Raw genomic sequence first — 288,358 nt, 5'->3', positions numbered from 1 at the left:
GTTTTACGAGTCTTCATGTTTGACCAAAAATAGCTTTAAAAAGTAAAAGAGAAATTATGCCAGTTATTTGGTACTTTAACAAACAAATGTCAAACATTTTTAAAAAACCAAAAATGCTATTCATTCATCTATGTGTGAACAAATAATGCTGAAAAAAAAATCTGGTTTGTCTAAATTTTTCAATATGGTAACCAGAATCTCATTTTCCTGAATTTATTGGCTAAATTTTTTGGAATTGGATTTTTTTTTTTTTACATTGCAAAAATGTAATTCAGAAAATAAGGGCATCCTTATAGTTTGTCATACGTTCTGGCTTTAAATGCATACCCTACTTTACTGGATACCTTCCACTGCATGACTCTTCATAATTCAAATATGATACATTTATATGGTATAAGACTTTAACTACAGAAGTGAATTAGCCCCCTCCCCTCAGCCAATAATAGTTATGATGGGGGGGGAACAGTTTTGCTAAATCAAAAGGGAAGTTCAATAAAGAATGAAGCTGAAGGAGGAGGAACCAGCTATTCTGAGGCTAGAAAGAAATGCTATGTTAACATAGATCAGGTGCTTCCCAAGGCCATCAGAATAGCCACATATCCATTGATTGAGAAAAAAAACATGGAAAAAGCCTAGAATTTAAACCCTATAGCAGACATATATTAAGGCTTTGACTTCTGTGTACTGCAGTGTATGGCTTCAATCTGTCCTGCAGTAACAAGACTATTATCTTGCCAAATTGTACCTCTGAGCCTTCTTGGAATAAGCCAAATCCTGAATAAGGGGTTAAGTGTCTGAAGAACCAACATTAACAGCTGTGACAAATTCTAGCTAAAGACAACAACAAATCAAGTGCTACTGATACCTGCTAATATTTGTGAAGGTGAAAGAAAATGAGCAATTTTGGTATTTTGCTATCCTCCGTGTGTTTTACACTGTATCAGCCAAGCCAGTATAAACGGTGTCAAGAATTGAGAAACTGGTACAGTATAAGCACCAGATTGCTTTACATTTTATAAAAAACGAACAGAGCAGTTTCTGGTAAAACATCTATAGATATGAATTACTTTATCATTACTGATAACAGATGCAAGATTTCTGAGGTGTCCTACTTACTCCAATAGAGACAATATTCCCAAACTTTAAGAATGAAAACAAGAGCTATTCTATGCAAACCCAAAACCTAGAATAGATTCAGGGAATTTCAATTTGCAGCAGGATGGATTGTTGTAATTAACTTGGCCTCAGTTCACAATTCTTTATTAAGCTCCGCCTCTAATACAGACCTTGAAAGCGGCATTATATGCTCAAAAGTGATTTTGGATGCTTGTTGTTGTAAAACTCATTGGAACTAACTACTGACGGTTCTGCCTTCAAATTAGAGTAATCCTTGCAACTAGATTACTGTTGCTTGTCCAATCCATTTTGAGAGAGAATCATTAATCATTGGCTTAAGAACTACAGTTGCTTTTAAAGAAAAGATCAGTGCATTAATATCTTATACATCCCAACAGCCAGCTTCACCAAATTCAGGAAAGGGCCTCATTATTTCTTGCCCCCAACTTCTCCCTCTCTATATGAAGCCTTCAACCTATCTGCTTGTAACATCATCACAATATCCATACTTTTTAAACACATTTTAAAGAATAATTTAAAAGAATACTTGCACCAATATGTATGAATATTGACATTCATATGCTTCATTACTTAACATCAACATAGCTTTCAAATTTAATTCCGGGGAGAATGGGGAGGGAGAGAAAAAAGAAAAGGTTACAATGAACTGTATACATCGCTCAAAGGCCCACGCACTAATGTCAAGCAAATTTTACTTCCTTCATCCCCTAATAATGTTCTTTTTTGCAGATTTCATCCCATTCTGATTTTAAAAGCAATTATAACTATTTATCCATGTTTCCCCATTAATAAAGTGTTAAAATAGATCTCTATTTTTATGATACATATTCAAGTTGGGAAGGACTAACCCTTACACAGAAAGAAAACAGTATTATTGTTGGGGTTGAAGATCTGACATGGTAAGTAGTTATTGCACTGTCCTAATTTTAAGAAAAGGTTATTCATGAAATCAAGGGGTAGATCCTTGCAATGTCACTTGACCTGGCACATTACTAGAGTATGTTTTGATTTTGGAACTGCAGATGACTGAGGCCATAGACATCCAGCAATACTAAATGGAAAGCTCATTTAGTCTCTTCTTTTCCCAGCATGTCTTTCAGAAATGATGCAGATAATGTGGGGCACCTTTTACTTGAGTTCCTAGAGGATGAATTCCAGTTCCCATCATAGTAATAAAATCAATGAGGTTCAAATTAAGACCCTTTGACTTACCTACTATACACATGATGTATCTTCCATTATTACCAGGGAGCAATGTGGCATCACTTATTCAGTCATGCAGCTTCTCCTATCATCGATATCCATGGCTGAGATGTGGCCCATATCTCTGCTGCAGAAACTTAGGCAAGTATGTTACCTGACCTGCCCCCACCCCCATGAGCTGGAATCCTAATTACACAAGGTTCCAACTTCCAGGGCAGGTTATATAAACAGATCAGCTTTTAACAGGTATTTGTACCCAGCAATAAGGATATCAGGGTAAAGGACAAGAGAAGCCATCAGAACCTGAGCTCCCCAGTAAGTTTATAATTACACTTTCTATGTAACAATTACACTTTCATGTGTATAATGGGTAAAAAGAAGTTAAGACTGCAGACTATGCTTCAGATGGAAAGCAAAGACAAACCTTATGACTTACGTTCTACGAAAGATCTAATGGATCTCTCTTTGAAAATTACAGTTCCAGAGATGCCTTCCAGGAACAGGTACAAACCTGATACATCCTTGTCTTCAAATATCTTACTATGCACTAAGCTGAGAATTTCATTACTGACTCTAAAATATCACGTAAGATTGCCTTCCATGTTTGTTTAACTTACTGACTAAACATGGAACTTGTTATTATTGATGCTTGCGAGAATCCTCCTTTCTGAAAATAGCTTTACAATGGCTGGCTGGGAACACTTGACTGTAATGGGACTGTGAGATGAATAGGTAAAAGACTGTTTATTTCAGTCGCTTTCCACAGAAAATAGCTTTGAAGACAGGATGTAATAGCCACTCTCTTCCTGGCAGGGTATTTATGGGGATGCTTGGAGCAACTTGAAAAAGATCCTGACACATACACGTGCTTTCACGGAGGGGAAGGAGGCATAAAGCGTCATATCATGAGAAAGCGAAGTGTGATCATCAGCTCCAGCAAACACACCCTCTGCTGGGATTTACCAGGCCCGGAAGAAGTGAAGGATGCTTACTGAATGGGTACTTCCTGATACCCTCTCGCTGAATCATCACAGAGCTCAGGTGTACGGAAGCCCTTCTGCTGTGTAATAACAAAGGCCAATGATTCACACATGCACAGGCTGTCTTGGCTATCAAAACTGACAGCAGAGACTGTGCATGGACAAAATGGATTATTTTTAAAACTTGTACTGTTATCTTATCCAGGTTCACCCTGAAAACACTTTAAAGTATATCAATGCCTGTTGGTTTGTTGCTTTCCAAAGACCTTTCATGCTATATGTTATGACAATGTTTTTGTAGGATTTAATATCTTTATGTTTATAGAATTGATGTGTTTATTTATTGAACTATGATTAACAAACGTTATCAAGTAACTAAATTAACATAAATCCAAGATACATAGAGGAAAAAAATACAGAAAATACAAAAAAAAAATTGTACTAAAAAGTAAATAAAGAGACAAGTGCTGTATGCATATAAATTTACCATATATATAAAGTATTACCATATTATGATCTATTGCCATTGAGGTAAATCATAAAATCCTTTCAAATTTAATAGAATTGTGGTTGCTGCCTCTGATGTCTCATTATTTTAACTTTCTGTGATTTTTTTTTTTAGTGTAGCATTTGAAGATACCTTGTTAATCCACATCTCAATTGTTACATTATCTACAGTTTTCCAATTTGGGCAATTATTATTTTAGCTGCTAAAATTAAATAGATAATAAGTTCCTTAATTTTAAGCTTGAGATTTGGACCTGTAAATAAATATAGTAAGCTTAACTTGAGGAGCATTCAATTATTTGTTTAGTAATGGTACTCATGTCCCAAAAAAATTTATACCAAAAGGGTATAGCTCTACTGCATGACCACCACAAATGAAAGAATGACCCCTTTTTTTGACAACCTTTCCAAGATTTGGAAGGATAATTTTGATATCTTTGTGGCAATCTGACTGGAGTCAAGTGCCAGCGATGTATAATCTTCCACTGCAATTCTTGCATTGAAGCTGAGGTGAATCCACCCAGTTTCCATAATTCCTCCCAATTTGTCTTCTCTACATTAGATCCATGTTTACGAATTGTTTATAGAAAATTTTGCACACAGAGTTTGTAGGAGAAGAGAAGTGGCAATCAAGAGGCAAGAGGAAATGTAGAAGCCCACTAACAATGCAGGCAATCTGGGGAATATATAATGTATGTGGGCAAAAAATTACTTTATTTCACTTATTTAAAAGATGTACATCGTCACCTATCTTACATAAAATAACCTTGAGTGGCTCACAGCAACAATAAAACTCTAAAAGAAAATAAGAATACTAATATGAAAACTATATCCCATGGCACCCCAAAGACAACACTCCCCCATACATTTGCTGGGGTCCAGTCTCACCCTAGCCCAGTGCTTGGGGGGAAAGCCAGCTCTTCACTGCTTTATGGAAGGCTAAAGGAATGGCAGTCTGCCAGATCTCAGAGGGGCGGGTGTCCAACAGGGCAGGGGCAGTTATGGAGAAGGTGTGCCTCCTAGGTCCCTCCAGATGACAAGAAGGGACCTGCCTAATGAATGTTAAATAGAATGGAGGTTTCACAAATGCCCTGTACTGTTGACTTTCAATAATAGTGGCAACATCTCCTCTTTAACAAGGATTTAGCTTCAAATTTCTATGCTTTAGTTCTTTTTCTACTCAGATTACAGAACCAAATTCAAGAGGGGAAGAATCAGAAATGGATTTGCACAATGCACAATGTTCACCTCTTCCTCCTGGTGATGGTGAAGTTGAAGAAACTGTGTATCATGCCTAAACTATGCAAGCTGCTGTTGCATACAAGTCTGATTCAAAGTGAATTTTAAAACCTTCAGGAGAATTCTTTCTATTGGCACCTCACTATCTTCAATCACCATTTCCCAATCTGAACCCCTCAGATATTTTGTCCTAAAACTCATATCAGTTTCCACAAGCATAGCCAATAATCAGGGATGATGGGAGGGATAATATAGAGGAAGTCCGCTGGACACAAAGGCTTATGGAAATGATTCTTGTCTTACTTTTGCTCTTACTTTTACATCATTTACTCAATAAGCTTTTCTTGGTAAATCTCCCTATATCAGATGTTGAAGAACATATAAATAACTAGGCAACAGTACTTGCCTTTTTAATTGTACTGCTAATTACCACAAAGTATTGTTCCAATGGCTCCTGTAACCTATTACTGTCAAACGTGCCAAGATTCAACCTGGCTTTCATCCTTATGTGCCACCAGACCCTTTGGAAGGGGAGAGAAAATTGGATCTTTCTCCTGTTATCAAACCATGGCTGATGCTGCCCCAACCTCATTCAGTGTTTGGCACTGGATAATACAAACATTATTGATTTTAATCTCTTTTTAGGAACCCTAACCTTAACCCTAATCCCAACACTCATTCTAGTTCAAGCCAGATGAGCTTTGCTGGTATCTTTATTTGAGAAGTTATTTAGGGTAGAAAAAGGGCTGAATATACCTAAATCAGTTATCTATAACCTGGCACCTTTCAGATATATCGGGACTCCAACTCTCAGAATTCCCAGCTACTGTGCTGGATGGGAATTTTGGGAGTTACAGGTTTAAAACATTTGGAGAGTGCTAGGTCGGAGAAGGTGAACTTAATAAATGGACCCCAATCCTTCTTTTTAATCTGCACTGCTACAGCATCACAGAGAGCTTTGTAAGACCACAAGATAAGCCAGTGGTTGGCAACACATTGTTAGTGGGCTTCAGGGGAAATGCCACCTCCCTGATAGCGTCTGTGGGAGCCTTTTTTATTATTAAAAGGCTGTAATTTTGTAATCTCACAAGACTTTGATGTTCCTGTCTCAAATCTCATGAGATTTCAAATGATAACGGCAACATTTTGTGAGATCTAGTGATCTCCCTAGATGTTTTATCTTGGTGCTCATACCACAGTTCTGCAGCAATCTCACAGACTTTCAATAGGCCCCAGAATACAGGCTGGAAACAACTGGTCTAAACAAAGATAAACAAAGAAAAAAGAAATACAGCAAAACGAAGTTGGATACATTATTGCTTTTCATAGTGGGAGACAGAAATTTGGGCAACCACCATCCATATTACTAACTACTTTGAACTGACTTGAGATATATTATAAAAAAACTACCCATCAAGCTTTTATTTTTCCATTCTCAGGGAGAGAGCAGCACTGCAGTTCCAGATGAGTGCTCCCAAATAGATACAAATGCCTCCAAAGCAACACTAGGAATATTGCCAAGTACTGTTTGACAAAAGAAAAAAGCATAATTCCATTTAATGTCACTCTTCTGGGCAAACTTCAGAAATGAAAGAACTACACTGCTTTCTCCACAATGATTTTGAATTCCTTGGTCCCATCTCCCACCACAATTATATCTCCAAAGGTATCTTGCCCACCCAAAAAATGGCTTAGAATTCTGACAGACCATCTTAGTTCCTCCATAATCTTCTGGGAGGTCAATGTCACATTTCCTGAAAGCCACTGTAAACAGTCCTTTAGGAAAAGTTCACTGAGACACACATGTTTTAGCTCAGGAAGAAGGCAGTGTAACTACAGCCAGTTTGCGTAAAGGACAATCTTACATACGTATCTTGCCCATTTCCTTTGAGGGCTTCTGCCTGTTTTCAAAACAATGGGATTACTTGTATAGAAAGCTTCAGGGTAATTCTTTAATAGCCATGGATGAATGTCCACTAAAAAAACCCACTTCCAAAAAACAGAAAAAACAAAAAACACCCAGACTGGAATAATTTTCTTCCTTACCTTTCTTTTTTTAGAATTATTTGTATTTATTTACACACAAATTCCTTAAGCAACCAGAACTCACCGAATCTTGCAAAGACTGGGTACAATATGTAATCTGATTTGTAAGCAAAGCATTTTTATCTATCACCTTCCAAGATCAATAGGATAACATCATTAAGACCCACCATCATTCCAATCTTATTGTGGCCACCTCATTATTTAGAGATTTCACCAAGTACTGTCATTCTAGGCACAGCACATTGTCCAGGCTCAGAGGACATATATTTAAAAAATACAAAAGAGTTTTATGAGAATAAAAGTCTCTGCAGAAAAAAATTACAACAAATCCAACAGCTCTACACAGAAAATAAGCACAGACATAACAGTATTAACAAATCGGTATAAAACTCTAGGGAGGAATGTGTTAATCAGAGATTAATTTCAGAAGAAGCCCAAGTTAGATAGGCCAGCTCATCATTTTACCACAACAGATTTGATCTTACTTTCTCTTTTGCCAATGCTTTGCCCTCTCAATGGGAAATTAGAAAATGTAACTAGTTTTGGCATAAGAAACCAACTTCTATTTCCTTCTATCCATCTGTGTCTTCTACTTCCCTTTGCTGTTCTTTTTCCTGTTGTTTTAACCTCGCCATCACTCCATCTTAACTTTTGTAGACCGTTCTCTGTTTTTTGTGTTCCTCACCTCCAACTATCTCCAATTAAGTTGGTTTCTTGCCTTGTAGTATTTCCTTTTTCCTAAATTCTGGTCCATTGAGCTTAAAACTCAGCAGTCACTAGGTATAAGCACTGAACATGGGTCACAGAGATTGGCATTAATGTGTTTCGCCTAGTTACATCTTTCCCTTTAATTCCAGGCTGATCCACCCTGAACTCTCTCTTAACTACTGATTCTTGCTGGGGACAACTTTATCCTTGGCAAACAAGGTAATTAATAGAAGATTTTGTATGATACTCAAGCTTAAGGATACTGGAACCTGCTATGCTAAAAACAGTTTTGAAACACTGAGAAGTTTGAGATTTTACATCCCACAGCATTTATGTTTTTTCCTTTGCTTATTTTCTTTGGCAATGTTTATTACAGGATTAGAAGTAATTCAGAACGAACACTCAGTATTCAATACTTTAATATTTTTTTATGAAATATGAATTTCTGCCCCATGCAAGCTTTGTTTTATAGACTGTGGTTTCCAGTTTTAAAAATTATATCAGAGCAAGTGTCAACATAGCAAATGATAAGCTCATTAGAAGTACCTGCTAGGTATACTTCAGATGAACATATAGTTTAATAAAAATAGTAAGGGAAGGAGAGATGGAGAGCATGGAACTCTTTCCAACATCTTTACTAACAGCAGCCATGGGAGGTGTCTGTATTTTCTTCAGTGTAATGAAGTAATTTGCTGTTTCTTTGTATGTGTCTTTGAGGGCAGGTGTATATGTGTTGTTCCTGAGTTTTTGCTCTTTCCTTGGATTGGGTCTGAGCAAAGGACAGGCTGCAAATACTATACTGTGTCACCTTGAAAGCAGGGATAGAAATAAGGAGTCAGCAGGATTCCAAAATGCTGCACAACTGTATTGAGATTTTTTTCTTCACAGCCCCCTGGCAAGTCCAGCCATTTTCAAATAAAATCTTTCTTTTGTTGGCTTCCCCTTGCAATTTGGGTCGCACTCTGTTCTGTTTTCAGAGAGTTATCCTGCTGATGGACAGAGAGAGCCCTTAGCATAATTGATTTCCAACCCTGGGTTGGAAAGAATAAAAAGAGTAAGACATGTTTGTGGAAAGAGCTGCTATAAGGTATAACAAGGATTCTATGATGATACAGCTGCCGCTGGGCATCTGGAAGAAAGCAAAGCCCTTCCCTTCTCCTTCATAGCCCTGGTCCTGGGAGAAATTCAGCCTAGTGGGATGGCCAGGTGTGCAGTATTGTGAGTTAGACTCCGGTACTTCTGGAGATCTGAGCAGAACTGCAAAAACTATTAGCCCACCCACCTTTCTGCTTTGTTTTTAAAAGAGAAAAGCATGAGGACCCGAGACAGATATGTGGGTGCCTAATTGTTCTTATTCAAAAATAATGTTCAACCCATCACATAATGTAAAGCCAGTGCTTTACAAAAAACATGTTAAGAAATCTGATCCCAGCCCTAAGAACATTATAATTTACAACTCAAGACATGGTAAAGGACAGAGAAAAAGGAAGGGGACCCAAAAGAAACTTCAGCTTGGTTATTAGGACTAGTTATATTCAATAAATGTTAGTTTCAGAAGCAGAGACCATTACTGTTATGCCTGGAAACATTTTAATTCACACTTCATTTTTTAAAAGATAAGCGTTGCAGGACTGAAAAACAAGAATGCATGTAGCTGAGATTCAAATTATGCATTTACTACCCTCCTGAACAGCTATTGGAGCCCTATTCCAATATTTGTATTGAGAAGCTGACCGGGTAGTAGGTAGAGAGCAATTCATAAGCAACTGGGTGTTTTTTCCTTGCCAATTTCCCTTTCATGAGGAATAACTCATTTTAGATACAGCCTAGGCATCTTTCCACTTGGGATTCCAGTGCATTTTGGAAGCGACTGCCTGATTTTAAACTGCACTTGTCTCTGGTCTGTAATATGGGAGCAAATTCAAAGGTTAATGCAGCAATAGCTGACTTCTCCACAATTCAAGGAGAATGTTCTTACCACTGTGAGGTAAAATCAACAAATTCAGCTGAGAACTTGTCTGCAGGGAGCTGTGGTGACGGTTCTTCCACTACCTGTTTGAGCTGCTGGAACGGCGTCCCCCAGGAGTCATATGGAAACCGCAGGATTGCTAATTCAATCTAGGTACAAAAGGAAGACAGACAGACAGACATCAAGACAACTTCCGGTGATTCTTCCCTCCCCCCCTCTGATTGCTACCCCAAAGAAAAATACCGAAAATGCTACCAGAAAAACTCAGAAACTCAATCCAATGTTGTTGTATGCTGCCACCTGCAGGCCAGTAACCAAAAGTACAACCGATTTCATTTTTATGATCCTCTTCTGCAGGAGGCTGTGCTTCTCCCCCTCCCTCTTCCATTTTTCCTTGGAAACACTGGGCCGATTTGGTGCCTCTGAGGCACAGCCTGTGCAAGTCTCTGGAGACAGCATGTCTCTGGGAATATTTCAAAGCTGCAGCTTTGAAACATGTGAGGCTAGTTCTTCTGGTTTGTGCCACGTACCCACAGCTTCTCAGGAAGACGCAGGGTGCCAGGGGAGAGCGTACTTTTCTCCCCTTGCCTGGCCTACAAGGGCTGTTGCATCAAAAGGGGACTAATAATTCCCAAGAGAATTATTCTGACTTGCCAGCAGAAACCTTAACATTCATCCTGAATGCATATTTCCCTCCTGCAGGCATGATGCCAGCGGAACAAGCTTTGTGACAGATGGTTGCTATAGGGGATTTCTTTCTGTTTGCAGACACACAACACACGTACGTTGCTACCTAGTTTTTCAACGTTCGTCACAACCAGTGCAGGGCTATGGCTGAGGACAACAGCTGGACCTGCTGAGGTTTTTCCATTTCTGAAGAAGGTATAAAAAGCCTACTCCAAATTTAAATTGATAAACCCTTTGCCAACCAAATGAACCAACTTGTGACTAGTTTATAAATTAGGCTGCCACTGTTATGGCTAAAGTAGTCCTCTGTAAATTCTGACTCTGAAAGGGTTTGCTTTTTCCTGACTAGGCTTCACTGAAAATTATGCCACTGCTTACTCCTTCACCCCTATTTCATGACTGTGATGCAAAAGAAAACCTGACTTTTGCAGAGAAAATCAAATCCTTTTGCAAAAAGAGAGCAGGAGAGAGAAAGAGGAAAGACCTCTTGAAATCAATTAAAATGCACAAATCAGGCAGCAGTGTTTTAGGGTTCAACCTGCCCAAGACTTAAAAAAAAAAAAAAAACCCAAAGCAAAGCAAAATAAAAACAAGCCAAGCATCGCCTTTATATAGGCAGTTGAATTCAAACTGTTCTGGGAAGAAGGGAAATCTCAGAAGCTAACCAGGCACTCTTTAATCAGCAGATTAATAAAGCCAGCCAAATCTTCCTAAAAGGCTGCTTGCTTACCTCCACTGACCTTCTTTGGAAGTGTGTTAAAAACTGGGGATTGACGTGTGACCATAAAGGAATTTAGAGCTGACCTTGGGGAAAGCACGTTAAAGGAGAAATGAAGGAGTGAGCCATTAGGAAGGAGCTTGGACAAGAGATTATTCAGTCCAGGAATAGAAGGAAGTATGAGAAGGAAACTCAAAATAACCCCACCTTGATTTTGTTTGGTATAAAACGGGACCGAAAGAAACAGGTTTTCAAGAATCTATAGTACCATACAACAATAAAGTAGCATCCCCTATTGTGTCTGTTTCTTCTCAAAGAGCTGACATCAGTCTTGAAAACTTCGTCACGTTTCTCTCTGTCCCATCTTATTCTCAAAAAAAAAAATCAAGGCAGGGTTATTTTGAGTTTCTCACTCACCCTTTCCTCTTTCCCAGGACTGTGTAATCTCTTAAAAGCTCACTGTCCTTCCCCCCTTAAAGGCTCTCTGGTACCTTTCTCAAGGTCAGCTCTAAATTCCTTTACAGTGACTTGCCAGCAGAACACAACCAATTCACTCAAGAATCTTCAATGCAACTTCCCTCTTTGTGAACCCACACATTTTAAACTAGAAAGGCTATAGGCTTCATTATTTTAAATACAGTTAAACCCATTCCAGATTACCAAAAATTTTGAGTTGCAAAAGTCAGGTGGAACAGAATTAATAAATAGTAAAACTAATACCTGTATCATTCCTCAGTAACATATTCTTACCATTGTAATCCCCAGACTCCAAATATCAGATTTTACGCTGTATCCCTTTTGATTTAGTTCTGGGTTGATCCTTTCAGGCTTGAATGGGGAGTAGAAAAAAAGAGAAAAAATCAAATTGACATATAGTCAGCTTTAGGTTTTCACTTGGGGGATGGAAGAATGCTCTACCTCAGGTATGCATATGAGAAAACTAATATACACACGGCCCAAACTGTTATTAGATCAAGTTAAACTAGGCCTGGGTCTATACAATATGCTTAGAGTCAAAGGCAAGGTAACCAAGTTGTACTATAATCTAGTCAGCAACAGGACCGGGGAAGGTTAGTTTTACAACAGTCAGGTTAGTTATAAACAGCAGTTTGTATCCCTTTCTAATCAACAGAGTTGTAGCAATACCATAATCCAGTCAAAAATAGGGCACTTCTAAAGCCCTGCCTAATCAGTTTTCAAAAGGAAGTTGAAGATAAAGTGCAATTTTGCACTGCAGCCTAAGCTGCTTCTCTCCCATATTGTTCTGTCTGTTTCTTAAACCAACTACAGAAATTCCAGTCTGGACTGCAGTGAGTTGACATCATGGATGGGCTGGTGCTCAGCCTGGGCTGTGGCCACTACCAGAACTGATTGGTCATTCTTTGTTTCTTGCCCATCTCATCAATGCAAGAAAGGCATACCTGGCTGGCATCAGTGCCTGTCTTTTCCTTTTCGAGGCTGTTCCCTCCTCACTGGTCCCTGGGCCTTGCCTTTGCTCCCCCAGATGTCTGCACACATGGACACCTTCACCTCTTCCGTATTATCTTTGACATTAGCAAAGACATAATTTTTTTCTTTTTTCCCCTTATGGTACCATCATAGCTCTCATGCTACAATAATCAAAGCAATAGGGAGAAGGCTGTTCCTTCATTCCTATGTTCCTCTGGAGATCCACAGAAACCTTGCAGCAAGGAAGAATAGTTCAGCTTCACAGAAACAAAATAACAATGTACCTATGCAACTTAGAGCTGTTTTAAAAAATAAAGTGAAGGGAAGCTCTGCAGTGCTGTGAGCTGGGGTTGGGAAAGCAAGGGGAGCATGCTTCACCCAGCCTAGGCAGAAACTGAAAGGTTGCCCACTGGGAGATGTAAGGTTGAATGGAGCATGAGCTTCTGGGGTTCAGGATAACTCATTGAGTTACAGGCCACTGTTGAGTCAACTGCAAAATGGCTAAAGAAAAAACAAACCACCAGCACCTGCCAACCAACAAAGAAGACAGCAGTTCAGCAGCCCAGAACACAATGGCTGCCTAAGGCAACGATCAGATGCTAGAAGGTAGTGGGCATGCCAGCCACTGTAGCCATGGGGCTGCTTCTGAAATGGAACAAAGCATGGAGACCATCTTCTCTGTATGGCCTAAGTTAGCTGAAGTTAAAAAAAAAGAAAAGCCAGCAGTTTTGTATTGCAGTTGGAAGGTGCATTTGTAATTGGCTGGGAGTGGGAGGAAGGTGTCATCTGTTCCTGTACTTGGGAAGTGGTGATTGGCCCATGTTGGCAATGGGCCAATGAGAAAGTGCAGTCCAAAGAGTGGCAGAATAAGGTTCCCATGATAGAACTCATTGATGGAGTCCTGGCAACCACAGAACATGCCTCCTTAGCACTGATTGGTCTAAAGGACTCAAGCCGTGCCCACTGATGTCTGACTGGCCAATGTAATAAAGCCTTATCAGATAGTTCTTGATGGAAGGGCACATTAGATACCAGGCATTTCCTGGAAGAAGTGGGTAAGATTCTGCATTCCCTCAACTCATGGTTTTTGGCCAGTTAATGTGACAATGTGCTGCCAGAACGACTGGTACAAAACAATGGCTGGTGTAGTGGTTGGCTGGGTAAAGTGTTATGTAAAGGTCTATTCACAGGCCGATAAAGATTCAGGAGACTGTTTGGTAAAGACAAATAGAAGGTCTTCTGTCACCTGCAAAGATATCTGCCTCTTCAGCACTTTATGGGAAGGTCATTAACAAAAAGTGAAGTAAGTCTCCACTCTAAGAAAGTTCAGGAGATAAAGAAATTCTGTATGAGTAATCAGTTCTTGAAATTCTTGTACCCCAATTAGTTTCAGTTCAATAAATCTCATTAATCAGGCTCTGTGAGAACCTTGCTTTTGGTTTGAGGATAGTGCCAACCTTGACAAAACATGTAGCACAACTCCCATCATATATGTTCTCCAGTTTGAGAGTATTCCAAGAAAAGGCAACCAAAAATGCTGTTTCCTTCCTCAATGGAATAGCATGCAGGCCTTTCAAAGCCAATATTCACATCTTGCTGGTATGAAGAAGCAGCAGCTTGCAAAGACTCTTCAAAAGGGAAGAAATCACAGATGGCAGCCAAAACACCAGCCTTAATATTCCAAAGCCCTGGAGGCCTGGTAAATTTCTCAGCAGAGCATCCTCCCTGACAGGTTTATGCATTTTGCTCAATTGTTATGGAGAAGATCCTTGTAGATTTGCATGTAATTTTGGTATGTTTATTATAGTATTAAGATGGCATGACCATCCATGCATGACCTATAGAAGGAAGCTGAGACAGTAACAGACAAATTCATGTCTGCTCAGTTCACAATTGACTCAGTGTATGCAAGCTGAAAGAGTTCCATCAAAGGCACAGGAATCTATAGGCAAATGTAAGGTAGTACAGTACTGTGCAAAAGTTTTAGGCAGGTGTGAAAAAATGCTGTAAAGTAAGAATGCTTTCAAAAATATATATTGTAATTGTTTATGTTTATCAATTTACAAAATGCAAAGTGAACAAACAGAAGAAAAGTGAGCAAACAGAAGAAAAACCCAAATCAAAATTTGATGTGACTACCCTTTGCCTTCAAAACAGCACCAATTCTTCTAGGGACACTTGCACACAGTTTTTGAAGGAACTCAGCAGGTAGGTTGTTCCAAACCTCTTGGAGAACTAACCACAGATCTCCTGTGGATGCAGGCTGCCTCAAATCCTTCTGTCTCTTCATGTAATCCCAGACAGACTCGATGATGTTGAGATCAGGGCTCTGTGGGGGCCAAACCATCACTTCCAGGACTCCTTGTTCTTCTTTATGCTGAAGATAGTTCTTAATGACATTGGCTGTACGTTTGGGGTCATTGTCCTGCTGAAGAATAAACTTGGGGCCAATCACACGCCTCCCTGATGATATGGCATGAAGGATAAGTATCTGCCTGCATTTCTCAGCACTGAGGACACCACTGATCCTGACCAAATCTCCAACTCCATTTGCAGAAATGCAGCCCCAAACTTGCAAGGAACCTCCACCATGCTTCACTGCTGCCTGCAGACACTCATTATTGTACCGGTCTCCAGCCCTTTGGCAAACAAACTGCCTCCTGCTACAGCCAAAGATTTCAAATTTTGACTCATCAGTCCAGAGCACCTGCTGCAATTTTTCTGCACCCCAGTTCCTATGTTTTCATGCATAGTTGAGTCTCTTAGCCTTGTTTCCACATCGGAGGTATGGCTTTTTGGCCACAATTCTTCCATGAAGACCACTTCTGGCCAGACTTCTCCAGTAGATGGGTGTACCTAGGTCCCACTGCTTTTCGCCAGCACTGTGCTGATGGCACTGTTGGACATCTTCCGATGTTGAAGTAAGCATGATGTGTCTTCCATCTGCTACATTAAGTTTCCTTGGCTGACCACTGCATCTACAGTCCTCAACGTTGCCCATTTCTTTGTGCTTCTTCAAAAGAGCTTGAACAGCACATCTTGAAACCCGAGTCTGCTTTGAAATGTTTGCCTGAGAGAGACCTTGCTGATGCAGTAGAACTACCTTGTGTCTTGTTGCTGTGCTCAGTCTTGCCATGGTGTACAACCTGTGACATGAAACTGTCTTCCATAAACTCACCTTAGTAGCAGAGTTTGGCTATTCCTCACCCAGTTTTAAGCCTCCTACACAGCTGTTTCTGTTTCAGTGAATGACTGTGTTTCAACCTACATATGAAATTGATGATCATTAGCACGTGCTTGGTATAACTGGTTAATCATACACCTGACTCTAATCCTACAAGATCCCTGACTTTGTGCAAGCGTACAAAGTGTGCGAGTGTAAGAATTGATGCTGGTTTGAAGCCAAAGGGTAGTCACACCAAATATTGATTTGATTTAGATTTCTCTTCTGTTCACTCACTTTGCATTTTGTAAATTGATAAACATAACAATTGCAATATATATTTTTGAAAGCATTCTTACTTTACAGCATTTTTTCACACCTGCCTAAAACTTTTGTACAGTACTGTATATATATTTCAACAAGAAATGAACTAGATGCTTATACAGTACTATAATTCTAGTAGTAAAAGTATCAGCATATGCATTTAATATTAAGATAATGGGAGGGAATTTAAGAACATAGAAGAAAATCAAGAAAATAAAAACTAGAAGAAGGCTTACAAAACAGTACTGAATTACTTTCATCTAAGCTCCAGCTTACTCAGATCAGATTGCTTCCCTATTTCCTCAGACAAGCTAATAGATTGTACAACTTCCTTGTTCCCAAGGAATATGAGATTCTCCAAGTTTGCTCTTAGGTCTCTAAAGTCTTCAAAAAATCAACATCCTTCGGACATATTTGTTCAACTTTGTCTGAAATATGTTTACTAAGAAGTTCAAGTGCGTTTATTTCCAATTAAATATGCTGTATCTCATTTTCATTTCAGAGTATCAGGTTTCAACAATTTTTGACTGACCTTAATTGCCATGGTAGAGGCTGTAATTACCAGTCCCCATGTGAACAGTTAATGCACAGGCCTAGCCACAAATATTCCCCCTTCAGGAAGGTTGAGAAAGTGCCACACCACTGCTCAAAGGCACCTATTGCACTGTAGTGCAACACAGTCCAACACTCCTCATCTGAGCAGTCTAACCTGATGACAAGGTTGGGCTGGGGGAATAAATGTTAAATGAACGTGCTCTTTGGGGTTGTAAAGGCACAAAGAACACGATGACATGATAGAACATAGTACTCGCTCTCCCTGTGTTCAGGTTTCTCCAAAGGGAAGGCCAACCCAGCTGCTTTACTGACTCTGAAAAGGAAAGGCCGGGGAATGTGTCAGCTTGTCTGTGCATAGTCAAAACTGTGATTCTGGTTTGAATAATACATTAAATTACTCTGCTTGCTTAAAGTGAATGTGCGTGCTGCCTCCTTGTTCTTACTGCAGCAGCGTTTGTAAGGTCAAGTGTACCATCTAAACCTAGAGTGATCACCATCTGCAGTTAGCACTTACTTGAATCGGAAACCAACAAAGAATCATATGGCTGGGTGTATGGCAGGAAAGCAGCACATCAGCCAGCCAGAATGGTTTAACATGTTTTGCAAACTCTGCGCCTATAATAATAATCCCCAGTCTTCTTCCTATTTTGGAGAGTGGGGAATAAACAGTTCCAAGTAATCCTTTCCCATGTCTCAATTTCAGTGCAGGTATGAAAACTGGTTAGATGGCATGGGACCCAAGGTGGTTGTTGGTGTCATGTTTGTCAAAGTATACACTTAAAGTTTGTTGTAAAAGAACTTGAGGTAATGATTGTTACATGTCTTAACATTACAAGCTGAGGAAAGTTGTATTCTGAACCAGGTAATTATGAACTTGGTCAACATCACTGGCTAGAAATGGGTGTTAGGAGGCAAGATTCTCTAAAATCATCTTGTGAGACTCTATTTCAGATCCTTCTGTTGACAGAATATGGTAGGTTCTGATCTGAGACACAATCATTTCAATCATGGCACTCTAGAGCAGAACAGCTACTTCACTGTTACTTCATTTCACAAGATGAGTACAATGGCATTCGAACAAGTTTTCACCAACTCGAATCTTTACACCTTTATTCTTCTACTGCTTTCTAATTTTTCTGATAGTTCTGCTGTTACTATGGTGTTTTCTTGCTATTCAGATGGAAGACAACCTTGACTATGTTAGAAAGGAAGAACATACATCTTTCAAAATTTAATAAAACAAAGCAAAGACCTGTCACTGTGTGCATAAAAAGTGAAGTGACAGTTTGCCCTGAAGGTTTCACAATTCAATGCACTTACTGCCATATAAGGTTTGCAGCCAGCATCCATTGTTTTAGCCACAGAATCAACGAGGTACCCACTAATTCCAAAGTCACACATTTTCACTTGTCCCTGTGTATTAATCAGTACATTGGAGGGCTTGACATCTGCAAAATAAATTACAGCGGAATGTCATTTCTTGTAAATACTTTTCTTTTTTCTTTTTTGTAGATTATGGTAAAAAGACAAGCAGGCAAACATTGGTTGTTACCAGCAGAGGGCACCCAAAGCAACATACCATTTATTTGCGGGCTCAAAATAAGAGGATCCAGAAAACACAAAAAAACCATATTTTTCCTTAGGCTATAGTCTAAGTGGCGTTTATTCCAACCAATAATTCTGCTATTAATTTATGTTGAGGAAAAACTAATGGAGGTCAAACAGAAAGGGAAATACTTCTAGCTATGTATTAACCATGATGAAAAGCCTAGAAATTAGCACTGAGAAGACATAATTTCTTTCCAAGTTCCTTCCCTCCATGGAGCAAAACTGAATAATGGTTAAACACTGACATTTAATTAATTAATTAATTAGATTGATATCTTGCCCTTCATTCAGGAGCTCAAGGTGTCATACATAACACTCACTTATACTTTTTCCCACAACAACCCTGTTAAGTAGGTTAGGCTGAGAGACTAGCCAAATTCAGCCAGGGAGTTTCAATGGCTGAGGATGGACTAGAACCTGGGTCTCCTCACTCATAATCCAACTTCTTAAACACTATAGTACAGTGGCCCTCTAATATGCACTAACAAATGGCACATGTCATGCTAAGCTACAGTACATGGTAATACAGGTAGTCCTCGCTTAGCAACCACAATTGGGACCGGCAACTCGGTCACTAAGTGCTGTGGTCGCTAAGTGGAAAATCACGTGAGTGCAACAGGCTTACGACCTCACTTCCCCTTTGGTCATTAAGGAAAGTGCCAGTCACTAAGCGAAACATCATGTGACTGCAATGTATGATTTTACTTCTGCCTTCTCTATTAACTCTGCTTGTCACAAGCCAGTTGTGAATGGCAATCACATGACCATGGGACACTGCGACGGTTGTAAATGTGAGGATTGGTCACAACGCTGGTTTTTACACCATCATAACTTTGAGCTAAACAAGGCAGTCGGTAAGTGAGGGCTACCTGTATGAACATCATGAACATGCTTGCAGCCTCCTCCCTCTATGTAGTAAATCTACAATACTGGTTTGCTTAACATTGTATATAACCACTGGTTCGAGATCATGACAATCATAAAGCTTAATCTACCCATTTTGGATTCACCATCTAGTACAGCATTCAGAAGGAGAAGATGGCAGGTGCCAGTTAAGCGTATTTCCTATAGTTTAGCACAATATAGGCAAAAAGTCCACCACATTATTGTGAAGCCTAGCCAGAGATTCACAGACAAACAGAACCCTTGATTAGCACTAAGGCAAGGGAGCATTTCACAGAGCTTTGAAACCAAATCTGGCTCTTGATTTGGTACCTATGCATTCATTAAGCTATGGCAATGAAATTATCTCCAGCTTGGATAGCGAGAGATAGACTTCATACTTGTCTATGAAATGCAGTGAGGCACGATTCCCAGTTACAATCTAGAGGACAACATGTAGCATTTTAATTGTATTACTGATTGCTCAAGGCACACGGACCAGTTTGTCCCCTAAGTCAGAAGAAACTTGGCCTGATTTTAGTTGCTCTCCTAGAGCCCAACCCCTGCTGCTCAGGAAGGTGCCCCTGAACCTCTGGTGAGTCCTTCTGGGATAAAGCACTGCAGACAAGCAAGGTAAAGAACCTTTATTCCAAATGATAAATACAAACCATTCACCTTAAAATAACAGTATGGCATTACACTGTCTGCCCAAAGGCTTTAGGTTAAAAAAAAATCTGGGAAAACAGGAAGCTACTATTATGCAAAAGCACTGCTGCCCAGTGCCGGAGGGCCGCAATGACATTCCCATAGGGAAGGGGGCTGGGTCAAAATGTTTGGCTAGGGCTTTTCTTTATTGTTCGCTTTGAACTCCAGGCAGCTAAATGAAAGATTTTGCTTCTTTAAAACAAACAAAAACCATGGCATTTCAGAGCTGAATGTTGATGGCATTGGAAAGCAAAGGAAAAAAAGGGGGGAGATGCAAATGGCTGTGTGTCCTGGGTTGCCCAGCTGTGTTTTAAAGTCACCTTAACGCAGATCTCTGAACGCAGTGCCCTGTCCCCTCTTTCAGAGCTGAGACTTTATGTGAGAGAATTCCACATAGCTCATACTTACCTCGGTGAATTACAGAGAGTTTACTATGTAGGTGTTCTAATGCTTTTACAATCTGAAACACACAACCAAGACACACAAGAATGAGCTGTAGCTGCTGAAGCAGAAATATTTATTATTGCACTCCTTTCTCCAGAGTCCAGGCCACAAGTTCACCCTCCTTTCAACACTTAACCTCAGGTAGAGACAGTCTAGGGTTGGGCATCTTGGTAATTAACAGGCAGGAGAATGCTGAGCCTGCAATATAATGGAGCCAGATGCAGCCAAGGTAATAAAACATGATTCATGATACTCATTGTTCTTCCAAACAGCCTTAGCAGCATGGTCAAACTAAAGGCTGATATAATCAGCCCTTTTTCCAAGGGCCAGAATCTACCCAACCTTTCTGCATCTTTATGGAGAAACATTTCTGACTGAATTCCAAGCCTCTTCCAATGGATCAAATATTTTTACTGTAAGGATCCGTGTGTTTATTTTTCACCTGCAGAAGAGAAAGAGCTGGGGAATGAGGGGAGTGTTGGTTACAAAGCATGGCTGATAGGTGAAAAGTTAAATTCCCCTCTCTCATGAGCAAGGTTGCAATAAAATATGCAGCCCCTATTGTCAGCTACCATTCAGTATAAACACAAAAAAATGTCAAAAGGTTAAACAGATTTTTGTTGTATCTAATTTGGTCCTGAGCTCACTCTTTCCTTTCATGAGAACAGTATCTTCCCTACCACCATTATCACAAATACTGCCACTACTTCCATTAACGTATTTCAGGAAATGTTTAAGGAATACAGCTGTATAATAATTCTGTGTATCTGCTTTTGATGCAGACCATTCTCAAGTGATTTTTTTTTTTTTTAATGAGGCAGATTGTGAACTGACTCAAAGCAGATCAGGCTGCACCCAAAACCTTTCTCCTGCCTCAAGGGTTTAAGAGGCTGCAGACTGCAGACAGACAGACTAGTAAAACCAAATAATTACATTTCCCTCCAAGCTGCTTAGAGATATGAGGAAAGGAGAGGAGGAAGTATAGCTCTGTGACTGACAGCTCTAGCCTCCAACCTAGAGTTTTCTTTTTCACTTTTGGCCATGGTGCTTTTGGAAAAGGTATAATAAGAACGTCAACTGGAGACAACTAAACAAAACATAAACACAATCCCTTTTTTTTTTTTGGCGGGGGTAGTTTTTTTAGGTTTGGGGTTTATTTTTTACTTTTACAAAACAAATAGGGATGCCTTCAAATTTCATGAAACTCTGCCCCAAAGTAAACAAATTATAGACAATCTTTTAAAAAATTCTCAGAGCGTCGAGGTATTTAATGCAGAAAACCCTGCACAGCTTATCTAACACCTGGCAGACAATTTTCTGTCTTGGATTTGAACTAAAGTGGGTCATGCTTGAAGCAGGCAGGCTAAGGCCTGAGCCAAATTTTATCTTCAATATCTAGCTTACTAATTAACAGAAGCAATCCCTTAAAAAGCAACATACTGGTGGTCCTCATTTAATGACCACTTGTTCAGTGACCGTTCAAACTTACGATGGCACTGAATGAGTGGTATTATGACTGGACCTCATACTTACAGCCAGTGCAGCATCCCCATGGTCATGTGATCACGGTTTGCTACCTTCCCTACCAGCTTCCCACAAGCAAAGTCAGTGGGGACGTCGGCAGGAAATCAGAAGTTGCAGTTATGTGAGAACCTTGCTTAATGACAGCAACCAGGACTACTGTTGCTAAGCAACATGGTTATCTGGTTTTTCAGCTTACAACCATGTCACTTAACGAAGGAATTTCCAGTCCCAATTACTGTTGGTAAGTGAGGACTACTTGCATTTTCTTTCTCTAGCTCCTTCTAAGATTCCGTTCCTTAACAAAAATGATCTGCAAAGCTGGGAAAGATGTTAAATCCCTTTTGGAAGAGGATTACAATTTTTTAAAAGCACAGCACTTACTGAGACAGCTATTTTTCCTAGGATATCCTCAGGAATCGTCAAGCCTCTGTCAATGACCTGCTTGTAGAATTTGTCCAGTGATGTGTCCATCAATTCCATACAAATCCAGACATCTCCCTACAGAAATGGGAGTGGGTGAAGGGGGAACACATAAGTGACTATGAGCTTTGACCAGTATCTGCCACCAAAACATAGATTCACCAAAGCATATATGCACTGCCTTCCAGAGTTTTCTTATTAATTTGCATTAGATTCATAATAAGGCCTCCTATGACACACTGAAGCCTTTAGGGTGACCTGCGGGTGCTGCAATTTCAGGACAAGACAGGATTTGGAGAAATACAGCTTGAATCTCTGCAACTTTAAACTTCCCATCTAAGTGGCAAGTTATGTCTGCCACTTTCTGAACAATTTATTTTAAGAAGCAACTTCAACACTGACCCTTTCTGGAACTCAGAAAACACCAAAAATGAAACTTCCTTAAGGAAGAGAACATGTTTGCTAAGCAAACCACCACAGCTCTCTGAAGGATTATTCTGGCCCATGTTAATTCCATCATGATTATGTAAAGATATTCCAATCTATACTGTATAAGAAAAGAGAAGCAAGAAATCAGTTTTTACAGTTATCCTTTCCTGCCAAAATAAACCCAAATCTAGAATACTGGTGTTAAAGGTTCCTTTCCTGTTGTGTAGAATATGAATTTTTTTGATGGACTGACTGATTGATTGAAGCAATGGGCAACAGAGGTGTGGAGAAGAGGCACCAGAAATTAGACACCAGTACAAAGAGAAAATAAATCATTTACAAGCTGCTTGTCAGATAGAAACTCTGTTTGATCAATGAAGTTAAACTAGAGGGAGGTCTACCTTTTAAACCACTGTTTAATTGATTGTTTCTAAAAAGGATGTAAGATACAGTACACTTCTGCCATTTTCAAGTACCGGCAGCCAAGCTTTTTTGTTAACATTTTGTAAGTAACCCCTCACCCTGCTATTTTAAAAGTCTAGCGTCAAAGTCTGGTAAACTAAGATGACCACATTTAATGGTGCCCAACTAATGTCTTGCAGAGATGCCAATAGCATAACTCTTCTTTAGTGCAATGATTCCCACACTGATAGTGCATAAAAAGGGACTACACATCCTTCTAATACCTCCTTTGCTGTTTTTCATTGTTTGATGAAAACACATACTATTCCAGCAACTTTTCATCTTCTAGGTCAAATGAATTTTTTGCTGTGATTGGGCTTACTATAGTAAACCCTCCTGTTCAGAACTTTCTGTCTGTGCCTGTTTTTGTATATACTGAAGATATTTTGTATCCACTGATTTGTCTACTGGAGTCTCACTTCAACAACTGATTGTGCACAATTTGCAAATGATTTAAATAAGTGCTTTGGACCTTATGTGAGCACAGCAGCTCTCTGCTAGTTCTTAAAGCAGCCCATCTTTTTTCACAAGAAGGTTCAAACCTCCTCTGAATAATCTTGAGTAATTACACACTGCAATATTTTAGTTGCTGTAAGACATACTAAATAGTAGGATGGGACACAATTTATTTGAGTAACTAAAATTCATGAATTATTTGATCCAATCAATTGTCGAATGAAGGGCAAAACTAGGAACCACTGTCAGTCACAACAAAAAATACTAGGCTACATCAGAAGAGATAATCTTTTTTTTTTTCCTCCATGAAGGACTATAGTTCTTCAAGAGTAATCTGTGGGAACCACACACTGGACAAGGCTGATACAAGAAGTAGGTGAGTGAAAAGCCAAAAATGAGTGAGACACTCATTGTTTGTCTGGACTCCTTTCTTTTCCTTTTGGATGTGACTCTTCTCTTTCTCAAGCAGCAATTATTGAGAAGGGATGGGAAGCCTGAACTGATCTCTTGCAGAAGTCTTTTGAAATTACCTGGAAACCTGCATATTACCCTAGGACTGTAGGTTGCCCACTCCCAGGCTAAATAAGCATGCAGCTAATCTAACATAGTTTTCTATATCCTAGATAAGGGGTGAGAAGGTCATAAGGCATACCTCTCGAAATAGTGCACCATAGAACGTGACAGTGAAGTGACAGTCTACTGTTCTCATAGAAATGTCCAAGTCCATCAATAACCTCTTCTGTTCCTGGCTATTCACTGTTGCTCGGATTCGCTGGAAAACAGAGCCGGTTTAAATGTTCACTCTTCTTATTCTCAATCATGGATGATTTATTAGCCAAGAACCTGGCAGTCACAAAAGCTAGAAAAACCAAGATGATGACATTCCCTCAAGAGAGGGACCCTTCTCTTACCAGACGCAAACCTTCTCTTCCTGATCTTACTGGATGGGCAGAATCAACCGAAGAGGTAGTTTCAGACATATCCAGGCCATCAGCCATATAGGTGCTTAAAGACGATAACTAATCTTTGAACTGCACCCCAAAACTAACTGGCAGCCAGTGCTGTTTTTATAGCAGTAGTGTTACATTGGGAAACCTAGGAATTTGGCTCATTTTACCAAGCATGTTTAACCAATTCTTTTTCTAAGGTGGTTCATCTCAGTTACTGCTGGACAAGGAGAAACAAATACCTGCTGGCCCACCCATCAGAAGTAGGAAGCCTCCAAATTAGGTTAGTTCAAATATGGCAACCACAAAAGTTCAAGCCAGCCAGCACAGTGACTTGGGAGTCTTTAATCCCCGTGTCCTAGCACCTTTTGACAAAACTCAGTGCTTTTATGGCCTTGAACAAGGAGGCTGCAGTCCTCGGCACACTTAAACAGGGGCAACTTCTTTGAAATCCAGTATAACTTACTACTGAGTGGATAGACATAAGCTTAGGCTGCAAGTGTCCCATAACAGGCACTCAAATCAGAGGTCATATATGAAGCTTTTTTTAAAGCCTCTTGTGCCTTTGTGAAATGGGGATAATAACGCTTACCTACCTCACAGGCGTAATTTATGTCTGGGGAGCACTGTGAGATCCTCGGATGTGAGGTGCTATAGAAGGGTAAAGGATTATTGTTATTACAGAAGTGCTTTCTGTCTTTCTCCCTATTTTTTTTCTTTCTTGGATCTTCCATCATTAACAAGGCTACAGTGGCAGAAGGTGAAGAGTGACCACACAAAGAGGACCAGGTTTAGTACTGCATTCTTCACCAGCCCCAATCCACAGAGCTTTTTGCATGCACAGCATTTCTGATGCACTCTGCCAAGATTCTGCCATTCCTTTTCATGGCAGGAACAGAGGCATGCACGCACATTTGTATCTACGGCTAGCTACTGAATCTTTGCTATGCATACCTTGGTTGAGTGGCCTTTTATACTTCTCCAGCCTCTCTGCTCACGGGGGACAAGCAGGTCTTGTTGACATCTCTCTAGGTCTTCCATAGGCACAGAGATTATCTCAACAAGCTAAACCACGATTTTACTGTATAGTTGGGTATTACCAAAATATTAAGGGATCAAACCATGGTTTAGCAGTAACTTGGATTAAGTAATGTATCTGTATTAGACTAGTTGCCAAAGTAACTGGAATCTGTACCTAACGCAACTGATACACAGTTTGGCACTTTGAAACAGAGAATAAGATAATAATTGCTCCATGGAATTAAACCATGGAACATGTATGCTTAATACTCTTGTAATTGCCTTAAAAACAAGTTCTAGTCTGTTTCCTGAAACCTTACCATTCTCACAGCTTTTAGAAAGGAAGTGAACAAGTCATAATCAATTATATTTTGTATGCTAATCAGTTTCAGTAGAATCTACCATCAATATATGCAGGAAACTCTTTTTCAAGTGTTTTAATTCAGTAGAAAGGTGAGAGAATTTTTTTTTCTTTCTGTTTTAAAATTTCACATTTAAAATATTGCTTATCTTTATTGAGATGACAATCAATCCCAAAATGTTAATTTGGATCATCCATTGACAGATTTTTTTTTTAAAAAAAGAAAACATAGTTCTACAAACTCATATATTTTACGAGACTTTATGAAATATAGTTTGCTACTACATGACATAAACATAATCATCATCACAGTATGGAATGAAATAGTCTAATTATATGATCTGTATGAGCGATTACCTAACAAGAACATTAGTTATTTAACATATTTGTATTGAAATTGTACTAGTTCACATTTTTTATTATCTCTGTCACTTTTCATATTAAAGCAAAAATATGTTGATGTTCGAAAGCTATAATGATATTCAAGGTTCATAATATCCATAGTAAAACCTGAGTATTATTGAATGTGAGTATATAAATAAACTGATTTTAAAGGCATATTACAAATATCTGGTACACTAAGTAGAAGATCTAGGCCAGTTGGATGATGATGATGATGATGATGATGATGATGATGATGATGATTTTTTGCAAATGACATCCTTTCACCCCTCCACACAATCCATCCTCTCTCTCTCTCTCTCTTTGTATGTCTGAACATTAAACCAAGGTCTGAAGTTAGTTTAGGATCTTGGCATGTTCCAACTGTGGTTAATCTGAGGCTTTCATAATGAAACCAGATATGACAAGGAAAGACCAAAACCCACATAAAAAACTTACAGTTAGTCCTTGCTTAATGACCCTACTTGGGACTGGAATTTCCATCGCTAAGTGGTTATTAGGTGCAACATCACATGACCACACTGTTTAGTGAAGGCAGTTCCAGTAGTCCTGGTTGTGGTTGTTAGGCGAGGACAGCGCCACTGTTAGGCAAGGACCTCACACTTCTCTTGCCCTGCTGCACTCGCCTCTGCTTCAACTCCCTCCACCTGCCTATCAGACTCCATCTCTGCTCTTTCGGGTGCCCTGCACTCCACCGCCACCTACTCCTTCTGCCCCCAGCTGACCTTCGCCATCTTCTTCCTCTCACTGCTGACGAGATGCACCCAGCTGAGGCAGCTGCTGGCTCTTTGCAACACCTCACATGGCCTTTGCGCCTCATCAGCAGCGAGAGGAAGAAGATGGCGAAGGTCAGCTGGGGACAGTAGGGGGCGGCAGGGGTAGGCAGTAGCAGTGGAGTGCAGGGCAGGCAAAAGGGCAGAAATGGGGGAGAGATAAGCAGGTGGGGGGAGTTGAAGAGCACGCTGCGGTCATAAATGAGGCCAGGCTGCCAAGCACCTGAATTCTGAATATGTGACTCCAGGGGTGCTGCAGCAGCCGTAACGTGGGGGACCAGTCGTAAGTACCATTCATTCAGCGTTGACATAACTTTGAAAAGTCACTGGACAAATGGTTGTTAAGCAAGGACTACCTGTATTTCTTCAATTATCAGAGTACAACTAAAAATGTATACAAACAAGATCTATTCCTATTTCCATATTCCACCTCATATATTTCTGATTCTGCTGGTACAACCCAAGTTGAAAGGAGATGCAAATACAGTATTCTCATGTGCTTGTGTGTATACATACAGGTAGTCCTTGAGTTACGACCCCTTGTTCAGCGACTGTTCAAAGTTACGATGGCACTGAATGAGGGGTCTTATGACCAGTCCACAAAGTTGCAGCCATCGCAACATCCATCCGCAGGGAGGACCTCATATGACCGTGACTTGAGACTTCCTGTTTCTCCCTTCACAACCTGTGCTCCTTGCTTAACGATGGCAACAGGGACTGCTGTCACTAAGTGATGCAGTCATGTGACATCACACTTTATGACTGCATCGCTTAGCAATGGAAATTCCAATCCCAATTACCCTCCTTATGCAAGGACTACCTCTACATATACACACATATGCTTCCCTCACATTTTGAAAGAATCAACATGAAGAGATTCAACTCATTCTAGATAAAAATTAAGAGTTATTCCAGAACTCAAGTCAGACTAAGAAGCATCTACACCAGCATACTATTTCCGACAGAAGCAGCCAAATGCTTAGAAAAAACATTAACTAACATTAACATTAGAAAAGACAATAATAGTTACATGTTAATTGGTGAGGGAAAAAACCACAAATCACTTCTAAAGCCCATTCCTGTGTGACAATCGATCACAAAAGAGAGAAAGAGTGTAAAGGAACACCTGATTTTTAAATATGGAAACAGGATGTATGGAACATAATGCAGATACTGGATCCAATTTTATGAATGACTGCATGTGTGTGGATCTAGATAACTTATGATTCACCACTGTACAAATGACCTAGACTCTACTTACTTGGGGCTTTCAAAACTGAATGAAACTTGACCTTTACACTTGTTCCTTGCAGTTCACAATTTGACCTGATCTCATCCCCCTTGGCTAGCATCATACAGTGTTTTGTTGTTTTAAAATCCTGAAGAACAGCTGGGGTGAATTTGGGTGGTTACTGCATACCAGGAGAGAATCTTACTCTACCTTCACTGCCATTATTTGCCCACTGGGCATATGTCGCATCATCTCTACCACCCCATATGCACCACGTCCTAATTCTGATATTGGCTCCAGGTCATCAGCTTTAACTTCAAAGTTCTGTGAAGAAATAAAGTCAAGAAAACAAAATCAGGAGTTAAAAGGTAGCTCTCCTTTCCAATTCAGCCAAAGCAAGTAGGTTGCTTAACTCTCCATTTTCTTGGACAGTTTCCCTAAAGGGAAAGAATTAAACAATTTTCACACATTAAATCAGTTTGGTTCTGTCTGCCTAATCTTGCCCATGGGTTTTATTTCTTGTGCTGGATTAGAGAAGTGGTTGGCACAGGAGACATCATCTCTTTGGGACCCAAAAGGATACTGGCCCATCCTCATCCCTCTTCCACTCCTCAGCTCAGTTCAGACATTTGTCCTCTCAATCTTTCCCAGGCACCTGATTTCCTTCCTCATCTTTTGCTTTGATATAATTATTGTTCCCATTATGGCTTTTCATTCAGAAGAGAAAAAACCCTTTTCTTCTACAGCTTTTATGACCACTAGGCCAATGGATTAAATTCAGTTTTGCAGAAACTGCTATCTACAAATAGACAAGGCATTAAAGTAACTAGTAACTGTAAGCATGGGTATTAAAAAAAAAAAATGGATGGCATGTTCCTGTCAAAGAAATGCTGGATACCCTGCAATTCTCCCTGGTAAAAAAAAGTAAAAACTGAATAATTTCTTCAGACAGCAAGTAAAAGGGAAGAAAACACATCATATAGTAGTCCTCGAGTTACAACAGCAATTGGGACCAGAATTTCCATTGCTAAGCGATGCAGTCGTAAAGCACAATGTCCCATGACTACACTGCTTAACAATGGCAATCCCACAGTCCCAGTTGCCACCATAACCCCAGGACCGTGAAGATCATTAAGCAGGAAGAGGCGGGAGTTCCAGGCAAGCAGGCCAGAGGGTGGGATCTACAGGTAAGAGGTGCAGGTGCCAGGGGGGAACACCTTGGGCAAGCACTCTAGAGTGTGGGTGGGTGTGTGGGTGCCACGGGTAGGCGCTACAGAAGGCAGGTGGGCGAAAAAGCAGCAAGAGCAGGAGTGACTTCTGACTTCCCGATGGCTTCCCTGTTGACTTTGCTTGTGGGAAGCTGGCAAGGAATGTTGGAAATCACGATCATGTGACCGTGGCTTGCTGCAACGTAATCGCAAACTAGGCACTGAACACGTTGATCATGATCATGTGACCGCAATGACATTGCAGCAGCCAGAACTCCAAGGACTGGTCTTAAGTCCCCCTTGTTCAGCGCCATCGTAACTTTGAATGGTTGCTGAATGAGTGGTTGTAACCTGAGGACCACCTATACTGATGCTCTTAGAGGAAAGTTAATTCAGTGCCTGTAAGAGTGCCCCACATCATTTTAAAACGTTAAAACTTTTTGAATGTTGGCTTAAGCAGATGAAGGATATAATAGATAAAAATGTAAATAACAAGACTCAGAAATTACATACATACATACACAGAGAGAGAGACACATATAGGACTGCCTCGTTCACTTCTATTCACTTTTTCATTAATTTCCTTCTTAGTCCCCTCAACAGGTACACAAGCAGACATACCCACTGTATTTTATTTTCCCCATACCTTGTCTCCAATATTAATGCAAGCTTTAGAATCCAAATCTCTAGGTGGCCTGTGAAATTAAAAAAAAAAATCAGAGCAAGAAAATTATCTGATTTGCACTTAAATTCATTGATATAGAAATCACCGCAAATACACCTTTTCCCTGCTATGAATACCTGCATAGGAAAAATGCATTAATTCACTCAGAAAAAAAAAGCCTGCACTGGACTTTTTTTTTTTTTTTAATGTATTATGGGAGTTTGGGAATTAATATATTTATTTCATTGTATACTTGGAAAATACAGCTCTTCTAAGAAACCATTACTTATACATGTGAGTTTCCTGTCAAGAAATTTTCAAAATGTGGATGTAAGACTTAGAGGTTGCCAAGAATCAGCAAGCACAAGGGGTTGTATAACTGTCCCAAGTTTTAAAAAATATTTTTAATTAACATATAATGATCAATAAAACACTGTACATTTTTTTAAAATGTAAGAACTTTAAAAAACAGTAGCAGCAACAACTATACAAAGGCAGCAACCAAACTATTCAAAGACCCTCAAAAGTATAGTTTGGTGTCAGGCATAAATATATTTTTAAACTTAAGAAAATATCTTAAATGTTAAACACTTATTTAATCCATCTCTCCAATTTCTTTTAATAAAAGTAAATTACTTTGTTGATACATTTAAAAAATGGAGACCAGAACAGTATTTAAATAAAGGATTCTTCATAATTCTGCTGCTGTGTAATTTCTAGCCAATGCCCATCATAAATAACTCTGACCAAAAGAAAGATGTACTACAGTTTTCTAGTGGTTTCCTCTAAATAAGAGTGCCTGCCTTGTAAATTGAAACAACAGTTTATGTAACACTGAAGATCTTCCGAACTCGCTGTTAAGAAATATGGCCCAATTTCATAGGCCATCTTTTGAATGTTATTGGAATTCCCCATTCCTGTGAACATTTCAAAAGCTTTCAAGAGAGAAATTTAGATCTGTTTGCCTCAAGACCACATTCAGCAAATGACTCAAGGGCCAAATTAATTAAAGAAGCAAAAGTGGGGGAGGGGGCATCCTTCCCCTCTTTTTTCTCTTCTGCAGGTCTACATGTTTATGCCTATCTATTAGTTACAAGGCTGCAATGTTCTCTGATGCTCTCCTTATCATCCCCTTCTTTGGATAAAGTCCTCAAAATGGAGACAGCTCTAAGGAACATCTGGGCTGGGAGGATGGTAAAAAACCTGAAGACCTATTCCTAGAGGGAAGCTTGCAACCTAGAGGACCTGTTTCCTCTCACTTCTTTACAATGCGAACAAAAATCTACGGCGTGCCTCTCTTCTGTATGGATGGCGTGTACACAGCAGCCAGCTGTTGGGAGAAGTTTACTGATTCACTTCTGGCACTTTCAAAATGGAACCCTCAAAAGCCATACAATCCTATATTAGGAAAGGAAAGAGCCATTAAGGCTTTCAAAGAAACAAAAATGTAAAGTTGATACAAATAGGAGAAAGAGAGGGGGAGGAGGGAACTGGGAAAGAAATAACAACAAAATCTAATTGAGATTTCATGTGTTTCAGAGACAGCTGCCTCATCATGTTATTATCATAGCATTAAAACAGGCACTTTGGGGAAATAGTGTGCACCGTGAGTAGTGTGCTGTAATGGTCTGTGAGAATGTCCTTGAGAGACAGGAATAGGAGCAGCAGGAGCAGGAGCAGCAGCAGCAGCAGCAGACAACAGTCAGATAAGAGGCAGCTTAGCTTGCAGAAGCAATGGGGGAGTGGCAAACATTTCAGAAGGGACCCTCCCAGGTTTCTTGGACTGTACAGGCAAGGGAGGAGAGAGATACTTTCAGACTTGCAAGACTGATGTCAGCCCTTAAAGGTAGCCCAGACAAGAAGCACCAACCATAAGTACTACTACTACCTTTACTGTAAGATTACAGTAACAGGATCTTGCAAGTCTGAAAGTACATCTCTCCCTTCGGAAAGACAGCACAGGTTTCTGAGGACAGTGCAGAGCCTACGGAAAACAGGGCAGGTTTCCAAGACAGCGCAAAACCTGCTCTGTCTTTCTGAAGGCTCTGCGAACACAGTGCAGGTTTCCGAAGACAGCCTTCTGAAGGTTCGGGGAGCCATGTGGAGGATATGTTCGCCAGAGGAGCTGGGTCCGAAAAGGAGACAGCACAGGCAGCAAGGCGCTTCTGCTTTGGCCGCGGCAGCTAGGCATAAAAGGCAAAAGGTTGGTGTGAGGAACTGGGAGAGAAGGCATCTGGGCGAATGAATGCTTCCTGGGGCAGCTGGGCTGGGGCGTCTGCAGCTTTGTGCTGAGCTGCACAAGAGACTTGCGGTTCTGCTTGCCGCCCTGCAAGGCAGGATGCAGGGTAGCCAAAAGGGCAGAGATTGGGGGGCAGAGATAGGCGGGGGGGGGAGTTGAAGCACCCTTGCAGTCATAAGTGCAGGCAGGCTGCTAATCACCCAAATTTTGATCACGTGACCACAGGGGTGCTGCAACGGTCATAACTTCAGGCATGAGTCGTAAGTTCCTTCATTCAGTGCTGTCGTAATTTCAAACAGTTGCTGAATGAATGGTCATAAGTCAAGGACTACCTGTATATATCTTGTATCTTCCATGACAGAAATAGCTCTAAGTAAACTGAGCAATGCTGAGTTTTGCCATAAATCCCTCCTTTTGCAAAGGGTCAGTCATGTTTCTTTTTAAAAGGACTCCTACTTAAGTCACACTACAACTTAACACAGAAAAACCAGGAGATGTTAAGTTGAATTCCTCAAGTAATCCAAACTCCACATGCCCAAGTTTTCAACTTCTGATATCAATATAAACTTGCTTTTGGTATTTCATTTCAATTAGGTATTCCCTCTTCTTAAATATTCCTTTTTTAAAAAGAAGAAAGATTGCTTAAGTAACTCAGAGCTGCAAACAGCAATACTGAAGATGTATTCATTGCCTGTTTTAAACTACTTGCATGATATAAGATTATAATAGTTTAACTTCCATGGATATCTCAGAGCTAAATTTTGATATTGGGGTGAATATGAAGCAGCTACTGAAGATCATTACTTTGCATCCACTTCCCGATCAGCAGCAGCTAATGATGTGGAGTTGGAGTCGGAAAATACTGTGACATCACAATGTGCAGTGAATTCTAGCAGATATTTCACAGAACCGGAGTGGACCAGTTTTTAGGCATCACTGGCCACATTACATGATGGAGTGATAAGTGACAGCCTGCACACACATGCACACATTCATACATATATGCAGACACAGCTTGTGCCAATAGTCTTTATGTGGCTAGGATTACTAAGCAGGGAAGGCTGAAGACCTCTCCCACTTTCCTGACCCTTCCTGATTTATTAATGCTGCAGCCACTTGCTGATTTTATTCAGTGCCCTATATCTGCAAGACGTAATGATTATAGTGCAGAAGCTAGGGCAATAGGTGTTCATTTCTGCTCAGAGAGGATGCAGTTTCTCACTGAACCTTGAAGAAACAGAACCTTTTAAGAAAAATGGTAGTGGCTATCACAATGCTAAGGCAGACTTACAGTAAGGAGGCAACAGGCAAGAGGGCAGAAATGGTGGTAGACTCTTGTGATGGGCCACATCAAATAACCAGAAAGGTCACATGTGGATACTAGAACAGTGCAACTATACATGTGATAGTCTCTTTACGGTGGCAGCTCCTGTAAATCTGTATCTTTATCAAAGAGTTATTTTTATACTGACTTTCATAAATCATCTTGTTTACTATAAGACATTTATCTGTTGATCATTCTACAGTAGCTTTAAACCTTCCCCATTCCCAGAACTCCTAACTTTTCCCCACCATTGGCATATTTAATGTCTACTGGTGAGGTAGCCAGACCTGGGTTGCCATAATTTCCAGGCAGAAGCATCTGTTGATGATATAGGCATGGCCAACTGAAAACTAAAGAAAGGAGAAGAGAAATAGTTCTGCTCTAGGAAACTGGTCCTAGAGCATTCAAGAGAATGTTCAGTCTGAAGAAGTCCTTCTATTGATTGCCAGAGCAGCATCAGGTTCTTGGTGAAGACTGTACTTCAGTTGGCTGTTTTAGGTGCCCTGTTATCATTTGCAAAAAGAGGGGGAGGGGGGAAACACATACTGTATCAGGTTTTCCAAAGGACACCAGAAGCTAAAACAGATCTCCTTTTTGAAAGGACATATGGCAGACACAGTACAAGAGCAGGGGGGGAAAGGTTGTTATGCTAGCTAATTGCCAAATTAGAAAGAAAGGCCAGCTTGACACATCTTGGTAAAGTAGTCTCTGTGTTATCTAACAAATTTGTCAAGGTACCCTCAAGTAATCATTAATCCAGCAAACGTCAAGGCTCTAAGTCACTCTCTATGACCCTGCACGCTAGGCAAACATTATCTTTTTACTGGAAGCAGTGGAAGTGACTTTAAGAATTTCCCAGGCCAGAGCAGACTAAGAAGCAATCTAACTGAAGACATAACACAACCACAGAAAACAAGAGACAAGGCAGCAAACAGAAACTTGGTTTTCCTCCTGCTGATTGTTGCAGCTAAGGCAAGAAGATTTTACCTGCCATTATCATCTATTTCACAGCCTTGAAATGAATGAAAACTCCCACAACTGAAGAGTCAAAAAGTTCAAGTACAGAGCTTGTCAGAATACAATGTAAAAACAATCCAAGAACTGCTACTCCAGTATGACAGTTTATGGTCCCAGTATCCTAAAATCAATGCAAGAACTAGCACACACCAACCGCACTATGACTTCCCCTCCATTAAAGGATAAGTCCCTGTGCATTATCTTGCACTGCTTTTTAATCTAGTTTGCAATTAGGAAAAAATTATTCAATAGCCTGAAGCAAGCACATATTCTATTATCTTGATAAACCGTTACAGATTTGTGCTACCACATAATGCACTAATCTGAACTCTTAACTCTCTTTAAATACATTTTTAAGAAGTAAAGAAGGAGCAAAGGTCTTTCCAGGAAGATCTATCCCTTACAGCTCCTTACTTTCTCTATTATAATAGGTGACCTTGCTGCTTTGTACAGATGCCTAAATCAGTTAATTTCCAGTTCTCTGAGTACCATGTGGAATGCCTTGCAGCAGTCCAACTAGGAAGTGACTAAGGGTCAGTAACCATGAGCAAGACCTCCCAATCCAGGAATGGGCATAAATGGTGAGTCCAAGAAGACCCTCAAAGTGTGTACCAACTCTGTCTGCAGAAGTGCTATCTCATTCAGAGAGAAAGATCATTTCTAACACTTCACCCCCACAGTGAGTCAGGGCCTCGGTAATCTAGTCCACGGTTGCCATGAATCCCCAAGGTACCTCTGAACTTGCACCTAGAGAGGGGCAAATGGAAGTCCCCAATGCCCTAAGTTTGGGAAACTCTACTGCCAAACTGGCCATAGCATCAAGCAGCTCAAGTAGGGCAGCCCCTTTGCAACAGGAAGGTTGGTACACTAGCAGCAGTCCCCATCTGATCCTGCGAGCCCAACTTCATGAACAGGATCTCACATCCAGTTTCTGCAGAACAGTACCCCCAGAAGCCAGTGAAGTCCCTCAAATGACAATCACCACACCATTGCCTCTACCCCAGAGCTGCACACCAAACAAAACATTGGTGGGCACATTTCCAAGAGGGGCACCCCCCCCTCAATGCCCAGCCAAGTTTCAGTAATACGTGCAGTGCTGGCCCTCTCATCAACAATTAAACAGTTGTTGTTTAGTCGTTAAGTCGTGTCCGACTCTTCGTGACCCCATGAACCATATTGCGCCAGGCCTTCCTGTCCTTCACTGCCTCCCTGAGTTTGCTCAGTTTCATGCTCATTGCTTCAGTGATGCTATCTAACCATCTCATCCTCTGCTGTCCTCTTCTCCTTTTGCCTTCCATCTTTCCCAGCATCAGGGTCTTCTCCAAAGAGATCTCTCTTCGCATTAGGTGACCAAAGTATCTGAGCTTGAGCTTCATTATTGATCCTTCCAATGAGCAATCAGGGTTGATTTCCTTTAAGATTGACTGGTTTGACCTCCTAGCAGTCCAGGGGACTCTCAAGAGTCTTCTCCAGCACCACAGTTCAAAGGCATCAATTCTTCGGCGCTCAGCCTTTTTTATGGTCCAGCTCTCACAGCCATACATTACTACTGGAAAAACCATAGCTTTGACTATGCGGATCTTTGTCGGCAAGGTGACGTCTCTGCTTTTTAATATGCTATCTAGGCTTGCCATAGCTTTCCTCCCAAGGAGCAAGCGTCTTTTAATTTCATGGCTGCAGTCTCCGTCTGCAGTGATCTTGGAGCCCAAATAAATGAAGTCTGTTACTGCTTCCATTTCTACCCCTTCTATTTGCCAGGAATTGATGGGTCCAGATGCCATGATCTTAGTTTTTTTAATGTTGAGTTTCAAGCCAGCTTTTGCACTCTCCTCTTTCACCCTCATCAAGAGGCTCTTTAGTTCTTCTTCACTTTCTGCCATTAGGGTGGTATCGTCCGCATATCTGAGGTTGTTGATGATTCTCCCTGCAATCTTAGTTCCGGCTTGTGATTCTTCCAGCCTGGCATTTCTCATGATGTACTCTGCATATAGGTTAAATAAGCAGGGTGACAGTATACAGCCTTGTCGTACACCTTTCCCTATTTTGAACCAATTGGTTGTTCCATGACCGGTTCTAACTGTTGCTTCTTGGCCTGCATACAGATTTCCCAGGAGACAGGTAAGGTGGTCTGGTACTCCTATCTCTTTAAGAATTTGCCACAGTTTGTTGTGATCCACACAATCAAAGGCTTTTGCATAGTCAATGAAGCAGAAGTAGATATTTTTCTGGAACTCTCGTGCTTTCTCCATGATCCAGCGAATGTTGGCGATTTGATCTCTAGTTCCTCTGCCTCTTCGAAACCCAGCTTGTACATCCGGTAGTTCTCGGTTCATGTATTGCTGAAGCCTAGCTTGTAGGATTTTGAGCATAACCTTGCTAGCATGTGAAATGAGTGCAACTGTGCGATAGTTTGAGCATTCTTTGGCATTGCCCTTCTTTGGAATTGGAACATAAACTGACCTTTTCCAATCCCGTGGCCACTGTTGCGTTTTCCAGACTTGCTGGCATATTGAGTGCAGCACTTTAACACCATCATCTTTTAGTATTTTAAATAACTCAGCTGGAATACTGTCATCTCCACTAGCTTTGTTGTTAGCAATGCTTCCTAAGGCCCACTTGACTTCACTCTCTAGGATGTCTGGCTCAAGGTCAGTGATCACACCAGCGTGGACATCAGGGACATTAAGATCTTTCTTGTATAGTTCTTCTGTGTATTCTTGCCACCTCTTCTTAATCTCTTCTGCTTCTGTTAGGTCCCTGCCTTTTTTGTCCTTTATCATGCCCATCTTTGCACTAAACGTTCCTTTGATATCTCCAATTTTCTTGAAGAGATCTCTAGTCTTCCCCATTCTATTGTTTTCCTCGATTTCTTTGCATTGTTCATTTAAGAAGGCCTTCTTATCTCTCCTTGCTATTCTCTGGAAATCTGCATTCGGTTGCTTATATCTTTCCCTTTCACCCTTGCTTTTCGCATTCCTTCTTTCCACAGCTATTTGTAAAGCCTCATCAGACAGCCATTTTGCTTTCTTGCATTTCTTTTTCTTTGGGATGGTTTTAGTTGCTGCCTCCTGTACAACGTTACGGACCTCCGTCCATAGTTCTTCAGGCACTCTGTCTACCAAATCTAATCCTCTAAATCTATTCATCACCTTCACTGTGTACTCACAAGGAATATGATCTAAGTCATACCTGAATGATCTAGTGGTTTTCGCTATATTCTTCAATTTAAGCCTAAATTTTGCAGTAAGAAGCTCATGATCTGAGCCACAGTCAGCTCCTGGTCTTGTTTTTGCTGTCTTTATAGAGCTTCTCCATCTTTGGCTGCAAAGTATATAATCAATCTGGTTTCGGTATTGACCATCTGGTGACGTCCATGTGTAGAGTCGTCTCTTGTGTTGTTGGAAAAGAGTGTTTGCTATGACTAGCTTGTTCTCTTGACAGAACTCTATTAGCCTTTGCCCTGCTTCATTTTGTACTCCAAGGCCCAACTTGCCTGTTATTCCGATTACTCCTTGACTTCCTACTTTAGCATTCCAATCCCCTATGATGAAAAGGACATCTTTTTTTGGTGCTAGTTCTAGGTGGTGTTGTAGGTCTTCATAGAAGCGGTCAACTTCAGCTTCTTCAGCATCAGTGGTTGGGGCATAGACTTGGATGACTGTGATATTGAATGGTTTGCCTTGGATACGCACTGAGATCATTCTGTCATTTTTGAGGTGTACCCCATTACTGCCTTTCCCACTCTCTTATTGACTATGAGTGCAACTCCATTTCTTCTAAGGGTTTCTTGCCCACAGTAGTAGATATAATGGTCACCCGAATTAAATTCACCCATTCCCGTCCATTTCAGTTCGCTGATTCCCAAGATGTCGATGTTCAATCTTGTCATCTCATGTTTGACCACATCCAGCTTGCCTTGGTTCATAGATCTTACATTCCAGGTACCTATACAATATTGTTCTTTACAGCATCGGACCTTCTTTTAGCTTCCAGATACATCCGCAGCTGAACGTCCTTTCGGCTTTGGCCCAGCCGCTTCACTCTTTCTGGAGCTATTTGGAATTGCCCTCCGCTCTTCCCCAGTAGCATATTGGACACCTTCCGACCTGAGGGGCTCATCTTCCGGCGTCATATCTTTTAGCCTTTTAACATTGTCCATGGGGTTTTCTTGGCAAGGATACTGGAGTGGGTTGCCATTTCCTTCTCCAGTGGACCACATTTTGTCAGAACTCTCTGTCATGACCTGTCCGTCTTGGGTGGCCCTGCACGGTATAGCTCATGGCTTCACTGAGTTACGCAAGCCCCTTCGCCACGTTATCTCAAGCCAACTGTGCATTCAGCAGCAACAGCCAGAAGCTAGGGCAACTGGGGCTCTGGTGGCCAGGCACTAGGGCAGAGCATAGGGGCTGGAAGATGGCAACACTTGACTATACAGCCCCAACTGGCCCTTGACCAAGCACAGGAGACAAGCAACTTCACCTACTGGATCATCCACATGGCCGCTCCAGACAATTCTTAATCCACTGACTTCTGAAACTCTGAACAAACCTGAAAAACTTCCAGCCAGTCATGACACCTCCACCACCTCCACAAACCTCCAGCAACCTATAATAAGCCGTTAACTCTTATGAGCCTGTCCTAACAAATATTTGCAACATCTCAATGCGACCATCCTGCTTCTGCAGGGAGCACTACCTGGCTGATTACTAATACTGTGCAAAAAAAAAGCCCACTGAATTAGCACATACCCCCTTAGTTGCTCTCTTACCCCCTTTTTGCTCTCACTTTTAATCAAACACAGTACTTGTATCAAAGGAGAGCTGATAAGCCACCCTAGCGGTCTTCCTTCGGGTCTGTTAAGATCAGCTGAAACTCATGGAGTTAAGAGGGGGCTGGTGTTAAAGAAAGAAAAAGGTATATATAACTGTTTGAACTACTCCAGCCCTCCCCCAGTGCCCCACCCCATCAAAACAAGATTAAGACATACATACGTTGAGCTTGTCTGTGGTTGTTCAAATGCTTCTTTAGGAATTTTCAACCCTGGGTTTTTCTTCTTGCCTGAGAAATTTAAAAAATGGATTAATTAAGTTTAAGGGCTTAGCCTCCTCTTATAATGTCTGCCACAGACATCAATCTAAGTATTTCTTGAGGAATAGCTGGTGTGGGTCTTCCGGGCTGTGTGGCCGTGTTCTGGAGGTTTCGTTTCCTAACGTTTCGCCAGCATCTGTGACCGGCATCTTCAGAGGGCAGGAGCACAGACAGGAGGAAACAAAACCTCCAGAACATGGCCACACAGCCCAGAAGACCCACACCAGCCATCGTATTCCGGCCGTGAAAGCCTTCGACAATACAGTGGTACCTCGGGATACGAACTTAATCCATTCCGTGACTCTGGGCATATCCCGAGTTGGTCGTAACCCGACGCAAATTTCCCCATAGGGTTCAATGTAAATCCGGTTAATCCGTTCCGCCCTCTGAATTTGGTTGCACCCCGAAGCAAATTTTCCCATAAGGTTCAATGTAATTACCGTTAATCCGTTCTGGCGTCCGCGGATGACATGGCAGGGGCGGGAAAACAGCCGGGCGCGGCGCGGCGGGAGAACGGCCGGGCGCGGCGGGAGAACGGCCAGGCACGGCGCGGCGGGAGAACGGCCAGGTGCCACGCCACGCAGCGGGAGAACGGCCGGGCGCTGCACGGCGGGAAAATGGCCGCGGACGACGTGTCAGGGGCGGAAAAATGGCCGCGGACCACGTGTCAGGGCGGAAAAATGGCCGTACCCTGAGGCGGAGTTCGCACATTGAGGTAAATTTTTGCGGCCGGGGCTGGTCGCAACCCGAAAAGTTCGTAAGTAGAGGTGTTCATATCCCGAGGTACCACTGTACATATCTTGAGGAATACTTAGAGTACAAGGTTCAGCCTATAAAGTTCCTTTACTGAAACTTACTTTCCACCTCAATAAGTCCTAATGTATTTAGAAATATATCTGCATATTCTCAATACTGCGCTCAGGATGGCAGAATGAACTGGCTTCCTGAAATAACCCACCTTTCCTTAAAAAGACTTAATAGAAATCCAAGCCTTAAAATGATATGGAGAAAATGAAACCCTGGCAGTGTGCATGTGGAAAACCTGAAAACCAAAACGGATGCTTAAGCAGGTCTTCGAAGAAAAGAGCTTTTGTGGAGAGCCTTTTAATAGCTTGGAATCCCTCATCCTGGCTCTTCTTGACCCTAATGTATTTCAACATATATGATGTCACAACAGAACCAAATTATGCATTTTATTTAAAAATTGTATAAAGGACTTATTCCAAGCAGAAAAAAATATGAACGTTTTATTAGACAAGATTGGTTGGTCTGCACAGAAGGTGTGCGCAGTAGCCATGCTTAACTCTTCCATGAATCCATTTTACCTAAAAAGTATAAAAAGAAGCTACTAAGTGAGTTCCGATTATTTTAAATTTGAACACAGCACAGAAGCCAAAAAGGTAAAAAGGCAAGTTCAGCAAGCAAAGTACAAAAATCTCTTTTGGCATCCTGGTGTGATTCTGGAGGTAGGCGGAAGGACAATTTATTTGGGTTAACACTGGAAAACTTGCAGTCACCGTCTGGATACCTGTGCCTTCATCATTTTTTATATATATATATATATATATATATATATATATATATATATATGTATGTATGTATGTGTGTGTATGTATGTATGTATGTATGTATATATATATATATATATATATATATATATATATATGGCAACAAGGTTCCTTCTGTGCTAGTAAGAATAATATTAAAGACAGAGCACCCAACAGGCAGTGGCAGGACCAAGAGGGATTCTTCACAGTTTTTTTCTTAAGCCTTCCCCTTCCCCAGGACAGAGTTATCTTTTACTTTTCCCTTAATAGCTCCTGTATACCTTTGTCAAGGATATCTCCATATTATTCTGTAGCAGCTTACATTCCTTCCCACAGTAAAAGGGTTAAAATGCAAAAATGGTATAATACAACAATGGACTACAGTACAAATAATAACAAAAGTCACTAAGGAAAGAAAAAGACTAAGAACACCAAGAACAAAACATCCAAGCACAGCCAAGGGTGGGGGTTCTAACTTATACCACATCCTCTCCTAGGACTCCAAGTTTTAACCGCCCTCCTGAAAAGAACAAAACGGGGGCTAGTCTGATCTTTGGTAGCAAGCGTCTCCAAAGTAGCGGGACTGCAACAGAGAAGACTCAGCTCCTTGGGTCCTATAGATGATAGTCCCTTAGAGAAGGTCCTTGGAATAAGTCTACTCAGCTCAATCTTATTAGAACGGTAGAAGCCATTAGGAGTAGATGCTCCCATAGATATCTAGGACCTGAGACATACAGGGCATAAAAGTGGCGAATCCCTTGAATTGTGTCTGGAATCAGCAGGGCAGTTTTGTGTGTCTGACTTGTGATATACAGTGTAAGGCACCAGTGTACATTATATCACATTTCTACTATTTAGAACACAAGTGTTCAACTGGAAGGACACCACCCACTTCACCCATGTGCATGCCTACCAAATGCGCACAAACTTTTTGTGTGATTGTGTACATACATATGTGCCAGACAATGTATGCAAAGGGACTCAGTTGCTAAGAGGAAAGAGTAGCAGGGTGGCCTCGTCCTACAAGAGTTGGTAAAAGATTCTGTCGTATCTGGGTACCCCACACACTCATATTCTAGACACAGAACTGCAGATTAAATAGCTTGCCCAGCTTAGTCCTGTCAGATATTCATGGAGAGAGATTTAGTATCTTCAAGTGCAAATAGTAATAATTCTGATAAGCCCTTTCAAAGTTGATTCCCAATATTTTGTTTTAGGGTAATTGATTCTCTTCTGGATCAGAGATTGCCCCCTCTTTTTCTGGAAGGCTGATGAAAGAGCCAAATAAATGTCATTCTCTTGAAAAAGAAATGCAAAAATAGAAACATTTTGATTTTGTATGAATGACATGTTGCAAGAGAATAGAACAGCCCAATCTACATGAAATGGAAAATTAGAACTATTATAGCCTCTAATGCATAACATTTCAGGCCGCTGCAATGCCCAACTTAACAGAGACACTGGAAGAACGGTTGAGATCATGTATATAGAGTGCTTCAGAAACACTTTCCATTTGCTTCCAAAACTGGCAATATTCTCATCCTCTACACACTCCATCTATGCCACAGAAAATAAAGAAAAACTATATTGATATTTTCATTTTCCCCCCCAGTCCTTGATCAGATATAAAAATGTGCAGTAAAATGAAAATAGATTAGGGCGACCAGAGCTGATCTGCCAAAATCTGGAAGACACTCGGATGGCAGCAGAGATAGAAAAAACTCTTAATGCTTTAGTACCATCTAGTGATCATCCAGATTTATGCAGTCCAGCTTTGGTAGCCCTAGAGGAGGTTACACGTATGATCCTATCATGTGTATTCTTGGACCATGTGCAAATTATTTCCTTTTGAACAACTGGGAAAATGTTAACCTTTTTTCCCCCTAAGCCATCTTACAGTATAATTTTCAAGACTTTTTTTCCTCCCAATGGGTACAAAATGGATTGTACCTCCCTAAGCCTCTATTGCAACATTAACTAATTAATTCTCCTTATTTAAAATGCCTCTCTCAGATTTAGTCTGTAGCTACCAACATTACAATATGTCTGGATTAGGAAAAAATGAAGATGCGCCACTCTATTAACATATACCTTACTTTGCCCAAGTAGCTGAGAATTATAAGTTGCCAGGGACCATTAACTCCAACCAATGAAGAGAACAGGCAAAAGAGGGGGAAGGAGAGGCAGAGGGAAAGGGCGAGAAACCAGCTACCCAACCAGGTAACAATGGAAACCTGTGCCTGACAATGAAGTGAGGTTAAGGAGGATGGCAGGTAGAATGAAGCCTCTGATCAACTTTTGTTAAGTATTAATTTTTCAAGTTTTAGACAACCAGTAAGTCTCAGAACATGATGGCTAAATATAATGAAAGATGATAAACTTTGAAGAGAAAAAATATACATACGTAGTGATCACTAGAATCAATCTGTGATGGTGCAATGCCTGAAGCAAACCATAAATTATGCCCTATTCTGGATTGGGGCCAACACCTCAAAAAAATGCTACTGTGCATCTCTTGTCACTAAAGTATCAGTATCTTTCACTATTCAGTTTTTAAGGGCTTCCTGTATTAATCTTGGGCAGTAAAACAGCACAGAATCTTGCGGTATCACCAAGACTAATGAATGTGTAAATTGCACAAAGCTTTCTCCAGCACAATCCATTAAATGCATGGAGTATAATCCAGACTAAGGAGCATGAAATTAGCTATCAGGTCATTTCCAGGTCCAATTCAATATTTTGGTCCTGAGTTTGAAGCTCTAAATGGCTTAGCTCAAATGCTGTCTGTTATGTACCTGTCTATAAGGTTGCTAGATTTGAACTGCAAAAATCCAGACGTCCACTAAATGTCAGAAAAGAGTTACAGAAAATGAAACAATTAAAATAAAAAATAAAATTGCATGTTGTTGTTATTGTTTCACCAATTTTTCTTTTTTTTTTTTGGAAATTTTAAAAATGTTTCAACTAGCATTATAATATGTCCAGACAACTACTCCTATTAAAGGAATTAGAAGTATATTAATTAATTAGTGTATCCATAAAAGTGTTGTTGGGGACAGGGATGAGGGAATGCTAAATGGAGAGGAACGACTAGATTGTAACTTCTAGAGAGAAGTTAGTCTCTCTTCTAAAAACAGAGATTAACTTCTAGATAGTAACCAGCCCAGGAGTCTCATTATTCTGAGGTTTAGGGGCAATTAATACCATCACACAGCAGTTGAATTAAGTAACAAAAGAAGAAACCAGCAACCCATTTGACCTGTGGACTGACAAGACTAAAAATCAATAACTAGAGGCAGATTATGGGATTTTTTTCTGGGGAGTTTTCAGTTAAGGGCTCATTAAGGACCTAATTTGGTATAGGCTATTCTGACAAGAAGGACGTGCACAAGTACACATGACCATATATAATACTTCCCCACTCCACCCTTCTGCTTTGGGTGTTCTTTTTAGGTCACTCAGTACTGAGAAAATTGCCTTTATGTGCTTTAAAAGGGAAAACAGGCAACACTATGAAAAGCTGGGGAGGGGCACATTGCGTTCTATTTCTCTTAGAAGGTATCCAAGGTAATTGCATGATCACAGGACATGCGTGTTTGGATTTGCCATGCTGATCCTCTGCAGTCTCCAAGAACCCTCTCTTCTCTGGCAACCTGCCTTGATACCTTACATACATGCCTCCAAGGAAGCCCAACCATCTCAACTCCACTGACAGCTGTTATAGCCTGGCTGGGGGCCCTGATCATTACAAGAGGCCAACCAACCACTCCCAGCCCCTCCTTCTCTTCTCTAAGCATGAATTCTGTGATTGTAATGCCATGACTCCTGGCCTCGCTGTTCCTCAGAAGGCAATCACACACAACTCTGCAAAATGGCACTAACTGGAGGCCTAGTCAAGGTCTAGGCATGTACGGAAGGTAGAAAATCTATGATATGAGGTGCATAGAGGGATTCTTCATGCATTACTTTTTCTCAGAGATATAGAGTTCATTCCCTCTGAAATACCAAACTTGTATGTGTGATAATGTATGTGAGGCTTCCTGCATGGACATTAATTATGAACCACGCCATGGACTAAGTAGAGCAAAAGATTCAGCAAAATCTCAGTGTTCTTTTTTCTCTTTTTTTGGGGGGGGGGGTTATGCCTTGGATGAGCCTTTCTCAGTAAGGACATCTTTCAGATGTGCGGACTTCCAATTCCTAGAATTTTCAGCATGCTGATTGGGGAATTCCAAGGGCTGAAATCCATACAAGCAGAGGGATTTCCACTCAGGGAAGGACAATCCAGAGCCCACCAAATATGCTGGGCTAGGGTTCTCACAGCTCTTTCCTACTGGTCATGCTAGTCAGGACTCAAGAACAGTTACAGTCCAAAGCATCTGCATGGGACCTACCCATGCCTTAGGCGTACAAACAGTGTTTTTGTTGGGGTTCTGCAAAAACCTAACAAAGGCTGGCTGAACTTTGCACCCTGACTTAACTACCCAAATCTCTCTTTGTTGCAACTATGTACCAGGAATTTTGAGTTCACAGCCACACACACAGACGGTATAGCATTTAGCAAACCCCAAGTCAAATGATGGAGATGCCTGTTGTTTTAAAAAGGGATTTGGAGAAAAAATGCTAAAATAAATATTAGGGCCAAAGTGAGTTTTGCTGCTCAACCTAACTATTCAGTTTGGAGTTGACAGTGCAAAAGAGAAAGAATGGCCACAACGTTCCTCCCAATTTTACTGGTTGCTGAATATTAGAAAGACCGGTGGGATTATGCCAGAAACAACTTGTTTTAGTTCAAGGCCTTTGTTCAAGGCCTTCTAGATCATGAGGTGGGCTTTCAGACTCTGATCTAAACAGCCAGGAAGCTGGGGAGGGTTTGTTTATTTATTTATGTGCAGATATAAAGGCTATGTGCATCTAAAAAGTGGCATAACAATACACCCATGGGTATTTCATAAACAGAAGAAGTTGAAAGCAAGTGGGGAAGTTTGTAAATTGCAGGAGGCCCTGAAGACAGGAGTTATTTTCCAAATTAAATTCATTTCATATAATTTTCCAGGACTGTTACTTAAGAATTCCAAAATAACCAAGATAGGTATTAACTTGGCTGTACTAGATTAATTGGCTAACCATCTTAGAAGATTTTTAATCGGGTTTTACTGGCTGAGGTTTTTAAGGGGAAAATAATAGGAGCTATTTGACAAGTGCAACATATGCAACTAGGCCACTCTCTTCCAAAAGCTTTGGGGAGCATCCTTAGAATGTCAACAATGATTGTCAGGGCTGTTTTTTTCTTACTATTAAATATACTACATTGCTTCCAAGATTACAGTATCTCAAAGTGGTTTAGAATACATAAAATAAACCATAAAAATAATAAACTGTTAAAAACATGCACAGGAAGGAAAGAAAAATGAAAACAAAACAAACCTATCAGGGCTTCACCCTGAGCTTGGCAATAAATCTCTTCCAAGGAGCAAAACACACACTCATGAACTTAGCTGCAGAAGATTCAAGGCCACGGTTCAGCCTCCCATAGATAAGTTTCTTTCTTTCTTTTTCAGACAGATGTGAAAGAAACTCCTATAATGACGATCAGACACTGCAGAACCTGGGAATCTAACCATATTTATACATCAGCTCAAGGGTGTAAACTGCATCTCCTTCTTGTGCATTTAAGTGGAAGCAGACATTTCCCCATTCATTTCTCAGCCCTGGATGCTGAGAGTACCTGCAGGGTTTAACAAAGATGCTTTCTTGCACTTAGCCAGCTTCAACCCCCACAAAATCCACTCATCTTCAAACACCCATGAACAAAAAGTCTGGATGAAGAGATATGTCTTCATAGAGGCCTAAAAGATGTAACAGTGAGTGCCTCATGAATTACAAGAGAAAGAGCCACCACTGGAATTCTGCAGTCCTCAGTACAACGAACAGGATCTCCAATCTCAGCAACAGTGAAAGAAGACAAAGTAGCCTACTACCCTGGTTTACATCACAAGCAAAACCCTGAACCTGGCTCAGTGGCTTAACGGGCACTCAGATCATTTATTTCAATAGAGGCATTACCTATACACATCAAGGTAATCAACTGCTACATTTTTCATGAGCTTCTAGACCAAGTAAAATGGCCTCAAATAAAGCACATTACAATATCTAAGCATGAGTGCGTGGATAACACTATTCCTGACATGTGCAAAACATGGTTAGTAATTTCCAAATGAAGCTAGTTAACAGTCACTCCTAGTCACAGAAGTAAGTTGAGCTTCAATAACACTAAGTCTAGGAATACCCCGAAACTGTGTACACATTGGGAACATACATACATCACAATTCTCAATATTCCCAATTGACAAAAAGCCTTAATTTTGTAAGGATTCAAACTGTTTATTACCTTCTTCTACTAAATCACGGCATCCAAACCCTAGTTCAGAACATGTAGCCTCTGCTGCTTCAAATGTTACCAAGACACAGAGCTGAGTGTCATCAATGCATTAATGACACTTAAGCACAAAATTCCCAATGACCACCCCTTGTGATTTTATACAGATGGAGCAGTGAGAGAAAATAGCACTTGCAGTACCGCACCCTGTAACTGCCACGTCCAGAGGCAAAATCACCCAGTATTATTCTCTTGAGACTTTATTAGTTATATAATGCACCTTCTGATTTGATAAAGAAGGGATCCTACCTTCATAATTTTTTGAGGTTTGTATTATAGTCATTTAAACATAGGGAAAGTTCTACAAACTATTAAAGTTATCACCAATACTTTTATAAAATGCAGATGTCAAGATTTTGACAGAAACTATGGCAAAAAGATTGCAGAAGGTACTACCTTCAATAATTCACCCAGCACAATCAGGTTTATGTAAGGGTAGTTTTATGCTCCAGTAGTTACTGAACTGATTAATTCCCCTGCAATTAAGATGCAATGTTATACAGGTAGTCCTTGGGTAACTGGGACTGGAATGTCTGTTGCTAAGCAATGTGGTCGTAAAGCACAACATCACACAACTACACTGCTTAGCGATGGCAGTTCCACAGTCCTTGGTTACTGTTGTTAAGCAAGCACCACACAGGTCACTAAGTGAGGACTTCAGGTGATTGCAACTTCCAACTCCTGCTGGCTTCCCCATTGACTTTGTGGGAAGCCAGCAGTGAAGGTCACAAATCGTGATCATGTGACTACGGGACGCTGCGACAGTTGGAAATCTGGGCAGGATGCTGAGTGCCCAGATCGCAATCATGTGACTACGGGGGTGCTGCACGAGCTGGAACTTCAAGGACCAGTTGTAACTACCACTCGTTCAGCACTATTGCAAGTTTGAACAGTCACTGAACAAGTGGCCATTAAACAAGGATTTCCTTATCTCCCCTAATTTTTAACTTCATGTTGGAACCTTGGACTTGTTTAATTAGACAACCTGAAGTACATATTGTTATATGCTAACATCTTGGACTTTTATAATGATTAAAGATAATCCGTGGGTTACAATGGCAATTGGGACCGGGATTGCCGTTGCTAAGCAGTCCAATTGTAAAGCACGTCATCTGACCACATCGCTTACTGATGGCAATCCTGGCAGTCCAGCTGCTGTCATATCCCCAGGAACACATGGGTCATTAAGCAGGAAGAGGTGGGGGTCCCAGGTAAGGAGTACAGGGAGTACGCAGGTGCCACGGGGGCTGCAATGGGGCTCCCTGGGAGAAAAGGTGGTGGGAGCAACTTGCGACCTTCCCTGACTGACTTTGCTTGTTGGAAGCAGGCAGGGAAGGTTGTAAATGGCGATCACATGACTGCAGAGAGGTTGCGATGGCCACAACTTCATGGAATAGTCATTAAGTCCCCCTCATTCAGCACTGTCATAATTTTGAATGGTTGCTGAATGAGTGGTTGTAATTTGAAGACTACCTGTATCAAAGATATGTATCCAAATGTGCAGGAAGGGTATAGCAATATGGCAAATACTCAGAATACACTGGAATAAAACTAGCATCCTGCCAAATGATGATAAGGTGTTTATGGAAGTGTGTGGAAAAAAAAGTAGGATCTGCTTACTATTCTGACTTATTTAATATTTAAATAAATGTCAGGATTATTATTCTTAGGAAAATATCTTGTTTAATAGAAACAAATATCTCAGGCTGTATTTGTTAAGATTAAAAAAAATGGATAAATATCTATGAACATAGGGGAGGAATAAATGCAATGAAAATTAAGATGGCTTCAAGATTGATATCCCTTTTCAAAATAGTATGTTAATTCCACCAAGAGAGATACCTGGTAATTGACTGTTCCACAAGAAATTTACCATTAACCTGTCAATTTGTTTAACATTATTAAACAGAGAAATGTTAAATTGGCAGATTAATGGTAAATTTCTTGTGGAATGATCGGTTACCAAGTATCTCTCTTTGAAAACTATAGCTGTCATATGATGATTCCAGATGTTAACCTATATCATTAGGCCTATTTGTTCACTTCAGTAATGCACTGGAATAAAAATTATGCATGTACCATTGTGTGTCCAATTCATTCTTATATGATGCCTTTGAAATCGTGGCAAATATATGGTTGCAACTGTTATAAGGTGATATTTCTAGGGATTAAGGCAGTTAGATCTATCTGGACATTATTGGGTGAGGTAGCAAAATTTGATTTGAATTCTCATGAGAAATGGATGATATAGAAAAAAAATTTTGGAAAGGAAATAAGGGTCAAAATGAGATAATCATCCTTACTCAATTATTAATTATATCTTCAAGACTTTTGAAAGTTTAAGAAAGAATATTATTTACCTAAAATGGCTAAATAGTTAAAGCATTTATTATGGACTTTGGTCCAGATGTTTTAGCAGCCTCTGAAACTCCAATAGCTTTGAAAGCATTGGAAGGGGTTTCATAGAGGCTAAACCAAAAATTAAATGCTGTCAACAAATTTTTAAAATTATAAAAATAAATTTGGATAATATACAAGAAATCCAGAATGGAGAGTTAAAATAATGTATGTTATATAATCAGTATTGCCAGATGTTAAAGAACACCTTTCATTTGAAAACTAGGTTAACTCAACAACCAGAAAACCATTTTTGGGCTTACTGGACTCCCCAACAGATGTGTAAAAAGAATTATCATTCTTCCTATTTTGGATATGCAACGGACCTGAAGACACTAAGAACACGTGATTTGACTATGTCCAGTCGTAGTTCCTTTACAAATGGACATTAGCACCATGGTGAATCAGGATCTTCGAAGGAAGTTAAGCTTTAAAGAGGTTAGTATTTTGTTAAATTATATCTCAAAAACATGTGATTTGTCTATTTGTGAGCAGCACTGGAAATACGCCTGGATGTGAAACAGGGGAGTAAGGAGTCCTGGAAGGATGTTTGTGTACTAGACTCTACAGCTTGGCTTAATGAAATCTGTCAACTCACAACCTTTGAACTGGCTTTATACTAGCAGAAAAGAAAGACCCAACAATATGATTCCATGTGCTCTAAAGTTTACTTGTTTAAAAATTGAGTTAAAGTATTTTGTATTAAGATGTAACTAATAATTTTGTATAGAATTGTACAAAAACATAAAATGTATCATAATGTATTGCTTTTAACATTATTCAAAAAAATAATGTTTTTATTTCCATTTCATTTATTTGTTCCTTAGATTGCATCTATGTTAACACTTTATATTATTTAGGTTTCTTTAAAATATGGTTTTGGTTGAATTGTTTGTATGTATGTTCCACTTTCCTGGAGGGGGGGGGGGAGGATTTCTGTTTGTGTTCTTTAAGAAAATAGAAAATACTTTAAAAAAATCTCTGAAGCTCCTTGTCCAAAAACATGTATTCATGATTGATCCACAGTCCTATGAATCAAAGGTGGCCTTCTTCACCATTGGAGGGACTGTTGTCTCTTTAAGACCAAAGGCGCCACTTTATCATGCAAGGGGTGTGTTCCTTTGAACCATCCAACCCATCCCATGCCTATCTCAGCTAGTGCAAATAAACCAAGATGGTGTCAAGGAATAAATCCTATAGTTTCTATATGACGGCTTTACTGTTTTAACATGCAAATGAGGGAAGTAGGCAGTCTCTCTCTCTTTCTCGTGCTCATCAAACAAGCCAAACAATCAAAGGCATTGGAAAAAAGAATATGCATGACGGTTAGCAATAAGGCGAGTCTTACTCTATTTGTGTTCTAGCCATCGCTTACCAGCTTCATTACCTAGAGTTGCCCAGAAAATCAGCAAGAAACTTGAATTTCACAGTGCCTCTCCACTGGTCATAAAGCATATAAATAAGGTCTGGCTTGTAGAAAATCTCCTACCATTCAAGAATCCATCAGATTCCGGAGTAGACAGTATTTCCCTACAGTTGAATAATGATGTCATGAGACCAAACTTCCTCAGAGTGTGATATCACAGTGAGATAATGGTTACTTCACCAATAGTGTCACTTTTTGTGAGATGGGCGGTATCTAAATTTGAAATATACATACATACATAGATACATACATATCAAGGCTGCCTATCTCTCAGCCTGAGAATAGAGGGTGTGTCCTGCCCTATACTTTAGCCTATGATACTTGGAGCTTTAAATTTTGAAGGGCCTTTGAAAGTTAGAGAAATTTTGGGTTACTTTTCTCCCAATGAGCATATGCTGTCACAACGGAAAAGTATAGATGTGTACATTTATACACGCTGGTTATCAGGTGCAACTGAACTTGCAGGTGCAATTGAAGGTGCTAGTTGTCACCTACAAAGCCTTTCATGGCATAGGTCCTGGCTAACAGAGGACCTATACTTTTTTCCCATTGTTTATGTTTGTTTCATAATATCCAGCAAAGTGGGCTTTGCTTTGCATCCCATCTCTCAAGGAATGCCATCTGATGGGACCTTCTCTACTGCAGTGTCTGCCCTCTGGAATAGCATCCCTTTGGAGGCTCAAACAGCCCTGATTCTGCTGCCCTTTGAATGGGTCTTGAAGATCTGGCTTTTTCTCCAGGCCCTGGGATAAGTTGGAGCACGTGCCCACCTGGGGGTGTTTATGATGCATGTTTGTTCCTTCTCTTTATGATCATAATTTTTTTTCAATTTTTAATGTTTGCGTTTTGAATCTGTATGCTGCCCAGCGTCACTGTTGGGTTGGGTGCCCTTAAAACATAAATACATACATACGTACATACATACATACATACATATCCTCTTAATTTTGGTGTACTTTTACATCAGGGGTCTTTCAAAACAATTCCAAGAGTTGCAGTCCAAACACATTTGGTGAACGGTAGCTTAGAGAATGCTACCTAAATGTAGCCTCCATATTGGGAGGTAGCATATTTTAAACACCTGTAGAGGATAGAGGGAATGGCCTTGAGTGACAAGAAGAAGAGCTGTTGCCAAGGCAATGGTCAGATAAAAGAAACCTGAGTCTGGGCCAGGCCCGAAATGTACATAAACATCTCAGGCAAGCCCCTCCCTAGTTCACATGAAGATAAAGGGAGGGGGGCTCATTCAGACTTGCAAGATTCTCTTACTATAACTTTACAAAGTCATGGCCTACATGCTTGGTTTCCTAGTCTGGTCTACCTTGAAGGGCTTACAATACCTCTCCTGAGGAGGAGAGTGATAAGAAAGGATTGTCTAAATAACCTGCTTTCCAGAAAAAGATGCCTAGCCAATGTCTGTAACAGAATGCTACACTCAATCGTTTGATCCAGCGAGTCTCTTATATCCTCCTTATATCCACATTAGCCAAATCTACAAGACCTATTGCATTCCTTCAGTTCTCATTTCAACCATTTACCACCCTTAGACTAAACAAGAGCCACTGAAGAAAGGTGCTTTCTAGCCAAATCTTCATATCCCCACTCACATAAAATAAACTGAGAAACAAAACAGCCATTGCTCTCTCAGAGGAATCTGGCACAGAATGACTGGACTTCTGGGCCTCACAAATATATTTCCCCTCTCAGTTCTTTAAGGACCCAAATGCAGTTTCAATTCTTCCGGAATAGAGCAAATACCAGCCCAGTGAACTTTATTTATAGTACTTCTGGCATATCATCATCTGAATGACATGTGCAAGTCTTTGTGTAATACAATCTTCTCATGTCACTGAATTATATTATTTTCGTGTAATGAGTTGCTTCTCCAAGTTAAACTCCTTTATTAAGCCATGAACTTTAACAATGAGGCCCTTTCAAACAACCTACCTCTGTGTAGTGGTTAAGGCATCAGGCTAGAAACCAGGAGACTGTGAGTTGTATTTCTGTCTTACACAAAGCCAGCTGGGTGACCTTGGGCCAGCCATTCTCTCTCAGCCCTAGGAAGAAGGTGATGGCAAGTCTCTTTTTTGAGATGTTATGAATGCTCTCACAAAAATGGCTGCCATGGGGAATAACCAATTACAAAGTTCCAATTTATCAGAATATCATCCTGCTGGAACCATTCTACTCAGGGCATTTCTTTGTCCTTTTTTTTAGGCAGATAGGCACTTGGCTGCAACAATCCCTTATTTTTATTTCATAAGAAAGTGTAGGGGTCCACTTGGTGCTACAGACAGATGATGCTGGATGATGGCATTCTGTTTTGCAGCAGATAGCTTTCTGTATGTATGATAAACAGTCAGGAAGATCAGGGAGCCTGAAGACTGAAAAGGGAAAAGCCTGTAGCTGTGACAGAGCCTGGGGAGGCACACTGGGCTCTCTAAAGATGCTGGGATCCAGTTGGCCCTAAGCTAAAGGCCCTCATTTGGGACTGGCATGGTTCAAATGCTGCTACCCATTTAGCTCTCAGTCTTGCATGATATACATTCAATTTGCAGGAGAGGAGAAGCAAAGGCAAGATAGCTAAGCCTGACAGGAGACTTAAATCATAAGAAGAGACCTGTCAGATCAGGCCAAGGCCCATCTTATCCAGCATTTTGTATCCCACCCTGCTCAGACAGATGTCCTCAGGTGTTTGCAAGAGCAGAGTCTTCTCACTATTGTTCCCCTGTGATTGGTATACTGCCACCAACCTGAACATAACACAGAGTCTTCCAGACTAATAGCCCTTGATTTGTATAATTCCCTTTTAAAGCCATCCAAGTTACGGGCCATCGCCATTTCTTGTGGAATGAATCCCACAGATTGATTATGCTTTGCGCAAAAATTTTTTTTTTTTGGTTGGTTCTCAGTTTCCAGCAAATCAGCTTCCTTACATGGCCCCTCATTTTAATGCTTTGAGAAAGCAAGAAAATATTTTCTCAGTCTAGTTTCTTCTCCTCCTTTCCATTTTGTCCATGTACACAATGCTCTATGCACATACCGACTCAGCTATTCAGGAGCGTGGCCTCAAAGGCCTGGAGGCACTGGGGCAATTTGAAGATGGTTCCCATCCACTCAGTCTGTATTTGCCAGGGACAATCCCCACTGACAAGCTGGTAACCACATTCAGTTGGGCAGCTACATCATTGGATATACTAGTGGACATACTGAAGCATTCCTGATATTCTGTATCTTATTTTCATTTTTGAAGGACATAACATTATAATCTCCATCCCTGCCAGTACCACTATATCACCTGTCCCTGCTTTACAACTGCTTCTACATTCCAGATAAAGGGGTGGGGACAGAGATTTTTTTAAAAAAAAAAAATCCTGAACATGCACTGTTCAAATTACAGCTTAAATCATAGCACCATTATGCCCACAGGAATAATACGGAATTTTCTTCTGTTGCAACGTGCTGCAAATCTGCAACTTCTTTGAGAACACATACCAGTTTGTTAAAGGAAAAAGTGTACATTTTCAAAATAAAAGTACAGTAGAGCAAGCTGTCTTTTGACTACAAGTAATTTTAGAAACTGCAAAGAAAAGAGACTTCGGCAACCAACGTCATCTGCTTCTGCCAGCTCAGGTGCAGATCTGGGCCCATTTCCCACTGCTCTCATTGGCTATTTCTTATTGGATGTTTATGAGACGTGCCCCTGATCTTTGGCCTAGCTACACCACTGACTGCATCTGCAGACTTCCAAACAGAAGAACAGAGAGGAAACGGAGTTAAAGAGGGTACAGATGCACAGGCTGACAAAAAGAAGGGTTCATGGAACAATTTAGAAAAAAGCTAAGCTAGCATGATGTTTTACAATTAAGACAAAGCTAAAATGCAAAGGTGACCCTTGGATTTATTGTAAAAGCATCTAGTTCCTTCATTTGACTCTACATACATTCCAAGAGGTTATAAAAATCAACCAACTGCCATAAGCTGTTAGAAATATAAGGCCAAGTTAACTGTGTCTTTGCTAATGCTTACTGCCAGGGCAGGCAAAGGAACATTAAGCTGTTCTCAGGTGTATTATAGCATTTCAAACCATGAAGAAAGCTGGTAAAACAAATAATAACCTTTCTCATCCCACAAAGTTCACAAAAACCATGTTGGGGGGGGACCTGTGGAGTGTTAACCAAGATTGGGTAGTGGCCTTGGTCTGCATGACCTAAATTTGCCTAAGTAAAAAAGGCAAAAGGGAGGTCTTTGCAATGTCGAAATGACAGTGCTGTTTCACTGTGTTACTAAGGGGTGCTGCTGCTTGCAATTTCTACAATCACTTTCTCTCATCCCAGATGTTTACATAGTAAGCTGTTAGAAACGGTTCTCTGTTTTCAATACAAATCTCCTCCTTCTGAACTCTACAACCCACACTGGGTTGCATTACAGCTCCTAGCAACTTCCAGAATGTAGCACTGCTACTGTTGTTCTGGAGGACACTACGTTGTTCTAGTTACACGAGTCATCCACACTCTTCTTTGTTACCACTGTCTCCTGGGCAGTAGGATGCTGCTTCCAAGAACGATTAGTATAATTCTTACAGTTAGGTTATAAAGGGCTGCCTTTGAACAGTCAATTGTTGAGTCTCAAGAATGTCTCTCTTGACCAACTGGGGGCTCTTCTGTTTGAATGCACCATGATATAAAAAACAGATACCAACAAACAAAATATCTTCATGAAAAATTAGGTTATCAGGGAGACTAGTTCAAATCAGAAGAACACGGGGACATTCAAACATGCAGTTCTGCGGAGTATGTAACTACAGCCCAAAAGGACAGTACCACACCAGTTTCTGGAAGATGTATTCTGGATTTTTTAAAAGAAATACTGAAATAATGTCCCGTGCTTGTTAGAGAGCAGAGGAAAAGTCAGCAACCTGATTTCAAGTTTCTCTTTCACTTCAGTCCAGACAGTCAAGCCAATCTTTACAATCTTCTGTTTAGCAAACACTAAAGCTAAAGTACATGTTGTAAGCAAATTACAGGTGATCATTCCTCCAGTCATGTCAAGTTCCTTGCCCTAATGAAACAAGGTCAAGATCGTACATAGCTTTCCCTGGTTTTAAGCAAAAATCCTATTAGGAAGTTGCTGCAAAATCTCTTCTGAAAGATACCTGATTTGAAAAACAGAGAGCAGATATAATGTCAAGAAGCAGTCTAATAAAACTTATTTCTGTCCCTCAAGACAAGAGAATCTACTTTATTGAATCAAAAAACTACCTACAAAGCTTTTGCTGTACAGTACTATATATTCAAAACATTATTCTACAAAGTAATAATAGATTGGGGGGGAGGTGCTTGGAAGGCAAGCAAAACTAAACAACAGGCATTTGTTAATAAGAACTGAAATAAAATCCTGACAACCACCAGATGGCAGCAAAGAATTAGATTTTTCTGTATCTTTCTGCTTCTATCTTTTGATCTTCTAAATTTTTTCAGTCTGGATCTAACAATAGTTTCACACTCTGGAAATGGCACTGTTACTTGCATCTAAAAATACTAGCACACATGCAAAGACCATATGCATTAAGTATGCAAAAGAGCAAAGGGTGATATGGTAAAGGAGAATATTATATGGGAAAATGAAGCCAAATGCTCTAATTAAATTATCCTCTAAATGTAAAGAACTGAGCTACCCTATCTTTTCAAGCATGCATTCCTCTTCTGGCAATCTATACAAAAGTAGATCATAACAATAAAATCTAAACACAGTAAGATACAATTAAAAAAATAATAATACTGTAATTTTAATAGCAATCACAAATCTCCACCCACCACTTCAATAATAACAATCTGATTTGCAATCCAAAACCATCTGCTTTCTAGAAATCTCATGAGTTCTTATTGGGTGCTGTGATAAAATGACCACTGACAATAAGACCCACTGTGATTTGGAGGAGGAGGTGATAATAAGGAGGTGATTTCATACATAACTCTTCTGTTTCCACTATGGTATGCTTAAAAATACCATAGTGGAAACAGAAGAGTTATGTATGAAATCACCTCCTTATCTGCCTTGCTAAACAATTACCAATAAGCTAACATGAAACTCACAAACAGGTTCTTTGGGAGTGAACCTATCTTCATAGACTTCTCCAGTTAGTAGGGATGCAGGGACGTATCTCTCCCTTGTTTGCAGGAGTATATACCAAGAGGTGTAAGCCTCAGTCTCTTGGAGAGAGATGGTGGTTTAAACAGAAGAAAAGCCATAGCCCAGCAAAGAGCATACGGTTTGAGTTTCAGATTAAATCCCTGACATCTCCAGGTGTGCGTACATGTGGGGGTGGGGTGGGGATGGGGACAGCTTCCTCTAAGTGTGGAACATGGCACCTAGCCAGCATAGACCATATACAGCTAGAAGCCCCAGTTGGTCAAGACGGCTTTCTTTTTTCTAATATACAGACCAAGGATTTGACACAGGTTGCATTGTAAGGGCTACCAACAGGATCACCTGGCGAGAGCAATTAGAAATCTATGGAATTCAACTGGAATTACTCCCTGATTCTAACATCCCTTTATCCCCTTTTACTATGTGAAGCAGAGGTGGAGGAAATGTTGGACTGAAATTTCTATCATTCTTCACAACTGCCCATACTGCTAAGACTTGTAGGATTTGAGTGTACTGAAAGGTTAACTTTGCCCATTCCTGATATAAATAGTTAACTACTATAATTCATTTGCAACCAGCAATGCTTTCAATAATGAATTTGGTCTTCTTTCCACCTGACTGTCCATTCATCAGCTCTGACAGAAAGAACGTTTTCTATCCTCTGCTACCATTTCAGTCAAAGTTCTGATTTGCTGAAAGTTTAATGACAAACACTGTTCTAATGCCAAAGAATGTGTATGTCAAGAAATAGGTCAATGGATGTTTCCCCTACCCCATCCCCTTCACCTGAGCACTGACTGCAAGTCACAATTGCTACTTCCTGACATTCAACTAATCTCACCCCAACATATGTTGTAGTATAGCCTCCAGTGTCTTTTAAAAATCCACAAGTGTAAACTGGCTATACAAAAACTCCACTCCTCCAGTGCAAGCCAGGAAATCCTGCAGAGGTGACTTGCTCCATTAATCATTCAGTCCCAGAAGGGAATGGCTATCACCAAATAGCGTAATTCCTACTGCATATTTTCCTCCCACTTCAACAGATGTCATATTGTGGTAATTCCAATCAAGAATTCCATTTCCTGATTCAATTAAGCCACGTTTTGAGCAACTGCACCATCTACTCGCCCAGGTTCAGTCATCTGATGCTCCATATACCTGAATGAGATCTTTTCAGCTAACATGAAAAACATAAAACATGGTCTTTCTTTTCCCATTCCCTTGAGGAGGGAAAAATATACAAAGGTTTATTCAAAAAATCTGCATGTGATTTTTTTTTTAGCAATTTTCTGAACCATGTAACTATTTTAATAGAGATACATAGGTAGAAGTTGGAAGTACCATATAGGAGAGGACATGCATTTTTTAAGAAACTTGGAAAAAAATTACACTTTGTGGTGCTACAATTAATTTATTTGGTTTTATTGTTCAGTTGCTTCTTATTCTTTGTGAACATCATTTTGCATTAATTGTCAGTAATATTTCTTTGAGTTCTTGCTTCAATTTTTCCAAGCACCAGGGTTTTCTTCAATGACTCTTGCTTTTGCATTTTGTAACCTACACACTTTGCCTAGTAAATAACATTAGAGGTAATGATTTTGCAAAGTAGCACCGAGGATCTGATACAGAATGGGCATATATCTTTATCTATATATCTCTCATCTCATCTCATCATAATCAGAATTTGGAAACCTGAGCTGTGTCAAGAGTGTAAGAGACTGAGAGTAGTTGAACTTCAAATTATCATAAAGGCCAAGGCTTAAATTTTACAAATGCTAGTCTTTATCTTACCATCTTATTCTCCATTTCTAAATGCAAGGGTTCTCTTCATTTTGGCCCTCTATCATTCCACAGCTTGGGAAAAGAATGATGTAATCCTGCAAGGATGCCAAACAAATAGCCATCCAACTTACAGATATAATGCCAGCACTGAGGAATCAAAAAACATTTTTTCCATGATTTCAGTAGAGGTCTGGCTACAAACATATACCCATTTCCAGGAATGGTTAATTTTTCTAGAACAGTAATTATATAGGCAAGAACCAGTTTGGTACAGTGGTTAAAGGTGTGGGGGGGGGTGCATGTATGTGTGCACCTTAGTGTTGACTCCTGGCAACTGCCTGGACAAATCCCTGCAGTTTTCTTGGCAAGATTTCAGAAGTGGTTTGCCATTGCCTCCTTCCTAGGGCTGAGAGAGAATGACTGGCCCAAGGTCCCCCAGCTGGCTTTGTGCCTAAGGCAGGACTAGAACTCACAATCTCCCAGTTTCTAGCCTGATGCCTTAGCCACTACACCAAACTCGCCCAGTGGTTAAACTCACCCAGTGGTTAAAGGTACCAAGCAAATCACTTCCAAAAAATATTGCTAGGAAAACTGCATGGACTTGTCCAGGCAGTTGCCAAGAGTCAAGACTGATTGAAAGACTGACTATATCTATATACTACTAAAACTCTCATGTCTGCAACCTTCAATGGGTGAAACGGTGTGTAGTAGGGCAACAATTTTTGAACCAAAGCACCTCAAACAGGCTAACTTATAGAACATGTCCCAAATCTGGGACCCATGACTCCCATGGGATTGAAATTTGGAAAATTTGTGGCTGCTACAGCACTGCTGCGCTGACGCACTACTGCAGTCAGCCCAGGTCATGTGATCATCATGGGTGTATCCCCAACCTCTTTCCCACCTCCCTCTGTCCCCTGCACCCAATCAGCTGGCAGCAAGCCCAATGGGCAAGCAGTGTTTGGCTGCTTTGGAAACAAGGCAGAAATTTTAAATCTCTTAACGGCAGTTGGCATGGAGGGAAGGAGGAGGGAGCAACTAGGATGCCTGCTGGCGAGGTAGGGCTGGCTGGGGGGCGCTGGTGGTCGATGTATGAACCCTCTTCCTCCCTCGAGGGAGGGGGCCTTGGGAACACGCTGGGATGGGGAGCGGGGGTGCAGTTTTCCTCACAGTCCGCGGCTCCCTTGTTTGTCTTTGCCTTCAAGTCATTCTTGACTCCCAGCTGACTTTGTGCCTAAGGTGGGACTAGAACTCATGGTCTCCTAGTATCTAGCCCAGTGCTTTTAACCACTACATGAAATTGATTCTCATTAGATATGGCCATGATGGCCTCACCTTTCTCTTAAAAAAATATTAGGCCCCATTTAGCTTTCTTATCTGCCTAGACAAAGGCAGCAGAAGCTAAGTAGAGTCTGGCCTAGTTAGTATGTGAATAGAAGACCACCAGGAAATAGCAATAGAACTGTAGGTTATGCTGGAAAGTCAAAAAAAGAAAAGGAAGGCAGCAGGGAATCATATATGCCAATGTTGTCCAAACTTGGCCACTTTAAGATGAGTGGACTTCAACTCCCAGAATTCCCCAGCCAGCATGGGGAATTCTGGGAGTTGAAGTCCACTCATCTTAAAGTGGCCAAGTTTGGACAACACTGATTTATGCATATTATCAAGAAAGCGGCAATGTAATGAGCAAGAGTCAAGTCCAACTTGGAGGCATGTTTACCACCAACTGCCTTGACAACGGAAGAAAATTCCCCCCTGGTTTTTCTTGCACACAGCTAGCAACAAGTGTGGTTTTATATCTACAGTGAAGACTGGTTTGCCCAGGGCTATCTGGCTATCAAACAGAAGTGGCTGAAGATAGTGAGGATCAACAGATATCTTTAGGAAGAAATCTCACTGGGATATACTTCTGATCAACATTGTTGGGAACAAGCATGCTGGTAAATGCTGCTTGGTTCTTTTCATTGGACATTGCTGATAAATAAGGAGGCATGACTCACAGTTTGAGTTTATGAGGATGACTTGGAAGGGAGCTAATCAGGGTTAAACAAATAAGGCTAAACAAACCATGGCTAGGGATATCTCATTTGTTTAGCTGTTCCTTGTTTTTTCTCCTCCTTCCTTATCCGTTTTCTTTCTGTTTAAACCTGAGCACAAGAACTTTTATTTTAAGTTTAGCAAAATGCTTCAAGAACATTAATGATAGCAGAGAAGAACCCAGTGAAATAAAGCAATGACAGTAATTTTTAGAAAAGGAAGATATGAAATGAATAAATGGCTAGTTCTGAGCATCTAGCTGCTAAGTATCTAATTTAAGGCAATGTGTAATTGCTTTGTCAAAGCTTTACCAAGAGTAAACCCTTAAATTTACAGGTAGATTTCCATAAAATTCATTAACTAGAATTTGACAGATAACTTTGATTAAAAGGAGATGAAACATGCTTTGACAGTGTGCTTAAAAACTACTGAAGTATTACAATATACTGATTTTTTCTTCTAAGTGCAAGGGTATATAACTGTTTTGAAAAGAAATGTGAATGTGGTTGAAAAAAAAATATTTACTGAACTTCCTCTGAACAAGTTATTAACATTTCTTCAGTAACAGTGATACAGCAGTATTATTTACTATCATAAATAAAAAGAGAACCAGTATTAAAAAAAAAAAAAAGTTTTAAGATGGCAATACTTCCAGGCTTCACTTGCACTTCCAAAATCAATTTTTTTTTTTAAGAAAGCCACCAGAAAGTCTGCACCATGTAGGCTGTGATGGTTTCATAAGCCACAGTCCAGACACCCACGCTTTGCCCTCATCTTTCAGTTCAATGGGGAAGGATGCTAAGTGACAAACTGCGTGCGAAAATAGGCAATCACAGATTAACAATACACAAGTGGAACATGGGGCTTACTTCACATCACCTCAAACAATAATACTGAAAAGAAGTACAAAGCATGATAGATGCTTATATATATGTGTACAAGTGACATGTACACATATACAGATGAATGTGCAATAAGAAACTCTCCAGCAGTAATGTATGTACCAAACACAGCATGCTTTAAGTCCCACTGAAATCAACTGGACATTGTGATCTGTTCCTCAGAGTTCAGTGAATGGATCCAATCCAACAAATGGATATAAATGTACTTACTTAGGGTCTTCCTTTCCAACTTGCCTGCTGTCTCACCATTTTTTGAGCAGTGCAGATTCCTGAGAAGCAAACGAGTTGCACTACTTAAAGCACTGCGGGCCACAGTGCCAAACGAAATGACCAAAGCATTTCCAAATAGTTGTTCTTCCTTTTAAGACTGTCATGTTGAATACTGACTATCCTTAATTCTAACAGTATATAACAACAGTCCCAAATTCTGCTAAAACATAATACACTTGTTACTAGAGAAGGCTCAGCTCTTCTGGTCATCTAATGCCACTTTGCAAATGCTGCTGGGTTTAATATTTTCATTTCACCTCTGAATGAAATCAAGCCTTCAAGAAGCTATCAGAGGCACGAATGACTAAATATTGGATGCTATTCTATACCCACCACTCGCACATGCAATCAAGAGATTGTGAAAGGACCTTTTATTTGTTTGGCATAAAAAAAGCATTTATAGAAAAAGAAATGGCATGCATTTCATGGAACAGGCAAATATGTTTTTTACAACAAAGTACTCTCCTCACAAAAAAAAAAATCTTCAAAGCTGTGAAAAAGCAATATGTAGCGATTCACCCAGTTAAGAGCCTACCTATATTGCACCACAAAGAATTTTGCTCAGAAGTTTCTTTAAGTACATCCTTCATATAAATTCACACTCCATTCAGCTACAGAAGCTGGCAAAGGCCAATGGATGATCACACAGAGTCCTAGATGGGGAAAGTAGATGGTTTGAATAGTGAAGGTTACAGGCAAGTAACTTCAAAAGTGGAGTCCTTGGGGTTCTCTGAGCTTGGTTCTTTTCTTGCAAACATTTCATTACCCAGCTAGGTAACATCTTCAGTGCTAGAATGGGATGGGGTTTGCTCTCTATTTGTATGCTGTGGCCTGCCTTGCCAGTTGCTGGTGGGGATGGGGGTTTGTTTTGCTCCTCTGGTAGTTCCTTGATTAGGGTATTGTTCACTGCTTGATTGTGTGCCTGGTGGTAACCTCTGCTTATCTGGGCTGGTGAGGAGATGTTCTGGTCTTTTGTTTTCTATTGTCTCTTTTGAATAGTGTATAGATGCTGCTTATCTCTATGTGTCTGTTGATTGCTGCCTTGTCTGAATACCAAGCTTCCAAGAATTCCCTTGCATTTTTGGATTTAACTTGCCTCTATTGGAACTTCAAAAGTCACAATGATGCTATAACCCACAGAGGGATCTGAGTTAGCTGCCCAGCAACTCTTGAAAAGTAGAGAGAAAAATGAGGTCATCTGCTTCCTTTTCTAGCACTGTCCCACAAAATTCCTTTTTTTTTTAATTGTCTTTACTGATTAAACCAGGAAAACCCTTTTCTTGGCCATTTACATGCCTTTCAGTTCTCAAATATTTTTTTCTTGTGAGATCTAAGGGGAAAGTTCCCCAGAATCTAGATTCCCTCTTTGAGACTCCCAGAAGCATCTAGATTCCCTCTTTTATTTTAGGGACAGGCAAGGTGGTACCTGCAGATATCTTTCCTGCCACTAGCCCTTTCCCATCTGGCTTTAATTTTTTTAAAATATTCTTTTTATTTTAAAAGTACATGGGAAGCTGGTCTCTTGAAAAGCCAAGTGCTGATCTTCTAGCAGTCTTTTTATCTAACAGGAATGCCTCTGGATCCCATAGAAGCCCCATGGGCATTTTACAAAAAGAAAATTGGTGGATAGTGCACCATGTGCTTTGTGTAAAAGTATGTTCGCTTACCCGTGGGGGGGGGGGAAGAGACAAAGGTAACCTAGGATGATAGAGAGCATCCTTGGTGGCTAAAAAGAGCGTGGAACAAGCTCGCTTCTTTGCCTTCTGATGTCCGGATATTGTGTAGTTGGTTGTTATTGCAGCTATTTTGTGAGAATGCCCATGCCACGTTTCCCAAATGTATATATCCCCTGGCCAAAATACATTGCCTATTCTTGTTTTATTTTAAAGTAATACAATCCTGCATATTAAGGGTTCCCCCAAACATGAAGAAACTCATCCCTTGTTTGAAGATTACCCAATTTCACAGCTAATACTGATCAGCCCAGGGATCAAGTTTGTTACTGGAGAGCAGACTGAAATAAAATGAAAAAGAGGAGGAGGAAGAGGAAGAGGCTACTGGATTTATTGTATGTATGTGCTATTGTTGTATTCCGTAGCTTCCTTTGTTTCACAATGTGCTATAGAATACAAGAAAAAGATTCACCAAATTGCACTTCTGCACACTTACAAAAGAACTCACTTGTTTCTCAGCCCTGAAAAATAAGTCTCATCATATAAAGAAGATAACAAAAAAGATTCTGAGAATGCCTGAAATTCGTAAGTGAAGATTAACATACATTAATAACACAAGAAATATTTAATATTAGTATTCACAGAATTAAGAGAATCATAGAGGGAGGAGTTATTTTGGCTATGACCCCTACCACCTGCTCAATGCAGGAACTGAAATTAAAGTATCTTCAGCAGATGGCTGTCTAGTTTCTACCTGAACACACCCAGCAAGGGAAATCTATCACTTCTGGATAATTGATTTCACTCTCAAAGCTGAAAGAAAATCCTAACATTCTGTAAGAAACTACGTTCTGTAATGTAACTTATTGTTCCATGTCCTGCATTCTGGAATGACAGAAAACAAATCTTGACTTCTCCTGTGTGATATCTCTCAAGTATTTTCAAGTGCTATCATAATCTCTTCTCAAGGCAAAACATGCCCAGATCCTTCCAAACTCTCTTTGTAGAGGTTAGTTTCTACTCATTCGCCTTACCCTTCCTTGAACCTGTTCCAGTTTATTTGAAATCTTCTTAAAGTATGGTACTCAGAACTGGACCCAATACTCAAGATGAGAGGTAGAAATCTGATCCATACAAAGTGAAGTGGAATAATTATCGTTTATGATTTGGAACCTGTACTTCTATTGTTACAGCTTAAAATTGAATTTGTATTTTTCACAGCCACATCACACTTGCAGTCAATCTGCAGTCAAATATCATTCCAAGTTCTTTTCCACAATACTATTAACAAGTGAAGTCTCCCCATTTTATACTTCTATATTTGATTTTATTTTTCTATGTGAAGAAAACTGCAATTTTGCAATATCTAACTCCATTCTGTGATTTTCAGCCTATTTCTCTAACCTACCATGATCAATTTGAATTTTATTCTGCCTCCTAGGATATTAGCTAACCTATCCAATTTTATGTCACCTGCAGATTTAAAAAACAACCAAGCAAATACTAAAAAGGTTGGAAAAACAGAGGGCCTAGGACTGATCTTTGGAGCAGAGTACCTGATAACCTCAATCCAGATTGATCAGCCCTCTTTTGGTACAATTTTGAGCTTGCTACAGGTAGTCCTTGGGTTGTGATGGCAATTGGGACCAGTATTTCCGTCGCTAAGTGATGCGGTTGTAAAGCATGACATCACATGACCACTTTGCTTAGCAATGGCAATCGTGACAGTCCCAGTTCTTGTCATAACCCCAGGACCATGTGGATCATTAAGTGGGGAGAGGAGGGAGTCCCAGGCAAGGAGCACGGGTGCTATAGGGGAGTGCCGCAGGCAAGTGCTACAGAGTGTGGACGGGCCAGTGGGGGCTGCAGACTGGTGCTGTGGAACATGGGAAGGCCAGCAGGATCCATGGGTGGGAGCTTCTGAGTATAGATGGGCTAGCAGGGGCCGTGGGTGGGCACTTCTGAGCATAGGTGGTCCAGTGAAGGCCACAGGTGGGCCAGTGGGGGCTGCTATGGAGTGCAGGTGGGTGCTACGAAGTACAAGATCTCATACTCTGTAGCAGGGCTCCTTGGGAGAAAAAGCAGCAGCGACTTACAGGAGCGATTTGCAACCTCCCCTGCTGGCTTCACCACTGACTTTGCTTGTGGGAAGTTGGCAGGGAAGGTCGCAAATGGTGATCACATGACAGCAGCTCACTGCAACATTGTAACTGTGAGCTGGGCACCCAAGTGCCCGGATTGCAATCACATGTCCATGGGGATGCTGTGATGGACCAGTCGTAAGTCCCCTTTGTTCAGCACCATCACAATTTTGAATGGTTGCTGAATGAATGGTTGTAACTTGAGGACTACCTGTACATATCCACTTAACTGTCATCCCAGCCAGCCTCTCTGCTGGTCAGAATCCATAAAGTACCTTGCTGAAAGAAACAAAACTCTTCTTCTTCTGTCATCTGGATTTCACTAGTTATCTAGGATTCCTCAAAGGTAATTTATAAAGTTTCAGCCAGACTATCAAGAAGTTCCTTTAGTTCTCTAGGATGCAATTCTTCTTAGTCCAGAGACTGAAACACATTCAAAGTCAACAGTATTCCTTGAGCATGATCCTATTGATTTCAAATTTCAATCCTGTCTCTTCGTCCTGCTCTGGTTGAAGCAGGTGGAAAAGTTTGGGGGTTGGGGGGAGATTGCAGCTCCTAACCTATGTGAATCTTGTGGCCTGAAAGACTGTTGTCCCCTACATAAAAATGTTATTATATCTTCGATTTTTTTTTGAAGGAGTCGCTGAGCTTGCCTTGAAAATAAAGCCATTCTAAAGTTGATTATACTGTATCTGCAGCATTTGACAGATCAGCTGATAAGAGTCATGATTGGTGCATTCCTCTAGCTTAGACTGGGAATGGGATTACCAATTACAAACAACTTTAGAGAAAAGAGAGCTTATTCCCACCAGATAACCTACCTGCTCAGAACCCAGCAATAGTAGGTAGTCTTTTTCCTTCTATCTTCCATGGCACCAGGACCACTGTAATGCTGGCAGCATTCTAAGGGACAGGAGCTCACTCCCTGTTGCCATTACTTCTGTTGCAACTGCCATCAAGTAAATGAATGGGCAGAAAGGGTTTTCTGTGGTTCAAATTAAGATCTGAGCTTGAGAAGAACTCAGAGGTTGTAATATTCATCTCATAACCGATTGTTAGTAATACAATTCATTGAGTTTCATACTCTAGGAATCACAGAAGAACAAATATCAGTAGCAACACAAATTCAGATTAATCAGTTTTAGAAACTCCCATGTGTAATGAAACCAGTCTTGACATTTCCAGTCATTCCTCCTATATATTCCACAGACAAGTTATGCAACATTTGATTGCTCACCCTGGTGCCACTGAAAAATTTGAGTACTATGAGAAAAGAAATTGCCTCCACGTTATGATCTTCCAAATTGTTATACAGAGTTGAGGCCACATGGAACTGCAAAAACAAGACTGATTGTTTTGATAAAAAATGTCTCCTCCACCAGAAAAAGTTATCTGAACAGCTGAGTTCAAGCCTAGTCCCGTCAGTCCCAGGGCAGTAAAGAATATATGGGAAAACAACATAATGACCAAACAGAGGACTGTAGGCAGGCAGCTTGCATACAGAACCCTCTTCCTGTGCCAAGAATGAGCTGTTACTCACAGATGTAGTACACAGACATTTTTACAGAAGATAAACCTTGCAGACTGTTTCAATCAGAAACAAACTTTAATTAAACTAAGAGATGGCATATTGTGACTCAGATGAGAATTGTTTTGAAGAACAGGAAGGGTCTAAATATACCTACTCAACAGTGTTCATCTTGTCAAACAAGAGACAATGGACTTTATTGTCCTGCAACCACAGGCATTGCCCTCCAAATGTTCTGGACTACAGCTCCCCAAATTCCTGAATCATAGCCATATCATTCAAAATATATGGAGAGAACCAGGTTATGTACCCCCTGAACAATGAAAGCTTTTGTTACACTTACTTAAAAAATAACCACTTCATAAAGACAGCTATAGAATCTTTACTGTTGAATGTTTTCAGACAACTGGGGAATCCTTATATATTCAGATTAAGTGCACTTCAAGTACTTTAAATGTTTAAAGCTGAAGTAACCAGGAAAGGAGGGATAGTCAGAAGCCTGTAAATTTTATTCCCCTGAGGCTCATGAAAGATGCACAATACAGTACAAAATTTAAATCAGGAAGAAGGGGGAGAGATTATTCAAGGCTTGGACATCAAAGAACACAAGTACCAGATTTATGGTATCTCTGAACTATAGTGCTACAACTACACTTATATTTGCTGTAACTACCATGAGGACGACATAATTGCATAAGAAACTCCATCACCAAATGTCATGTCATCAGATATTGCTGCCTATTCTAGTCAGTTTCTCAAGAAGAACAGATAATCTAGATGAACAGCAAAGGGATCACAGAAAAGCAGCAGATGAACTAAGTCAACACACGGCAAAAGTAAATGTTTTCATTCATATCAAAAGTTGCATTGAAACAGTATCTCCACACAAAGAATCACAAAACAAAAATATGGAACTTTTTCCCCCTTGCCTTGATGATGGTGATGATTTCTGGGAAAACTGGTATATCTGTTCATCTGTTCAGACCAGGAACTTGGGCCAAGGATGGGTTAGTGTATCATACCATAATACAGTGTAACAGCTACTTCTTCTCATCTTTCCTGATCTTAACATGCTACTGGCCTTTTAAGACAGGGATGAGAACAGGAAGGAGATAAAGATGTACACACATACAAGGGTATGGCTGCCCGCAAGCAGTTCTGCTTGAGCAACAGAGGGAATGGCAGGAGACTGTGCAGCCAGTCAACAGGCAAGCTATCACGTGAAGCACAGTTGGTTAGGAATATTGAGTTTCTTCATAAACCACTACTATTCTACTCCCAGCACACGTGCACATACACTATCCCCCCCCCCATATCTAGGGGAAAAAATCTATGGTGTTCTGGGCATCACAAAAAATTTACAATCACTCATAACCTCTGCCATAGGTCATCTCTTGCATCAATGCCTATAAAAGTCCAGCCATAAGGGTAGCTGGGATAGGACTGAGTATTCCCCTGTGAAGCATAAATCACACTTGCATTTCCCTTCCAGCCCAGCCCAACGGCAACAATGCCTTCTCATCCCCCAAATACGGTTTCCCTAACTGTTTATCTCAAACAAGGAAAACCACAAGAATTCCAAGCTGTAAAATCTGTCAAAGATTCTGAGCCTTTCAGTTTCACTGGAAATCATCTTGTCTAATTTAATTGTTGCTTAAGTTTTTAACCCTTGTTGCCAGAGATGTGAAGGGGGGGAGAGAGAGACAGAAGAATGAGAGGAAATACCGTTTCTCCTGTTTTTTCCCTTTCTTTTCCCAAGAAACTGAAGAAACTGAAAAACTTTGGAAAGAGTAATAATAAATTCCAACGAAAGATTTCCTTTTATACCAATTAGTGAAATAATGTTCATATATTGCTATCCTTTATACACCCACACATTTTCTAGAGCATCAAAGCACTACAGTTCCTATATACAGAGGACAAACAATGCAGAAAAACTATCCAATGCAAGATCAATATACATGTCTGTCACACACACACACGCACATACAAACACACCCTGGGGCACTGCCATGTTCATCAAAAGGAGGAGAATTCAGTATCTGACTTGTAAGTTTGCCTACTCTGGATTTTTTATCTACCGATCAGGGCTCTATTTTTGACCAGGCCTCAAAGTACAGAATATGCACGAAGGAGCAACAAAAGAAAGCATTTAAAATATTTTAAAATAAATTCAATTTAAAAATTTCATTGTTGTCTCACTAAATTGTACTTTTGCATTTAATTAAAAACTTGATAATTGTAGAGTAAATCAAATCATACATACTGCATCACACATTCTTAAAGTAGTAAACTGAAATCAGTAAAGGTTGGTATAAAAATGATTATTGCATATATTTCATTTTTCCCAAAGATCCATGTTTTTCCTGAAAGACAAAATGAAACAGAAAAACTATTCTTCCCATCAACTCCAAATTTCCAGAAATTTTAATCTCAGCTTGCAACCAAACATCCTCTCAGACCATTTGTTTTCAAGATATCTTTTTTTTAATTTCTGTTTGTTCTCCTTTCAGTTATTATTTAAAAAAAACACGTTCAGAATTTCTTACTTCAAAAATTGAACAATGTAAATAGAATTATCTGCATGCGCACACTTGTTTTTAAAAAATAATTTATTAGAGATGTGCCAGACATAAACTGCAGACAAGTGCACCCATGAAATTTTGCCAGAGGTGTTGGGGGGGAGGGGGAGTGTAGGAAGGCAAATTACAAAAACAGTATTGTGCCCATTTTGTAAGCATGTTGTGGCACTGCATACACAATGTTAAGGGGTAGAGCTTGCTCATTTGGTCTTCTGCTGAAGGCTTCCAATCCCATGGATTCCTCTAAATGCTGGCAACAGGTTGAATTAAGAGAAACCTTTGATTTCAATTACTGATTGCCACTTTGTATTTTAATGTTTAGTAATGTTTCTTCTCATAAACACTGGGATGTCAAAAATTAATTTTGGTATGAAATTCTGAAACTCAATTCTATACTTTTAGCTTATTTCATTATTCATGTTTTAACTTTCTTGCTTTTACTTTGCTTATTCCATCTTTTCATTACTTTTAACTGAAAGCCATCTCTCATGTTCATTTTCAGCCGAATGGAAGCATATAAATCAAGTAAATAAATAATCAACTCCAGTTTAATCCCAATTTCAATTAGAAAGAAATTATCACTGATTTAACTCCCTTAAAGTAAGCAAGGGATAAAATTATCTGCTGCTTGTATATTCTTAAAAGAAGCCCAGGGCAATTTCATTTCTACTATGCTTTATAACTGTCAACATTTTTGCTGCTGTTTGCACACATGCTTCCTTTTAGGAACCAGGTGGTTTTGCACTATGGTACAAAATAAAGCAAGGCTGAAGTTCTATACAGTTCTATACAGATAGTCCTTGAGTTATGACCATTCATTCAGCGACTGTTCGAAGTTACAACAGTGCTGAAAAATGGACTTCTGACTGGTCCCTGTTGTTGTTGTTAGAGCTGTTGCAGCAACCCCGCAGTCACATGATCATAATCTGGGTGCTTGGCAACTTATTTGCACTTACAACTAGTTGCCAAGCACCCCGCAAACACGTGATCACCTGCAACCTTCCTTGCCAGCTTCCCACAAGCAAAGTCAATGGGGAAGCCAGCAGGGAAGGTCACAAGTTACTAGGGTAAGCTTCCCCCATACACCCTGCCTTTCTTTACTCACTCACATGCACTGCACCTTCCTTCCCTCCACTTGCTTGCACACACCAGCGCTCTCCTTCCCTCCTTTGCTTGCTCACACACACCAGCACCTTCCTACCCTCCTTTACTCGCTCACATGCACCAGCATCCTCCTTCCCCCTTCACTCACTCACACCAGTGCCCTCCTTCCCTCCTTCACCTGCTCGCACACACTGCACCCTCTTTCACTCACATGCACTGCACCCTTTTTTGCATGCACCAGCACCCTCCTTCCCCTTTCGCTTGCACATACTGCACCCCCTTCGCATTGCCCTGAGGCTCTGGGGCTTTGCAGGAGGAAGGCTCTGCAGGAATGAGAAAGCCTCATGAACGGGCAGCAGCTTCCAATGTGAGCTGTAGAGCATGCACCAGAAGCACCCCTGGAGAATCCTACAGTGCCAGAAGCACCCCTGGAGAGTTCTTGAGTGAGCGAAGGAGGACGCAGTGCGTGTGTGCAAGCGAGCAAAGGGGAGAGTGCTAGTGCATGCAAGCAAAGGAGGACGTGGTGTATGAGAGCAAGTGGAGGAAGCAGTGCATGCGTATAAGCGAGCGAAGGGGGAAGGAGGGCACTGGTGCATGCAAGTAAGCGAAGGACGGCGCAGTGCATGTGAGCAAGTGAAGGGGGAAGGGCCAAGAAGCCTGAGTCACAGTGTGGCAAGCAGCCCCAGAGCCGCACAGTTCTGGGACTGCTTGCTACCCTGCAAGGGAGGGTATAGGGTGGCCAAAAGGGCAGAGATGGGAGGGGATATAGGCAGGTGGGGGACTTGGAGGCAGTCCTTTACCTTACTGAGGCTCAGAGCTGGAAGGGGCCAAAGCCCAGAATGCATGGATTAAGGTGGGTCCTCGGCTAACGACTGGTGGAATTCACTTAACGACGGCAATGGGGAGTACCGAAATTGCCATCACTAAATGATGCAGTCACATGACATCTTGCTTTATGACCACACTTAGCGATGGAAATTCCAGTCCCAATTGTGGTTGTAAGTCAAGAACTACCTGTACATAGTTACTTGAAGGTAAATCACATTGGGCTAGATGAGCATACCTCAAATTCCATTGCTGGGCTCTGAATCAGACTGCCTTAATCACCAGGTACTTGCACCATACCTCTCCCTCATCTGATCACAATGGCATATATAGCTTCTAAACCACCAAGAACAACAACACACACAACTGTGGCTGACAGATTCAGCCCAGCCCTCCTTTTGCCCACAGTGATTCTTAATCTACAGGAGTTAAAGAGATCTTGCAGATTCAGAACACATTCTGGCTGTTGCTATCAAAGCTCAAGTTTAGTAAACCAAGATCCAGCACTTATATGCAATCACTTCTTGCAAGAAAGTATAGTTAAGCACAGCTTTATCAACTTATATCCCATATTGCCTTTGGAACTCAGAGTAACTCACATGGGGTCTCCACTCATTTTGTCCTCATAGCAGTAACTCTGTGAGACAGGTTGAATTGAGAAACAGTAATTGGCCCCCAATCAATCAGTCAACTTCAGAATTAAGTGGAGCCTCAAACCTAATTTTTCCTAATTGCAGGCCAACACCTTAACCTTCTACACAAAAAAAGAATAACAATAGTTAATAGCTTCCAAGGAAGCTTGACCAATGCTTTAAAATCCAATTTCTATATTCTGGCTTGCCTGGATTCCACTGAGCAAAATTCTCACTTGAACATAATGGGAACCTTGCTTCATTACTTGTAAGAATAAAGGATCAAATTAGACCTCTGTTTAAGCTTTATTTGGAGGAAAAATTATGAAGGTATATATCTCCATTACAACTTGATATTCTGATGTTGCAGCAAATTTCTAAAATTTATTTTTCTGTACAAGACTTTTAACAAACACAAATATATTCATTTTAATAATAATTTATATGCATGCGCACGCACACACACACACACACCCTTGTCCCTTATTTTTTCCCAAAGTATAAAATAAATATATCTGAACTTTTGCCTCAGCAGAGAATTTAAGGAAATTTCATTTTACAATTACCCTATAACCATGTAGGGCTTGGCTACAAATTTAGTTTCCCTGTACATTTTCCACAAACATCTGCAGGCTTGGGGGAAAAAAATAGCAAGAAGTTGAAGACCAGATGAAAAGTGGCTTGCAGTATTTGGTAGCAGTTTTAATTACACTCTTGATTACTTTTTAGTTGATGTTGTAATGCTGATTTCCATACCCTAAAAACGAGTGTGCTTTTAAAGCGTTCCAATAATTACTAAGTCACAAAGATGTCTAATTTTAGAAAGAAATGCAATACCATCTGGTATGCTTTCAGGGTTAGGGCAGTGGCCTGGGGCATAGATGAAAATGAAGAATCCATGTCCCTATAAGCCTCTCTTTGAAGCTCTGCGAAACAGACCTCTTGTTGTCTGTGACATTAGTGACTTTACATAAGTAATCTGGTTAGTTAGGAAAGTGACCTCTGGCTTTGCTCCCCCGCAGGCAAGCATCAATACATCTTCTCTGATCTCCGTTCACAAAGCCTCCATTCCAAGTTCCGTTTCTAGGACAAAAGTCACCTTAGAAAGAAATGTTCTTCACCAATAGTAAAGCATCTTGCAATTCTCAGATCAAAGCTGCTACTTTTAACAATTATTAATCAGTGCTAAGGGCTTTACATTTAAATAGTAATATATTTATTATATATATATATATATATATATATATATATAGTATAGTAATTTTGTCTTACACTGCAAATATGTGTATTTACAAGTTTGCAGCATACTGTTTTAGTTTGTTAACAGGTTGGATGGCTGAACAACATCTTTGGTTTTTTGTTTTTTTTGTTTTTTGCAAAAAGACAGCTACACCTATTTATTTATTTACTTACTTACTTACTTACTTACTTAAAACCCTGGACAGCTTACAAAAGACAACAGTAAAATACTGTAACATATGGAAACAAGCATTTAAATCCCACATCTGCTAGAAGGAAGACAATCATCCACCAGGTTTATCTGTTTTTCATTCAAATAGACAGTATAATGATAAAACTACAGAAATAGTGCATGGCTAACCTGATTTGTGTGTGTGTATGTATGCACTGTATGTATTATATATATATATATAATTAATATAATATAATATAATATAATATAATATAATATAATATAATATAATATAATATAATAATGTATGCGTGCACACGTGTGTGTATAACAAATTTCTATCTTTCTTTTACATAAGTAAGTGTGCCTTGATGTTGGAAGTATGAAGCAGAGGTGTAGTGACATCATTGGCTGTATTCAACTCCATATATCATGAAGTGTAATTCAGGGTTTCAGCCTTGATTGACCACTGTGTATTATATTAATATCTATCTTCCTGTGCCAATGTGAACAATACTGCCTCAGCTGAATCAGCAGATGCTGCTTCTCCAGCATATCTGCAAACTGAGTTAGGACTGCTCTTGGTTCTTAAGTCGAATCCTTATCTCAGGACCCATCCACATACCTTCCTTGCTGCAGCTCAAAGGCGCCCTGCTTATCTATTCGGCTGTAGATTAGAGCAGAAAAGTTTTTAAAAATCGTGCAAAGCCAAATGGCCAAACACTTTTGTAAGTTGCCAATAAAACTTTATGGTCGAGCCTGTGTAGTCACCAGGAGTCAAGTTCAACTCAGTGTTTTTACCATTTTTCAGGAAATGGGCAAACTGTGTTCCCATGCCACTGAGGAGAAGTTACAAGTTTCCATGTGTGGAAAACAGCTTTCATATTATTTCCCAATTGTCATGGTGTTCTTCAAAAATTGCAAACTCAATTCTGTCATTTAAAATGAATGTCCAAAACCATCCAAGGAAACCAGCAATATCTGTAGCACAATGGCAGTTTTAACATACTGTTATTAGAAACAGGGTAGGCAGATCATGTGGTTATTTCCTTGATGCTGATCATATTGATGGGAGTGGGGTTTCAACCTATACAATCTTCTATTATCATTGCAGCAAACATTGTTTGTTTGTAACAAAAGCCTTGAATTTCTCTCATACTGCTTGAAGCTCATCTTATAAAATCTTTCTGGAGTACAATTAAATTAAATGAACAGTCCTGGCCACTACTTTTAGGATGGGGAATAGCATTCATTCCTAGTTATTAAACTACTAGTCTACAGTTCTTCATTAAAGTGAAAAGACATCATCTACAAAATTTACAGCAATGTACTATGTATTATCCGAATGCAGACCATGGGCCCCATTGTCAATGAGGTGCTTCTCCTTAGCTATAACTGTAACCACACCTTGTTATAGGTTACTTACCTGAATAATCTAGCATGTTGTTCAAACTCAGATTAATAACTAGTTTATTAATGGTTAACCAATAATTTATTGGAATTCCATGAGAAGAGTTCATAGTAAAGAAGTGTTTACAAAATGAAGCCACCATAAATGAGGCCTCTCCTGCTTTGTTCTTCACCCCTGTGGGTTCATGAGAACTTTCTTTTGAAATAAAGGGGTTGGGGGAAAGATAAGCCTTCTCTGTCCTACACATGTTGGCTTTGACACCAATGAAGCCAATACAGCTTCAATGTTCCAATTCTGAAGTAAATAAATAAAGCAGGAAGTGATGGTCAGCACAAAGATGGGGAAGTGCTATTCCATCACTGCCCATGGTGTGCTGGGTCATGCGATATCCATTTACTGGCCTTAACCATGGTCACCTTAAACTACATTTAATGCATTGTGCAAACACTGTCCTGGTGCAAACATTATCATCAAATTATTGCTACTTAATTCTGAGGCTCTAAGAACTAGGTAAGCTGAACCTCCTTTAACATAACCCAGGTAGGCTAATTCCTTTCACCAGAGAACCACCAGCCTGACCAAAATCCACTGAAGATGTCAATGCATTAAAATGTCAAACCACGTTCTTAAGGGTTCTGTGGATGAGGAGAAAATAAATACTGGAACAATCCTACACGTATCTAGCTGAATTACTGCATTTAATGCGGCTTCTTCCCAACTAAGTGGGTAACAGGGTGCAGACTCAGTTTTTTTTAGTACAAAAGGATTTTCTTTAAAGAAATGTCAGCAATTTTCACTTCACAAATTATATAATGATAATTTAGTAAGACAGTTTTTTAAGGATCTGCCTTATGGGGACACTTTTCATCTGAAGGACATGAAAGAAGGGGGGAAAAAAACACTGTTGGCTCTAGAGCTTTTGCCCATTTCCCTCTTCTTTGCAATCTACAGCATCATCTCTCACCTCATTCCAAAGGGTCCTCCAATCTTTGGAGGGGACAAAAAAATAAGCAAGAGAAGTGGACCCAGAGAGATGGGGCGGCCTCCCCCATTCTACCAACAGAGAAGAGTCCAGTGAAACTGGAAGTTTTCTGAGGGCAGGAAAAGCTCCATTTGACTACCAAAGGAGTTGGACTACCCTAGATAAAAGCCATAAGAATGCCCAGTGGTCATACAGTATTTGCTCCAGCATCATTAAGCAAAAATAGGAGGGATGTAAATCATGCCTGATATCGGTCACCATTCCACATTTCTTTTAAAATGGATAAATCTCTATTTATCCATTTTAAAAGAAAATTAATTCTGCACAGTATTGTCTATAAGTCTGGGTCACAGAAATTGACACTGAGCATTTGCTCCCTCTGCTGGCAATGCAGAAAAGCCCAACATCTGTACAATTCCCCCCCAAAAAGAGAAAAGAAGCTGTTACAGTGAAGGACCAATGGGGTAAAAACGAGCTTTCTTTCTCCTCCCCTCCACTGCCTTCCTCCCTTGAAACTCCCGTTGAAATGAAAACATTATTTCTCCCCCCTCATGGTCCAAAGTCCACCCAAGTTCTCTTGTAACTTCCATTTATAGAAGAAAAACTCTAGACATTTATCATATTCACATGGTTCACACTGCAATTCAATTCAGGCCCTCACTATCATGGAGGAAAAGCACCCCAGACTGCCTTTTCCAAATTAAGTTTCAGAAAACAAGGATGCTTCTCCATTGCATAAGCTCACCCCCATAAGCAAATTCATTTAGATAGAGGGTTAGGAGACAAATTCTCCCTATCTTCAAGCAGCTGCACCAAAGTATTTCATTTATGAGTACAGTATCTGAAGTTCAGAATATACAAAGCAAAAAAAAAAAATAGTGGGTGAGTAGGAGGTATCACTTGAATGCCTAATGCAGTATTAGGGAACCATTTTTCTGTCAAGGGGATACATTCTCTTTGGAATAATCTGTTGGGGGACTCGGGGTAAGGGAGTTATGAGACATAAGTGAACGTAACTCCTTAATTCATTCTCTAGCAACCTCTTTTCTCTCTTTCTGTCATCTTTTTATGTATGTATCTCCCTCCACTAATCTTTCTTTCCCTACACAGCTAGCAGGGATAACTGTTCTTGCCAGAAGTCTGAATTGCTTGCTTACTGAGGGTCACCTGGAACTGGACCAAATTCGTAACTGACTTCTTTTCTAAAAGAAATGCATTTTGCCAGAAATTTAGCAGAATCCAGGGTCCATGCAATATGTTCTCCTGATCTTCTAATACTGATGAATGTTTACTATACAATATTGTAATTAAGTATCTTGTTGAAAATTGTATTCCTGCAAACAATGGGGCAGCTAGGGAGTGGCTTCTGAGTCTTGCAACCCAAAAGGCTCCAAGAAGATGAAAGATAATTGTGGTGCTACAAGAATCCCTTGCATCAACACCTGGGCTAGGGTTACACCTGCTACTGTAGCATCCTTTCTTGTTTCTCTTTCATAGCTTGGCTCCACTAGCTGATTTTTTTTTTCTTATTTCTCTATAAAAACAAATTATCCTTTCCTGCAACAGAACAGTGCCAATTCCCAATTCTAAATGAATCGTGTGCTTTACAGCTAAAGCAATAGACATGACAAACTATAATGCCCCACCCCACCTCACCCATAAAAGCCAGTCTAAAAGGAAGTGGTTGTACTAGAACACACCATGCGTGCAGATGGTGTGCCAAAGAAGTCACAGCTACAGAAGCCCTAACCAAAGCCACTTTTCTTGTCTTTATCACAATCCCTGTATCTCCCTCAACACAGTCACTTTTTAGGAAATTTCTAGAAAATAATTTAACATCATCACACAGACCGGGGAGGCAAAAACCTAGAGTTACTATCTGATCTTTTAAGAGTCTGTCATATTTACAAGACAGGCAGCCAAGAAGCATAAGTGAGAATCAAACAAGATGGCCCATAGAGAAATCAGATGGGAAATCCCAAATGGACAAATGTATTATTTGTATTCTTATCAATAATTCATTATCATACACTTTATTTTTTAGAGGGTGGGGGAGATACTCTGCATACCGTCTTAATCCTCTACAACAGTGGCTCTTAAAGTATGGTCTCGGGACCTCTGGGGGTCCCTGACACCTGTTCAGGGGGTCCCTGAAATCAAATAAATATTTTAAAATTTCTCAGTTTTAATTTCTAATACAGTAAATATTGATAGATATAACCCACATAAACCAAAGCTCTTTGGGGTCCTCAATCATTTTTAAGTAAGTAAAGGGATCCTGAGACCAAAATGTTTGAGAACCACTGCTCTACAAGTACAGATGCCTGTCTTTAAACACCCAAGTTCATTTGGCTCTGCCTTCCTGTTGCAGCTATGCAGCCTGCTAACTCCTTTCCCAAACGCTTCTTTCCTTCCACTGGTCCTGTTCATATATTCAAAATCCATTGGTATCAAACATAAGGCAGTAAGCTTTGCTTCCTAAACTTAACACATTCATTTGAAAAGGGTCTCCATGCATACATGCACCAGTTCACATTCCTCATCCCCTGGGACTGAACCCCAAACAGACCAAGATAGAGGGAGCTTTATATGGCATATATTATAATAGGCTGATCAGGAATATGACCAGAGAACTGATAAACATCTGGAGGCAAGAACCCATTCATATATTTGACTTGAACACCTGAAGAGAACTACTGTGTATGGCTCTTTTTGCTGTATCTTACAGAGATGAGCAAAAAGTTCAAGATATTTCCTGTAATTGGGGAGGTGGGGAGAAGGTGTGCATTCCTCAAAGCTACAAACATCCTCAATAACTTGAATATGACATACTGAATAGTGTTTGCTTATGCTCAGACAGACATTCTCAGTTAACCCGAACAAAAAAGGATCAGTGATCAATACCGATTTAGAAGGTTTTAAAAAATAATCCAATAAATTGATGTAAATTTGTATTATCAATAGCTATTAGTTGTGATAGCCAATTTCTCCCTCCCACATCATAAGCAGAATACTTTACATACCAACTGCTAAACAGCAACATTAGAAGAGAGTTATCAAATACCCATCCATGTCTATGACCTTCCAGAATGCATTTGTTTGGCCAACATGCAACATAGAATGCTGGAGGACCTGGGCTACTGGCCTGATATAGCAGAGCCCTTCTGTGCTCATTCCAGGAAGTGTATCTACAAAATGCAATGGACTGTAACTTTTTTAGGTTAGCAAACATGGACATTTGGGGTATCCTGAAATTTTACTTCCTTATTTTGATCAGAATTACTTAACCCATATGAAGTAATCCATGATTACACTTTCTCATTTGGGTATCCTGCTGATTTCATTCTCATCCTACCATCACCCTAAGCATTTTCCAAAGTGAATTAGAACATGGCCCCGATAAGGGTATTACTTTGGGGGCATGGCATTGTCACTTACAGCAAGCCCATGCAGAAGATGGTCCTCTTTCACATAAGGAATTAAAGCTAAGCTAGTAACTTTAGGATACTAGGAGAAAAAAAATAAATAAACTTTCCTCAGTTATGTTGTACTACATACAGTAAAATAGGCTTGATTCAAAACTGCCTTTCTGAGTCCCCAAGCACTTTCCCTAGATAGTATAAGTGGTCGGTATATATGTGCATGTGTGTGTCTATGTCTTAAAATATTTCCACGTTATGCATTTGATTTGTTCTGAACAGTTAAACATTAACAGTACAATTATATAATGCTCACTCCCTGGCAACAGAATAATCCTAGGTAGTCATTAATGAAGCTGCAGATTCTCCACCACTTTCCAACCCTGACAGTTCTTGCAACTATGCAGAGCAATCTTCTTAAAGCGGCAGAGAAAGCCACCTGAGTTTTCTTAGCCGCAGTTCTACAGGGCTTACAAAGGCAAGGTAGATAACAGGGAGAGGAATATTTACCTTCTGACCTTTTAAAAAAATAATTTCTCTTCCAATGGAACAAATAAAGAAATTATGTTCATTACAGGTGACATATATTTTCCTCTGGGTCAGCAATGTAACTGAAGACAGTGAAGGGTTTGGAAGATTTCAATTTAACGTCTACCTAATCTGCCCTCATTTCACCTATGTCAAAGGCAGGAACGGGAGAAGTTTCCAAGAAGACCAAAACAAATATCTCTCAGTCTACTGAGGAGACAGTTAAAACAAAGAGCTGTAAGATTTATACAGTAAGTGCACTTTCTATCGATTTTACCCCCCACCTCCCTATTTTTATTCTTTCAATTCAAACACTTTTGAGAAAACTGCAATGCCTAGTTGGAGAAGGCTAATATTTGGGTCTCAAATGAAAGACCAGATATTTTCAAGCCACTGGACACCTAAGTGGTGCAGTACTCTTTTGAATAACACCATGGAGAAATAAAAAGCAAAGGGTAGGACACAGTTTATACCCAAGCATCTTCAACATTCCTGTTTATAGTAGAGAGCTTGTCCAGATCCAGTAAAAAGCAATTCATATAGAAGTCTCAGCACTCACTAAAAAAATAAGAAGAGAACAGATGCACTTCTCTGTTAATAAAATAAGGTATCTTTTGGCTTAGTTTAAAAAAATATTACTTTGATTTTTGTAGGCAATAATCAACGTCATCAGATGCACCGAGATTAGTTCTTCCAGGACACTTATTATATATCCATTGATTGTTTGAGGAGAAGGTAGAGAGGGGAAGAATAGTAAAAGGAGACATTAGAGAAAAGAAAATCTAAGGGATACAGAGAGTGAAAACTACTTGTAGATGATGGCTATTAAAAAAAAAAAGCATGATGGATAGGAAAACCATTATAAATACTGTACACACAAGGGATCATATATGCGCAATGCATTTTTGTAAAAAAACCTTCCTTTCTTTTAACTGATGCTGATTCCACATACAGAACTGTGATCCCAACAACAGATGACAATATACATCCACAACTTGGTACACGGGAAACATAATAGGGAGATTAAAAGGCTCAAAAGAGCATTTTGTTTATGCAGCCCAGAAAAGTAATAAATAGCTAATGGGAAAAAAGTATTTAATCTTCAGATTAAGAATTAGTTTTAAACTCCTGGACATGTTGCCTCTATGTTGTTGATAAAAGAAGTAATATTACTGTTTTAAACATTTATAAATTAATTATAGCTACGATTGTGATACTAGTTTGGGTCAGAGGTATAAAGAACATATTACACTGTGTCAGAGTGGAATGGAAGTGGAAAAACAAAGAGCAAAGATGCTGATCAGTTTGTTAGATGACATTTAACTATATCCCTTGGAGGGCAACTACTTGTCTGGGATGCAGTCTGAGTGGCTCTCTGCCAGAAGAGAAGGACTGCTAATTGGTCTCCTGCCCAAGGCACCCAAATTGCAGTGTCAGCAATGACAGCCAACCAGCCTTCATGCCCAGCAGAGTTGGTTCATTCCCTTCTGCTTGGTCATGGGAAGGGAAACCTCGCCCTCCCCGTCCCTGGCACAGCTTGGAGGCAGCAGATGGGGTTCCACGAAGAGTCACCTCAACAGGATTGCATTACCCACACTACATTACACTAATGTCACAGAAAGGGACAAAGGTTCAGCAGCCGGCATCCTTGAGCCAAAGCCTAGCCTTTTAGTGGCATCTATACTAATTCAATCACAACTGATCAATCACTCTAGCGTACCTGCAAGAATTAGTAGCATCTGATGTTAGGGGACTTATGGGAAATAGGCCACAGGGTATTGAGCACAGCTTTGGACAAAAGTAGCCTATTGTCAAATCAGGTGCTACAAAAGGTATAATAGTGAATGTTAATATTTACTATTTATGTAGAATAGAATAGAATAGAATAGAATAGAATAGAATAGAATAGAATAGAATAGAATAGAATAGAATAGAATAGAATAGAATAGAATAGAATAGAATAGTAAATGTTGACTTGCGGGGGGGGGCTATGTTTTTTGAAGTTTCCAGCTCAGTCCTTTTTTAACTGATTTCAGTAAGGACTGCAACAAAGAATATAACCTTAAACATGTATGGAAATAAGGTATACTAAGAAAGATGAGGAAACAACAGGTTTCATTTTATACATGCTATCAATTGCCAAGGCTATTTTTATAGTAAGGGCATATCTCATATCAGAAACAATTTAAGATTTACATATATATCTTCTGATATGTCAGACCAGGTAGCACACAAAACTTCTCTCATAAATGAAAATTCAAGGTCTAGAACAAGCCGTGTGATTGGCAATCTACGGCAGACCAAATCCAGCCTGCCTGTTTTTGTACAGCCTGCAAGCTAAAGGTGGATAGGCATGTGGGCAACAGATCACCAGGCCCGAGCCTCAGCCAAGCTCCTGGGCCAAGGGCAGGGCCAATGGCGGGGTGTCCTTGGCAGCGACAGCAGCTTATCAGTGGTCTCCCTGCTGGTGGGCTTGCACTGTCCAATGGCTGCTGAACTTCATGGCCTGCAGACCTGCAAATCATACCTATGGAGGCAGAGGAGGGGCTGGATCTGTCTCTTTGCAGAAAAAGTTTGCCAGGCCCTGATCTAGAATAACCAACTGTTCCATCAAATGTTATGTTTAGTTTAAACTTTATTGCAGTCATTAACCAGCGCAAGGAAATTGGTATTCAAAAATCCAAAATATCCAAAACTAAATTGACAATATCAGGATAATTATGAAAAGTATATACAAAGAATTTTGGCTAAAAGACGATATTAAATCAAAATATGCTAAGGGGCTTGCTCAGGCTACCCATATGCAACAAGGAAAAAAGAGATTAAAATTAGCAATCCGGGTAATATAAACTTTGAAATAGCAATATAAAATACAAACACAATACATATACATACACACCCACATGTGTGTATGTGCGCACGTGTTTACAGGTAGTCCTCATTTAGCGACCATTTGTTTAGCAACCATTTGTTCAAAGTTACAACTGCTAAAAAAAGCTACTTACGACTGCTCCTTGCACTTATGACCATTGCAGCGCCCCCGCAGTCACATGACTGTGATCCAGGCATTTGGCAACCAGCTTGCACTTACAATGGTTGCAGCGTCCTAGGGTCAGGTAATCACCATTTGCAATCTTCCCAGCCGGCTTCTGGCAAGCAAAATCAATGGGGAACTGCGTGATTTGCTTAATGACCACATGATTCCCGTAATGACCATGGTGATTCACTTAACAACTGCCGCACCACAAAAATGTCGTAAAATCAGGGGTGGTCATGTGATGCCTCGCTTAATGACCACCCCGCTTAACAATGAATTTTCCGGTCCCTATTGTGGTCATTAAATGAGGACTACCTGTGTTTGTAAACAAAACAATAAAATTATCCAAAAGGGATTTAAGAATTATAAACTTCTCTTACAGACCCTTGTCAAAGCTGAGAAGAATATAGTATAATAGCTGACATGGCATGTACACACTAAAGCAGTGTTGTCTAAACTTGGCCACTTTAAGATGAGTGGACTTCAACTCCCAGAATTCCCCAGCCAGCATGAAACTTGGCCACTTTAAAATGAAGTCCACTCATCTTAAAGTGGCCAAGTTTGGACAACACTGCACTAAAGCATTAAAGAAGTTAAAAAGTAGCCAGTGGTTAATGCTGAGCCTGAGCCACTTCTGACTCTCCATACTCAGGCAGGTTCAATTGCTCTTAATTATCCTTTGCCTAATTTTGCATGCTGCCACGCAAAACTTGTGTGTTGTTTCAGGGCTGATATTGGAAAGTAGAAATTGCTTACATTGTTGATTGTTGTATCCTGTTTTGCTGGTTGGGAGTGGGGTAATTAGGGTGTTTCAAGGTTCTGTATAAAACTGGCAATACAGAAGAACATGTTCAATAGTTTCTACCTGTCCTGAGTCACAGGGACATAATCCTAAAGGATATGGTATCTATTTACCTCTTCAAGCCAGAAGTGCCAAAGGGAGAGCATTACATTGGGCTAAGGTAAAGGCACTTCTCTGATTTGGGATGCTAAGCTGTGTGAGATACATAGCTGATACTAGAGTATATCTCCAGCTATCTGCCATGGGAAGCTGAATGTTAAGATTCTAAGAAGCTGGTACTGAAGGTCGCAAATGATGATCATGTGACCATGGGACGCTATGACTGATGTAAGTACAAGGACCAGCTGTAAATACTATTCATTCAGCACTGTTGTACATTCGAACAATTGCTGAACGAGTGATCGTTAAGCGAAGACCACCTGTATAAGCGTCATCAGACTCGATTAAACTACATTTATTTCAGGCCCGAAGGAGTCTTCATCTGCCTTTGAAATCGATGTTCAAGAATTCTCCTCCAAAGACTGGGAACTACAGCAATAACCATATAAAAATCCAGGGTTATCAGAGTTTCTTGGCACAGAGGACCACTTCCTTGCTCAGTTCAAAAACCTCTCATAACTGCCCACCAGTGATACAGTGAAATTCATCTCCCTGTAGATTATTCTTTCATTTCGAATAGAATGAGCACCTCCTTTCAAATGAATGGGAAGCCTTGTGTGTGCAAGGATCCTGCCTTATCATACCACAGCTGCAAAACTGTTTCAGTCAAATACAACTCTCATTTGGCTCTCCAGACTTTCACTATGCATGTCACTCACAAAGCAAAAGACCAGTAATGGCAAAACTGCTAATAGCGAGATGTTCTGAAGTTGCGCTAACTAGAAAAATCAACTATTACATAATTAAGTATCTCCCTGGTTAAATGCTAGCAGAAAGTTAAGAAATACTAGGCAACATCTTCACATCCATCCTACACTTCAGCCAATATTCACCCACAAGAAAGCTACTGTGCTGAACTCTGCAGCATTGTCCTGTAATATTTCTACCAAGTGCATTATATTGTATAAGTACAGGTGGTTCTCGAGTTACGACACCAATTGGGACTGGAATTTCCATTGCTAAGCCATGTGGTTATAAAGCGCGACGTCATGTGACTGCATTGATTAATGACAGCAATCCCTGCAGTCCCCGTTGCTGTCATTAAGGAAGGATCATGGGGTAAGTGTGCACCTCCTCACAAGTTCCTGCTCACTTCCAACAACCAAAATCAGTGGGGAAGCCAGCAGGAAGTTGCAAGTCCTAGGCAGCTCGCAAGGAGGCCAGCAGGCAGGTAAGTGACTACTGCCGGGTGGGAAAGGGAGCAAGGGGGTGTCCAGGTGGCCAGGGAGACGTGGCGCGAGTGCGGCAGGGCTTGGGGTGGCTGCTGCCAGGTGGGAGAGAGTGCACGAGTGACCAGTGAGGTGTAGCACAAATGAAGTGAGGCTCAGGGATGGTGCGCAAGGGTGCATGAGTGGCTGAGGTATGGCGCAAGCACAGCAGGGCTTGGGGTGGCTGCTGCCAGGTGGGGGAGGGTGTCTGAGTGGCCAGGGAAGGTGCAGGAATGTAGCTAGGCTCAGGGAGGGTGCACAAGTGGGGGAGACTTACCCAAGCAACTTGTGACCTTCCCTGCCAGCTTCCCAATAGGGAAGGTCACAAATCACTATCACATAACCGCAGGATGCTCCAACCTTCGTATGAGCCAGTTGCCAAGCGGACAGATTGTGATCACGTGACCACAGGGTGCTGGGATGGCCGGAACTTCGAGGACCAGTTGTAACCACCACTCATTCAATGCCGTTGTAACTTCAAATGGTCACTGAATGAGTGGTGGTTAACCAAGGACTACCTGTATCATAAAAACAGGTTTTTACATTTGTTGGTTTTTTTCTTCATCCCTCCCCCAAGTCCTTTCCTCATGTGTTGTGTCTTTCAGATTGTAAACTTGAGGTTATTATTATTCAATTTTTTTGTAGGCCATCACTGGAGCCCTTTCAACTAAGAAGATTTTGAATAAATAAATGGTACACAATCCCATTTTATGTATTCTGGAAATCCTCAAACTAGTGGAAGCACAGTTAAATCTAAAACCATAGCATTAAAGCCTTGAACATTAACAATACCTTGACTTGTTTGAGTGCTTATAATAAATCAAGTGCTGTTTTGATATAAGGAATGATTCAAGCAGTGATCAAAAATCCTAATAATGGTATATGCACAGTAATCTCATGAAGGTCAAGCCTCTGCTGAATATAATATTAGCTTAACTTACTAACTAAAAACAGTGAAGCCAGAAACTATACATGTAGTAAGTAGTAAACAGATTTTCATTTTCCCAAAAATTAGTATCAGCAACAACTGAAGATATTTGATTCTCAGGTATTAGGTCTTATGTTGTATGTTCTTCCAAACCTTATTGGATTTTGCATCCATGTTCCGAAAACGAAGTAAAGTCAGTACATTAAATGCCAAAGTTTAATATGCATGATCTGTGCATACAACCTAGTATACTATGCACTTAAAACGTGCCTAACTATTGTGGGCTGTTATCAAAATCGGTATTTATGAAACATAAGATAAAATAGATATGTAACTTCTGTGCATTCCAATGATAAAGGATGCAGGATTTTATCTGTGTGTACTTTGACTTCGCTAACATCACCTGGACCAACAGCAACCTGAGCCATAGGAAAGAGGACTTCCACAACCCTAGTGATATTAAAATCAATAATCTAAATGAGAGTTTACATAACTCTTATACAAGAAATCAATGTTGCAGCAATTAGGCTAGTTTTTCCTCCACATTCACATACCTATTTTGTGAACTGATCACTGTTACTTCTTAGAGGAACATATATTACCTTCATGGCTCAACTGACAATGAAAACGAGCCCTGCTGTCATATGACCACTTCTCTGAGATAACTCAGCAAAAGTGAGATTCTTGTTCCCAATATTTATTCAGTTTCAAAAATCATGCTTCAGTCACCTTAGCATGGCAATTAACAAGAAAAGAGGCTGGGATACAATCAGCTGAAATCCATGCCCTAGATATAACTGTCATTACACTTTCTTCAGTGCAACAGATGCTCAACTACAGTTGGTGGATATGTTGCACTAGACCTCACAGCATTCCAATTCTCAGGTTAATTCCACACTGGAAACCCATAATTCAGGCATCAAGATCTTTTTGTTGTTGTTGTTCAGTCGTTAAGTCGGTATTAATTTAGAAGCCACACAATTTTGTTCTAGCCTGGGGAGAAAAAAGGATTGCTGCAATTTAACTTTAAGCTACCTTTTCCTTGCCTCTTAACTCCCTCCATTTAAAAAAAGGGGGGGGCAAATCAGGGATTTTAAGGAATCATGCTAATACATATAAGCACATTGGGACATACTGTATGTGTATATGTGTCTACGGACATATCTTCCTCGCCACGCCATCTGTTTCTTTATACAGCATTGTGTTTTATCAAGTAGTTGCAGGGTCTATGACTAATCATGATAGCTTACAAGAATGAGCTGCAGGTAAAACACAGTAATCAAATTCCAGTCAAAACAGACATCACAGCTCAATCATACAAAACGAACCAAAACCTGCCAGAAGAAAAACTGAGAAGACACACCAATATTCAGTGACAGGTAGTAACACCTGGCTACCCTTGTCCTAGTTAGAAAGAGAAGCCGATCTGGGCCTGGTTAATACTTTGATGGGAGACCTCCAAGGCAGTGGGCTAGACTAGGAAGTGAGAAACAGAAAAACCCAGAGGAAAGCAAGGTCCACCACTTCCATATTGTTGCTGAGAACGCTCCATGAAAATAACCTAGACAAAAATCCCGTTTCTCATTCTTCTCAACTCTGTCCTAGGGGAAAGGTCGTTCCTTCTACTGTTAGAGACAGAAGGGAGGATGTAAGGAAGGAGATAATTCCACAAATATCCAAGCCATTTCATGTTTGAAAAATTAAAATACTGACTTGCACTACTTTTTTTAAATAATATTTTATTAAGGGTTTTACATAGTTAAAAGCTAATACAGAATTAGAAAAGATATAGAAATAAAAAAGCGAACAAAAGAAAGAAAAAGATATATAAAAAGTGACTCCCCCCCTCCAAACAAGTAGAAGCGTTTGCGGTAACTTAACACCTTCTCTAATATTACAGAAATAAAACTCTTCTTCCCATTTCTCATCACTAAACAATAACCAAATTATAGAAAGATTCATCAGTCTCACTCACCAAAAGCATTAAGGGTACCAGTAGTAGTAACCTATATGTTTTAAGCTTAGACAAATAAATCTATTTTGCATTTTGACTTATGACTTTCTCTAATAAGTAAGACATAAAAAATTAATCCCCATAGGTATAAAGAATATCAGTAATAGTAACATATATTTTAAATTAGATCCAATAGGTCCCTTTTACATTCTAACCCATAACTTTCTCTAATAGTAAAAGATTTATCCCCACATGAAAAAATCTTTACATCATCTTGCAATCCTGGTTAAAAAAAATTTTTTTTTTTTAAGATTTGTTATCCCACCTTTATTATTTTTATAAATAACTCAAGGTGGTGAACATACTCTTTCCTTCTCCTATTTTCCCAATAACAACCCTGTGAGATGAGTTGGGCTGAGAGAGAGTGCTGGCCCAAAGTCACCCAGCCAGTTTTTCATGCCTAAGGCAGGACTAGAACTCACAGCCTCCTGCTTTCTAGCCTGGTGCCTTCACCACTAGACTAGAGTGGCTCTCAAAAAAACAAAAAATTCCAACAACAACCCCAAATCAAAATTTATGCAATTTAAGCCTGGTCAAATAAGTCTATTTTGAACTCTTTTTTCTTCTTATAGGCTTAATCTTCAATGGCTTTTTCTGACTGAACATAACAATTTATCATTTTCTCCCTGTTTTCAGTAGCAACTTCAGATATTTAGTACTTCCCTTCTGTGGATCCAAAATAAGATAACTCTCCAAGTCACATTTCTGATTTATAATCAAGATATCCCTTTTAATTGTTAAAACATCAGCCAACATAGTTTGTATATCCATTTCAACTTCTTTCTCCATGTCACTCTTGAAGTCAAATATTTTTAAGTTCATTTTCAAATCCACATCTTTTTCTTTATCTTCCATATCTTTTTTATAGTCTGACAATTCTTTACAGTCCATTTTCAAATCCCTATTCAAATCATCCGTAGCGTTTTATCCAGTAGAATCTTTTCTTCTTCTATAACCTCTGTTAGATCCAATCTTAAAAATAAGTCCTGAACATATTGTTCCTAAACAGATTTAAATTCTTCTGTAGTAAAACAATGTTCCTCCATTATGTTAGGAAGTATCTTTTCCTTTAATTGCTCTCTGGTCCCCTCTAGTTAACCTTCAAAGCCCAGTCTTATCTTCTGTTTATTTTCAAGACTTTCCGACAATAAGTTTTCTTACACTTAATTCCAAAATCATCTGCTGTATTTTTATAAAATTTAAAACAGTCCATTAAAAAACTATTATTTCAAATCCATCTGGCCCCTCAACTGTCCACAGCCAACATTCTTAACTCCCTTTCACTGTTTTCCAAAAGTAAAACAATTTTTTAAAAATCTTTACACTTATTTAAATCTTCTTTCTCCCAGGATAGAAGGAAACTCTCCCAGTGTACAGCAACTTGCCTTTCAGAAGGTTTTTAATTTCGAAGTAAATAGCTAATAAGTAATTTCTGATGCTAATTAAAAGAGGAAGTGAAAGCAAATCTTGTGTCTCTTTGGAGGCTCTGAACCCGGGCTGGGCTCAATGTTTTCCGCTACTCCCAGAGCGTTCAACCTGCTGGAGATTGCAAAGTTGCAATCTCTTCACAGGGAGCCTCTGTAAGAAGTACTTGTGGGTGATCCTGTCATCTCCTTTGCCTGGAGATGGTCCCAAAGAGCCAGACTTTTCATCAATACGAGCGAATATGTGTAGCTCAGGGTGGAACTGTGGAATCCATGGGGCTCTCTGAGCTTGGTTTTCTTGCAAACGTTTCTCTTAATAATATTTTGTTCAAATTTTAAAGTTACAAAGTTAAAAGTTAGAAATGAAAAAGAAAATTGAAAATACAAATTATAAAGAAAAGGAAAAGTGAGATAAAGTAAAGAAAAAGAAAAAAGATATGAAAAATAGATAACTTCCAATCTATCTCTGGTCTTAGGAATAGTAAGACTATCATAAGTGCTAGTTTTTAATACATTAAGTAGGAGTAATTCTTTGTCAAAACAAATCCCATGACATTTATAATCTAATCTTCAAATCTCCATGTAAGCTTCACCCCACCTGCATTTTGCAAATAGACCATCAATGGTTTCCATTCTTTAAGGTAATAGTTATTTGAGTTTTCTTTTCATAAGCAAGTCAGTTTATCATTTTCTACCATTTCCATCAGTTTTAACAACGATTCTTGTATTGTTGGTAGTGTCTGAGTTTTCCAAAATTGTGCATAAAGAAGTCTTGCTGCGGTAATCATGTATTGAATTCTAATAAGATGTTTTCCTATTTGAAAATCCATTATCCCCAACAGGAATAGTTCTGGTTTAAATGGAATCTGTATTTGTAATATGCTCTGCATCAAGGTTTGTATTTGAATCTAGAATTTCTTTGCAATTTTACATGTCCACCACATATGGTAAAATGACCCCTCTTGTTGGTTACATTTCCAACAAACGTTGGAAATTGTCCCATACATCTTTAATAGTCTTTGGGGTGTCATATACCATCGATACAACATTTTACAAAAATTTTCTTTCAAATTATAACATAAGGTAAATTTTAATCCTTTAGACCACATATTTTCCCATTGCTGTATATGTATATTATGTCCAATATTTTTTGCCCATTTAATCATGCATTCTTTAACTTGTTCTTCAACCATTTCTTCCCTCAACAATAATTTATACATTTTTGCTATTAAGTGTTCATCTGTTTCACATAATTGAATTTCAAATTCCAATTGATTCTGTTCAAATCCACATTCTTTTTTATCAATTTTAAATTTTTCTTTATATTGCATATAAGAAAGCCATTGAAAAGTATATCCTTCTAAAACCAATTGCTCTTTTGATTTGATTTTATATTCTCCTTGTTCTTTTTCTAATAAGTCTTTGTATCTCATCCATTTATTTTTATCTCGTTTCAGTTCTATAGAAGGCTTCTTGTATAGAGGTCCACATCGGCATCTTAGGGCATAAAAGTGGTCTGCATTTAGTCCAAACTTTTAATAAAGATCTTCTGATATAGTGGTTTTTAAAGTCCACATTAACTTTAACTTTATCATACCACAAATATCCATGCCATCCAAATCTCAATTTATAACCTTCCGAGTTTAATAATTTTTCATTTCTCAAGGTAATCCATTCTTTAAGCCATACTAAACAGCAAGCTACATAGTACAATTTCAAATCAGGAAGACCCAAACCACCTCTTTCTTTCACATCTTGTAAAACTTTATATTTTATTCTTGGTTTTTTCCCTTGCCATATAAACTTAGAAACGTCATGTAGCCATTGTTTAAAGGGTGCTTCTGAAGTCAATATTGGAATTGTCTGGAAAAGATATAGAATTCGCGGCAAAATATTCATTTTAATCACCGATATTCTTCCTAGTAATGATAATTGCAACTTTTCCCATCAGTCTAAATCTTTTTTAATATCTGTCCAGAGTGGAACATAGTTATTCTGAAATAAACCAGCATTCTTTGATGTCAAATATACCCCCAGGTATTTTATTTTTTTCTCTATTGTAAATCCAGTTAGTTCATTCAGTTTCTTCTGTTGATAAAAATCCATATTTTTAGTTAAAACCACTGTTTTTTGTATGTTTACTTTGAACCCTGCTAGCGACCCAAAGTCTCTCAATTTTTGCATTAACGATTCAACCCGCTGCAATGGGTTTTCTAAAGTAATGACTAGGTCATCAGCAAAGGCTCTTAACTTATATTCTACTTTTTTAACTCTTATTCCCAAAATGTTGTCATCTTGTCTAATATCTCTAAGTAATACTTCTAGAACCAATATGAATAATGGAGACAAGGGGCATCCTTGTCTCGTACCTTTTTGAATTTCACATGGTTTAGTAAAGTCTCCATTAGCAATTATTTTTGCAGTTTGTGGTATATATATATATATTGATTTAATCCATTTAACAAAGTTTTCCCCAAATTTCATAAAATCCAAGACTTTAAACATAAAAGGCCAATTTAAATTGTCAAAGGCTTTTTCAGCATCCAAAAATATCAAAGCTGCTTGTTTTTCATAATGTTGTTCCAGGTATTCTAATATATCCAAAACATTTCGGATGTTATCCCTAGTTTTCTTGCAAATGTTTCATTACCCGGCTAGAATAGAATGGGGGGGGGGAACTACCAGAGGAAAAAATCAAACAAACCCCCCACCAACACTGTCAGGGCATGCCACAATATATAAACATAGAGCAAACTCCATTCCATTCTAGCACTGAAGACGTTACCTAGCCAGGTAATGAAATGTTTGCAAGAAAACAACCAAACTCAGAAAACCCCAAGGACTCCACAGGACTTTTCATCGGCTTCCCTTAACTGCCATGGTTGTTGGCTCTGCAAAAATGGAGCCGTCTTCAATCCCCATTACTCTCTCAGAAGACTTGACTGCACTAATGTATCCTGAGCCACATCCTTACTGCTGCACTCCCATAACCCCATGAAAATGCACTCCATTACTCTAAGCCAAAGCTGATGTACTTAAGGCAAATGTTCTCATAAGCATCACTGACTTCCTCAGCACAAGTTCAAGTAATACACTGATTGGTTCCATCTGGAGGAAGTGAAAGAACCCAGCCCTTTCAAGTAGACCTGGAGGCCTACTAAAAGCCAATGCAACATTGACTACACCGGCTTTGGCATTCACCTGCCAGGAAACAGGCTGTTGCGTTCTGCACCAACTACAGGTTCTGAATGGCCTTTAAAGTCAGCCCCAGGTAAAGCATTATGACGGTTATAGAAAAAATGGAGAAAGGAATGACTGGCACACCAACAACTTCTAAGGGAAGGACAAGTCAGAAAATTGAATAAATAAAATGTATACAATCATAGTTTCTTCAATAAAGTGGAAAATGAAAAGCTAGCCCATGGTTTAATTCCAAGAGTGTTTTTTCAGTACAGAATTTACTATAGCCTGCCCATGCTTTCCTTTAAGAGACTTTCCTCACCCACTCAACTAAGATTAATTAGCCAAAAAGGCAGGGATCAAATGTACAAGAAGCTGAAATCTGGCCCCAAAGTATCATGACCACATTGCACAAATTGAAAATCTTCTATCACAAGCAGGTTGCCATACAGCCAAATTATACAGCAGCATGTAGACAATTACTCACAATCCTAATACTGCTACCAAAGAGGCAACTATATGATATATTTCAGTGACAGCCAAAAAGTCTATGATCATTGGAGAAGAGGAAGGATTTATGCATCCTCTATTCAACATTTAAGCTTATCGATTTGTTTTGCTTAGGAAATCTGAAAGCCAGTTCCAGAGTGAAGCCGCAGCAGTAATCGAACAGGGAGGCCCTTCTGTGTATTTAGGGTTGTCAAAGGGAGAAAAACACTTCTTTTAGTTAGTAAAGAAACTTTATTTACCAGGTAGATAAACTCAAGAGTTTTTATCTACTTGGTATGCACACCTTCAATCCCCCAATTTCCCCACGCCCTCAAAATGCCATTTGTGAAAACGGGTGGATGCTCTGGGAAAAGACTCTACGCAAGCTGGAACTGGAAAGGGCTCTTCACTAACACACAACGAGCAGTCACATTTTCCATCACAGCAGAGAGAATTTTGGGTTCTGGCCTTGGTTATGCTCTTTACCTGAAAATAATTATCAGTGACTTATTTCAGCTAAGTACTAATTTGCAAGCACCCAGAACTAATTATCCCTTGGTGAAACAACAGAATTTGTATTACTTCAGTATTTATCCTTTTTACCAGCTCTGTAAATAGTAATTTATATTGCATTACACCAGCAACATGACTGAGATCACACATAAAACAAATCAAATATGGTCACTGCCAACTTCTTCATGCAGAGGAAGCCAAGATTTGTCAAGTGTCCCTTGTGTCATTCTCAGGCCCTGTGGTTCAGAAGTGGTCAACCACCTGTGGAATTCCATTCTGTAGAGGTCCAATTTCAACAAGCTTTCAAGAAAAATTGAGACAGTTTGTGAATTGCTCTACAGCAATACATTCAAAGGGCTGTTCACTAAAAAGATTGAACTCATCTGCTCAGAGAGTACAAGCCCAAACACTCCCTTTAATTCTTCTGCTGCATTCAATTAATATGTTAGGCACAAGACAGGGCATAGGACTTGCACAGTCACTTAGCAGAAGTCATGCATACTATTTCTCATGAAGATTTCTTAGGAATAACACCACGGAGATTTATTCCAAATAAGCTTTTTTAAACAAAATCAAATGGTTCAGGTAAATTCTCACATTGAGACAGCTGCAGATAGCACAGAGGCTATCCAAAGGTCAAAACAACAGGAAGAAAGATACTAACTGGGTTCACAGCATACTAAGCCATAAAGCTGATTGGTTGACTTGGGGTAAACCTAGCCACTGCAATGTGTAAACCATGATTTATGGCTTAGCGTGTAGTGTGAAACCAGCAAACTGTGGCTTACCAATAGCACTTAGTAAACTAATACTTTATATGTGCCTCAACCATTGTGTGAAGTGACACCCCATAAATTAACTTCCTTGTGATTTAAAGGATTGCAATGCCTTCAGATGGGCCAACTAGAATGTATCCTAGTAGAACCCAATTGCATAACATACTTCTCCATGCAATACTGTATTCAGGTTCAGTCAAGAGGAATCAGGGTAGTTCACAAATACAGACGCATACACACAGTTTAAACAAATGTGTCAACTAATTCAAAACACACCTAACATTGCTTCAAATATTTATCTACATCATTCTTCAATGAACCTACATCACTTGGAAAAAACTAGTTTAGCTGATCCTGAAAAGACATAAAAGTTGTATCTATAGCAACCTTTCCCAACCAAGCACCTCCCAGATGCATTGCACTGCAGTTCCCAGAATCTTGAAATAGCATCAAGTTGTCCAATGTCCAGCAATGAATGAATAATGGGAACATATGAGAGCTGTGGAAGCATATCAATGCAAACAAAACTTCTCTTTTTGAAGTGTTAAAGCAGCTGCACCATTTGCAAAGCTCATAGTCGCTTCAAAGTCATCTCTGGTTTTCTACACACACGTGTATATGCACAGACAGCACTGCCACTGGATCACAAGCAAAACAGAGCACAGACAACCTTCAAAGCAGCTGTGCAAGTCCATCAGAAGATGCAGCTGCTTTAATGCACCAATGTTTGTACCAATGTGCTTTGTATGGCACTGCATTCATATTCTGTTCACAGCCCTATTGTGAACTATTCACAGCCCTACTGTGAATTTTTGGCAATCCAGTTACCTTTTCATTGCTAACATAGTCTTCAAATAACCAAAAGCAATGTCTACATATATGGACATCACCAGATGGACATCACCAAATCAAATTTACTGTATTACTGGTAGAAAGAGGTAGAAGAGCTCAGTTATTCTGTAGATAAATGCAAAGATGTGGTCAGTGGCTGACTGAGGAACAAATCATGAATTGCAACTTCCAAGTTAACCTAAAGTGAAAGCAGGAAGCCAACCAGTTTCCACAATATGAGCTTGAGAATATTCCCACCATCTTCAAGGAGAACACCAGGAATCACTTTGCCTGAACCTTTGCCTGATCAGGAACCAGAAGAACTGTGGAATTCAAAGAACTTTATTAAGGATGAACATGAAAGGAGACTGCCAAAGATCAAGAAGCAAACTGGATGTCAGAACAAACCATGATAATTGCCGAGAAGCCAAAGCCAAGAAAGACAAAGTGCCTTTGAAATGAGATTCCCCTCCCCAAGATTCAAATGGTCCCACTCTTCTGTTATTTTGAAGGGCCCTGAAGATCTGGCTCTTTGTCCAGGCCTTTGGCGAGGGTGCTTGAAGCCTCTTTTTTCTTTGTTCCCATCCAGTTTGCCATTTCTGCCATCTTTATTCTGTTTGTTTCCTTGTTTTTAAATGTTTTTACCAATGTGTAAACCACCCAGAGTCATTGGGAGTCAGGCAGCATGTACACTTAATAAATAAATAGATCACAGGAAGAAACTTAACAATTTCAGAGAGTTGTTAGAAAAGACAAGTGCAGAAGTTATGATGCTGAACAAGTCATGTGATAGTCATTTGCAACCTTCACTGCAGGCTTCCCACAAGCAAAGTCAATGGGGAAGCCAATAGGAGGTTGCAAATGACAACTCTATGATGTTGCACTTAATGACAGTGTGGGATTCGCTTAATGATGGTAACCAGAACTGGCAGAACTGCCATCACTAACCAGTGTACTCACATGACTTTGTGCTGTATGACTGTGTTGCTTAGCGATGGAAATTCCAGTCCCAATCATTAAGTGAGGACTACTTGTAGTATTACAACAACTCTAAAGACGTATGTCAAAAGTCATGAAAAAAACAAGGAAGGTCTTCTAAATTGTCTCCAAATTCAGAAGAAGGTTCCAAGCTTAGATTGGTATGCTAAAGGACACCAATGGACACATAATAACTGATTCAAAGAAGATCAAATAAAGACAGAAAGAGAATGGTAAAGATATCAACATCCAAGACATCTGAAAAGATATTCCCTACTTACAAGAATCTCTAGTACTAGAAGATGAAGTTAGAAGAACATTCTGGTCATTACCAAGTCAGAAGGCTACTGTCAACCCTCCCGGGTAAACCAGACAAGAAACACAACTAGATGAGTTAATTCTACTTTATTGTAAGGCTGCATTAACAGAATCTTTCATGTCTGAAAGTACAAATCTCCTGCCCTCCCTATTTAGCGCCTGAGTAGTTAAGGCAGGTCCTTCCTAAATTTCTTTCTCTAGCTGTTACTCTGTTGTGGACTCGTTTCTCTTTTATCTGATTGTTCCCTAGGCGGCATTTCTCTTCCCCCCTCCCCCCATCTTTCAAGGTCACCCTCACATTCCATCACAGCTACAGGAACTGATGGAATGTCCACAGAAATATAGTTAGCAACAGAAGAATCAAAAGTTGGACTTTGAAAGGAATAGAAACAGGGTAGAAAGGGTATGACGCTTTTCAACTTCAGTGTCAGAGAAGACTCCTGAAACTACAAATCAACAGACAGTTCTCATTCGAGGCACCAATGACCAGGCTCAAATTATCAAACTTCAGACACATTTTGCAAATGCCTAATTCTCTTGAGAAATCTGGGAATGCTGGGAAAGGTGGAAGGAAAAAGAGGACAACCAGCAGCAAGGTGGCTGAACTCAACTACCGCAGTGACGGATGCACCCTAGAAAATCTGAAGGACCAGGGTGGAGACAGATCCTCCTGGAGGAAATCTATGTCAGGGTTCTCAAAAGTGGCCAATATTGACATCCAAGGGTCAATGGGACTATCCAAGAGGTCAATATTATTATTCGTAGTACTATTAATTAAAGTAGTATTTATTAAATTATTTTCATATAATAAAAGTTTGGGGTCAATGAACACTCTGAAACATCAGGAAGGGGTTGATACGCTGAAGAGTCTGGGGACCCCTGAATGTGGTCACTAAGACTTGACGCTGACTTGATGGCACATAATCAATCAATCACTTGTGAACTACCCAAACGATGGATGGAAAACAGTACCACTGAAATCAATGTTATTGCTCGTTGGAGGCCACCCAGAACTCCTTCTTCATGCCAACTCTGCACATGGCACACCACATGGATAAATTCTCATTCGGTAATCTGTCTCCAACCTTCTGCCAAATCTTCTTGAAACGGGAACAAAATGGCATAGAGATCCACTATAAGGAAGGAGCCAAACTGCATGTCCAGCTGGCATACCTCAAGTATGTATTACACGAAACAAGCCATAGATTTTCTAAAACAACTCTGCATTATGGGAGTAAAAGATGCCTCTCACAACAGAAGTATTGGAACATCAGGTAATTAGTGCTGATAGGACGATGGCATGACATAGAATAAAGAAAGATCAAGCCACAATTAGAGTTACTGGTACTGTAATTAAATTTTCTCCACATAGATCTAGGTCAACCATTTCTGCAGATGAAAATAAAGTTGTGGACTAAAGTAAATTCCACAATATTGACCTCAAAGTATAAACAAAATGCAACCACAACTTCACTAATAGATGTTCTCGGGAAGTGTGACACCCACTGCAATTTATGGAATTCTGACAGTACTGTATACTTTATTATTTTGGGGCGGCAAGGTTTATATTCTTTTTTACTTTTTAATCAACCGCTTTTAGAAAATTACAGTGCAGCTGCCAAGCTGTTTTCTTTTTTTAAATACTGTATTCTTCAGAACACTCCAAATGCTCACAAAATTCTAGTCTCCCTTCGGAAAAATAAGGCCTGAGAAAATTCCATTGTATTTTGCTTAGATTAAGCCTGTATTAAGTTGCCACTCTTTTCTGCAACTCTCTCTAGCGAACTGCTGATTGTAAGATCTTTGGGGCAGGAATTTGTCTTTAGTTCGTGTTATTCTGTAAGGTTCCGTGTACACAGATGGTGCTAACCAAACAGAAAACATAAGTCATCTCATAATCAGCATGTACCTTTTAGAAAGTATTCTCTGCTGCTTTATGGTGACACACTTCCTGTTCTCAGCACAATCACGGGTGCACCTTTCTCTAAAAAAGGAGGAGGGGACCGTGGGGGTGTGCGTTCAAGAATCCCTAAATCGTTGCCAACCTGTCTCTTTGGAAATGCTATATTGCACATTTAAATATACGAGAAAGCTGAAACTGGATGGGGCTGGCAAGAATTCAAAGACAGACGAGACTGGCCAAAGCCATCTTTCTTCCCAGAAATCTAGAGGCAGACAGGCAGAAAGACTAGTTTGTGCTTGGCGGTACTGTGAATGAAGACGGAGGAAAAGTAGAATATCAAAAAGAAAGAAAGAAAAATCACCGCATCTCTCCTTCAGCCCTCACCAGTTTTTCCAGAGATGTGGAGAGAGGGAGAAAGAGAGTTACCCCTCCGCCTCCTTCCTGTATCAAAGGACGGATTCCCCTCTTGGCTACGGACCAAGCCCGAACGTTGGCTGAAAAAGCCCGAACGAGCGCCCGTGTATTCGGCGTAGGCATCCTTACAGGACGGCCATAAGGACTGGGCTGAGCTTCCATTCTCCATTTGGCTGGGAGAGATCACTGCAGCAAATGGGGAATAAATTATGCAATTCAGCCGCCACAAAATGCAGCAACGTGGGTGCCTGTCGTGTGCGTGGGAAAAGGGAAAACAGAGGTTGGCGACCAGCTTTTCCTTTCCAAACAGCAAGCGCGACGCCTGTCTCTGCCCTTGTCTGGCTTAGGCGCTGTTTACTCACCGACAAACTCTCACAAGTGGCCTTTCGAAGTCCATCCCGCAGCCTACGTCCCGGATCCACACTCTCCCCCAAGATGCAGCCAGAAAACTCCAAGAACACAACCGCCCCAGACGAGAGGTGCCCCCCTTCCAATTCAAAGCACAACAGCTCCTATGTTCAGTGAATCGTCCCTAAAGTTTGAATGGGACACGGCACGCCGCACTTCCTTCTTAATCCGTGTCAAATACAAGTTTTCCAGTTCTCCCAATCTTTAAATACACTCTCATCTAATAACACAAACCTCTCTGCTCTGCTTTCATCTACACACACGCGCGCGCACACACAATAAATCCGTGTTCCAAAGTAAGATCGAGCGAGCCCCCTTTGCGTAACTTTCTCAAATCTAGATCTTTGCAATACGCACACTACTTGCGACGGGGGGAGGGAGCGAAGTCTGTGGAAAATGAGCTCAGCACTGGGCATCAGAACAATACTTTCCCATAGAAACAGACTTATATTTAATTCTTAGGAACTCCACTCAAGTTTCACCTTCCATTTCTTCCGGAGATTTAAAACGCACGCAAGGCTTTACTGTATTTAAATCTGCACTGAAAATTGTCTGCATTTATCTGCATTGGCCTTACGGGGGGGGGGGGGGGGGAAGCTACAGCTGCTCATGCAGAAGATTTTCAAAACCCTTTATCAATCTAGACTGCAAAAGGCAAGGGGGAAAAAAGCTCAGGAATCCCAGCAAAAGAATGCAAATAACGTCAATGCACAGTTAAACTGCAAGCCCTGCCTTACAGGAACTGTGTGTGTGCGTGCGCGCCGCGCGCCCAAGTATGTGCGCGACTGTGTGTGCGTGTGTGTGCCTGCAAAAAGCACAGATACTAAACAGGAAATGCAACTGAGAGCTATTCAGCGCCTCAAACTTCAAAATGCAATGGTATCCCGCAAATTGCATGCATGCAATTCCAAAATGCATGAACGACTTTTTGCATATCTGCAAATAACGCAAGTCCGAGCCTTACCTCTCTGAGACATTTTCCCCTCTGCTTTGATGGGGGAGGGGAACACAAAAGACTTTGCCTTCTGTAGCTAGTTTTGCAACAAAGATGCAAACTGCAAGCGCTCAATCTTCATGCAACTGGAGTTTTTCTTACTTCCCACAGCAGATTTCCTTGCAGAGGAAGGAGCTGCAATTGCACGCCTTGCAAAACAGATTGCAAAGTGGGTTTTCTCCCGCTATTGCAATGGGAAGGAAAGCTGTGCTGCACCTACATGATGGGCCAGGACTGGCAGCTAAAAGCTCCAAACTTGGATCCGAGTGTCTTAGTGCGCAGACGTCCTTTGCACGACCAGCGCGTTGATTTCTGGGTAATGTAGTTCCTCCGAATAGTCACTTGAGGGTGTCCTTTAAAAAGACCGTCGGCTTCATAGTCAAGGAGTTGTATGAAAAGATGAGCAGAGAAGGCATCTGCTTGGAGGCAGGCCATAGATTTGGTTGAATACTTTGATCTCTGTTAAGGGAAAGGGCGGCTCACGGTCCTCTGCTCCGTAATCCAACGGCTGCTAAAGAGGCAGCGCTGGAAGCAGACTTAGCGTGCAACCACGTTGCAAGACCTCCTATCTAGCAGTTGGCAGTTTCATAACAGGAGGCGAGTTGCCATGCTGGAAGGAAGAGACCGCGGGATCTTGCCTCGTACAGCCGGCTGCCCTGCCTCCGCCAGCGGCGAGTCCCCCCGCGGGCTCCTTCCTGCGGCGGGGTCTTGGCGAACGCTGTCCCTCCCGCGGCTCTGGTAGCTACAAGAATATGGCAAAACTCTGGCTCCCTTGAAGAAACAGTCAGCCAAGCTGCTGTGGCTTGTTAAATTTACGCATTGGTTGCGGCGTGGATTTCCGCGGATTACAGCTCGTTTCATGTTGCCGTGGAGGATGGCTTAGCTGGCTAGTACGGTAGTCATTGGATCGTAACCTTGAGTTTTCTTCATACCTCCATATTTATTTTCAGTGCTGTAATCACCGATCTCAGTGTGACTAACAGTGTAACAGCCCAGTGTAAATATATCCCTCCCCCTCTAAATTGCCAAGAATATTTCTTATAGTACTTTATACCAAAAAAAAAAAAAAACACCTGAAAATCTAAAGTTAAAAGGTAGATTGTATTGTTTTATATGCTTAAGGGAATAGGGTCATTTCAGAAGAACAGATTATCACTGGGAATTTGATAACCAGCTGTAGAATGTAAGAATGATATTTCATTGCTATTAACATTCTTGCTGCAATTTATTCTGCTTACGAATGTACCTACTGTAACCATCTCCAACTTAGTGGCCATCAAATACATTAGATTACAATCCCGATTACCCAGAAACCAGTCTGCTGGCTGAGGATGATGAAGACATCTGGATGGTATCAGGTTGGAGAAATCAGAGCCAATGGATCCACTGGTGTCTTAATTGCTGTTTTAAAACATTAGTCCAGTCATTGTATAATTTCCAGTCCTAGAAATAGAAAATTCTGTAAAGCCGGTCTTTAATTGATATAAATTAATCCAAGAAACTATTAAGAGGTTGGGACCTAGTACTGTATATTGGTAGGAAGATAAAGAGTTTTGCTTCCAGAGTTAAATGTAACAGTAAAGGGGTAGAGCTTTGTATCTAGAAATCAGATTGCTGCATTCAGGCAGATCCCAGCAGTCCAATGGTAGATCTTACACAGTGACTGATATTAAAACATTTGTGATATATTGGGGAGCCAACAATTGAAGATGGCTGAAATTATATTGATATCATATACATACACAGCATATAAAATTCCTTTAAAGGCAGTCCAGTGAAGTTGAGACTCTAGTCCAGCCTTGCTCAACCTTCAGATGTGTTGGACTATAACTGGCATAATTGACCACCACCATTTTCCTCATTTATTTACCATGTTAGCATACTGCTGAAGCTGGAGCAACTCAATGGTACACAATGTATATAATCTTAAAGTATGCCATGAAAACTGTACGTCAAAGAACAATATGCAACAATAAAATAAATATGAATAATAGTAGCAATCAGAACCTAGCAACTTTGAATTCCAAACTCCAAAAGCCATATGAAAGAGTTCATCTTTGGCAGCCTAACATATAAACAACCTGGTCAATGCTAGGCTGTTTGGCAAAGTGATGGCAATCACAGAGATAACGGAGTCTCACTTCCTATGGCCATGAATAGGGTAAGGGCACAGAATGGGTTGATTCTACCTGGAGAATGCGGCCCTTCTTTTTTCAGACTAAACCTGATGTCAAGAAAGCCCACAAAACAGCTGATCTGTAGGGTGGGAAATCTCCCTGATAAAGCAGGAGGGCTGTCCCACTTTACCAGTAGCAATCCAGATGTGATCAAATATAGGATGTTCTAGTATTCTGTACATGCACTAGACCTGGAAGAGGGTTTGATACAGAGTTAACATCTCACCATTTCTTCACTCTCTCTTCATAGGACTAAGTTTCTAATTCCCAATTATTACTTTATTCTGAACCCATTCTAGTTTCTCTGAATCACTCTTTAAGTGTGGTGCCCAGATCTGGACACATCACTTGAGGTGGGCAAGGGGAGTTAACCAAAGCAGAATAAAGTGGGATTACTTCCATGGTTAGGAAATTAGACTTCTGTTGATGCAGCCTAGAAGTGCATTTGTCTTTTCTTTTTTGCAACCGTATCACAACATTGACTCATATTTAGTTTGTTATCAATTAAAATTTCAAGATCTTTTCCATATGCACTGTTATTAAGCCAGATCTCCCCAGTCCTACATCTCTGCATCTAATTTTTGTTTTCTAAGTGAAGAATTTACCATTTGCCTCTGTTTAATTTCATTCTTTTATTTTTAGCTTATTTCTCTAAACTCTCAAGATACAGTGGTACCTCGGGATATGAACGCCTCTACTAACGAACATTTCGGGTTACGACCAGCTTAGGCAGGAAAATTTTACCTCGGGTTATGAACTTGCCTCTACTTACGAACTGGATCCGCGGCCATTTTCCCTGCTGTCACGCAGTCGCGGCTTCCTGTGGGCGAGGTCGCGGTAGCAAGGAGATGTTCGGTGAGGCTCGTGGTGTGTTTTGCGGTGTTTTGTGAAGGTTTTTGGTGTGCGTGTTAGCATGGCTCCAAAGAAAATGCAGAGCAGGCTTGGCGGGAGTCAGGCTCTGAAGAGGAAATTGCCTCGGGTTGCGACCAAATTCGGGCGGAGGGCGGAACGGATTAACCGGATTTACATTGAACCCTATGGGGAAATTCGCCTCGGGTTGCGACCAAATTCGGAGGGCGGAACGGATTAACCAGATTTACATTGAACCCTATGGGAAACTTTACCTCGACTTGAGACCAACTCGAGTTGCAACCAGAGTCACGGAACGGATTAAGTTCGTATCCCGAGGTACCACTGTAGTTTTGAATTTTCTTGGTGGCTTCTAGAAGATTGGTTATCCCACCCAATTTTGTGTCATCTATACCTTTGATAAGCTTTTTCTCTACTTCTTTGTCCAATCATTAATCAAAATACAAAAGAGTACAAGATATGATCATGGCAATCAATTTGACACGGAAAGATGGTACAAAATCTTTAGTTTTCACCCTTTTTCCAAAGACTTAGGACATAATCTTTTCATTAGGTCTTAAATGACACCTTCCTTGGTAGCTAAGCAGGGTTGACCGTGGTTATGCTTGAATCAGCACTGGCTGGGCATTCCATTCCTGTTGCCTAAACTGAGAAGTCAAAAAACGTTGGAGACAAAGACCACCATTTCTGAATACTCTTGATGATGCATCACCAAGAGCTGAACTCAACTGGAGGACATTTCAATTTACTTTTTCTTTTGTCACTTGGCATTAGGCCAAAAGGGACCTTTTGGGTGTTTATTCTGGGATTGATGGCTCATGCTTGGTTTTATTTCCTTGTTTACTTATAATTATCATTTATTTGCTGTAAATCATTTTTTAATCAGTCTGGAGGCATATTATGTATTGACTATTATGTGAAGACGCCTGCATGTAATCTCTGCATTGTATAGGACAACTAATGCTTCACCGCACAGGTACTCTTGAGCTCACTGCTGTTTTGTATACCTTCAGCAGTGGGCATTTGCTAGTTATAGGACAAGGTTGCCAGCCTCTTAAAGCCTTAAGGTCGTTCTTTGAAGAGAATTTAAACAGTTGCTGCATTAATACAATATTACAATACGCTGCATTATTTCTGTTCCCTATTTCTTTTTATTTCCAGTTTGGAGTCTTTTAAGGTGTTCCAAGGTATCAAAAAACTATTATAATGAAGACACAATTAGAATCAAAAGTTAACTTAAAAATACATTCTATCCTATTCTTTTTGAAGAAATTATATGTAGGTGCCCACGGGGAGCAAGATGGCGGTTGCAGTCATGTGACTGAAGACCCACCCCTTTTATAGGTGCTTTGCCATGTTTCGTTTTACTTGCTTGCTCAATTAATTAATAATTTAAATTTAATAATTTAAATTTAATTTTATAAATATGTTTTGCAGTAAGCCTCTTTGACTGCTTCAACAAACAGAAAGTCAGTGTGTACTTTTGGACAATTAAAAAAAATGTTTCAAGCAACAGTGCCTTCATTTTGTTTAAAGCTACGGGACCTTTAGAACTGACATATTCTACTTAAGCTGATCGTAGGCTTTACAATTTTTTAAACTATTTTTGTGATGTAATATAGTTTCACTGTATTGGAAATGTTATATTAGTTCTAATGCATCTTTTAACTTTCTGGATTCTTTTTAAAAAAAAAAATTATTAGCTCTCTTGGATGCTCATCTTGCCTAGAAAAGTGGATAAAAAACTGAACGAATAAAAACATGAAAGTCTTAGATTTGAGTTATCTGAAGGGTCTGATATTTGATAATATCCCACTGTGCTGCAAAATTGTGAAATATACTCCCAGGTAACAGATATATTGCCTTCAAATAGTTTAAAGGAATACGGAGTCCCTGCCCTATAGTATGTATTAATTTGGAAGCATCCAGGATCTGATTAGAAGAACCAGATGTAAGGAGGAGGAGGAGGCTGATGTAGAGAAAGATAAAGGTATGGCCCTAAATCTAATTGTGCTCTAGGCAAGGAAATTCTTTGGTGAGCCTTTTATTTCTTCAACTTTTGAATAACTGTCTATTGTATTTCTTACTCTAAATTGTTCCCAGTTTAGATTATCTCCATTGATTAAGTGCAATCAAATCATTGTCGACTCTCAGCAACCACACAGATAGATTTCCTCCATGATGATCTGTCCCTAACCCGGTCCTTCAGTCTCCCAATGGTGCGCTCATCGCCACTGCAACTGAGCCCATCCACCTTGCTGCTGGTCGTCCTCTTCTTCTCTTTCCTTCCACCTTTCCCAGCATTAGAGCCTTCTCCAGAGAGCTGGGTCTTTGCATACTGTGTCAAAAGTAGAATAATTTGAGCCTGGTCATTTTTTCCCCCCTTACATTAGAGGTAACAAAAGAGAAGAAGCAAGAGCATTAACACAATTTCAGTTCTTTTTCATCCACTTGACCCCAGCTTACATGCTTTGGTTAAGGACTGAGTAGCAGCTTCTGGATGCCTTGTTAATGAAATATAAAAGGGGGTGTCAGCAGAATATGAACCTTCTCCAAAGTTCTAAATGAACACATCCAGCAATTTCATATACTGTGATTCCAATTGTCATCTTCTTACGGCCAAACTGTGTGTGGCAATTAATGCTGGGCGTGCAACTACATTTCCTGCTTTCTTTAATCAGAAGAAGAGTGGGGAGGGTTGTTTTTCTTATACTGCAGTGGGAGTCAGTCAGGATGGAAATCACCTGGGATGACAAGGAAGGAAACTGCATCCTCCCCCCAGCCCCCCCTCCCCCCAGAATTGCTATGGAACTTAATAAAAATGTTCCTATCACATCAACGGGAACTTTTGTTTTAAGGAGTCACATGGTAAGTAGATATAACAAAGCTGTGGAGAATGTACTTGCCAACTTAATTTCAGATCATCTCCCTTTATGATACAATTAGGATAATGCCATCCTGCCTTTAAATCAATTAAGGGAAATCAGAAAATAGCATTTCATTGTGCGCATTAAGCATAATAAATAGTTTGGTCCTCAACATAATGATTTTAAATGGAAAAGAAAGCTTAATGTAAATACAATATGGACAGTTAGTTAGTTCCAAAGAGTTAACAAGATCATCTGGGATCAATACACTACACTATAGATGTTGAATTCCTGGACTGGGATCCCTTGCTATATTGGCTATTGGCTTTGCCAGTTGTAGATTATGAGAAATTCAACCCATCTGAAATGTTAAATAAACAGCAGAAAGTACATCACAGGAGAGGGAAATGGATGGTGCTATTTCGAGAAATTAGTGTTTTGTAAATCACTTCTCTTTGTGAGATGATCCACACATTCTCAAAATTCTGAAAATGTCCATTGTCCAAATAGATTAGAGACAATCATTATTACTATTTAATAATATTTAATTATTATAGTTACTAATACCTTATTATTAATAATTTATTTATGTAGAGTCAGTATTTCTATGGATCGAGTATAAAAAGGAAACAAATTTAATAAAGAAAAGGGCAAGGAAAACCACTGCATCAGAGAACAAAAATCAACAAGAAGCTTGAAAAAAATGAGTACAGTAATACTGATTTTACAACAGAAGATAACTGTCTCTAAACTATCTTAAAAAACATGCAACATGAACATGGAACTCTGAAGATTAATTCAGCTGAGAAAACGATATGTCCTTGCACCACACATGTGTATTAACCTTCTAAATCAGCCCAGAATGGTAGAAGCAAAACTATTGAAAAGTGGTCCCCTTAATTCCAAGTAAATTCAGAAGGATTTAATCATTAATGTTCATCAGATAATTTCCAGTTGTCAATTTGGAAAAGGCCCCAGTAATCTTAAGGAAGGAATTACATTAAGGAGGGAACTACAACTACTTTTATAAAAGACTGGAAACTCTTTATAGACTTTTTTGCTGAAAATGGATAAAAACGAACTGCTGATTTCGGGATCTATTGATTTAAAAAGTTTGTTCATGGGAAGAAGGGAACTATGATATGCAGTATGGAAGGGTGGAGATAGTAATTGCTATGTTTGTAAGTGCTGCACAGAAGATTGGAAGTCGTTTCTTTAGATATCTTTCCTTTTCTTGCTTTTTTGTTATTCTTCACTTTTTCTTTTACCCTTTTATAATCTTTCTTTTTCTATTTCTTCTTCTATGTTTCTATACTTTTTAAAAATCTTTGTAAAATCTTATTTTAATAAAAATTATTCATTTAAAAAAAAAAAGGAAAAGACTCCAGTAATCCATTCCATGCATGAAACTGTCCTTTTACTAAGTACTCTCAGGGGGAATATGTTCCACATTTATAAAAGATGGGAGTCTTCCCTGTGGCAGCGAACCCAGTATTAGTTCTGAGTTCTAGTTTCTTCAGAAGTTAGGGTTGTCAGTGACTCCGCATCAACACTGAATTATAGCATTCTCCATCTGAACCATTTTTAAATTGAAGTTTGAATGTCTAAAACCGCACATTGCAAGTCGACTTTTATTTAAGATGGTTTAATTTTCTTGTGAATTGGATGATTTTTAAAATTACTTAGTAATTCTAATGTTTCTTACAATGTCATTTCTATAACTGTATGTATAGTGCCCTGGAATCCTTGGGGATAAAGATGTGGTGTAGTCATTTTTTCAGAAAATAAACTGGAAACTGGTCTACAATTTGCCAACACTAAGGCTTAGGACTGTCTTTTTAAGAACTGGTCGAATCACTCCCTGTATGCACTTAGTGCAATGACAGACCAGTAAGAATGAAGTTTCCAACTTTTTGTTTTACCTTTTCTACTTTGGGAACAAGTTAACAATGAACATTTGTCCAATAAAGGAACTGCTCTGTTCTGGGCATACAATGTAGAATTCAAGTCAGAATGCATCTATGTGCTACTATCTATAAGATGAAGATCCCCAAAGCCTGAGGAGGGCAGCGGGCGGTGCATAAGGAACTCCGAATTACAGTTCTGCTGAAAGAGACTATACACAGCAGGATCCCTGTCACAATAGGCTATATATGCTGTTATTATGTCAGTAAATTTATTTACATTAACTTGTGCAAGGACACAGTACCGATGGTTCAGATGAGTTTCATTGGTAATTCAAGAGAAATAAAGTGAGTGATAATCTGGGTAATATATTTTTAATTTTCATGCGTTTTGTTTTTACTTTACGTACAGTTAGTCCTTACTTACCAACTGCCTCATTTAAAAACTTCAAAGATATGTTGTAAAAAAACAGATTTGTGACCAATCCTCACATTTATGACCGTCGCAGCATCCTGTGGTCATGTGATAATCATTCGTGTGCTTCATAACCAGCTTCCGACAAGCAGTATTAATGGAGAACGTGGAAGTAAAATCACAAGTCGCAGTCACATGATGTCTTGCTTCACCACCATGGTGACTTGCTTAATGACCGAATGAGAAATGATGTCATAAGGCCATTGTGGTAATATGATTTTCCACTTAGCAACCACGGTGCTTAGCAACAGAGCTGCCGATCCCCATTATGGTCACTAAGCGAGGACCACCTGTATTCATTTTGCTGTAAGCCACCTAGTGTTGTTTAAGGAGGCAGCATACATATTTTGTAAAATGAAAAAAAGAGGAGGAGGAAGTGGTTGATGATGATTTGAGTTTCAATTGTCCTATTAGTTAAGAGACCCAGTGTGGTGTAGTGATTAGGAGTAAAGAAACCTAGACTCCAAGCCAATCTCTTCATGGAAAGCATTAAGTGATTCAGCTCAACCTACCTCACAGAGTTGTTGTGGGGAAGAATAGGAGGAAGTGCTCTACATGTCACCTTGCGCTTCTGGAGAAAAAGCAGGATGTAAATTTAACAAATAAGTTAAAATAAAAATTGCAGAGAATGCAATACAAAAATAGATCTCAACATTATTTTTATAACTATGTATTATTTATATACTTGATAATGTTAAGATCTATTTTTGTACTGTTTTGTATTTTTTGTATACAATTTTATATTGGAAGAGATAGGCATATCAGAAATGTAGCTGGCGGAATTATAGGCGATATTATCTAAGGCATATTCTAAAATATACCTTGAGCTTACATCAGCTTCAGATGTAAAGTATCCATAACAGTGTACACACAGAGTTAAATGATGGTCCCTGCTACAGATTTCCCTGACCTTTTTCCCCAAACACTCGGGCTTCCAAAATTCTGCCTCAAGCAATATTTTTAATAGCTAGACAAGAAATCCCAGAAGTCAAAAGTTTATTATGGAAATGCTGACAAACCCATAGTGTAGTAACAGTGTAGCACATCACCATGGCTGTAGTGTCTCCTTGAAGTCATGAAGAATGTCCCTGGTAGAAATCTGTAGACACAACTGTTCAGAAGGCCTGTGCACTGTGTCTCTTCTTGTTCTTGAACGCATTTTGGAATTCTCCTGTTTTAAGTACTCACAAAACACATCAGGCCTGCAGAGATTTAGGATCAAATCAGTCACATGGCATCATACAATATATGGATTATCTGATCCAAACTACTCTGCAGTAGAAAAACCCATTGAACCACGCCTGGCAGATAGTTATCCAGCCTATGTTTAAAAATCTCCAGCAAGCGAGACTCTACCACTGTTTAAGGCAAACTATTTTACTGCTTAATAGCTGTTAAAAATCAGAAAGCTTCTCACTCTGAATTTCCTTTCTTTTAATTGGTTCTTGTCTTGCCTTCATTTTCAGTAGAGAATTGGTCTTCTCCCTTTTGCACAGGGCAGCTTTTGAGTATTTGTGGGGTCTTTTTTTCTTTTTTTTTCTTTTGCAAGTTAAACATGCTCAGCTTCTTTAATCATACCTTGTGGGCTTGGTTTCTATCATTCTGGTAGTTCTGCTCTAAATCTGCTCCAACTTCTCCATGTCCTTTTCAAAGGTCACTATCCAAAATGGGATACAGTACTCCAAATGTGGTCTAATAAATGCAAAGTGCAATCCGACTATTCCTTCCCATGATCTAGATTCAATGCTTCTTAGCTGCCGCATTATGGTGCTTGCCCATGTTGACTGGTGGTCCATTAGGACTCCTAGAACTTTTTCATAGGATGGCTGCCAAGCCAGTCTTCCCAAAACTGTACCTATTTATCTGATTTCTCCTACCCAGATTCAGGACCTTACATGTGCCAGCAATGAACATAATCCTGTTAGATTTGGCCCTATGTTCAAGCCTGTCAAGGTCATTTTCAATTATGACATTGTCTTCTAATGTGTTTGTCAATTCCCCTGACTTGGTGTCCTCTGCAAATATGATAAGCATCTATTCTATCAAATCCTCTAAGTTAATTATAACATGTTAGAACAATAAATAAACCAAAAAATAAATAGACCAAAAAATAAATAGACCAAAAAATAAAAATGAGGACAGGGCCCATTTGGCACTTATTTTTTGATTAGTACAGAATCATTTATGAGCACCTCTTGGGTGCAGTTCAACCAGTTACAGATCCACTGGACCACAGTATCCTTTAGCTGACATTTATCCATCTTGCCCACAGGGACAGCCTGAGAAACCTGGTCAGATAGTTTACAGAGATGAAGGTATACTGCATCCACAGCAGTCCCTTGGTCTATGAGACCAGTGATTCTGGCATAGAAAGGTAAAGTTCACCTGATAGAAGTTGTTCTTGACAAACCAATGCTGACTCTTCAACAGTAGCATTTTCTAAGTGTGGCCAAACATGCTGCTAGATCTGCTTTAATAATTTGCCCAGTATAGATGTTGAATTAACTGCTCTGTAATTTCTTGGGTCCTCCTTCTTCCTCTTTTTGAAAACTGGGACTACCGTATGTTTGTTCTTACCCAATCTTTCAGCATTTCCCTATAGTTTTCCAGGAATTTTCAAAGATTAGAGTCAGCAATTCCAAGATCACTTTTGCCAGTCCCTTCGATCTTTGGTATGTAATGTATCTGGGTATGGAAACTTGAATTCGGTTAAGGTAGCAAAGTGAATTCTTACTATATCTTTATCAATACTGTGCTGCATCCTCCCACTCCCCTCAATCCTAATAGGAAAGAACCTCACCTTTTTCTGAAATAACAAAGGCAAATAATGTCTTAAGCAATTCTACTTTCTCCCTAGTCCACCTTATTTTTTCTCGTTTTACCTGTACAATGGAGTAACAGCCCCCTTTACTCTGCTTGTAATTCAGACACACACCCCTCCCCAAACTCTTATTTTTTGCAGTTTCCATTCTTGCCAGTTTCATCACTTTCTGAGCTTCAGCTTCCATCGCCATAGACCCAAGCTACCATTTGGACTCCTCCTCAATTATCACCCCCTGCTTCCAGTTCTTCTGCATCTCTTTTTTGCTTCTCAGTTTATCCATGAGCTTGCTATTCATTCCATATACAGTATGCATCTATAAAGCTTTTGTTGTTTTTTTTCTGTGTAGATTGCTGTGCTTTTGGTATCTCCTTTTTTAGGATGTCCCATCCTTCTAAGGTCTGCCTATCCTTCACAATTTCAAACCATGGTCCATTGTTCATCTTTGGGTGAGTTCATTAAAATCTGTCTTCCTACCTGTCTGGTGCAAAACACAATGACTAAAAAAAATAATGAAATTTGTACAGTATTGCAACCCCTACTCTTTGGTACTTGGATCCCGACATCAGACACAAATGCATAAATAATGTGGGTTGCATCATCACATAACAGAAATTTAATCATTTGTCCACCCTTATTGCCTCTCCTGCCTCCAGACACCTATGCCTTCCTAAAGTTCAAAGCACCTGACTGACTTCTCTCAGCTTTTCCTGTCCTAGTTCCCTTGAACCCAACATGGCATAGTCGCTTTTATCCAAGGTGCCTAATGCCTTCAATCTAATGATTAATATCAGTTGTTGGGATGAGGTCCAGGATAGCTGACCCCTTATTTCTTCTTCTGAAAAATAACATTGTCAGAAAGAAGAGGCAGAAATCTATTGGACTTTCCATTCCTAACTGAGTTAGCTTTCCAACAGATATCAGTATAGTTGAGGTCTCCCATTTCTGCTAGAACTTGCATAGTAGGCACCAACTCCTGCTAATCCATGCTACAGAATCAACTGGTGAGGAATCTGAGACAGGCACTAACTTTGAAGGTCAGTTCCTGCATGCCAGAATGATGGAAAATAAACTGTGTTTAGAAGGCACTACCTGCGCTTTCAAGCTGAGTTCGGGTATCAGAGGCAGCCAACTTCTAGGGTTTGGGAGAACTTGCTTATGGACTGGGATCTGTTAATCAGTTGTAATTGTTCTCATTAACTAAAACAATTTGCCATTCCCAATAGAGCAATTAGTTTTCCAGAGAGCAGAACATAAAGTTTGCATAAACTGTCTTATGCTTTAAGAGCCAAACTATATACTATATTATATGGAACAGCCCCAAAACCCTTTATTCAGAATAAGCTATTCCAAAGAGTGCTGATACAGTTTGGCATCATGGCATGGTGAGATAGAGTAAATCCTTTCTCTGTGCCATTTTTTAAAAAGGATTTTGAAAGGTGGAAAAATTTTAAACTCTCCTGGTTAGGATCAGTTGCAACTGTTAAAGTCAATATATTAGCTATATTACCTAAGATATTTTTTCTTAAGTTCAGGTGGCACCAGTCTTAATCCCAGAAACAATTCTGCAAGATTGTAATACATATAGCTTTAAGAATAAAAATCATATTAACAAAATAGCCAAAGAACAGCCATGTTCACTGTATTCATGAACCCTACTAGGAAACTCACATTGCTGGAATGCTGGAATGTTGGAATGTATGAAGTAAGATACAGAGTGTATGGGTGATGTCTCATCCTTGATAAGGCTGAAATATTAGTGGGTGTAAGGAATGCAGTGAATAACATTTCTGAAAGGTAACAGAGCAAGAGGTACCACCATGGCAAGTTACCTAAGTGTTCCTGATGTGAACTGTTTCTGCTCAATGTTCGTGTGACGTGGCTAAAGAGTCCAGAAACGAGCTGGGTATAAAAGGAGGAATGAAAACCAGGAACACCCGAAGTTCGAGACGACTCTTGTTGGAGCAGGGGACACCCTGAGTCTGTTTCCCAGCCCACTCTAACACAGCCTGATCAACTGTGTTGAAAGTGTATGTGAGTATTTTGTGTGAATGTGTAGCCTAGTTGGGCAAAAATATTGACAGCAACTTGGGTAGCCTAGTAGGGCAGTTGCTTATCGATATATTGTTGTTAGCCTTGTAGGGCACTTTTGCTAGCCTAGTTGGGCATATATTTTATTGTAATAAATATTGCAAGAAACAGAGAAATCATATGTATTAGTTAATATTGACTGAACACTTGCTTTGCTTTCTGTCCAAATAACACAAGAATAAAAAGAACCACTTTTGAACTCTAGTCTAAGTGAGTTGGATTCCATCATTTTATGACAAGATCAGCAAAGAACAAACAACAAATTTATTTGGAAAGAAAAAAAAAAGGCTCAGAGTACAATCAGAAATCCCAAACAGAGTACACTATGCCAGAGAGGTTCTTAAGAGAGCCAGAATACTCCTCTTGCAAATCCTATAGTGTATATAGCGGTGTTTCTCAACCTTTACAACTTTAAGATGTCTGAACTTCAATTCTATATTTTTATTGTTGTTTATTGTTTTTATTCTCTTGGTTTTTAATTCTAAGCTGCCCAGAGTCACCCCCTGGGGGAGATGGGCGGCATACAAATGTAATAATTAATAAATAAATAAACTCCCTGGGGAATTCTGGGAGTTGAAGTCCAGACATCTTAAAGATTCTCCTCAGAGCAAAGCAGCATGTGTTCCTGTAGTGGACTCACATGAGGCCTACGAGAACAAAGCTACCCTAATTAGTTGGAACATGGCCAGTTGGTTGTCAAAATGTAGAGATAATAACTTCATAAATTTCATAACTATATTTGATGTCATCTTGCTGTAAGAAACCTGGCTTCCAACTTTAGCACTCAATGGATAAACAGCTTACTCCCTAAATGGGGAGTATGGTAGGGGCAGACCCATAGGTGGCTTAGGTGAAAAAATTCAAAACTACTGGGAAAAAAATACACAGCATTATTAAGAAAAATTAAAAACAAAGCTTGAACTGAAACCTTAGAGGTTTGGTTTTTTTTAAACTAGGAATCTTTTCAGAACAAATAAGTAAAGAATATCCTGATGTATTAAGAGATATATTGTACTCACGGCCACGAGGACAAATTAGTCCAACACTGGAAAAGAGATATTTGCTGACAATATTAGTTTGAGAAACCAGACTTGGGGAATACGTAGCAGTAGTAAAATTAACAGTATGTATCCAGAATACAAGTACAGTATGACTAAATTGAAGCAAAAATGGCTTCCCTATATATTACCCATCACACAACAAGGCAAATTCAGATACTTGGAGTACATTTTTTAAGGGGAAAATATTTGATGTAAAGGCAATAGCCAGAAGCAAATTTTAGTGTTTATAAATAATCTGATATAATCACCAGCTGGGGACCATGGTAGGGAATATAAAACTCAATGTTGTTTTTATTTATTGTTTTTAATATTTATTTATTTTCTCTCCTTTTTTCATAAGATCACATGCATTTATTTTAGATAACGATAAATAGTGCTATTAACATAAATATTAATGCTTAGAGTTTTGCAGTGATTTACAATTATTTCTAAGTTGCACCTGGAGTTGAGAATCAGAATCCAAGAAGGGTTTATCAACCATCTCTGTGGAACACTGAAAAGAAAGCAACCACATCTGGAGGGGAAACCATCTGAGTTTGTTAGCAAAGGAAGGAAAATCAACAAATTACCTTGAAATTCCCCTTGACATTATTATAGGAAAGGGTTAGGAAACAATAAAGCTTAGCACCTTCAGACAAAAGCTATTCTGAATTTGAATTACCTAAGATAAACATAAATGATATCATCCATTCCATTCCTTCCTATCATGGAAATGAATATGCACATGTGGCTGTTCCTGCTTTGGGTAGGAATGGAACCCTTTGGAGGGTTTAACTGTGGGTTAACTTTCAGTCTTCTCTGTTCCTATCACTGTATGTATCCCTGAAGCATCCACTTTCTATTTTTTTCTTTATGCCTTCAAAATCAGTCACACTGGAAATTTCAGATAGTTAACCTGCTTACTGTGTGTAAATGTGTGTATCTTGCTTTTGCAATATGAAGCCACACGCTTGTTAAGTCTAAGCCGGCAAGTGGTGCTAGAATAGATTTTATAGCAGAATATTTGCAGAAGGTGGGGCAACCTATAAAAAAAACTTGGGGGGGGGAGTGTGTAGCTCATAACAGTGAGAGAAACCCAGTAAAAATAAAAACCGTTTGCCGTTCAAATGGCTATGCCACAATTTAAATGAGGCAAAGGGACGAAGGAAGGGTTACAACAGCTCAACAATGATAGAGGCAAATCTTAACCCTACATTGTAACAAAAGGACCAGAAAGACAGCTGCTAGCAAAGCAATAAAGCTTTCATTTGCCAAGAAGCCCTTAACCCAATTGCAGATTTGGAACCTAAAGGTCATCAAGAATCTTCTAGATACACTGCACAGACAAATTAAAGCCTTTTAAAAAATCAAACTGGTGAATACTATTTATTTTAATGTGGCGTACTTTGCAACGCACGCTGTTCTTTCTGTGATTTTTTAATGTGCCAAGACAGATAGGGTAAGCACCATCAATATTTTTTACGTTTCAAATTCATCAGTAAGCTACTAGAAATGCTTATGAGCCAACATTAATGTCTTCAACTCTATTATGGGTACCCCCAGGGATCCCTGGACCTTATTGCAAACAGAGGGTGGAGTGTTAGGCACTGTCATTTTCTAGCACTCTAGCTATATAAAACACATGGTGTATGATTTAAATAAGCATCCATTTCAGGATCAAAGCATCCATGGGCAAAGTTAATCTCCACAGCCAGTCTAGAACGTTTTACTGAATGAAATAAAAGGTGAGTGGACCCTGTCCTCATCTTCATTGGAAGGCAACAGACTAGAGGAATGGCCTGGGGGCTGAGAAGGAACAGCCCAGGGGGTGCTGCTGCTCCCTAGACCTCTGCATTCACAATTTGAAGCAGCCTCCTCGGGCTTCCTAATGATATAGACAGCCTGATTCAGCATTCAACTTTAGCTTCCAAAAGCAGAACAGAATTAAAAACAAACAAACAAACCCTCAGCATCTGCAACATCATCTTCATCCAAATAGCAAGTCCAACAAGCCCCGACATTCTCATTCAAGCACCTTTTTCAACAGACTGGTTGACAGCGTATCTTGTTTGAATGAGTGGCAATTTCTCAGTCAGGCTCTGGAAATAAATTTGCTTTTGCTATAGTTCCAAAATCTCTCCAAAGTAGTAATCCTGCCCTATAGTCCCACCCTGTTATTTTGGCAAGGGATGGAGAGGTTGGATATGAGCATGCATGGATTACTTTCTGTATTACCCTTTTTATGGTTAGATTGCAAATGGAGAGAGTATTGACTGTATAATAGGATTTAGTAATCCCCTTTGGGTTTGTGTGTGCAGCACTTATATATCCATCTCTCTTTTCTTTAAAGGAATCATTAAGTAGAATAGGATGCTGTGGTGAATAAAGAGGATGGCCTTGAAGGATAGAGGGAAGATCACTACCAAGGCAACAATCAGATAAATGAGGCTTGAGCCCAGGCCAAGAAAGTGGTTTGTGAAAATGTTTCAGACATCCCCAGTTCCCATTCTCATGAAGATTCAGACTTGCAGGATTGATGTCAGTTCTGTAAGGTAGACCAGACTAAGAAACAGACACCATGCAGACCTACAGCTACTTTTATTAGAACAGCTATCGTAACAGAATCTTGCAAGTCTGAATGGGCTTCCTTTCCTCCCACTTTTATCTGATTATTGTCTTAGTAGCAGATCTCCCCTCTGACCTTCATGGCCATCCTCTTTATTTGCTCCAGATGCTAATCATATATTTATATGATCCATCTGCCATACTGCATCTATGTTTGCATCTGTGTGTTTGCTTTCATCAGGGGACAATGGCAGACACTGGGAACAAAGATGCAAGTTTAGATCTGCAGAGTGAGTGAGTGACCTTGAGATGTTGCAGAAAGTGACTTGAGATGTTGCCAACTGGAAGACCATGTCTATGATTTCAGTTGTGAACCAATAGGGTGAATAGACTAATACAGTGTAGCAAGTTTGAGGGACTTCTGTTAATTCCTGCAGGATGAGTATAATGTGAGCATGATGTAGACACCCAGGCCAGGTCTGTGTAACTCAAGCATGCCAGTTGGGGGTTCTAGGTGCTGCAATCCCAACAATTCTGGAGGTACCTGGGAGCAGAAGACTAAAATTCATGTACAGCTTCCATAAAGCGATAGTTTTCAGTGCATAACCACACACTTTTGTGGAGGACAAATGAAAACCAGATTACATTATCGTTTGGAATTAGAGATGAAAATTACGCTTAAATTACGCATTCAGAAGTAGTACCAATGTATTATTTAACTCCTTCTGTGGTGTTGCCAATGCTTTATGGAAGCTGTACATGAATTTTAGTCTTCCGCTCCCAGGTACCTCCAGAATTGTTGGGATTGCAGCACCTAGAACCCCCAACTGGCATGCTTGAGTTACACAGACCTGGCCTGGGTGTCTACATCATGCTCACATTATACTCATCCTGCAGGAATTAACAGAAGTCCCTCAAACTTGCTACACTGTATTAGTCTATTCACCCTATTGGTTCACAACTGAAATCATAAGGATATGAAACCATAAAGATAAAGCAACATATTAGTTAAAAGGAGGGAGGAGCAGATGGAATTCTGCCCATCTCTGTCCTCATTTAGCAGTTAGAATATAGAATTGTCCTCTCAGGGAGGTGGATGCCAACTGGAAGACCATGTCTATGATTTCAGTTGTGAACCAATAGGCTGAATAAGAATTTCTTCATTGCAAGAAGAGATAATATAATTCAAAAGAATAAAATAAAAATGAAGATAGGTAACCCCTGTAATTGCTCATCTTACCTTAAAATACTTTTAGAAAGTAGAAAAAAAGAAAAGTATTTGTCCCATGATTCTAGCATAATTGTATTGATCCTGAGATGGCAGCAAAGACATTTTTTGAAGCCCAGATCTGATCACCCTACCAGCAATTCATGTCAACTTAATTACTATGTACAATAAAACAAGTATATAACAGTTATGTTAACAGCCACATGAATCTCTTCAGTTTTCAGACTGACTTTTTCTGCCAGGTGCTTCCAAACATTATTCCCCTACAGGTCTCCCTTCCCTGCCTAAAGAGTTATGACTGAAATGTCATACCATATCATGATACGAGTGAACTATGATTGAACAAATCACAATTGCTTCTGCTCATAGAATATGTTTAGCAGTAACAATGGTTTAGTTCACATAACCTACTAAACAATCTAATCAACAAAGCACGTTATGGGTGAGTGCCATGAGTGAACCCAGCTGCACAGGTTGCGTTTTTTTCAGTTAAGCAGATGCTTTGTACTGACAACATGACTGTAGTGAATTAATTGCCCTTATAAATGACCCTGATTAGTCAAACGTGATTAATGGTGGGGCAGCATAGTTCACAGGGGCCATTGCCATACAAAAAATGCCACCCGCCATTCACTGTGTCAGCAAAAAGCTTGCTATCATAAATTAAGTCGTCCACTGCACATAGTTCTGGAGCACCTATAGCAGTTCAGAATCAAAGTGTGCTCTTATCATTGGCAAGTGTGCCAATACATCCCCCCTTTGACTCCCTCCCCTCTAGTGTAATTGCCATTCCCCTTAGTCATTGTCACCTACTGGCAGAAAAGAGGGAGAAATCAGAGTGCTGTAATGGTGCTGTGTCTAACCTTGGTAACATTTTTCTTTTACACCATTTCACTTTCACACCAATTCAGTTTTAACCAAATTTGCCTCTGCCCCCCAATATAATTTTGCCCCAAAGGTTGTGGCTTTCTGCTCCCCTCCCCTCCTTTCTTCTTTTATTTTTAAGGGTATATGGTAGTTTACATGGAGCCGAAAGGTTTGAATATTCAGGAAGAAAGTGAACTTGACAGTCTTGTAAAGCTGGGTTCCTCAACCTTGGCAACATTAAAACAGGCGAACTTCAACTCCCAGAATTCCCCAGCCAGGGGAATTCTAGGAGTTGAAGTCCGCCCGTCTTAAAGTTGCCAAGGTTGAGGAACCCTGTTGTAAAGGAACATTGTTGACAAGCAGATTGGGCATTTGGAAATATTTCCCCCTTTCTTTGTTCCTTAACTTACACCTTATCCTTTGGTTCCTTTCTGGGAAGAGGGGTGCAGTGGGGTACTATGTATGCATTGGATGAATGTGGGACAGTGAAAGAGAAGCATGTTGGAAGAATACAATTAAATATCGTAATTGCTTGATACATGGTTTCTTTGTTCAGAAAAACAGTAAAGAAAGATTATCAGGCACTAACACCACAAACAAGTTTGATTTTAAAAGAGGGAATGCAGCAGGTAAGGATTTGAGGTAGAGGTGCTTTGGAACATACAGGAGTGCCAATGTACTATCTATCCATGGATCATTAAAGCAGCTGCATCTTTTCCAGGATAGACAAATGCTGCTTTTCCAGTCCATGCATTCTGAAACACCTCTTCCAAATTAATTCCAAAGCACTGCATAGCCATAATATATAGACATGTATCAACAGCCATACTGTCTTAACTCACCTATAGCAATGCTAAGAAGAGGCTATTGGCCTAGCTACTCCAAAATGAGACTGTGGTAGGGCTCTGCCCATCTAAGGTGGAAAGACTCCTTTTAAACCAGAAATGTGAAGAGATGATAGAAGACTGGTTAAACTCTGAGCTGTAACTAGATTAGACTAGCACTGGTGCTAATTTAAACTGCTAGTAACTCCTTAAAATCTGAGTTTCACCACTCACTTAAACTTCTGTTGTTTACCTCTAAGATTTTTTTTAAAATGACAGCTGAATGTTGCAAAATGATCGCTGAGTTTTTACATCCCAGATTCATACATGGGACATTGTGTGCTTTTGACTGTATGTGATAGGAAAGGAAGATGGCATGTATGAAAAAAAACGATCTTAAGAATAATTGCACCAGAGCTCTTGTTGCATCCAATTATTCAGAAAGTAGAAACATGCATGATTTTCATCCCACATGAAGTTCTGCAGTTGCCTTCTAATCTGCCTTTTAAAATATGCACAGTTGCCACATACATGGTAAAGGAAGAACTTCCACTGGGTTTCGCTTCTGCCCTCATTTATAATGCTAAACAGGTAGAACAAGGAAAATGGGGCCATTGCCAGTGGTGCCACTATGAAAGAGGCCTGGCCTTTAAAGCCTGATGGGAGACTTTTGGAGCAGTGAGAACAGTCTGAAAGCACACTCAGCAGTTTCAGAGTAAGAATGCCTTCTACATTCCTAGGATGATTTTTGAAAAACCAGCTCTGCAACATTGCAGTGTGCCTTGCTTTATATTGTGGAAAACCAAGTTACAAAGACTGCCAATTGTTTCACAAATTCTGAAGTGTCACCAACGTATCTTTGCAATCACAGTGAAGTCACCAATGTATCTTTGCAAGTGTTTCTATAATATCTAGGGCATTTCAGAATAAAGCATTGTGAGCAGCTCAGCCTATAAATGTTGCTTCATGCTCTGATCAGAAGAATAACATTCTGGATGAGGATCCACCTTAACATCTTGAGATAAAGGAAGTCTGGGGGCATCTAGGGTATTCTACAATTAAATTTTCCCCACTTTCCACCAAGCAGCATGGACCATATTCCATTTCAAACCTGTCAACGCTAACTCTGTTCAGATGGCTCTACATCAGAAAGACAAGCTAGAGTCTTTTCAAATAGATCTCCTGAAGTTTCTATACAATTACTGTGCTTTTATGTTTAATTTAAAAAGTGCCAGCACTAAAGAATGCATATTATTTCAGAAGTGTAATTAATTCCTGCTGTTAAACTGAGCCAAAGAAGGTTTATTTTCTGAACAAGAGATATGAATCCTAATATACTTAGGGGGAGGTGGGGGGAAGAGGGGAGGGAAGGAGAATAAAAAGAGGAAGGGAAGTAATTATGTGATTTTTGTCTTGCTGCCCAGTAAAGAAACTCTCACCTTTTTTCTGGCAAATAATTATGTAGCCAACCCTAGCTCTAAACCTAAATTAATGCTGAGTAGATCACACTTTTTTTTCCCTACATAGCATAAGACTTCTGTTAATTTGTGTAGCTTATCTTTACCCATACAACTGAGTTCTCTATGAAGATTTCCAAGCTCTTTCTGGGTTTCAAATACTTGGTTTAATTCAGGTTTGCCCAATGACAGAACCTCTGGCATCAAAAACCTTTGAATCCAATTATCTGTGAGGGGGGAAAAAACAAAGATTCCTCCACTTTGGGGCATTACTGTACACAAATGAAAGGGTAATTTATTACAAGAGATTTGGGCACTTGATTTTTGTAATTCCAATCTATTGTCTAAAAGAGCAGCTCTTCCTAGAGGTACCAGACCTTGGCTGCAAAACTGGGCAATCACTAAATGACAGAGAAAACTCTGCTTTCTTGCTGCCATCCAGTGGATGTCTGGATTTTTGCACCTGAGACATGGTAGCCCTAACTCTTGCATTTTTCCTGCAGTGAAATGCCTGACTGAAATGCAAGACGGGTGAATTCTCACCTGTTTTGCAATTTGCAGATCTGTACCATATCTTAAGGTTGACTGTGGAAGGTAGCTTCATCACTAGTATTCTCTCCAATCTTTGTTGTTGTTGTTGTTCATCCCTGATATGGAGAGTACTGGTAGACTTCTGTATATTCCACCACAACTAGGTTGGAAAGAAAAAGCAGGGATAAATGGGAGGTTTAAAGATAGTGATTCTCCTTGGAATCCTGTATTTTCACTGTGAAGAAGATGCTTGAGTTCCCACATATATGTGCTGCTATCCCCACTTTGCTGTAAACCATCTTTTGGTTGCTATCAATCTGTTAATCTTTGCTCTAATTAGTCACTTACCTATCGATTTTTTAATGTGAGAAGTTAACTCAGCATATTAATTCTCAGGCCCATTCTGCTTTATAGATGCCTCCATTCATAGTCTGCCTTATGTTCCAGGCAGTATTCCCTTTGATTCTTCCCCTACTTATAAAAGAATTTTGATATGACCTTGGTTTGAAAGAACCATTAATCAGGAACTCAGAAAGGCGATTACCCATGCCAGAGGTTAAAGCAAGTGTGAGAAAGAAATTCAGAATTCTGCCTTGATGTTATTGGTATAAGGGGAGAACAGATAGAAACTTGGACAGATTTTCAAGATTCTGTTATTTTTCCCTACAACAATAAAATAGTATTCTTTGAATCTCTGTGGTGTCTGTTTCTTGATCTGGCCTATCTCAAAGGGCTGATATTACCCTATCCATACTTTGAATCTAAGGCAACATCACTTTTTATGATTAACTTCCCCACACCAAATCTCTGCCTGGCTCTTGGAATTGCTGTCTTCCCGATACAAGGTTTTTTCCAGTTTTCAATAGTGTAGATTTAGATGTATGTGCTTAAAAGGTTCTGCAGCTTTCAAAATTGCTTTTATGCATGGTTTGAAGTTGCCTTATCTGCAAGACAGGATTACTTTGATATTTTGTATCATTTGTGTCTATTGTAGAATCATATGGCACAAGCCATAATACACCATCGCAAATGTAGGGGAAGTCATCATGCCATTTCAGGTTGACGTGAGTTTTTTCATACAGGAAAATGCATGTACTTTGTGCAGCTCTGCAATACTTTTTTTAACCTGAAAGCATTTGTTCTCATGACATCCTCCTAACCCGCCTATCCTGAAAGTTCCATATGGAAAATGCCATTCCACTGAAAACAATGGAATGGGGTAGAATAAAATTCTTTTTTTTCTTCCTTGACCAGCAGGAGTCACCAGGGCAAAGGAATTGCTATCTCCTGCCATGGACCTTCTCCCACATTCTACCAGTGCTCAATAAACATCTTAATTATACATACTTGAAAGCCAGACTGCTTGCAACAGTGTTGAAGGTGCTGGTCTAGGAGCAGCGAGACCCAGGCTCTTTAGTCCACCTTCTGCCACAGAAGCTCTGTGGGTGTCAGCTCTATAAAGTAGACCAGACTACGAAACAGCCACCATGTGGGCCTAAAGCTACTTTTATTAGAACAGCTGTAGTAACAGAATCTTGCAACTTTGAATGTGCTTCCCTTCCTCAATCTTTTATCTTTGTGTGAATTGGTGGGAGGGGGGTGCTGTCTTAGGCATTTTCACAAACCACTTTCTCGGTCAGGACTCAAGCCTCATTTATCTGATCATGGCCTTGGTAATGGATCTTTCCTCTGGTCTTCAAGGTCATCCTATATATTCACTACACTGGGTGACCTCGAATCACGTACTCTTTCTCCAACCAGCATACCTCAAAAATGTAAGGAAAAGTCAGGAGAGGAAATGCTAAATATTTTGCCTTGAAAGGAAGGAGAATGTAGATTTAACAAATCATGACTAAATAAATCCCTCTCGGAGCACCAGTGGCCTATTTTCACCTTAGAACCCATACTTGAGGCCCATATGTGTACCAAACAATCCCGTTCTTCTGATTCATCAGTAATGAATGCTTTGTAAAATTGGATCATTGGAATAGTCCCAAGTGGTTTTATTCCTGCTGGGATGGAAAAACCTTCATTCATGGAATTCATTGGAAGGGGGCCAGCATTTTCTGTTCCTTCCTCTACTCGAGCCAAACAATCCCATTGTTCACAATGATTTCGAGACAAACAAAAAGACTAATAATAATAGCAGAAGCTACAAGAATAATGACAAAAGTCAAACATATTACTGGGGTTCTATTATGCCCAGTCTGTTCTTTTAAGTCTTTTATCAAGTTGGCTGACAATAAAACAAGAACTGGGTCACAACTAGAAACACTATTTTGATTTGAAGATATGTTACACACAGACACATCTACACAAAGTATAGGTTTGCTTGATATGACCTTAAATAAATTTGTTTCAATAAAGAAAACTAAGAAGACATGACAAGGATGCTGTCAACTTTCAAATTAGTTTATCAAGATGATTCGGTGCTGTATGTAAATCTGAATATATTAAACATCTACCTAAAACTTTCTCCATGGAGTACATGGATCGAGCTTTGAAATTCTGATTTCTCCTGGAAGGACCTCAGGTTTTCAAATACATCAGTAAATAAATCTTTAATTCACATGAGCATTAAAGCAATTCCAAACAATAATACAATTCTTGAAACCACTGGAATTTGTTAATCTTGATTAAGCTAAATAATTGATTTCACAGGAACTATTTTAAGGGTCTTTCCCAACTGCTGAATTGTAATGTAATCCGCAGAAAACTCCCCTTCCCCTTCTTCAAACTTCATCAGCACAAGGCTTGACAGTGGTAAGCTTCTGCATACTTTCTCTTGACAAATAAAGATTAAGTTCTGGGAGATGAACAGGGAGTCAAGCTGCACATGCACATACACATACACAACTGCATGAGCATACAAAGAGTGCACTAAAACGCAGAGTGCAGCTCAAGTACCCTTGCACAGCTCTGCAACTACACAAATCCGCTTTATGTAGCAGTGGCTCCATGCCAGTCTTTCACAAACAACAGAGGCATCTACGGAAGCGCCACTCCACATGCTGCCCTTCTGCCCTCCTTCTAAAATGTAAAAATACGACTGGAAGCATAGACAGCATAGGCTGGCAAGGAAGGCTAGGGAGGACTGTTCTGTAAACATATCTTAGCCACCCAAGGCCACCAAGTGAACTGCCAAATATCCATTAACTGAGAAAGCTGGGAGGAAGAAACACTGGATCACTGGATATTTAAAGGCCCTGAATTCTTGCTCTGCAGTAAGCAATCAATGGCTGCATTAAGGCTTCATTCTTGTCTGCAGTAAAGATTCTGAACTAAGTAATGTCTGAAAATTTTCTGCCAAGCCTAGCTGAGTACAGAATTAAGGATTAAATATTTGAAGTTCTATGATTTATTGCTGAGTCCTGGCGTGAATTTTTGACAGAAGGAAAAAAGCCCGCATGTCATGGAGGCTTCTGAGGGTTTTGCAGGGTTTGATACAAGCCACAATGTGATTTTGTTTTCCTTTGTATTAAGATATCAAACAGTAGTTACTTTTGGCTTGCACAGCCTTTATTGGCAAGAGTTATTTACAGCTAGGTAACTACGTTCCATTCTCTGCTTGGATGACAGCTGCCATGGCTTGAGTTTTAAAATTCATTGTGAAATGGATGCTTTCCTCTTCTAACTATTATGCAGCCTAAGTGTATTCTGCCCGTGTATTATGCATTGTATAATACTGGTTTAACATATATGTACACTGCCCTATTTCTAAATACCCTCCCTACTTTCTATTTTGTGGTAAAAAAGAGGCTAAATATAGTGGCCAGCATTCCTTCTTTCAGGCTGGCACAGGCTCTCTCTTTGGCTGGTAGAACTTCGTATCTTCTGTCACTTCAATATCCCCCAGAGGCCTTCTGCGAAGGGTAGAAAAGCTTCTCTGGATCTCACTCAGCTCCATTTCAGGAGACTTCAGTCCCCATTTGAACCAAAAATGTAACACTGCCCAGTCCGTCTCAAGATCACTAACCAATGTTGCTCTGGACTAAAATCAGTAACAAATATTCAACAGGCTGCACTGTCTACATCCATCTCCTCCCAATTCCAAAAGCTCTTCCCAGTGGACTTTTTTTTAAAAGCCTCTCTCTCATTTGCCAGCTCAATAGCCACCCTTCCCTTCTTTTAGGGAAAAATCTTCCTGTGAGAAACTAAGCTATTTGTCCTACTTTCCAACTCTACCTATCAACTGCAAAAAACAGTGTGTTACACCACCCCATTTTGCAAAACTAAGAAAGTATCACTCAGTACTTTTCTGAAATGCATTTCACATGCTAAGCTGGGTCCAGCAATTTCAGGAGAAAAACAGAATATGATGGGAGAGGCAGCCCAGGAACTAAAGGCCTATATTAGCTTGAAATGGCCTATAAGCACCTTGCTGATCCCGTCCTCTACAGGTAATCTGACCTCACTACAAGATTTATGCAGCTTTCAATTGCCACTGAATGCTATCAGCTTAAGGGGGAAATCAGTACTTTAATGATTAATAATATCTAAATGTAAGCCCCTCTCACAAGATAGAGACAATGACATGGGGACACAGGTGAAAAAAGATCAGCAGTCTTCACTCTCAGATTTTAAGATATGTGCACAAGAAAAAAATACTTCCTGAATTATTCCCTTTTCTCTCCCAAACTTTAACATACTACAGTGTTGAAAAACATAGCAGCTTTGTTTTGTGGTCCCCAAACCACTTATTCTCAATGCTTGTTGATTATCAGATCTTAACCACAAATGGAAGAATATATACTAACAATGTTGTTATTGTCTAATGCCGCCTTTCTCAGCTGGGATTCGCCAGAGAGGTTGCCAGGGGTTCTGCCAGAGATTGTGATTGAAAAAACTTTGTGTGCTGAGCAGGGGTAGTACTAGCAGTGGTGGGAATTGTTACATGCTGTGACTCAGCTGCCTGCCTGACACTTTGCTGTTGTTGTAAACATGGGAAAATATGGATTGTGTAGGTTAGAAGTGAATTGCATGCTGAAGTTTTCACATTATTATAGCTTTAACTTACCACACTAATGTACCATGAGCTGCAGATATAACCATTTTTATGCAGGAGTTCCCTGAGACCTGAAAATTATTTCAAGGGTTCCTCCAGGGTAAAAAGGTTTAAAAAGGCTGGTCTAATATAAGGGCTGAGGCTGGCAAGGCAGGAACCAATGATTTTCAGGGCAGAGAAAATCTTTATGTAAACATAGAGCAGCTGTCTCCTACTCTCAAGAATGGCCCAAAGTTAGTTGGCTTGAAAAGGCAGGAGGAGGAGGGCTAGAATTTATACCTTGGAGCAAATGTATATACAGGGCTTGATTTCTTTGTTCTGCAATAATTAGTATATGGTTTTTATTTTCTGTTTGTCTGCAACAACGCAACTTATCTAGCTGTGTTGTATTTGTGAAGTTTTTGTGTAAGCAACTTTCTGATATGGGTTTGAGTGTCTGGAGAATCTAGTTTTATTGAATGCCTAGTGTAAAGTCTGACATGTAATTAGGAAAATTAAATATCCATCTTCAACCCACACATACAGTTGAAAGCAGATGGACTGAATACAAGCGGAAAAAATGTCCAGCAGACCAATATATTGGTGTAACACCAATACATACCATTATCTTCTAACTCGAAAAAGAAAGGTATCCTATACCAAGATAGGTATTGCATCCTATCCTGCTAAACTGCTTATCTTGCTATTTGCAGTGTCAGAGTTGTTAAGTGTGGGTGTTTACAGGTTAGTAATAATTACAGAGAAACATGCATAGATTTCCTATTCTTAATTAGGGTCCACCTATCATTTCCATGTAGGATAGCTTTGCAAACTCATTTCTTTCTCACCTTTCTTTTCCAAAGTGACAACGCATTTGAGTACCAAGCTCTTATTATTAATATAAACTTAGTTTATTCTCTAAGTTTCCTGAGGGAGAGTTCTGTAAGGGAAAAAAATCAGATAAATTTGAGTCTCAGGCACTAGAGCAGATGGGAGGAGAAAAGAACAGATTGCTACAGTTCTGGAACAGGGAATACTAAACTTATCTATTTACTATGACACTTCATTATTCAGACATCTCTGTGGATAACAGAATAGATTACCTTCCAGTTACATGGCCAGATACAAATCGAATGTTAATTTAAGTAACTTCACCTAATATTATCTAATCTATATGGAAAAGATTTTTAATACTACTTCCAGCTGTGTTATTGTTTAAGGAGGTTTGATAACCTTTACACCTCAATGTTCTCTCTCTGGTAATCTAAACAACCGATGGTTGAGGACATTTCTGTCCTTTTTTCTTTTTTTTTAAACCCTGAAATATCCTAAATATCCTTGCAGTGGCACAGGGCTCTCCTCACACGCGCTTGTGTTCTGGCAGCACTTCCTGGAATGACTTCTCTGCAATGTTGCCAGGGAAAATTTTTTAAAGAGCCAAACCCTTCACCACCTTCTACGCTTAATACAGTTTCTCCTCAGTTGGTGATAATCATTTATCTTTTACTTCTTATGGCTAGCACAACCCCCCCCTTTTTTTTATTCTTACTTTGCAATTCTTTCCTGGCTCCCTACAACAGAAGTAGACAAACCATGCCTCTTTTGCAGACTGTGAAGAAATTCACAAAAATGGGACAGGACTAGTTGTTTCAGTTGCTGCGGTGTTTCGAGAGAATAGAGGTAACAGCGGTCAGTTTCGTTGTGTGAGGCAAAGGCACATTTTAGCAGTTCTCAGATAGGAACTGGAAATCTATACACAGATCTTTTTAAAAATTAAGTCTAGTTCATCCAGCAAAGCATTAATTGAGACATACTGTGATCAAAGCAGACACATGTTCTAATCTAAATAACGGTTGGGGAATCTTTTTGATACTGAGGTCTGGATAGGTTTCACAAACTAGTGTGAACACTTCACACAGAGACACACTCTTTGTCATACACGCACAGAGCTTGCCGCCACATGTCCCTTCTTCATAACAGCTACTGCAGATCACTGGATTTCTGCTGTCATTAATAGTGTGAAACCAGCAATCAAATGTTTACCTGGTTAGCAGATCATTTTCTTCCTGCCATTAATGACAACAGAAAACCCACTGGGAGGGTTCTCCATGGTTTCATAGACAGCCCCTCACAAAAATTGGGTAACTAGCTGCCCACCCATCGTACAGTGGAAATGGCTTAAGTATACTTTATGCATCCTGTAAGTATTTGTTTTCAGGAGCAACAATAGGATGTTGCAGCCAATTCCAGAAACAACCTTCCTTGCAAGTAAACATGTCAAATGATTTTTTATTTATTTATTTATTTATTTATTTATTTATTGCTTTTTGTATTTATATGTGGCCTTTTCTCCGACAGCTCAAGATAGTTTATGTGAGGATATTCCCCTTAATTTTATCCCACAATAATCCTGTGATTATTGGTTGGGCTGAAAAAGTGACTGGCCCAAAGTTACTTAGTAAGTTTTACAGTTAAGTGGGAATTTAAACTTGTGTCTCCCAAGTCCCATCCCAACAGCTTACTATTACACCAGTTCTGTATAAAAACTCCAGAAAAGATAAACCACATTTGTTTTTACATGATATACTAATTATATTAGCATATACGGGAATAGTCAATACAGTACTTCCCTGATTTTTTGGTGAATAATTTCCTCCCCCAAGAGATGCTGTAGGGACAAGGAGGAAACGGTCTGTTATGTAAAACTACAATCTCACTGAAACTAGCAATGTTCATGCCCGTCTAACACTCTTAAACTCATATGAATTGAGAGTTAGCTATTTAACTTCTTCAAACATATTTACAATATATAGACTGGAAAGATATATTGTTTGATAATGATGAAGTTCACAGCCAAGTGAGAAACATTTTTATAGTTCAATGCACTTATTCCATTTCTTGCAGATTCCTCTGTGTCTATTTTTCCCAAGATGTTTTCACTCATTGTGCTCACAGTATAATATATTACATGATGTAACAAATTATTTTGGAAGTACTGAAATACCTTGAACTAAATGAAGGCACATAAGTGAATATGCCTTTTCAAATCAATTCAAACATCTTCCAACATTCCAGAAGCAGTTCTATGACCCTTTTATATCACAGGCACAGCTATTTCCCCATGTAACGCAAGACATTATGCTAGGAAATGGCTGTTCTTGACAAATCTGAAATTAAAGTTGTTTTAATAATTGATGTTTGTTCCCCCCACCCACCCAGTGAACTTAAAATTTAACATGTCTACAAAAATTCTAGGTTGGGTAGATATGGGGTTTTCAGCAGTGTCCTACGAAGGAACTGACCAGATTATCCAGGGCATTATATAACATGGGTTTGTAATCACCTTCTCCAACCTGTTGCCCTCCAATCATGTTGGGACACAACTCCCCAAATTGCAACCTAGCATGATTATGTCGCTGAAGGATGGAAAACAAAAATGTTTCTTAGTTTCTGCAATATTCTTATTGCCGTTCAAAATATATTAAAATTCTTTCAAAGTTTCTAATATGACAAAATTAGCTCCCTTACATGTCTGTGGCATATTTATACTGTTGAATGGGAGCACTGTAACACATGTATAAAATTTAATCCTTGACACTGTTTTTGTTGAATCAAATGCCTTGTGGGTGTGGCAGATTGTATTTACAATACTATACAGTCTCTTTACACTTTGAGGACATCTAGTGGAATTACTGCTTTACTGCACACATATGACAACTATCTCAATCCACGAACATACTGCATACCATGTAAGTTTTATAAATAAAATGAAAAAAATTAACAATATTTTCAAGGCCTTATTTTGCATACCTTCATTCACAAATGAATTAAAATATATAGGGATGAATAAGGTATACATCTCAAATACGAATGGCAATCTTTTTCTTCTCTTTGGACTGACTGAAAACATTAGGATAGTTAACCAAATAGATACATTTAGTAAAAGAAGCATCTAGTTCTCTACATTAAGTGTGGTGGGCAGGTGGTTGCTAGTTGTGTATAGGGCAAGGTAAAGGATTAGCTTTCTACTCCCCCTACAATGGCAAGCTGGAGAAGTCTGGAAGGGAAGGTTCATTTTTATCATTTGCTTTATTGTTAATCAGGGCAATGCTTGAAGAGTTGGGAGCCACAGTTCAGACTCTCTGCTTTCCAAGAGGCTGGAGTTAGAGCTGAAACAGGCATTCACTCCATCCACAGCTCTACAATAATTCGAGCTTTCAACTATTGGTGGAAGATACTTTCAATGGACCATGATAGATTACCACAAAAGTGTCTTGTTGAACAGTCTGGCATGTCCCACCCTATCACATGGCTAAATCAGTTTACCAAGACCTTCTCACTCCATAGATATTTCATTATATCGGCCACCAAGCTAAGGACTTGTTCAAACAAAGGATTCTGGGTATTAGTGATCAAGTTGACATAGAGGCACTTGCGAACATCAGATCCTTAAAATGGCTGGCCCAGAACAAAAAGACCTTTTGACTAGAAAAATATCTAACTATGGGCCTGACACAGGGCCCAAGAACAGCCCTAATTAGAGCAAGATTTGAGCTCCTGGACTCTATGGTAAAACACAGGCGATTTCATCAATACCTTATCCAGAGAAGATATGTATGTGTGGGGCACCACAAATAGAGGACATCATTCATATCTTCTTTGACTGTCCATTATATGCTTCAGCCAGAGCACGGTATTTAAACTTGTTCATTGACAGGATAGTCCATTGGGACCCCATCAATAAGCTGTCTTACTTCCTCCAAGACACAAATAAACGGACAGTAAGAAAAACAGCAAGTTTGTAGCTAAAGCCGTTCTGCTGACAGCTTCCTCTCTAGATCAGATTGGGGTCAACTGCCAAGGGGATGATCTTACCAGATTATTTCACTGCATATTTTTATATCCCAATACATTGTATTATTTTATCTTATTTTATCTGATATGATCATTAGACTAAACAATAAATTAAATTAAACTAAACTATTAAGATTCATCTTAATCAGGGATGGGCAATGCTTGAATGGTTGGGAGCCACAGTTCAGACTCTCTACTTTCCAAAGGGCTGCAGGAGAACATCTGATAACACAATGATGCCATCAGAAGGGCCCAATATTTTTGGTCCTTTCCTTTTGAACTTTTTAGTACAGGGATGGGACCAATAAACTCTGGAAGGCAAACAACTCTGATTCCTATAATTAAAACTCTCCTGGATACTCCTAAAATCAATTTAAAAATCAGAGTTTGAGGAGCCAACCTGGAGCCATTTTGTTGAGATTTGGAGGATTTGGGTGTGGGGATAGAAATGACTGGTCTCCCAAAAGCCTGGCACTCCAATCCCCACACCTAATTTTACAAGAAAACCTGCACAAAAAATGTGCTGTTGAAATTCATCCATTTTGCTGTTGAGTTTCAGCAAGGTAATCTTGGGATACCATGTAGGCTGCAGTTACCCTATTTTTGTATTAAGGAAAACAACTTGCCTAGAATGCTGATTAGAAGGCAAGAGTCATACTGCTAGACAAATGAGGCCAAGTCTGGCAAGATGTAACCCAAACAAGAGCAGATCCATCATCTCCCTTTACAGCTGATGATGTTCACAGCAATAGACAAGATTTCTTTAAAGTCTTTGATCTTTGGTCTTTGATGCCAATGCATTACAATATAGAAAGCTAGAAGTGTTATCTACCTCATTTATTCTGGTTCCTGTGAATCAGTTGTTAATTTTTTCTTCTTCCCCCAAGGAAGAGACAGAGAGCTAGCAAGTTCAGGTTGAGTAAAGGGCTTGCAATCTCCAGCAGCAGCCCAGGCAGCTTAATCTTGTGCTGTCAATGCCTGCATGCCTACCAGCTGACCCCTCTGTAGCTATGGCTGCTGTTGGCATGCATGGTGTTGTGAACTGGGAATGAGGCTAGTCCAGTACTCCAGTAATCCAGATCCATGATGAGAATCCAGTAGGCCATTCAAGGTAGAGAAGGACATGGAAACAGGGCAGGCTGAGATTGGCCACCTGAAGCTGAAATAGAAGGACAGAGGTAGGGTAGGACAAGGAGTGGGGTGTGGGCACAGAAGAAAAGCTATAAATAATAAACACTAAATTGAAAGAATACTGTAAATAATGTGTAGACTATATGGCAAATTAAAACACAACTGAGTAATCAGTTAGATTGTTAGAGTTTTTATTTTATTTTGAATGAGCTCAAACCCTGAGATCAATCTCAGAAGCTACCACAGACCTTCTTGAAGCAAAGCTGAGAAAATGGGATGAGGAGGGATTCCTGCCTTTGTGCAGTAACCAACCAAACTGCAGGAGGTTGCCTAGAAGACAAAGAAAAGCCCAGCAGGCCAACTGGACATCAATGCTTGAGCTGCCACAAGCCAGAAAACACCACTTTTCAACTTCTACATTCAACAGGGGGCTGGGGGCAAGAGGAAGACCAAGTCATCTAATCCTGCCCTTCAGAAACAGTGGGTGGCTCATAGTCGCTATCAGACAACCTAGCAGTGTAGATATGCCCTTTGAATCCAATCCTTTTTCTCTTATCCCAACACTTACTCCTATTTCTCTTTGCTGTTTTGTGTTTTCTAATAAAGTATCTACTATTTTACACAGACATGCTTGGAGCCAGTTTGTGTTTTAGAGGTCACGATCCGATTACATATCTCTCATTACAGCTGTGATAATAAAAAAAAAAAACTTTTATTTACAATCAGGGGCCAGGAAATAACAGAGGCAATGAAATCCAGTAAAAGCGGGTAAGGAATTAAAATAACAGAAGTTTAATAACAAGTATAAAACGCTGAAAAAGCCTTGAAGCCAAAGTAATTAGCCAGCACTTCCAGTCTTAGATCCAGCACCTTATAACAGCAATTAGCACTGAACAAAACTGGCAATATTCCTAGAAATGTCTATAAACTGATCCATGAATAAAAAATGCACAATCTCCTCCACAGATCAATCCATATATTTAAACTAGAACACCAGGCATGATACAAAGGACAGCATAACAAAAATGTGCAAGTCTTGGTAGCTCTGTTCTCCCCTTAGCAGCTCTTAACAAGCATATCTCACCAGACTGCCTATCCTCAATCTTGCCAGTCCCTTCCCCTTTCTCCCATCCTCCTGTCCGTTGTTGCCACCAATATTCCAACAAGGCATATACCTGTCCTTAAATCTGCTAAAACAATTCTGTTAAATTGAACGGCTTTTGCACCTGAAAGAGGACAGTATTTTCCATCTTTAAGCCTGCTCCTACCTCCCTGGTTAGTGGGGACAAAATAAGGTGGTTGCAGTGAGTATCAATCCCTGATGCCTTCATACTGGCTTGTCCTGGTTGGGTGGCAGACTCAGTGCTGGGTGCAGTCCTCTTACAGGAAGCATCATATATTTTCCCTTAGTGGGCAAAATATCTTTGGCCAACCCTGTTTTAAAACTTTAACCACTTCAATTTATTTAACTTCTGAGTAGATCTTTACATGTTACAACCAGGAACAAAGTTTAATACTATGGCAGTTATCCTAGGGCACATCAGTGCATTATCAGAGATTAGATTCTCATGTTTGCTTTTGCCAAGCATGATATTTCTTACTAAGTAACAGGGTAGTTATTTCTAATATGCACAAGTACAAGTTTACCCAGTTGTTTGTTTGTTTGTTTTTAGTAATCTTGGGGAATGTGACATATGCATCATTCATGCACTCTTCTGCATGAAAGTTTTTGTGTTTCAGCTTACCACTTCAGCCAAAAAAGGTGGCCTAGTAGATACAGAATGTCCATGTTTGTATTAATCCCCAGTGAGCAACTGCAGTCAGTACGATCACATTATTAGACCAACATATATGGTAAGAGTTTTACAGTATTAAGTTTATTACAGGAATACCTTCAATATGATTGCTGCTGGTGGACAATGTTCTGAATGAATTAATGAATACTTTATTGAGGTCTTGAACCAAAAGATAGACAGACAGACCAGATCTATAGGGGTTACAAGAGTGCAACAGGCTTTTATCGCTGTAAAACAAAATTTTGCAATTTTGAGTCTGGAATCTCTGTCTGCTGATAGATATGGAATATAAAATTTGTCTGGTGGCCTGGATTTTTTTTTTTTAAATAAAGACTAAGATAGCTTTTTCTGAATGTTTAAAAAATCATTTGAAATAATCATTGGACACGTACTAGTTCTGTGAAGTATCATAGTCTGGTCTGTCACCTTCTGACAGAGAAGTTCATTTTATTTTTTAAATAAAGTTGCTAGCAAACTTCAAGTGTCAGCAGACAAATACTGAACTTCACTTTAATTTTATATCTCCCATTGAGAGTGGTTTAACAGATGTTGGGCATTTTTGTTTGTTTGCTTGTTTGCTTAATCAAACATTAATATACTTGTTAAAAGAACTTTCCATTATAGTTGGCATGTGAGTATATATGTTACATTTTTTTCTATTTTTAATTTGACATGTTGGTTTATATTACTATAAAATATAGTGGAAGGGATATTTTTTAAAAAGATACGTACTGTATATTGTATCTGAGGGTATTGGCTGTTCCTGTGCTTCATAGACAATATCTCAATGCATGTATGTTGTAAGAAACTTTTCAAATGTGCAGCTTCTCTTTAGTACCTCATCCAAATGAAGCTACTGAGGTCCAATAATACTAATGTAATTAAAAATTGCTATTTTACATTTCCCACAACCCTCCAGAGGTCCCAGCACAGCATTGCTTCAGGGCATTGTGAGAAATGTAAAACTATAGCTTGTATTGTAGTCTCCTACTGCTATAACCTGAAAGCCTGAAAGCCCAAAAGTCCACAGCTGTGAGAAGAAATAATGCAGGTAGACCATTAAAGCTAGCACTGAAGGTGCTACCTAGCAGGGTAATGAAACGTTTGCAAGAAAACAACCAAGCTCAGAGAACCCCAAGGACTCCACAGACCATTAAAGACGCCCAGATTAGGCTGTCTCCAGTTTTGCCAAAGGGCCATATATGTCAAAGTAATTGGGCGGTTATATTCTATACAATTGTTTTCAAAGTTCCTAGTCAATAGCAGGACCTACTAAACTTAAAAAATATTTGAAGACACTTAAGGGGGCTTGCTTATCTCTCTTTTACTTGTCTCTTTTCCAAGAGTATTAAATCTTCTTAGGCGCATGCTTGTATGAACGTATGTGACATGAGAATGATATATAGCTAGAGGTTATTCCTAAGACTTCAGTACTTATTTTTCAGTTGTTGTCAACCTGTGGAATCAAAATGCAGGACACAAATGCAAAATAATCAAGGCTTCACTGCAGTGTTTATTAGACAGTATGTACTGGAGGGGGGCCCCACCAAGGGTTAGTGGGAGACACTCCCCTGCGGACAAAATGGATACCCTGATATTTATACAGTTCTACAAGAAGGGGAAGGGAAAAAGAACACATACAAATACATATTCATATGCTGATGCAGGCATACCTAAATAAGCAATTCTCAAGTTACTTTCTGCCCCTCTCTTGTCTGCTATCTACAAGGACAGGACAACTGCTATCTACAAGGAAAACAATAGTGTCTCAGAGAAGAAGAAACAAATTAGTTCAAGGTGCCAACTGCCAGAAAGAAGGCATCCTCCCTTAAGTTGCTATGGGGATGTTTGTGATAAGGAATTTACAACCAGCTTAGTTCACACCAGCTTCAAGGGTGCTGCACATTCCTTTAAGTTTCAATTTTATTAAGGTGATCCCTTTCATCTGAGGCTTCAAAAAACTTGCTTCTTTCACCCAAAGGTATATTTTCCTCACAAACCTTTTCCATTATACAATTTTTCATTACAATAATGCATATATATTAGGATTAGTTATTAATTTGATCTTCTAAATGCTGTACACATATGATTATAGTCTTCAAAACATTATAATTCAGTTATACAATATTATGATGCTAAATTTCAGTGAAAGGAGAAAGAAAGTAATCTATTGTACTGGTCTCAAAGTAAATGTGTTGAATAATGAAGTGTAACTACATGATTGTGTCCATGTAGTCACCAGGAGTCAAGCTTATCTAGAGTGCACCTTTGTTTTTTATTTAAAATTGGCAGATAATGTTTGGCAGTTGCATTTAAAATGAATAATATACTGTATATTTTGCAAATTAACAAACAAAGAAACAAGCAACACACTCAAAATATTGTGCTGATTGCTGAATTCATTCTGGAGCATGTTATATAACAGCCAGATTGCTATGCTCCTGTATGTTTTTTAAAATAATGCATATAATCAGGTTTCAGGGTCTTAGCTTCTGTTGTAAGGATCAAATAAAACTGTGTCTGAACAAGGATTGTCCCAATATCCAGTTGCTCTCTGCGAAGAGCAGTGATGGTTCTAGGGTAATGCTGAATAAGCACTGGCCTGGGGGTGCCAAATTATAGGGGCGCCTAAATTGAAAAGACTTCCGAAAAGCACAATAAAAAAGTGAAAAGAAGTAATGGCACACTCTGTGAGCCAGCATGCCCACCTGAGTGTTAAATATAACTTTGCAGAATTGTTGCCATTTGACAACAATGGGTGCTGAGGTAACTAAAATTATTTACTGTGTAAATAGGGTGAAAATGTCTGAGAAAAGAAAAAAAAATGTCTGGAGCTCAGAATCATAAGCGTAAAGCTCAAAAACTCAAAGAAAAAAAGAAATAAGAAATTCCTAACAAAAATCAGAATTTTTGAAATTCCTAACCAAATCAGAAAATGAGCCAAACCATAGGGGGTCCAGAATATAACCTTGCCTAGGGCACCAACATGTCTAGAGCTGGCCCTGGCCAAGAGAGTTTAATTTACCTGCTCAGCACAACTGTAGCTAATTGTAGCTAATTGTCTGAGTTTATCATACTTCTTCATATCATCAGTTTCATTTAAGTATAAATGTAAGTGGTTTTCATGCTATTATGGATTAGTGACAAATGTAATGAGATGGATATAGTGAGGATCAGAGGTGTTAACATTAGTTAAATAACAATTCAGCAGATTCCTGAGGCTGAAGTGAGGTCGTTGGCTCTTGAAATAAAGAACTAAGCTACCTAAGGAAGTGCAGGGATGATTCTATAGGCAACTGACTGGGGAAAGAGAGAAAACATTTATATATATATATATATATATATATATATATATATATATATAAAAATAAATAAATAAAATAAATATAAATGTTTTCTCTCTTTCCCCAGTCAGTTGCCTATAGAATATATATATATAATTTTATATATATATATATATATATAAAATAAATAAATATTATAAATATGGGAATTATGAAAATGCAAACTTCTCAACCAATTAGAGAGGAGCAATGAGCTTTCATAAAGCAAAGTTGTACTGATATACTTTTGCTAAATTCTATCAACTTTTTTTTTTTTTTTTGGTCTGCGCTCAGTCATTGCTGACCCTGCAGTGACTGCTTGGACGAGTCCTTGCAGTTTTCAAGGCAATTGTTTAGGAAGTGGTTTGCCAGAGCCTCCTTCCTAGAGCAGAGCCCAGCTGGCGAGCGCAGGAGGCGGGGTTTCTGTTGCTTCGCGCCCTTTTTGGGCGCGCACAGTTTTTCGCGCTTACCGGCAACTGCTCCCAACTCCTTTTTGCAAGGCGCCACCAGCATTTTTCCTCCCACTGGAGTGAGAGTACCCATTTATCTATTCACGTGAGTTTTCGACCTGTTCTCAAACATGTAGTGTGGCTTATTTTAAATGGAAGATGGAGATCACTCAGATACCTCACTGATAACAGAACATGAGAATGGATACACTTTAGGAGCTGTTTGGGGAAGACAGGAAATGGGACGACCTAGATCATAATATATCCAATAGAAATCCAGACCAGTGGAGGTGAAGTCATTAGAATAAATGAGGTAACTGATGTTTCCCATGGGATCCTCAATAAAGTCAGCTTAAGAGCTATGACCAATATTGGTTTGTCTGAAGCTGTGATTCATGGCTAAGGAATATCCATCATATGGGGAAGAAACATCAATATTTGGTGGAATGCCTAACATAGGATTAATTAGTTAGTTAGATTAGTTAATTAGATCAGTTTAGGGGCATGGGAAGGGAGGAAAGGATGTATCAGGTCAGAGCAGTGTGTTGATTATGTTCACCCTACCTGCTCTCCTGCTGCAGCAAGTCTCCAAGGATGTTAGCATGGTTGTGGGGGAGCTTACTAATGCCATTAGCTAGTGCCATAGGTAGTTCATCTTGTTCTTCAAGGGCATCAGTTGGAGAAATGCAGGCAACTTGTGTTTATTAAACAAGATGTCCATTTGAACTACTTTCTGAAGATTCCTGTGTCCAGCAAAAAGTCTGTAAAAGATTTTTAATTGATAAAAGGACAATGTCTTTGGAATCTGACCATTTCCCTGTTATCCGTTATTGCCATTTTGTATTACTGGCATCCTCATTTATGTGTACTAGAGCAATGAGGTTTGCAGTCTCTTGGACCAGTATCATTGCTTGTGTAAATCCTTTGATTTTGAACAACATCTCTAACTATTCATCTTCAACCATAGTGCTATAAGATTAATCAGTTTGCTTTCAAAAGGACCAACTGGTATTTTTCTTGGGTTGGTAGTACATTTAGCTATACTCCCTAATGTCAAGGTCAGGGATAAGATAGAAGAAACTTGGCAACTGTCCAGGTTAGACACAGCATTTTGGAGTGTGTTAGCTGTTGAAATATTATTTAGGAGAGGTCTTACCTTTTGATCAGGGAACATCCAAATGGGGTTAATTCTAAATATGTGAAAGATGTCCTCATTTTAATCAACATATTATTGAATTGCTGGGAAAAAAAACATTCCCATTCATAGTGGGAAGCCAGTTAACATGAACAAAATCAATGGCATGAGGCTGGCAGTGAAATAGCTGACATAAGGAAAAATGAACAGAGCCTCTGGAAGCCCATCTCCCTCCATTAATGTTGTTATTAAAACAGACAGAACTAACGGATTATGTTGATATATGAGGAGAGAGTCTGGGCTTGAAGGACCAAAAGATTTGCTATTTTCAGACTGCTAATCAGTCGGTGGGATAATCAGCATAAAAGCTCACTGAGGGTAATTTGCTTTCTGTATCTCTGGGAAGGAACCTGTGTAGACATCAAACACTTTCTTCAAATCATTAATTTTTACAAAGACAATTGTTAATTGCTCAGACAAGGCTATTACAGTCTGAGCAGTTAAGAGACAATATTTAGCCAAAAAATCTGAAGGGGGTTGTGTTTAACTCATCAGCTAGAATCTCATTAGAGGTATAGAAACAATACTAGCAATGGGCAGTGTGCTTACTACAGGCAATATTTTCCTGGAACTCATCACTCCATAGGAATATTTCATCATCACTGGGAAGAAGGAAGTTTGGTGTTTCATCTGATTGTGGGCGTTGCACTTTGAATCTGTTCATAGAATTCCAGGAGACTAAATCTGCAGTGGAAACCTTTGAGGTAAGGAGCTCATTAATTTTTAGTTGTTTTGCTACCTTTGCTGGTTTTAAAGTTCCAGGGCTGGTACTGTGTCTCTTTTTCCTACCTATACTGCAGGAGCTTTTAAATAAAGCTAATAAAATAAACAAAATATTAAGACTGATTAGAATAAAATAAAGTAAAATAAAGGATAAAGAGAAGGAAACAATAACAAAAGCCAGATTAAAGAAGAACTTGTCTGGAACTTACTAAAAGTGCTGCTAGTTCAGTACCATCTTGGGGAAGAAAACAACAACAGGCATTTTGTTATTACATTTATCATTTACAAGTTTTAAAGACTTCATTAGTTTCAAGAACTTACTCTGTATCCCACTTAAATTATTTCTGAATTTCTGATGAAAGACTAAATTACTGACAGATAAAAGGGTGATGAAAGAGATAGATAAAATGGATGTGGAAAAAAATGAAAAAAGCTAAAGAAACTAGAGTGAAAGCAGAAGAAATGCAGGATCCTATATGGAAAATTGTTTGAACAGGGTTTTTAGCATTTTCCAGCCATGACCCATAAATTTGGGAGCCAGCTTCATGACTATAGTGACCATATTTTCTTGGAAAAAATAAAGGACAAACCTGAAAAAGGGGCAAATTTAAAGGAGGTTCATAAGGATAAAAAAAAAACCTGTTTGTTTATAGCTTTGCTCTACAAAGGAAAATTCAAGAGCAAACCCAAGAAAAACTTTACAAAAACGCATATTCTAATTAAAGTATTTAAAATCAAACATTATATGTAAATTTATTTAAAACAGACAATTCAATTTCTATATTTTTCACATGAATGTGAAAGACTGCATTAAGTGGTACTATTTGTGTGGTAAAAGTTAAATGACCAAAATAAAAGTCAAAAGTGAGTTTTTGAAAAATAAATAAATCTAAAGGACAGCTTTCTGAAATAAAGGACAGTCCTTTATAATAAAGGACATATGGTCACTGTAATCATGACCCATGATTCAGTTTTGAATCAGTATTTTTCTGTTAATGTCTTTATTGTTTACAAAAAATAGATGTATTGTTTTAACTAATAAATAGTCAGCAATTAGGAAGTTACATACTTGTACAATACAGTATACTACTGAAGTAGAGTGAAGAATTATTTTATTATTTTAAAGTAATAGTTTTACAAAAAATTTTTAAAAATAGCAGAAAATTAAAACAGCTATCATATTAATGCAATGCTTGATTTTATTATTATTCACATGTGATTGTTGGCTTATACAAGCTTGAAATCTTTTCAAACTACGGTTGTGTACTTGAAAGATGTTTCTAGATTGTGATATTGTGTCCTATAGCCTTTCCCAGTCTGGGTGTCCTTCATATGTTTGGACTTCATTTCACAGAATTATCCAACCATAGGGCCATATTTTAATTTTCAGGGCCTTTTTCCCCCCTACATCAGAAAACAAAAGAAAAGCATATTTTAAAACATAACTTAAGGAGAAGATTAATTTAATAAGTGTATGTTGTTAATTCACCACTCCCCGTTCCAGGGAAAGGGACAAGGAAGCCATTATATTATATTATATTATATTATATTATATTATATTATATTATATTATATTATATTATATTATATTATATTATATTATATTAGGAACTTTTGCTTCAAGGTGTTCTTGTCACCTATAGTGAGTAAATATTACAAGGGAGCTAATGTAATTTATTAGATAGTTAAGAAGCACAGGTGGAAAACCTGTGGCTTGTCAGATGTTGCTGAACTGTTGAACATGCTCATCAGTGAACACAGGGCTGCCAATAGTTTAGCAACATGTGGTAAACCATATAATGTAAACTGTGTATGTACAAAGTCTCAGCCTCAGTCCTGTATTTACTTAGGAATAACCAATCCATTTATCTCTGTATGCACACAGTCAGAATGAATCAAGATATGCCCTTTTAAGGCTGCAATTTTATTTTCTCATTTACTTGGGAGGGTAAGTTTCACTGAAGTTGATGGGACTTTATTCTGGATAGACCTCTATAAAGCATCTGCATGGAGTATTAAATAACCCACGGAAGCCCTCTCCCCTTCTGTGTACGCATGTTCAGCTTCTGATTACTCGTTGCTGCTGAGGAGAGACGTTTTCTGTGCCACCCTATTATTAATTTTGAAATTTTCGCGGTGCGGAACATTCCGACACATTGGGCAAGAGTTGGGAAAAGGGAGTTGTTATCAACATGACTGTGCATGTGAAGAGACAATGTTATGGGGGAAGGTCTGTCTTACGACGAAGGCTGGAATAATGGCCTAGCTAGTAATAGGTGCACGTACCATTCCCTAAACATGTTTATTGCCTTTGAACGGTCCTCTTTTTGCGACTGTTTTAGCTATTCCAGGATTGTGTGTGCGTGTGTGGGGGAGACTGGCTCTGCTTGCGGAAACTTGCTCCCGCCATTGGCGACGCTCCCTCTCCTCCGAAGACCAAACAAAGCGAGAGTCACAGGAGCGGCGGCTCCCTGGAGGGAAAGGAGTCCTCGCTGCTGCAATCCTGCTGCCAACAGCTGCGCGGAGAGGAACGGTTAGGCGGCTCGGCTTGGCCTTTCTGGCTTCGCGGGCGCCGAAGGGCCCGGGTTGGCGAAGACCAGCCGCGGCGACGCGCCCGCGTGCCCCCTGCAGCCCAGCCGCGGCCAGGAGGGCTCGAGGTGAAGCGGCCGCTTGGAGGGAGGCTGGGGACTGCGGCTTCTTTCTGCCCTGGGGAGGCGCGTGCCGCGACGGAGCTGCGCGAGGCGGCCCCCGCGGAGCAGAGGGGGAGAGGCCGGAGGAGGGGAGAGGAGCGTGCGGGGAAAGCAAATCAGGCGGCACGGGAGGGAGGCGTTGGGGGGAGGGGGAAGAGGTGGGAGGCAACGGTGCGGTACAAGGCGGGAGAGATGCGGCACGGCGGGGGGAAGGAGGCACCAGCGGGTAGGCGAGGAACGAGAGGCTCTGCTGGCGCCTCCCTGGGCTCGGCTTTCCGGGCTGAGCGCTGGATGCCCGGCTGCTCGATTGGGGAAACGGCGTGGGGGTAGGTGGCGGGCTGGCTTCTGAGGGCACCTAAGCCCGCACGTCGCCTCTGGGAGAATCCGGGAGGGCTGCCGGCTTCTCTTCGCTTGGCCGCAGGTGTCTTGGCCGGCGTGGTCAATTATTGAGGAGCTGATCAGCGAGAACTGTCGGTGTCCGATGTCTCTGCCTGTTGGCCCAAAACGCAGCGCGTGCTCTTGTGATTATGTGGCAAGCTGTGTTTTTGTCGCGGTATAGATTTCTGGTTGCCCAAAGCGTGCCTTTCTAAGTGGGGCTTTATGGGTGAGACTTAGGGTACTTTTCTATTTCCTTCATCCTTTCTAGAGTCTCTATTTACTCATCTCAGAGCATCATTATGCTGTGTATTAGAAGTAACGGTGATACCATTGCATTGATAGAGACTGGGTAATGTATACAGGTAGGGAAATAAGAGAAAAGGGATTATTTAGATCCAAACAGTGAGAAGCCTAAATAACAAATATCTGTTAGAGTAGCATTGCTAATTATGAGATGACCCGTGAGACTTATGGTTGGCATGTAGACAATGATTTTATGATTTGTTTCAAATAGATCCTAAGGCTATTCTGAATAAATCACAGAATCACTAGCAAATAAGGTACAATTGCAGCAATTATCAAATATATCTGAATACTTTGTACAAATTATGGGCAAGAAAAAAGGTCTGTACTTAACCGTAGACCAGGAAAGGCCATGTTGTTAATTTGAGGATCAATTACTATTTACAGTTAATTTTCAGATAGATAATTAACTGAAAGATGCTTATGCAAATATTTGGAAACTCAATGGAGTTCATGAGAAGCTTGTTATGTAGTAATTAAGAAACTGGGAGAAAAACAGGGAAAAAAATTCTCTACCTCCACCCCTCTTTCCCCAATAGAACACCAGATTCTGAATTATGCTGCACTCTCTTATGGTGCCCAAGACATTGTGCATAGAATTGTACAGGAAGAGTAGAAAAAACATTGTAAGCTAATATAGTAAAATGTTTGTGAATATTCACTGTAAGGCATTTAAAGTTTTTAAAATAAATCTGTACTTTAAGCAATTAATTTCCTTTTAACTTAACTGTTTACATGAAGAAATGAGAGGAAGAGTATATAATAATAATAATAATGCATCCCTCCTCCACATCACTACAATTATGTGTAATTACAATATGTTTTCATATATCTCATGAAGTGTTTTCTAGTTCATGAAGGCTTGTGCCATAAGTCCTTAAGAATCCATTTTGTTGTAAAAGGCTTAACATCAGTATGATTATCATTGTTATTTGGCACTTCTAGTTTTTAAAGTTTTTGAGTGCTGTACAGGTTTTAAAAGAAGCCAGTGCTAGCATGCATGCTGCAAAATGGAAAAAGAAATGAAGCAGGAGAAGGAAATTTCTTATAAATATGTTGTATTATTAGACTGACAATTATTGCCTTATTCACGTAGAAAATGCTAGCAGTTGGTAAGCACAGTATCTGGTTAGATATGATATAAAGAACGATGTTAAGCTAAGTTCTCTTTCATTGGAATTCATAATAGATTCTAGATATTCAGCTAGATTCTAATAACCAGGGCCAGTAATCTTGACAAACTTTAGAAACCTATAACTGAAACACCTTTTAGCTTATGATGGATACAATCCTATACACTATACATCCCAACCATCCCTACCTCCCCCCCCCCCGAGATACATACGGTGCCCACTCTCCTGGGATTCTGCAAGGCCCTTAAGGCCTGGCTGTGTTCCCAGGTCTGCGGTTAGTATGTTTATGGAGCCCCTGTCGTGTTTCTTGATATGGTTCCTTTTCAGTCTGGGCTGTTACGTTTTATTGTCATGTTTTAATTGTATACTCTGATGCTGTAAGCCACCCAGAGTCTTTTGGAGTGGGTAACCATAACAAATCTAAATAATAATTATTTTTTATGTATCTGGACTAAGCTCTGTTCAATACAGTAGAACAAATGTGCAGTGGACTACTTGTTCTGATATGTACTTCTATAGACAAACAGCATTTGAATCGAAGGCTACCCAATTATTCCTATAAGTTCTGTCACCTTTTAGCAGAACTGGTATCAAGAGTGGTTCCTAGCCCTAATTCTTCTGTCTGCTGCCACTACCTGTTCACCTTTCCTCTCTGATTGTGAAAGCAGGGAGTGAGTGAGTGAGAGAGATTATCAACAATAGCAAACATTTATTGCTGTATCTCTAGGCAGCCGAGATTCTGAAAAGGAACTTTTCTGCCATAGTACTGTACAGTACCAGTAAATATTTGAGTATTTGACACTTAGGTGAATAAATGTTTTCTGTATAGTGAAGTTACAATTAATTAAAATAAAATGATTAAATTTAAAAAAAGACTGCTGTCAGAGCAAATGCATTCCTTTTCTCCTGAAATGGGAGGTGATATGAGGGAAGAGCGCTTGTTGTAATATGCCATGTAGTATATCATCTTGGTGCAATCAGGGCAGAACCTTGGGTAAATTCAGCACTCTACAAACTCTACTCAGCAGAAGGAATAAGAGGACTTAGCCAAATATAGAGGGTTTGCTTGTTGAAGTAAATATACTTTACAATCTAAAGAGCTCTCCCATAGTATAATTACCAAAATGTGCTATTGCATTCCTAAAAGCAAATACTAAATTCAACATTCCTGAAAAACAAATACTAAATTAAACATCAAAACTATTTTGTTTGAATCGTAAGCATATTTATTTATACATTAATTAAGTAATAAATTATATTTCATGAAGTTACTCGACTAATTCTTAAACAGTGATGGCTCTACATGTAGCATTTCTTACATATTTTAATTTGACTGGATTACTGTAAAGTATGGCCCTCTTATCCCCTTGCACCTGATTTGAAGGCTGCATTTTTACGCATACGTAAAAGGAATTGAATCGAACGGAAATCTAAGTAAATATTGTTAGGAGCAGATCACTTTCAATAGTTTATTGTTTGGACTAAGACATAAGAGAAGCACATAGATGCGATGCTATTCTGTAAGCATTATTTAATTTACTAATTCAGTCCTGTTAGTAGACTACTTTTAGGTTATTGCAGTTTTTCATAAGATCTGACTTACTGGCATTTTTTTTTTTAGCAGACTTCCGAAAAATTCTGTTTTGTTTGCTTAAAGTCTGTGGGAGAACTTATGGTTGGAGCCTGATTTTGTACAGATACTGGATTAAGAATCGACTAGTGGAAAAGTACAGGGATGCTTAACTTGGAACAATTACTCTGGGTAATTGTTTTTCTTGCTTTAGTTTTATATGGGTGAGATGCTATTTCTTTGCAATTATTACATGTTTTCTCTTTGGTACTCTTTTAAACAAGCATTGCTTTGGGATGATACTGAAAGACCAAAATCCATGTCATTCTGCAGGAGCTCAGTGCAGGGTCTCTTCATGAGTCATCATTTCTGTCTTCTTAGATATGCTTCTGTTGCTATTTACTTAGCACTGTGTCACTAAATACTGAGGAGAGAAAATCTTTTCCAGTGCTGTCAATAGTTCTGTGAAGCAGTAGATATGAAATTCTCTGTGAGAAAAGGGTTTTCCAGCAATTTGGTCAAATTCCCCTGAGTTTTAAAAATTAATTATATATTTCCATGTAATTATTTTCTGATTCTCTTTCTCCCTTTACTCTCAAATTAAACCCTGCATATGTTACTCTCCCACAATTTCAGATTTTGTGATATACTGGTATTTGAAATGTCCTGAAATAGATACCTTTTAGTTTGTTTTGTTAATTTTTAAAAACACAATAAAGGAAAAAATCACTATTTTTGAACACGTTGAGCTCAGTAGAAGTTTCAGTCAAACACAGCAGTACAACACCAGCAGGTCAGGTTTCAGTGTTCATTTACATGTCTAAAAACATTAAGTTTATTTCTAACAGGCTTCATACATTATCTCATACTTAGTGCCATTGCTGTCAGTCTTTGAGTTATAAAGATAAATGATTGAGTGCCTTTATTTCAGTATAGTATAGTTTTAAAAATCTGTGATCATATTTCTGTATCTCAAAAAGAACTTTCCAAAATGTTGTTATTTATTATTTCCTGCATTACTAAGAGAAGAGCTATAATCAGTCAATATTTTCCGTAGAAAACCCTTTAACCTTGTCAAAATGAATTATGTGGCAGTAGTGTCTAACTCAGAAAGAAGGACTGCTAGAGTATGTGTGTTTGGAATATAACCCTCTTCAATAACCTTAACATTTGAGTATAGATGTCCATCTACATGAATGTCTCTGAATCTATCTGAATGGTTTGAGTATTTGGACTTAGATCCACATACTAATTATGGTTATACATAATGAACCTGAATATCATCAATGTAGGGCTGGCAAATAGCTCCAGACCTGCAAAGGATTGTTCCCAGCAGGTTCATATAGATACTACATAACATTGGTGATCAGAACTCGGCAAATGACAGCCAGTATCATGTTCTGATAGCAGTTAAAGAGATAAGAGCAGAACTATTACGGACCAGAATCCCCAACTCCACACTCATTCAAGCACTCCAAAATGATACCATGTTAAGTCATATCAGAAGACAGACAGATCCAGGAGTATCAGTGGGACACATTCCCCCTGCTTTTCTCCTGGAGGTTATCCAATAAGGTGACCAAAGTTCTCTCCTTGCCAAATCTGGCTCTAAAATCCAGATACACTTGTTTGAATCTATAAAAATTCAAAAAAAGATTTTTTTAAGTGTCATGACCAGAAATATGAAAGATGGACTTTCCTTCAAACTGTGAATGTTCATTTGGGCTGTAAATTCTCACACTTCCATTCAGTATTTCAAAAAAGGCACCCATGTCAAGGACTTAGAAATATGAACATAATTTAAGCATCAGTTGTGAAAAAATAATCAAAATATATTTAATTTGTAAAGCCTATTTTTATTATATATAAGAGCATTCTGATTTCAACATTTTGCATTTTAATATTCCCTTTTTTTGCTAAATGTTGGAACCCTATCAGTTGATACCGGCTGGTTCACACACCCACTCTCAATTGTGTAATAGCAAGGAAGGGAAAAAAATGTACCAGATTTTATTTTATTTTACTTTATTTCATTTTAGCTAGTGATACAAATAAAAAATATGAAATCGTGGTCAGTAAAATACAGATGTACCCAAAGAGTAGTTTAACAGCAAAATAGATAAATTTTGCCATGAGGATGTTTGGGAAATTTTTCAGTACCACATTGAGTCATGTAATTTGGGTTATTTAAAGAATTAATTGGTCATATTAATAATAGGTTAGGATTTGGACAGCATATTCAACTTTGGTAATAGAAACTGGAAACAAATAGTGTGTATACCCAAGGCTTCATCTGTACACGTTGAATTAAGCATTTATGTGCAATTAAGAGAAAGATATTTCGAGCAACAATACATCTGCAGTTTAGACTTCCTAAAATTTACCTGAGAAGCATTTGGATTATTATCCAGCATATACCTGATAACACTTAAAGAGAATGAACAGCTATTCATATAGGATTTTCTTTTAGATGGTGAAACATACATTTATTTCACAGAAATTTATTCATTTAACGTACTGCTTAGTCAAGTAATTAAGTATTGTGAATGATTCCATGCTTAAAACAAATTAATTGGCTTAAAAAGGGCATACATATTTTAAAAGATGCATGTAATTTTTTTTTTTTTTTGCTTTTCAGATATAAAAATGTCTATAGATGCTTCAAGACAAAAAGGAGTGTGGCGACAAACAAAAGCTCTTTTTTATAAGAATTGGTTAGTTAAATGGAGAACCAAGAAGAGTAGCGTTCAGGTCAGTTGATCAGCAATATTCTAAGGTCTGAAGAAGTTAAAAATTAATCTGTTGAAAATATTTGTTTATTGATTTCAGCTCTGTTTTAAATTATTTCAGAATTATTCTGATGCGTCTGTGTCATTAATTGATTATACTAAGGATAATGCTTTAGTTTGGCAATTTCAATTTTTTTGTATACTATTTCTCTGTTATTTCTGCATTAAAACAATCCCAGAGGAATCCTTGGTACCTCTTCTAATTCTAATAATCTTTTTGTGATTAACAACAATAACAATAATTCTGTGCTGTCTTTTACTTAAGTTTCTTAGTACAGTCCTATGTTTAAGACTCATTCTCCACAGAATGAAAATATTTTAACTGCCTACTGCATCAGCAGAATGTAGTGGGCAGTTAAATAAATATTTTCATTTCTTTTCAAATCTTTTCAGAACACATGATAGATTTGTTAATGAAACATACATCTGGTGGACCTGTGTACAGTGGGGCAAAAAAGTATTTAGTCAGCCACCAATTGTGCAAGTTCTCCCACTTAAAAAGATGAGAGAGGCCTGTAATTTTCATCATAGGTATACCTCAACTATGAGAGACAAAATGGGGAAAAAAATCCAGAAAATCACATTGTCTGATTTTTAAAGAATTTATTTGCAAATCATGGTGGAAAGTAAGTATTTGGTCACCTACAAACAAGCAAGATGTCTGGCTCTCACAGACATGTAACTACTGTATTTCAACTACTGTAACTACTTCTTTAAGAGGCTCTTCTGTCCTCCACTTGTTACCTGTAGTAATGGCACCTGTTTAACCTTGTTATCAGTATAAAGGATACCTGTCCACAACCTCAAACAGTCACACCCCAAACCTATATCATAGGTATACCTCAACTATGAGAGACAAAATGGGGAAAAAAATCCAGAAAATCACATTGTCTGATTTTTAAAGAATTTATTTGCAAATCATGGTGGAAAGTAAGTATTTGGTCACCTACAAACAAGCAAGATGTCTGGCTCTCACAGACATGTAACTACTGTATTTCAACTACTGTAACTACTTCTTTAAGAGGCTCTTCTGTCCTCCACTTGTTACCTGTAGTAATGGCACCTGTTTAACCTTGTTATCAGTATAAAGGATACCTGTCCACAACCTCAAACAGTCACACCCCAAACTCCACTATGGCCAAGACCAAAGAGCTGTTGAAGGACACCAGAAACAAAATTGTAGACCTGCACCAGCCTGGGAAGACTGAATCTGCAATAGGCAAGCAGCTTGGTGTGAAGAAATCAACTGTGGGAGCAATAATTAGAAAATGGAAGACATACAAGACCACTGATAATCTCCCTTGATCTGGGGCTCCATGCAAGATCTCACCCTGTGGGGTCAAAATGATCACAAGAATGGTGAGCAAAAATCCCAGAACCACACGGGGGGACCTAGTGAATGACCTGCAGAGAGCTGGGACCAAAATAACAAAGGCTACCATCAGTAACACACTACGCCGCCAGGGACTCAAATCCTGCAGTGCCAGATGTGTCCCCCTGCTTAAGCCAGTACATGTCCGGGCCCGTCTGAAGTTTGCTAGAGAGCATTTGGATGATCCAGAAGAGGATTGGGAGAATGTCATATGGTCAGATAAAACCAAAGTAGAACGTTTTGGTCTAAACTCAACTCGTTGTGTTTGGAGGAGAGAGAATGCTGAGTTGCATCCAAAGAACACCATACCTACTGTGAAGCATGGGGTGGAAGCATCATGCTTTGGGGCTGTTTTTCTGCAAAGGGACCAGGACGACTGATCCGTGTAAAGGAAAGAATGAATGGGGCCATGTATCGTGAGATTTTGAGTGAACACCTCCTTCCATCAACAAGGGCATTGAAGATGAAACGTGGCTGGGTCTTTCAGCATGACAATGATCCCAAACACACCGCCCGGGCAACGAAGGAGTGGCTTCGTAAGAAGTATTTCAAGGTCCTGGAGTGGCCTAGCCAGTCTCCAGATCTCAACCCCATGGAAAACCTTTGGAGGGAGTTGAAAGTCCGTGTTGCCCAGCGACAGCCCCAAAACATCACTGCTCTAGAGGAGATCTGCATGGAGGAATGGGCCAAAATACCAGCAACAGTGTGTGAAAACCTTGTGAAGACTTACAGAAAACGTTTGACCTCTGTCATTGCCAACAAAGGATATATAACAAAGTATTGAGATGAACTTTTGATATTGACCAAATACTTATTTTCCACCATGATTTGCAAATAAATTCTTTAAAAATCAGACAATGTGATTTTCTGGATTTTTTTCCCCATTTTGTCTCTCATGGTTGAGGTATACCTATGATGAAAATTACAGGCCTCTCTCATCTTTTGGAGTGGGAGAACTTGCACAATTGGCGGCTGACTAAATACTTTTTTGCCCCACTGTATCTGGTGAACTGGTGAATACATTTGGTGAATAACTGAATTTGGATGGAAGTGGGATCAGAACACTGGTGGCACAGAGGAGGGCTCAACTTGCTAGACATGGGAGAAACAAAAAAAAATTGCTCATATTTAGAAGTTCCAGTTGGGAATTCAACTAAAGCATTAAGTCAATGCATGTGAAGTCACTTTTTAAAGTGTTCTTGGTGAAAGATACCCTTTATGCAACTGTTTAATGCAGTTTTGTCAAAGATGCATTAGAATAGCAACAACCACATTTTTCTTGGCAAAAAAGGCTGAAACTTCCATCAATGACAGAATTTGTATAAATTATATATTGCATACCAATAATAAATTTTGGGACATGTGAAATGTGATATTTTTGACATATATTAGGCACCAGCTTTTTTTTTAGGGATTGTAACTATGACTATGACCCTTTCACTTTTTAAAAATAATTTTTAATTTTATACCTGTAATATATCAAATATTATTAGTGATAGTATATTTATGATAGTAACTGACCATCATTTTATAGTTTTTGTAAAAGGGTTACAGAGCTCAAATTTAGATACTTATTTTTTAAAAAATGATTGATAGAAATGAAATGGATTGAACTAAATACACATACACATACAAAGAGTACTAATACAGTACTAAAAACACTGAGTACTTAAAGCTAATTAACTGACCTGTAAAACCACTTTGTGAATAAAATACTTAAATACTGAAAATACTAAATTATTAAACTATTAAGTGAATATCAGTGTCAGCTCACTGGTATATGGCACCCCAGGCCCCATTGACTGATGGGGCCAGCCAAATTTGCATTTTTAGAATTAGCAAGAAGGGAATTGATACTTGTATTTACATTCTTTGGAGAGGAAGGGATTACAAGAGAGTAAGCAGGTGCACAATGGGGAATACACATTGGAAAGGAATGCCATGGTTTCTATATCAATTTAAAAATGAGAGGAGATAAAAATAATCTTTGCTGAGATATTTTAATTGGTGAAGAAATAATTTTATTTGTAATCACAGTAGATGATGGATTAAAATACCATATTTTAATACAAGAAATTATACTGGAGGGAAATCTGTATCTCACCAAAACATATTAAAAGTTTAATCTGTACCACATCAAAGGCTTTTTCTGTATCCAGTGAAACAACTACTGCGCAATCCAGTTTCTCTGATTTTATTTTTAAAATATTAATTAGCAGCCTAATATCTGAAGCTTGTTAGCCTTTTATAAAGTCAAATTGTGTAGGATGAATTATTATTGGTAATATATTTTGTTTCTCAGTGCCAGAGTTGCAGGGAAGATTTAAATATCCACTTTAATAAAGAAATCAGGGAATGGCTTATACATTCTACAGGATCTTTGCTAGGCTTCAATGTTACACTTATATGAGCCTCATAAAAAGAAGAGGGGAGAACTCCATTCAAAAATGTTTCATTATATATCACCAGTGATATGGGAACAAAAAATTCAGTATATGCGTTATACCATTCTGTTGGATAATCATGTGGACCATGGGCTTTCTTTGTTTTCATTTCTGTTTAAAAAAGAAAAATAAAAACAGATGCGGGTAGCCCTTGACTTAAAACCATTTGTTTAGTGACCAAAGTTATGATGGTGCTGAAAAAAATGACTTACAACCAGTTTTCGCGCTTACGACTGTCACAGCATCCCCACAGTTACGTGACCAAAATTCAGGTGCTTTGCAACCAGCATGTATTTATGATGGTTGCAGCATCCCGGGATCACAAGATTGCCATTGGCGACCTTCCTAGCCAGCTTCCAGCAAGCAAAATCAGTGGAGCCAGATTCACTTAATGTCCATGTGATTCACTTGACATCCGCATGATTATGGCAAAAAAGCTCATAAAATCGGGTATGGTTACATGATGTCTTGCTTAACGACCACACTATCAACAAATTTTCCGATCCCTATTGTGGTCGTAAGTTGAGGACTACCTGTACTGATACAGATACTGGAGTATAAAGAGTATCTATCACGTTGCTTTATCAGATCAAGCATATCCATTTTTACTGAACGTACAATATGGATTATAACTCCAGTCTTGAGTTAGGGATGTTTAAAAATGGACATGAAGCTCCCCTTTTAGTAATATTGCACTTCCATACTAGGACAGTTGTTCAGTTCCTTATGTCAAGTATGTAATCATGACTGAATAATGCATGCTGAACCGTTCTATTCATATTAGCTTTATATAACACTGAAACATCTACGCACATGAAGTTTTTCAGATATGATTATTCTTGTGTAATTATCTGTGTAATGTATAGTGATCTGTTCTATCAAATGTAGTTCATATTTGCCATGGAAAGTTAAGACCATAAGCAGAGCATCGAACTGCAGTTTGTACATCTTTTCAACATTAGATGTTCTATTTTAATTGTATAAGTATACTAATTTAACAAACTTTGCCTGGTCTACTGGCCAGCCAAAATTTGTTGTTGCCAGAATGTAGATGTTATCCCTGAGCTCCTGCTGTAAGGCAAATGAGACCAGAAAAAAATTGCCCATTGGGAAAGAGTTCACTTCATTTTTCCTCTCCAGCTTTAGTCTTGTACTATCTCTGTACCTAACAGGTGCTCCAAGGATAGAGGCAAAGAAACAAGTCTCCCTATATGCTATTCCTTTTCAACTTAGCTCTGCATCTGTTGACCACACATGTTTTTTTTTTTCCATCTTCCATAAGCCTGTACTTATGCCCATTAAGTGCCAGTTAAATCAACTCCCAGCCTACAATAGAGTGGGGGAAGGACTTAACCCTGTCCCATCTTCAACTCTAGGTTCTGAAAAAGTCTAGATTCAAGTTACTCAGAGAGAAGTTCTCTCTCGCCATGTTGAGAATAGCAGACAGGATTAGGGAATGCTATACAAGTATACAGATGTGCAACAGTTAAATACTGAAATAATGTTAAACAGATTTTTAGAAAGGCATTCTGTTTCAGAGAGTATTGTACATGGCTGTAAGTGTTTGTTTCTAAGTGTTACCCATTTAACTTGTTGATTTTATTTGTGCAGGAAATACTGCTTCCACTTTTCTTTTTATTCTGGCTAATATTAATGAGCATGATGTATCCAAATAAGAAATATGATGAGGTGCCTGATTCTGATCTTTATTCTGTGGATCACTCCAGTATCTCTGAGTTTGTTGTTGGCTACACACCAGTGAACAATGTGACAAGAAAAATCATGTACAAAATGTCTGTAGAATACTTTACAGAAGGTATTATAAACAAACTATTCTGTCTTCCCATATAAGTGTTTATATTTTTTTTTCTTGCATTTACTAGGAAGATGCAGTTGGAAAAATGCATGAAACGTTATTTCCATGAAATAGCATACATATTCTTATTTTATAATAAATATTCATAAGCATTCTTTTATATTAACACACATTTGTTTATTTTTGTTTTTCTTCTAGAAATTATTCTAGCAATATACCTCTTATTGGTGCCCCAGATCAATAACTTGTTATATATATTCTTGCTTTGTGAGCCATCAAGATTCCTGTGATTGCAGTGGGATACAAATGTGATTAATAAATAGATTAAATAAATAATAAAAGCCCCAATCTCACATGTCTGATAATAGAAAGGAGGCTCAGAGGCTGCAGATCAAAACTTCATTTGTAGTTCAGCAAGTTCCATGAGAACAAGCCAAATTGCTTAATGCAGAACAGTTCCTACGCCATTGTTCCTCATGAGTGAAAGAATCCTGCCATGATGTAGGTTGGGTAGAAAACCCATGCATTTTAAACAACCTAAGGCACACAGAATTCTATTCTGTAGGTTTAGACTGATCCTCCCAAAACGTTTTCTGTATTTTGCAAATGTATGTTACTATATTCGTTTAAAAGATCCCACACTTTTCACAGTTTAAGTTGATTATGCATTAATAGCTTCAGATATACCCTAGCCTGAATGTTATATGTAAACAGAAAAGTTTTCTATGATTAATAAATGAGATAGTTACAGACAGGATTGCACTTCTATTAGTACAAATAATGGAGATCAAAGTAATTAGAAGAAATACTTTTCTTTTATAGGAATCACTACTGAAGAATTTCTAACTGAGCAAGAAATGCAAGAGGCTACATTTCGTAGTCCTCGAAACTTTGTGGGTGTAATTTTCAAGGATTCTATGTCGTATCAACTCAGATTTCCTCCTACAAAGGTTCCTGTGTCTGCAGTTCACGTGGAATCGAGAGGTATTTTATATGTATATACAAATTAAGGTTTGCAACAATTCAATTTTCCTCTGACATAGGAGTGATCTTTTGCAAGTTTCTGATCATGATTTATTTCTCAGTTGACAATATTACTTCTAGATACTTCCAAAGTTCCATAAGTTCCATATGTGTGTAAAAAACCTTTCCAGCTCTTTTGTTTCCGTAAAGGCATGCAGTCATTCAAACATACTGTAAATGGAGATGTTGTATATTATACATGTTGGACATTTAATTTGAAGACAGTTTGATCCACTAAATGGCTTGATTAGATGTGTCTGAATCAGTTTAGAAAATCAAATAAAATCAACTTGATTTTCTGAAGCAGTTTGAATTACTGAATTGAAATGATTATCCAAAACTGATTGAATGTTGGAATTAGATTATAGCCAATCCGCAAACCCCTAGTATGGGTGTTTTTTATATATTTATTTATTTATTTATTTATTTATTTATTTATTTATTTATCAAATTTATATAGCTGCCCATCTCACAAAAAGTGACTCTGGGCAGTGTACAATAATAAATTAAAAACAATAAATACATAAAAATAGTCACTGTTAAAATTTAAAACAGACATTATTAAAAATAAAAAGCCATACAGCACGGGAGAGAGCAATTATCAACCATAGTGATGAAGCCATCGTAAGATTTCACCAGTCCCCTAGGATCCCCAGCCCTGGTGATATAAGCAGTTTAAAGATATAAATTGAAGCTTATGTCATTGGGTTGGAAATGAAGATTTGAAGAATGTACTGCTTAATTTTATAAGATGACAAAATTGTCTAATAGTAATATATTTTTAATCCTTCCATATGATTTTAGATAATGTGAATGTTTCAGGCTGCACCCTTGCTTTCGTTATGCTTGTATCTTTTATTTTTCACTAATTTTTCACTTCATTATATTACAGCTTCAACTATGTGAATAATTTTCAAACTTTAAAGAGCAATAGTATATGCTGCTAATGTTTTATCAATTAATTTCATTTTGGTTTTATTAATGAGTGCCTATTTGAAAGAAGGCTATGTTAAATATCAGTTTCTTTCCCCCAATATTTTATGTGAAATCTTGTGTCATGGTATGAAATTATAGGCCAGTTTATTCATGCCAGCATGTTAACTACTTTGTTGAAGGTAAAATAATTAACTCTTTGCATTAGAATCTATATGGCAAACTTTATATGAAACTTTATTTTTGATGTTTTGGAATTAGCAAAGATAAGCAAAAATATTTTGTTTTCTTTTTCTTTTAATCTTTTACAGCCAGTTGTCCAAACCCTTCCAAGATATGTGAAGCTGAAACATACTGGCGATATGGATTTACGGCTCTCCAGATCTGCATTGATGCAGCAATTATACAGGTAAATGTAAATGATCAGCATATAACTCAAGATTTCATTGTATTAGTCAATGTATAGTACAGTATTTATTTATTTTTTTCTTATATGGCAAAATGCTTTGTCCAAGTGAGGAGTTTGGCTGTGCAGTGATCTGAATTTGAAAAAATACAGTAGATAATTTAGTACACATGGCGCATAGCACTTCCTACTAGTCCTTAATGTTTGAAGGAATGTCACCTGGTGCTACTCCAAATTATGGTTTTCTCTTCAAATCTGGATCACTGCCTACTGAGCACCTGTGATAGTCACCAAAACATTTGACTGAATTTTGATTGAATATTCATAACTAGTATCTGGATATAAAATTCTTTTTCTTGTGATGCCGCATGTGACTAAACAAAGTATATTTTGGATAGTGTATTTTCACAAGAAATATGTGTAATTGTGTGTCCTTGTATTGATTGATTGATTCATTATCTAGCCTCAAGTCCTTGTTGACTCTTGGGGACCACAGATAGATTTTCTCCAGGATTACCTTCTCTAACCTAACCCTTCAGATCTCCCAACTGTACACTGACCAGGACTTTCTGATTCTCTTTCCTTCTGCCTTTCCCAACATTAGGTTGGCATAATGTGTTCAGAATAAAATAATTTGAGCCTGGTCATTAGTGCCTCGAGTAAACTTTGATTTGATTTTTCTATGATACATTTGGGGGTTTTTGTTTTGGCTTTTTTTTTTTTTTTTTGCTATTGATGGTATTTCCAAGGTCTTCTCCAGTACCAGAGTTTACACCATTTCACTGGGAAACCATCCAGACCAGAAACTGATCCATTTTGCAATGATTGAGTCAATTCCAATACTTCTTAAAGTGCTTTCAAAATATCAGTATTACTTTGTGATACTGTTGAATATTTATCTGACTCATCAAGTGATTAATACCATATTGATTCCCCCTTATCCAGTTTATAAAATGACTGATTAAAAAAGGGGGGAAAAACTGATTATTAAAAGCTTCTGAATCTGACAGCCTCTACCTATCAACTATAACCATTTCAGAAATTATATTCTGTTGGTTCTTTTGCTTCTAACGATGTGCCAACAATTTAATGGCTTTTTCACTGGATTACCAGTAATTCAAATTCAGTGTCCTCAAAGAAAGTTCAACCTGATCAGCCTAAAAATCACCCAGCTGCAATGTGACTAATATAAATGTGTTGTAAGTCTGATCCATAGGGTTTTTTGCCTAATCCACTAAGTGTTCTTTAGCCAAGTTTTCCATCTGTTGATAGAGAACATTTTTGTCTTATGTCCTCCTGATTTCATAAGCAATAATGAAACTGTACAGGCCTTCAGTGTATCACATGGATGAGTCACATGTAACTTCAAAAAATTGTAAGGTTAATTGTATAATGTAACTTAAAAATCACCTTTAACAGAGAAATATTGAAATACCACCTACTGTAGGATACTTAACATTTTAAATTGAAAACTTAATGTAATCAGAGCATGATCAGATATAACAATAGAATTAATTGAAGACTCTGAAGCGTATTCCAGTAATGAAGGCTAAATGAAATAATTAAATGTGGAACACATCTGTGAGCATAGGAGGTAAATGTACAATTACTTTTATACATTTATGCCAGATACCTATTAAATTAAGTTCCTGCAAATAAGTCTGAAAGGCTTTCCAATTCTGGTATAAATACATATTCTTTGATGGAATGTTTTGGCCAAGTTCAAAATCCATCACAATATTAAAATTATCAGCAATGATTAAATGATCAAATTGAATAATATGGAGCTTAGTAAAACATCTGTGAAATAAGACTCAATTTTTTTAGTAGGCCCATAAAAATTAACAAAGTCCACATCATAATCAAATATCCTCAAACTAATAATAATAACATGTTCATGAGAATCTAGGTATTCTTGCTTTGCTATCATATTAACTTCTTATGTATATATTGTGGATACACACACATATTGTGTGTGTGTGTGTATATCTCACATTTAGCGCTTGGCTTTGTGCGTGATATATAAATATAGAATTGTATTGCCTGCCATCTGAAATTTGAATTGGCCATGGAATGGAAATTACCTCCTTAAGGATTCCCTAAATGTCCTTTGTGTTCTAATATCTAACACGTTTCTGGGATTTAATAATGCCAGAAATCAAACTCTTTCCCATTCATTATATATTCCAGGATAGTAAGTAATTGAGGCTTGCACTTCACGTTTGCCCCAGTGATGGTCAGTTTTTTTGACCCTTCTTTATAATAGAGTGGGCAGGTAGTGCCAATGAGCACCAATGTATCATGAGCACCTCCCTTGAAATGAACCAAAAATGACTATATTTTAAAAGTTACTTCAATTAAAATAAAATTAATGGGAAGTTCATGTATTGGAAAGCAGAGAACCAGCATCAAGTTCATCTTTGCTTCCAAGAATCTCTCTGGATTGGTCATCAGCACAAGAGGAAGTTTTAGAAAATAAAAATGGTGGATGTCTGCAGCCCAGGCCTTTTTTTCTAAATGTGCATATCCACCCAACCATTGCTTTGTGAATGTGCAAAACTTCCCATAGGCAAACATTTTTGAGAATGCCCACAACATGCTGTTAACTTTCCTAATGTACTCACTGACACAAAAGAGCTGATTTTCCCTGCTTGACATAGTTAAATATTTTGCTCTGAATAATACAGTTTTGAAGTTTTCTAAGCAGTGGTTAAACCAGGACCAGGGGCATCCATGAGGGCTGCCAATGCTGTCAAAGTGGCAAGTGAAACCCTGCCCCTTTAAATGTGTTTGAGCGACAAATATTAAAAAGGGGGGGGAGGCTTCTGTCTCCTTCTCACATGTGCCATTTTGATGCCATTGCCAGGACGTTAAGTTGGAGTTTAGATGTCTTTTGTAGTATCTATTTTATTTATCCCACATTTCCTTCATTTAAAACCTCAGCAGCCGACAGAAAAAAAACAACCATTAAAGCAGAAGTAAATACGTAAAATAAACCAGAACTCCTTTGTGAAACTCAAAATACTTTGTGTAGAGATATAAAATAGATAAAACAGAGATATTACAAATTGTGTTATGGCTTTGGAAATAAAATTTCTTTATTAGCAGAAGCAATACAAAAAATGCTTTTTAACAGTCCTTTTCCTTTTTCAGCTGAAGACAAATCACTCGGTTTTGGAAGAACTGGAACAAACAAAAGCTGTCATGATGGGAGAATCTGCTATTTTGGAAATAGATAATTTTCCCCGTGCAGTCATTCTGATTTACTTAGTGATTGCCTTTTCACCCTTTGGTTATTACTTGGCAATCCATATTGTGGCAGAAAAAGAGAAGAAATTAAAAGAATTTTTAATGATAATGGGGCTTCATGACACTGCCTTTTGGTGAGTAAGTTCCTTAGGTCTTTCAGTAATTACAACAGATACTGTTCAGTTATACAATTGGATTACATTCAGCATGGGAGAAAACGTATATCATCTTGATTGTGATCTATTCCTAAGATAAAACAAATTCTCTTTGTAGAAAACATTTCAGGTTGCTCTCAAGTTTTCCTAGGCTGTTTCTTAAAATTGGATAGACATGGCTGTATCGTGACACATTTTGAACACTGAACTATTTGAAGAATCAGATGTAGTTTTGAAAACAGTATTGATATTTGAAATGCTCTGCAGTCTTTGATCAGAATTATATCTGTTCTGTCATAACTGTGTATTTATAAATGCTAATAGAGTTACTTTGTAAATATGTACAAAGTTTTACATGGCTATTAGAGATGGTTCTTTAAATGTCAACTGATTTGCTTTTTTGGGTTGATGCTGTCAGGCTGTTGTATGCTTGAAAAGATTCTGCAACATTAATGCTGTGTGCAAATTCTTTGTTGAAATTTCAGTTTAAATTTAGGGTGCATATGCATGATAAAGCTTTAAAATGGAGGTCAGTTGTAAAGTGGATGGCATGAAGCATTTGAATGGTGGAACTGCATAGGCTTTCCTCTCCCTTTTTTAAAAAATGTAACTAATGCTGATAGAGTTGGCTTATCCATTTTCTTCCTCTGGAATATTTTGGGGCAGTCTAGTTTAAAAAAGAAACTATGTTTATTGACAGCCATCTTTTCCTCTAAAGAACATTCCTAAAAGTCAGTCAGTCAGTCAGTCTCTCTCTTGCTCTTTTACTATATAAGTATCATGTTTCCCTCCAGAATGAATCATTCTGGATGAAAAAAACAGCAGCTGGAGAGGGTTTTTGTTTGTTTGTTTTTATTTTAAGCAGAGAGAAAAGTATTATCTAGCGGACAATGGTAAGTCCTTCTTCAACAGATGCTTCTGTGTTGGGTTTTTGGTGTTCTCTGAGCTTGGTTGTTTTCTTGCAGATGTTTCATTACCAGGCTAGGTAACATCATAACTGCGAGGGAGAGTGGGGTTTGCTGGCTGCTTATATATAGTCGCTTGCCTTACCATTCTTGGTGGGGGTGTGGCATCCTCCTTGATGGTTCCTTGATTAGGGTATTGTTTTCTTTTCTATTGGTTCCTTGATTAAGGATTGTTTATCTGGTGCTGTTTCCTGATTCTAACAGTGTTGGCTGCTGGAGAGGATGTCTTCTAGGCTGTAGGAAACCAAGGTGTCAAGAAGGCTAGGAAGCCTTGCCTTAAGTAGAAGCAACAGTGTCTGTAAGATGGGGTGGAAGTTGAGGAAAGAAGCATCATGCTGTTGCCCAAAAAGCCTTGCCTCTTGTGTATGTGCATCATGGCATTGAACATACACTCAGATTTTGCTATCTTACAATAGGCAAAGGTACAAATACCGTAGCATATCCTAGAATTACAGTAGATTTTTAAAAGATGAATACACTGAAGATTATAAATGGTCCTTATAAAGAAAACTCTGGTAATTTTATTTGTAACACTTTTAATTGAGTTTGGGCAGGATTCTAAGAAACCCCAAGCAAAATTCCCGTAGACCAACATTTTGGGAATTATTTCGAGGGGGAAGGGAATACCTAGTTTAACTCTGTTGTAGTCTTGATACATTGTTACATCTTTATTACCTTACCTCTGTGGTTCTGACCAGATTACTTTTTAAAACACTTATTGTTTGTCTGAGTATATCTTTATCTTGAATCAAATAATATGTTCAAAGAAAGAATAATTACGATAGCCATTTTTGAAGGATTTTGACTAGTTGTATACATTATAGTCTTAAGGAATTCATTTCAGCATTTGTGGTAAAATTATGAGCTCTTTTTATTCCAAAATTCATGTGTGAAAACAAATTATATTAGCACACACTATTTAGCATATTTTAAGTCAAAATTGTGTGCAAAAATATATATATTAGAGGTACACAGAAAAAATACATTTGTATTCTTGTGAATTTAGAAGAGTCTTAAACTTAATTTTGGAAAATCCAATGAAATTTATTATAAGATATTATATAAGGGAGTTCACAGAGCAATGACACTTTTGAGTAAAGGACAGGTCTTAAGTGTAATCCTTCTCTATTTTCTTGAAAAATCTAGATAGTCACAAAACAACTACTATTCAATTTATGGAATATATTCTAATGTTAGTTACTGTTGCTTACTCTGTTGGGATCAATCATGTCTTTAGGCAACTAGATATTAGAACTGTACAGTACTTTGGATTAGCTTTCCAAAAACTGTTTTGGAATATGCAGTGGTATGAATGTCTGCAATTCTTTAAAACATCAGCATCTTTTACCAGGAAGAGACTTTACAGACAGGTGATTTATTCATGCTTCTGTGCTCTCCAGGGCACCTTTTCTCAATCACTTCCAAAGGACTTTAGAATCCTACTAGATAGTTACCTGTTAGATGCCTAGATATTTGCAAGTTTTTGTCTTTTGTATTAACAGTATTGCAGAATTCTGTAAAACTTTAGACTTCTACATATGTTAAGTTGCATGAATATGCACCTCTGTGTTCTTAGTGGGACTACACAAACAGTATGACTACATTCATACATTGCACTAAACTATAATTTGTTATAAACACAGTTTGTTGAACAAACTGTATTGGTCTAGTTTACACATAATACTGTCCATGAAAGTGCCTAGAGCAAGAGATCTTTGACTAAAACTCTACACTACAAAATTTCCTTTAAAGGGGACTTCCCCAAATTGTTCACAAGACTCACATTTTTAATTGCACAGATGCCTTTTGAAAGAGCTAGAACATGGATTGGCAATAATGGGCACTTTATTACCTATGACACCATTGAATAATGTTCTTTGAATCCTCAGTTTTAAAAAAAACCTCGCTGAAGTCTTGCCAGATAACCAAATACTGCAAGATTTCTGTGTTATTACATAAAATACCTTTTTATGTGATTTCTACCTTTTAAATCTTTAAAATTTATTTTTTGGTGTCTGCAACATTGTGCAAAATAGCATGATGGTGCCTGCTGCCTGAAAAGATTGATGATCCTTGAAGCAGAGGTAAGTAATCTTTGTGTAGTAATATAGATGGCTTTGAATTCATGAATCTTCGTTTTGTGCTTCTTTTTTCTAGGCTGTCTTGGGTCCTACTGTACACCAGTCTGATATTTGTCATGTCTCTTCTCATGTCGATCATTGCAACATTCTCTTCGCTTTTCCCCAAAAGTAGCAGCTTTGTGATATTTCTTCTTTTTTTCCTGTATGGAATATCCTCCGTAAGTGTGTGTGTGTGTGCTCACTGTTACTATATTGTCAATACTGGTAATACTATGTTTTAGAGTCTTCTTTGACCTACTTAAACAATTTGCTACTGCTGTGTTTTTCTCTTCACTGAATGATAGCTGGTAGAGGTCTGATGCAGTTTTATTTGCTTATATATTTTGACAAATGTTGTGTCTCATTTTGTTTTGAGTGTAGTTTCTGATTTACCTATGTGTTTTTCTGTCTTCAAACATGTAATGTTTTGTGATGTTTACAGACATCACTATTAATAACAAATACTTATATAATCTGTAAGGCATTAATATTAAAGTTATGTTAATAACTTGACATTATTATATGGAATTAAGTTTGCACTCTAGCTTTTTACTGGTGTTTGATTTGGTACTGTATGTTGAATTTGTAACCCATTCTTGTAATGGAACAGTTTGCAAATTATACAATCAGCACACTGCTATCTTTATTTTCTTTATTATTTACACATCAATTAACAAAACTAAAAAAATCAAAAAGGATATCATGACTTCAGTTGTGTCTCAGTCACTGACATTTCTGATCTTAGAAGTATAACTGGAAGAAATTCTGTTTGAAAAGGAAATTTGTCTTTGGATATTATTTTTTCATCTCATAATGAAAACAAATATTGCCTTTAGTAGAGTACTTTTATTTATTGCATGTTATATTCGTACTTTTGATCAAAGTAAAATTGAATATTACATTCTATGAAAGCCAGATTATTGTAGAGATTTAGAAATGCATTGGTCATATCTAACTTTTAAACCCTCTAGTCAAAGTAGCACATAAAAAAAGACAACACATGAAAAAAGAGACACCCCAAAACACCTAATTCGAACATTTTAAAAAAACCCAATCCTGTGGCCCCAATGAAAATATTCTTAGTAATAGCCTTTATTGTGTTAAAGTCATATGATTCTAATTGTTGCAAAATAAAAAACAATCAACAAAAAGACCATTTCAGCATTTTACTACAAAGTTTCTAATGCATTGAAATAATTGTTTTTATTTCTGTTTAGGTTTTCTTTGCATTCATGTTGACTCCTCTTTTCAAAAAATCAAAACATGTTGGTACAGTTGAGTTTTTGTCAACTCTGGCTTTTGGTTTTGTGGGTCTGACGATTGTCCTGTTAGAGGATTTTCCAAAATCCTTTGTGTGGCTGCTAAGCCCTCTGTGTCAGTGCACATTTTTAATTGGTGTTGCACAGGTTAGTAAAATATCTTGTTTGCATATTGTTACAATGATATACACGTTTGTATGAAGAGCTATGCTTCCATGGTTCAAATTCCAGCTATAGACACTAGTGAGAGAAAGACAGACACAGAGGCAGTATTTGCCTTATTCTAAACTTGAAGTGAACATGTTACTTGTTTGTTGCTGTTTCTTTCATCAGTTAATTGTTTTTTAAACCAGGACTGATTTCTGTAACAAACTAATAATCTTAGAATAGGAACTGATGGACAGCAGATTCCTTAGTTAGCGCTGTACAGGTAGTCCTCAGGTTACGACAGCAGTTGGGACAGGGATTGCTGTTGCTAAGCGATGCGGTTGTAAAGTGTGACATCATGTAACCACATTACTTAACGACGGCAGTCCAGGTTGCCGTCATAATCCCAGGATGTGTGGGTCATTAAGCGGACAGGTCAGCAGGGGCTGCAAGAGGGCCAGTGGAGGCCTTGGACAGGTTGGTAGTGGCACGGGAGGGCCAGCAGAGGGCGGGGGCACAGGCTACAGAGGGTGGGTAGGCAGGGGTTGCTATGGTGTACAAGATCCATGGGATCTCATAGTCTCATACTCTTTGGGATCTTGTACTCCGTAGCAGGCTCCTTGGGAGAAAAAGCGGCAGGAGCAACTTACTGGGGCAACTTGCTTCCCCATTGATATTGCCTTTGCTTGTGGGCAGCTAGCAGGGAAGGTCACAAATGGAGATCATGTGACTTGGCTCACTGCGACATAATCATGACCCAGGCACCCGAGTGCCCGGATCACAATCACATCACTGCAGGGACACTGGCAGCCAGAACCTCAGGGACTGGTTGTAAGTCCATTGTTTTCAGTATTGATGTAACTTTGAATAGTCGCTGAACAAATGGACGTAAGCTGGGGACTACCTGTATGTAGGAAATTATTATTAGTCACAATCTTGTTAAAGAGCTTTATCAACAACACCTTTGTGAAACAGTTTATTTTTGATATAAGTTTAGGTCATAGGTTTATTAATAAGCAACAATAATAAATACTGTTTTTCTCTGGAAGATGTTTCTACAGTAAATGTTTGCATGCTCTATTCTGATCAGTTGTATCTCTTAATATTTTTTCATGACAGTCACTAGTTTATACGAAGACATTTCAGATGAACAAGTAAGGTTGCAACATAGTCAGGTTTTGAAATTTTGCAGTCAGCAAAATTTGGGTGTGGATCAGCAGCACAAAAGGCTATGACCATTTGAAAACTTGTTCATGCTTACATGTCCTGTAAAATGTGTGCTTATTTCTAATATAAGTATTAATTGCTGAGTTTGAAGATAAGAATTTACTTCAGAAATACAAAACTTAGTGTGAGTGAAGCTAACATCTGGGATATTTTCAAATTCTCAGAAATTTTCACACACATCTTAAGTACTGTAATAACTTTGGTTATTTTGATTAAATTTCTACTGATTAACACCCAGCACATTCCACAAGATACTTTATGAATACATTTTTGCTGTTGCTTATTATAAGTTTCGGAATCCTTTATTCCTGTCTCCTAAACAGCAAGGTATTAAATGTTCATAACATTTTTCTTTTACTGTTTGGGATCTCTTTAGCAGCTCCAAGAAAAATTAAGAGTTGGGAATTCACAGTATTTGTCAGAAATTAACCATCTGGCCACCTGGAACATTACTGTTAAGAATTGAGAATAAAATACATTGTATTGCAAGTTGCACTTATCATACCATGCAAAAAAGTCTGGATTGTAAATAAAATAATTTATGTTCCATAAATCATGTAAATCATAAATATTTAAATCTGTGACAACAGTAAGAGTACATTTCAGAACATCGCCACATACGATATTTATTTGTGGGAAGGAGAGAATGAATAGATCTTCCCAAATTGACATTGCCTTTATAAATACAAGTAGTCCCCAGTTTAAGAAGTTCCATTCCCAAGGTCTGTCCTTAAGTTGTAAGCTGGAACAGTATTATAGTACAATAATATACTGAGTAAGTAGTATTGTGTAATGAACTCGAACCATTGTGTATTTAACTCAAATTTTGCCATGGTAGGCTCCATTCTTAACTATGGGTCATCTGTAACCTGGGCATTCTTAATCTGGGGACCACCTGTACTGTAGCAGGCATCCAGAATCTTGATATTTCTCAGAAAGAAATGAAATACCTGAAATGCCCTGAAATCCTATGGTTATAAGATTGGAGTTAGACTCACTTACTAACATAGCTATCTTAATAAACTGTAGTTTTATCTAAAATATCCAAGCCAAACCAGATCAGCGATGAATCCTTGAGAATAAAGTGGTTTCAGATTAATTGCTAAGATGGAAGAATTCTTATGCGCCAAATTTTGTTCATTTGTAATGGAATGCTATGTTAATTATGCTTCCCTAATATTTTTAATACTATAATGCTGTTCCTTATAATATTCAGATTCTATATTTGCTTGCAGGTTATGCACTTAGAAGATTATGAAGAAGGAATTGCTTTTTCAAATTTAACTTATGGTCCTTATCCGCTAATTATTGCTCTACTGCTCCTGGCTCTTGACAGTATGCTTTATCTACTACTAGCAGTTTATCTGGATCAAGTTATTCCAGGTATGATTGAATTTCTGACAAAGAAAAATGCTTTGAATTAACTATAATCATTTAATTGATCTGCACTGAATTCCAAATATAAGATATTTTGGTAACAATGTGTATTTTATACATATTAAATGGCAGTACCTACATTATGAAGGATCAGTGCTTTTCTGTGTAGGAATTTCTGCAGTCTGATTAATTGATACAAAACTATAGTATGATTGCTTCATAGCACTCGTAAATTTGTTGAAAGCTAAATTTATGTCTACTTGTGGTTTTATTTCAGATGCATTACATTCATTTTTAAAAAATTAACAAGTAATAAGCCTGATCTAGGATAATTGGTTTAGTCACTATAATTTACATAACCCTTGTCACTCTGAGAAACACCGCAATAAGTGTATGAAGCACTTCAAGGAACAACAATATATTTATACATTATCAGACATGCAACTGATTAAATATTTGAAGTCATAACTGTTCTTTTCACAGTTTTTCTCTTGAGTTGGAAGCTGTTGATTTGATCAATAAATAATAATTTACATTCAGATGTCTCTTTTTAGTTTTAGCTTGTCAGCAAATCAGAATTTGATATTCTATTTAAACTGGGATGATGTGCATATAATTATATTCCAGTCCAAAAAAACTCCCAGTATTAACAGAGAAAATCTCTCTATACGTTGAGGTAGGGGAAGTACATAGCCATAAGTTAAAATAATATAGGTGAAACTTTTACTTGGTAATTGCATTAGCATCAGTCCAAGCATCAGAAAGGAAAAATAATTGGAACACATGAGAATAAATTCTGCCAGTTGTTGAATATCATTGTGCATAGTTTGTTTCATGTATACTCTTGTTAGATTCAGAAAAAATAGTTCACCACAGATGGGTCCACCCCATGTATTAATCCATTTTTAAATGATACTTTGCTGAATGTGTTATAAGGAAAACTCAGTCTGCATTTTGGCATAGTGAGATATGTGAACATAAATTTCCTGATCTATTTGACAAATACAGTTTTGATTTAGTTTATAATGAAAATTTAAGACCATATTTGTTCCTCTGGAATCTGATAATTAGTGAGAAAAAAATCAATCATAGGCCAGCATAAGTGAAAGATTATCTTTTAAAGATTTATATATGGTTACTAGCAACATTTAATATTTGTAGACCTTATTTTTCTTTTATTGCTCAGGAGAATATGGATTGCGTAGAAATTTTTTTTTCTTCCTTAAGCCCTCATTTTGGTCAAAGAGAACAAAAAATTATAAAGAATTGTATGAAAGCAATATTCATGGGAGCTTAGATTTCAACGAGATCATTGAACCCGTATCTTCTGAATTTCAAGGAAAAGAAGCTATCAGGTATGATTGGCTATGCTGTGATTTCATTTCAAATGATAAAGCCAAATGCTAATTTTTTTTTTTTTACCTAAGTTTGAAGTTTCTTACCTAAATTTGTTATCTAAGTTTGATAACTTAGAAACTTACACGTTCAACAGCTGTGAACTAAAATGAAAAAGTTTGAGTGCGTGCAATTTAAACATTAGGTAATGAGTTTTATATGTGAATTCTATGAAGCCATGAATTTTCTTAGGGCTGTGAAAAGAATTCATAGGAGTATTTTGCAAATCACGAAAAAGCCGCCTCTGAACTTTTTGCCTGAAGCACTTAAGCACCATATCTTGTCAAATATTTGGCTCAACTGTTTTGATGGTCTGTCTATGTTGTGCGAACCATTTCACTTTGGCAACAATCACAAAATAAGTGTTCTCTATGTACAGGTAATCCTCACTTAATTCTGGTAATTGGGATCAGAATTTCCATTGCTAAATGATGCAGTCGTAAAGTGCAATGTCATGTGACCATGCTGCTTAGCAACGGCAGTTCTAGCACTTCCAGTTGCCATCATTAAGTGAATCCCGTGCTGTTGTTAAGCACAACCTCATGTGGTCGCCATTTGCAGTCTCCTGCTGGCTTCCCCATTGACTTTGCTTGTCGGAAGCTGGCAATGAGGGTTGCATATGGCAATCATGTGACTGTAGAATGTTGTGACATAATTGCAAGCCAGTTGCCGAGCACCCAGATCGTGATCACATGATCACAAGGATGCTGCTACCGTCATAAATACAAGGACTGGTTATAAATTTGAATGGTTGCTGAATGAGTGGTTGATAAGTGAAGACCACTTGTATATGCATATCCACAGAAGACCCTTGAATTGGCCACACTGAGCCTTCAAAGAAATATGGTTTCTCAGTGTTATGAGCAGTGGGTTTAGAGCATCCACCCAGATATTCCGCAAAATCCTATTTTTTTTTATTGTTGGCAAAGAGAAAGTTCGCTTCAGAAAAATATGTAATTAACTAATCATTTCTCTGCTAAATCACAAAATTGGATTGCATAGGACAATTGATTACAGCAAGGAAACTCTGAAATAAACTGTTTATAAAACAGGATTTAAGTCAATGGTCATTAAGCATGAGTACATTCAATGCGTTCAGTCAATTGTATGTAAAACTCAACCAATGCTGTCTACATGTAGGAATTGCATTGGATATGTCAGTTGTATATAGTAAGCATCTAATTGATCATAAAAGCAAAATTGCTTGCATCAAACACAGTCAGATGGTAATTTTTGCCTAGAGGTTGAGGCAAATATAATAGCTACATCAATTTGAATGTTCAACATGTAGAAACTGTTCAAAGAGGAAATTATTGTGGCTTGCATTCAATATAATGAAAGTTGTTTTGCTAAGTAGTTAGGAAATCTTTGTATATGAATTAACTTAGTGCTAACACAAATTGATCCATATCCTTTCAAATACACATATACTGCTGTTCTGTCAGCTTTTTTTTTTTAAGTATTTCAGACATGAAATAATAATGATGCAGTATCTTTAGGATTAAGAAATGTACCCTTTAACCTTCTATAGCAGTATTCTACTGAATTCAACAACTCTTTCTTAAGTTAGCAAGAAGGTTAAAAATCCAAGGGAAGTTCCCTACTTAAGAGCTCTCAGAAACTGAGAAATGTGTAACTATACCTTATGAACCTTCAGTTAGCATCAGTTTGGATTTTTAGCATTATGGTAATATAAATTATTATTTCATATTGTTTGCTTTTATTTTGCTAATATAGGATCAGAATCTAGCTTTCCTAAAAAAAATTATAATGCTCTCTTTCAGAATCAGCTCTGTCCAGAAATCTTTTGTTAAAAAAGGTGAAACTGTGGAGGCTTTGAAAAGTAAGAATTTTTAGATTTTCAGCTATCTGTCATAAGTAAGAATCCTTACAGTTTAAGAGTTTTTCTTGTCTTCTGATAACCAGAAACTTGCATGTAGGCAAGTTTGTTAATGCTCAATAACATATTAACTAATTGTGAGTTTATTATGTTAATGTTATGTTAAACAGAAATTGTTTTTCAAAGGTGAATGCAGTTTTATTTTATATATAGTGTCTGAATGTCTAACAGTGATGTAGTGACTAGCAGTGTGTTATTACATCATTGATTTCTGCCCCTGTTCCAAAAATCACTTCCATTCTTTTATTAGATTTATCCTTTGACATATATGAGGGTCAGATCACAGCATTACTTGGACACAGTGGAACAGGCAAAACAACATTAATGAACATTCTTTGTGGATTGTGCCCCCCTTCTGATGGTAAGTATGATTAACATAATTCTGATTTGTCATATTTGAGGGTAAGTAAAGAGGAAAGAAAAAAACTGCACTCTTTTAGGTTTTTTTATTATATTACTTTTTGTTTTGATCCATTTAATTTTCCTTGGTCCTTCCAATGATTAATGCATTGAACTTCTTGCTGTACTTTCCAAGTGATTGAGCCTTCAACCCCAGAATCTGTGAGTAAGGGATTGCCAAATTTTACCATAGCAATATCCTACCCATGCTGTAGAGAATATTTGTGCATAGCTTGACATTTCTATTATGAATAAGTTATTTCTGCTCCCTTTTAATTATGCACTGAGTTCCATTTCATCTAACTGGAATATATAATTGCAGGAGGTTGGTATCAGATTTTGACAGTGTAATCTTGCTGTTCACTTGCTTACCCTTTTGTTCTATTTGATTTCTTAAATACCTCTTTTGTATTCACGCACCAATGACAAATAAAAACATTGAAGTATAAAATAATTCTCAATTTGTATAGAAAGGAAAAAAGAAAAAGCAGTTTGATTGTGTTGCTGTGTACATGATGCCAAGACCTAGCATAATAATAAAACAATAATAACAGCAACAATAATTTATTAAACTTGTATGCCACCCCACTCTCAATAACTCTGGGTGGCTCACAACAACCAAAGACATTAAAATAAAACCAATAAAACATAAAAGACAAACGATGGCAAGCGTGACAGACCAAATGAAATAAAGCGAGGGGTCTCACTTTCCCTCACCAGTCGCCTGAGTGAGGAGCCAGGTCTTCATGGCTCTTCTAAACAGCAGAGTGGGGGCCATTTGATCTCAGGAGGAACCTTGTTGCAGAGTGCTTCTACAGAGAAGGCACACTTTTGGGGTCCTGATAGATGACATTGTTTAATCAAAGGAATCCAGAGTGCATCAACCCTGCAGGGTCAAATCTGCCAGGCCGATGCTATGGGAGACAGACAGCACCTCAAGTAACCAGGCCCTGTTCCGTATGGGGCTTAATATTTTGACTGGCTTCCTTTCTACAAACTATGGAAATACAAATGCAGAAGACACTGCATCTTTTTTTGTTTTTATTTTTTCAGTTTTAAGCCCCCAGAAGTCAGGAAGGGAGAATTTTCATGATGATTTCCTGTTGAAGATGTCTCTAATTTTAATGACCATTTTATGGTCACAGCCCTATAAAAGTCCATCATTATTTTGTCATGTGTACATAAATGCGTGTATATAATCATAGTTATTTTAGCGGTAATCCTTTTTCCCCTTGTTTATTTTCATCAGGATTTGCATCGATCTATGGATATAGAGTTTCTGAAATAGATGAAATGCTAGATGCAAGAAAGATAACTGGAGTATGTCAACAAATAGATATATATTTTGATGTATTAACAGTCCAAGAAAATTTATCAATAGTTGCTTCAATTAAGGGAATACCTCCCAATTATGTGATTCAGGAGGTGAGTAGAATACACTCTATATAGTGCATGTAATTTTTAATTGTCCAAATAGTGTCACAATATTTATTTATTTATTTTATTTATTAAATTTCTCCCCTGCCCATCTGGGGGGCTCTGGGCGACTTACAAAAAAAATATGTTTGCTTTATTAAATATGTTATTTAATAATTTAAATTTAAATTTAAAATAACATATTAAATATGTTATTTAATAAAGCAAAGGTACATCATTTTACATGAATGTATCATAATGTACTGATTGTCTACATCTTTCACATTCTGGTTCCATAGTATGCTACTTTATTTTGAGACCTGTTCTAAAACAGAGAAGCCTGCAGAATTTAAGATAAAAATACTATAAAGAAAAGAATGATATGAGATAGGCATCGGCATCAGTAATTGTTGGTTTTCCTGCTACTAGTGCCTCTGCACTTTCAAATACCAGTTTAACATATTTTAAAAGAAATATGATTAGCTGAAACAAAATGTTTTTTTTTTTTAAGAAAAACCACTGCAATATACTGATACCATATTGTTTTTAGAAACCTCTCACCTTAAATCTTCGGGGGGGGGTTGTTTTTTGTTTTTGAAATTGCATGGAATAAACAACATGGGGTTTGGGTTATGTTCATATGATAAGTTACAGAACTTTAGTTAGATTCCTTGAGCTTTAGGCATGATAGCATGGTAAATATCCTGATAAATTATGGAATTATTTGCTTTAATTATCTCTAAATATTTTTCATGCTTGATTTTGTAAGGTCCAGAAGGTTTTATTGGATTTGGATATGCAGCCCATTAAAGATAACCAAGCAAAAAAACTAAGTGGTGGACAGAAAAGAAAGCTGTCAGTTGGAATTGCAATTCTTGGTGATCCAAAGGTAAATAGCAAAATAATTGAAATAGTTATGGGTATTGTAATACTCTGTCAGTCACAAGCTACATGTAAACTGAAGTATAACTGTATTGTTTAAATAGGAGAGGGAAGGATAAATGAAATATGATTTGTCCAAGCAAGTTTTCACCAGCAGCAGTCCCACTCAGTAAAGGCTTAAGTAATCAGTCCCAGAATGTTCCCACAGATGAATAGGCTGCCTCTTTTCAGCTGGCACTATTTAGTTCAGTGTTACTCCTGTAGTCTTAAAGAGTATTTTGAGGGCATTTAAAGTGCACAATTTTACAAGAATTTGGCTAGATTTCACATAGTTTTATAGCTGCCTAAACGCTTGGCTTTCATTGAAGAATACCAGAAGGAATTACAGAACATAAGGGAATTTCATTCACATGTGCAGATCCATATCCACAGAGAGATAACACCAAATCTTACTCTGGGCTTTTCTGTTTACTGTCCAAAATACATAAGCCAAGTATCTGAACAACGCTTGTTAAAATAAATTAAAAATAACACTATCAATTAAACCATATAAATAACTTAGTAATATACTGTGTCAATAAAGAAACATTAAGAATCCTTAATACAAAATTATAGCAGGTCAATAGAAATAAGTAATCATTCAAGCAAAAAATAACTCAGCATAAGCACCCACACCAGTGAACTGGGGCTCTGGAAAAGGACTTTCTCACCATATGGAAGTAAACAAAGTTCCACTTTTCTTTGAATTGACACATGTATGTGCATGCAGACACACACACACACACACAGACAGAGGTTTTCTGCTCAAAGATAGAAATCCAAGCATTAGCTTCTTATATTGTTTCAGAGACGTGGTTGGCTTCATGGTGAAGTAAAACATGTATTCAATTTTAGAGAGCAATGTAATGTGAGGCAGCATCTTCTTTTTAGACATAGAGCTGCCAGTGAAAATCTCTTCCTTGCAGTGAAATTATTGAGACATCTGCCAAAACATATGTTATTGTCAGCTTCCCATAGTGTTTATCTATGTTTATCTATTACCCACCCAGCAAAGATTGCTCTGTGCCAAATTTGCTGAGAAAGTGGGCAGGCCAGTGCAAAAAAAGATCAAGTCCATCTCTTTATGCTGCATTACCAGGCTTAATCTTAGTGCTTTTGAAGCATAGAAGAATAATGGGATTTTGGAACTGGCTGGCTATAATACATTAATCACCAAGACTGCAGAGAGAAGGGCTTAGCCTATTAAAATACAGAATCACCACCAAACTGAACAGTACAGCTCAGTTTAGGAGATTTTTGCTTCTTCCTTCATTATCTTTGCTGAACAAGAAAGAAAAATTGTGAGAATGGCTTTTTTAGGACTTAAGATTATTTCTAATGTATATTTCTTTGGGCCTTCATACAATTTCAGTTTCCACAAAAAGAGAGCCATTTTTTAAAAAAACTAAGTTTACAATGTTATTTACATCATGAGATTGGAATCTTCCAAGTAGAAAGTCCTGTTCCCATGTGAGGCTGACCTCTTTTTGTAGGAGTTTTTCTTTGACTTATCCCTGAAACCTTGCAGTCTAGTTCTGTTACGTTATATCATATTGATAACTGAAATATGTAGTGAGTTTTTACCTGTGAGACGCTTGACTGTCTGTTCACAGGTAACTAGAATAAGTCAAAGTAACAACAAAATGTTGCAGTTTGGATTGCATCTGTTCAGAATTCCGGCCATTTACAGGTAGTCCTTGATTAATGACCACTCATTCAGCAACTGAAGTTGCGATGGCACTGAATGAGTGGTACTTAAGACTTGTCCTTGAAGTTCCAGCCATTGCAGCATACCTCCAGTCACATGATCACGATCTGGGCACTCGGCAACCTGTTCGTACTTATGATAGTTGCAGCTTCCCGCGGTCACATGATCGCCATTTGTGACCTTCCTTGCCAGCTTCCCACAAGCAAAGTCAATGGGGAAACTGGCAGGGAAGGTCACAAGTTGCTCCCGTAAGTTGCTCCTGCTGCTTTTTCTCCCGAGGACCCCACTACAGAGTACAAGATCTGAGGGATCTCCAATTCCGTAGCACACACCTGCCTGCCTGCCTGCAGCACCCATTCTCCTGCCCAGCTGCACTCGCATGGCACTGCAGCACCCCCTTCCCCACTTGGCCATACTCATGCGGCACCGCAGCACCCCCTGCTCTGCCCATGTGTGGCACCACAGCACCCGCTCCCCAGCCCACCATCCTGCTCACCTGCCGCATCACCTCTTATGCCCCAGCCCTCCCGCACTCAGTGTGGCACCGCAGCACCCCCTGCCCAGCTGCACTCCATAGCATTCACTTGCCTGCCGGCCTGCTTGCAAGCCGCTTTGCTGGCTTCCCCATTGACTTTGCCTGTTAGAACCAAGCACGAAGTCACAAGTCAGTCACATGAGGTCTTCAGTTAATGACCTGTGATCCTTGCTTAACAATGGCAACAGGGACTGCCAGGATTGCCATCCTTAAGCGATGTGGTAATCTGATGTTATGGTTTATGATTGCATTGCTTAGTGGCAGAAATTCCAGTTCCAATTACCGTCATTAAGTGAGAACTAACTGTAATTCATCCTCCTTCCCTTTTCCCCTCAGTGCTTAGCAAACATTCTTCATTCATCATGGGGCTTTATGGGATTTCCCTCCACCTTCCCACACCATTTAGGAGGGTTTTTTCCCTGCAATTTTGCTGTTTTCCAGATGTGCATTTCTTTCTGGAAATAATAAAAGCATTTAACTTTATACAATCTTGTTACCAAGCAGCATTTGTATTTGTAAAATGAATACTTAGTTTTACCTATTGTTTTCCCTGGCGTTGTTTAGGTGTTACTCTTGGATGAACCAACTGCTGGTATGGATCCATGCTCACGTCATACAGTTTGGAATCTTTTGAGAAACAGAAAAGCCAACCATGTGACAGTGTTCAGTACCCATTTCATGGATGAAGCAGATATTCTTGCAGGCATGTTCAATTAGGTGCTTGTATGTTAGACATACAGTATATTATGCATAACGTAAATATTTTTGGTTGCTATAATACAAGCTTTAGCCATTTAGGATAAAGATCCTTTCTGATTTTACTTCTAGATCGGAAAGCTGTAATTTCTCAAGGAATGCTGAAATGTCTCGGATCTTCTCTCTTCCTTAAGACAAAGTGGGGAATTGGCTATCGTTTGAGGTACAACAAACGATATGTTTTTATGTTGTATTTTAATGAATTTTTATCTTCTTGTAAACTGCCCAGAATCATTTTATGAGATGGGCGGTAACAAATTTGATACATACATACATACATACATACATACATACATACATACATACATAAAACAACTTTCTGCTCTGTTCTAATATCTGTTCTAATTATCACAATCCTACTTCAACATTTGTGCTCTTAAATGCATTGAAATTACTTTATAATTACTCTTTCATTGGTACGTGATCGTAACATGAATTGGATTGTATGATTAACATTGTTGTCATGCTTTTCTTGAAGCTATCATTGAAAATTACTTGAGAACTTCAGCTAGTATGGAATATAGTTGTTCAAGTTCTTGTTAGGGCTAGACAGCTCATCTATGATATCTGTTCTGCTGTCAGTTGCTAGTTCATTGTTTAATCTCAATTCAGAGCACTTGCATTGATCTTTAAACAATCGGAGCCCAGGTTATTTGAAGGAATGCTTATGCTTGCATTAACGTACCAGGGAAGCAGCAAGAGCAAGTAAGCCCTGTTTACTTGCTCCTCCATTATTGCTTAAACTTCTTAGTGAAGGACCCTTTATACAGTTGACTTTGTCTCTGTTTCTTTTAAAGGAGTTTTAAACTCTACTTGTCCTCTCTGGGTTCTGGTTTAAAAAATTTTAACTGTTTGCTGCTGTTTGATACTCACTTTTTTTAAGTATTCAAATTTTGCTGAAATTTATTACATTTTACTACTTTATATTGTAAGTCCCCTTAGGAGGATCTGAATGGTAGCTAATAAATAATTAATATTTATTAAAACCCTTCATGAATTCAAGTATGAAAATACAACTTCATTTTCAATTAGACTACAGTATATGAATCAGTCTTCTTATTTCTGTAATGAATATCATGTGTCACTTTGCAAAACAATAATGTATGTGTGTGTTTCTTAGTATGCACATAGATAGGTACTGTAACACAGAAGCTACCGCATCTCTGATCAGACAGCACATCCCCGGATCAAGTTTGCTAAAACAGAATGAAGAACAACTGGTATATGCGTTACCTTTTAAAGATATGGACAAATTTTCAGGTATAACTTATTCCTCTGTTGAGTTCCAGGGAAAAGTGGAAGATTATATTGAAAAGTATTTTAAATTGGTAATTATATTAGACCTTTGCTCGAAGACATTAATATTAATATGCAGAAAGTTGGTAGTCACTTTAACAGAGAAGAGCTGATCCCAGATACATTTATTATCTAAGTATCATTGTTTTTCTGCTTTGGAATAAAGTTTTGGGAAATTAGAAACTTTCTGATTTCTGCTGTTCTGCTGCACTGAGCAACTGTAAAAAGGGTATTGCAGAGAAATATAATTGCATTTACAAATTTATTGCTAAGATTTCCACCTCCACCTTTTTTTCTAGCTCTGTTTGCTGATCTAGATACTCATGTTCATTTGGGTGTTATTTCTTATGGTGTTTCCATGACAACTTTGGAGGATGTTTTCCTCACGCTGGAAGCTGAAGCAGAAATTGACCAAGCAGGTAAGAAAAAACTGCCTAACTTCCTATACTGTTTTTAAAATATAATACTACAAATGCTATCTCATTAGTAATTGTCTCATTATTCAATCATATTTCAGCTTATACAGTAGTAGAATTTTCCACTTTTAAATTGGGTTGGACAGCAGCATTTTTGGGATGGAAGCTTCATTGGTTCCTTCAGAACACTTTGGAGGCCACACAGATAAAACTGGCACAGAATGTAGTCAGGACACAGACATTGATTCACATTCATGCGTTCACATACATATAATGATCAATTTAGAAGAACTAAATTTTAAGCCACCCAAGCTATTCTTCTCTCTTTCTTAGATTTTAGTGTATTCAACTCAGAAAAAGTAGAAGAAGAAATGGATACAAAATCTACTGATGAATTGGAGCAAAGCCTACTAATGCTCTCTGAAGTAAAATCTTGCGTGATGAGCAGGAAGTCTCTCTGGAAAAAACAAGTCACTACTATGGCAAAGGTTCATTTCCTTAACTTAAAACGTGAAATTAAGTCAGTGGCAGTGGTGTAAGTATCTCAGCTTTGAATTAATCTAATTAAAAATCAGGCTATTGGTGTTAGAACAGGAACAATCAAAAGCATGAATTATATAGTTACTTTTCAAGGCTAGGCAGGATTGAAAATGGGTGGAATGATGAGTGAGGCCGTTTTAGAAGCACAGCAGCATTGTTCCAAAGACAGGGAATGTGTAACAGCAATTCAAGGAACATGGTGGCGGGAGGTGGCTGAGCAGGCAACAACAGTCGGTCCAAATGTCCTGCTGGCAGCTATTTTGACTTCCTGTAGTGTCTCAGAGGAAATTATTCTTGTAGTGAGGGTATATCTAAAATGGTTAGAAGTTAAAATAGCTCTTGAAAGATTGTCTAGATTTTTTTTCTGGAGAAAAGCCAAGGGGAGGCTAATACTCAGCAGGATACATAATGATGGCTACTGCCCTGGTAGCTGAATGCAAATGAACTATAGGTTAGTGATGGACCTGGTACATTTTTCATTTACATAGTACGTCTCATGATGAAATTGCTGTAGAATATTCCTCTGTGTTCATTTAATGCAGAATTTCTAGGCAAATATGGGGAGGATGAGGGAATTTGTGGGCAAATTTGGAAGGCATCGGACCTTTCATAGAATGAGGAAAGAAATGGGCCATTGCACCAGCAGAAGTCTGTTCACACATTGTTAAATTGACACAGTGTAATTTTTTTACATTTTACTGTCAATATTCTTTTCTCAGATAAGAACGATGATTCCTAAAATTAACAGCTTGTGGCAGCAACTGACTGATAATAACACTGGATGCAACACCTTACATACTAGTCCTACAATCTTACTCCCCTTTTCTCTCTGAGGGGAGGGAGGAGAAGCTGGCATAGCTCAGTCTGATTGGTTAATTGATGTCTCACTCTAGCAATAGTTGTTAAAAATAATTTTCCGTATACTTGTAGAATTTAATTGTATACTGAGAGTTTTAAAAATATTTTAAAAAGAAAACTGGTGTGCATTACAATATAGGAAAGTTCATGCTCCAAACATTTAATTACAGTACTTAGTATCTTAAGAGATCCTGAGTTTGTACTTTTAGTCACAGACTGATGGACCGTAATGATTTTACAAATTCCTCAAGACAAGCCTGCCTAGCACTGATCTAGAGAACTGCTATTCTTAAATTGACTTGTATGAAAGCAGGATTGGTATTACTTCTGCTTTTTCTTTTCTTTCAGATTTTTGTTATTTGCAATGTTTCTTGTTATTCAAATTTTTATGTTTGTTATACATCACTACTTCAAAAATGCTGTAGTCCCTATACAACTGTCTCCAGATTTATATTTTCTTAAGACCAATGAAACATATCACAAGTACAAAACTAGTCTCCTCATTCAAAATTCCACTGGTAAGAAATTTAAGTACTACATTTTTAATGCAATGTATTGATTGGTTTTATTTCAATTTCTGGCATTTCCAGTTCTTTATTTTATATGTATAAAAGAAGTAAACTGGAAATGCACTACTGGACCTTATTATTCACAAAGATTACACTCTAGCATTCCACAGCAGATTTAAAAAAAACATAGATACAGCTAGTCTTCATTTACTGGCAATTGGGACTGGCAACTCTGTCGCTAAGCAATGTGGTCATTAAGTGAAACATTACATGACTGTGCTGGGCTTACAACATCAGTTCTGCAGTCGCTAAGCAAATCACTGTGGGTGGTTAAGTGTGACATCATGTGACCATGACTTGTGACATCCTGCTGACTTCCCCACTGGCTTTGCTTATCGGAAGCCAGCTGTGAAGGTTGCAAATGGCAATTGTAAATGGGCACTGGTTGTGAAGCACCCAAATTGCAATCACATGACCGCGGGGCACTGTGATGGCTGCAAGTTTGAGGGCCAGTCATAATCCTTTTTCAGCACTGTCGTAACTTCGAACAGTTGCTGAACGAGGCAGTCAGTAAGCGAGGACTACCTGATACAGTATTTTGGGGCTATGGAGGTGAAATTTTGAAGCTGGAAAATGATTGAAAAGACAGCAGAGATTCTCCCAAAAATCAAAGCAGAGGAGAAATAAGTTTACGGTAGCCACTTTAGATCTTATGTTCTCTCACTTGATTTTATTCCAAATAAAAAATAAACAAACAAAAATTAAGGAAATAAATAATTTTTGAATAAAATACAGCATTCATAATAAAAATAAAAAGCAAAGATTGCAGAATAAAATAAAGAAGGCATGGGATTCCTCATTCCACAGTTGAAATTAGTAGCACTCCATCTCTCCACTTAGCATTTTTAAGAATACCGCAGATTTTTGAGAAGTTGTAGTGGGTAGGGAGTCAGAGCTCTCCACTGTGGAGTTGCTTGTTCTCACTATGGAGGCAGTAGCGTGCAAGAGAGCACAATCATATATATTAAGAACACTGCAGAATACTGGAATCACTGAGAACTTGACTGGAAGTTCCATATTTCTGCAGATGAGCAAAGTGGCAGACTGCTTAGAACCAAAAGTATGGATATGCAAAGTGGATTATCAGGGATAATGAATTCAAGTCTGTATAGACCAACTATAGATAATGAGGCCGTGGCTAATAAGGTCCAGCTGCATATTTGCATGTACATTTCAAACTAATGGGTGACCAATGGAGTGCCTAACCTCGTGTGCATCTGCAGGAACGAAAGCAGGGTTGCATCACAAACTCTTCCCCTTCTGTGTACATATAGCGCCATGACTCTGGTACTAAAGGGGTGGGGTTGCTTCATGATGCTGCAGTCCTGCTCTTGTCATTCTGGTCCATCCCACTACAAACACCACTTCCTAACCCTCTCTAGAATTGAAAAGCACACACTTTTTTTAAATGAGAATATCATCCTCTCTCTGATTATTCATATATTGAACCTGAATATATTTTTGAGAGTTAACTGTGATTAAATTTTATACACTTAAATTGCTATTTGTGTATGGAATATTTGTAAAATTTATGTGTCATGTTCTCCTTTTTTTTAACCTAGGGTCAAACATAGATGACTTAATTAGTGCTCTTAGAAACCAGAATATACTGACAGAGATACGCAATGGCAGTGATTATGAATCAGCAGATTTCCACAGTACAACATTAAATAACAGTGGATATGTGTCATTTGCCCCTCATAGTGCAGCATTAAATGTATTTCAGGTAGACAAGGTAAGAAGAGATAATAACTCTCTTAGAATATAGAGGAGTTTAGTAAAATGTGTGTGCGATTATACATGGGTGTACAGCATAATCGGAAAACAAATTGAGCAAATTTACTGGGAATAGAACTATTTCAATTTAGTAAATATGTAGATGGAAAAGTGCTTAGGACGCTATGGGCACTTCAGTTTTGTGAGGGAATAAAATGTATGCACATACATAAAATGAATATTATTAGGATTTATTTTAAATAATATTTGGTGCTCACTTGGGACACCCAGAACGCAGTATGACTGCAGTTGCCCAAACCAGTCCCAAAAGGTGTGGGGAACGGATATAAAATTCTAGCCCTGTGCACATGAATGGTGTCCCTCTGGTAATTTTGCCTCTCCTGTTCTTATTGGCCCTCTGCCTCTCCCAAAAATATGAAATGCAACCTCCCAGCCACTAAAATGTTGCCTATCCCTCTTAAATGCTAAGTGCTTGTTCAAGTGACATAAAACATAGGGAAAGGTAAGAATAACAAAAATAATAATTTATTTATACATACATACATACATACAAACAAACAAACAATTTATATAGCTGCCCATCTCAGGACAGTGACTCTGGGTGGGCCACAGAAGTTTAATACCAATCAAACCAATACAACAAAAGCAACTACAATAACACACAACATACACCTGGGCCTAAAAATCCATTCTTAATCTATACAGATCAAACAAAAAACATCTATGAACAGGGTTTCTTAAATAAGAAACATGGAAACAGGACAGACATGAAACATGAAAACAGTTGACATGAACAGAAACCATTTGGGCCAAAAGGAAAGCAGCCCAGAAATCACCAGTCTAAAATTAAAATAATGTTCATCTGGAGATCTTAAGGATCAAAAAAACCTGTCAAAATATGTATCAAAGAAATCTGTTTTAAAGGATGTCCATTCTACAGCATAGAGCCACTACCAAATGAAAGAAAAATGCATGCTATTTTATGTCTAACACTAGACATAAAAATACATGAGCCCTCACTGGATCAGACGAAAGGCCTATCCAGTACAGTGTTCTGTTCTGACAGAGGCTAATTATTTGCCTCTGTGAAACCTTCAAATAGAATTTGAATGCGAGAGCTTTCCCCTATCTCCCCTCCAGTACTGTGCCGCCTCTGTCTCTGGAGGTAATATCAAAGTAGCAAAGGCTGCTCCATGAGCCACAACTCAGAAAAAAACATGTCCTTCCCTCCATTTCAATCTCAGCTAATTAAGGTTCATTCATGAAGGTTCTGTTCAGTTCTGACAAATTGGTAAGGAAGCTCAGGGAGCTGTATTAAGTAGTCTGCTAAATAATGTGCACCAGGAAATAACTTCTCCATCTAAATGCATGTGGGCCACTACTGGTGACTAGATTTCAGTGATTAGAGGATAATAGGAAGGATTTCAGGATAACCACCCAACCGTAGTAAAACATTTGGCAACACCTTCTGGGACTTGGAAGATGCGGAAATATTTTGTGATCAAATAATAAAGCACTTTATCCATTGTAATGATATTATTGATTTATATTGTAAATAGTATGAATAGTATCATATTGCATCATTTTATGCTTCTAAAGGTCCGTTTTAACTCCTTTTTTGTAATGAGATATTTACTGCTTGTTGTTGCATTATATTCAGATTTATGCTGTATTCTCACAAATATAACCAGTTTAATTTTTATCTCTTTTGTTGCAGAGTTATATCTTTACAGCTGCTTTTAATCGTACCATGGTACATTCTTTACCTGTTATGATGAATATTATTAGTAACCTCTATTTATATAGTTCAAATGTAACTGAAAAGATCCATGTTTGGAGTAACCCTTTCTTTCAAGTAAGTGACCATAAAGTCCAAATGCTGATACTGTAAATTCTACTTATAATGATGTTGTTAGTTGTATTAGGGATGAAAGGATTTCCACCACTGTATTCAATATTCTACTATAGCTCCAGTCTGCTTCAGTTGATTGATGACAACCATTAAGCATTTTTCCTACATTAACTTTGGCATTTGTACATGTATTTTCAAGCTTTGTCTGTTCTAGTTTCACCATTTACATAGTAAAATCTTTCAGAATAATGTTCCTGTATGTACACTATAAGCAAGTTCTAAACTGGGCCAGAGATTTCCTGGAAATCAGCCAGTGCTTTCAAGGAAGTGTACTTTGCTGCTTGTTCACAACAGGTTGTTATGGTGACTGACATCTAGCTTAGAATGCTCTTGCCATATACTGATTCTTGGCTGGTTATCAACCGTGCCTCCATCTTTATGATTTGAAAGAATGCTGGAACCAAATGGAGGGAGGGAGAGGGAAGGGAAGGGAGAAAAGAGAAGGGAAGGGAAGGGACGGGAAGGGAAGGGAAGGGAAGGGAAGGGAGAAAGAGAAGAGAAGAGAAGGGAAGGAAGGAAGGAAGGAAAGGAAGGAAGGAAAGGAAGGAAGGAAGGAAAGGAAGGAAGGAAGGAAGGAAAGGAAGGAAGGAAGGAAGGAAGGAAGGAAGGAAGGAAGGAAGGAAGGAAGGAAGGAAGGAAGGAAGGAAGGAAGGAAGGAAGAAAGAAAGAAAGAAAGAAAGAAAGAAAGAAAGAAAGAGAAAGAAAGAAAGAAAGAAAGAAAGAAAGAAAGAAAGAAAGAAAGAAAGAAAGAAAGAAAGAAAGAAAGGCAGGCAGGCAGGCAGGCAGGCAGGCAGGCAGGCAGGCAGGCAGGCAGGCAGGCAGGCATATTTCTGACACTCCCTGCCAGCTTCCCACAAGCAAAGTCAATGGGGAAGCCAGCAGCAAGTCATAAGTCGCTCACACTCCCACTGCTTTTTTGCCCTCGGTCATTCTGTTTCTCTGTTTAGGTAAGGAAATACCTCTGAAACGATGACCCAACAGGTCACGGGTTGTCTAGTGTTATTTCAAGTTCTGGAATATTACCTAATTTTTGATGTACAGATTGGAAGTAGTTGGTATTGCAGGATTATATAATATGAAAGAAATGAAATCAAATGCAAATATAGAGACATGATCTATATTATGACAAAATAAGTGGGATATAAGTTTAGCCTTTGATAGATTTCCATTCATACAAATATTAAGTATTCTCAAGTTATAAAAATCTCTTATTTGTAGGAAATTACTGACACAGTTTTCACACTTGTGCTGTATTTTGAAGCTGTTTTACTAGGCGTTATTGTCACTGGAATGCCATCATATTTTGCCATGGAGAATGCAGAAAACCACAAGGTAACAAATCACAATGTTTGTTTATCTATCAACTTTATAGACTGTCCAGTTCATAACGACTCTGGATGTTGTACAAGTTAGATCATATCCAATAAAATAAAAAGAAGGTAATAACCTGGGGATAAATATGCCCATTGTGTGCGTGTGTGCGCGCCTTTGAGTTAGTTTTGACTCCTAGCGAGTACCTGGACAAGTCCCTGCAGATTTCTTGGCAAAGATTTTCAGAAGTGCTTCACCATTGCCTGCTTCCTCAGGCTGAGAGAGAGTGATTGGCCCAAGGTCACTTAGCTGGCTTTGTGCCTAAAGCGGGATTAGAACTCACAGTCTCCCAGGTTCTAGCCTAGTGTTTTAATGAAATTCCCGCCAAGGCAGATACTTCCTAACCCAACTTCTGGGGAAAGTGGCAGGTCTTCAGGGTCCATTTAAAGGACAGCAGGGTTGGGGCAACTAGAACTTCTAGGGGTATGCTAATTCCATTGGGCAGGTGCCATAGCAGAGAAGGGACACCACATGGGTCCCATCAGATGACATTGTTTATTTGTTTAAAAATAACACAACTGTAAAGTTTAGTTGTATGAATAGGTTAAAAAACCCTATTTTTACGTATGACTATAATTAGCTAAACTCATGCAGTAACCTTCACGTCCCCAGCATTAGCCAACATTTGGCCACAGAGTTTTAATTCAGAATTCAGAATGGGAAATGGAGGACTCTGGATGGCATCTATTCTCACCATTAGAACTCTCCCCCAAATCTAGTTTTTGTCTTTATTTTGGCCCATTTTTAGCTTTTTTTCTGTAGTTTTAACAGTGAGAGGTGCCTCTTAAAGTCATTTTTCAGGAAAATTTCAGGCTTTGAGGAGAGTTTGAGGAAGGTTCTTTCCCACAGCATACCACCTGTTACAATGACTGTATTTATGTAGATTAATACCAAAAAAGGAGACTTAAAAGAGTGTATGAACTATTGTACAGTATCCTTAATTTCATATGTTAGGATCATCTAATGCTGTAGTGAATATAGGAGATGGTCTTTAAGGAAAGATGGATCAGTTGCCAAGGCAGTGACCAGATAGATAAAGCTTTGAGCCCAGGCCAGGTGGTTTGTGAAAACACCTCAGACAGCCCACCCCCATCAATTCACATGACAATAAAAGAGGGAGGAAAGGAAGCACGTTCAGACTTGCAATATTCTGCTTGTTTTTTTGTTTTTAGATTTTTATCCCACCTTTGGGGGATAAAACTACCCTGTGACGGGAGTTTGGCTGAGAGAGAGTGACTGGCCCCAGCCGGTTTTTCATGCCTAAGGCAGGACTGGAACTCACAGTCTCCTGGTTTCTAGGCCAACACCGTAACCACTATGCCAAACTGGCTCTCAAACTGTTACTATAGCTGTTCTAATTAAATTAGTTACAGCTCTATATGGGGTTGATTTCTTAGTCTTCATTAAAGGTTCCAATTTTTATAAAAAGATGCATCAAGAATTTGATTTTTTTTCCTTATAAATAGACTCAGTGCAAACCTGCTGGTAGCTTGAGATGTCTTTAAGGCATATGTTGTTGTTTAGTCGTTAAGTCGTGTCCGACTCTTCGTGACCCCATGAACCATATTGCGCCAGGCCTTCCTGTCCTTCACTGCCTCCCTGAGTTTGCTCAGTTTCATGCTCATTGCTTCAGTGATGCTATCTAACCATCTCATCCTCTGCCGTCCTCTTCTCCTTTTGCCTTCAATCTTTCCCAGCATCAGGGTCTTCTCCAAAGAGATCTCTCTTCGCATTAGGTGACCAAAGTATCTGAGCTTGAGCTTCATTATCAGTCCTTCCAATGAGCAATCAGGGTTGATTTCCTTTAAGATTGACTGGTTTGACCTCCTAGCAGTCCAGGGGACTCTCAAGAGTCTTCTCCAGCACCACAGTTCAAAGGCATCAATTCTTCGGCGCTCGGCCTTTTTTATGGTCCAGCTCTCACAGCCATACATTACTACTGGAAAAACCATAGCTTTGACTATGCGGATCTTTGTCGGCAAGGTGACGTCTCTGCTTTTTAATATGCTATCTAGGCTTGCCATAGCTTTCCTCCCAAGGAGCAAGCGTCTTTTAATTTCATGGCTGCAGTCTCCGTCTGCGGTGATCTTGGAGCCCAAATAAATGAAGTCTGTTACTGCTTCCATTTCTACCCCTTCTATTTGCCAGGAATTGATGGGTCCAGATGCCATGATCTTAGTTTTTTTAATGTTGAGTTTCAAGCCAGCTTTTGCACTCTCCTCTTTCACCCTCATCAAGAGGCTCTTTAGTTCTTCTTCACTTTCTGCCATTAGGGTGGTATCGTCCGCATATCTGAGGTTGTTGATGATTCTCCCTGCAATCTTAATTCCGGCTTGTGATTCTTCCAGCCTGGCATTTCTCATGATGTACTCTGCATATAGGTTAAATAAGCAGGGTGACAGTATACAGCCTTGTCGTACACCTTTCCCTATTTTGAACCAATCGGTTGTTCCATGACCAGTTCTGACTGTTGCTTCTTGGCCCGCATACAGATTTCTCAGGAGACAGGTAAGGTGGTCTGGTACTCCCATCTCTTTAAGAATTTGCCACAGTTTGTTGTGATCCACACAATCAAAGGCTTTTGCATAGTCAATGAAGCAGAAGTAGATATTTTTCTGGAACTCTCGTGCTTTCTCCATGATCCAGCGAATGTTGGCGATTTGATCTCTACACTTGTTGAATTATTGTGTACGCTTTATGGTAAAAAGGTTAAACAAGAAATGCAAAGAGGGAAAGCAAGCAATGTGTGTGTGTGTGTGTGTGTGTGTGTGTATTGTTTACTTTCCATGCATGCATGCATAAATATATATCAGAATTTGAACAAAAATTGGTCCTGCATCTGTAAAAGATGTCAGTTTCACTATAGAAGTGCTACTTGTTGCAAACATCTTTTTTTGGCCACATGGCATTGGGTTAGGTTGGGTTTTTCAAACTGGGTTTCACTCTAGGGTTCTGCAAGGACTTGAATGGGTTCCATGGGTCTAAGAAAAAAAACCTCGTAAGAGAGACTAAGAGAAGGAAAAAAGAGCACCAGTTTGGTATAGTGGTGAAAATACTAGCCCAGAAACCAGGAGAGTGTGGGTTCCAGTCCTCCCTTAGGCATGAAAGCTGGCTGGGTGACCGGGCCAATCACTTTCTCTCAGCCCAGCCCACCTCACAGGGTGGTTGCTGTGGGGAAAATAGGAGGCCAGAGTATTAAATATGTTCGTCACCTTGATTTGACCAAATATAAAAAATGTGAGATAAAAATCTAATAATAATAATAACAATAATAACAACTCTCTACATGAGATGAAGTGGGGATTTTTCTCCCTTCATCCTTAAGGAAACCCCCTCTGCAACAGATTAAGGGAATAAACTCTCCTCAAAGGACAAAGAGTTTTTTTCCACCTTCACTCTTCACACCAACGGGAGAAAAAAATCTCTCTGTCCCTTGTGGAGAGATTTTTTCTTTTGTCTTTTTCCTTCAGTGACTGGTGGGGGACCTCTTTCCTCAAGGGACTAAGTGAAAAAAGTCTCCATCCCTTGTGGAGTTTTTTCCCTTAGTCACTAAGTGAGGGGGGAAGACAAGGGGGGGACCTTGAATGCACTCAGCCATCCACTCCTCCCTAGATGCTGTTCTTCCCCCTCATTTGCTAAGTCACAACATTTACAAGGGCTCCACACCGGAGGTGACTGGCTGCCTTTTCCTTACTGCCTTCAAGCCTGACTCCATAAGGGTGAGATCAGGAAGGCTAAGGCCCAGAATGAGCTGAGGCTTACAGTGAAAGCCAAAAATAAAAATTAAAAGAGTTTTTTTGGTATGTGCAGAACAAGAGGAGTGTCAAGGAAATGGTCTCCCCACTGGCTGGAGAAGATGGCAGATAGTGATGGAGAACAGGGAAAAAGCTGAACTGCTTTATTGCTATTTTAAACCTGTCTTTTTACAAAAGGAAAAAGTGGTCCAGCCTGTCAGGAGCTGCATCATGGGGGATGGAAGAGAAATGCAGGTCAAAATAGATAAGGAAGTGGTGAGAGAACACCTACCTGCTTTCAATAAATTCAGGTTGTTGGGGCCAGATGGATTACATCCCAGGGTACTAAAGGAACTGGCAGATGTGATCTCAGAAGCACTGACTTTAAGAACTCCTGGAGTACAGGGGCAGTGCCAGAAGATTGGAGAAGAGCTAGCATTCCAATCTTTAAAACAGGGAAAAAGTGGACCTAGGGAACTACAGACCAATCAGCTTGACATCCATACCTGAGAAAATCCTAGAAAAGATAATCAAGCAGTGAGTTTGTAAGGAACAAGGTGATTATTAGAAGTCAGCATGGCTTTGTTAAAAATATACTACCATTATGTGATATCTCTGTCTGTCTGTCTGTCATTCATTTATTTCTTTTGCAGATCAGAGCTTATACCCAACTTAAAATCTCAGGACTTTATCCTTCTGCTTATTGGTGTGGTCAGGCACTAGTTGATATCCCATTATTTTATATAATTCTTCTTCTTATGGTAGGAAGTTTATTTGTATTTCATCATGGAGTATATTTTTTTCCTGAGAAGTTTCTTGCTGTGGTAAGTTCTGTTTTACAGCAAATACATTTCCTATTTTTTTTTCATTTTATTGTTAATGCATTTGGATTTTAAACTGTCTCTCCACAAAAGTGGATAAGAATATCTTTACTATCTTTTTTTCACAATTGGAAACCATGTTATCAGTCAGTCACATATTGGTTTATCTTAAGAAGCAAAATTCCATACAGATGTATAGAATACTTTTCCAAAATTCTTTTTTTTTAAAAAAAAAGATCAATCATTGCTTGCTATGTTTGTTTGGTTCAAAATTAGAAGGGCTCATTTTAATAATGTATCTGTATGCCAAATCTAAGCCAGGATCTCAGGTTGTGTCTAGGGAAACAATAGAAGCAAAGGTAAAAATTTGCTATTATTGGAGATGGGTTACAATATTGTTCATGCAGACCTATGAGGTTCTTTACACAAGATACATTTTTTAAGAAGTGAAAACTCAGCATTGTTGCTAGAATTATTTTTTTTCACCTCCTCATTCTTTGCTAGGGAGCCATAGTGTCTGATGCATTTTACACATCCAGCCATTTTCATTAACAAGAGAATCCTCTCCACCTCTCCTATCTCAGTTCCTACAAATTTCCACAAATGCATATTTTCATCAGTGATTGCAAGAACAGTTTTGAAGAGGAATAGGACAGCTGAGTATATGCAAGGCATACAAGAACAGAAGAAAAGGAGGAGGAATTAAGGGTCCGAATGGCCTGCCTGTTAGGAAACTCCTCCATTAGAGGAGAGGTTGGCTTGTGTATTGTTCTAAAAGAAACCCACTAAGAATTCTCTTTTCACCTGCAGGTTTTTTGCCTTATCGGCTATGTACCATCAGTTGTTATATTTAATTATATTGTCTCATTCAGCTTTAACACCATTCAAAATACCAAAGAATTTTGGTCATTCATTTTTTCAGTGGTAAGTTAAAATTATTGATTGATTGATTGGTTGATTGACTTATATTGCTCATCCTTCTTACACAATATAACCCTGGTGGCTAACAACAATTAAACCTCTATAAATGTATGAAAAATGAAAAACCAGAACCCCACAACATTTTTTTAAAAACAGCACACTCCAGCCAAGGCATCGTAATAATCACACACACAATTACACGTGCTGGGTTAAACTCCTATCCCGGAGGAAGAACCAGGTCTTCATGGTCTTCTGGAAAGCTAAGAGGGTAGGGTCTTCCAGATCTTGGGGGAAAGGCTGTTCCAAAGGAGAGGTGCTGCTACAGGGAAGGCACACCTCCTAGTCCAGCCAGATGACATTGTTTAGTAGAGGAGATCTGGAACACACCCATCCTATCTGATCTGGCAGGACAGGCAGATATCCTCAGGTATAGCCTGTCCTGTAAATAACCTGGCCCATGCATGCAGGGCTTTAACGTAATAACCAACATCTTGAATTGCACCCAGAAGGAGACTGGGAGCCAGTGCAGCTCCCACAGCAGTAGTGTAACAAATGCAAACCTTGGAGCATCTAGAACCATGTGCACTGCTGTATTCTGGACCAGTTGAAGCTTAGGTGGCCTTCAAGGCAGCCCCATGTAGAGCACACTGCAGTACTGTAGATGGGAAGTGACTAAAGCATGAGTGCACATGGGCAGTGGCTCCCAAATTGTGCAAAAACTCTCCAGGGGAGTGCTACCCTGTTGCGAGTTAAAGATGACAACTCTCCAAATGCAGGGGGGTCCGAAAACCCAGAGCCATTTTGTGTTTCTAGTGTTGAACTGCAGCCAGTTCTTCCCCATCAAAACCTTATAGCCTCCAGGCACTGAGTAAGGACCTGAATGGCGTCACTTGTCCTGCCTGGGGTGGAGATGTACAGCTGAGGATCATCAGCATACTCTACCCCATGCCGCTGAATAATAATCAGAATACTCTACCCCATGCCGCTGTCAGGCCCAGCCCAAGAACAACGGTGAAACAGTCCAGTTGAGTAAAGTTCTCTTATTTGCTTACACCTTATAGACAGAATCTTGCCAGACTAAATCTGTACTACAGCAACCAGTGGATATACCCTGGGAGGTTCTAGGGAGTGGCTGTCCTGAACCTCTTTCGCTTCCCACACTCCCCTTGAGGACTGCATTGTCTCTTATTTCCTTTCCCCTTCTGGAATGCACCCCCTCCCTCCTTGATAGCCTTGATCTCCCACATCACCCTCCCCCTCGTAGATACATTCCATCACGCACCCTGTGGCTTCTCTCCCCCCATCCCCATGAATGCAGAGGAAAGAGAAGCTCTGCAGAAGAGTGCCCCGTCACTCTCAAGCCTCTAAGCCAGAAGTATACTATGATCAATGGTATTGAGAGCCACCAGGAAATCCAGGTTGGACACACCACCCCATCCCAAGCTCTTCAAAGGTCGACCATAACTGCATCTCAGTACTAGCCTGAACACCCACTGAAAAAGGTCCAGATAATCTGTTTCCTCTCCTTTCTCCAGGTTATTTAATTTGTTTTTCTCCACTTTCCTTAATTTACTAAACTATTAAGTTTTGAACCTGTGAAGGGGCTAGGGCTAGCTCTGCACCCTGAAATGACATTATGCATTGGCTACAACGTCTTTCTACCACGTATTTGATGCCATTCACTGGGGTCCTGGGATGCCACTGGATAAAAATAAATCACATAATTAATGCTTTAAATTTCCTTTTCTCTTTTAGGCTGCCTTGGTTTGTTCTGTTGTCATCGAAGTAGCTTTCTTTATGTGGTATTATACAGCAGCCGCTGTTCTTCATGTTTGTTTTTCTATTTTTATTCCCATCTATCCTCTTATTGGGTGTCTAATTTCTTTTATAAAGGTAGGCTTTCCATGGAATTGAAGCATTAAATTTATTTTTGGCATGTTCTAGGAGAATAAATTGACATAGATTAAATTACTGTGTGTTTGGATATATGCCTGTATGTTAATGAAATTATATGTCTATATGTATACATGTGTGTATTATTCACTTAAGATAAATACTGGATAAATATAAAATTGGAGACAACATAGGTGAAGAGAGAGACATTAATTTACATTGCAGGAGAAGTGGGAACAGAAAATATTAAAAAGGATGATCCTGTCTTCACTTTCAGCCGTATTTATGGTTTTTTCATTGCTCCATTGGCTGTCCTCCCCATCAGTGCTTAACAATATTGCAAATCATGCTTTGAAGTGCTTCCCAAATCTCTGGAGTAGATTTTGACAGTGTAAAGCTTTATGAGGTGGAAGTAATCATTCTCTCCACATTTCAGTGGCAAAAACATTTTACTAGAGGGTTAAATTATTTCCATCTTTTATGTTAAATATTCTTGGATAAGATTATGGTGCTGCTCCTTGCAAGCTGAGAATCAAAACATGAGAAGGTTACCTTCAGGTTTGAAGATCAGAACAAGACTCATATAACAAGTAATTTGGATACTACATTTAGTATCATTCCATTTCAATTAATATGAATTGCCACCATAATGCTTTTACCAATTTAAAATATCATTGCAACCAAATCAGGTAGTATAGAAGGGGGCTCTCTCACTGACTCTCCTGGATACTTCCTGAGCTTAGCCTCTCTCCCTAGCATTTTGTTATTGTCATCACTTCTTCTCACCATGGACAAGCCTGGAAGAAAGTTTTGTCATTTTCACAAATACTTTGTCATTAGCCATGGAAATCTGCATATATATATATAATTGTCAAGTCCTTCCCGTTATCATAGGGAATAGAAGTTGGAATAGCAAAAAAGTGGCCTGAGAGCTGAAAATGCAATCAAAATAAAAGATTTCATCTGAAGAAGACACAAAAAAATCAGGAACCTAAAAACCACCTTATGCTGAGTGAATGTTGTGTTCATCTAACTCACTGCTGTCTACACAGACTAGACTTATGGCTCCTCAGGATCTCATTCTAGTCTGCCTAGAAATACCAAGGATTTAACTTTTTTCCATATATTGCAAGTACTATAACACTGAGCTGTGGTGGTAAGAAGCAGGACTGTGTAGAGACTTTTTTTCAGGCTACCTGAAAAGAGTCACCTTCTTTCAGACCTCCTGGATGGGTCAGTTCCTTCCATCAGCCATGCCTTTTTTGAAGGTCATACAGGAGCCTGAAAAAAGATGTGACTGCTTGAAAGAGGTCCTGGTCTTGCCAAGGTTCTGAAAGCTTCCAAATCATTTTCAAATATTTTTCTGCACTGCCATTAAACAGACTATTATATTTTGTACTGAAGAGTATCTTACAGCTGTTAAATAAGTAAATCATCTTAGTCCTTCAGCTGTGATGGACTCTGCAGCTCAAAAGATGGATGAAAGAAAGATTCAGTCCTTATTGGATAGATACAGAAAGGAAGGAAATAATCTCAACGCTGCTGATGACAGAGAATAGTTTATAAAAACTATTATAAATTATCACTAGTTTATAAAAAGCTAGTCTAGTGAATTCAACTGTGACTGTAAATTCTACTGGTTTTGATAAGAGTAAAGCATGCTATATTTTCTTTATATATGAATGTGTTTCAGAGCTGATGTATAGAATCAAATAAATCTAGACAAAAATAATCTATTTACCTGTTTTGTCACTCTTTGCTTCTCCAAATGTATGAGTTATAATAATATAATCAAATTAAGAGCATCCTCTGAAAAACATTAGAAGAATTTAAAAATAAGAGTTTATTACCTTATTCACCTGGAATTCAGTCAAGATGGGAAGATATTCAAATAGTTTATTGGGTTCAGTAGTCATCCTAAGTTCCATTATTTAAAGTTTGTAGAGCTTGGCTTTAACTAAGTATTTATGTTTTGTTAGATAGCCCGGAAACTTGATAACAAGATGGAAAAACATTCAGAAAGATTGTTGATTTCAGTTATAGCGGTAAGCACCTTTTAAATAAAAGATCCAAGAGATCAGCTATTTTATTACACTTAGAAATAATAACATACTGTGTTGTTTATATTATGGTTAGCCTGTTTATAATTTGTGCAAAACTATGACACATTTAAAAGATTGGTTGAGCCACTCTGATGACCCCCCCCCCAAAAGTAATACATTATTTGACTTTACTGTGTTTTCAGAAGCATTCATTATTAATGGAATAAAAAAGCACATATATTCTGCTTTATTGCTTTAAATGCAGTATTATTATAATTATGTAAAAAAAATGAGTTATATTATGAAGGGAACTTAGGAAGTTGCTTTTGGACTTGGAAGGGGGAAGGAAGGCAGTACTCTTATGAGTTAAATGGAGGAACAGAGCTTTTCTTCAAGACTTTTTTATTAAGAATTATGGGATTTTCAGTCACCCTTGTTGGGCAATGTGTTCCAAAAATGTTTATTGCTTGGTCCTGAAGAGATGTTTCTAAAAAGCTGCTCATTTCACTGACGCTTAATTCTAACAACTGTATCTGTGCTGGTAAAAGTGATTTTATGTAGAGTGCCAGCATCGGAGCAGCAGGCTGGCCTTGCCAGTGCTGTATTTAAATATTATTGAAGAATATTGATTTTTTTTTGGTACGCTTCCCAGAGTTGCATTACTCAAGATGGGCGGTCTCATATAAAAGCTTTGAATAAGTACATAAATGAGACAAGATGGATGTCAGCCCTCCCAGGTAAACCAGACAGGAAACAAGACTAGATGAGTTAATTCTACTTTATTGTAATGCTGCATTAACAGAATCTTGCAAGTCTGAAAGTACAAATCTCCCGCCCTCCCTGTTTACTACCTGAGCAGTTAGAGTGGGTCTTTCCTAAGTTTCTCTGGCATTACTCTGTTATGGACTCCTTTCTCTTTTATCTGATCATTCCCTAGGTGACATCTCTCTTCCAAGGTCACCCTCATATTCCATCACATTGGAATATCTATTATTTCATTTTTATGTTTCTTAAATATGAAACAATTCTTGTGATGGTATGTGGGAATGACCTTGGAAGATAGGAGGAAGACCCGCAGCAAGATTGATTTTAGCCCTTTGAGGTAGCCCAGACAAGAAGCACAACCAGGAGCATAAGCGGTATCTTTATTGTAAGATTTCATTAAACAGAATCTTGCAAGACTGAGAGTATTCCTCCCCTCTCTTTTTAGTCTCTGGAAAACTAGGGAGAGTCCCTTCTGAAACACTTCCCATGCTTTTCCCCCACCTACGGACTGAGCTGCCTCTTACCAAACCGTTGCCTAGTTTGTGGGTCTTCCTCCTGCCTCCCAAGGTCATTCCCATATACCATCACAATTCTATATTCAGCTTTAAGATGGATGAAAAAAGTGAAATAATAGAATGTAAGATGGGCCATCAATCTGTTACTTCATCTTGTGCTATATTGGGGCAGAACAGAATTGTGTTAGTAGTTCATGGAATCAGGCAGGTTTATTTATGTATCTGATAACTTTATGAAGTGCATAGTTGATTTAACAGGAACCTAGGGCAAAAGATAATAAACAGCATCTTAGAAAAAATGCATGCAAGAATATAACCATAAATAAAATTAAATTTCAAAAGTTAAAATGTTAGAGAACAAGGTGAAACAATAACAAATAGCAATAAAAAACCAGAAGAAAAAATGTGCATCTAAAACCAAAATCTACCTTTTCCCCTTCCAGCTTGAGATGTATAACTACACTTCGGGTAATGACTGTAAAGTACTGGCAGTTCTGGGTCAAAGAAGACAGTCTTTCAAATATCCTGAACCCAAACAATTTAAGCTTTCTAAGTCAAAACAGCTACTAAATTTGTTGGGAAGAAAAGGCTAAGATGTTGTTTATTATTATTATTTTTAAGACTTTATTGAGCGGAAAAGGCTAAGATGTAGTACAGTGCATCATAACTATTCAGCTGATACAATGAATTCTTTTGTAAAATATTCTACCATAAGCAACTGGCATTCTAAGCGGCTGTTTTCAGTTGTCTGATTCAATTGTACTTGCCTATTTATTGTACTTGCTTCTAGCAAAACTAAAGTTGTTTTAATGTGGTTTTTTCCCCTTTCATATTAGCCATATTTGCAGTGCATAATTTGGCTCTTTCTTCTGCGTTATCTTGAAATGAAGTGTGGGGGCAGGTCAGTGAGAGAGGATCCATTTTTCAGGTTGGTATATCACTGATTTCTTTTTAAAATTTAATATCCTAATACCAAATTTCAGTAGGAAATGATAAATTTTAACTAGCTTTTGAAGAATATTTTTATCAATCTTTTTGTCTAAATAAATAAAAATTTAATGCTTTAATTTAGGATCTCAGATTTACTGCTTAGAAATCTATATGTACTTACCCTTGAATCTAATCAAATAATTTTTATATTAAAGGGGAACAGAAAAAAAATATTACTTAACTGTAATATTGAACTAGTATTAAAGAAAAAAAAGACTGGAAAGGATATTCAGTTTCTTGCACTGAAACTTGGATTCTTTATTAAAACCCAAAATATAATTCCAAGGAAAACACACATTCTTAGATATAGAATAAAGAATGTGCACGTTAGTCTTACTTGCAGACTATGAAAGGATGGCTGTTTCAAAAATACAGGTAGTCCTCTGTTAACAATGGCAATTGGGACCAGAATTGCTGTTACTAAGCAACATAGTCGTAAAACATGACATGACGTGACCATGCTGCTTAGCGATAGCAATTCCAGCACTCCCAGTTGCCATCATTAAGCTAATCACTATGGGTTGTTAAAGTGAGGACATCACATGGTCACCATTTGCGACCTGCTGACTTTGCTTGTTGCAAGCCGGGAAAGAAGGTTGCAAGTGGGGACTATGGGGATGCTGTGATGGGCAGAACTCTGAGGACCAGTCATAATTACCACTGGTTCAGCACTGTCGCAAGTTTGAACAGTCTCTGAACGAGTGGTTGTTAAGCGAGGACCACCTGTGTTTATTTAAAGAACATTTACCAACATTTTTAAACACAGTTCTCTTCCCCAGTCCTTTGGTAATATATTTGCGATTGCCTTCTGTGGATCCTCTGTTTTATGAATTTTTTAGTTGATGAATCTGCAGATATCCTTGTGTTGACGAGCATTCCTTCTACTGCTCCATGTGAATTAATGGGTGTTATCATTTATTTTCATATGAGATCCACCTTCTCCTGACCCTCTCCATTGACTATCTTTTATTGAACAAAACAGCCTCCTAGACTTTAATGTAAAGGATGTGGCCTGGGAAGCTCTTTCTTCTAGTTGCTGCTTATAGTATTCGTGATAGATGTTTCAGCAAGGGGGCAGACTTGCAACTATAGCTTTTCTTCCTGTTGTGTTGGATTGTTCCTCACATCATGGCATCTTGTGTCAGGTTCAGCCCAAGAACAACAACAGGGGAATCCAATACAGTTCAGTTCCTTTATTAGCTTGCACCTAATAGACAGAATCTCGCTAGACTAAACCTATGCTAAAGCAACTAGTGGATATACCCCGTGAGACTCTAGGGAAGAGTCAGCCTTCTCCTCTTCGCCTTCCCAGACTCTTGTTGTGGGCTGAGGAGGCGCTTGCTCTGGAATGTCTCTCCCCCCTCCTGACAACCTTGAACTTCCATTCCAGAATCTTCCCCGCTCATGCTATCCATTACATCTTGGAACCTTTTCCAATTAAGAACGTGCTAATTTGAGTGCACTTACAGCTGACATATCTAATTGTTAAATATTAGACGGCACATTTTCCTGTTAATTTTGTCTGTTCAAAGGGCCATGGTAGAGAATGAATCTATTACCTATTTTCAGAACACCTGTGAAGCTCAAGCCCTGGAAACTCCCAGATGTGCCACATGATGAGAATGAGGATGAAGATGTTACAGCAGAGAGGTTGAGGGTCAAAGCTTGGATAACTTGTCAGAGTTGTGAAGAGGTAAATCTTCCCATTCTCTCTTAGCACTCTCATTATTGCCATGGCTCTTGATGCAAACTAGCATGGAAAAGGGTAATTTGCATAGGCATCTGTAAACAGCTGATGGGTGATAGTTTTTCTGAATCTAAAAAATCAACCTGTATTAAAATGACAGAATGTTTATTGAAGTGATAGGCCTGATTTTCAGAGACTGATTTATCCTGTGAAACAATCCAAATTATTTTTCCTCTGTACAGTCTGTTCCGTTTATGATACCTTCTGACAAAACCTCAGAATACTGTGGTATATGAACTGACTTTGAATTGAAACTTCAATCATTTCTACAATAACAGTCCTCCAGTCCCATCATTACATAGTGGCTACAGGACTGTCTTCCAGACAATGAGACTTTTTGTCCCTAAACTATTCTGATTGTAATTTAAAACCCAGATGATATTTCTCTAGGCCAGTATTTCTCAACCTTGGCAACTTTAAGATATGTGGACTTCAACTCCCAGAATTCCCCAGCCAGCATGCCGGCTAGGGAATACTGGGAGTTGAAGTTCACATATCTTAAAGTTGCCAAGGTTGAGAAACACTGCTCTTGGCTGTTCCATTCATTATGATGTTTGCAGAAACTGGGTCTCTATGAGGACAGGCATGATTACATTTTGTGGAAACCTAAGCCAGCCTGGCTTGTTCCCTGTCACCATGTTACTTTGCACCTAAACATGTCCTCCTTCCTCTCCAAGAAAGATAAAAACAATTTGTTGTTTCTTGTGCAGAATGTTATGGTGTGTTTCTCCTGCTGCTATACATTTCTGATGTTGCCATGCCAGGAGCTCTACATTTTAGCTCCTTTGAGATCCACTGTACAATAGTACAGCAGGAATTGGGAACAGGAGGTGCTGTCTACCCATGATTGCTCAGACTATACCTCTTAGGGGCAGAAAGCATGACCAATTTGGGAAACATCATAATTATGTCTGTCCCCCATACAACATCAAAAGAATTATTTTTGTAAGATGTTAGGGGTGTGTGTGTGTGTTAGGTGGGGGGAGTGTTAATAGTAACCTCATGTTAGGTAGATACCCATCCCCCCAAAATCTAGAAGTGTTTTATGTATGTACATTCATTTTTGTGTTCAAAATAGGAGGGATCCAGGTTACCGATTGAATGAGTTTTTGTCCATTTAAAGGAACATTTTTGCATTGTATATTCATTCTAGCTCAGATATAAGCTTTGTGTTTGTTTTTTTTTAATTAGAAACCAGCAATTTTAGTCAGCTGCTTGCACAAAGAATATGATGAAAAGAGTGATTTTCTCCTTGGAAGAAAAATAAAGAAAGTGGCAACTAATCGTGTTTCATTTTGTGTAAAAAAAGGTCGGTGTTTAAATTATTTATTGTGGAATCAATATTAAAAAAATAAAATGGATAAACTTGCCAAGCAAAAACTGCAGATTCTGGCTTTTTTCTTTCTTAGGGGAAATACTGGGAGTGTTAGGCCCAAATGGAGCTGGGAAAAGTACACTAATAAATATTCTGGTGGGAGAAGTTGAACCAGCTTCAGGCCAGGTAACTGATTCTAACCATATCTTTTACCAGTTTTTGCAGCTAAACTTTATAGGAATTCTCATCTAAAAGAGATCTTGTAGTTCAGATAGTAATTCTTTCTGGATTGATAACATGAATGTCTCATACTGAGATTGCATATGCTTTATTATATATGATGAGTGATGAAAGAATAGCATTGGAGGTATATTTGTTACTAGTGATGTATCGATTGATGGGTATATCTCTTCCTGTGAGCTCCTTCATATAGTCCTCTTTCTGTGATAATTATAGACTATGAACTGAATAAAAATAAATAAAATGACCTGACTACAAAAATGTGTGCTTAAACCAAGTGGAATTGGGGAAGGGAGGGAAAGTAAATGGCTATATCTTGGAGTGTATTCATATATATTATTTTCAGAAACGTCCCAAATTCCTAAATCCCGTTTGGAATAGGAGAGCTATCTAGACAGACAGACACAGACAGCCCTTTTCTTTTTATATATCACATTCGTAACCTACCTTTCTTCTAAGGAGCTCCAGGTGGCTTGCTTGCAGTCACCTCTCATTTTATATTGAGGGCAGCTACCCTATAAAATAGATTGGCCTAGAATCTACCCAGAGAGCTCCCTGGAAAAGCGGAAACTGGAATTTTGACCGTCTCTGTTCAGTAGTCAAATTGCTACACCATACTAGCTAAAGAGAACTAAAATCCTTGAGCTAATATATCTTATTATTATTTCAATTAAGCTTTTCATATAATAACTGTTAAATGTTTCTGGTATATTAATTGGAATCATCATCTGAAAATAGTGATATATCTACAGGTGCTGATGGGGGACTTTTCTTCAGGTGATAATAATGAAGAAGATTCCATGAAATTTGTGGGGTACTGTCCACAGACAAACCCACTTTGGCCTGATATCACATTACAGGAACATTTTGAAATATATGGTGCCATCAAAGGAATGAGTGAAAGTGACTTGAAAGAAGTCATAAAATGGTAAGACTTTCATTTTGATAAGAGAAGATTAAGAGAATTAATGAAGAAGAAAAGGATCAGGGGTTCTGATTAGTAACACTGCTTTTTAATAATATTAGGAATGGATCTTGGGGGGAAATGGACATTGAAGTATAAGAAAGAAATGAAAGAAACTAGAGTGAATGTAGGAAAAGAAAATCCTAGAGTCCAGTATGAAAAAGTATTAGAAGATAGATTTATCTTCCAACAGAATGAATGGAAAACAGACATGAAGAAAGTGAATGTAGACGTTGCTTGGAACAGAGCAAATTATTTTATTAACTGCCTCAGGAGTGCGTGCGTATAGATTAATGGGAACTATGAAGAGAGATGCTTGGTGAACTGATGAAGAGAAAGAGGCTATGAATGAGAAAATGCATGTGAGAGAATAATGGCTGGAATGAGGGGAAAAAGAAATTTGCAAAGAATGCAATCGAAGAGTAAAGAACCATTAAGATTAAGAGACAAGGAAAATGTAGAGCAATTAGGATGGACATAAAATACTGTTTTGGAAGTAGATGAAAAATGCTAACCAAGGAGCCTCCAGCAGAGTGAATGGAATTAAGAATAAGACAATGAAGTGGAATGGAATGGAATGGAATGAAATTAAAAGGAGCAAAATTGAAGTGATGGAATGCTGGAAGGTGTTTTAGAAATTTGTGTGGAATTCATGGAGATATGTCATAGAATAGAAGTGAAATTAATGCTATAAATATTGGTGTCCAAGAAAAGTATGATAAAAAGAAAGTCATTAATACTATGAAAATGTTGAAGAATGGTAAGGGTAAGGCTGCAGGTGTAGATGATGTAACAGAAGAAATATTAAAATATGGATGTGGTTTGTTTATGGAGTGGCTGTGCAAATTATTTTGTGTGTGTGACAACTGTATCCATGCCTGGCATGTAGAGGAATGCTGTTATTGTCCCACTAGACAAAAGGATAGGTAAGCAGAATGAATGCAAAAACTATAAAGGGATTAGTTTGCTAACAGTGCTGAGGATGGCATTTGGCGAATTCTAATTAAAAAGCTATAAGAGCAAAACATAGGAAGTTGAGTGTATCTTCTGTGTATGTTCCAGCAGCAGGCATGCAGACCAGGTATTGCCTCTTAGTGGGTCACTAAGAAAACTTTGGATGTGAAAAATCCAATGTATGAATGTGAGAAGCTTATTGTATGTTCTCTGGTTCATGATAATGTGAATCAGTTTGTACATGTTTTGCACAAATATGGAGTTGAAGGTTAGTTTCTGAATGTGATAACAGTAAGGCATGTGTGAGAAGAAGTGGAATGCTTAGCAAACGGTTCAAAACTGAGCATGGAATAAGAGAAGAATGTTTAAATGTCCCCTTGGTGGTGGTTCAGTGTGTTTATGGATAAATATATAAGGAATGCTCATGGTGATATTAAAAATAAATTGGTTGTAGATATGAATGCTTGTGTACTTTTGTATAAAAATAATGTCATGTTGGCTAAGAATCTGAATGATTTGCAGCAAACGTTAGACTGTATAATGCAATTTTACTTTAATTTTTGTCTATCCTATTTTTTCTTACATTGAGAGAGTTTAGTCATATGGAGAGTATGAAGGAGAATCAAATTGCAAAATAAATATATGAAGGAAAAACAAATGTGTTGAGAGGAAGAAGCCTAAAGAAGTTGTGGTTGGATATAGTTGATATTCTCAAAAAGAGAATTGCAAAGTTTAAATGACAAAAGGCTATATATGAAGCAGTGTATGGAAGTGGTGGAAGCAAGAATGTTTGCAGTGAAGGACAGGCATGGAGACATAGAGTGAATGTGTTGGTATAACCTAGATTTACATGGAGTGACTTTTTTCTTTTCTCCTGTTTGTAATTTCTTTTGTTATTAATGGTTTTATTTTCACTTAACATTGCATTGCTTACCCTGAAATGTAATAGCAGTACAGATAGATGGATTTGCATGTATGTATTAATAAATGTATATGCCCACTATCTGTAGGTGTTTGCCTTGAGTTTACTGATGATGATAATAATAGAGAGGAGAAATAAAATATTTTTTCCTTGCTAGCCCTCTTTTTGTCTACTCCATAGGGGTCTACATCTGAATCAGGTAATTCGAATAAGCAAATCACTTTGAAGTGATCAGAGAGTTTCTGCCTTCCTTCCATTGAGGTTGCAAAAGCGGCAAGAAAGTACAGTATCTGGAAAATTGTCAGGAATAAATAATACTTTCAATGTACTAAATACTGTACCATCACTATCAAGAAATAATGGAAATTTATTTGAAGTCATAAGGAAATAAGTTCATTATGGATTGGTTTTTCTGATCAATACTAATAGAGAAAAATAACTCATTAATACATGCTAAACCTATCATCTCTGCTCTGCAGCTTTATTGGACAGTTGTCAGCATGATCTGTTGTTAAAACTGCTTATGGGGAAATCTCACAAACCTAATTAGCATAGTGAAAACCATCATAGCATATGCTGAGAAGTTCTCTATATTGCTTTTTTACATTGTTTACAAGTGTAATATCCTTTCAAGACTAGAAAAATGTGTGTGTTTGATTTTTTGCAGCATCGCCAGTGCACTTGACTTTAAGGATCAGCTACCGAAAAAAATAAAGAAACTTGGAGCAGGAATCAAAAGAAAGGTTTTTGGTTTCGTTTTGTTCTGAAATGGTTAACTTTCTAATGCTTGCTATAGAGAATAACTAATAATGGCATAAACATTTGACTTTGCAAGCAGAGAAAAATGCTTTCCCCGAACTTTTTGCCATGACCAGTATGAATTATAGGATTGTATCCCAAATATCTTTTTTCTCTGGAGGAATTTAACTAAAACTCCCATCATGTCATTTAGTAGCTGCTGTCTCCTCTTTTACCTGTGTTCCCTTACATAAAATGAAACTTGACTTTTCTTTGAAAGTGGGGGATGTAGAGAATCTCCTTCAGAGTTTTGGAAGATTTGACTTCAATTTGTATGGATGCAGTGCATCTTGAAGTGAGCATTTGTTTGCTAGAGTAAATAGCCATAATTGGTGTGTCCCCCCCCCCTGTCTCTTTTTTTAGCTGTGTTTTGCCTTAAGTATGCTTGGCAACCCCCACATTACTCTACTAGATGAACCATCTACTGGTATGGACCCCAAAGCAAAACAGCACATGTGGTAAGTGTCTCCAAGTGACACAGAGAATATATTTAGCATGAAATCACAACCATTTATTTACTTTAAATATATCCATCCTATTGCATAGTAGGTCAGAATGTGCAGTAGGACCCTCTCTATAGCCTTTAAAGGGATTTTACTCTTGGTAAAAGGTAACTTAGGCATAACAAACATGGTGAAAAGACAATGCTCCAAACAAAAACAAAAACAAAAACAAACATACTGGAAAATTGTAGTCCAAGAAGCAGAAAAAAAGAGGCCTCCGCTCCCTCCCCATCTGTCTCTATATAAACATCTGGTATAACAGGTCCCCTAATGGTCTTCCTATTTTGGGGCACTTTCAAAGCAGCTAGCAGCAAACAATAAAGAACCCCTCCTACCTAACGTCTGTGGTCAACCCTCTTTGCTTTCTTTCCATTTGAGGGTGGTTCTGCAAGAGTGCTGCCAGGGTTGGCTTTACTTCATGCACACACATTGTCTTTTTAGAAGGAATGGAGAGATAATGCTGTAGTGCCAGATTGGATGGCACCCAACGCTGTGATCAGGGAAGGCACAAAGTAGCTCTGAGAAGGAAGGCATCAGAACATAAACCTCTGTACAGATGATAAAGGGAGCTATGGTTCTTCTCTTCATTCTACATGGAAGACCTGCTGGATTCACTGATGGAACAGAATCTGTTCTCTAGCCCTGAAATATAGGAAAATATAAAATGGCAACATCAGCAACATTTAAAATAAATACATCTTTTTCTTAATTTCCAGATGGACAGTTTGGAAGGCTGCAGAGGTTCTACAAGAGTAATCAAGAATTTCCCCATTGCTAGCATAGCTTCCATCTCTCCATCTGTTGCTGCTGCCATCCTGGCTCACCTTTCTCAGCCACCATTTGCCTCCTTAGTCATCTTTGTCTTACATATATTTGAGAAGCATCTCAGATGGCAGATGTCTTGATTCAATTTCATGGATTCATGTAAAATCATGGTTTTTAAGATATCACAAGACTTAGTGTTTGTTTAAAGTGAGCTGCTATATTTTTCCCTTGAGAAACATTGCAGCCCAAGTATATTATATCCATTGGCTGCCTTAGGCTCAGAAACAAACAAGTTTTAAAAAATAAAATATGGCTAGAGGATACTAATGTTAGATGGACTTACTGTTGGCTCTTTTACCTCACTCAAAGAGTTCTTGTTAATGGCTATAGCTCAGATTAAAGGAGAGTATTCAGTAGATTGCTTTTTAAAAGCAATAATTTCGATGTGGGAGTTAAGGCTATATATCTCACAATTGAGAATAAGTGAGGTAAAATATTGGTGGGAGTTTTCTGTAAAAACACATTTGATTTGAGATCGGGAATATTTCACAGCCTCTGTATCAAAGGAAGTAGCATCTCTTCTGGTACAAAATAATCTGTTGGATGGGCTTCCAGAAATGACCTCAGAAGACCATTAACAGAATGTGAACAAAGAATATATGTATTACTATGGAAGAAAAGGATATACTTCAAAAATACATAAATTATGCACATTCAGAAATTGTAAATGCAAAATGTTTGAAGAAAATATGAGAAATTATGAGAGAAAAATACTAGAAGACTAATAGAAATTAGAATGAAAAAAACTATTCCTAGATTCCCATTCATCAGTTTTGCTGTAAGATTTTACATTTGGTAGCTCACATCACAGTAGTTAAAATTTCATAATGAAAACAAGTACAAATAAATGTTGGAGAGGTTGCCTCCAATATGTCTAAAAGTCAGTAAACTCAGGGAAATAGTATTTCAGGAAAAATCACTATTAATGAAAACTAGAGAAAACTTAATGTTAGGCCTTTCATCATTATCTTCTGGTAAGAATATAAATCTGAACAGTTAAGCTCTATTTATTTTATTTTTTATTTAAATAAAAATAAATTATTTATTTGATTTATTTTTTAATGGCTGCTAGATTAATAATAGTAAAATATTGATAGAAGAGGCATCTAAAAATTGGTAGGATAAAGAATGGTTTCTTAATGGAAAAATTAACAAATTGAAACCACTTGAAGGAAATAAAGGAGAGATTAAAGCAAGGACAATAGTAAATATTAAAATTTATTATGTATTATAAGTTATTATACGCTTGTGTGTGCGTGTGTACTTTGAGTCAAGTCCCTGCACTTTTCTTGCCAATGTTTTTCGGGAGTGTTTGCCATTGCCTGCTTCCTAGGGCTGAGAGAGAGTGACTGGCTCAAGATCACCTAGCTGGCTTTGTGGCTAAGGGATTAGAACTCATGGTCTCCTTGTTTCTTGATGCTTTAACCACTACACCAAACTGGCTTTATCTATATCTATCTATCTGTATTAACACTATAATATTTAATATTGTCCTTGCTTTGTAAGATGTTAAAATTTATTGATTTGAATTTGTTAAAAGTTACTCTTTCTATAGCTATTACAATATAATAATAGTAAATTGCTAACTGGTGTGGTGGCTGATGCAGTCCAACAGCACCTAGTTGAAAACAAGCTCTTCCCATCTGAGCAGAAAGGAAACCACCCAAACAGCAGAGGGACAAAACATCAGCTCCTAATTGAAAAGATGATTTTGGAAAACTTTAAGAGAAGGAAGACCAACTTGAATGTAGCTTGGACTGATTACAAGAAGGCATTCAACTCCCTGCCACATGATGGGATAAGCAAGTGCCTAGAAGTACCAGAAGTCACAGAAACATTAGAACCTTTGTGCAAAGATCAATGGAAGACAGAGTTGCTGGTCAACGGTGATAGACTGGGAGAGGTTAACATCAAGAGAGGAATCTTTCAAGGAGTCTCACTATCACCACCACCGTTTGTCATTGCATTGATTCCTCTGTCAACAATATTGAACAAGTCAGGCCATGGCTACCAAACATCAAAAACATCTGCCAGGTTACATGGATGACCTGAAGCTGTATGGAAAAACACCACCTGAAATGGAATTGCTGCTTAACACTGTCCAAATATACAGCCAAGATATTACAGTGGAGTTTGGACTGGACAAATGTGCCACCCTGACCATCAACAGTGGAAAAATAGTGAAAACTGAAGGAGTCAAGATGCCCAATGGCATTGCAACTCATAGTATACAGGGCTACCCTTGAAAAACATTTGGAAGCTTCATCTGGTTCAGCACGTAACAACCCAGGAATTATGGGTGCATCCAGATTTGCCCATGTAATACTTCTACTATGGGAGCTGCATTGTCTATTGCTTAGCTTCCAAGTGCAATTAAAGATGCTGGTTATCACTTTTAAAGACCCACATGGCTCAGGGCTTAAATATCTCTGAGGCTGCCTTCTCCAGATTTAATGTGCCTGCCTGATACAATAAGAGAGAGCTTTTTGAATATCCCTGGCTGAGAGAATATTATCAGCAGGGATCCCATTATCAAGCCTTCTCAACAATGGCCCCTCTTCCATTCTTGTGGAACAGCCTACTCCCTGTTTTGGGGACCCCCCCCCCAATTAAGCTTCCAAGGAGTCATAAAACATGGCTGTTTAAGAGAACATTTAGAGACATATGAGAGTTATTCTATCCATGAATGGTAGTGCAACTGCTTGCTATGTGTAATTGTAATTGTTTTCTTTTTTTAATTGGCTTTAACTCTGAGTTTATTGATTTGCTGTAAGCTGCTCAGAGCCTTTTGGAATTGAGGAACATAGAAATCAAATAAGTAAATAATACTCCTTGTCAAAGCCATCACTTGTTTATCCAGGGAAAGTTGAGGATCAAAGATCATTCCCAGACTTTAAACCTACTCTTTCAAGGGGAGAGCAATGCTATCCAAAATAGGCAGAACCTTATTTCTTGATTTCCTTACCAGTAGCAACTTCATTTAGTCTGGATTTAATGTCAGTTTGTTCTCCTTCCTTGCTGCAGGTTTAGTTTTGGGAAAGATTAATAGGGTGCCTTACGCTCATCAAATGGGACTGTATAGACAATGATATAAAGAACAGTTGGCCTAGCAGTAGCACTTTTTCCCTGAGTAACTGTTATGTTTGATAGGAAAGCAATCCGAGCAGCCTTTAAAAATAAAGAGAGAGCAGCTATTCTGACTACTCATTATATGGAAGAAGCAGAAGCTGTGTGTGATCGAGTGGCAATCTTGGTGTCTGGAAAATTGAGGTACCTTCTCTAGGAATTGGGGCATTTGGGAAAAGAAATCAAATTTACAATGAAAACTAACATAAAGATTTTTACATGAAATTTATTTTTGCCTGCTTTTCTCTTCTTCCTGTCCCAAACAACTGATAGGTGCATTGGGACAGTTCAACACCTCAAGAGTAAATTTGGCAAAGGATATTTCTTAGAAATGAAATTAAAACACGTTCCAGATATACAGAAGAAGGAACAGCTTCAGAGGGCAATTTTGCGTATCTTTCCAAATGGAAGACCTCAGGAAAGGTAAAAGGCTGTTTTTGCAAGTCAAGTGGGTATTAAGTGATTCCTTCCTATAATAGAGCTGCCTTATACTCAGCATAAGGATCAGAGAGAATAATGGATGACTGGCTGGCAACATGCCTGGTTACAGTGGTGCTTGATTCGCTCTAGGCAAGTGTTTCTCAACCTTGACAACTTTAAGATGTGTGGAGTTCAACTCCCAGAATTCCCCAGTCAGCATGTCCACACATCTTAAAGTTCCCAAGGTTGAGAAAGATTGCTCTAGGCCCTTCCCATCAGCTAATCTAATCTGTCCCAGCTAGCTAAAGTCTTGACTTCAGAGTTTTAACCAATCCAAAAATTTTTCATATAGATGTAATTTTAGAAGCCCAAGCTTTTAGTACAGATTCAACAGTTAATGTAGCAAACAAAGTTCATTCTATGGGCAGTTTTACCAATTGAAAACAGTGATTTTAGGAATTAAAGTTGCCATGGAATGCTTAACTAGTAATTTTAAAGTAGATCTTTTTCCTATTAGTTGATGATAATAACTTAACACCAAGTTACATACAGTGGTATTGATCGCAGTTCAATTATGATATAGGCTTTAAACCAAGTATGTGTACTATCTAGGTTTGTGCAAAATATTCCATCTCCAGAGATGGAATGTTTAGGAACTCTGAATCATTTTTTTCAATCTATGGACTATGCTGATCCAGCTGTAACATGGTCTGTTCCAAACATGATATGGCCCTGAAAGAAGCTGGTTTGGTGTCCAGAGGAATCTTCCGAAGTTCACAGAACATTCTGTCTCCAGAGATGATACATCTTGCCTATATAGTTCATATTTACTATTACCTGTAATCATGCCTTTTCTTTAGTATGTATAATAGAAACAAAATCTAATTACTAGAGTCTTAATAATAAATATGATGCCATATGTATATAATATACATGTCTTTGTTTTATAATTTTTATATGCCACTCCAATATTACAGGACTCTGAGTGGTACAGAGCAAGAAAAAACATAATAAACAATTTGCATAAAAAGCATAATCATACTGGTAATTAGAATAAGACTTCCTTATAGCTTTTAATTTCTCATCCCTTGTAATTAGTAGGTTGATCACATGGATTTAAAATGTTATTCTCTGTATAGGGATGGACAGTCTTTTCACTAGGGTTAAGAGAGTTAGAGGCTGGCATCTGTATGTACCTGTACAGTCATTCACCACAGGACTAGTGAGGATCATTTCACAGTTCCATTCTTCATTGCCTGTTCCTCTTTAGTTTCCTATTTTAATACTCTTTAAGTATCTATGAACTTACTTACAAACTCCTTTTTATTGTTATAGCTGAAATTATGTCTTTAGACCTGTTGTTAACCTTTTAATGAAGGCTGTTTTACTTTTAGAAAGTTTTATCTCAACTGCTGCTAATAATTTGACTGTGTTTATAGCCTTAATCTTGTATCCTTAAAGCTTGTTTTCATGACTTCGCTAAATGAAGCAAGTTGAATGTTACAATGTGGGCTTCCTCTAACAAATGAGAGAAACTTCTGAAACCTTAAAAGAAGTGGTAAAGTTATTTGAAAAATAAAGTGTTCACCAAGTGTAATTTAAAGCTGACCTCGGGGAAGATATGAGAGAGCTGTTAAGGAAGAAATGTGGACAAGAAATTATACAGTCCAGAGATAGAAGGAAGCATGAGAAAGAAACTCAAATAACCTAGCCTCAGTTTTGTTTAGTATATGATGCAACAGAGAGAAAGCCTTGGAGAGGCTTTCAAGATCCCTGGAATCTCTGTAGTGTCAGTTTCTTTACCTGGTCCTCTTCAAAGGGCTGCCACCAGGCCAGAAAAGGCCTCCTCCACTCAGACTGCAGAAACTTTGGATAATTATTTTCATCACCTGCAAGAGACAAAGCAAGCTCTGTTTTAAGCTGTTGTTCATTTTCAAACCAGGACTCCTCAACAGCTTTTCCCCATGTTTTTGTTATTAGCATCATCTACCACTGAACTGCAGAGTGTACTGTCTCCTAGCTCTACCCTTTCACCTAAGGGCTTGGGACATTTTTTCTTTAACAAAGTGGTGGATATTGCCCATTCATTTCCATCCACAAGCTGTCTTCTGCTATTTTTTAAAAACATCTATTCCTTCTGCATTAAAAAACTCCAGTGATCTCTTTTAATACGAGTTCCCCTCTTGCACCCTTTCTCTTGCACCTTTATCCTACTCTTCTGCCTCTTTTTTCTGATCTGTATTCTGTCCTGCTGAACTTTTCTTTAATCACTGGTAGTTTTTCAGACTCTTTTAAGCACGATGTTCTTTGCCCTTTGTTAGAGAAATCTTCCTTGGATCTTTCTGTTTGCTCAGGTAACTAGGCTGGGTCTCTGCTTTTTGTCATCAGAGGTTTGTGAGAGAGTATCCTCCCACAATTCTTTATTGTCTTCTAATGGTATTTTCAATCCATAACAATCAGGATTTCAGCCAGGCATTCAACTAAGAAAACACTTTCTGAAACTCTGAATGATATTTCAGTGTCCTAATCCTAGCATCTTATGCTATTGTTGGTCCTTTTGGACCTGATAGCAGCATTTGACAGACTTGACTAATGGAAATTGTTGTTTAGATTATAGGTAGTCCTGACTTAATGATAATTTGTTTAGTGACCTTTCAAAGTTACAACACTAAAAAGTTACTTACGGCTGGTCCTCACACTTATGACCATCGCAACGCAATTGCCCAGTCATGTGATCGAGATCCAGGCACTTGGCAGCCAGCTCACACTTATGACAGTTGCAGAGTCCCGTGGTCATAAGATCACCATTTGCAACCTTCCCAGCTGGCTTCCAGCAAGCAAAATCAATGAGGAATTGCATGATTCGCTTAATGACCATGTGATTCACTTAATGACTACCACAAAAAAGTCATAAAATCTGGTGTGGTCACATGATGCTTCGCTTAACAAATTTTCTGGTCCCTGTTGTGGTTGTTAAGCGAGGACTACCTGTACGGTTCCTGAGCATCACTGGCAATGCACTTGATTGATTTAAATCTTACTTGTCTTCTCCTTCCTCTGCTACATTGCATGGTGGATTACAGTCCCAGCAATTTCCTTTTATATGGGGGGTCCTTCAGGGATCAGTCCTGGGTCCAATTTTACTTATCCTTTATGCCATTTCCTTGAGTTCCCTGATTTAAAACCAGGGTTTTCAATATCATTGATATGCTAACAGTGCTTAGTCTATTGGTCTTTTGTGACCCTTGATGACAGTGCATAGCTAATGTCTTATTAACATTTCCTCTTGGATATCTTCCCATCACCTTGTTGAATATGCATAAGACAGATCATCATGTTTGGCTAGATTGTCCTTCCCATCCTGTGTTGTGTCTTCCCTTATTTGTCTCCAGGGGTCTTGGGTGGTCCCAGTTTCTTTACTGAGAGCCTCAAGGTCTTGATTGACAATCATCTGACTTTATTTGTATACTTATTTATCAAATCTTTATAGCCTCCCATCTCATGGCACCCGATCTTACAGCAAGGGTCACTAATTTCCATTTGATGAATAGCTGTAGGCATGGGGTAGGGAATGATGGAGAAAACTGTAGCTTTATTAGTACATGCTACGTTGTTTCACACTTAGATAATTGCAGTAGTCTCCTGGCAGATGTTCCTCTCTGCATCTCAGATCTTAGTCTAGCACAGCGCTATTTGTGATGATCTGGACCACTCCCACTAGTCTTATATCCTATTGGACCACAGGGCTCTTCACTGGCTACCTATTTGAGCCAGAGCCCAGTTTAAATCATTGGTGCTTGTATTTAGAGCTCTCTGATCACACATTCCCCAGTATCTGTCTTATTTTCTTCTGCAATCCTTTTTGCTCCTTACTTTCCTTGACAGGACCTTCCTTCTATTCCTCCCTCCAGGGTCATAGTCTCTGGGTTCTTTCAGGAACCTGGTTTGCAATTCTGTAATCAGCTCCTTCTTCGTCTTCATCTCTGTGGAAGTTTGTTGGCCTTTAAAAGGGGTTTAAAAGCTTTTTTATTTGACTAGTGAGTTAGTCTAGGGCCTGGTTGTCCCATCTGGTTGTCATTAATCTTGGCAGTTACCAGCTTTATTTTAATTACAGATATACTGTATACATGCTCAGTTGTATCACAGTGTTTTGTTTGTCTCAGTTGTTAATATTGGTTTACTGGTTTGGCTGTTAAGTTGTGAATTACATTTATTATATAAAATTTTGTAATCACTGTGTCTTTTTGATTTGTTCCATGCCTCAGTAAAAGTGTGTAATAAATAATAATAATTATTCATAAATACATAAAACAGAGGTAAAACAATATATCTATCAGGGATGTCCATAGGCAGGATCAACACTGTCAAAATGATGGGCGTGACTAGATAATTGCACATACCTGTTTTTATGTGTGTACAATGTGCAGTGCATGTTAAAAGAGGCCAGGGTTTCAGTTGCTGGTTGCACCTGCCAGTTGGATGTCATTGACCCTCCTGCACAGCCCTGGGGTCTGATCAACTCTATAATACATCACACAAAAGGACCTAAATCCTCTAATATTACTCAAACTACTTGTTTTGGAATGTGCTGATGCCTTTTTGTTTGTTTGTTGCAGTTTTAACTCAATTTTATCATATAAAATCCCAAAGGAAGATGTCTACTCGCTCGCCCTGTCTTTTTCCAAACTTGAGGAAGGTGAGGTAATAGATTACTAAGTGAACTGATAATGTTAGAACTTCTATCTCTGTTAACTTTTTACTTTCTTAATAATCTAAAATCAACTTCTACCCTTATCATTTTGCTATCTCATACCAGGATTTCATCCAAATTTCTGTTCAGCCCAATGCATTTAATATATATCAAGGCATTGTAATAAATGAAGTTTTAATTCATAGAGCTATGTAGCACTTTGTATTCAGTCTCATAACGTGCTTGGAAGCGTGAACACAGCCCCTATCTGCAACATACTGAAGCAACTGTATCTATTTGCCAGATTGAGCAGCAGCTGCACAGGGCAATCTTGTGATCCCAGGAAAAAGCATGAGCTTTAAGATGTTGCAGACAGATGCTGTGTTCATGTTCTCAGTCACATTATGGAGATCAAATTCAGAGGACTGTGTACCCCTAATTTCTAGCCTTTCTGACTTGCTTTCAGGAAGTTAGTTGAACATTAGAATTGTTAAAGAGGTGTGTGATTTGACAAATGAACTTTCTTTTTAAAACTGTAAACAGTGCTTGACTAGTACATTCTTGAATGGAAACCAGTTCCACACTAGCAGACTACTGCTAGTACAACTGATTTTTTTTTGCTTCTCAAAATCTGCTTCACAATATTAAGGGAAGCTTTTAAAACAGATTTTGAGGAGGAAAAGGAATCCAACAATTTTTCTCCTATTAACAGAAATGGCTTCCACTGAGAAAAGCATTCCAACAGATTGGCTAAGAGTGCACACAGACCACAAAACTTAATTTGATAGCACAGGCCATGCATTTTTTCTATTTAACACAATTTGATGTGATTTTGAGAGTAATCTCCAAGAGAAGATTTAACTGTTTCACATTTCTGACAAATCAGTTCAAGAGCTTTTCTGCTGCTTTTTTTTCCTTTTATTTTTATGAAATGAATATGTTTTCATTTCTTGGTAGTATTTCCTGAAATTTACAGGCACATTAGACTATTCTGAGAGTTCATGCCTGCCATGCTTCCTATAATTATATTCAGGGATTTTTGTAGAATAGTCCAATTTGCAGAATTGCAAGAAAAAGATTCATCCTTTTATATTTTTGAGGATAATTTTTATGAAATGACTTGAAGCAGGGGACTTCCCAGATTTTGAAGAGGTGGGGAGGCTTATAGATACACTGTCTGCATCTCAGTGTCCTTCTAAATTTAAATCACTGTAAGTTTTTGGAGGATTTAAATTTAAATTTGGGCTTCTTTGTAGGAGCCTTCCTTTATCTCCAAAACCTGGATAAATCTGGCTGAGTTGTCCAAATCTGTTGCGTACCTGTATATTCCATTCTTAGCCTTCCTGACGTTTTTGACGTATACTGGATGTGTTGCTCTTCAACACATAGAATAACTTTTCCAAACCCACCAGGATTCATTACCCCTGATAGAGCTTTGCAAGTGGAACTAAAAATATGTCAGGAGCTCTGTGTATACATCATCATGTCTAGGGACTTTTGGAATGATCTAGCTGTTTAATGGTTTTGACATAAGATGGAATTTGTTGTTTTAAAAAGTGTCTTAATATCAAATATTTTGATACCTGACTGTCAATGACAATTAACACTTTCTAATACTTTTAAACAGCAAAACATGCCTTTAATATTGAAGAGTACAGCTTTTCTCAAGCAACCCTTGAACAGGTAACTCAAACAGACCTTTTCAAATAATTAATACAGTATCATACATACCGTATTTTTAAGGTTGTTCAGCTTTAAATTCACATTTAATTGTGAATACATACAATATTACTGCCTATTGTCATATTTTATACAACAATTTATATTTCTAGTCCCTGGTAATTGATTTTTAAATTATTTTCTGTGTTCACGAAGGATAATAGTATTACCATCTTTATTCTGCTAGAGGAATTAGAAATATATAGTAACTTGGGCTGCTATATAATAGCTCAAATAATTTCCAAAGATTCCAATAATAATTCAGTTAATACATACCTATCACACATTTACTGTTCAGGTTAAGGAACAGACTTAAGTGCAGAACAAGAATAAAAAGTAGTAAGCAAAAGAAATGTAAGGGAGGAGATAAAAGGAATTCCAAATATATTAAGTTTACACCAACACCATTCACTATTCATCTCAATATCTTTTTATTCTTGAAACCATCCTTGTTTCCACTATGTCTGCACACTGAACCATTGTCTTTTGTTCTTTAAACTTCACACCTCCCGTTTTGATAATGACATCAAGTCCATCCAACCATGACTTTCTTGGTCTTCTGCTTCCTCTCAACATAATTCTTTTTTCCTTCATGTATGTTTTGCAATTCAATCACTCATTCTTTCTATATGACTAAGCACCTCAATATTATTTGTTTTAGTCACTAACTTTTACATTCAGTCCACATTCATTCTTCACTCATTCAATCTTGATCTTATGTCTTCTTGTCCACTCTCACTACGTTCAACTTACTGTTACATTTCTTCTGTCTATATAACTCTCACTTCCATTTAGCAGAGTGAACAGAAACACACTGTTATACACAGTCAGCTTTTTTCAACAAATATTTATTTCTCATGGCAAACCACATACCATTGTCTTTCTGTTGGCATTTGCATCTCCAGGTTTCTCAGTTTTCCCATCTTCAGTAAACACTCTACAAAGATAGGCAGATTAATCTACTTCCTCTAATTATTCTCTACTGATGTATAAATTGCAATTATTAACTCCTTTTCCCCTGTTAAATACAATGTGTTACCCTAATTTTCAGTTCCATACTCCTCAATGCATCATACAACTTATCCAATATTCACTGCAAATCATTCAGGTTCTTGGCCAATAATCTAGCATCATCCACATAAAATATGCACATATTCATATCTCCCACCAATATAGCTCTGAAGTCACTGCAATATATTTGTCCTTTATCCACAAATATATTGAACAAGAAAAAACTACACATCCTTGTCATTTTCATTGCTCAGTGTTCAATCATTTGCCAAGCATTTTATTCATTCATACAGTTGTTTTACTTCCACTCTTAATCAAAATCTGTAACCAGACTTCAATTCCATGTTCTGTGCAAAAGTTCTATATTTCAGCTCTATTCACTTTATCATACACTTTCTCTAAATCAACAAATATGCAATAAACTTTCTTCTTCACATTCATACCTTTTTTTTACTAATTTGCTAAAGAGCAAAAATCTGGTCTGCCCCACATAAACCCAGAGTGTATTTCCCAACTTTTGTTGATTCTCTTCTTTCAGATAGAATGTTTCAGAACATCTTACCAGGCACAGATAAGGAACTTAATTCCACTGTAGTTTTTTAATTCCTGTTCCTTTGTACAAAAGAACAATAAGAACATTCTTCCAATTGTGAGGAATAGATATAGTCTTCAAGCCACTCCATACTGTGTTTATATTGTAATATTTCTCCAGTTCCACCATTTATATTGCAACCTTATCCTTTTTCAACATTGTCACAGCATTTGTGAACTTCATTTTTTTCTTGAGCACTAACTTTTATGGTATTGATTTCATTTCCACTCTTCAACATATCACTGTTAGGAGTGTGCACAGAATGTTTTTTTTTTTTAATGTCTGCATAAAACAAACACATAGTGGCTTGCAAGTTTGGCCAAACTGTTCTAAACAGCTTGCAGTTTGGCTAAGTCACAACTCAAAACATTTTGGTTGTTCTGAACTTTAGCCAGGACAAAGTCTGGAGGGGTCTTATGGTGTGAGTAGGGCAAAACTGGTGTGCCTTGCCCCTCTCTCCTGCTTCCTCTGCATGGCGTGCCCACCAGCCCATCCATCAGTCTTCCCAGTGCCTTCTTTTCTCTCGTCTCCTGTGAATCGCCCCTGCTACACTTGAAATCAAGTAGCTGGCCCACTCCAATTGTCCCAGCATTTTTTCTTACATTACCTACCTTTAGCTGGTGTCACTATACTTGAATTTTTCACAATTATCACAGCACTTTCCTTTTCCTTCCTCGCCCTCAGCCACTGCTGCTGCTACAAAAATGCTGCTGTTAGTCTTGCTTTTTCACCACTATCATGCACCCTGGAATAGTTCTGCTCAGAACATATGTTTCAGGTCCATGCTCAGAACATTTTTCACATCCTTAATCAAGTCAGTGGCAGCTCTTAGTGACGATGTAGATAGATTTTCTCCAGGAAGGTCTGTCCCCAGGCTAGTCCTTTGGGTCTTCCAATGGTGCACCCATTGTTCCTGTAACAAAGTCCATCTGCCTTGCTGCTAGTCATCTTCTTTCCTTCTACCTTTCCCATAGTCTGCCAGTATACCATCACTTTGGTTTCATCCCAAATGATTTCATCTCATTTCTTCTTAATTCCATTCACTCTTATGTTTAGCACTTTTCCCCACTTCCAAACAATATTTTATTTTCATCACTATCAATTTGCATTTTCTCTGCCTCTTTTAATGTTAACTGTTCTTTGCTCTCTTTGACTTTGTTCTTGGCAATTGTCTTTTTCTCTCTATAGACATACCTTATCTTTTATCCTCCTGTTTTTCAGCCATCTTATATGCATTTTTCCTCATCCACAGCCTTTCATTTCATCATTTTACCAAATATCCTTTTTTGTATTTCCCAATAGCATACAACCACATAGGTTTGTGGTACTGTATAACATTTTTTTTTTCTCTTCCTTGTTTCCACCCATTAATTTATCTAACAGAGTAACATTGTCTCTTGGATCATATTCAGATCACATTCATTCAGGTCTTCCCCAAACTGACTGGTTCTTCCATTCACTGGAGTGTAACATGCAACTATCACTAACCTATGATTTCTAATTCCATATGCTCCCACAATAATTGAAATGACACCCATCCATAGTTTCTGGCATACATTTAGTCCTTTTCATTCATAATTAAACCTGCACCTTCACCTCCATTGCAGGGAAAAGATGTAATAGATTTGAATGAAAGTAGTGACAAGTTCATTGATTAATTTAAACTCCTCACCATATTCTTGTCTTACATTCTAAGTCACAGTCTTCCATATGCCATAGTCATCAATAAATGGCCCCATAAGTATTGACCTATATCGCCTACCATGGCTTTGGTCACCCAAGGCTTTCATATAATTCATTGTATTAATAAAATTCTTATTGATTGTAGGTTTTTGTGGAACTTGCCAAAGAGCAAGAGGAAGAAGACAATTTTGGAACACTAAATAGCACGCTTTGGTGGGAACGAACCCAAGGAGAAAGAGTTGTTTTCTGATATGTTCCATGTTGTAGACTTCAGCTTCTACATTCTTCAGGTTTTTCAAAAGAATTGTTTTTATTACTTTAAATTATTTTCATCTCTTGGAGTGTTCATTCTTCATTATGTATTAGAAAACCATTACTAGTAATTAGTAAGATAAATAATGTTGATTCTCTCATCTAAAAATTCAAAATTGATCCTATTTCTTTATTTGCCTTTCAAACCTCCAGCGTTTCCCTTAGATAAAAGATAAAAAATATAGTCAGTATATGCTTTTTGTTGTAGAACCTGATATTCTGAATTTCATCAGCCATGATCTATATAATATCCATATTATTGGTAGAAAACCATAACTGTTGAAATATCTCAGTATAAAGCCATTACACATGTTGGATTTCAGGACACTTGTTTCCAGAAGAACGTTTTACTGACTAGAATACTGGGAATTTAATCTGCACTGTTCTTTTTGAAACTTTAGTAGAATTTGAATGAGAATTTCCTTTGTATATGAAATATTCCAGCTGATCTTCAGTATTTAGAGAAAGAGAAAAACCTTCTTTAAACAAACTAATTAGGGAGCAGGTATGCCTGTTCATAAATGTCCTGTAATTCAGTTTATGCCACTGGAGTGATATCATGATACAAATGATGTTAACTGATGCAAATGATATCATTTACATAACAACATGACCCAAATGACATAAATGCTCAGTTGCATGCAAAATCCATGCATCGAAGTCCAGTACTGAGCTTTCACTCTGTCCGTACGTGTGTGTAATGAAGCTATGCACTATTTTTTAGTTACAGAACACTGTAGTTACAGACTACAAAATACTGAAGTACTTTGTCATTTTATGAATGTAATGCTTGTTAAAGCAACTGACTCAAAATAAGGGTGCATTTATTCTCTTATCACCCCCAGACCACTGCTTTCCTTATTGGGCTCCATGATCTGAATTCCATTTCCAGGTTAGATTTTAAGAGAATTAATCTTGCCTGGATTAAGTCATAAAAATATATTCCATTTGCACTTTAATCCACACTCTGAATTACACATTTTAAAAATCCATATACATACCAACATATGTATAACATAGTGCAAGGCTACAAATTTTATTGTTTCTTTTTAATTATAAGTTTAAATTGGGTCACTATTGCAAGTTGCACAGAACTAAGCTGCATGCAGATATGTAAAACATTTGCACAGACTTCTCTCACTTTTACAAATGCAAATGGTGAAAACCAAATAACTAAATCTCTTTGTACATTCCTTATTAGAAAATAGTATGATAAACTGTTGTGTAATCTTGAGGTAGTTTTTTTTTAATTTCAGCATTCAGTTTCTACCAAACATTTGGCAAGCTAACTTTTTGGTGTTCAATTTTCAATGTCTTTCCTTGCCAGTGAAACTATAAACACCAGAGCTTTTTATTTATCATTATTGTTGCAAAGATAACTACAAGAAAAATAATCTGTTCCATCTCTCTTGAATAAAACAGTAAATAATAAAAATGTATATTTGTTATATGTGTATGGAATCCATTTAGGACTAGGATGCATGTGTAAGATCTGTATCTTTATACTTACAAAATTAAAGCTATCCCAGCTAATTTCTAAGTTCTCAGTATGATGGTTAAAGAATAAATTCTAGGAATTTTTTTTACAGAAAGTTGATTAATTGTGAAGTTGCTAAATGCACAATAAAATCACTAGACAAAGATAGGAAAGGTTTATATGTAAGATGAAGAAAATATCAGTATATATCCCTTTTGCAATGATATTTTACTATATGAATATAAATGATAAATCTAGGAATGATCATTGGAGAGCATTCACCTGTTGTACATCTGTATGTTGAGTGAGATTATTATGTTAATTACTTCTTAATTTAGTTTTTATTTTCTGTTTTTTAAAAAAATATTTGAATTCTTTGGTAAAAGAAATAATTAAAAGGATTTTTCTATTCTACATTTTTTGGAAATGCAACACGTCAAAACTGTTATTGCAATAGTGTTGCTGTATGACCTGTTGCCTTAAAACTCCCTTTAATGAAACAGCCCTTTCTTTCTCTGTCTCAGAATTTTGCTGCTTAAAACAACCTAGAGGCCATCATTGCTTTGCCTTTCACTTTGTTTGTCTAATTCAGTTTCAGCACCATCTAGCAGAAGCTATGGAGGAACAGGATCTTGATTCTTCGGGATTTAAAACGTTTTCAATGCCATTACGTGGCATGAAATATGTACCAGCTGCAGACTTGGTTTCAAGAGAGAGAAACTCTGGTCCCCATTGACTTGTTTTGATCTCCTAGGAAATTGCCATGGGCTGGCTTTGTTGGGAGCGTGTGGGTACAAATTTGAAAAATAATTAGCAGGAGACCAGCAATGGGTCCATCTATTTAGCTTTCTTGGCAGCAATACCTAAGTGTTTTGCCGCTGACTTTTTAAAATTCTCAATCTAACCTATAGCCTTGATGTTTCATAGTGATTGCTCAAGTGATTTTTAACTCATTGCACTGTTGATCTTATCCTATCCCTTCATTCTTATATCCTTTTGTCCTTTCAGGCATTGAAGGGTTAAGTTGGGATTGCCTATCTTCCTTCTTCCTGGGACTGCTTGTTGGTATATTTGCTCAGTCAGAAAGTGTTGGAGATTTCTGCCTTCTCCATCAGAAGACTGAGGATTGATTTGGCTTTCAAGAGACTTCCCAACATTGAGCTCAATACTCTTCTGAGATGTGCTGCGGTCAGTGCAGCACCTCTACTTTTTTATTAGTTGGGCAGTAGCCAGTTTGTATGTAGTCTTGTATTCTAGTAGACTGCAAAAATTAATTTGTATATCATGTGATTTCATTCCTGCTTGAGGTAGCTCCTAATTTCTGGCATGTTTTCATTCTCAACCTATTTGCAAGAGACACATATCTTCCCTCTGAACGGGTACGAAATTTGCACTCCTTGCTCCATCAGTCTGTAAGGACTCATTCCAAGCACCACCCAACCAGCTTTTTCTCATAGCTGGAAAAGATTGTTTAGTCCAGAACTCAGAGCCTTGCTAGAATGGTGGCTGCAGATAGAAGATTTTAGCCCAGGAGTTTGTACTTCTAAAGCTAGTCAGAGCATTGTATTATTTTTCAAAACATTAAGACTGCGTTTATAGCAGTCTTTCTTTCTTCTAAAGCAATCTCTTTGTATTTTGCACAGGGAAGAGATTATCTTTTATCTTGACTTTCTCTCATTCTAAAAGTTCTCACTTTCACTGCACGCAGGAAGCTACATTCATTCTTTTCTCTTATTCCCAATTTCCAAAACAGACCCCATTGCATTTCCTAAATGTTACACACATACTGAAGATTCTCCTTCACCCCCCTCGGTTCTTCAAATGGTCTTCTTTCCTGTTCATTAACAATGGGGCAAGGGATGGTTAGACCTGCTTCAAAAATCTCACCTGCAAGATAGCACAAAACATACTTTTCAGAGAATTAGTAGGACTTCCCCCCCCATCTTTCACATTTTTTATTTGTATCCCAGTGTTAACCCATTTCATGAATTATTTTTATGTGAATGTAAAAATTTCCTGATTTTAAAACATATTCAAAACTAGTTTGCTGTACAAAATTCTAATAGTTAGAATAATATATTAGACTTATAAATCTATCAGTGGTAAGCTATTGTAGTATTGTTGCTGCTATTATGTTAAAGTGCCTTGCTGGAACTTTGTTGCTTGTAATAAAGCATTTTAAAATGTCAGTTTATTGTTCCAATATAAGAATCTGAATAATTTATTTGTATAATGTTATAAACACTGAAACACTTTACTGAATCTTGCTTCTGCTGCAGGTAGCAGTGATTCAGCAAAGGACTGTTTTGAGTTTCACCATTATGTGTTCTCTATGGCTTATTTTTATAGCCAGTCTTGATGATGGCACTATACTCTACATGAAGCTATCCTTGAAAATTGCCTGAAGGTTGCAATTGGTACAAAATATGCAAAATTATTTTTCTGTTTTCTGAGCACAGCGTAAAGTATCGGTGCTACATTTTACAGCAAAAGCAGATTAGGACCTATTTGCGGGATAGTCATTATAAACTTGCTCACACAAGAAAATCTTTCATGATTTTCCTCCTGCCACCAGTGGTTCTTCAGACATGCAGGAGTGATCCTTTTTCTACCTTACATCCATGTTATGAAATGTACTCCCTTGGGAGTTATGTTTGGCATAGATTAATATTTGTTGAACCTAACTTTCTATAAATAGTGTTTCTTCATGTGCTCACATATGTACAGATGTAAATACACAGATAATCTGTATATGTACAGATAATTAAATATAAACAATAGTTATTAATTTAACTCAATATTGATGTTTTTCCTGGTCCTGTCCTCTGGACACTGTACGTATACTCCTATTTGCATATACATGTATACACAAATATAACTTGCACATACACATTTGTTGGGGAAAAAACTAGGGCTGCTTTCAGCTGAAGTCCACAGTTGGGTAATACACAGGATTTTGGTCTCTGAGTCGCTCACTACAATCAAAGAAATTACAATAATATCAATAAAAAATAAAAAATAAACTATGGTGAGCAAGGGGTCTCACACTCTCTCACCAAAGGCCTGGGTGAAGAGCCAGGAGATAAGGGATAAAAGACTGCAAATAATTCAGACTGCTGCCATTTCCTGTCTTGAGGATCACCAGACATACTCATTTCCCAGTATGGAGTGGCTGATTAATCTTTTCCTGGTGTTTTCTTAAGGGCATATTGGATTCCCCACACAACAATTAACAGTGTCTAACCTCTGAGTATGAAGGGCAGATTTGATGGTGGGGGGGGAATGTAAAATAGAACATGAAACAAGCTGTCAGCCTTACCAGGTAGACCAGACAGGAAACACAACTTGATAAACTAATTCTACTTTATTGTAAAGCTACAGTAACAGAATCTTGCAAGTCTGAAGGTACAATTTTCCTGCCTTCAGCTTTAGAGCCTGAGAACTTAGGGAGCGTCCCCTCTGAACCTCTTGCCCCTCCCACTATGCTGCTGCGGGCTATGCTCCCTCTTATCTGACCATTCCTTAGGCAGCATCTCTTTGCCCCATCTCCCAAGGTCTTTCCCATATGCCATTATACAAGCATAAGGCAAGAGGAAGAGGAAGAAAAAAAACACAGCCCCTGCAGAGACTCAGGTAATTTTTTCCCTACAATGAGAACAAAACCCAAAAGTTAATACAAAAGCTTTATGAAAACTAAATAGAAGCATTCTTGCTAAACCAGATTGGGTCCTTATTTATATTTAAAGTGTGGTCCCAGCCCTGTTCTTAGACAGATTATGGCAAGTGTTGCTACCATTTCAGTATTTAAAAAACCACTCTGTGGTGGTATGATTTAAATATCTAAGTAAATAATTAAAACTAAAGCAATCAGCATTAAAGCATTCGTTAGTCTTAAAGCATTTTGAAAAACTCATTGCCATTAAGTGCTTACATTATATAATCAATAATTATACATTATATAATCAATGATACTAAAACACTCAGAAGATTATACTACCACACCATTATGAGAAATGTGAGTTAATATTAAGATATAATTTAAGTCCTCAAAAAGTACTGCACACAGAATCCCTTAAGAAGAATCCTTGTAGAACTATTTGAAGTCTGTAGGGAGAGGGGAAAGCTATCCTATCATCCCAAACCCACCCTTATTTTACTTCAAAACACTAAAAACCTCAAATTCAAGTCCCTCCCTACCTCAAATTGAAATAAAGTTTGTTTATTCACCAGAAAGAGGGGATGGGTTTATTTTACTTTTCCTTCAATTTGTTAAATGCTGAAGCAGGCTAATTCTGCCCATCTTATTTTCACTCCAGTGGACCCCCTCAAGTTTCTATAGACAGGGATGCATCGCCCGCAAGAACAGATACTCCCCTTTGTGACTTGCAGCTGGTATTGGTGGCTTCCCAGTGCTTGGATTTTGCTGGGGAAGAGGGGTAGATGTTATTTTCCCAACATTAGGGAAATTAACTTTATGAGTATAAAATCAGGCAGGCATACTGCCTCTGACATCATCCCTGTATTCTCCATTCCAAAAACTGATTCACACTGAATACCCAAGTTTTCCTTAACTTCTCTTTAATTTTTCTTTCTTTCACATCCATTGCTTTTCCAGTAAAGAACTGATTCTTAGAGGCTTAAGAGGGAATGTCCAGGGAATGAGGGTGCTTGGGATCTGTGCATTCCTAGCATCCTGTAACAAATTCTTAACATGCCACCACCTACTCAGGACCAAGGTTGGAACTGTATGGAGTTTTGGTGGAGTTTTATGGCTGCTGCCTCTATACAAAATTGTCTACCCATGGATCATCCTTTTGATCCACATGAAAAGAATTCTGCAGCCAGCACTGCACTTCAGCTATACCCTATAAGAACTGAGAACTGCTCCCTTGGAACCCTAATAAAATAATTTCATAATGGGCAATAGTGCAGTTAAGCATTTGTAATGATTGGTCATACAGGTAGTCCCTGGGTTAAGAACGCCCAGTTTACAGACCCATAGTTAAGAACAGAGCTTACTGTAACAAAATGTGAGTTAAATATACAGTGATTCAAGTTAAATATACAATGTTCAATTACACAACACTACTTATATAATACTGTAGTGTTTTGGCTTACATACAAATTCGACTTTAAGGACACACCTTGGGAATGGAACTCATTCTTAAACTGGGGACTACCTGTATTTTAGCATGGCAACGTGGTGAATAAAGCCACATGAAACATAAAGGAGCAAGGAACAGTATGAGAGTGACCATTATATAGTGGAATATATTAAATACTAGCAGCTGAATTGAATTTTTAACACAGAAATAATGTTTTAGATAAAGTCTAATTTGATAATAAATTCAATAAAATACAAAATTTTAAATAAATGGAATTCTAAACAACATGAAATAAGAACCATGTTTGTATCATGGAATCTGGATTCTAGTGTCTTGTGCTCGTTAGTGTCTCTAATTTAGTCAGAAATAAAAGTTACATTAAGATACTGATAACATGAAAATTACATGGTATAACAGTGATAATATGTTCATTTATTCAGCTATTCACTGAAGAAAGAAAACAAAATTATCCAGGAATTTGGATATTTTTTTAACACAAAATAAGGGTGAAATTGTTATATGCATGTATAGGGTCGCTGACCTGCCTGAAACAAAGATGAGATAATTTATTCTCATACTTTGAATTCACTTACTAAAATAGAAAACAAATAGAAAGCTAATAGACAATATAAAATGTAGACATCATATACTAAAAGAAAATATGTGGCTGAAAAATATGCCATGTAAATAAGAATTTGCAAACTAACTGGATAGAAATACTTCAGATAAAAGGTTTTGTTCTTTTTTATACATTTCAAGCAAAATGCCCGCCAGTGCAACCAACTTCAAGCAGAATCCAAACATTAACATGCATTCCATATGTCTGAAAGGCAGATTTATTTATTTATTCAATAAATTTATATGGCTGCCTATTTCATATATATGACTCTGGGTAGCTAACAGTGAAAAACAGAAAAAAACCCAGTAAAAACAACAAAAATAAAAACAATAGATGTTTCTTGGAGCAGTCGTACTTTCCATAAATGCCATTTTGAAACAGAAATGTACTTCAGAAGCAGCATGTATTTCAGAATATAGGACTCGATGTGCAATGAATAGAAGTCTTGCCATCTCCCTGTTTAGGCAGAAATGCTCAGCGCTTGGCTTATTGATTCAAAACCTGTAACCATTTCAAAACCTGCAACCAACATGAGCTAGTTCTCAAGCTCCTTGCCTAGCTGACACACAATAATGTATCTTTTCTTTCCTTCCTCTCAGAAGCATGAGGAGACACTTGAAAGTTTGAAAAAAACTTGGCATTATATTTTAGTTTTTCTGCCTTGAACAACAAAAAAAATCCATTTGAACATCTGCTACAGAAATCTGAATTTGCTTATCTAGATGCACCTCAGACCTCTAGATGCCCAGTTTAACATGTTCTGGCACAAAGGGTATACTAAAAGCTGGTTTAATTTCTCTGTAACATAAGAATTGATTCCAAGTCTCATCCTGGACATTACTGTACATTTTAGAGGCATGGGCTATGCGCATAGGTACAATCAATATTTGGAAAAGAAATGGGACTAACTGGGGAACTATTATATGTGAACTTGCTACCCTAGAAATCTGCAATATTTGGGGGCTCAATAGCTATATTTAGAATTTTGAATAGGCATATTCACAAATGGCATCATCTTCACAGCGAAACAGAAAACACCTATTTCATAGAGAACAGGTGAGGTTAAACTTTCCTGGGCTGATGAAGAGCTGTTAATATCTGGGTTATTGCAATAATAAATTGTCAAGCTAATCACATTGTTAGTCCAAATTCAGCATATATACAACTCACCAGAATGACAGCATCAGAAAGAGTAGACAAGACATGTCAGAAGATGTGTCAAATCCAAATCAAATTCAGGAATGCAGCACGGAATTCTATCCATGAATCCTTTCACAGAGTAGCGTTATTCCAGTGACTCTGCCAAGCCCAGATGTAATATTTAGATCCCTAAATCCTAAGAGTTGAGTGCAATTGGGCCTAATCGGGTACAACTTCTCTCTTCTGATATAGTCTATCATCTGAAGAAGGTGTTGAGGACTGGCTGGAGAAGGCTTCTGGTTTGGGTTAATATCTATTGGGTCCAGGACAGGACTGAGATGATATGATTGCCCAGCATCTTCAATGGGGCCTGTAAACACAAAAATGTCCCCTTCTGGGTCCTCTTCCTCGTCTGAGGATTGCTCTTGAGACAGGAGGAGAACATCAAAAGAAGTGATCTTTTCAGTCCCCAAGCCACTTATTTCTGACATGCTTAAGATGCACAGAACTCTTCCCATTCACTCCAAGCTTGCGGGTTCGGGATGGGGCCAAGACACATCACCCCAGCGGCTTATGACCCCCCCCCCCGCATTTTCCCGGACCGCGTGGAGTTGTCCTCTACCGTCGAATCCTGATGCAATAAAGGTCCATTGAAGGCAAAATCACCTGTCAGAAACGCCTCCCGCTTTTAAACAAGTTTTCTTTTTTTCGTCTTCTGAAGAAGAGGACAGTGAAAGTTGCTCCTAACAAAGTTCCTACTACTATTTCCACCCCCGACACTGAGCAAGCGTCTAAGAGGGCGGCGGCGCGCGCTCTGCAGCAACCCCGCTGCCAAGGGGACAGTCGAGGCGCTCCGCCCTAAGGCGGCTCGGGGAAGCGGGGGGAGCCGGACCTTGGCGTCTGCCTCCTATCCTCCAATCCGGATCGACGACGAGGAGCTGCTGCGCAGGGAGCGCTACTTGGAGCGCTTACTTTCCGGCTGCGCATCTAGCGGGACTACGAAGCTGTGGACGGAGGTAGCAGCAGGCGCGGGAAGCAAGACGCCGCGTAACGTAAAAGTGGGGAGGAGAGGAGAGGTGACAACTAGAGAGAGAAAAGGGGGGGATAGGGAGAAGGTGGCGTCAGGAAGGACGAGGAGACGTGGACAGTTTGGGCGGGATAGGGACAGCTGCCCCCCCCCCAAGGGCAGGGGTACGGTGTAAAGATGAATCTTAAAGGCGTCTCACTGCCCGCTTGCCGGCCGCTGAGACATAATGCAGCGTCGGCACTTGCCTCCATAGGCGGCCCTTGAAATCGAGCTGCCGCTGTGACTAAGCAAAACCTGAATTGTGCTGGAGAGGTGCAAGGAGAAAATCATTCATACTTCATTCTGCCTCCCTCGCTCATTAAAACTCTTTTTAGGCTTGCTTAAAAGTCTAAATTGCTGACTGAAATTTCTGCCCTTGTAGGGTGCAACGCATGGAGGCTGAATAGTGCTGGACAACTTTTACTACCAGTAACATCCAAGGCTAGAGGTGAGGTCCAGTGGGAACCTAAAATGCCCATTCGGCCCACTTAACTAGTCCTGTAGCTGTGTCCTGGTCCCTTTAACTTTCATCTGGGTTTTTAGTTTATTTTACACAAAGTTATTGCAACAACTTTCTGCTTGCCTGGTCTCCTTATAATCCATGACATTTCTATGGTTGCTCAATAGACTTGCCTGCCGTGTTGACATTGTCACCTTCTTGATCTGCAAGGAATGGGTGTGGTTGGTTCTGGACAGCACTTAGCAATACTGAGTGTGATCTCTGCCTTTTAATGGCTTTCGAGCACGGCATGCATTAACATTTGGCTCCCGTGGAAGGGAGTTGTCCGAAGACGCCATTTAACTGGGTGCTGATAAAAGAGGTATGAGGCTGAGGTAAAGTTTAGCCAAAAGCGGATTTATGTTCTTTGGGCTGTTTTGGTTTGGGGCTAAAGGAAAGGTTAAGAGTGTCCTTTTGTCTGACCGCTGTGATAAAGCTACTAGGAGGGACTCTGAAGAAAAGAGTTATATCGTATAAGTGATATGCAGTATTTATCATTCAAAGGTCTTACTAGAGGCACTTCCTTGGGATTTCAGGAGCACCAAGATGATCATAGTATATATCAGAGGAAATGCATGATATTTGGATTGGTTCAGTTACTTTTTCAGGATAATAATTCAACACTTTCATTAGAATTATATGCGGCCCTGCCATTAGACTGGCGCTCTTCAGAACAGAAAATTCACATGGTTGGTTGAGAAGGATTTGTAATGATTGGTGCATTGACTTGCCTGCCTGTTATAATTGTAAGTGAAGTGTACCCAGTAGGTGCCAATAATACAGCGCTGGGCAGCAGCCATTCAACGTGAGAATGGAGATAGAGGGAACAATATCAAAAGCAAAATGTTGAATGTGCTAAGTAAGATGCTGACATTCAGGACCCCCATGGTAGCATGTAGTTTACCTTATGATGTACCTCTGCTTGGCTCTAAGTAATTTCAGTGGGAAATGTGATTCTACACACGACTGCGAAACTTGAAGAGGCAGCTTGCTTTAGCAGAACTTCAAGCAAAGCACTCTTGAAACGCAGTTGCAAATGGATTCTCCCCCATCCCCGCTTCTTTCTGGCTTAAAGATGATTTGAAAAAGAAGTGTGTCATCGCAGATAAATGCTGATTTCTGCAGATTATGAATGTACCCTTGGTTGTTTCTTACTGTTCTTCCTCATCTTAATATACCCATATTTTAGTTTGCGTTGTCTTCCTATTTGGGTTTAGACTGGGGAAACTGCTAACTGCTGCAAATTTCACCTTCTCTACCTGGACAGTGGAACTCTGTCAACAATAGCTCGTGCTCTCATCACCATGTGTTTAGACTACTGTAATGCACTCTACCTGGGCCTGCCTCTGAAGATAGTCACCTTATGTGAGATGGGTGGCCATATAAATAAAATAAATAAATAAATAAATAAATAATCCAGAAACTACAAAATGTGGCATGTAGTATTGCACCAATTTTCTGGCCATTGCATTGGCTACTGATAAGTTTCTGATTCCAGTTCAAAGTTCTGCTTTTGATCTATCAAGCCTTTGAGACTCAGCTCCATGATGCTTCAAGGACCCTTTATGTCAGGTTGAAGCTCCCCAGCCCATGCATGCAAGCTGGGAGGGAATGCTTAGGGCCCCTACTCCTATGAGAGAGCAAAAAGACATGCATACAAAGGCCGTCCTCTATAATGCCCCTTTGTTAGGGAACACCATCCCCCTGGAAATGCACCAGCCACCCGCCTTATTTGTTTTCTTCAGTTTTCTTTCAACAGGCATTTGGTGACTTCTTTACAGTATTGTTGTTATGAATGCATGACATTGGGTTCCCATTTTGTATTGGATTGTCAAGTTCTGCATATTCTGCTTTTAATTTTATTATAAACTGCCTAGAGTCTTGGGAGCTGGTGATACATAAATACTGTATATGTAAATAAAGAAATGGTTAAGTTTAAGAATGCAGGCTCTAAACATTCTACTGAACATTTCCATGATCACAAAATGCCCTGTAAGAATGATGAAGTTTCTTTCCCAAACCTAACAACACTGTTTAGGTAAAGTACCATTCACAGAATTGGAAAAATCATATAGCTGGGCATTTAAAGAAGGAATAAATTAATATGTTTCACACCACATGCATTGTTTCACACCATATCCACACCAAATATATCATGCTTGTTTTTCAGGCTAGACACACACACAAAATGTCTACAGATGTTCCAAGACAAGGAGGAGTATGGCGACAAACTAGAGTTCTTTTATACAAGAATTGCTTAATTAAATGGCGGACAAAAAGGACTAGTATTCAGGTGAGTTGATCAGAAGTATTCTATTTTAGCCTCATTTCAACATTAAAAGCAGATGTCTTATATCAAATTAATAATTGTATTGAGTCTGTATGCAGGTACATTCTGTTAATGACTACAGATCTAATGAGATTCACAGATAGTTACTTTATAATAGTTGTGGGGTTTGTGCAACCCAAACACACTATGAACTATAGCATTAGAAATGTACGCACCAGAAGGCTAACCCGTGATTTTTTTAAAAAGTGAAATATTAAAATCAAAGTATAAATAGTAATAATAGTACAATAAAACTTTAATATATAATAGTAATTAAAACATAGTAACATTGAATGAAGATCTATATTATTGATACAGAATTAAGTTAATCCTTTAAAATACTATTAAATTTAGAACATTTTAAAAAGTGGTGTTCTATCATCTAATTTTTATACTAAAATTATATTTCAGAAATTGTTAGGGAATACATCTGTTGAACATCAACTGTCTACATTTCTTTCCACCTATATAGGATAATTGTCTTTGCTAATCCCCTTGCTCAATAGAACCAGTGTTCTTCCTTAAATGTCAAATTCCATATTTTGGGAGTATAATACCACATCACATCTGTATTATATTTCTCTTGAAAGTTATGTTAATGTATATAATGACCTGAAGTTAAAAAAAAAAGTCATAAATGGACCTGACCTAAAATAAAATGAGTCAGATAGCTCTTACACTTCTTATAATGCCAACATTAAAAAAAAAATCAGATATCCATCCTTTTTAAAACATTATTTGAGGAATCCATTAAACACAAAACAAGATTTTTGGATGAATTAACTTCTTCCCTAAATCATATTCAAAAATCATGTTTTTTTGGAACACAGTGCATAAAATTGAATTGTTGATTGTACTTCAAATGCAGTGGCACTTAAAGATCCTGGTATTTCAGGTACCTCTGAAGCTGCTAAAGCATCTGGACCATTTTGTTTGTCAGTGCTTTAATTGTATATGCCTCCAAGTCAATGATCCAATAACTTATATTCAAGATATAGTCTTTTAAAATCCTTTAAATAGGCACTACTAATCAGTTGGTTCAAGGTGTTAAGTCCTTGCTGAGCCCAAGACTTACTGTTTCTCCTTGCGATCTTCAAATTGAGAAAGCTCACCCATGATGGGAAGGGCATAAAAGAGGGGTCAGAGTAACTCTGCTCCACTGGCAACCCATTTGGATATTTTGCCAAAAAAAAAACCCTACAGAAAATTCACAACCAGGTCAGTGTCAGCATGGACACTGAGCCCTCAAAGTTGAAAATTATCCAACCAAATAAGGGGGAAGATAGAGGACAGGTATGAGAAGTCCTGGTGCTTTTGATGTGGTTGAATTGAAGCTGAAAGGATGCACCCTCTCCTAATGTGGTTAAGGGCAAAAGGAAAGCTTGATGCTGCAAAGATAGGCATCTGTACTGTTGGTACACGAAATATCAGAACAAAGAACCAATCAACTCTAAGTTAACCTAAGGACTAGCCAAGATTTCAGAGAAGTTGCACATGGGCTCTAAATGAGCCCAAAGGCAATGATAATCAGTGGAATTCTCATTCTGTATAAATATAGATGTTAAAATAAAAGCTCAGTTATAATATAGACTAAAGCCAACATCCTCATAAAACAACCTCATTTTGGCCAAAAACAGCCAGAGAATCTTGTCTTGCCACAAAACCTTCTCAATAATTTGTTTATTTGTGTAAAATATCTAATAGGAATTAACACTGGAATCCCTCTTAAAAAATACATTAATCTTACCCCAAAGGCTAAAAAGTTATTTTAAATAACCACCAATTTCTGTCCACTGCAATTGTATCTATACACATAGACGTGGTAATTCAACATATTGTGATATATTTCAGGGGAATGTAACCCCAAATATTTTATACAGTCCAAACAAATGATAAAACAATTTCTTACAGTAATGTATATATTTTTGTTATCCAAAAGAAAACAAATTACATATTTTTCCACTTAATAATATACCTAGAATATAAGCCATATTGTTGTGTAACTTCAACCAAATATCCAAAATATTATCAACATATAAGAAAATTTTACATTTGGTGCCACAACACCAATAATATCTTGTAAAAATTTAAAAAGCTAGAGGTTCAAGAACCAAATTGAAATTAAAGGGGACAGTGAACATCTCTTTCAGGTACCACAAAGTAACTTCATAACTGCTGATATAAAAGTTTGTGATCACCCTAGTTATAGTGTGATCATGAAGATGTGAAATAGTAATCCAGGATTAAAATTAATTTTTAATTAAATTAATTAATTAGCTAAATTTTTGTTAAATTAAGATTTTAAAAGATTCTTCAAAAGATGGTGGAAAAGTAAATCTTTTTAAAATACACTCCAGAAACTTAATATGAACCATATTGAAGACCTTTTCAGCATACAACAATATTAAGCTGAATCAACTTTATGTACTGCTGTTTCAAAAGTTTCAATCACCAAATGAATATTACTGGATGCCTGTCAGCTTTTTATAAATCCTGATTGAGTTGGATAAATTTTAGATCTCTTAGCTAATACTGTTGCTATCTTGACACCAATGTTAAGCAATAATATTGGCCTATAACTTTCACATCTAGTAAGATCTTTCTCTTATTTTAATTTTAATATTATTGTAAATTGAGCCTCATAAAATAAAAAAAATAAATTTAGTAAGGTTGCATGGCTCATGGTAAACCTCTAATAATATAAGAGCCATAAAAGTTCTATACCTTTCACTTGGAAAACCATCTGGACCAGGGGCTTTCCTCAGTTCTCTTTATATATTGCTAACAACAATAAAACAGCAATGATAACACAAAATAACTACAGTGACAACGAATACAAAGCCATGAGTCTGACTCAAGCCCCCCCCCCCCCAATGTACAAGACATCATACAAATGAGAACAGTTTTTCTTTAAAAAATCTAAATGGCCCTTTAATTTTCTCTGTCTCACTTAAAGTCAATCACTCTTCTCTTTTAGCACATGTTTTTTTATGCTTGCTTTGATCAACAATTCACACATGACTGTGATTGGGCATCTTGAAAAAGCATATTGTTCTACAGCTTTGTTAAAGAAACGGAATTTATTTAAGAAGAACATGCACACAATGCTCGGTGGGACTCCTTTCCCTAGTTGCCAATTAGAGAAGCAATTAAAATCTTTCAACGAGAAGCAAACACACAGAGTTCCAGACTTAGTTAAGTGTTACTGCTTTAGAGCATTCTTCACCTATATTTTCTCATTCACTCATCCATTCACTCATCTTACTCTTGAAACTGGGAGCTGGCCAAGCAGCTTGTCCAAGGGTGTGGGGATTCCTGTCCAGATAGAGGAAAATCTTTTGTTTCAAGTCCTTTATGCTTTTGCCGATGGCTAGGCTAATTGCCTTGTCCAGCTCTAATGTACAAGGTACAATTTTAAGTGTTTGCTTCTCCAGTCAGTACCCTCATTCTTTAAGAGTTCCCCTTTCACCTTAGTATGCCAAATATCTGATAAAATATAGACATACCTCTCTTGCTTTCAAAGAATGACACCCTGGGCTCTGTGTTATGGGTGCTGGCTCTATTTTTTGCAGAGAGTAAAAATCCTTTTATCACAGATCACTGAACGTCCTGGCCCAAAGCTTGGGGCAACAGCCAGATCTTTAAGGCTTTGTGGAAGGCCAACAGAATAGGGACCTTCTAGATCTGGGGCGGGGGGGGGCAGAATCTCATTCCATTGTCTCACAAAACAATGTTGTTACAAGGGTGTGCTATGGTGTGCCCAAAACTGCTGCATTCTGAACTAGTTGAAGATTCCAATAGTCTTCAAGGGCATCCCCATGTAGACTGCATTGCAGTAGTCCAAGCAGAAGATAAATAAGGCATAAGTAACTATGATCAGGGCCTCTCAGTCTAGGAACAGGTGCAGTTGGTGCACAAAATGGATTTGAGCAATGCCCCTCTCAAACACAGCTGCCATCTGCTTTTCGAGCAGGAGATGTGACTAAGGAGACCCCAAATTGTGTACCAACTGTAGGAGAGTATAACTTCATTCATAATTAAAGATGGAAAATCTCCAGATTCAGAAGACCACAAAACTCATAGCCACTCAGTCTTTCATGGTTGAGACAAAGCCTGTTCTTCCCCATCCAGACTCAAACAGCCTGCACTGGAAAAGAATCGTGACATGGTTAGCTTGGGGCAGAGATGTAAATTGAGTATCATCAGCGTACTGGTGTAATCAGCTGTGTGAGTAACCTTGAGGAACAGGAGAAAGAGCTGCAACCAAGACAATGGTCAGATGAAATATGAGTCCAAAGCAGAAATGTAACTTGAGAAAAAGTCGTAGATTCAACCCTCCCTAGTTCTCTCGTAGATAGAGGCAGGGAGGAGAGAAGGTACTTTCAGGCTTGCAGTATTCTATTTCTGTAACCCTACAATAAAAGTAGTATTCATAACTTTGGTTTCCTAGTCTGGTCTACCTCAAAGGGCTGACAACTGATGATACCTCACCCAGTGCCAAAGATGACTTTACCCATATAGATGTTGAATAGGAGAAGGGAGAGGATGGAGCACAGAGGCATCTCTCAAAACAGGGATCTAGGACTGGACCTCTCTTCCCCTCCCCCAACACCAACTAGAATCAGCCCTGGAGGAAGGTGGAGAACCACTGCAACACCATGCCTCCTATTCCCAAACCTCTGAGACAGTCCAGAAGGATACTATGATATCAAAAATCAGTGAATGGAGAGCCAGGATTGATGCATTATCTCCATCCTGCTGTTGCCAAAAGGTATCAACATGTATGACCAATGCTGTCTCAATGTTATACCAGGCCTTGAACCTGACTGAAAAGGGTGTAGATAATCCATTTCCTCCAGGGCCTTCTGGAGCTGGATGCCAAGTACCTTCTCAACAACCTTCCCTAAAATAGGAAGATTGGAGACTGGGCAAAAATTGTCCACTTCCATTGGATGCAGCAGTGGCTTCTTGAGGAGAGGGTGGACAGTTGTCTCTTTCAGAGCTAGATGAACCACCCACTCCCTCAGAGCATTCACTACTACATGAACCCAACCTCATAGCACCTTATGCAACCAGGAGGGACATGGATCTAAAACACAGGTGGCTCAAATCACAGCTCCGGGGGCCCTGTCCACTTCATCAGGACAGCAGGTTTGGACTTTTCCCAAATAATCGGGCAGAACCATATCCATCCAGTAAGTTCTCTGGGCAAATTGCAACTGGTAAAATATTCTAAAAATTATAAAGATATTAAAAAGAAAACAATAAAATAATAAAATACAATTTATAATCTTACAGGAGAAATACTGTTATCAATCTGCCTAAATATGAGCAACTCCAGGGGATTCATTAGAGATGGTTTGATTTCCCTTGTAGGGGAGAGCAGTAGAGAATGTTAGCATTTTATAAAACATTTGATTTCATTATAAATATACATTTATAAGTAAATGCATAGCTAAAAGCAAGCAGATATGCTGCATCAGAATAGGTTTATAAAAGAAGTGTCCCAGACTCCCCAAATTCTCCTAGCTTTGAAATACATCTAAGACCTGTTACAGAATGTTCGTTCACATACACACATGTAATCTGCTCTTTTTATTTAAGGCCTGTCCCATTTAGAGGTAAATTTCCCATCGAATGTCTCAAATCAATCGCATATTCAGCCTTCCAGAGAAATTTCTATATCAATAAATTATCTTCTGTCAGTTTTCATATAAAATATTAAATTATGCCTGGTATATATACATACACATATCCATACATATAAGCACATGTAATATCCCAAACTTACCAGACGTTGCTCATTTGTTACAGAAGGTCCTCTACTTACTAATAAGTTACATTCCAAGAGGCTGTTCGTAAGTCCATTTTATTTGTAAGTCCAACCATGGCACGCCGTATACTTACACATGTGCACTGTAAAATTCTGGATGTACGTATACGGCACGCCATACACTTCCAGGCATACATACACATGCGCATTGTAAACTTCCAGGGCCTTCCTTCCAGAACCTTCATTGTTGGAGGTTTGTTCGTATCTGCGAAAGTTCATAACTTGAAAGTTCATAAGTAGAGGACTGTCTGTATACAGTATATACATCTCAGAGTAGAGATGTAATGTACTGTTCTAGACCATTTTTCCTCTGAATCAGGTTGATCTGCCCATTACAGAAATAGTGTGGCAGTTTTCTGGAAGTTAATCTTCCAAATAGGCAGCAGTTTGTGATATTCTGGATGTGCTCTAGCCCAGGAACAAGTCTGTGAAACATCTTTAAAGAAGACTTTAAAGTGTTGCATACAATAATTTGATTACTTTTCTTTTTCAAGCAGATTCAATGAAAATAACTATTATTTAGAATGCAAGTTGATGCCTACACTTAATCATCAGCGCTTAAGATGGCATCTGACTTTAATGGGCAAATTAACACATACACAGTTTGCATGGTTTAATTTGTTCATAGTTTGCAAACTGAATGCCTCCGTTCTAATAAACTGTTCTGCTAGTGTCTTTGCTAAAATATGCTTTTAATTCATTTTACTTATTGTATAAAATGTTATTTTAAAGATCTTGAAATCCATTTTGAATATTGTGCATATCAGTTATATCCACAGAGGGATCACAAAAGGCAAGATGGTGGTTGTGGCAGGGCTATCCAAGCCCCTCCCCTTTTGGGTGTCAATGTTGCATGCATGTACAACAGGGTGGCCTTTGATCATGCTTCCGCAATGGCCAATCTTCCTCATTTTGACCACCCTGGGGACACTGCTGACATATATATTAATCCCCTTAATTCTTGTTTGCTTCTCTGTAAAACTTGATTTTAAAGAATCAGTTTATTATTGTTATTATTATTAGACTTTTATCCCATATAAAAATGTGTATATTTTGGTCAACTCAAGAGGGCAAACATACCCAATACTCCTGCTTTAGCTTAAAGTCTTTGGTGAAATCCCTCTGGCCCCTGTGCAGGAAAAAATAAAGCATGGGCAAGCCAGGATGATAGAAAACATCCAAGGGAATTGGGAAGGTTGTGGGGAGCCTGCTGATAAATGGGTGGTTTGTGATGAATCCCTCTTGCCATGCGAGCTGTTTTCTGAATAGGTGAATTTTAAGCTGCACTTATCTATGCTTCATTTTAAATACGTTTTTGATGAATTTTAAAGTTGCAATTATGTCTGCTTCTGTCAGGCCCACCCAAGATCAATGATGAAACACTCCAGTCAAGTATAGTCCCTTTATTAGCTTACACCTTATAGACAGAATCTTGCCAGACTAAATCTATACTACTGCAACTAGTGGATATACCTTGGGAGATTCTAGGGAGTGGCTATCCTGAACCTCTTACTCTTCTCACGCTCCCCCTGCGGACTGTGTTGTCTTTTGTCTCCTTTCCCCTCCTGGAATGCGCCCCCTCCCTCCCGATAGCCTTGATCTCCCACATCACCCTCCTCCTCGTAGATAGAATCCATCACCACTTCTCCTTATTGCAGATATAATTGAAGATGGTTGCTTTTTACTCATTTCTATTTTACTTCTTTCATTTATGCAGGAAATCCTCATCCCTCTTTCCTTACTAGGTTTGCTAATCATTATAAGCATGATACAGCCAAACAAAAGACACGGTAGGATGCCTGATGCAGTTCTTTACTCTGCAAATCGCTCAAGCCTTTCCAAGTTTATTGTTGGCTACACACCAGTAACTAATGTGACAAGGAAGATCATGCACAAAATGTTTTCAGAATACTGCCCAGAAGGTATGGTATTTTGTCCTAAATAAAACTGTTTTTCCTTTTGAAGTTACAGCCCTTCAATAGCCAATCAGTTGTGATCCCTGCATGAAGATCTATTTTCTCCTATGTAGACAGAATTTTAAAACTTGCTTTCAAATTTTGGTAATTTAAGCATGCAAAAAAACCAAAGGAAGGATAAGATGCTCTTTACTGCTGCAAAATAAGTATTTAAGTGCATCGTCAGATCTGTCATTGCAGAACTTTGTAGATAAAAGAGTTACAGCCTTTAAGATTAAGAGGTCACTCTATTGCATTTGGTAGATTTCTTAAATAAAAAGTTGCTTGGGTATGATTGCATTTTTAATATGGCATGTTGCACTTTGTAAGAATTTCTTGTTTAATATCTGCTTCCCTTAATATTCTTACAATATATCAAATGTTCTTAACTGCAGTGCCATTGAAGAAAAGTGTTAATTCTAAACATACATGGGTCCAATAGAGTTGTTATTTTTCTGCATTTTCCTTGGGATTACTTTTGTCATTTCTTTCATGCTAATGGTTAAGGTATTGGACCAGGAGCAGGGAGACCTCTATTCAAATCCACCTCAGGCATGAAAATGCACTGGGTGACATTGGGCCAGTCATTCTCTTAGTGCAGCCTATCTCACTAGGCTGTTGTTATAGGATAAAATTGGAGGAGGGGGGCAACATGTGCCACCTTGAATTCCTGGAGAAAAGATGGAATATTAAGTCTTACCAAAAAAAAGAAATACAGTCGTACTTACAATTCACCTAATCATGCACGAACTCTGAATCCTTGCACTTATTAGCTTTGGTACCTTGGCTTCCTACTTCCATGTCTTTGGCAGGCAAGCTGGTCATATTCTGACTCATCTGCCCCAAATCTCTAATAGCAAAACCTCCATTTTGTGATTTGAGCCACTCCAGCTTGTCATGGCTAGAGCTGCCTTCTCATTGGTGGGAATTTCTCCCAACGCTTAGCTCTATGTCATTCCCCCCTGCTCTTGACTGGGAAGGTGCTATAAGGCCATGGTGCTTACACTTTGGGCTAGAGGACTGTTCCCCTTTAACCCTACCCCACCCCCTGCCCGAACAAATTCAGCAAGGCATGGACTGAAGCAAGGTGATTTCTGTGTTCCCTCACTGATCAGGTGAAGTGAGGACAGGTCAGGTCAGCTCTGGCTGCTCCCACAATAGCTATCTTTCTTGATACAGAGAAAGCTTTTGACAACTTAGAGTGACCATTTTTATTAGCAATATTAAATAACATAAACCTTGGAGAAGAATTCAAAACTTGGGTAGAAACCATATACCAATGGCAAAGATTACAGAGCACTCTCTGCAAACTTTTCAGTAAGTGAAAGTGCTAGACAAGAAAGGTTCATTCTTTCACTATTTGTGTTTGCTTTAAAATTATTAGCAGATAAGATTAGAAAAGATAAATATTAGGCGTCAAGACTCAAGAAGAAGAATATAAATTAAAATGTTATGCAGAGAATGTAGTTTTAACTATCATGCAGCTGCAAAGTGCAGTAAGATGGCTGATGAAAACAATTAGGAGATGGAAACGTGAGTTTGCACGTTTGTGAGCACCATCTGATAATTTTAAATGTTATGCCATACACATTGGGGTTGGAATTTTTCATTGAAGCTACAGAGCATTAGCATTAGTTTTGGTTTGTCTTTGAAAATAATTAAAGGTTTTGGTGAATTTTCCAGATATAAATTCAATGCAAAAAAACCTCCAAGATAATAAGATATTTAACTCAAGAAAAAAAGTTTTTGTGCAGAAAGACTCTGGTTGACAGCAAAAAATCCAGTAAAATATTTGGGACTGCACTTGACACTGGTGCCAATAGAGATATATTCCAAAATAATTATAATAAATTATGGAGAGAAATTAAAAAATATCTTGAAAGGTGGACAAATTTAACACTCTCCTGGTTAGAATTAATAGCAACTGTTAAAATGGATATACTATTTAAGATAATTTTTTTATTTCAAATTGGTGCCAATTTCAATCCCAGAAAAAACTAACAATCAACAAATGTGTATGAAATGGGGAAAAGAAGAGTAAAATTTAAAATCTTACAAGACTCAAAAGAAAGAGGTAGACTTTCTTTTCCAAATCTTAAACCGTATTACTGTGCAAGTTGTTTGTTATGTATTACAGAATGGATAAAGTCCCCAAATAGCAGAATGTCAATACAGTATTAGAAGGAGCTGATCTGGCCAATGGACTTCAGGGGTATTTATGGTATAAGGAAATGAAAGAAGATAAAAATCTGAAAAGATATAAGACAAAGTTTAATAAAAAAAAATATGAAACTCCTTAAAATCAATAAATCCAAGCAATTTCATCACTAGCCTCACCTTTCTATTTCAGGGATAACTACCGCAAGAGAAGTGTAATTATACATGCAGGTATGGTACATTCAGATTCCAGAAATAGATTAAAGACACAGCAAGAATTATCCAGTGAGAACAGGAATTTACCATGGTTGACCTATTTACAAATTGCTGGAAGAATAAAAAATAATATTGGGAAAGAAGAGGGACTGTAAGAAAGATTACAGAATTTGAAACACACTGTCAGGCCTAGCCCAAGGAACTCCAAGAGACAGTGCAAATTCAGTCCAGTTATGTTTATTAGCTACAACCTCTAGCAAGAATCTTCCCAGACTGAAACCCCAGATCCCAAAGTCAGCCAGCCACAACAGTGTGAAGCCAGTCTCATCCTCTTGTTCCTCCCACGCTCTTCTGGGGAGCTAAGAAAATGTTTATCTCCCTTAGCCTGGCCTTCATAATTCCATTCCATCACACACACAGAACAAAGACCACTTATTAGGATGGGGAGATTATATATCACAAATATATACTTGTGCCTTTGAGTCAGTGTTGACTTCTGGTGACTGCCTGGACTGGTCCCTGCAATTTTCTTGGCAAGATTTCAGAAGTGGTTTGCCCTTGCCTCCTTCCTAGGGTTGAGAGAGAGGGACTGGCCCAAGGTCACCCAGCTGGCTTTGTGCCTCAGGCAGGACAAGAACTCACAGTCTCCCGGCTTCTAGCCCAGTGCCTTAACCTATGCCAAACTGTCTCTGTCTCTCTCTCAGTGTTTATTAAAATATGACATGGAGGCAGAAAAAGTAAGAATTTATGATAAAGCAGATGCAAAAATTCAAAGAAACAATGATACAATAGTGGGACAAATTATGGAAAAAAATCTATGAAATTTACCCCAAATTATAACCTAAGGGAAAATTGGTAAAAAAAATACTACAGATATGGTACCTAACTATGTAAATAATGACAAAAATAAATCATATAACCAAAAATGTTGGAAAAATTATGATTAAGAACATTTTATCATATGTGATGGTTATGTAAATCTTTTTGCATTTGGAAAGTATTCAGACCCCCTTCACTTTTTTCAATTTTGTTATGTTGCAGCCTGATACTACAATAGTTCAAATTCATTTTTTTCTCATTAATCTATACTCAGTACCCATAATGGCAAAGTGAAAACAGAATTTTAAAAATGTCTGTAAATTTATGAAAAAGGAAAAACTGAACTATTACATTGGCATAACTATTCAGATCCTTTGCAACAACACTTGAAATTTACCTCAGCTCAGATCATTTCTCTTGATTGTTGCTGAGCTGTTTCTACACCTTGACTGGAGTCCACCTGTGGTAAATTAAATTGATTGGACATGATTTGGAAAGGCACACACCTCTTTATAGAAGACCTCGCAGCTGACAATGCATACTGTACCAGAGCAAAAGCCATGAGGTCAAAGGAACTGCCCGCAGAGCTCAGAGACAGGATTATTGCAAGGCACAGATCTGGGAAAGGCTACAAAAACATTTCTGCTGCACTGAAGGTTCCCAAGAGCACAGCGGCCTCCATAATTCTCAAATGGAAGAAGTTTGGCACAACCAGGACTCTTCCAAGAGCTGGTCACCCGGCCAAACTGAGCAATCGGGAGAAGAACCTTAGTAAGAGAGGTGACCAAGAACCCAATGGTCACTCTGACTGAGCTCCAGAGATCCTGTGTGGAGATGGGACAAAGTTCCAGAAGGACAACCATCACTGCAGCCCTCCACCAATCTGGGCTTTCTGGCAGAGTGGCTAGACAGAGACAGAAGCCTCTCCTCAGTGCAAAACACATGAAAGCCTGCTTGGAGTTTGCAAAAAAGTACCTGAAGGACTCTCAGACTGTGAGGAACAAGATTCTCTGGTCTGATGAAACCAAGATTGAACTGTTTGGCCTCAATTCTAAATGTTACGTCTGGAGGAAACCAGGCACCGCTCATCACCTGCCCAATACCATCCCGACAGTGAAGCGTGGTGGCGGCGGCATGCTGTGGGGGTGTTTTTCAGCAGCAGGGACTGGGAGACTGGTCAGGGTTGAGGGAAAGCTGAATGGAGCAAAGTACAGAGATATCCTCAATGAAAACCTGTTCCACAGCGCTCAGGACCTCAGACTGGGCCAAAGGTTCACCTTCCAACATGACAATGATCCTAAGCACACAGCCAAGACAACACAGGAATAGCTTAGGGACAACTCTGTGAAAGTCCTAGAGTGGCCCAGCCAGAGCCCTGACTTGAACCCTATTGATCAACTCTGGAGAGACTTGGAAATGGCTGTCCACCGACGGTCCCCATCCAACCTGATTGAGCTTGAAAGGATTTGCAAAGAAGAATGGGAGAAAATCCCCCAATCCAGGTGTGCAAAGCCTGTTACATCATACCAAAAAAGACTCACTGTAATTACTACCAAAGGTGCTTCAACAAAGTACTGAGTAAAGGGTCTGAATACTTAAGTACATGTGATATTTCAGTTTTTCCTTTTTAACAAATTTACAGACATTTCTAAAATTCTGTTTTCACTTTGTCATTATGGGGTACTGAGTGTAGATTAATGAGGAAAAAAAATGAATTTGAACGATTGTAGTATCAGGCTGCAACATAACAAAATTGAAAAAAGTGAAGGGGGTCTGAATACTTTCCGAATACACTGTATATAGCTGGATGCAAGGCCCCAGAGTTAATACTAGCAGTGCAAAACCTTGTGAATATGTTAACAATTAATTGGTTATTAAGAACTGCAGTAGTTCCCACATAGTTTGCAAATTTAGTCATTCTCTGGTGATTAAGTACAAATAGAAAAATTTATTGTTTGCCTGGGCTCACAAATGAGTAAAGCAGTTGAACACATAGTACTACACTCCTATCACTATAAAATAAGCTTTTGATATTTTGCAGGAAAAGTTGCACAAGAATTTCTGAATGAACAAGAAATGAAAGAAGCTAGCCTCCTTAGCCCAGAAAAGTTTATAGGTATAATTTTCAAGGATTCTATGTCCTACCATCTCAGAGTTCCTAGACAACTGATTCCAGTATCTTCAAGTCATTTAGAATTAAAAAGTAAGTGAATATATAAGATGTATGTAATTAAAAAAAATACAGCACTTAGCCTTGCCTAATTTTGTGCAATGTTGAAATAAGGATGTAAAGAATTTATGCTATAAAAATAGTATAATAAAAGTGTTTAGTAGTGATAGGTAGTAGGAGCCATTGCATGTGATTTTAGGTCATGCAAATTATGTAAACTCCAATAATTTGGTGAAAGGGATGATATATCCAAACAATTAAACATAATAATATCACTAAATATATGCTTTTATATTTCTGCACATTAGAATTACTGTTGACCACCCTAGATTCATTGGGCCATTTGTCCATTCCATGATGACGTAGAATAATGGAGATGCAATGAGTTCATAGATTGTTGGGATTTGAATGTATACAACAGAAACACCCCAGTTTTAGCATATTTAAACAATTAAAGTAAATTAATATATTCTTTCATATAATTTGTTTTTTCCATAGCTAGTTGTTCGAGACCTTCTGAAATGTGCGAAGCTGAGGTATACTGGTACTATGGATTTACCGCACTGCAGAACTGCATTGATGCAGCAATTATACAGGTAAGTGTAAATAATTTAGAATTTTTACACTTGAAGTTTTAAACAGTACTGATTTTTTTTCTTGAATTTTGACAGTGACTAGGTTACATATCACACCAAACCATGATTTGCTAAACTGTGGTTTATTGAATAAACTGTAGCTGATTAGGTTCACAATCCATACTAAGACAGAAAAGATGGTTTACAATGGCTTTCGTTGAATACCATATTAAAACAAAGGTACATAAACCACATTAGTATGTAGTGTGACATATAAACATTGGCAACAATTCATATGAGAGAGGTCATACTTAGAACCTCCCCATGAAGAGAAAAGTATTCTCACACTCTTACAAAATAGTTAACAAAACTCCCAGTGTTTCAATTTTTGATGTAAGTAATTAGTAATTTATTTGTTTCCATTTCCAAGCAAGGGACAGGTCCTATTAAGTTGCTGTTGTATATATCTTTAATAGAGATGTATATATTATAATATATATATGTAGGAAATGTCCCATGTTAGTGAAATAGTATTAGTGCTCTGCTTGACTGTGATTTTTAGCCAGAATGGTGATAAGAAACAACCCTTTCAAGTCTCATGTGTTGAGCAAAACAAATCATTTAATTTAAATCTAAGTTCTTCCACTGACCCCAAAAGGAGGGGTTGCTGCCCCCCCACAACAACCTGCATAACCTCAACATCTCACCAGGCCTGGGGGTCAGGGGGTGGGGCTGAGCCCGTTCATTAATTATGTTAACTTGTGACTGATGGATCTGTTTGTTTGTTTGTTTGTTTGTTTGACTTCAGCTGCCATTTTATGTGTGTTGTTTTTGTTTTTCTGTGTTTTTTTTAACACTTTAATATTTTTCTTTTAACACTGTTAGCTGCCCAGAGTCATGAACTTGAGATGGGTAGTCATATAAATTGAAATCAATCAGTCAATCAATCTGATTGAGATGGTTGGGGAATCCCGACTAGCAGAATTTGAAAAAGATAGGAAGTTGTAGCCAGGAGGAAGAAATGCTGTCAGTAGCAGATTTTCACTTGGGCAGGGCTCGATTTTCCCCTTTGATATATTCAAATTTATCACTGACTTTGAAAACAGAAACGAGCTGTAAGAGCTCTAGTAATATTCAGCTTACTTTAACCCTCCCTTCTTTTTCTAAGTTTAAGACCAATCATTCCATTTTGGAAGGCCTAGAGGAAACAGAAGCTGTCATAATGGGAAAATCTGCTGCAGTGGAAATTGATTATTTTCTTTGCGGAGTCATTCTGATTTACTTAGTGATTGCTTTTTCGCCATTTGGATATTACTTGACAATCCATATCATGACAGAAAAAGAGAAGAAATTGAAAGAATTTTTAATAGTCATGGGACTTCAAGACACGGCATTTTGGTATGTGAGCCTATTCTGTTATATTAAATAAATACTATGAGTATAACATCATCTCCTAATACTGCATTATTCTAGTAATAAGAAAAGCAGCATATCATACCTTGGATCCTAGGATAAGGTAACTTAAGGAACTGAACAAAATAAAAATCCATCTCAGTTTTATGTTTCTCCCTTTTGCTCTATTCCAGGCACTGGAAGCCCCTTCCAAAAGTTTTGCTAAAACCTTTAAACTTAGATTATTTACATTTGAGGTTTAAGTTATAAAACAGAATGCTCCTGAGATGTATTTAATCTTGGTTGTGTGATGATAGTTTAGTGCTTCTAGTTCAAAAACATCAAATGTAAATAAGTAAAACAATACTTTCTCCAATATCCTTTACATGTTGACTGAAACATTAGAGTATAACAGTTTTTCTAATTAAATATAATGTTCTTGATAATGTTAATATAACAGAAATATAATCCTGTTTTGAATGAGCGTGGTTGTGTTGTGTTGTAGATTATTGTTTGTAAGTTATTTCTGTCTTTATCTTTCTTTAATACTTATCTACTAAATATTTATATTTTTAGCCCAAATGTATTAAGTAATTTTCAACAACTGGATTTTTGATTTTGTATATCAGCTATAAAATGGGAAGTCAGTTCTTTTGAGTTAATAGCTACAGTTGTGACATAATGTTTGTTAACAGTACATCGTATGAGGTTGATTATTACAGAAATTAAATCTGTAAACTATTAATGCTACTAGAAGGATGTAAAATTCAAACTATATGCCAAAACAGAAAAAACTGGAAATAGTCGTTTAAGAAAACTAGAGCTTTTCTTAAAATGTGATGTAAGATTTACTGAATCTGTTTGCTTGTGCAAGGATGCTAAAGATCATGAGGGAAGCATCTTAATCTATGCTTCAGATACTCTTACACAAAAGGATGCCATCTTTGAGCATGACTCCACTTACTTTACAATGACCAAACTATTAACTTCTTTTAAAAACTATGTCGTTTTACAATCATATCAATGTCTTGTGATGATCACCTCCATAATAAAGCATCTGTACCACAATGCTTATAGGCAGGAACAACAAAGGCAATTGTATGACACAGTGAGGGATTTTAAAGTGCAGATACTTTTCAGCATCTGTAATACCATAATACAATCCTCCATGATTTGAATCAGATTCATCTACAACACTATGGAGTAACAAACTCCAAAGCTTACCAATTAGAGTTCTTCCTGGCATAAGCATATTTCCAACTTAGTACTTTGCCTAATTTCTTTCCATATGTCTTTTGAGTAGCTGTCCGCAGTACAGGTAGCCCTTACTTACCAACTGCCTTGTTTAGCAACCATTTGAAATTATGACAGTTGACAAAAGCCCAGCTTTGTGATCAGTCCTCACACTTACGGCTATTGCAGCATCTCGCAGTTATGTGATCACCATTCAGGTGCTTCACAACTGGCATGCATTTATGACTGTCACAGCGTCCCGCGGTCACGTGATTGCCATTTACGAGCTTCACAACCAGCTTCCAACAAGCAGAATTAACAGAGAATACGGAAGTGAAATTGCAAGTTGCAGTCACATGATGTCTCACTTAACGACAACAGCGATTTGCTTAATGACAGAAGCAGAAGTAACATCGTAAGTCTGGCATGGTCACATGATTTTTCACTTAGCAACCATGGCACTTAGCAACGGAGTTGCTGGTCCCAGTTGTGGTCGGTAAGCAAGGACTACCTTATCTTTCTGAAACCTTCAGTCATTTTCTGTGCTGCTAGTTTTCATGAAATCATGGAATCTAAAACCTATGCTCTTTTCATCTTCAGTACATCTTTACAGTCCCATTCCAGTTTATTTCATTTCTCTTCTCCCATTTTCTGTATTTATTTCCTGCTCCTTCCCTATCCATTTTTTTCAGTTCTACAATTTGGTATTTATTTTAAATTAAATACTTATTTTCAAATGCTGTTGCTATTCTATAAAAATGTCAGAGTGAGAATGGAGTGAAAACAAGTTAAACATCTTGAGAAGTAGCATTCTGCAGAGTACAGAAGAAATGTTAAACCTGGTTTGAGTAATTTGCTGGAGGAACATTTAAACAAGTTTAATCAATTGTAATGAGACCCTCAGTTTCAAAGCAACTATTCACTGAGGGTCAAACCAGAGATGAATGTAAATGTGTCTTTGCATTGATTGTGTAGTTTTTAGAAAAAATAATTTTCTAAATTGGAGTTGGGTGGCTAATAAATTTAAATGTAAATAAATAAATACATAAATAAATAGTTAGCATCATCTGGGAAAGGAGGACAAATGGAGAATGACTGGAACCTAGCAGGCAAGGTGGCATCTGGAGAAAAACTCCTTTTGTAGAAATAATATTAGTATTAGGAGAAATTCAAATTTAAGCAATAATTTTAGATGAATCTTAAAACAATTTATTTCAGCTTGTTGCAATAGCATAATCTTTTCATGAAAAGTATGTTTGTGAATAATTATATTCCTTCAACTAAAAATCCCATAACCTAGTCCAATATTAGTTGTTTTCCACCCATTAATAGCCATTTCTGGATAGAAAGCTACCCAGTAAACCCCTTCTTTTGGAGTTTAATTAACGTAATATGTTACAAAACATAATGTTACCTACAGCAATCATTCTGTATTCTTCTAATATCTGCTACAATCCTGTATTTCTGTGCTTTATTTACTTCGCGTAGGAACTTCTGTAAGGGCTGTTCCTCTTTATTGCCCTGAATACTTTCATTCAAATTAATAATTTGCGCAGGTTACTTTGAATTCATGAATCTTCGTTTTATGCTTCTTTTTTCTAGGCTGTCTTGGGTCCTACTGTACTCCAGTCTGATATTTGTCATGTCTCTTCTCATGTCGATCATTGCAACATTCTCTTCGCTTTTCCCCAAAAGTAGCAGCTTTGTGATATTTCTTCTTTTTTTCCTGTATGGAATATCCTCCGTAAGTGTGTGTGTGTGTGTGTGTGCGCGCGCACACTCCTTGTCACTATGCTGTGGATACTGTGTTAACAAGTGTGAGTTCACCTGGCTGCTGATGTTCTTAGAGAATAATTCTAGGATCTTTTTACAAAGGTAGCCAACAATACAGACATATTCCAATAGATTTGGAATATATATCAGGAACCTGTACAGTTCTGGCAAATGCATTGCTTTAAACAAAGAATAGCATCCATATCAGGAACAGTATTGTATGTGGATATTCTTCCCGTGCAACACACCCCAAATAATTGGAAAAGGTGCTTTGAAGCATGCAGGGGTGAGAATGTAGCAGATATTCACAACTCGGGATCCAGCAACACAAAGATATCATAGCAATTTATCCCATGGCAAAGTGACTAGATGTCCAGCTACTATGTAAGTGTCCCTTATATAGATGCATTCTCTTCCCTTGTAGTGCTAGACAGTCAAGCTGCAAAAAGCAAAATAAAACCCCTCACTTTTTTTTAAGCCAGACAAGGCCAAAAATGAAACAAACCAGAAACCAAAAACCTAGATCCCATCATTACAGTCCACATAGCATCATAATGTGTAACACAGCCACATTAAGATTATACGTGGACCAGAAAAGAGCTTAAGCCTCACTAAAGAATGATGTTCTCCCACAAACAGTTCCATAGTTGTGAAAAAGGCAAGCTATTTGCACAGGAACGCCCTTTATTCCTTAAGGAGAGTAGGAATCTCAACATGCTATTCACCTGCACTAGCACTATGGCCTATCCATGATCTTAGTAGGAGCGATCTAAGATAGCAGTCCAAGCCTTGCAATAGGGAACGTTGATTTGATTCTTTCAAAAAAGCAATCTTCAAATTTTGGCTGTTGGTTAATAACTGTAATGTCTGATGTGTAAGAAGTGGAGAAAGCTGAACTAGAACTTGTATTTCTTATTGCTCAGTTTAATGTTTTAAATTTATAATCACATAATCCAGAATGAGGAAGTTTTTAATAGGGTCTTTGCCCTGTGGAATGCAACAATTTTAGCATAGACAAGGTTTGAAGTTTCAGCTGCAGGGACAGTGTCTCTTTCAAGAAGGATAAAATATGTGTACATTTTGCGAGGGCTCCCTTATTAATTTTATCCCTTCTGTTTTATGTGCTTTTATAGTTTTTTATTTGTAATTGTTTTTAGGTATTCTTTGCCGCCCAGAGTCACTTTGTGTGAGATGGGCGGCTATATAAATAGGATAAATAAATAAAAATACACAGAAATATACCTGAAATAATATCATGTTACAAACAATATAGTCCCAACACATCTCCAGGGCATTAGGTTGGAGAGGTTGGTATGCTCTATTCTCTGTAGGATGTTCTATGTGAGACAGACATTACTTTTTGTCTTTTGTGATAGGTGGCCATGTATAAAAATCTGATCTTGACGTTCTTGCGCACTGAAACGTGTTTTCTACTTTTGTTTAGATTTCCTTTGCATTTATGCTAACATCACTTTTTAAAAAATCAACAAATGCTGGCTCAGCTCAGTATTTCACCACTGTGGCTTTTGGTGCTGTAGGTCTGACCATTGTCCTGTTGGAAGACTTTCCAAAATCCTTTGTGTGGTCATTAAGTCCACTGTGTGAGTGCACATTTTTAGTTGGCGTAGCACAGGTTAGTAAAGCATCCTATTTGCCTGTCAGTATGAACTTTATTGTACTTTGATACATGACAAATATACGCTTGTTTTGAACTTTCAGTAAATGTAATGCTTGTTTATTAATGGCTTTCTCATTCATTCCGATGTGAATTTTTCTGTTTAAAATTAGAACTGTGTCTTGTTAATACTGAAACTTGTGCACTAATTGCATCTTAATTAAAATTTGTGCAGAGATTTGTGGGGTTGGCATTTGACTTCAATAAAAAGAACTGCATCGCGTATCATAAGCTTTCATACTAAATATTGTTTGTATGGCATTATCACAGTGAACTTACTGTTTAGTGCTTTGTACAGATTTGTATTTCCTTAGATTTAGGCACAGTGCTTGATGAGCTAGGATGTTCACTTTCAGTATAAATGTTACTTCTAGTTAGTTGGCTTTGCCATTAATTCAAGCTATAAAACCCTTTTTCTTCCTATTCCCACTTGGCAGGGAAATTTTCCACTTTGCTTTTCTCACTGCTTAGAGTACATTTTATGTGCCAGAAGCATGATATTAAGCTGTATATTGGGTTCTCTGGAGAAATTGTTTTTGCAAGCACACTTTTCTAGCAGAAAGCAGTTGTAGTGGAATGGAGGAGAGGGAGGAGAGGGAGCTGCTGACTTTTAATGTTGCTGAATTTTTGTGAAATCACAATCTGAGTGGAACTGAATAATAAAATAACATAAATTATAAGAACAGTCTGAAGTTATAATCATAGGCATCTATGGGAGGGGAAGGGGGCAAGTGATACAACACATGTCATGATATCCTGATGGAAACTGTATGACTTGCCTGCTTGTATCCAATGTCAGGACATGAATGCAAAAGGGTAGGATTTGTATTATGACATCACCATACATGTTTCAGCTATTTTTTTGTTATCAAAATAGTAGTGGGTGCCTATGAATGGAGCCTTTAGTTTAAAGTAAGGAAGATGTAAAATATAGCCTCTTTCTTATATGCTGCTACACTCCCCAATATTCCTTTTTGCTTCCATGGTCACAACTTCTATCGTAGTGCCAGCTGCAAAATAGAGTTGAAGGCTTGGAGAGGAGAGAACATAATGAATGTAGAGTTCTGATTTTCTAAGCTTTCATTAGCTTCTAACTGCTGGTTCCAATCTGAATTAAGCTTGAGCAAAATTTCCCTCTCATTGTATTATTCTGTGTTAATCGAATTCGATTTATGTAACAATACATTATTTTTCCTTATTTTTCCTTAATATTTTAATACTGCTCCACTTTCACATTTGCTTGCAGGTTATACATCTGGAAGATTATGAAGAAGGAGCTGTTTTATCAAATTTAATCCATGGCCCTTATCCACTAATTATTACTCTTACACTATTGGCCCTTGATAGCATGCTTTATCTACTCCTAGGGATTTATTTTGATCAAGTGATTCCAGGTATGTTTATTAGAACTGGAAAAGAATGCAGATGGTGAGAGATGTTCAGTAACCATTCAGATATGGTACTTAAGTGGGGAAGCAGTCATTGTGAATAATGGAGAACTTTGGTCTTGTGAGAGAGCGTCCGTGGGACTTAACATTCCTATTCTGGGATGCATATTACAGAAGGTCAGGGAAAAAAGAAGGCATTATATATAATCAACTACTTTTCAAATTGTGCTAAGCCATGGTTTGTTAAACCTTGGCAGTTGGATAAACTAAAATTGGCTGAGTTTGCACCACTGAATATGCCATAACCCATGGTTTTCAAACCACAATACATAGCTTCATACCATACAACCAAAAATAAATCATATTATGAATTGTTTCATTGTGTAAACCCAGCCAACTAGTGAACAAATCTTTATGCAGCAGGATAAACATCACATGTATATTTCCAGATAACAATTTATAAGCTGCATTAGGCAACATAGAGTCACACTACACAAATTATACAGACATGTATGTAGTTGTATATGCTCTCTGCCCACATTATTCAGTTTTCCCCACATAAAGATTGAATGCTATACTTCCAATGGACAAATGGAGAAAATATACCTTTAGGTACATGTGGATCTGGTACTCCAGTCAGTCAATTATCTGTCTAATTCAGGATGAAATGAAGATGTACCTCATTCAGGGTGAACCATTTAAAATCACATTTCTCATGTATTTTCTACATACTGAGATAAATCTGACCATTAAATCACATCAGTTGACAACTAAATGGACTATTCCTGTACTATTTTTTAACTGGCAAGCCTTGGCAGTATACACTCTGCATGCTTTTTCTTAGCTTAGCTTCTTCAAATTACTTTTATGCTCGATCTTACTTATAACTATTAGTTATGCAAACTTAATATGGGAATAAATCTGTGCAAGTACAGTAATCTTCACAACTTTCTAGTATTGATTCTAATTCCCTGTGCCCTTGAACAATCCTGCCAAGAAAAAACAGAAGAGTACTCAAAAATGAAATGATGTAGGCTGGCGAGGAGAAATAAGGTCTTGATCAGTTGGAGGAGTTTTTCACTGTTGTATATATAGAGTAGAAATATTAAAAGTATTTTAACTTTACTTTTTTGAAATGTCCCAGTGGTCCAAAATATTTAATGTTTACACTTTTATATATGGGTATTTTATTTTCAGGAGCATATGGATTGCGACGAAGTTTTTTCTTCTTTTTAAAACCTTCATTTTGGATAAAAAGAACAAGAAATTATGAGGAATTGCATGAGAGCTGTAATAATGAAAACCTAGATTTCAGTGAGGTCACTGAGCCTGTACCTTCCGAATTTAGGGGAAAAGAAGCTATCAGGTATCACAGATTAATTTTGGTTAAATTTAAATTGATCATACTGTCATAGTAGTTAATATATATTTTGTATGAGAAAGTAACTTATTTATACAGCCGCAAATAATGAGTGACTTTAGTTGAATAAGGTTTTTCTTTTTAAAATGCAGGAACATGGAGAATAAATATTATCTCCCATATAAATATTATATGATAATTTTTATGTATAAATATTCTTTATTCTGCCATATGACATTATTTTGTGTGTGGTTTTTTGGGCTGTGTTGATTTGTAGCCAAAGGGAAAACAATCCCTATTGGACAATGGCACTCCGTTACTCACTGGTTTCCATACACTTAAAACACAACACTGTAAAAAGCATCTGTATGTCGGCCCTTCAAGGTAGACCAGATCAAGTAACAGACCCCACAAAAATACACAAATTCTTCTTTATTGATACAGGCTACAATAACAGAATCTTGAAAGAGTTTCCCTTTCTTTCTCTCTGATACCAAACAGAATCAAGGCCAGTCTAGAGGAGGAGTTGTTGTTCCTCTCACCCCTTCCTATCTATCTGGGCTAAGATGATGTTTTTCTAGTGGCTGCAGGTTATCTCTGAACTCTGTGAGAGTGGCTTAAAATTCGATGCATGCAGAAGCTACAGTGTAGACTGTAACTCATATTTCTTAAAAATTGCACATGTTCTCAGAATGTCTGCCTGTCTTTTTTCAGAATCAGCCATATTGAGAAATCCTTTGTTAAAAAGGATGACATTGTGGAGGCTTTGAAAAGTAAGAATGTTTAATTTTCAATTATCTGCAACAAGTTGGAATTCTTGCACTTTTTGTAACAATGGCCTAGCATATAGGCAAGTTTTTCTTGACAGTCATTGATTCGCTAATTCATTGAGGACTTTATGTTCAAAGTTTATATTAAAGAATGGCCACTTAAGAGTAAATAAAATGTTCTTTGAATGACCATCTAAATGTTTATAATGGGGCTAGTAGCAATGCTTTCTGATGTGCCGAATTCCCCCCCAACTAATCATTTTATTTTTTAATAGATTTATCCTTTGACATATATGAGGGTCAGATCACAGCATTACTTGGACATAGTGGAACAGGCAAAACAACTTTGATGAATATTCTTTGCGGATTGTGCCCCCCTTCTGATGGTATATATTGTTAAAATGTTCTCATTTTTCTTTTTTTATGCACTCTTTTTTAATCTTGCCCATTTTTCCCTTTCTTCATTAGTCTTGGATTAGTGTTAAGTAACATCTTTCCACTTCTCTGCTGTCCATAGCATAAAGAATTCCACAACAGGCATCTAATCTCCTGTTTTAACTTTCAGTTTTACATATGAATTCTCCTGGCAAACCTGGGGTAGAAGTATTCCCCTTTCTTCCCTCTAGCAACATCTTGCCCATTTGCTGGAGAACATCCCTTTGTATTGTTGCAGGTGGCTGTTTCTCACCAAATATGGATAAATGTTCTACAATAAACTAGAAATTTAATAGATCTTGGTTTAGTGGAGTACATATGCACCAGATAAAATCTGTTCATACAGCGTATGCCTCTGAGGATACTAAAATCCTCTTTGCCATACTATACATATGTAAAATATCTAAGATATACATGCATAAAATCCCAATTCCATTTTATGCATGTGTAAATTGTGTACAATGTGTCAAATATGCATACATTTCATTTGGATTTAATGGACATTCTGCTGTATCAGACAATCCTTTCTATTAGTTTTTTAAAAGCTTTAATGTATTATGATAGCTATACCTATATCTATCTGTGTTCTATCTGTTGTTAGCTATATGATGATTTATTTCCTCTCTTCATTATTTTTATAAATTAGGGTTTGCATCAATATATGGATATCAAGTTTCTGAAATAGATGAAATGCTAGATGTAAGAAAGATAATGGGAGTTTGCCAACAGATAGATATATTTTTTGATGTATTAACTGTGGAAGAGAATTTATCAATAATTGCCTCTGTTAAAGGTATACCTCCCAATGATGTAATACAAGAGGTGAGTTAATTAAATACCACATATATACTGTGCACATTGTTATAATTTTGATCAAATAAAATTACTCAGAATGTTTTCTGTACCAAGGCCATAATCTATTAGAGGATTCATCAAGCTGAAGCCCATTAAAATATGTACCTTATGAAAATGCTAACATATGTATAACTGGATCAGTGAAATATTATTTTATAGTAAAGAAAATAGGAAATTAGAATTTATAACAAACATGTACTTTAGATTTGAAATAATTAATTTCATAATATTTTCCTTTATTTCATAAATTTGTAAAATAGGGAAGCAGTAGGGAAACAATTTCTACCAAGCCAAATGCTCCTAAAAATTTTTGTATTTAAGAAGTCATATTTCTCTGGGGGGAAGGGTGTAAGTATATATGTATGTATAAGCTCTTCCAAGGAATTTCTGATGCAGGGGATAACACCTGACTGAGCTGTTGAGCTGATTGTTTGGAGTGAGGTGATGTTAGGCTATTGTGAATGTTTTTAATGTTGTCAATTATAAGCTGTTTAGAATCTAGACTGAATTGGGTAGTACGCAAGCTTGTGTAATTAATAAACATGATTAAAAACTTTTTCTGCTGGATTTTGTAAGGTTCAGAAAGTTTTATTAGACTTGGATATGCAGCTCATTAAAGATAATCAAGCAAAAACCCTGAGTGGAGGGCAGAAAAGAAAGCTGTCAGTTGGATTTGCAGTTCTTGGAGACCCAAAGGTAAACATCAAAAGGACAGAATGGTTATTTCCCCCCCCTCATATTTGCATTGCATCTGTGCAACAGCCGAGTTTGTAAAATTAGTTACATTGCAAAATTATAATTTCTATTGAATTTATTTATTTATTTATTTATTTATTTATTTATTTGGTTTATAAAGCTGCCCATCTCACATATGTGATTGTGGGAGGGTTACAGTAAAAATAAATAAAATTCTTTATAATATAAAGAATAAAAATACATAGCAGCCATAGTAGTTATAATCTATAAGGTAGAAACAGGCCATTGTTTCAACGATTGCCTAGCTGATAGTCCTTGGTTCAGTTCTGACAACTGAATGAGGATAGGTGCCTATCTTTTAGTAGCAACATGTGACAGGGCTACCAGGGCAGATTAGTGTGAGATCAGTAAGTGAGATATCCCACATTTTAGAGCAATATTGTAGTTTTTTTGAGGAGGATTAGTTTTTTAACCCTTAGGATGCCCGCACGCTCTCTCTCTCTCGCTCTCTCATTTTGCTTCTCTATTAGTTTATTTGGTTAAACTACCATTAGCTTTGTTTTTCTCTTGAAATTTACTGAGGTGATTAGATTGCATTACTTTAGCAGTACATATCAGAGGCATGCTAATCAGACATGTATATAAATTGATTGGTTTATTGATTGAATAAATTTAAAAAATACAGAGATCAGTCTCATTCTTTCCCTGAGTATTTCAACTCCCTGGAGAAATTCCAAAATCCATTTTGCAGTGTGCCTCATAACCACATTAGTATTGCTTATGGTTCTGAATGGAGTAATAGTGCTAAGAGTTCCTCATGGTACTTTGAGCTCCTCCAGTATTGGCTGGGGCTTGTTCTGATACTTAAATATTAGAAGGAAGCCAAAGCCTTAGCGGGGATAGAATTGAGAATCTTTGTATCATTTGATCTGTGTTGTTCTGAGACTGCTTCCAAAATTCTCAAATTCCTTTCCAGGGAAACATTGAATAATGTCAACAGAATTAATAATGCCATAATTTGTGGGAAAGAAGGTGGGATTTGCCGGTTGCTTTCCTAAATCAGAAAGGTGGGAGGACACAGGATCAGGGGAATTGTCCAATGGGAGGATGTGGTAACCTGCAGTTTGGACTGAATACCTTGTGAGCCAAAGTGCCTCAATCCAGACAAGGTTTCCTTGAACCAGTGAGACTTAAGATGCTATAACCACAGGATTGCAAGAAGCATCATAAATTGTTAAGTGTAGATCTGCCCATAGTAGAAATAGTTTGTTACAATTAGTATAAAGCTGTTTTAGATTAAACTGTAGAAGTGACACTATAGTGGGATTTCTATTGTGAGTCCCAAATTAGGAGTTTCAACTTTGGATGATATTAATTTATAAAACTTCATTTTTACTCTCATGTTTGCTCATTGTTTTCTTATACGGGATTATATTCTTTGTCTGATATGATGATCTTATCACATATAATTTTGATAGAAAGTGGTGGTAAAGTTAATGAGGACTATTTCTGGTGTTTTCAAAATGATTACTTAATAATTATATGTGCATGTCTGGGTTTACATATATTTGTTTTTTTATTTAGGTATTGCTCTTAGATGAGCCAACAGCTGGTATGGATCCATGCTCACGGCAAACTGTTTGGAACCTCTTGAAAAACAGAAAAGCCAATCGTGTGACAGTGTTCAGTACCCATTTCATGGACGAAGCAGACATTGTTGCAGGCATGTTCAGAGATATGCATCCCATGAACATGGCAGTTATTCCCTTGATGGTCACTGTCTAAAAAGAATGACTAAAGGTTCCGTGTGCTCTTGTTTCTAGATCGGAAAGCTGTGATTTCCCGAGGAATGTTGAAATGTCTTGGCTCCTCTCTCTTCCTTAAGACAAAATGGGGAATTGGCTATCGTTTGAGGTATTATTAACTTCACTGCCTATTTCAAAATAGGTTATAACACCTACATTACTTGGACCTAAGCTTTGTGAAGAGTTTCTGAACCATCAAAATTTTATTTCATAGAAGAGCTGGTTAAAATGTATGAAGACTGTAGGTTACTTAACAACTGTTTAGTTGGAAGGACACTAATGGTTAGCAAACCTGGTAAAGGTTGCAGATTATAACCCAGTCTGAGATCCTATGAATAGTAGGCAGTCCTTAAATGTTTTAAATAATTAAAATTAAAAAAGGCTTATACTTTAGTTAGCTCATAGTGCTATTTTCTCACTTGGTAACAAGTACAAAGTAGCTGCTACTGTATGAGCTGCAAATGTAATAGTAAAATTATCTGAATAAATCTGTTAAAACAAAAACAGTAGAGAAGAACTATCAATTTTTTATTTACTAGGAGCCTTCAAGCACATGGGCTGTGATGAAGGGATGAACAGTTTTCACAGCCCCTGGCCACGTGCCCCCAGTGCACCATTTGTAGTACCTCAACACATCCATTGTAGATCGCATCATCAAAATTCAGTGGAGAAATTATCATTTTCAAGAAAGTTTTGGGAAGGGGTAGTTAAAGATGAGGTAGGGAGTGATTTGTTCCCAGAAGCCTCCTGCTCCTATCCCATCCTAACCCCCAACCTAAAAATTTGGCCGAATAAAATTACTCTGCCATTCTGGTGATGTCAAAACATTGCCTTATGTAGGAAGCTGAGTTGCATCCCGTCATCCTCAGATGGTACACCAATCTTGTTGAATGAAATTTGTAACCAAGTGTTATATATTATATATTATCCATTTTGAATTGCTTAAAATTAGGTTGGGCAACTGCAGCCTCAGAGCAGTGACGCATTCACTATTCCCTGGGAATGTTTTAAAATGTGTTTTTGTGTTGTATTTATTCTTCTTTTCTCTTTGTATGCCATCCAGAGTCTCAAATTCTGAGAGAGGCATCCTTATAAATCTTATAGATAAATAAATGTAAATAAAACAAAATTAAAGCACAAAAAAAGGCTTGCTGCTATTGTTAAAATAAAATAAAAAACCTAAAAATTTGAGAAAGGTCCCAATTCCATGCTACCCCATTATTTCAGCAACTTGGTCCTTCAGCAGCTCAGAAATATTTAATATGGTCCCTAGCCATCCAAAGAAATTAAACCTCAGTTTAAAGCTAAGCATCAAGTTTGTACCCTCTTTTGCTTCTCTCTTAAACTGTTAAAGCTTTGGTAACCCTTTTGGTTTCATTATAGAAAACTGAAATCATACTAGTTCTGCAATTGTCTATTTTAATGATTCCTCTCTGTAGAATCACAAAATATCCCGAAAGCCTGTTTTTCTGCAGTTGGTTTAAGAAAGCAAACATTCTCTGTTATAATCTTGTTAGGTTTAAAAATAATGAGATCCACAATGTTGCTTTTGTCCCTGCTATGTGTTTCTTTAGTATGCAAATAGACAGGTATTGTAACACAGAAGGTACAGCATTCTTGATCAGGCAGCATATCCCTGGAGCCAGTCTGTTAAAGGAGAATGAAGAACAACTTGTGTATGCCTTACCATATAAAGATACAGATAGATTTTCAGGTACAACCTATCTCTATTAAACGCCACTGAGAATTGGAAGTTGGTGGGGACACAGTAAGATCCGAGGAAACAAATGGTGGGCTAGCCACATCAGCAAGCACCACACTGGCTGCTGAATGCTTTAAAACAGGAGCGGTCTGGGAGGGCGCTGGTAAAGCTGGGAGGGGCAGGTTGATTGGTGTGTGAGTGGGATGCATAAGTTCCTTGGCTGTGAGGGGGTGCTAAGGATGGGAGGGAATTGGGGGGGGAGAAAAGAAGGCAAGTAATATCAGTGTGATGGGAAGAGGAAGGTATGGTGGGAATCTAAGGGGGCCCATGTTCAAGAACATTGGGGCCATTACTTGAGAGCTATCTCACTGTCCAGCCCACAGAACTTATCCCTGAGGCCAGCTTCCTGTAATGTCTTGGGCTCTGGCTGTCGTTTTTCATATCAACCCTAGTGATATTCAAGAAGTCTTTGAAAACTTAGCTGTTCCCCCAGCCCTTGGGTTAGGATGGGGGTTGAGCCCCTACAGGATTTTATTTGCTTGAAGAATTGCATTTTCTGGATGCATATGATTTCTGTTTCCTATTGTTTCATTACTTTTGTTAATGAAGTAACTCATTCAGAGTCTCATAGAGTTAGCCAAACTCTAAATCTAATAAATAAATAATCTGGAAAATCATTCAAAAGCGTTTTGCCACTTTTATATGGAAGAAAATTATTATGGCTCCTCTTAAAGAGTAGTGCCCTAAATTCTTTTGGAAATAATTCTTCCTCTTCCTCCTCTTCCAGCACTCTTTGCTGATCTAGATACTCATTCCCATTTGGGTGTTATTTCTTATGGCCTTTCTACCTCAACCCTAGAAGATGTATTTTTCAAACTGGAAGTTGAAACAGAAATTGACCAACAGGGCCAACAGGGTGAGAAACCGTTATATAACTTCATGTAGTACTTATCATATGATCATGATGAAATTATTAAAACCATATTTCACTTTATAAAATATGATTTGTAATTTTGGGACTATTGTACAAAAGCACATTCTTTAAAAAATTTATAGGACAAGATGATTAAAACTCCAAGAAAATAATAATATATTTATTTCTGAGAATTGTGCCATAAGGGTATATGAAAGTGGCTGTATGTATTTTTTTTTTCCCATGAATGGTGCTGATGTTCTCCAAAAAAATTTCATTAAGCATTTAATGAATTATGAAATGTTGCAAACAGTGCGATGCCAAGCTTTATAGACTTAGTTAGAAAATATAAATATAAAAATATTTAAATTTCTTATTCCTTTATTTCCCAGATTTTGGTGTTTTTAATTCAGAGCAAGCTGACGAGAAAATGGATACAAACTCTGTTGATGAAGTAGAGCAAAGCCTGTTAATGCTATCTGTGACAAAATCTTGTGCAATAAGCAATAAGTCTCTTTGGAGAAAGCAGGCCCTTGTAATTGCAAAGGTTCATTTTCGTAATTTTAATCGTGACATTAAATCAATGTCAGAAGTGTAAGTATCTCCACATTGAGTTTCCTCTAAATTTTGGAAAGTATTTAATTAATATGAAAAAGATAAATATAAAACATTGTTCTTACTCAGTTGATCACGTATTTCCCAGAATTATAAAAATGTCCTGTGTGGAATAAAATATAACTTGTTGAAAATAAGAATACAATTTGTGATTTTAAATATAGGGCAGTTCTCTCTGTGGGTTTACACCCACTGGAAAACTGAGTTGCTTGGGAGATGGGCAAACAGTAATTTTTATTACCAATAGGCTGAGCAACTGTCAGGCCTAGCCCAAGGAACTCCTGGAGACCGTGTAGGTTCAATCAGCAAGGTTTATTTGCCAGCACCTGTTTACAGAAATCTTCTCAGACTGACCAGCAGTTCCCATGCACAACTCTCTACTATTTTCTGGAATGTTTAGGGATGCGCCAGCTTTCTCCGCTTATCTCCAGAGCATTGCTCTGGAGACGAGAGCACTGTTTTCACTCCCCCTTCTTCCATTCCAGTCCATCACAGCAACACAGGTTGCTTAACTTTGGAATTTTAAGTACCCAGAAGCTAGAGAAGAAAGAAGGCTAATTAGAGGTAAAAGAGATGGACACCAGTTTTTACAACATCCAGAAATTTTGGCTGCATGCATGCCAGAAAGTAATTTGTGTTCTGTTGAATACAACAGTTCCTACATTATATAGATGCTGTGTTTTGGGGAAACTGAAGCATTTGTAAATATGCTTCAACAAATGAAACATTTAAATTTGTGGCAAAGGTTTTCAAATTTCATGAAAAATGTGACCAAATTTCAATATAGTCAGTTTAATCATATTACAAGGGATGATTTCCCCACCCACCCATTTTAGTCTGAATATTCTTAAACAGTATATGCCTAGATTTCAAACTGCCACAAACTGAGAATTTTTTTTAATAAAATGTCAGTAATGTAGTGAATTGTGAGCTTCATACAAGAGTAGAATCCTATTGATCTGGATATTTCATTAGACAGTTTCTTTTATCTGCAAATTCCTTTATCTCAGGTTTGCACATAATTATTATTAATAGGCCTTAGATCAGAGGGTTGGGCTTAAGTGATAAGATTTTCTTTATTTTGCAGCAAAGATGCAGTGACATTTGCTTAATTGAAATAGTAGTTGGAGCCTTTCGTTTGACAGCTCCTTCTGTGAATTTAATGATGTATGGATTGGAGGCACATTGCAACTTTTTTCCAATAGATCCAGAATTGGGGGGATTCTTTCAATGAATGCTGGACCAGTAAGATCTCATCAAGGTCCATCTTTTATCAGGGATTACTTTAGGGCTGTACATGTCGACCACTTTTCATTTCTAATATTTAGTCTGTGCAAACTGTGCTGCTGTAATTCATGCTGTAGTTCTCAAGCCATTTTCTAAAATCAGGAAGGTTGTCAAATTGCAAGAGCAGAAAGCTCTTACAAGATCTTGTGCATACATTGCCTATTTACAAAGTTTTCCTTGCTAGTAAGAGAACTTGTCAAGGGAACATATCTGTTAGCATATGAACATTATATTTTGGACCTCCCTAATTTATTTTTGCAACTAAACATGCAACTTTTCTGAGCTGATACTACACTTTTAGATCTTTTCCTTTAATTTACTCTCCCAGTTTTGTAAACTGTTTTTTTCTCTGCCTTTATCCCAGGAATGTTTACTCCATTGAAAAATTCTTTACTTCTCCCCTCATTCATTTCCTATTCTTTTGAGTCTTTTGTCTCCCATTGTTCACATATACTTTTGCTTCTCTGTATCTCCTAATGTTCTTCAATACATTTATGCTAGCTGCCATGTAGACTAAAAGGCATAATTATATCACCTGGTGCTAATAAGAAGCTCCCCATCAAGCAAGCCATTTTTGAATGATTTTCAAAAGTGTCTCAGATGAAATTAAGATTGTTTAAAATTTATTTTTTTGCAAGAGTGAAAAATCAAAATTATTTACTATTCAGTAGTGATGCATTCAGACATGTTTAGTACATGCTTGCGCTTAGCAAATTTAATATAGATAGTTGGATCACAGGATTTTTAATAATAGGAAAAAAGTGTATACCAGACTGATGTTGGACTACTTTTACTCTAAAGGACAGTCATTCTTTATTGTAATTTGATTCAGCTTTATTTTTTTTCTTAAAGGTTAGCACTGTTCCTAGTATTTCTTTGTGTTGAGATTTTTATGTTTCACATGTATCAAGAATACTTCAAAAATGCTGTGGTTCCTATCAAACTCTCTCCAGATTTATATTTTCTTAAACCAAATGAAACTCATCATAAATACAAAACCAGCCTTCTTGTTCAAAACTACACTGGTAAGTAGTAGGAGCCATCACTATATTTTTTCAGTTTTTTTCTTCTATTCCTTGTAATTTCTATTATTATTTTTATTACTATTTTATTTTAACATATTATATACACTGGAAATTAATTGAAAGAATACTCTCTATGCATGGCTGAGATGCTTAGTCTTCAAACAATTAATTTTCCAATCTATTAAGACTGGAGTAGGCGATCTTTTTGCAGCCAAACTTACTATTTCCTCCTCCCTTCCCTTCCCTTCCCTTCCCTTCCCTTCCCTTCCCTTCGTCCAAGGGCTCTAGAAGTGGTGTGTTGATGAAGGGATAGGCTTTCCCATTGTAACTGCAGCTCCATACATTCAACAAAATATATACATTTTTCCATAGCATGAATGGGGAAGCTCAGTGCACACCATTAAGTTCATCTGAATGCAGAGGGACATTATGGGTATGACACTGACTCGTTAATTATCATTATCTTCCTTTATTTATTATTTTCCTCTAGGAGTAAACATTGATGACACAATCATAAACCCACTTCAGAGCCAGAATATACTGACAGAAATGTTCAATGGCAGTGACTACATATCAGTTTCCCCTCACAATGCAGCATTAAATGTAGTTCATGCAAGCAAGGTAAGAAGATACACCGCTTATATTTAACAGCTGGTAATGTGTGGCCTTGGGTAGTTTATTTAGAATGTAAGAAAAGTTTTGCTAAAAAAAGGTAACTCCATCCAGTGCACTATCCCGATTGGATTTAGTTCTGTTCCAACTGGAGCAAAGCTGATACGTGTTGCTGCTTTGGATTTGTAGCTAATAAGTTAAATCTCTATTGTTGTTGCAGACCATTATCTTTAAAGCTGCTTTCAACCGAACCATGCTACATTCTTTACCTCTTATGATGAATATCATTAGTAACTTGTACCTACACAATTTAAATGTAACTGAAAACATCCATATCTGGATTAGCTCTTTCATTCAAGTAAGTAAATGAAAACTCAAATGCTGATATTGTAAAATGAAATGATAGAAAGGAGCACTAGACAGACTTTCTGTGTAAACATAGATGTCTAAGGCAAGTTGCATTGAGCATTATGTGACATTTAAGTTTTCATCTATTTTCTATTATGAACATCTTTATTTTTCAGGAAATTACTGATAGAGGTTTCATAATGGTGATGATTGTTCAGTGTTTGACAGTAGGTGTCACCATGACCGGATTGCCATCATATTTTGCTATGGAGAATGCAGAAAATCATAGGGTAACTTTATATTAAATCATGTTTTTAAAAAATGAAACAAAAAAATCCATATGTTAGTCTAAATCATGATTTGTCTGCCCACATTTATATTCTATAAACAGATGACATATTGGGGTAAATATTTGAATTTATTTCAAAATTTTGAACATATTTTAAACTGAGACTCATGAATTATTTTAGGAATGATCCCCTGCCTCCTCTGTTGCTGCTCCTGCTCTTTGGAGCAACTTTCCCCTAAGATTTGGTTAGCCCAATCCTGTCTGCCTTTTGGAAGACATTAAAGACCTGTTTTTCTACCTCAGACATTGGGCATGGGAATAGTATGACCAACTGAGTGAGTTTTTCCCTGGTACTTAGGTATTTGTAGGATTGCTCCTTTGGATTGTGTTTTTCATATTTCATTTTTTAATGTGGCTTTTATTGATTGTTCTGTTACTGATGATGTAAGCTGTCCTGAGTCATGTGCTGAGTAGGGTGGTTATATAAATTGATTAAATCAATCAATCAATATTTAACCACATTAATAATACAAAGAATCAATACCTGAGAAGACCAACCTGAATAGAAGGGCAATCTAGATCAGCAGATAAAGCAGGGATACGTAACTCACGTTGGACCAAAAGTTAGGCATATTAGGTGCCACATTGCAAAGGGGCAGGGTCACATCAAAAAGATGTTAAAAACTGAGAACCATCACATATTAACTTAGACTGATTATATATTAATATTTATACTTTAAGATGATTTATCGGATTATTTAACTACACAATTTTAGCACAGACATGTATTTACAGTTATTTCTATCCTTGCTAATCTAACTCCCTAGTTTAAAAGCAAACAGAAAGAGCCCTACCAGAAATCTATTATCTCATACATCAGCCTAGTCTCCTTCTCTCTCTTCCTGGATCCAATCCTGGGTTGTGATTACAATTGTTAGATTTGTTCCAATATGCTGTTTGTCCAATATGCCACACATTTTAACCAATTTATTTTTTGCAGATCAAAGCTTATACTCAGCTGAAGATGTCAGGTCTTTATCCATCTGCTTATTGGTGTGGACAAGCATTAGTCGACATTCCTCTATATTACACTATTCTCCTTGTCATGACTGGGATCTTATTTGGAGTTCATCATGAAATTATTTTTTTCCCTATGAAGATCTTTGCTGTAGTAAGTCTTGCTATGTTCAAATAAATGTTCTATGCCTTTTCTTCAGTACATTTCCACTTACTTATAATAAACCCAGATCTTTTTGTACTCCTAGACCCCCCCCTTTTTAAAATGTCCATTCCTTGTAAAACATAACTTCCAGTGGTATGCTAAGTCTCTTGAATTGTAATAATTTTGAATTTGAAACACCCTCCTTTATGCTTGAAACAGTTGCATTAAATTCAAATCTGTTGTTTCATATTCAAAACAGGCTGTTTCAATTATTCTGGATATGTGTCAAGCACAAAGCACTTCAAAATGATCAAAACAGCCTGTTTCAAATGCAAAATGGCATTATTTCACCCAGAAAATATTATTCTGAACTTTAAAAAGTTATAAATTTGAAACAGTTCTGAATTCAAGACACTTTGCACAACTCGTAACGCCTTCAGCTTCTCCCTATTTTTATCTTTGGGGATGAATTGTAAAAAATGAAAAAAAAAAGTGTAAAAATGTGTATTAAGCTTGTTCTTCCATCCCTGTGTGTCCTACCAGTGGCAAGTTGGGAATATACAATAAAGGGGGAGCTGAAGCACCCTAAAATGAAATCAGTGCATATGACTGAAGGCGGGGTTCCCTCCATGACACAGGAAGAAGCCTAGTCTGCTTTCTGGCTAAAAAGGTGGAGTTAACCCTTTCCTGTTGGGTCATTCTTCCAATGACCAGAAAGAGACCATTCTGTATGAGCAGATCTAAATGAACGAAGTGATGGGTTATTTGCTGTTTTTAATTATTCTGGTCTGTTTTCATGGGAAAGTATGTCATGAAAAATTTTAAGGGATGTATTTTTTTTCTTGCAGACGTTTTGCATTATAGGCTATGTACCCTCAGTAATTCTGTTCCATTATATTGTCTCTTTCACTTTTAAAACTATACAAAACACCAAAGAATTTTGGTCATTCATTTTTCCAACTGTGAGTAAACGGGCAGAGCCTAATTTGTTTTTCCCATTTATTGAAATTTCTAATTTTGTTTGTATATTTATATATACATGTTCATGTTGGATATATGTGACTTCAACTTTTTTTTAATTTGAATCATATCTGCCTTTATTTGTCCTTAGTTTGCAGTAAACATCATGTATATCTGTGTGTTTTCTGAGTTATACTTATTACAATGGATCAAATCACTGTTCAATCTAAGTCATAATGTGATTTGTTTAGTTTAGGTATTGCATAATGTATGATCCCAGTCCTTGTGGTTCATTATCTACTAGGCGGAATGGGTCTTAACAAATCACAATTAAAACAAATCATGTGTTAGTGCAATGTGTACATGCTGGAGTATGTACAGCACAAGACCAAATTTTGCAGGATTATTTCCTAGTCTCTGACATGAAAGTCTATCATATAACTGTACTGTATGTACTATTCATTTTATTCACAACACTATATTTATCTTTTTTTTTCTTTTTTAAAAGGCTGCCTATATTTTGCCTGTTTTTAATAAATTCCATAAAAAGAGTTCTTTACTTCCAATTGTTCAGTTGGATTTATGAGTTATTTTAGTTGTAAGCATTAAGAAGGAACAAAATTAAATCAGAACTAAGTAAGATTAACTCAAAATATTAATCTCATATCAGAAAAAAAATGCTTTTCTGCATAGCCTAAAATGAACAAGTGCATCTATTTATTCAGAACAAAAATTTATACAGCACGGTCCTTCATATCAGGCCACATGGTATTAGTAGTGCTCAGATTCAGCCAATGCTGCCAGTGTTGCCATTTTTTGTTATAACTTGCTTGAATTTATTTGCAGTAAAAAAATCTGTTATAAGGTGGGGCAGGCTGGAAACTGGACTTCCAGATGCATCCCTTTAAACTGGATAAGAAATTTATCTTAGAGTTCTAGGAAATGTCCATAATTCTGAGCTACATAATCTGAAGCTAAATGTCCAGTGATTTAGAAGCATTCCATCTAAACTTGTGGATTGTATCTAGGCACCTATTATATAAGGTAGGGCAGTGCAAAATATACAGAAATGATGCTTCACAGCACATGAGACCAAGGACCTTTCTTTGAATTGTTAAAGCAACTATGGTTTTTGTAAGGATCAGATGGTGCTCTGACATTGTTCCCAGCTATCTCAGCAGTGGTGTGCAACATCATAGGGACAAGTAGAACTCTAGTTTGATACTTCCACTTGAATTTTGTTATGATTATATTTGTTTTGTCTTTCAGGCAGCTTTGATCTGTATTATTGTTACTGATGTAGCATTTACACAGTGGTATAACATAGCCGTTATAATTCATATGTCCTTTTGTATCTTCATTCCAATCTACCCTCTAATTGGGTGCCTGATTACTTTGTTAGAGGTAAGTTTACTATAGACTGAATTTAGTCAGTAATTTCAGAATTCTAGTGTGCCAAAGAGTACCATACATTTTATTTAAATTTCAATATATATTACATATTTTAAAACTTGTGACAGACAATCATAATGTGGTTCCAAAACAGCAACTTTTCTCTACAATTGAGGTGGGGGAATGATTTTTTTCTAAGTTCAATTTTAAGCTAAATCCAGAGCATAATGAGTTTTGACCTCTTCTCAACTTTTTGCACTGAAAACGTTTTTGTATGTGAACTTCTTGTATCCATTTCAGAATTAATTCTACCAAATATAACTTATGTAAAAAGGTAGGCACTAAAGATAGCAAAGTATTGGGAGAGTAGATACAGCTTGCATCTGTTTTCTTCATTAAATTTTATTTTCATTTTGATGGTAATCAAATCAATGATATGTTTATAGCTAGAGATATAAATGTGAGAGTTCAGCCTTGGTGGTGGGAATTCCCCATCATTCTCTCACATGTCCATGTTTTTAAGAACCCCACCAAGTAAGACATGAGAGATGGCCCTTTAAAAAGGGGTCCAAGGATCAAATGCTGGTGACAGAGGAGAAAGGTTGTCTGTAAGGGTATGCAGAGGAAGAAGCCAAAAAGTTCTACAGCAGGCAAAGACTGAGGAGTTCCAGGGCAGCTGAAGAACTCTGGGCTGGTGTTGGATTGAAGCAGTCTAGGATTTCCAGGAAAGAATGGTGGACTGAAGATGGCTCTGCAAAAAGCAGAGCCAATGACCACGGCGGAATGAAGAACCAGTGAGTAGACTGGCTCTTTGTAATTCCTTTCTGAACAAGGAGAAGGCTTGAGATCTCCCACAAGTGCTCCAGACAGTTGCTCCTCACAAGGAGACTGCAAAACAGCAGTCTCTGGTGGGTTTTGAGCACTAGGAGATGAGGGAATAGCCTTCTTGCTCAAACCACAGTCAGCATCTTTGAAAGGACACTGGGTTCACGTACTTCCTTTTCTAATCACACTCAGAAATGGCTTGTTAACTGCTTTTCAGCTATTAGGAATCTTCAGATCGACATGTTTTACAGCACCAGATGAGTTTCCCTCAATCCTTAACAAAAGAAGTTTTAAGTACAAGTTTAAAGACTTAAAGAATTTTTTCCTGAAATAGTGAAAGGGTGATTAAAACTTTGATTTTAGAAAGTTACAAACAGACTAAGGGTCCAGATAAATTTGAACTAAGATTTTGGAATTAATTATAAATAATCCTTCCTGTAGGAAAATGCTTTTGTTTTGAATTCTTTAAAAAAAAATAATAAGATAAGACTTTAAAAATTGGACACTAGGGGGAACTAGAAGGAACTAAAGATTACAATTAAAGGAGACGAACACTCAAACTCGACTTACTAATACAGGATGAAGCAAAATATATTAACATTGGACATACTGAAGGATATTTTTGAACAATGGATCCAGAAGTTAATTTTAAGAGTGTCTGCCTCTATAGATAGACTATGTTTAAAAGATGTTATAGATAGACTGTGTTTAAAAGAAGTTATGGAAGAGGAACAAGAATTACTTGACATGGTTGAGACCAATTTGAAAGTGGATTTAAAAATAACAGGCTACAAGAATGACATGGAAAAAAATGTTACACTGGACATACAAAAGAAACTGGCTGATGTCTTAATAATTAAAAGGGATATACAAATAACTTATTAAAGCTTTGAAGAATTTTGTGAGAAGGGACAAAGAAAAAAAAAATCAAGTTCTCCTCCAATCCATTTGGAGGAGGCTGGTTCTAGGACATTGTTTGAAGGGACTAAAAGGATCCATTTGGAGGAGGCTGCCACTAAATAGATTTGGAAATCCTGTCTGAGAGATTTTGGGGTTTTTTTTAAAGGTGCCCTCCTTCATTTTTAACATGGCTGATAGCAGCCAGAAAAAACTTAGGAAACTATTATTCCTCCAGCATAAACCTCCTTTTCTATTTTAATACCATTCTACAAATTACTTTTTCCTGATTTATACAGAAATACATCACATTTCAGGAAAGTGTGTCACATTGTATTTTTCAAAAGTGATCAGGTGCCTAAACATTTCCATTCAAATTTATATAGTAGTTTCCCAGTGTTTATGATGAAGCGGTGTAAAGATTTAGGACATAAAGTAGGTGTATACTTACTTGCTTTCCATTTTTGCACAATCCAGGAAAGAGATAATAGTGAAAAATTCATAACTTCTGACATTCCCACTAATACCAGTGGAACTATAGTAAGTTTGAATTTGGATGGATTTAATCAGTCTATATTCTGCTTGTTTTGGAAAACAGTTGGGTTTGCTAAATGTAATTCAGAATCAAATCAAGTAAGGCTTCGTTGTATTCTGAAATATGAATTTTTGTAGAAACATGAGAAGAGTTTTTTTTTAAAATTAATCATCTTCATGATCTGCAAAAAAAAAAAAAAGAAAAAATAATTGGAATAATTATTATCTTCCTAGGAGACAGAGAAGATTGGTCAAAAAGTGGAAAGAAGTGCAGAAAGATTGTTGGTTTCAGTAGTAGCGGTAAGAATCTTATTTCCTCTTAAGACTTCAGGAAACCTTATACATTTTAAGAAGTTTTAGTACATATTATGCTTTTGTTGTTTGTAATCTGACTAGAACCATCATATTCTTCATTCTGTATTCTAAACCCATGCAAGATATGCGATATGTTAACGAAAGATAACGTGCTTCTCATCAAAAAGTGAATAGAGACAGAACAGCCTTGGCATGTAAAGCTAAATCATAGTTTTGCAAGATATGGATAGCATTACTGTCATATATATCTTACTTTGGGGAACATAGTCTAGAAATCAATCTATTGCATTCTGGTTATGAGGAGCTGTATTAAAAAAAGCAGCTTATTGTCCCTTAAAAGCCTCCTCTCAGTTAATATTCCCTGGAAAAACTGGGTCTCTGTTCAGGGCCAGCACAAGAACAGCAACTTGTCCCATATCCACTTTATCCTAACCACCACTCTGATATTGAAACATTGTCCAAGATTTTTTAGCAAGAAAAAAATGGAAGTGCCCTATAAGTTTCCAAAATAAATAATAAATAGTTCTAGGTGCACCCTTCAGATAACAGTGAAAGAGATACAATGGAATATACGGATTTTCATCAGTTTAGTGTTTTTTTTTTCATTTTATTATTATATATTTTTGGAAGAATATAAGAAAGAGATAATGCAAATGTGGAGGCTAGAAAACTAAGGTTCAGGTAATGAAGTACAGGAAAATGAGCAACAAAGTTGAAATATCAGAAAACTAATATGTTCCAATATATCATTAGAAACAAGGGAAAACACCCGTGCCTTTTTGGTCTCAATGCTTGTCCTCCAGAACATTTTACCACCCATTATTAGATTTGCCCCAACTTTGCAGAATCAGGAAGTCAGTGAAGCCTAGTTGGTTTGTTCTGAGATGTTATGCTCAGCTGCCTTTTTAAAAAACTTCTGTGATCTTATGTTGTATTTATAGTTATTTATATTCTTGTTTAATTTTAAATTCTGTTTACCACCCAGAGTCACTTTGGTGAGAGGAATAGCCATATAAGTAGAAGTAAATAAATAAAAACCTGTGATATTATAAGATTTTTCATACCCATTTTCTGAGGCAAACTAAAGTGTCTCTGTTGAACTTTAAGTTGGAAGTTCTTGGTTAATATAATTTAATAGTGTTAATATAGCATGCACTAGGAGAGTAGAATTTTCCTTGTGGCAGGGATCAGCAAGCATTTAGCTTTCCCCATACAATTACTTACAGATGTGATTTAGAGCAAAGCTGCATTAATGTTGTTTCTTTTTTCTTTTTCTCTTTCTTTTAGCCTTATTTTCAATGTATAATTTGGCTATTTCTTCTGCGATACCTTGAGGTGAAGCATGGAGGCAAATCAATGAGAGTGGACCCTTTTTTCAGGTAAATATTCTTCATTTTCCTTTAAAAAATCAGTACTGAAATTACTTTACCAAAGCAAAACTTGACAACAATAAGCTGAGTTCAATAAGCTTAAGTTCTTTAAGAACATTATTGAGGCTTAGTTTAATTTAATTTAATATTTAATAACAATATTAATATTGTTATTGAGGCTTTTTGTCCACAAAGATGTAAAATCCATTTATTCATTGTTTTTTTTTCTGGGTGGGGCTAGGCTGGGCTTGAGTGTTCTCTTAAGGTAGCAGTATTTTTGGCTTTTTCTGAATTGTCTTTGCTAAGATAATTGATCCAGGAAAATCCCTGCTTTTGAAAATGTTTTAATATAGCTACTTCTCCCCACCTTCTTGCCTTTCCAAACTTGCTGTGTCTTTTGTAAGCCCTTCCCTGCATCCTGTGCCTCTCCAACATTTCTGTTTGGTGAATCCATCTTTGCTCGCAGTAATATTTTTTCTATTGTGAAAAATGGATGTACAGATAATAGGATTTTATTTGCTGTTTCTACATAAGGACTATCTCCTCATGCATTCACTTGTCCTCTCAGCAGAACAGCCCTTGGTATCTCTAGAAACATGGATTGGGCTGCTCTTTGTTCTAGTTCTTTCTTGGAGAGTTCCTTCCAAGAGTCTCAGCAGGGTGAGGGAGAAGACTCACAGCTGTAGTTCCTTCTCCTCGCCCAACACTTGAGGAGTCTCTACCATGTAGTGAGAAAGTTCTTACTAATGACAAAGTCCTTCACTTGGATGCACTCTCATTTGGCTGCAAGGTTACCCTGCATGTTAGGTTTTTGTGAATAGAGCTGTCCATAGGATCAGACCTACTGTCTGGCCCAAGAGACAGAATTTTTTTGCTCTCAATTGGGTCTATTAAGAAGTCCCACAAGCAGAGATTGAATATATTTTCCTATCCAGAACTCCTATGCGGCTCAAAGCCTGTAAATTCCTAGATGTATCACCTGAAGAAGATGGAGATGAAGATGTTATGGCTGAAAAGCTGAAAGTTAAAGAGATGATAACTTGCCAGGACTGTGAAGAGGTAAATGAGCCTGTCCTAATCCTCCCATCCAATTGGCACTCTGTATGCAATGTCACAGAAAAGAAATAATTTGCTAGGCCACATTTGTGATTATTAACACAAACACAAATTAGGCTGCCAATTAATCTCTCCAGGGATCAGAGAAAGCAAGCTATAGTAAAAATCACAAAGGGATCATTATCATTTGCCTGATCTTCATGTTTTGATTATATCCCTGAACCAGCCATATAATAATTCTCCTCATTTTCAGTCCTGGGCACAGGAGCATGTAGAGAAATCTCAAATGGGAGTGGCCTGAGATATCCTGCACCCATTTCCATTATTACAATGTCCATCTCTCATAACAGCAGAAAAGGCTTCAGACTATTCCTACATGTTGGCTAGTTATGCTGACTAAAAGAAATATTGACCATTGAAAGGAATTATTGTGCATCATATATTCATGCTAATTCAGTATAAGTTCAATATTACTTTTTTGTTCTTTAGAAACCAGCAGTATTGGTCAGCAGCTTACATAAGGAATATGATGGAAAGACTGATTTCCTTCTTGGAAGAAAAATGAAAAAAGTGGCAACTAACTATCTTTCACTTTGTGTTAAGAGAGGTTATTGTTAAATTTACTATAGAATTTACTTTTTCAAAAGTGAAACCAATTAGCTTTTTGGAAAAACGAGATGTTCTGTTGTTTTGCTTCTTTTTTAGGAGAGGTTCTGGGAGTATTAGGCCCTAATGGAGCTGGGAAGAGCACACTGATTAATATTCTAGCAGGAGAAGTTGAACCCACTTCAGGCCAGGTATATAATTTTGATCAAATCTTGTATCTACTCTTCCTCACAATTTTTGGTTTTTAATCATTATTGAACTCTCATCCATAACAAGATTCACAGTACTTTCTAGGCAGAGGAAATGGATATTTTTTACTGAAGCTATATGTATTTCAGCACTGTTCATGATAGAATATCACTTGAAGTACATATTTTTTCTGACTGGCACAGAAGTACCTAGACCTCATATAGATAACCAAATATCTATATCTCCCACTGTTTCTACCTGCATCATAAGATCTGATGCAGTGGGCGTGCTCCAGGTCCCATCTTCAAAATTGTGCCATCTGATGGGACCCAAGCAGTGTGCGTTCTCTGTCACAGTGCCTGCCCTCTGGAATTATCATCTCCCCCAGTGGTCTGAGTTGCCCTGAACCTGCTGCTGTTCTTTAAAGACCTGGCTCTTTCCCTAGGCCCTGGTTTAGGAATATATGCCTTGGTGGGAATTGTATTAATGTGTTTGGTATATCAGCCTCTGGGTTATTGCCTTCTTTCCATTTTTGTTGTACTGAATGTATTTTTAACTTTTACACTGCCCAGAGTCATTATGAGTTAGGTGGCGTATAAATTTGATTTATAAATCAATCAGTAACATAGAAAAGATACCTGCTGTTGGCAATATTTGAACATATGGATCATTCCTCTTTTTAAGTCATTAGATATTATTCAGTAGGGCTGTGCAGAATTTCAAATCCTTGAAGTTAATTTGATCAAATCATTACTTGAATAATTTAATTACTGAATCAGTTTGATGCTTGAAAAGAGATGCCTTGTAATCAATGCAGCACTTCAACAAACTCTGGTAAATACATAAGCACACATTTATATTTGAATCAATTTGATTTCATGCTTTCTATTAATCCCAGCAATCAATTAATAGAATATGGGAATGGGCGTATGTGATTAAATGAACTAATTAAAAAAAAATGAGGGAAGACTATTGCAAAACAAGTTCATAGATAAATGCTTATATTACATTGGAATACATTTTTGATAAAATAAAGTGATGTATTTTATCTATTATACTTATGTCTTAAAAATTAAGATTTCAGTTAATTCAGCTTTTCACAATCACCTTTAACTAGAAACATTATGAAAAGAATACTGAGAAGAGATTCTTGTATCCACAGGTGCTGATGGGGGATTATTGTTTAGGTGAAAATCATATGGATAATTCCATGAAATACATGGGATACTGTCCACAGGCAAACCCACTTTGGCCTAATATAACATTACAAGAACATTTTGAAATTTATGGGGCTATCAAAGGAATGAATACTAATGACATGAGAGAAGTCATAAAATGGTAAGTATCTCAAGTATTTAATTTTTGTATACATTAATTGTATTTTCTCTTACTGTGCTATGACATGATCTTGTTGAAGATATTGATCATATAAATATTTTATAAATGCTATAGAGATTCTTATATGGTTGGTTGTTTATGTATATCAGATATTTTTGTTGGTTTATTTATTTCCTTACGCCCTGCCTTTTCACCAAAAATGGCTTCATTCTCGAAAAAATTGCACCATTTCAATTTTTTATATTTATTGTACTATATGGGGATGATACTCTCTCTTCAGCAGCGCATAGTTCAATATCAACATGCGTACAACAGATTAATGCAAATCAAGGTGTCTACACATACCATCAGTTTACTATATCATTACAAAGGATGTTTGTTTCTTCATTCTTGCACATCTACTTCATAATTTTCCTTGAATAAAAGCTTTTTAAAGGTTAACCAAAAAAGCGTGTGCATCGAATCTTGATAGATGTAATTTCCAGTGATTACTATGAAGCTACTTCATATTTTATATTTGAGTGCAGTAAAATACCAGGTCCTTCATCACATGTGATGGAGGTACACATATAAATCCTTTTACAAACCTAAGCCTGCCTGAAGACTTAATACACTCTTTCTTTGGTTTACCAACAGAAATAAGCAGAAAATCTTGCTACTAATGTTCTGCAGTTTCCAGCTGAATTTTTCAGAAGTTAAATCACAAAAGAATGGGACTTGTAGGTTATAGTTACTCATTGCTGCTATAAAATATTTGGAAACAGGGCTTCATGAGAATTTTAAGGCAGTATATTTAGGTATTTATGTCATACTTGATGAGAGATTGAAAAGACAACATATTACTCTGGTTTCCATGCTAGTGAAAAAGAAGACTCTCATCTGTTTCAGCTATAATGTATTTCAAAAGAGTACTGCCTAGTAAATTAAATATTATAAGTTATACATCAAATGAACTACCAGCCAGGAGCCCTTAAGATCATAAAAATCATAGTGGGGATGGGAGAAAAAGAATCCGCTTACATGTTTCCTTTGTCTGAAAGGAGTCAAATTGATGCTATGAAAGGAAGAGATTCCTTTCCTCAGTAGCCCCATACCTCTGGACTGTGCAAAACAGTGACGTCTGTCAAAACCCATCACTGTCAGCCTTAAGAAAAACCCTCAGTGTTCATTTATTTTTCCTTGGCCTCTTCCCAAGTTATCTTGGTTTTGAAGAAAATGTGTTTTATTTTACTGTTTCTTGGTGATCTATGTTTTGTTGTTATCACTGGTTTTTATTAATGTTTATATTTGTTATATTATTTTAATTTTGTGAGTTACTTGGAAAAGTTTTATCTCCTAAAGCAGGGTTTGAAAATTAATTAAATATATTGTGTTGACTGTATCCTACTTGCCCCTCATTTTATATTGTTCTATGTTTTTATGAGTCTTAAATGTAGTTTCTTAAATGTGCAAATGTTTAACAGCTTATTAATACTCCCCTTTCAAGATTATAAAAATGTTTTCCACAGCTTTTCCAATGCACTTGACCTTAAGGAACATCTACAAAAGAGAGTGAAGAAACTTGGTGCAGGAATCAAACGAAAGGTATTTACTATTTTTTTAAAAAAAATGATTGTACAAGTTGTATTATATAAAGCAAACAGACATCAAGGTAATATCTTCTGTTTCTTTATTTTTTCAGTTATGCTTTGCCTTAAGTATGCTTGGAAATCCTCATATTACTCTCTTAGATGAGCCATCTACTGGTATGGACCCCATAGCAATACATCACATGTGGTGAGTAGCCTCCAATGGTACTGGAAGGGAATATCTTGTTGATTTCTATATAATTTAAGTTTTAATTTAGCATAAGTGTTTTGTCAAGCATATTATCATTCTTTAACTGTTGAAGTCATGGCTCTTGTTTAAGTAATCAAGAGAGAAATTTCAACCATCATTCAAGAAGGAGTTATCAAAGCATGAATCTTGTAGATACTTAAGAAATCTTTCAGGGACAGACAATCTTAGGAAGAAGAGAGCAGGCAAGCTTATCAGGACTCAGTGGACTAGAAAGTTCACTCACTAAAAACAAGAGGTAGAAGAAGGAATGGTAAAGGAAAACATGTGGGATATAGTCCAGAAAGGTGCAAGGAGGAGGAAGAGACATAAGAATATCTCCTAAATGAATTCATTTGTCCCCTAAATGAATGTGTCCTGCTTCAGGTTTCAACTGCACACACAGTCACTTATGGAGTTTAGCGATTTTACTCCAAGGCTGAAGAGATAGCAGCAAACAAAGGAATGTAAGCAAAAGTGAGGTTTGCCTGAAGAGTTTGCTTTCTAACTAGGAGTGCACAGAAGAATAGTCCAAGTCCAAATCCAGGGTTTGGAGAGCAAGGTCAGGGTTGTCAGCCAGTCCAGAGGTCAGAAGTTCAAGGTTTCAAACACAAACAGGATTTACAGGAACATTACACAAGAGCCAGAGGTCAGATGTTGTTTCCAGCAAAGAGAGCATGGGCTAGAGCTGCTCCTTAAATAAGGCTACAGCCAGCTGTTACTAATCAGGAGATTTACTCCCTTGCTTGGCGAGCAGCCTAATAGACTCTCACCGCTCTGCTCTCTTCTCTACTTGTCGGGTGCTGGAAGGCCTTATGTCATCCTCAGCTGACTTCTCCAGCTGCTCAGGTGGTGCCTGTGTTTGATCAGCCTCATGTAATTCCTGGCTTTCTTTCCCCTGAGGCTGACATTCCACAGGCTCAGCTGGAGCAGCTTCTTTAGGGTCAGATTCAGAACCGAGTCCTGAGCCTGGGCTGTGACAGAATGAATAGATCCTTTCTTGGTTCATCTACACAGAGTATTTTTAAATGTTCCCAGAGACAGAAGTGAGAGCTGTCCATAGAAATCAGCAGGAATTGTTATACATGACTCCATCTGTCTTATAGGTAGCTCTGTCACACTGTGAACATGGTGCAGAAAAACAAAAGTTTAGTGCTAAGTTTGGGCTTTCCTTGGATCCCCAAGTTTATGGAGGGGCCAGCAGATGATTTTGCATCATTATACATGACTGCATCATTGGACCAGCAACATTTTCAGCTTCTGAGACAAGTGAAATATTAGAACAACTTGTTAAATCCTTTAAAACCAAAAACCTACTATTTTTAATATAGATATTTGCTATCAATAAATCACTTTGATACACAGATGTTAAGGGATGAGTGGAATAAAGAATTAGAGGTTTCTATATTGTCTAGACAATGGGAGAGTGTCTTAACTTCTATAGCAAGAGTGTCAATAGACCTCAAACTACAACTTATAAAACAAAAAAATAATATTTAGCATTTACCGGACTCCACTACATCTGTATAGAAAAAGATTGTCAAAAACAGCATTTTGTTGGAGATGTAATAAGGACAAAGCCTCTTTAAAGCATATGTTTTTACAGTGTCCTATACTTACTAAGTTTTGGGTGAAATTAGTGGACTATATAAATACGATTGTATGACAAAAGCTAAAAATTTCAGAGGATAATATTCTTTTGAACTATATACCTAATACATGGAACTTGACAACCGGATAATGTAAATGGATTCTCTGTGCCCTTACTATGGCCAAAAGACTGATATGGCCAAAAGACTGATATTGATACTGGAAAGATAAATGTGTGGCCCCATTTATTCAATGGATTGAAGACCTGATTGTGCTTGCCACTTCATGAGCGGATTGCCTATAGACATAGACTTTGTATGGATAAGTATAATGAAATATGGGACTCATTTATACAAAATACACTGGGTTAAAAAAAACGATAGTGTGATAAATAATGATAAAATGATCTATTAGAAATATACATGTACTTGAATAATATTTGTATTAGGTAAGTATATATAGAATTGTAATTGGTAATTGGTATAATGATTGGTATAATGCTATATTAACACTTTTTTTCTCTTGTTTTTTTTCACTTTATTAAAGCACTTTTATGTATTTTTTTTCTTTTTGTAATCAAAAAATTTAAAAAATAAATTAAAAAAATACATGACTGCATCATTTAAAATCAAACCATTTAACAGGCTTAGTTAGGGAACCTATTCTTTTTCACTGAGTGTGCGTTATGTTTGATAGGAAAGCAATCCGAGCAGCCTTTAAAAGTAAAGAGAGAGCAGCTATTCTGGCAACACATTATATGGCAGAAGCAGAGGCAATATGTGATCGTGTGGCCATCTTGGTATCCGGAAAGTTACGGTATTTCCTTAGCATCTTAATTTTTTTTTTAAATGAGACAATTGTTTTAAAACACCATAAGTGTGGACATTGGACTCATAAACTGTCTATCCCACCTTTCCCCCACCGGACAAATAGGTGCATTGGAACAGTTCAACATCTCAAGACTAAATTTGGCAGGGGATATTTTTTAGAAATGAAATTAAAAGAAACGCCAGAATCACAGCAGAAGGAGCACCTTCAAAGGAAGATTTTGAGCATTTTTCCAAATGCAAATTGTCTGAAAAGGTAAAAGTCAGTGGGTTGGTTCTAGATTTGGTCATGTGTAGGTTTCTAAATAGGCCCATTGAAATCTGAATTGTTCAAAGGCAAAATGCTGCTTCAGAGCACGTGAGGGGACTTATCTAGCATCTCTCTGAACTACTTAAACCAAATACATTTTTTCCTAAGTTCTGCTATAAATTCAGTGGTTATTACTTATCAACAACTGTTGAGGCTATTTAAATCAGTATGACTATACAGGGTAAAGTGATGCTTCTTTAAATAATCAGATCCTGATAACTTTGAGTAACTTGATGCAATATATCAGGCCTTTGTGTGATGTGCTTTATGCATCCTAAAACATATTGTTCTGTTAACCTTCCCTAGCTGTTGTCTCCCTCTAATCTTTGTGAATCATGTTTCAATGGACGCTTTCATTCTGTTTTATTCTTCTTTTTGTCTTGCATTTACTGTATATTTTTATAACTACTGTAACCTGCCGTAGGATTTTTAAAATGCATGATATAATACAACTTCTAGTAAATGAATAGTATTAGAAGATATATAGTAACAGTTATGAAAGTAAATGTACTATGAAAGTAATATGGCAGCTAATACATTTAGACAGACAGGCAGACAGACAGACAGACTAACACCAGGATTAAGTCCAATTGCCAAATTCCTCTTCAGACTCTTTTCTGAAAACAGGACGGTGTCGTATACTTGAGTTCCCCTCCAAAGGTTTGCTCTGCAAGTTCCCTCCATAGATGCCATTCAGCTACTGGGGAGAGGAACTGCACTAAGATGAACTGAAGTTCCTTCTGCCAGCCACAGCTGTATCCAGGGGTCAGATCCCCAATGGCCAAAGAGAGAGATTAGGTTGCAAGAACTGACGGAAATGCAATTTCTGGGCGCTCCTCTGTATAAAACTGGTGAAATGCAGCTGTTTGAAAGCATAGGCCAGAAATAGCAACCTAGAAAGTTAAAGACTATGATTTATAAAAATCATAATTCCTGTAACAGAGCCAGTTTGGTGTAGGGGTTAAGGCATCAGGCTAGAGGCTGGGAGTTCTAGACCTGTCACGAAGCCAACTGGGTGACCTTGGGCCAGTCACTCTCTCTCAGGCCTAGGAAGAAGAGGGTGATGGCAAACCACTTCCGAAAAATATTGCCAAGAAAACTGCAGGGACTACTCAGTGCTGACTTGAAGGCACCAAAAATCATCATCATCATCTTAGGTGCAATCCCAAAGCAGCTGGAGCATCACTTGAACACCTCTGGCATTGCCAAAATCACCATCTGTCAGTTGCAAAAGGCAGTTTTACTTGGAACAGCTTCCATTCTGCGACAATACCTTTAACACTGTCAAACAACCACATCTGCCTATCCCAGGTCCTTGGGAAGGACTTGATAGGTGGATAAAAAGGCCAAATCCCGTCTAAACATCTGGCTGACTGTGCAACCAGCCATAATAATAATAACTGCAACATGGCTGAAGCCATGTGCCTCTTGTTGAGGCTTATGCTATTATCTATTTTGTTACAGTTTTGCTTCAATTTTGGCATATAAAATTCCAAGAGAAGATGTCCAGTCACTTGCATTGGTTTTTTCTAAACTGGAGGAAGGTAAGGTATTAATTTTCTAAGTACACTGATTACAATAGAACCTTCATCCTCACTTATCCACCTTAATTTTATGTTGACTGAAATTCACCGTGTTGTCTCTCACCACTAGCATCATCCTATTACATTATATTTTCTATATGCATTTGTCCTTTTATCCAACCTTTTGTTTTCTGGTAACCTTTTCTTGTTGCTTTCTGATTAGCAAAGCTTACAGTTTTTTGGACTTGCTTTCATGGGACACATTTTATACCATTAAAGCAGCATGACATTAAGTTCTCAAACGTTATCACAAACTTACACTGGAAGTGTACACATGCTGCCAGTTGCTGCAACGTTAACAACTGAGGGTGTGCAACTTTTGGAAGTGCCCACAAAGGGAAGAAAATGAGAAAAACAGTGTTATGCTGTTGCACTACAAGTACCATCCCTTTTATACATGTGTTGTAATGTTGCATAAGATGCTTTCTTCAGGATGGATCCTTTGGATACTTCAGACAACCTTAATAGAATGTGGAAGTCAGAATTAGTCATTAAATTGCCTGTGAAGTCCCGGAAAAGTTACCTTTTGTATCATCTTTACTAATGCCAAGGTATAACATGTTATAATATATGCTCACTCACTAAGGAATAAACAGTTATTTCTGACATTTTTAACAGCAAAACATGCCCTTAATGTTGAAGAATACAGCTTCTCTCAAGCAACACTTGATCAGGTAATTAAACAAACATCTCCAGTACAAAATCATAATATGCCCTCCAAATTTATATTTTCCACAAGTTTCAGTCCAGTCTCTTATATGAAACTCTCATATCCATCCATAATTTCATAAATGTCCATTTGTTTTCCTGTTCTGTCACAAAGGCATAGGCATGCCATTTGGAGCCAATATTTCATTCACAATGTTGTAAGAAAACAGAAGATTTAGAAAAACAAACGCTACCCTTCTTAAGAGGGTCTTGCCCTCATATCAAAAATTCTATGAAAGAGGGCAGGCAAGCCTTCTCTTCTTCTATCACTACTCTGTCTGCTCATTTGCATCTCTTCCTAAGTCTCCAAAAGTTTCAGCCTTGAAGCAGGAAGACTTCTTTATAAACAGAGACCCAGCACATGATATGGGGAGCCTTGACCTCCTTCCTTCAGAGGTTTATCTCCAAGTTATGAAAGGATGCAACTGAGGAGGACTACGGCTGTGAATTTTGAATCTTTAACTAGCTTCAGTCACAAATCTGCCCACCTGCTGAGTGGAATTCTAGTGAGGAAAAGTTGTCATTAAAACACTCATGCACTGTTTGTTTATTTTAGGTATTTGTGGAACTTGTGAAAGAACAAGAGGAAGAAGACAGCAATTTTGGTACATTAAATGGAACAATTAGTTGGGAAAGATCCCAGGAAGATCGAGTAATTTTCTGATTTGTTCTATTTCATTTTTCAGAGGCTTTTCTGCCCTCAAAATAAATGCTTTTTTTTTTTTTTTTTTTGAATATGCACTGAGTACTATGAATTTAGAACATATTCCTACACAGCTGAAAGGATTCACCTTCTTTGCCTTACTAATGCTATAGATAGGGTGAAATGCTTTTTTTTTTTTTTTTAGTATTCTTATTAGATGCAAACCTGTGATCAAGGAGCTATAAAATTGGCTGGACCTTCTTTCTAAGTCTGCAGCAAGCATGGCATTTTACGTATTGGATAATGTAGCCAATGAATGAAATTTTGCATTAACCTAGTATTTATTTTTATGAAAAAGATTCCAATCATTTGTTCCTTTCTGTTTTGTTTTATAATGGGGGTGGAAAGAGGGCAATGTGCAGTGAAATTATTTAAGGACAATTTAAGCATTCCTGTTTTAGAAATGCTCAGACTGGAAAAAAAAAAACGGCCATGCAGTACATGGCATTCGTAACACATCCTGTTTCTATGATATGCTTAATTAAGTCAGTACTAATCCAGTCAGATCTTCTTAGTGAAGGTTTTGGCAGTATACAGTCATATCAGGTGGCTCAAATGTCACCATGTTGGGACTACAAAATGTGTTCTACCACTGCTTTCTTCCAAAAGAACCTGATTTCCCATGAGCAAGTAATGCCATTTATTTTAGATGACTAGTTGTGCAAAACTGGTCATGCAGTCCTACATCACTGACTGGGTGAATTTCATCCAATGTGTAGCTGCTCTCTCTGGGGCTATTTAGTTCTCCAGAGGTTAGTTGATCTAATAGGCCGCCACCATCACCTTGACCAGCTGCATCCACAGAGAATGTAAAATAAGACAAAATGGCAGTCACAATTGCATGGTCAAAACCACCATTTTTACTTTTTTGCCTCCCTCCCCCTCTCTTGGACCCCCTGCGCTTGCCCCAGTTAAGGATACTGTTAGGAACAGAACTGATAAGTGAACAACTACAAATATTGGCTTGAATCTACAAATTAACAGTGAGTGTGAAATTGAATCAGAGCTTGTTAATTTGTTGTCTTCCATCATGCTTCTAGATTGTAGCTCCCAAAAACCTTATCACCAGTCATATAGGCTAGGGCTGAGGACAGCAGGACTTCAGCAACATATAATAGTCCACAAGTTGCCCATCTATAACTTATCTATCAGCAGAAGAGGAAGAGCTAATTTTCATTGATTCTCACTCTATGCAACTTCTCTCTCTATAAAAATAATAGTCTCCTCTGCAGGGTTGGGGGATCTTCTCAGAAAGTATAGGTGGAGGTACTTAAGGCTGCAGGGAAAAGGTGAAATCAGCAAAAATTACCAACCTCCACCTATTTCCAGCAGTTCTTAGTTAAGAGACAACAAGCCTCCACTGGATTTTGCTCAATTTCATGAGCTGAGTTTGTAGGGCAGTGAATTCACCCCACTGTTTATGAAAATTTCTTTACTACTTCTTTATTTTATGAAATTTTAAGAATCGCCTTACACCCCAAATAACTTTTGTTTCTTTTTTTTCTTACCTAAGTTGCCAATTACATGTAATAATCATTATATAATCAATAGTATCATTTTTCAGAAGATACTGCTAAAGGCATTGTCTATAATTTTGCCAGTTCCTGGAACCTTTTGTCACAGTTTTCATTTGAACATATTGTATATAATCCTAAAAAAAGCAGTTGCCTAAATACTTACTTTTTAAACAACTGTTATTTAGGTGACTTAAAACTCAGGTATACCTTATAATAAACTGTTATTAATTTACCTAAACTTACGTTTTTGGTTTAAATCTCTTAAAATGTTTAGGTAACAATAAGGGAATGTTATTGAAATAATAAATCCTCAAATTGATGTTATTTTTCTTCTTGAATGAAACAATACCATGCGAACTTGAGATTAATATTGAAAAGATGTCAATATATTCATTATCTTTTTAAACAAAAACAGTGCTCCAAATGAGAGACATCTGCTTTTACTTGTCATGCTCAACTTTCCTTTTGAGGATGAGAAATTCTGAACTTCAGTCACATGATCTCTAATATTATAGGTAAGGTATGAACATAGGTATGAATTTCATTGACTTGGAAGAAAAGATGAGGATAAAGCCACAAAAACATACTAGTTTTTAGGCAACATTGATTATCAGTCCACAGTGGCCCAATATAGGAACATATATAGTATTGTTACCTGCTATATACTTTGTTTTGAATTATCAAAAATGTCACTGTTGCAAACTGCTGAAGCAAACTATGTATTACATTCACAGATACGTTTATTTCACTTTTCCAGATCTAAATAATGAAAATAAAATCATTAAATTTATTTCTTCCTTGTTCACATACATCACATACACATGTGAACACACTGCATTTTCTTCGATCTTTGTTCAGTATATACCTCCACAAATCTAATCTTTAGCTGACTCATTATTCAGTCACATTTGTACCACAGACGTATCCAGAATCTTGTACTTTACCATACTGATAACCAGAACAGGGACTAAAACATTTTTAAGACCATTTCCACAATCTACGGGTTGCAAGGAATAAGGGGGTAGAGGTGGAGGGTGCTTCCTGCTGCTTTACCCCCCACACCACTCTGCCCAGCCACTCAGACTAGCAAGCCTGAAGGTGGGGTATGGGGTGAAGCAGGAAGAAACAATCAGGAACAAGTGAGGGTCTTCTCAGTGCTCTGATGCACCTTTAGAAGATGAGGAACATTTAGACCAGCAAACAATGGGAGACAGTTTTTCAGAGAAGAATGAAAATAAACCAAATGCTACTTCTCCCCTGTATATCAGTAAGGCTGGATGGTCCCATTCAGACAGAACAATAAGGTTGGTTCGTTCATTAATTTTGTGTTGAAGCCAGGAAGGAGGGAGGAAATGCCTGTTGGGTTTTACATTTTATATACCAGCATTATTTGATCCACTTTGGGTACTCTGCATCTTGAGATGAGGAAGGTCACCATTTGCTGTTCTGTCTGAAGTAGCAACATGCCTGGATGTCTTCATTGATCCCAGTGTCACCTTTGATGATACTGTGTCATGTTCTCCAGCTCTTTCAGTCTTTTTTTATTTCCCACCCCCTGAAACCCAAGACAGGCCGGGAGAGAGATTGATTAAAAACACACTTAAATACATGAGAGTGCTTGAAGAAATCTATAGGAAATACAGGCAAGAAAAACATGAGGGCTGTTTGGACAGCAACTCTGTCATCTGGAAAACAACAAAAACTTCTCCAGCTCTCAGAATTGGTACCTTGTCATCTGATATAACACAGCCTTCCAGGCGGAATGATTTATAGGCCTCTGTGACACACTTCCTGGTGTATCTGGATTTTATCTTCTTTTGGGTCAGTAAAAAAAAAAATGCCTCCCATTAACTATTCTTTATTCTCTTATAAAGATGTCATACCAAATAATGATAATCTTTGAACTAGATATTTGAAAGAACAAGCAACTAATGCTGCTTTGCATGTTGTGACAAACCCAAAGGCATATTATTATTCCTGGTAGAGATATGACCATATGAGCATGACCATATGAGCATGAAACTGAGCAAACTCAGGGAGGCAGTGAAGGACCGGAAGGCCTGGCGCAATATGGTTCATGGGGTCACGAAGAGTCGGACACGACTTAACGACTAAACAACAACAACAACAGCGATATGACCACTTTCATATATAAACCGCTAAGGCTTGGTTGGGGAATCAAAACTTAACTAACAGTGGGAAGAATCTTTACCTAACGTATTTTGAAATGCAGGGCCATCTTTTGTCAGCCTTTGAACATACTCTGTGTGTGGGTGCATGAGAGAGGGAGGGAGTGCATCTCTTTGTGTAAGATTGCA

At 38.0% G+C, this 288,358-nt stretch overlaps 3 protein-coding genes and 1 long non-coding RNA gene across 26 annotated transcripts in view; 2 read left to right on the top strand and 2 right to left on the bottom strand.

Moving 5' to 3' along the window:
• The window catches only part of MAP2K6 (mitogen-activated protein kinase kinase 6), a 120,062-nt gene extending 17,665 nt beyond the window's left edge, over positions 1 to 102,397 (bottom strand). Inside the window, exons 1-10 of one of the 2 annotated variants that reach the window (XM_088138331.1) lie at positions 101,422 to 102,397; positions 39,793 to 39,859; positions 30,204 to 30,252; positions 28,560 to 28,673; positions 24,268 to 24,387; positions 22,230 to 22,346; positions 20,289 to 20,340; positions 18,006 to 18,133; positions 11,945 to 12,022; positions 9,799 to 9,938 (exon numbers count right to left, since the gene is read on the bottom strand). In XM_088138331.1, coding sequence (XP_087994457.1) covers positions 9,799 to 9,938; positions 11,945 to 12,022; positions 18,006 to 18,133; positions 20,289 to 20,340; positions 22,230 to 22,346; positions 24,268 to 24,387; positions 28,560 to 28,673; positions 30,204 to 30,252; positions 39,793 to 39,859; positions 101,422 to 101,434 — 878 coding nt within the window. In that variant the 5' untranslated portion in view covers positions 101,435 to 102,397. Of the gene's footprint in view, positions 1 to 9,798; positions 9,939 to 11,944; positions 12,023 to 18,005; positions 18,134 to 20,288; positions 20,341 to 22,229; positions 22,347 to 24,267; positions 24,388 to 28,559; positions 28,674 to 30,203; positions 30,253 to 39,792; positions 39,860 to 100,691; positions 100,810 to 101,421 lie in introns of those variants that run through there. The other variant, XM_088138330.1, reaches the window with a different exon arrangement.
• A 39,043-nt stretch (positions 102,398 to 141,440) lies between these two features.
• On the top strand, positions 141,441 to 224,457 carry LOC103056925 (cholesterol transporter ABCA5). 14 transcript variants are annotated; one of them, XR_015795729.1, is made up of 42 exons: positions 143,880 to 144,280; positions 147,752 to 147,889; positions 150,336 to 150,448; positions 155,914 to 156,118; positions 156,941 to 157,102; positions 158,386 to 158,483; positions 161,634 to 161,863; positions 165,007 to 165,148; positions 166,187 to 166,375; positions 168,838 to 168,985; positions 170,166 to 170,334; positions 172,159 to 172,217; positions 172,525 to 172,635; positions 173,923 to 174,098; positions 174,859 to 174,978; positions 177,818 to 177,956; positions 178,082 to 178,172; positions 179,130 to 179,269; positions 179,605 to 179,724; positions 180,055 to 180,256; positions 181,468 to 181,637; positions 183,251 to 183,423; positions 185,143 to 185,280; positions 186,556 to 186,669; positions 191,096 to 191,266; positions 192,074 to 192,187; positions 193,940 to 194,077; positions 196,057 to 196,122; positions 198,236 to 198,327; positions 199,959 to 200,082; positions 201,328 to 201,445; positions 201,546 to 201,637; positions 202,444 to 202,619; positions 205,199 to 205,274; positions 205,693 to 205,787; positions 209,808 to 209,927; positions 210,057 to 210,206; positions 214,820 to 214,899; positions 216,521 to 216,576; positions 220,044 to 220,188; positions 221,056 to 221,102; positions 222,696 to 224,457. XR_015795729.1 is itself a non-coding variant. In XM_088138321.1 (41 exons), the coding sequence occupies exons 3-40, from the start codon at positions 150,344 to 150,346 to the stop codon at positions 220,146 to 220,148; spliced, it is 4,974 nt and encodes a 1,657-aa protein (XP_087994447.1). In that variant the 5' UTR covers positions 143,880 to 144,280; positions 147,752 to 147,889; positions 150,336 to 150,343; the 3' UTR covers positions 220,149 to 220,188; positions 222,280 to 224,457. The 14 variants fall into 14 exon arrangements, 12 of the variants coding, with proteins under 12 accessions (XP_087994444.1, XP_087994449.1, XP_087994447.1 ...); XM_088138321.1 differs by lacking the exon at positions 221,056 to 221,102 and having other exon boundaries at positions 222,280 to 224,457; XM_088138320.1 differs by having other exon boundaries at positions 221,056 to 224,457.
• LOC148216321 (uncharacterized) lies at positions 205,794 to 229,127 on the bottom strand. 3 transcript variants are annotated; one of them, XR_015795730.1, is made up of 3 exons: positions 228,582 to 229,127; positions 212,007 to 212,092; positions 205,794 to 206,474 (listed from the first exon to the last, which is right to left on the bottom strand). It is a non-coding gene; the product is annotated as an uncharacterized LOC148216321 (long non-coding RNA). The 3 variants fall into 3 exon arrangements; XR_015795732.1 differs by lacking the exon at positions 228,582 to 229,127 and adding an exon at positions 217,486 to 218,692; XR_015795731.1 differs by lacking the exon at positions 228,582 to 229,127 and adding an exon at positions 212,888 to 213,456.
• Positions 229,128 to 229,437: 310 nt separating this feature from the next.
• Positions 229,438 to 286,792, top strand: LOC103056678 (cholesterol transporter ABCA5-like). Of its 7 annotated transcripts, XM_088138324.1 has the most exons (41): positions 229,439 to 229,567; positions 230,000 to 230,065; positions 230,245 to 230,438; positions 232,287 to 232,409; positions 239,996 to 240,200; positions 245,467 to 245,628; positions 246,094 to 246,191; positions 247,339 to 247,568; positions 250,398 to 250,539; positions 252,013 to 252,201; positions 253,490 to 253,637; positions 254,829 to 254,997; positions 255,706 to 255,764; positions 256,037 to 256,147; positions 256,843 to 257,018; positions 257,628 to 257,747; positions 259,332 to 259,470; positions 259,571 to 259,661; positions 261,127 to 261,266; positions 262,042 to 262,170; positions 262,560 to 262,761; positions 264,922 to 265,094; positions 265,585 to 265,715; positions 265,927 to 266,064; positions 266,231 to 266,344; positions 267,344 to 267,514; positions 268,354 to 268,467; positions 269,735 to 269,869; positions 272,348 to 272,413; positions 273,716 to 273,807; positions 274,734 to 274,857; positions 275,344 to 275,461; positions 275,560 to 275,651; positions 276,812 to 276,987; positions 278,496 to 278,571; positions 278,669 to 278,763; positions 281,089 to 281,208; positions 281,326 to 281,475; positions 282,994 to 283,073; positions 283,731 to 283,786; positions 284,377 to 286,792. In XM_088138324.1, the coding sequence occupies exons 4-41, from the start codon at positions 232,305 to 232,307 to the stop codon at positions 284,482 to 284,484; spliced, it is 4,944 nt and encodes a 1,647-aa protein (XP_087994450.1). In that variant the 5' UTR covers positions 229,439 to 229,567; positions 230,000 to 230,065; positions 230,245 to 230,438; positions 232,287 to 232,304; the 3' UTR covers positions 284,485 to 286,792. The 7 variants fall into 7 exon arrangements, with proteins under 7 accessions (XP_025029155.1, XP_087994450.1, XP_087994452.1 ...); XM_025173387.2 differs by lacking the exon at positions 230,000 to 230,065 and having other exon boundaries at positions 229,438 to 229,567; XM_088138326.1 differs by lacking the exon at positions 230,245 to 230,438.
• The last annotated feature ends 1,566 nt before the right edge of the window (positions 286,793 to 288,358 follow it).

Source organism: Python bivittatus, unplaced genomic scaffold (genome assembly GCF_059951505.1).
Source record: "Python bivittatus isolate LINGU-HERP-01145 unplaced genomic scaffold, Pbiv_v1 ctg000220_np1212, whole genome shotgun sequence".
NCBI classification, from domain to species: domain Eukaryota; kingdom Metazoa; phylum Chordata; class Lepidosauria; order Squamata; family Pythonidae; genus Python; species Python bivittatus.
Note: the sequence above shows the minus strand (reverse complement) of the source record. Positions and strands in the feature narration are given on the sequence as shown.

Excerpts from the sequence above, each read along its gene's own strand:
- LOC103056678 (XM_025173387.2), top strand. The coding sequence starts at position 232,305 with ATGTCTACAGATGTTCCAAGACAAGGAGGAGTATGGCGACAAACTAGA. Across the intron at positions 259,471-259,570 it reads CGAAGCAGACATTGTTGCAG|ATCGGAAAGCTGTGATTTCC; the intron begins GCATGTTCAGAG and ends TCTTGTTTCTAG. Across the intron at positions 275,462-275,559 it reads TTCACTTTGTGTTAAGAGAG|GAGAGGTTCTGGGAGTATTA; the intron begins GTTATTGTTAAA and ends CTTCTTTTTTAG.
- LOC103056925 (XM_088138318.1), top strand. The coding sequence starts at position 150,344 with ATGTCTATAGATGCTTCAAGACAAAAAGGAGTGTGGCGACAAACAAAA. Across the intron at positions 179,270-179,604 it reads AGATATGGACAAATTTTCAG|CTCTGTTTGCTGATCTAGAT; the intron begins GTATAACTTATT and ends CTTTTTTTCTAG. Across the intron at positions 183,424-185,142 it reads ATGTATTTCAGGTAGACAAG|AGTTATATCTTTACAGCTGC; the intron begins GTAAGAAGAGAT and ends CTTTTGTTGCAG.